This window comes from Rana temporaria, chromosome 10 (assembly GCF_905171775.1).
Source record: "Rana temporaria chromosome 10, aRanTem1.1, whole genome shotgun sequence".
NCBI classification, from domain to species: Eukaryota; Metazoa; Chordata; class Amphibia; order Anura; family Ranidae; genus Rana; species Rana temporaria.
Window position 1 is genome coordinate 67,041,146 of NC_053498.1, and position 225,888 is coordinate 67,267,033.

The following is a 225,888-nucleotide window of genomic DNA, read 5'->3' on the forward strand; positions in this document are numbered from 1 at the left end:
ATAGGACTAAATGATGCTTGATGTGTTTGCTAGGGATGTGGTGACAATCTACTAACTCCAGAGAACAGTAAAGGAGTACAGCCCCCTAAGGCTAGCAATACACAGTTTGAATTTCAACCCTTGGAACACCATTACTAGTCAAGCGCGTAGGTAGAAAAATTATGCTTTGGGGCTGTTTCTTTGCTAAAGGTACAGACTGACTTTGTTGCATTGAGGGGCCAATGGATGGAGCCATGTTTTTCGTATTGATGGCCACAATGTGGCTCCGTTATCCAGACTGGACGTCATATGATGTCCAACAGGATAAGCCGTGATTGCGCACCTGCACGGTGATCGTTGGTGCAGTGTGTCTCTCTGACACACCGCATCTTCGATAATGGCAAAAATCACAGCAGATCACACCGGGAACCATGAAGTGCCGGTAATCTGCTTTCCTTGGTTTGCGCTGACAGAGAGAGCTGATTGGAGGCTCTCCTGTCAGAGGGGGGTCTGTGCTAATAAAAATCAGCACATTTATTATCTGCACAGCCCCTATCAGTGGAGCCCACCACAGCTGCCAATCCTTGCCTATCAGATACCAGTCAGTGCCCATCAAAGTGCCAATCAGTGCCCATCAGTAACGCCTGTCAGTGCCCTTCACAGATGCCAATCAGTGGCCATCAGTAAAGACTGTTAATACCTCCTCATCAGTGCTGCCTATCAGTGCCATCTATTAGTGCCCTTCAGTGCCACCTGTCAGTGCCCAGCAGTGCCGCCTATCAGTGCCTGTCTATGCCACATATCAGTGCCCATCAGTGCCCATCAGTGCTGCATATCAGTGCCGCCTATCAGCGGCCATCAATTCTACATATTAGTGGCTCCTCAGTGCCAACTCATCAGTGCTGCCTTATCAGTGCCGCCTCATCAGTGCCGCCTCATCGGTGCCGCCTTATCAGTGCCCGTCAGTGTAGCCTCATCAGTGCCCTTTAGTGAAGGAGAAAACAAAATTTTATAATAGAAACAAAGAAAAACTTTTTTTCAAAAATGTTATTTTTTAGTTTGTTTAGCAAAAAAAAACAGTGGTGTTGAAATACCACCAAAAAAAGAGCAATGTGGAAAGAAAACGATAAAAATTCTTTCCTCAGCCATAAAACTGAAGATGGGTTGTAGATGAGTCATTCACCATGACAATGACCCAAAACATACATTATTCCTATATAAAATTTATAGAGCAAGCTGAAATTTCGAGTTGCCATGAGGCAGACAAAAAACCTTAAGGATTTAGAGAAGATCTGTAAAAAAGAGTCTACCAAAATCCCTCCTGAGATGTGTGCAAACCTAGTCACAGTACAAGAAACTTCGGGCCAGATTCACAAAGCAGATGCGCCGACTTAACTCGAGATGTGCGGCGTAATTGAAAAATGCGCCGCGCGTATCTTTGCGCCGTATCCTCAAAACGAGATACGCCTGAAATCCAGTTTTTTCCGTCCTACCTAAAATAATTACACCGGCGCTTCTTCGAGCGCAAAATACGCTAGACACACCACTGTTTTGATAGGCAAAGATGCAAATGAGGGAGATAAGGCGATCCACAAAATTAAGTGTGTGCAGCGTAGATTACGCCCTGTGCGCTTCTGCTAGTTTCATGGTGTAAAATTACACTTTATAAAAGGTGCCCTAACTTTGCACCAGCCGTGTAAAGGTCAGCTAAAGTAACACCATTAAGGAAGAGCTGAGCACACACACTTGAAGGACAACAATTTGTATGCCAACATGCCAGGGGCATCCATGCTCATAACTATACTAGTGACTTTAGTAACCAAGGGTACCCCCTCTTCTGAGGGAACAGCAGTCAGGAGACGCCTCGCAGAATGCATCTCTGCACAGTAAACACACACAATAATCATGGCACAATGAGAATGCATGCATGCACACCCACTGTGGTCCCTAGCACAGACACATCACATGCACATCTAATTGGATTAGATCCAAGTACCCCCAATGGTACTTGGGAGCAGTAACGCCACGCCACAGCTCCAATTATGTCACTGTGCATTCATACACCATTCACATGGACCTGGGATCACTTCTCCCTGGTCCTGGGGATCCCTACTCCACCAAAACTGAGGGTGACACCCCTTATTTAATCAGGAATGCCACCCCACATTCATACATCATTCACACACATAAAACAAATCATAAGTACAGTATAATATAAAAAATAATAAAAATAAAAAAACAAAAGTACCCCAAAAGTTAACGGCGGTGGCGAGAGCTACGCCTGGGCCGGCCACGGGCACGGCCAACCAGGGGAGACTCCTGGGGGGGGTTAGCAGGGGAAGGAGGAGACTCATGGGGGGTGAGCAGGGGAAGGAGGAGCCTCCCCTGGTGACTGTCCTCTTGCTGGCCTGCCCTCCAAGGCCACTGCAATTCTGTTCAGACTGATTGTGAGGGCAGCCGTATTGGCCTGGACAGCCCGGGTGTTGTCCTGGACAGCCCGGGTGTTGTCCTGGACAGCCTGGGTCAGGGCACTCCCCTCCTAGGCCACGCCTGTTGTGGCGGTCTGCAGCTCACAAAAGCATGTGATGACCACCAAGGTTTTTGTGGCCACATCAGTGACTGACTCCTTAATTAAGCCCAGGCTGTCCTCCATCTGGGTCAGAGTCTGGTTGATCTGACCCAGATGGGGGGTCTGCCGGGCATTGTCCCTCTGCAGATTGGCCGGCAGACACTCGGCCACCCCCCTGGTCCTCTGGGTCGCCATCCTGCCTGCAGCTGAGTCTTGTGGCCTGGGAGGAGGGGAGAGAGAGACCCTTGTGGGGGAGGCCTGTTGGGGGAGGAGTGGGAGGGGCTACCCCTGGTGGAGGCCTGACTGCTGCCAGCCTCAGGGGTAGCCTCAGGGGGAACCACATCCGGAGCCAAAAGGATTTCCCTGGCAATCTCCATATCTTCATCCTCATCCTCCCCCCCTCAACCTCCTCATGAGGGGAGGTGTGGCCACTCCCCTCCCCTGGGGACTCCTGCCATTCTTGGGGCTCTTCTGCAGCCTGTTGTCCTGGGGGTGGTGCAGCCTGGCCTGATGGCCCAGCAACCTCCTGGCCTGATGGCCCAGCAATCTCCTAAGGCGCCGTAACTTAAATGACATACGTTTGGAGTAACTTAATTTGCACCGATCTACGTGAATCTGGCCCATCTTACCTATGTGCTTGCCAACAAAGTACAAAGTCATGTTTTGCTTGGGGATCAAAAACGTATTCTACTCACTGAACTGCAACTCGATTTATAACATTTGTATCATGTTTTTTTCTGGAATTTTGGTTGATATTCTGTCTCTATCATTTAAAATACACCTATGATAAAAATGATAGACCCTTCATTTGTTTGTAAGTGGGGAAAACTTACAAAATCTGCAGGGGATCAAATAATTATTTTTCCCACTTTATTCCATAAAACAATTTTTCTTCTAGTTTACCACTTAAGACCCGGACCATTACGCAGATAAAGGACCTGGCCAGTTTTTCCGATTCGGCACTGCATCGCTTTAACTGACATTTGCGCGGTCGTGTAATGTGGCTCCCAAACAAAATTGGCGTAATTTTTTTCCCACAAATAGAGCTTTCCTTTGGTGGTATTTGATCACCTCTGCAGTTTTTATTTTTTGCGCTATAAACAAAAATAGAGCGACAATTTTGAAAAAAAAAACAATATTTTTTACTTTTTGCTATAATAAATACCCCCAAAAAAGATATAATTTTTTTTTCTCAGTTTAGGCCGATACGTATTCTTGTACATATTTTTGGTAAAAAAATCGTAATAATCGTTTATCGATTGGTTTGCGCAAAATGTATAGTGTTTACAAAATAGGGGATAGTTTTATTGCATTTTTATTAATATTTGTTTTTTTTACTACTAATGGCGGCGATCACCGATTTTTTTCGTGACTATGGCATTATGGCGGATACATCAGACAATTTTGATTTTTTTTTGGGACCATTGTCATTTTCACAGCAAAAAATGCTATAAAAATGCATTGTTTACTGTGAAAATGACAATTAGGGAGTTAACCACTAGGGGGCACTGAAGGGGTTAAGTGTGACCTCTTATGTGTTTCTAACTGTAGGGGGCGGGGCTGGATGGGTGACGTCATTGATCGCCTCTCCCTATATCAGGGAACAGACAATCAATGACAGCGGGACAATGATCAACTTTTATTTATTAAGGTAAAACCTTTTTGACCAAAAGGAAAAAAAAATGCTGCTTAAAAAGTGTTGGAGTTTGGCTTCAATTTGTTAGTGTTTCTAAATCTGCTAGTCCATCTAACACTCCCCTGCCCCCAGACTAAAAATGCTGCTGTCCAAAGGTGATCCCTGTGCTCCTTTATCCAGAGTGGGGGCTTTTTAAAACAGGAGATTTGTTACTAACCAGATCACCAGGTGAACACAAAGGAGAGAAATTGCATGGTAGATAAGCTGCAATATATTACATTTTTGTTATGTGTTTATTCCTTCTTTAAATGTGGTGGCTGCATTCGTTTTAATTGTTAGGATATTTCCTTTACTTTCACCTGGTGACCCAGCCAGTTTGTCTGTTCTTTTCTACTTCTTTTAACAGACCAAGCTGTTCAGAAAAAGTGGCAGTAATGCCACACACACACGATCGGTTCATCCGATGAAAACGGTCTGATGGATTTTTTCATCAGATATCCGATGAAGCTGACTTTCATCAGTCTTGCCTACACACCATCAGTTAAAAAAACGATCGTGTCAGAACGCGGTGACGTAAAACACAACGACGTGCTGTGAAAAATAAAGTTCAATGCTTCCGAGCATGCGTCGACTTGATTCTGAGCATGCGTTGATTTTTAACCAATGGATTTCTCCACAGACGATTGTTTTTTTTCTATCGGTTTTTTAACCATCAGATAATTTTAAAACAGGTTCTACGTTTTTTCACCGATGGGAAAAAAACTGATGGGGCCCACACACGATCGGTTTGTCTGATGAAAACGGTCCATCAGACCGGGTAATGGGTAAACACACACACATCCTGGTTCTGTTAGGGGAGAGGAGACATATTGTTTGTTCCTAAGTAGGAACAATGATATGTCTCCTCCCCCAGTTGGCCATATCCCCATACAGTTAGAACACACAGAGGGAACACACATCAAATCCTTTGATCGCCCCCTAGTGTTAACCCCTTCCTACCAGTCACATTTACACAGTAATCAGTGCATATTTATAGCACTGATCGCTGTATGAATGTCAATGGTCTCAAAAGTGTGTCAAAAGTGTCTGATCTGTCCGTCGCAATGTGGATGTACCGCAAAAAATCGCATATCACCGCCATTGCTATTGCTAGTAAAAATAATAATAATAAAAATGACATAAATCTTTCCCATAGTTTAAAGCCGTGTACACACGATCGGTTTGACCGATGAAAACAGACGGATGGACAAATTGATCGTCAGTGGGCCCCATCGTTTTTTTTCCCATCGGTGAAATAGAACATTTTAAATTTTTCCTATGGATAAAAAAACGATAGAAAAATCCGATCGTCTGTGTGGAACTCCATCCGACAAAAATCCACGCATGCTCAGAATGAAGTGGACGCATGCTCGGAAGCATTGAACTTAATTTTTTTTGGCTCGTCGTAGCGTTGTATGTCACTGTGTTTTGGCACGATCAGATTTTTGACTGATGGTGTGTAGGCAAGACTGATGAAAGTCAGCTTCATAGGATATCCGACGAAAAAATCCATCAGATTAGATTCCATCAGATATCCGATCGTGTGTACAGGGCTTTAATTTTGAGCAAACCAATCAATATACTCTTATTGCGGGTTTTTTTTCCAAAAATATGTAGAAGAATATATATTGGCCTAAACTGATAAACATTTTTTTTTTATAATAAATTGGGGGTATTTATTATAGCAAAAAGTAAAATAAAAAAAAAAAAATATATATATATATATATATATATATATATATATATATTTTTTATATATATATATATATATATATTCAAATTTTTACAGCGCAAAAAAATAAAAAAAGCAGAGGTGATCGAATACCACCAGAAGAAAGCTCTATTTGTGGGAAAAAAGGGACGCAAATTTTGTTTGGGTATAGCATTGCATGACCGCGTAATTGTCAGTTAAAGGGACGCAGTGCCAAATTGTAAAACGTGCTCTGGTCAGGAAGGTGGTAAAATCTTCTGGGGCTGAAGTGGTTTTAATGACCCCAGCCAGTGTAAGTGCTTTGTCTCATCCTTGTAAACTGATACATTCTGCTGGAGAGTTTGTGTTGTGAAAAACAACAGACTTGCTTGCTGGATCACCAGATTAAAATAGAGGAAAAAAAGCCGAAAAAAAGGTAAGTAATTCAGCCATCACATCTAATAATTGGTGAGCTGCAAAATAATACATTTTTGCTTTTGGGTTTAATACTGCTTTGAACAGCCAGTGCTACACGTGAAATGTGTGTTCTTGCACAGTATATATGGAAGGTTCTGTTACAACTATTGTGATCTATCATGTAAGAATGACATTCTTTTTACGTTGCTTGACAGTCATGAAAGGCACGGTATGAATGTTTGTGGAGGGTGGAGTGTTTCTAAGCAGCAAAAGCTTTGTAACAGACACAAAGAAACGTAGCTTGCCATTTTAATGTTACTGGATTTGTCTTTCTGATTATTATTTTATTATAAAATTAAGTAACTGTCACTTCCATACTTTACATGCCAAGAACATGAAGATCTAATCAAGCCAGTCACTGGACAAACGGTCTGTAACAACACTTTTTAAATGTTGTATGCTGTCTGTAGTAGTTCTTGTAAGCACCCTTCATACACACTATGTGCAGCTCCCTGCTGTCCTAATCAGTTTGCATTTGTAGTGTGTGGGTTGTTGTTGTTGTTTTCTGCACTTTAATGTTTTATATGTGTTGTTGGAGAACAACAACACTTTACACTTTTTTACACTTTACTTTTATCAGTATGTAATGTAATTGGTTATTAATTGTGGTGTGTAAGTTTCTCCATGCAAAGACAGGTTTTATGTTTGTGTTCTTACACTTGACTTTTATTAGTATGCAACGACATGTAAAATGCTCTTGTGTATTTAATATACTGCAGTATAGTAAACCAAATTTTTTTTTCATAGGGATAAGTTAAAGCTGAACTAAAGACAGATATAAAAGAGGGACATTACCACAGATCTGTATTCATTAATATACAGTTATGTGTATTTTTTTAAAGCAAACAGTGGGAATACTTGAATTTGACTTGGTATTTGCCTATATTGTCCCTGTACAGCAAAGCACAGACTATGAGAGGGTAACCAGCACAAGGAGCCAGTCAGTTGTGCTGCAGTGCTAATGTGCTAACAAGGAATTATGCTGATAGGAAGGAAAGTGCATAGCAATAAAAATATGAACTCATCAGTCTGCTGATTATCCTTTCACTGTCCAGTTTGGGGTAAGTACCTGTAAATTGTATCTCTGTCCATCCAGCCCTGCATTTTAAGCAGCTCCACCACACAACCAGGCCCGGATTTACTCCCTTTGCTGCCCCAAGGCCGGGTCCTTCAATGCCGCCCCCCCCCCCACCCACACCCACACACACACCATCACATAGGGGGACTCCCCAGAGAGCCCCCCTTACATCAGGGTCCCCAGAGAGCCCCCCTTATATTAGGGTCCCCAAAGAGCCTCCCTACTTTTATCAGGGTCCCCAGAGGCGATTAAGTTTGCATGTGTTGCGCTATATAAGTTTTTCAAGTTTTTTTTCATTCATTCAGAGAGATTCCCCCTACATTAGGATCCCCAGAGAGCCTCCCCTTACATCAGGGTCCCCAGAGAGCCCCTCCTTACATCAGGGTCCCCAGAGAGCATCCCCTTACATCAGGGTCCCCAGAGAGCCTCCCTACTTACATTAGGGTCCCTAGAGAGCCTCCCCCTACATTAGGATCCCCAGAGAGCCTCCCATTACATCAGGGTCCCCAGAGAGCCTCCCCTTACATCAGGGTCCCCAGAGAGCCTCCCTACTTACATCAGGGTCTCCAGAGAGTCCCCCCTACCTCAGGGTCCCTAGAGAGTCTTCCCCTACATTAGGGTCCCCAGAGAGTCTCCCATTACAACAGGGTCCCTAGAGAGCCTCCACTTACACCAGGGTCCCCAGAGAGCCTCCCTACTTACATAAGGGTCCCCAGAGAGCCTCCCCTTACACAAGGGTCCTCAGAGAGCCCCTCCTTACATCAGGGTCCCCAGAGAGCCCCCCTTACACCATGGTCTCTAGAGAGTCCCTCCTTATATCAGGGTCCCCAGAGAACCCCCTTACACCAGGGTCCCCAGAGAGCCTCCTCTCTTACATTAATGTCCCCAGAGAGCCTCCCCTTACATCAGGGTCCCCAGAGAGCCCCGCTTACACCATGGTCTCTAGAGAGTCCCTCCTTATATCAGGGTCCCCAGAGAACCCCCTTACACCAGGGTCCCCAGAGAGCCTCCTCTCTTACATTAATGTCCCCAGAGAGCCTCCCCTTACATCAGGGTCCCCAGAGAGCCTCCCTACTTACATCAGGGTCTCCAGAGAGTCCCCCCTACCTCAGGGTCCCTAGAGAGTCTTCCCCTACATTAGGGTCCCCAGAGAGTCTCCCATTACAACAGGGTCCCTAGAGAGCCTCCACTTACACCAGGGTCCCCAGAGAGCCTCCCTACTTACATAAGGGTCCCCAGAGAGCCTCCCCTTACACAAGGGTCCCCAGAGAGCCCCTCCTTACATCAGGGTCCCCAGAGAGCCCCCCTTACACCATGGTCTCTAGAGAGTCCCTCCTTATATCAGGGTCCCCAGAGAACCCCCTTACACCAGGGTCCCCAGAGAGCCTCCTCTCTTACATTAATGTCCCCAGAGAGCCCCTCCTTACATCAGGGTCCCCAGAGAGCCCCCGCCTTTTACATCAGTGTCCCCAGAGGGCCCCTTCCTTACATTAGTGTCCCAAGAAAGCCCCCCTCTTACATCACGGTCCCAAAACAGCTGACTTCCCCCCCTTGCAGAGGTTCCCCTGTACCTGGCTGATGGAGGTGGGAGGCAGCGATTGGCAGCTCTATGGTGTCCACAGGCAGGGGGATCTCCCTGGGGCTAGTAATTCTATCTCCGAATATATACAGCAGAGAGGGGAGGGGCCTCTGACCCAGGCATCAGCAACAGTGTACAAGCAGAGTGAAGGTGAAAGTGATTCCTGCCCGGGTCAGAGGCACCTCCCCTCTCCTCTCTACTGTATACACAGACACTCAAGAGAGTACTACAAGCCCCAGGGAGATCCCGCCGCCCACACATGCACCATAGAGCCTCCAGGGTCGTCTTAATAGCATCATGGGCCCCTGGGCAAAGTAATGCTCTGGGACCCCTACAATGGAGACAGTGCAGGTAAACAGATATAATGTAGGTAGGAGGTAGGGAATATCTAGGGTTAAGAGGGGTCAGAGTGCTGGGGGGACATCTGGGATGTAGAGGGGCAGCTCGGGCTCAAGGACAAGCTGCTTTGGGGAAAGGGCAGGGGCCCCCCATGCAGCTGGGGCCCCTGGGCAGTGCCCAGGTGTGCCCTCTCATTAAGACAGCCCTGACCACCTCTCCCCACTGCACTCTAAACGGCCAGCCAGAGGTGCAGGGGGAGATGCCGGGTCCCACAGCAGTATAATGGAAGGGCCCAGTCGCAAATGCTTCCACAGCGCCGCCCCTGCACCCACTGCCGCTCGAGGCCTGGTCTCGGTGGCCTTGTCAGGAATCCAGCCCTGCACACAGCCTTGTCTGAAACAGCAGGAAATTTGTTTTTTTTCTCTTCTGTAGCAACAAATAAAAATCAAGTATCCTGCCCTTCCAGATAAGGATGTGTGGTGTGACAGAGCTTTTTAAAAAGAAGGACTGGATAGACAGAGAGATACAAATCATTAGGACAGTAAAACAGTTGTCATGCATCTATTTCAACCATGTATTTCAGTATTTGTTCACAGTTAAAGTGTAACCACTTCAATCCCGGAAAGATTTGCCCACTTTCTGACCAGGTCATGTTTTGTGATACAGCACTGCGTCGCTTGCGTTGCTTTAACTCGACAATTGTGCGGTCGTGCAACGCTGTACCCAAATAAAATTGATATCCTTTTTTTCCCACAAATAGAGATTTATTTTGGTGGTATTTGATCACCTCTGCGGTTTAAATATTTTGTGCTAAAAAACAAAAAATTGAGCGTACATTTTGAAAAAAAAAAAGCAATATTTTAAACTTTTTGCTATAATACATATCCAAAAAAAAAACTCAAATTTCTTCCTCAGTTTAGGCCAATATGTATTCTTCTACATATTTTTGGTAAAAGAAAAAAAAAAATCCCAATTAGCGCATATTGATTGGTTTGTGCAAAAGTTATCGCGTCTACAATATATGGGATAGATTTATGGCATTTTTATTATTATTATTATTATTATTTTACTAGTAATGGCAGTGATCTGCAATTTATAGCAGGACTACGACATTGCGGTGGACAGATCAGACACTTTTGACCATTTTTTGGGACCAGTGACCTTTATACAGCGATCAGTGCTAAAAAAAATGCTGTATAAATGACACTGGCAGGCAAGGGTTAACATCAGGGGTGATCAAGGGGTTACGTTTTCCCTAGGGAGGTGCTTTATAACTGTGGGGGGGGGGGTGGACTAAGAGTGGAGAGATATTGCTCTTCCTAATCTTTAGGATTAAGGATAAGCTCCGGGCATGTTTGCACAGTCCACTTGCAGAGCCTGCGAGGAAGTCTGCATGGCGCTGCGCTAATCACAGGCAGGGAGACATTGTCCCGATGCTCGGCTGCAGAGATCGGGAACTCCACTTTCAGGAACAACAGTGCCACCAGCAGGTGACCCAGGAGGTACTGACACATGTCCTGACAATATTGCAGCTTACCATTCATTGGATGTGGTGGCTGTATTCGTTTTCTTTTTAGTCTTTTTTCCTCTGTTTTCACCTGGTGAGCTGGGCAGTAATACACCTCCTGTATTAGAGTAGCCCCAACTCTGAATGAAGGAGCAACAGAGATGCTTTTGGACAGCATTATTGTCAGTCTGGGGCAGGGCTTTTTTTCTGGGGGAACTTGGGGGAACTCAGTTCCACCACCTCTGGCTCAGACCCTTTGGTGCCTGCTCACTACAATCACTTGTAAACACAGAAGTCTGGTTTCTGTGTTTACAAGTGACAGCTCTGCACTCTGTATGTAATGCAATCCTGGTATTTAATGCCTCTTTAAGACCCTTCTACTGTTTTTGGAATCTGAACAGGGTCATGGTTGAGTTCCTGCACCTATTTTCTGAGAAAAAAAGCTCTGGTCTGGGGAGAGGGTAGTGTTAGATGCACTAGTAGATTTAAATACACTAAGAAATTGAAGCCAAACTCCAGATAAAGAAATAAATAAGCAGTTACAGCAAAAAAAAAAAAAAAAATCCTGTTGGGATAGAGGTTTTGAATACATCAATAAAAGTTGCAAGTATCCCTGTCAGCATTCTACCTGCTACATTTGAAGGGCAGCCTGTTCTGTTGAAAACAATTGGTTTAAAATGTAATTGCTTGAACTAGATGGACTAGTGTCTTGTTTCAACTTGACTAACTGTGTAACTATGTAACAGACTAACTGGCTGGATCCCCTGGTTGGAAATAAAAAAAAAAAATAAAAAAAATAAAGGAATGCAGCCACCACATCTAATGCAATATAATAAATGGTATCTTTTAGGTTTAACACCGCTTTCATGTTGGGTGAGGATCCTCTTTAACCTTTTCAGCCCCGGACCATTTTGGTGGTCAAAGACCGGGCCACTTTTTGCAATTTGGCACTGCGTCACTTTAACTGATAATTGCACGGTCGTGCGACGTGGCTCCCAAACAAAATTGGTGTCCTTTTTTTCTCACAAATAGAGCTTTCTTTTGGTGGTATTTGATCACCTCTGCGATTTGATTTTTTTGCCCTATAAAAAAAGGGCGACAATGTTGAAAAAAATTCTATATTTTTTACTTTTTGCTATAATAAATATCCCCAAAAAATATATCTAAAAAAAAATTGTTTTCCACAGTTTAGGCCAATACGTATTCTTCTACATATTTTTGGTAAAAAAAAAAAATGCAATAAGTGTTTATTGATTGGTTTGCGCAAAAGTTATAACGTCTACAAAATAGGGGACTGTTTTATGGCATTTTTATTAATATTTTTTTTTTTACTAGTTATGGCAGTTACTGCAACATTATGGCGGACACATCGGACACTTTTGACACCATTTTGGGATCATTGTCATTTTTACAGCGATCAGTGCTTTAAAAATGCACTGATTACTGTAAAAATGACACTGGCAGTGAATGGGGTTAAGCACTAGGTGGCGCTGCAGGGGTTAAGTGTTCCCTAGGAAGTGATTCTTATTTCTTCAGGAGCGTAGCTACACGTGACACGTTAGTGACAGTGTTACTAGGCAGAATAGGGGAATGCCTTGTTTACAAATCTGCCTGCCCGTGCCATTCTGTCGACGTAAATAGTCGTGCGGCGGTCGGCAAGCGGTTAACTTGCAATGACTTAAACTGCCCTGTTGCATTTCTGGTAATAATGGTTTTGATTTGTTACGTTACTCCTTAAACTAGACTGCTATATATGTATGAAATATGATTTATGTCACTGTTTACTGAATGTGCATACTCAGATCTTTTTTTTTCTCCAAAAGGCCTTCAAATGATTTAAAGAATGATTTTGGTAGAAAAAAAATTCACAAGAAATTTTGGTAAAATAGATAATACAATGCTGTCACATACAGACAATTTGAGTTTAGGCTTAGGACCTTGGGTTACATAGTGGATAATGTTGAAAAAAGACAGATAGCCTACAGTTGAAGAATTATATTGCAGGAAAATGTTTCAGAAATACAGTAGCTATTTTGTATCTGTCAAGCACAGACAGAACAGTCATCAAGAAGAAATGAAAATGTAACTTTTGTTGATATTTATAAGTTTAAATGGCTACATAGTGTACTGTTTTGCCTTTGACAGATGCTGATGGAAGCTGCTGTTTCTTTGATGGCAGGGTGACAGAAATGGTAATGCTGATTTTATGTCAGCAAAAAACTGGGCTGGATATTTCAATTTTTTTTCTCTCTTCATTTTATATTTTCAGTATTTGTTTCGCCTGCTGACTAAATGACCAGTTGTATATAGCTAAAACAGTTTTACGGGAATGCTTTATATTTTTTATTCAAATAAACTTACATTATGATTTTAGCCATTGTTTCTAAATTGTAGTTCCTAAAGACCCCCAATAGATATAATCAAAATTAAAATTTTCTTTGGGTTTTTGCCATTCTAAGTCAATTAGGAAGACAAAATCTAGGTGTTTGGTGATTTTAAGGGTACTAACGGTGTTATATTGCTTATGAGGGTTACTAAATTTCTTTTTGCCTTATGTAGAATTGTTATTGTCCCCAAAAAAGAGCCCCGTGTTAAATACACACAACAAAAATAAAGAAACACAAGATTAAATAAACTAAACTACCTAAACTAAATAAGTTATTTTTTGATCAATTGAAAAATAATTATTTAACAGTGTACTTTTTTGGGGTAAACCTGGGCAACATTGTTTTATAGTGGACCTATCCTACACCTACAATATCAATGATAAGTTTGTTTCTTAAAGCGGGGGTTCACCCTAAAAACGATTTTCTAACATTACATCCAGCTCACTCTCTACATTCACAGTATGCCGTTTTTTTTTTGCTGTACATACCTCGTACAGCTATTTTCTTCCCCGGCTTCCGGGTCGGGACTCCCACGGGCATTCCTATCCAGCAGGTGATTGACGTGATGACAAAAACTACCTCACCCTGTCGCATAAGGAGCGTCACGAGTTGCCGAAAGAAGCCGAACGGCGAGTCAGCGCTATACGGCGCCTGCGCACTGACGTTCGGCTTCTTTCGGCAACTCGTGACGCTCCTTATGCGACGGGGGGAGGTCGTTTTTGTCATCACGTCAATCACCTGCTGGATAGGAACACCCACTCCCGCGGGAGTCCCGACCCGGAAGCCGGGGAAGAAAATAGCTGTACGAGGTATGTACAGCAAAAAAACAAAAAAAAAAACAAACGGCATACTGTGAATGTAGAGAGTGAGCTGGATGTAATGTTAGAAAATCATTTTTTAGGGTGAACCCCCGCTTTAAGAACAACCATTCTTTTAACACCATTTTTTCTGATATTGTTATATAACGGTTTTAGCCTGTTAGTACGTCTTTTTTTGGCATTTTTCACAAAACAATTGTAACCTTTTTCATACATTTTGTTCATTGGGAAACAAGTGGAAAGTTTTTTGTGTGCCATCTCCTTCAAATGGTACTTGACTCATGGTATTTCTAGATCCTTTGTATTACTAGTGCAGCAGTTTCAATTCCCACGTTTTTTTTTATATCAAATATAAATTTTTATTTTTATTATTATACATACATACATACAAATATGTAAATTTGATCCATGAATTATCAAAAATAGAAAAACAAACACACAACTAGAGATGGCCTGGCGTTTAGCCCGGCAGTCGTTTCGCGGCGAACTTTGCTCGTTCGCGGTTCGCCGAACAGACGGACATCTGGCGATATTTGCGCCTGTCCGCAATTTTACATTGAGAAGAACTTTGACCCATGACACATCCATCAGGTGGTACAGGACAGCCAATTAAGACATTTCAGCACATGGACATACCCCCATTATATAAATAGACCTGATCTGGTGGCCATTTTACATTCTGCTTTTTGTCAGTGTAGGGAGAGGTTGCTGTGTGAGGCAGGGACAGGCTGTATTGAAAGAAATCGCTAGCTAAAAGGTCCACAAAAGTCCTTTTAAGGACTGGTACAGGTGTACTATTGTTTGGTATGCAGTATATAGGGGTGTAATACACTTATAATATACTTTCTAACATAGAAACCATATTATAGTGGATTTGTATTGTGCACTGTGCAGCATTGTGATTGGTGTATTTGGGTACTGCAGATTTTTTTTTCTTTTTTGCTGCTTTACCTTTTGCTACACACAGGGACAAACGATACTGAAAAAAAGTTTTATAACTGGTGTGATACATTTTGCTTTTTGTCAGTGTAGGGAGAGGTTGCTGTGTGGAGCAGGGACAGACTGTAGTGACACAAATCGTTAGCTAACAGGTCCACAAAAGTCCTTTTAAGGACTGGTATACTGTAGGTGTACTATTGTTTGGTGTGCAGTATATAGGGGTGTAATACACTTATAATATACTTTTTAATATAGAAAGCATATTATAGTGGATTTGTATTGCGCAGCAGTGTGACTGGTGGTGTATTTGGGTACTGCAGAATTTTATTTTCTGTTTTGCTGCATTACCTCTGCTGCACACAGTGACAAACATTACTGAAAAAAAAGTTTTATAACTGGTGCGATAAACCAGTGGCCCCTAAAACGACAGATTGAAGTGGGGTGTTATATAAAAATATACTTTCATAATAGTGTATTTGGGTACTGCAGAATGTTTGCCTCTTTCGCTGCGTTACCTCTGCTCCACACAGTGACAAAATTTACTGAAAAAAAAGTTTTATAACTGGTGCGATAAACCAGTGGCCCCCCAAAACGACGGATTGAAGCGGGGTGTTATATAAAAATATACTTTCATAATAGTGTATTTGGGTACTGCAGAATTTTTGTCTCTTCCGCTGCGTTACCTCTGCTCCACACAGTGACAACATTTACTGGAAAAAAGTTTTATAACTGGTGCGATAAACCAGTGGCCCCCCAAAACGACAGATTGAAGCGGGGTGTTATATAAAAAAATATACTTTCATTATAGTGTATTTGGGTACTGCAGAATTTTTGCCTCTTCCGCTGCGTTACCTCAGCTCCACACAGTGACAACATTTACTGGAAAAAAGTTTTATAACTGGTGCGATAAACCAGTGGCCCCCCAAAACGACAGATTGAAGCAGGGTGTTATATAAAAAATATACTTTCATTATAGTGTATTTGGGTACTGCAGAATTTTTGCCTCTTCCGCTGCATTACCTCTGCTACACACAGTGACAAAATTTACTGAAAAAAAGTTTTATAACTGGTGCGATAAACCAGTGGCCCCCCAAAACGACAGATTGAAGCGGGGTGTTATATAAAAATATACTTTCATAATAGTGTATTTGGGTACTGCAGAATTTTTGCCTCAAACGCAGCGTTACCTCTGCTACACACAGTGACAAAATTTACTGATTTTTTTTTTTAACTGGTGCGATAAACCAGTAGCCCCCCCAAAACTACAGATTGAAGCAGGGTCTTATATACCTTCTTCCACAAATACTGCGCTTCTCTAGAGACTTTTGTCACAGGGTCATTTAAAAAATGACACGCAGAGGAAGAGGCAGGCCCTTCCGCAGGGGTGGTAGGGGTAAGGCAGGAGCACCAGGCCAGAGCCAAAGTGGTAAGTGGCACAAGGTGCGTTCGATTACGTCAAAGGACACCCTGGACTTGGTTGAGTGGCTCACCACCAACACCACCACCACCACCACCACCATATACCCTCTGCTTGAGTCACAGGAATTATTTTCCGATCCATCAGAAGACATTTCAGCCGCCACTCAGCAGTCTGACGACAGTACCTAGATCAGCCCAAGGAGGTTGGTCCCCGCTGTTGCTGCCTACTCCGAGATCTCTAATGTTAGTGGTGGGGAAGGTGACGTTGATGATGACGTGTCTCCAGACGTCACGTGGGTGAGGAAGAGGAGGGGGGTTCAGAGGGAGAGATGGACCAGCAGATAGGGAGGAGAAGCAGGCCGAACTTACATTGCACAGGAGGGACAAACCAGACTGCTAATGTATCAGGAGCAAGCCATCAACCATGTATGGTCACATCTGGTGCTCCCAGGATGCCAGCCCATGGCTCTGAAGAGGAGTCAGAGGAGGATGGTGCCGGGGCGGATGAGGATGAGCAAGAAGAGCATGCTTTAAACCTTTCTGGGATCCCTGGTGTTGTCCGTGGATGGGGGGAGAAGAACGAGGACGTCATTATCCTGGATGATGAGCAGGAGCCAGGCCACTACACCGCTTCCAGTTTAGTGCAAATGGGGGCCTTCATGCTCCAGGGTTTTAAGGCGGGAGTTCACCCAATTCGTTATTTTTTTCTATTTTCCCCTTAGCTTCATGCTCGTTTTGTCTAGAGGAATCGGCTATTTGTTTTAAAATATGATCCGTACTTACCCGTTTTCGAGATGCATCTTCTCCGTCGCTTCCGGGTATGGGTCTTCGGGAGCGGGTGTTCCTTCTTGATTGACAGTCTTCCGAGAGGCTTCCGACAGTCGCATCCATCGCGTCGTAGCCGAAAGAAGCCGAACGTCGGTGCGGCTCTATACTGCGCCTGCGCACCGACGTTCGGCTTCTTTCGGAAAATCGTGACGCGATGGATGCGACCGTCGGAAGCCTCTCGGAAGACTGTCAATCAAGAAGGAATGCCCAGTCCCGCAGCCCATACCCGGAAGCGGCGGAGAAGATGCATCTCGTAAACGGGTAAGTACGGATCATATTTTAAAACAAATAGCCGATTCCCCTAGACAAAACGAGCATGAAGCTAAGGGGAAAATGTGTTCGCTATGGGTGAACCTCCGCTTTAAGAGGGACCCCCGTATAAAAAGCATAAAGGGCAAGGACCAGTACTGGGTAGCATCATACTTAGACCCCCGGTACAAACAAAAAATGGCGAAAATTTTACCACCATCACAGAGGGTTATCAGAATGCAGCACTTCCAGGCCTTGCTTTGAGAAATGCTGCATTCTGCTTTTGCGAGCTCTGGCAAAGGAATTTCCACTCACAGAGAAACAGTTGCGGGTACCAATCCAACAGCGCCTGCAAGAAGAGGGCAGTTGTGAAGATGTGTTGGTCACTAATGATATGAGATCATTCTTTCAGCTGACCCATCGACAGCTGTCCTCTGGATCCAGCATCAGGGAATACCTAGACCGACAGGTGTCCGATTACATTGGGTTAACAGCCAATGTGGACGCACTGAAAAGTGATGAAACCCTGGACTACTGGGTGGGCAGGTTTGACCTCTGGCCAGAACTTGCACAATTTGCAATGCAACAGTTGGCTTGCCCCTCGTCCAAAGTCCTGTCCGAAAGGACGTTCAGCGCAGCAGGGGGGTCGTGACTCATAATCGCTCTCGCCTAGTTCACGACAGTGTTGACTACCTCACATTTCTAAAAATTAATGAGGCATGGATCTCAGAGGAATTCAACACATGTGACCAGTAGACCATGTTTGATTCAAATTCCTCATGACAGGCCACAAATATCCGCCACCACCCATAACAATTGATGGTCCCTGTCTTAGGTAAATACAGTGGCATAAAAGGCTTTTTATGTCAGTTGAATGCCTAATTTTTGGGGCCTGCACTTATTTATCCGGTGAATGCCTAATGTACCACCAGCCACAGAATACAAAGTTGTTTGCTGTCAGGTGAGCGCCTGTGGGCTAATTTTTGGGGCCTGTACTGGCCGACACTTACTTCTGTATCCGGTGAAAGCCTAATGTACTACCAGCCACAGAATACAAAGTTGTTTGCTGTCAGGTGAATGCCTGTCGGCTAATTTTTGGGGCCTGTAATGGCCGACACTTACTTCTGTATCCGGTTTTTCGCTTAATACTTCTGGTTGGTCAATGTTGTGGGACTATTTGTGCACAGCTAGTAAGTATTTTGTGGCTGCAAATATGACCTTCAGGTTTTTAATGTCCGCCTGCCATTAAAGTCAATGGGGCCCGCCGCGAACTTGCGGTTCGCGAACATTTGAGAAAGTTTTGTTTGCGTTTGCGAACCGCCCTGTCAGATGTTCGTCCATCACTACACACAATAAATAAACCTTGCACCTCTCAGACTGAAATAAATGGCTTAGCATATAATAAACAAAACATAATAAGGACTTAAATACATTTTACACATCATATTGTTCTCCACTAATACCAATCATTAGACTATGGAATCTTCCTCCATACAGCGTCAAGTTATCTTTCTTTTTACGCAAAAATGTCTTCTCTTCTATTCCTCACTCCTCTACTTCTACTCTCTGCTCCCATATATCTCCTATACCTCACTCCTCTCCACTAGGTACTCCATCATATAATTGATTACTAGGATCTAACCAACATGACCATATTTTACCAAACCTTTGGGGTATACCTCTATGCTTATATGTTATTTTTGTTAAGTTTCTCAACCCATTGCTTATGGGTTGGAAGATTAGCAGATGATCATTTTTGTAAAATAACTTTATGTGCTAAATATAAAGATCCACATAATATGCATCTCTACTGGTAACATTCCATCAGGAATTATTCCCAATAGTGAAAGTTTGGGTATTCCCATTATCTCAGTAGAGATTAATAAGTTTAAAGCGAAGCTCCACCCTAAAGTGGAACTCCCGCTGATCGGAACCCTCCCCCCTCCGGTGTCACATTTGACACCTTTCAGGGGGAGGGGGGTGCAGATACTTGTCTAAAGACAGGTATTTGCACCCACTTCCGGCCACACAGTCTCAGGCAGACTGCGGGCATTATGTCACCTCCCCCCCCCTCTCGTTGTGTGCTGGGAACACTCGGCTCCCAGTACACAGCGGAAGCCAATCAGCAGGCACAGCGCAAATTGCGCATGCGCCATAGGGAACCGGGCAGTGAAGCCGGAGCGCTTCACTTCCTGGTTCCCTCACCGAGGATGGCGGGGGGAGCAGCAGAGTGACGAGCGATCGCTCGTCCTCTGCTGCGGATGGCGCTGGACTCCAGGACAGGTAAGTGTCCTAATACTAAAAGTCAGCAGCTGCAGTATTTGTAGCTGCTGGCTTTTAATATTTTTTTTCAGCGGATATCCTCTTTAAGGATATAAATATTTTTTCCCAGTAGCGATGAAACTTTGGACATCGCCAGAGAGCCATTAAATAAAGAGCATTGCGGGCATAATGGTGTTATATTTTTTCCCCAAGCATATAATTTTTGTGGTGTATAATGAGACCTATGTATGATAAAGAGTTGAGATAGCCTTTGGGAGGGCGAGAGAGATATCCTGGGAAGTGTTACTAGGACACATGTCCAGTCCTCCTCATCTAGATCCTCTATGTCCCCTTGCCATTGTGCACAACTATTTTATGTTTTTCAGTGTTCTCTACTATTTGTAAATTAGAATAAAGGCCTTCTTATAGTCCTCGTTTTGTGTAAGTAGTCGAAATTGCCTTTGATAGTATTTTAGAGTGTCTATACTGTAATTGGATTTTTGAGCTCTGGACCTGTAATGCGTGGCGTATTTGAAGTTACTGATAGAAATGTTTATTCGTTATTTGTTTATTTTCACAGTTAAATGTAAGTGCACCCACCTACCACAACATTCAGGCTGGATTCACACTTGTGCGGTGCGAATTCCAGCTCTGTTATCTATGCAAAAAGATAAGAGAGCTGTTCAGCAGATCATCTCCGTTTTAGCTGCGAATTTGGAAACCTGGGAGAGGGGAGGGGGAAGTGTATTGAGGAGAATGAGAGAACTCCTGATGAGAAATGAACACATCTGCGAATCAGATGCGTGCCCATAGAAGAAAATGGGCCTGAATTCGTACCTGAGCCACACCCCAATGCCTAGAAAACGCACACGTTTTTCGGCAATACGCAGTGCGAATGCATCGCACATATGTGAACCAGCATCATTGAAATTTATGTATTTAGAAATGTTCTGCGAATTGGATGCGGTTTAAGCTCACGTATTCCAGTGAATTCAAGGACAGTGGTTGTCCTTGTTCTTGTTAATGCAATACTGTCCTGCTGTTGGCCAGTATTTATTAAGCCCTCTTTGTGAATAAATAGTTTAAAATTGGCAAGCAGCAAGTCATGTATATTAAAAAAGCAGAATTGCCCAAAGTACTGAATACTAGAGATAAGTGTACAGGTAGGTGGTTTGCTAGAAGAGTTTAGAGACCGCAGATGGCCCAGCAGTGCATAATTGGTTAGCAGCGGGGCAGTTTTAACCAGGGATGATAGGCCTGACTGGTGTATGCCTGACTTTTATTCTATTTAGAGGGATAGGGGGGCAAATTGTATATGAGTAATATAATTTGAGGTGGTTTAGGTGCCCACTGTTCTTGCACTAAGGTTTTTTTTTTTTTAAATAATGCAGAAGCTTGCTGTGAACAAAAGCCATCTTAAAAAAAACAGTCAGTAACACATGAATATGCTACTTAAAGCACCCCAAACTTAAAAAATGCCCCAACTTAAAATAAAATAAAACTCAAAAAAAAAAAAATCTCAAAATATTATACTTTGAAACAAAATCCCAAATTTCATATTTAAACTTTGAAGCAAAGAAAGAAGTTGAACATGACAGCAGCTAAAAGTGACCACTGACTTTAAATCAATCACAAAATAAAATGAAAGCCAAACAGCTCCCAATAACAAGAATAAAAAGGCAGTAAAGGGCTGGTTTCCCTAACTGAATGTAATCTACCCCTATGCAGTTCGCCAGCTTTGCTTTCCTATGCTTTCCCTACAACAGCCTTCAATTCACTGACACTATGGCTGCTCTATGCCCCACTTTTTTTTACAATGAGGGAACTGGCTAATCTACACGCCCAGTTTTACCTTCTATGCATGATGGTCATAGCAGTGCATTAACCACTTAAGCCCCGGACCAAAATGCTGCCTAAAGACCCAAGGGGTTTTTACAGTTCGGGACTGCGTCGCTTTAACAGACAATTGTGCGGTCGTGCGACGTGGCTCCCAAACAAAATTGGCGTCTTTTTTTCCCCACAAATAGAGCTTTCTTTTGGTGGTATTTGATCACCTCTGCGGTTTTTATTTTTTGCGCTATAAACAAAAATAGAGCGACAATTTTGAAAAAAATTCAATATTTTTTACTTTTTGCTATAATAAATATCCCCCAAAAACATATATAACATTTTTTTTTCCTCAGTTTAGGCCGATACGTATTCTTCTACCTATTTTTGGTAAAAAAAATCGCAATAATCGTTTGGTTTGCGCAAAATTCATAGTGTTTACAAAATAGGGGATAGTTGTTTTGCATTTTTTTTTTTTTTTTTTTTTTTTTACTACTAATGGCGGCGATCAGCGATTTTTTTTGTGACTGTGACATAATGGCGGACACTTCGGACAATTTTGACACATTTTTGGGACAATTGTCATTTTCACAGCAAAAAATGCATTTAAATTGCATTCTTTATTGTGAAAATGACAGTTGCAGTTTGGGAGTTAAACACAGGGGGCGCTGTAACATTTAGGGATCACTGTGTATGTGTTTACTAGTGTAGGGGGGTGTGGCTGTAGGAATGACGTCATCGATCGTGTCTTCCCTATAAATGGGATGACGCGATCGATGCGCCGACACAGTGAAGCACGGGGAAGCCGTGTTTACACACGGCTCTCCCCGTTCTTCAGCTCCGGGGAGCGATCGCGACGGAGCGGCTATAAACGAATAGCCGCGCCGTCGTCCCGGATCGCTCCTGAAGCCACGGGCCACGGGGACCGCCGCATGTACCGGGGGGGTCCCGATCGGACCCCCGACCCACGTCAAGCAGGGCACGTATATATACGTTGATGTGCCTGCCTGTGCCATTCTGCTGACGTATATGTACATGAGGCGGTCCTTAAGTGGTTAAAGTTGAAAAAAAAAATAATAAGTTACACTCTCACAGATCAGTCCCATGGTCACATGACTGAAGTTGTTGGAGAGAGGATCAATCAATTGTAATTTCTCCTCCGCCTGGGTTGCAGTGTGGTTTGTAGCACCTGCTGCTGGAGGAAGGTTAGGCAGGTAAGCTCACCAGCATCCAAGCTCCCAGCTCCCAGGATCAGGATCAAGCTCCCAGCTCTCCTTTTACGGATCCTCCACACACAGCTTATGGTCCCTGGCCTCATCTGGCTTCACCTCCCCCCATCCCCCCTCATCATTCTACAAACCATACTACTGCATCTACCTGGGAAAGCCTCCTAGCACAGCAAAGAGACTCCCCCGCTTACCCCTTTCTTTGCCCCTCCAGCCCGTCCAAGCAATCAATTCACTAGCCAATTTTTCACTCTACAAATCGCTCGGTCGCAGAACATAGGACAAGCAGGATCTAACAAGCTATAAGAGGTAAGAACCCACGCCCCACCGCCATAGTTCATTTGATCCAGGGTTTAATCCGATCGCCCCTGAGGGATCAGGAAGGAATTTTTTCCCCTGTCGCTGCTGATTGGCATTGCACGGCTATGTTTTTTTCGCCTTCCTCTGGATCAAATGGGGAGGGATGGTTTAGCAAGTTGGGAACCCACCTTAAAATATTTCTTCCCATCGTCATTGAATACCTCCCCGATCAACATTTAACCACTATCACCATCCCCGGCATTTCTGCGATTATGGCTAATCTGAGATAGTCTGAAAAAAACATTTGGGGTCTAGAAGCCATCTGCCTCAATATTACCAGCCATCGCCAAAAAAGCTCTAAGGAGTGAGCAACTGTTAAGAATCGATCGACAGTCAAAAATTACACGTATTCACCCCAGCCAAAGCACATATCATGCGCTTTGGTTAACACAAGATCGGCAGTAAAACACCGACAATAAATCCATGATTTCATCCTACAACACGATTTAGACTGCCTCTTTATCACAGAAAGCTGGCTAACAGCCGACTGTAACACCATTCTTGGAGAACTGGTGCCAGAGAATTATCGCATTCTAACATAAAACAGAGTGGGGCAAAGAGGAGGAGGCCTGGCAGTGATCCACAAGACTCACCTCTCGATCACTAAACCAGACCTTCAGAACTCACTTCCATTCATGCAAACCCTCACTCTGCAACTGCAAACAAATCCCCAGGACACCGTTCACATACTACTCTGCTATAGACCACCTGGTCCAAAAATACACCTTCCCACGTTATTGACAGATTTCATCTCCACCTATACCCTAAACATCAAACACCTCCTGCTGCTCGGGGATTTCAACCTCTGGGCCAACTCCTCACAGGACCTCGTCGCTGACGCCTGCATTGACCATTTGGAAGGATTAGGTCTGCAGCAACTAGTATGTGGGCCCACACATGCTTCAGGTCACACGCTCGATCTCATTTTCAGACAAGATTTGGAAATTAACATTCTGGAAAATGAGCCCCAACCATGGACAGATCACCATGCAATTAAATTCATAATTACTAAAAATGCCCCCTCAAAAAAAAATGATAAAACCGGTGACAACACACTGGACTAGATCTCAGAAGAAGCTCCACTTGGAACTCTTCAAAACTACATTAGGGAACAAAATAAAAACAATCCAACAGCCACAGAAACACTTTACGCCCTTAACAAGGCTCTACTACAGTCAGCAGACTTAGTAGCGCCAAAACGCAAAAGTGCATCCGGAAAAACAACTCCAGCTGATTTAACGACCAGCTGTCGTTGTTGAAGCAAGAGCGCAGAAGAGCGGAAGCAGCTTGGAAAATAAGCTCTTCAGAGGAAAACCATACTATTTACAAGGTAATAACTAAGAAATACCATAAAGAAATCTTTAAAGCCAAAAAAAAAACATTTTTCCAATATCATCGCAAATGCCCTAAACCGCCCCCGCAAACTCTTCAATCTAGTCACCCAGACCATGAACTCAGTCTGTCTAGAGGCCCCGAATTCTGATTCACAAGAATTTTGCAACGAATTATCGGATTATTTCATTAACAAAATTGAAAAAATCTGTGAAAGTATTCAGCAAAATAGAACCTTCATCAACCCCCTCCTAAATCACAAATCTAATACCCACATAAATCCGCCGCAATCAACTAATTTCACTCTAAAACCCTTTTCCATCGATACCACTAAAAATATCATCGATACTCTGCGAAATAGCACAGCGCGAAAGAATGTGCCGATATTTTGGCACCAGCTATCACGCAGCTCATAAACCAGTCATTCAAGGAGGGCATGGTGCCAACCCTGCTGAAACAAGGCATAATCAAACCAATTCTAAAAAAAACACACTCGACCCCAAAGACCCAAACCACCGTCGACCCATAACAGGCTTAAATGTCTTCTCCAAAGTAATGGAGAAAAAAGTTGTACAACAGCTACAACATCAGTTAGACACCCACAAATTACTCGATCCGTTTCAATCGGGTTTCCGTTCCGGTCACGGGACAGGAACAGCACTGCTCAAAATATGGGATGACGCCCTGAAGGCAGCAGACGAAGGAGAATCTTGTCTTCTGGTACTGTTGGACCTAAGCGCAGCTCTTGATACGGTAGACCACAAATTATTACTGACTCGGCTAGCTGAAGTAGCCAGAGTCGTGGAATGTGATTTATTTTGGTTCTCCTCCTTCTTGGAAAACCGATCACAAATAGTGAAACTTGATCCTTTCACTTCTGAAAAACGCACGGTGTCATGCGGAGTCCCTCAGGGATCCCCTTTGTCGCCTGTTCTGTTCAATATCTATCTCCGCCCTCTTTTTGAAATCATCAGTAACCAAAAGTTACTTTACCACTCTTATGCAGATGACACACAACTGTATTTTCGCATCTGCAACAAAAAGGATCATTATCTCGGACTAGAGAAATGCCTTACTTTGATAGAAAATTGGATGACGAAGAGTTATCTTAAACTCAACGGTTCAAAAACAGAACTTCTCCTGTTTCACGCCAATCGAAAGAATCATCCCGCAACAACATGGACACCCCGCCCATTCTGGGTAAAACCATCACCCCTAGCACCAAAGTCAAAAGTCTTGGAGTCATTTTCGACACCTACATGACAATGGATGAACAAATAGGGTCAGTAGTCAGCGGATCGCACCATCTACTGCGCCTACTACGCAGACTCACTCCCTTTATCCCAAAAGAAGACATAGCAGTCGTGGTGGGAACAATTATCAACTCCAGACTTGACTATGCAAATGCCCTCTATCTCGAATTCCCTAAATACCAAATCACTCGTCTGCAAGTCGTTTAAAATACGGCCGCTCGACTTGTGACTGGGAAAAAAACATGGGAATCAATCTCACCTTCACTGAGATCCCTTCATTGGTTGCCTGTAAAAGACAGAATCACCTTCAAGGCACTCTGTCTAACGCATAAGTGTGTTCAATGAAATGCCCCCCAATATCTATGCGAAAAACTAAAAGCTCACAACCCCAATCACGTTCTGCGACCCACCAACCAAAATCTACTCCAGATACCCAAAGCCAGATACAAGTTCAAAGGAGAAAGAAGATTTTCAGTCCTAGGACCTAGACTATGGAACGCTCTACCAACCAGCATCCGACTGGATGTGAACTACTTGGCCTTCAGAAGAAAATCAAAACCCATCTCTTCTGAGGGCGAAAGAATAGATACTAAGCGCCCAGAGGCGATTCAGTTCGCATGTGTTGCGCTATATAAGTTTCTCACTCACTCACTCACTCACTCACTCACTCACTCACTCACACATGAGACATAGGTGATATCGTTTAACAGTCCAAAGGCAAGTAAACTAATTTGTCATGTTCTGTCTTTATTTTTTTTAATTTTGTAATATAGATTTGTGCATGATGTACATCTAAATGTATCTGAGACATTGCAAAAATTATTTTTTTCATTATGGAATAATTGTGTAGTGAAAACGTTTTCATTTTATATGTAAGGGAAAAATTAATATTGGAAATGACATACCTGAATTTGACCCTTTTCTCCTCCGCATGACAGGAAGTGGTTTTCTGAATTCTTATTCTTATCAGTTGAGTCCAATAACTGTGGAATGAAGCCCAAAGGTGTGTCCACCTTAAAAAAAGGATTTATGCTAATATTTTCAAACATGCACATACAAAAGCACAAGAGGCTTTTCATTACTGACACACCGCAATTAGGGAGAAAATATTGTAAGGATTGGAGTCCCAATTACCTCTTTGCTAGCTCACATTAGAGAGAAACAACTGAAATAAATGTAATACATATAAGATATAAAAATAAAGAGCCTAGAAATCTGTCAGCTTTTAAAAAACCAAAATCAATGTGAAGAACTTTTTTTTTTTTTTTTTACTTTTTCATTTTGCTGGCCTTTTGATGTCTTCAGCTTTTCTGTTTTATAAATGACCAAAAAATATGATTGAAGTTGAGTTAAATTTCAGCAAAGTCAAGCAAAGTTAAATACTGAAGCAAAATGGCTTTTTCTTTAGTATTTGTTCTAAAAATATGTTAGTATTTTTAAATATAGTTTGGAAGCAAAACTGTTGTGCTAACAGTTTTAACAATGAAATGCTCCATATTCAAATTCACCATTCCTTGGTTTTAATTTAACAGGTTTTCTTTTTTATTAGCTTTAAAAAAACACCAGAATACAAGTCAATCTACAAGACAAACACGTTAAAAGGAAACACATATGTATAACCCCTGTCATGCTGAAATCTGTTCATTATCTTCATATTACAGATTTTTTGGTGGCTTATTCAGGTACCCCAGTGGCGGTTGGTGGAGTTTTTTTGGGGGGGCAAACAGCCCCCCTCCTGGGCCGCTGGTGGAGCAGCACTATTCCCCCCGTGGCACTAACACACTCATCCACCACCACCACCCGCTGTCCTTACCTTGGATGGGGGCAGTGAGAGGTTGGCGGGCTCAGGGAAAGCTCCTCTGGTGTCCTCTCCTGGAACAGCTTCTGCTATGCATGAATCTATCCATTATGCATATAGGGGATGGTGAAGGATGGGGGGTGTATCCCTGTGGGAAACGTCTACCAGCTCTGTAGGTAATGGTAGGTTTAGGGAGGAGGGCTGGGACCCACGTGGACCGCAGTGGCGTGTGACGTCACTGGAAATTATGCAACGCGTTGCTGAGCATGGCGATTAGGGGGAGTTTCAGGGGACAATACTTACAATAATATATAGTCATGTTAACGGGGGTCCATCTAGTGGTCAAAGTACAAAGAGCTCTCTGGTCTGTGTATCAGAAGCTGATACACAGACCAGAGAGCTCTTTGTACTTTGACCACAAGATGGAGCCTTATTAACATGACTATATATTATTGGTAGTATTGTCCCCTGCCACTCTCCCTAATCGCTACTAGATGGTGTTCTATATAAGGCATCCATGCCCCTGTAGTTTCCAGCTTGAGAAAGGAGCATGCCTGTCCCTCCCAATCGACAGTGTGCACGCTCAGAAACTCATTGCATCACTTCCAGTGACATCACACGCTGCTGCAGTCTAAATGCGTCCCAGCCCTCCTCCCTAGACCTACCATTACATACAGAGCTGGGAGATGTCCACAGGGAAACAAGTGGCACAGCCTGCCTGACCAGCGTGCTAGATTCACTGCAGGACTATTTTCACATGCGGACACATACTTACCTCAATCTGAGTGTTTTTAATCTTTGTACCATTAAAGTGGAGTTCCACCCAAAAATGGAACATCCGCTTCAAGTGATAGTGACCCCATGACATGCCACGGCAGCGGAAGGAAGTCCACCTCTCCCCCATCCCTCCATGCAATCTTCTGGGACATGTCACAGGTCCCAGAACATTGCCCAGTCATTCACAGCGTGCAGCGCAGCTCGCGCACACGCAGTGCGTGCCCGGCTGTGAAGCCACAGCCAGAGGTCCACAGTTACAATGCCAGTGCGCGGAGAGGAACAGGGCTGCTTCATTCGCCCGCATCGCTTTACCATGGGACAATTATTAAAAGTCAGCAGCTACACTTCTTGTAGCTGCTGACTTTTAAATAGGTGGAACTCAATAGATGCCGAGAGAAAGCATTTGACAGGGTAGACTGGGGATTTATGATGGATACGCTTCAACATCTGGGGATGGGACCTAAAATTAGACACTGGATACAAAATCTGTACAGTAGACCAACAGCAATGGTCAAGGTTAATGGTAAACTGTCATCTCCCTTTGAAATGTATAACAGGACCAGACAAGGGTGCCCACTCTCGCCACTTCTATATGTACTAACGCTGGAACCTTTTTTGGCAACTCTGCGAAATAATCCAAAAATAGAGGGGGCAAGAGTAGGCAAAGAAGAACATAAGATAGCGGCATACGCCGATGATATTTTAATGTATATAACTAACCCAAAGGTGACCTTGCCAAATATAGCTAAGGAAATAAAAAAGTACGGAGAACTTTCGAACTTCAAAATAAATCCCATAAAAACAGAGGCCCGGATTCTCAAACGAGTTACGCCGGCGTATCTCCAGCTACGCCGTCGTAACTCTGAGTCCGAGCCATCGTATCTATGCGCCTGATTCTTAGAATCAGTTACGCATAGATTTGTATTAGATCCAACTGGCGTAAGTCTCTTACGCCGTCGTATCTTAACTGCATATTTACGCTGGCCGCTAGGGGCGTGTACGCTGATTTATGCCTAGAAATATGTAAATCAGCTAGATATGCGAATTCACGAACATACGCCCGGCTGACGTAGTACAGATACGCTGTTTACGTTAGTCTTTTCCCGGCGTAAAGTTACCCCTGCTACATGAGGCGTACCAATGTTAAGTATGGACGTCGTTCCCGCGTCGAATTTTCAAAATTTTACGTCGTTTGCGTAAGTCATTCGCGAATAGGGCTGGGCGTCATTTACGTTCACGTCGAAAGCATTGGCTTCTTGCGGGTTAATTTGGAGCATGCACACTGGGATACTTTCACGGACGGCGCATGCGTCGTTCGTAAAAAGCGTCATTTACGTGGGGTCACATAAAATTTACATAACACACGCCCACATCTACCACATTTGAATTAGGCGGGCTTACGCCGGCCTATTTACGCTACGCCACCGCAACTTTCGTTTGAGAATATGGCACTTGCCTGTAAAAGTTGCGGAGGCGTAACGTACAGTACCTGCCGCCGAGAATGCGTTTTTAGCACGACGGCATCGCGCTGATTCTCGGCGACAGGGTGCCGACATCTCGCGCTTGCTGGAATAGTAAAAGCACATTCCAGCAAGCGCGTCATAGAAGCGACGAGAGATCCGACTTGGATTCCCGCCAATTCTACACGTGTGCCGCGTTTGTTATGAATCCTGAGGGGGAACTCCCCGCCGGATTTTTATTTTTATTCCCCCTCAGGAGCATACCGGGCCCTTAGGTCTGGTATGGGTTGTAAGGAGACCCCCCTTACGCCGAAAAAACGGCGTAGGGGGTCCCCCTACAATCCATACCAGACCCGTATCCAAAGCACGCTACCCGGCCAGCCAGGAAAGGAGTGGGGACGAGCGAGCGCCCCCTCCTGAGTCGTACCAGGCTGCATGCCCTCAACATGGGGGGGTTGGGTGCTCTGGGGCAGGGGGGCGCACTGTGGCCCCCCCACCCCAGAGCACCCTGTCCCCATGTTGATGAGGACAGGGCCCCTTCCCGACAACCCTGGCCGTTGGTTGTCGGGGTATGCGGGCGGGAGGCTTATCGGAATCTGGGAGCCCCCTTTAATAAGGGGGCCCCCAGATACCGGCCCCCCACCCTAAGTGAATGGATATGGGGTACATTGTACCCCTACCCATTCACCTGGAGGAAAAATGTTAAAGTTAATAAACACGACAAAAAGGTTTTTAAAATAATTTATTAGTCTGCTCCTGAGGCACCCCCTGTCTTCTTTAGCTCTTTCTGCAGGGGGGGCTTCTTCTTTGACGTCTTCGGGTGGGGGCCACTCTTCTTCGCCGCCGTCTGGTTCTCTTCCACCGCCGGGGGGGGTCGCTTTTATAAAAGCGCCCACCCCCCGGCGGGTTTCCTCCGACGTCTTCAGCGAGGGGTGGTGTGCTTCTCAGGGGGGGCTTCTTCTTCCGCTATCCAGGGGGTCTTCTCCGCTATCCGGGGGGTCTTCTCCACTCTCCGGGGGTCTTCTTCTATGTTCGCCGCTCTCCGCTGTTGACTCGGCGCACCCCGGTTCTTCCTCCCGCTGTCCGGTGCCTTCTCCTTCAGGGCTGAATGTCTTCTTCTTCTTCTTCTTCTGTGCTGTGACGTCTTCTTCTTCCCTTCTCTTCTCTTCTTCAGCCTTCTCCCGATGTTGACACGTCGCCTCTTCTCGCTGCAATGACAGGTGTGCGGTTTGCATCTGACTTATATAGGCCTCACAGTCCCATCATGCTCCGGTACCTACCCACGTGGGTAGGTATCACATGGGTAGGTACCAGAGCATGATGGGACTGTGAGGCGGGACGGGGAAAGGGACATGGTTTGGAAACAAGATGGGGGCTGCACAAATAAAGGACATTATAGAACAGGGAAAGATAAAAACATTTCTGGAGATAAAAGAAAAAAATAGGTGGGATATCAACCACTGGGAATATATACAACTAAAACATCTTATAAATTAAATACCTACACCTTTAAGAGATGAAAAGAAATTAACCCCCTTAGAGAGGTTGTGCTCTCTGCAAACCCCAGTAAAACACATGATATCAAGAGTGTATCAAATTCTGACAGAATCAAAGATAAGTAAGGAATTCAAGGACCAACAAGTTGAAAGAATAACGGAAAATTGTATACTTACCTTTCCGTAATTTTCATTTCCTGACGCATCTTCATGGCAGCACACACTGGGTTGTGACTCCGCCCCCACAACCTGACAGGATTGGTTAGCTATAAATTTGAAGAGGAGACACCCGGCATTATTCTCCGTAAATATCATCATTGAACAGTAGGGTGGGCAGCTGTGTGCTGCCATGAAGATGCGTCAGGAAAGGAAAATTACGGAAAGGTAAGTATACAATTTTCCGTTTTCCTGACGCATTCATGGCAGCACACACTGGGAAATAGCTCGCCAGTCGGGAGGGTTCAATGCAAAAGTATTTTATTCCCTAGAGAGCAGAAGAATTGGCCCTGATGACAGATCTGCCAAATTCGGCCGTAGCCAAGAGAGCGGCGTCCACCCTGTAGTGGGAGATAAAGGTATGCCTGGAAGACCAGGTTGCTGCTCTGCATATAGTTTCCGCAGAAACACCACAATATGCTGCCCAAGAGGTTGCCACTGCCCTGGTTGAGTGTGCCCTGACGCCTTCCGGGATCTCCATCTGCTAAGTGGAATACGCTTTTCCAATAGCCCTGCCAAGCCAAGAGGCGATGGTGCGGGAAGTGGCCGCCTGGCCTCGCCTGGCCCCGTGAGGTATAATCAAGAGAGCGTCTGTTGATCTAAGATGAGTAGTAGCCGACAGATATTTGGAAATTGTAGATTTAATGTCCAAGGCATGAGGTTCGCCATTCTCGTTAGAAAGGCATGGTAAGACGATGTCCTGGCTGTAATGGAAGGCCGAAGTAACTTTGGGCAGGAAACGGTCTGACGGTCTCAGAATCACCCTGTCGGGATGAAAAATCAGGTATGGCTCCTTAGACATGAGAGCTTGCAACTCCGACACTCTCCTCGCCGAGGCAATGGCAATGAGGAAGGATAACTTTAAGGTCAGATCCCATAGAGAAATCGAGTTGAGTGGGAAGAAGGGTGGATTGGAGAACGCCTCGAGGACCACCGAAAGATCCCAGGACGGGAAGGACGGTCTTCTGGGTGGTCTGATCTTTACGCATGCCTTCATGAACTGGATGATCAAAGGATGCAAGGCCCACCTGGTGCCAGTTTTGGTGGACAGAGCGGAGATCTGTACCTTTAGGGTGCTTGAATTTAGTCCCTTGTCAATTCCTGTTTGCAGGAACTCCAGGATCTGGTAAGGATCGGGTGAGACGGGGTTCCAACCTTTGAGTTGCGCCAACTGGGCAAATTTTTCCCAAATCCTGGTATAAATGGAGTTCGTGGAGGATTTCCTGGCTTGCATTAAGGTTGTTATAACCGCCTGGGAACATCCTTGTTCCCTTAGTCTAGCCCTCTCAACCTCCAGGCTGTCAGGTGGAGCCTGTCTGGGGCTGGATGGAGAGACCGACCTTGGAGTAGGAGATCCGCTGTAACTGGAAGGTGGATTGGAGGTCGGGTATTGAGCTGTAGGAGCGTCGTAAACCACGGTCTCCTCGGCCAGAATGGTACCACTGTGATTACTGTGGCCGACGACCTTCGGAGTCGAGATAGAAACCTCGCTATTAGAGGAGTTGGGGGGAAGATGTACCCCAAATTGAAGTCCCATGGGTGAAGGAGGCAATCTGTCCCCTCTGCTGTTGGAAAGGGTACCCTGGAAAGGAATCTTGAACACTTGGCATTCGCTGGTGTTGCTGCCAGGTCTGTCTCCGGAACCCCCCAGGTTTCCGTCAGAACGGCGAACACCCGGGGATTCAAGGACCACTCGTTGTTGGATAGAAGTTCCCTGCTCAGAAAGTCGGCTAGCGTATTCTGTGCTGCTGGGACATAGACTGCTCTCAGGTCCAGAAGATGTATCTGGGACCACTCCATTATGGGGCGAACTTCCTCCAGAAGAGTGAGGCTTCGGGTACCGCCCTGCCTCTGGATGTAGGCTACCGCCACACTGTTTTCCATCCGAATTAGGACGCTCTTCCCCTGTAGAAGAGGCGCAAAGGCTAAGAGGGCCTGGAATGCCGCTCGGAGCTCCAGTATATTTGAGACTGTCCCCCGAGCAGGGAAGTGCCAGTGACCCTGGGCTGTCTGATCCAGGTAGTGAGCCCCCCAACCTCTCTCGCTGGCATCGGATGTCACTATCTCCGGTTCCGGAGGAGCTATGGGCCTGAATCTTCTGAGGTTGGAAGGCCAAGTCCACCACAGAAGGGAGTGTCTTACATGACTGGGGATGCTGATGGGTTGGTGCATTGATGCTCCGTCCCAATGCCTGAGAAAAGTGTTCTGCAGGGTTCTCATGCGCCATTGGGACCATTGTACCATGGGTATGGTGGATGACATCGAGCCCAGCATACTGAGGCAGGTTCTGGAAGACGTGAGACTGGAGGACAATAGATTCCGCACTTTCCGGACTAAGGGATTCACCTTCTCTAAGGGCAGTTGTACCCTGTTCTGTTTCGTGTCCAATTCTGCACCCAGGTAAACCTTGGACTGTGATGGCTGAAGGCTGCTCTTTCGCCAGTTGATTAACCAGCCAAACTTTTGGAGGGTCGAGATTAGGATCTCCCGCTGGAGGAGTAGAGTCTCCCGATTTGTTGCCAAGAGCAAGATATCGTCCAGGTAATGATGCACGCGCAGCCCCTTCTCTCTGAGGAATGCTATGAGGGGAAGCATAACCTTCGTGAACGTCCTGGGAGCCGAGGAGATCCTGAATGGTAGGCATCGGAATTGGCAGTGATGTTGGCCGATGGAAAAGCGCAGAAACTTCTGGTATGCGGGATGTATTGGCACATGGAGGTAGGCGTCTGACAGGTCGATCGACAGCATCCAGTCTCCGAGATTTACTGCCAGGAGGATGGACTGGAGACTCTCCATTTTGAAGGCCTCTATCTGAATCCTTCTGTTGAGCCGCTTGAGGTCCAGCACGGGCCGAAGGTCCCCTGATTTATTTCGAACCAGAAAGAGAGGGGAATAAAATCCCCTGCCTCTTTGGTGCGAAGGAACTTCCACGATAGCTCTTTTCTGAACTAGTTCTAAGATGTATTGAGTGAGCAGTTTCCTTTTGTCTAGGGAAGACGGTATTTTGGTGGGTTGAAAGGTAGCGTGAGGCAATACGCCTATAAAGTTCCATCTGTGGCCATGCTTTATTGTAGAAAGAGTCCATGGGTCCTCTATGTGGTCCGACCATATTTGCGCAAAACTGCTGAGCCTGGCGCCCACCTGAGCTGGGTGGGCAGGCAAGACTTCAAAAAGACTTCTGCTGGTCCCCTGCAGTAGTGACCTTGGGCTTCTGCCCCCTCGTAAGGGTGGGCGATTAGGTCTCCATTCTCTCCTGAACTCCTTACCGGGACGATAGGATCTGGCCTCACTGTACCTCTCAGGCAGATTACGCCTGAAGGTAGGACCTTTCTGAGGCTTGGGTCTTCTGTCGGAGGGAATAAGCCCCGATTTTCCACCAGTGACCTTGGAGATTGCCGAATCTAATTTTGTGCCGAACAAGTTCGTGCCATCATATGGTATCCTGCACCAGTTGGCTTTTGAAGCCGCGTCAGCGACCCAAGGCTTTAACCATAAGGCTCTGCGGGCCATAACTGAGGCTAACATGGACCTGGCCGAAGAACGAATGATATCCACCGAGGCCCCCGCCATAAAGTCACCGGCTAGCCTGATCTCCTGCAAGGAGGATATGACATCCCCTCGATCAGCACCTTTCAGGAGAACCTTCTCAGCATTGGCTGCCCATGCGGAAATGGCCTTAGCGACAGCTGCTGTAGCAATAGCTGGTCTACATGCTCCCCCCGATGTGGAGTAAGCCTTCTTTAATTCTAGGTCGATCTTACGGTCGAGAACATCCCGGAATGATACTGCGTCCTCTATTGGCAGAGTGACATGCCTGGCGAGTCGCATAAGAGAAGCATCCACCACGGGAGCGTTAATGAGGGAAGCGACTTTAGAGTCTTTCAGAGGGTACAGTTTAGAGAGTTTGTTGGACAGACCGGGACGCTTGTCCGGTTTCTCCCACTCCTCCTTAATGAGGTCTTCCAATTCTTCGATGAAGGGAAACAGTTCGGGATCCCTCCTTAACTCGGGGAAATATTTCCCAACCTTGGGTGGTTCCATCACGGGTTCTTCCCAACCTATTGTCGCCTTGACCGAGCTGGCAAAAGGTTCGACTAGACAGAAGTCAAATCCAGACACAAGTTCTCGATCTTCATGATCGGAATGAGCCTCTATTAGTTGGGCATATGGGCCGGAGGCGGATGAAGTGCCCGGAGTGGGCTCATCACAGACCAAAGGAACTGAAGTCCACATTGATTCTTGCGCTGACTCCCCCACGAGCTGTTGGGAGGAGAAATCTGTAGTCATCCTGGCGCTCGTCTCCTTTTCTCTAGTTGCTTCATTAAAGCAAGTCTGACATGCTAGCTTTCCTGGCAAAGCAGTAGCACCGCACACCCAGCAAGCGTTAGCTGCAGGACGGGTATGATAATGCGCGCGGTGAGATGAGGGAGACCATCTGCGATGAGACCGGCTATGACGGGAGCGGCTGCGGCGTGATCGGCTATGCCTTGATCGATGGTAGCGGGAGGAAGATCTTGACCGACTTTTACGGGACCTCCTGCTTGATGCATGCCTGGACCTCTCCCTGCGCCGTGGGCTTGCGTCTCTTGGCCTGATGGGACTGCAACAGAAAGGCAGTGTTTAGTGGCCGGCTCTCTTTTTTGTCTCTTCTCTACTTACCCGAAAGTGATGGTCTCCATACCTCGTTTGTTGGTAGTGGTCTGCGAGGGCAGTGGGCTCCATGAAAAACACAGGGAAGCAGCAGAAGGATGTACTGGAAGAAAGCAACAGGAAAGCTTTGACATATAAAACGAAGGGCATACCCAGAAAGAGGAGTGGAAAGAGAAAAAAAGTTAGAGAGCCACACTGCCTGTTTAAGCTTATTTAAAGCTTGCATATATGCCAGGAACTTGCCGGGATTAACCCCTGAGACCACCAGAGCGGGGCTCCCCCTATAAAAGCTCTATTAGAGACTGTACAAGGGGGACTTCCAAAACAGGAGAGGCTGAACCTGCTGGGGCGATAGCGGTAGGAGACAAGCTGTACGTCCACGTCCTGTCAGGTGAGGATAAAAAAAGAGAATAATGCCGGGTGTCTCCTCTTCAAATTTATAGCTAACCAATCCTGTCAGGTTGTGGGGGCGGAGTCACAACCCAGTGTGTGCTGCCATGAATGCGTCAGGAAAATAGCATTCGTACATAACACCGCAACCGATATGAATACAATTGAAATGAACTACAAATGTATTTCAAGATGGCATAGGACACCCGAAGCAATCCATACATTTAATAAAGATAAAACCCCACTGTGTTGGAGAGAATATGGACAGATTGGAACAACTATACATATATGGTAGGACTGCCCAAAGATAAAGGAATATTGGCAGGAAATCTGGGATCTTGTGGAAGTAATAACTGGAGAAAAGATAGCTAATAGCATACAAGCATGTGTGTTCCATGAAACAAAATAATCAAATACAAGATACAGGAAAACATTAATCCCACCATTAATAAATGCCGCAAAAGGACTAATACCAAAAAATTGCCTAAATAAAAGAAAACCTGATATAAAAGAATGGTTTGAAAGAGTTGAAAACTACAACAGGATGGAATATCTATGTAGCTGCGATGTGAGCCAACATAATAAAAAATGGAGACAGTGGAAAGACTTTAAAACATCGGAGGAATATCTGGGGAAAATAATGGAGGAATAGAAAGGAAGGAACAAACCATTAGGAGACCAGGGGGGGAGGGGAGGAGATGGGGGAAAGGGAAACAAAAGGGGAAGGGAAGGGAGGGAAAAAAATGAAATAAAAAGATAAATATAAAAAACAGTATAGATAACCACAAATGATGCGAAACTGAAGTAGAGACAATATTTATGAATAAATTAAATCATGAGCAAGTCTCTTGCTGTGGTTGAGTCTGACGTGGTTGTAAAAAGAAAGAGAAAAAAAAAAGAGCACTTCAGCCCCGGACCATTTTGCGATGCGGCGCTGCGGCGCTTTGGCTGATGGTTGCGCGGTCGTGCGGCGTGGCTCCCAAACGGGATTGATGTCCTTTTTTCCCCACGGGTTGAGCTTTCTTTTGGTGGTATTTTATCGCCTCTGTGGTTTTTGTTTTTTGCGCTATAGACAAGGATGGAGCAACAATTTTGGAAAAGAACAATGTTTTTTGCTTTTTGCTATGGTAAATATCCCCAAAATATATATATAGAAGGAAAAAGAATTGTCCTCGGTTTGGGCCGATGCGTATTCTTCTGCATATTTTTGGTGGAGAGAGTCGCGGTAGGCGTGTGTTGATTGGTTTGCGCAGAAGTTGTAGCTTCTGCGAAATGGGGGACTGTTTAAAAAAAAAAAAAAATAGGTGGAACTCCGTTCTACACTGTCTGCACTTAGAAGGCGCCTCTTCCTTTGCTTTTTTTCTACATGTTTGGGGTGTGCTTCCACTTACTTCAAGAGACCTGCCCTAAACTGTGGACTGTTCACCCATTCTGCTTGATTTCATCATCCATCGTACCCAGTTTATGAACTATCCATATTATGGATACTGGGATCTTACTGGTTCCAGTGCAAGTATCTATAGAATACCAAAAAGCATTGTGTATGACTACTCTTTGCATGTTGCAATTATATCCATATGCTTAACACATAGGTTGCTTGATCCCTGTCCAAGCAACCTTACAGACGAAAGTATACATATACTCAAGATTTACTCACAAGGTTCTATCCTGTGGCTTTTTCATCCTCTCTTCATTTCTTCTACCCCCATCCCTCAAAGTACTTCTCTTAGAGTTTTTATTTTGGCGAGTAAGTAAAATCATGATTTTTAAGAGAGTTAACTGTATATGACATGGCGATATTTGTTTTATATGCAAGATGTACACAAAATCCTACGGTGAATTAGCAATACACAGTGGATTAATATAATGCTGCTAAATTATTCAGTTAAATCTCAAATGACTACATTTCCTTCACTTACAATGATCAGTTTTACAATATTTTTTTTCCAATGTTCTATAATTTTGCAGAATTAGCTAATGGCATCAAGCAAAACTGCTGGGACCTTGGCAGATCTCCAGGAAAGGTAAATGTATAAATACAGTATGACTCCAAATTTTGTTAACCACTTAAGACCCGGACCAAAATGCAGCTAAAGGACCTTGCCCCTTTTTGCAATTCGGCACTGTGTCGCTTTAACTGACAATTGCAATATGCATATGCAATATTTTTTAATTTTGCTATAATAAATATCCCCCAAAAATATATAATTTTTTTTTTTACTCAGTTTAGGCCGATACGTATTCTTCTACCTATTTTTGGTTAAAAAAAATCGCAATAAGCGTTTATCGGTTGGTTTGCGCAAAATTTATAGCGTTTACAAAATAGGGGATAGTTTTATTGCATTTTTATAAAAAAATTAAAAAATTACTACTAATGGCGGCGATCAGCGATTTTTTTCATGACTGCGACATTATGGCGGACACTTCGGACAATTTTGACACATTTTTGGGACCATTGTCATTTTTACAGCAAAAAATGCATTTAAAATGCATTGTTTATTGTGAAAATGACAGTTGCAGTTTGGGAGTTAACCACAAGGGGGCGCTGATGAAGTTATGTGTTCCCTGAAGTGTGTTTACAACTGTAGGGGGGTGTGGCTGTAGGTGTGACGTCATCGATTGTGTCCCCCTATAAAGGGATGACACGATCGATGCAGCCGCCACAGTGAAGAACGGGGAAGCTGTGTTTACATGTGGCTCTCCCCATTCTTCAGCTTCGGGGACCGATCGCGGGTCTCCGGCAGCGATCGGGTCCGCTGGTCCCGCGGTCCTGGAGCTTCGGACCGGGTCGCGGGAGCGCGCCGCGGGCACGCACCCGCGACCCACGGCTGGGTACTAGTACAGGACGTACCTGTACGTACATGTGCCATTCTGCCGATGTATATGTGCAGGAGGCGGTCCTTAAGTGGTTAATAGAGGTTTTTTGGAACCTGATGCCACGTACACACGATCATTTTTCGGCATGAAAGAAAACGTCGTTTTTAAAAACGTCATTTAAAATTATCGTGTGTGGGCTGCACATCGTTTTTCCGTTTCTGAAAAACGACAAAAAATTTTTTGGAACATGCTGCATTTTTTAACCTCGTTTTAAAAAATTTCATTTTTTGGGTTGTAAAAAATGATCGTGTGTGGGCTAAAACGACGTTTTAAACCCGTGCATGCTCAGAAGCAAGCTATGAGACAGGAGCGCTCGTTCTGGTTAAACTATCGTTCATAATCGAGTAAGCACATTCATCACGCTGTAACAGACAAAAAAGCGCGAATCATCTTTAACTAATAAGGAATCAGCTAAAGCAGCCCAAAGGCGAATATAACTTCCCCTTTAGAGTGCCGTTGTACGTGTTGTACGTCACCGCGCTTTGTTCATCATTTTTGAAAAACGATGGTGTGTGGGCAACGTCGTTTTTAATGATGAAGTTGGAAAAACTTTGTTTTTTGGACATGCTAAAAAACAACGTTTTCTTTCATGCCGAAAAATGAACGTGTGTACGCGGCATGAGTTGCTATCTATTTTTCTTAATTAATGGCCAGTCAGTGAACCTGAGGCATAATATTATGTGTCCATAATGTCTGTAAAATAAATCTATCAGCTCATGAAAAGTGATTACCAGACTGTTTGTTTAAATAATCATCCTTACCCATGGTGAAAGTGCTGTAAGAAATTTCCATATTTTTTACCCTGTCTGTTACAGAGAAACCAGTAGGAATGCTAGGGAAGGGGCGACTAAAAGCTGTCCCTATTTCTGCCCTCACCACTATTAATTACTCTCTGTTGGAATATTGACATAAGTCTAAATTGTCTCCAAAGTTTCCACAAAACCCCATGGATTTAGAAGGAGCCGCTGTACTATCAATCCAATGTTGGTACAGCGATCTCCTCTGCTGTGCTATTGTGTTCTGATAGGGAGACGGCCCACCTGCCAGAAGTCTCCATTAGCTGAGAGCGCTGATTGGGAGCCGATCGGCAGACCCTTTTCAGTCATGACCGACTCCAGTACACACAGGCCTCTATTTATCCAGCCAATACCACCCTAAAATACTACCCTAAAAATCCCATAATCCATCTGATTAGCAGGTATGGGAGGGTGGCTACGATCCTACATACAGTAGGACCATGAAGAAGGAACCTTTTAAAGCGGAGGTTCACCCAAAAATCAACTTTCTGCCATTAGATCCAGCATACTGCTGACATCTGCAGTATGCTGTTTTTTTTTTGTACTTATCGTTTTATCAGCCGAGCGGGGATTTCTGTGGGGAATAGGCGTTCCTAAGCCAAGCGGATTTGATTGACGGGCTGCTAAAGCACGTCACGCCTTCTGAAAATACCCAAAGTCATACTCGGGTGTTTACGGCGCCTGCGCCTGCCGTGTAGAGCTGACTGCGCAGGCGCCGTAAACACTCGAGTGTCACTTTGAGTATTTTCGGAAGGCGTGACGCGCTTTAGCAGCACGTCAATCAACTCCGCTTGGCTTAGGAACGCCTATTCCCCACAGAAATCCCTGCTCGGAGCCGGATAACAAAGGCTGATAAAACGATAAGTACAAAAAAAAAACTCGGCATACTGCAGATGTCAGCAGTATGCTGGATCTAATGGCAGAAAGTTGATTTTTGGGTGAACCCCCGCTTTAAGCTAAGGAAACATACTTGTATAAACATTAAAAAAATTTAAACCAGAGTTAAGTGTCACTTTAATGCTTTCATGATACTAAACTCTGGTTTAAAAAGAAAAAAATGCTATTCAAATATGCATTTTTAACTAAAAAAAATGATTTACGGTATATTATTCACAACCACTTACAAATCTCTATTTTTTATTTTGTACAAATATAAAAGAATAGCTACAGCAGCTTTAATAATGGAACTGCACTGGAAAGCACATTTACTAACCATATTAGCATTTTATATATACTGTAAAATATACAGTATATCTATCTATAGCTATCTATCTATATACATCTATATATATACATCCATCTATCTATCTATCTATCTATCTATCTATCTATCTATCTATCTATCTATCTATCTATATCTATATATATATATATATATATATATATATATATATATATATATATAGATAGATAGATATATATATATACAGAGAGAGAGAGAGAGAGAGAGAAAGAGAGAGAGAGAGAGAGAGAGAGAGAGACGATCTTCAATTAGGATGGAAACTGCAAAAGCAATGATTTTCAATGACACATGGCAACCAGCCATAGGTACACTTTCCGCAATTAGGAGTAATGATAATTAAAATATATTTTTGCTAACTTTTTCTTCAGTCCTGGGTGAAATAGGGAATAGTTAGAATCCTTGACTTTTTTTGCTGTCCATGGCCTAGTTTGGGAAATTTTCCTTTAGTTTCAGTTGTCATCAGGACAGTAAGTGAGTGAAAATCAGGAACACCATGGGGGTTATGTACGAAAGGCAAATCCACTTTGCACTACAAGTAAAATTGCACCGAAAGTGCACTTGGAAGTGCAGCCGCTGTAGATCCGAGGGGGACATGCAAGGAAAATAAAAAAATGAACTTTAGCTTGCACATGATTGGATATTAAAATCAGCAGAGCTTTCCCTCATTTCAGATCTACCCCTCAGATTTACAATGACTGCACTACCAAGTGCAATTTCAGGGCAATTTCAAGTGTACTTTGCACTTGTAGTGCAAAGTGGATTTGCCTTTCGTAAATAACCCCCAATGGCACATAAATAGTAAGATGAGAGAAGGGTAGAATGTCCATTTTATTGTATTGCTCTTTTCGTTCTCAGAAGAAAAAGTTTTATGTTTATCCCAAGTTCAGTGTGGGCTTCAGCAAACACCTTCTCTTTGTGGAGTGAATTTAGAGACAAGAAAATATGTTAAAGTCTAAAGCAGTTGTTAGCTTTTCAAGTGTCCCTGTTATCCTGATAAACTGCTACTATAAAACACAATGAAAAGGAAAGTAAAAAAAAGAAAATGTTTTTGTTCTCGCAGCTTAACTCGTGTGCGACAACAATATGGCCTTCTGCCACGAGCGGGTTGGGATGACCTGATTGCAATGGTCTCCTATGAAAAAGCTATTTCAGCACAGCAGCGAAATAAAAACCTGGCCAGACCATTCCTGCCAAGGTAAAGTTTCATTATTGCTTTATGTTTTAAAAACATTTACATGCTATTCATTTCAAAATGTAAATAATGCAAAGGTTTTAGTAACCTTTAACTGTATTTTAATTCATTTGGGGAATTTTTTTTTTTTTTTTTGGGGGGGGGGGGGGTTTCTAAGAATGTATTTATTATTCTTTACATGATTTATATGTTTTCTAAATGCAATCTACCTATCTAAGTCCAATCTGGTATATATCAATTTTACACTGTATAATATTGTATATAGAGTTGGGCGAATGGTTCTGCCCGAGCATGTGTTCGTGCCAAACATTAGCTGTTCGCCCGTTCAATAAACACCCAAATTATCGGGGCAATCGGCTGTTTGTTCACCCCCCTAAATGACCACATGCACTGCATCTCCGCACAGTGCATTGAAAGCCCTGATTGGCTGAAGCAATGAAATATGTGCCTAATCAGGGCACAGAGCACTGTCAGAGCCATGATTGGTGAAAATAATGGTGACTCTATCCAATCATGGCTCATTGCTCTTAGTCTCGCCCCACACTAAAAAAAATCTCCCTATAGCTACCATTTGCAGTGTGATTTTGGCATGGAGAGAAATAGAACAGGGTTCTGTTCAGTGCTACTAGCAAATTAGTGTGCTATAGTGTGCTATTGTGCGTCTATTGACATTGTAGAATATAAGTTTAGTGTGAATCTAGTGATAATTAAAGTGATTTTTTTTTAATGTCACAAAGTAGGGTATACGATTTCCTATCATCTGTGCCCATTCAGCTCTGAGCAATCCTCTTTTATTGCTCAGTGAAATAAAACAGACTTACAGAGAAAAACCTTGGTCCGTTCCGCCCCCTTGCTGTGAGTGACAGGTTCTTTACATATCTCATGCACTAGCCTGGAGACAGCTATTCTTTTTTAATTCCCACCCCCACTCCTTTTCTGAAGTCATGTGGTTACTTTTCTGGATTTTGACTGGATGTTAGTGATCATAGCAAAATTTAGTGTAAGGAATACACAGGAAAAAATGTATGTTGACAAGGGGAGTGGAGAGGAGGGTGGGGAGTCTACTGACATCACGACTCCACCCACCGAGCTCCAGACAACAGATCCACCCACAGAATCTGCAGTTTTTCCGTTCTTATAACAGACAGAGGGGAAACATTTGACAGGTAAGGATACATGCAGGAGGCAGTACTATGGCAGTAGTTTAGAAAGGATGAGAGTGGGTTTACATCCACTTTAAGTGTGAGTGTAATGTGAACATTTATTTTTACTTCAGTGTGAGTTTTGTGAATGAAGTATGACCATTTAATTTTACTTCAGTCAGTGTCAGTTTTCCTGGGCAGGGCAGGTTTCCTGCAGTATACAGTATATCAGTGCATTACTGCACAATTAACACAGTATATATCCATGCTTTTCTGCATGTTTAACCACAGTGCAGCATTTTTTTTAAATAGGTACCAACAATTGAAAATTATACTATTTGCAAATAAAAAATATGCAAAATAAGTGTGTTAAATGTGACAATGAATTAAAGTGTTTGTTCACCAATTCCAGAAGTCTGTTAACCACTTAAGACCCGGACCAAAATGCAGGTAAAAGACCAGGCCCCTTTTTGCAATTCGGCACTGCGTCGCTTTAACTCACAATTGCGCGGTCGTGCGACGTGGCTCCAAAACAAAATTGGCGTCCTTTTTTTTCCACAACTAGAGCTTTCTTTTGGTGGTATTTGATCACCTCTGCAGTTTTTATTTTTTGCGCTATAAACAAAAATATAGCGACAATTTTGAAAACAATTCAATATTTTTTACTTTTTGCTATAATAAATATCCCCCAAAAACATATATAAAAAAAAGTTTTTTCCTCAGTTTAGGCCAATACATATTCTTCTACCTATTTTTGGTAAAAAAAATCGCAATAAGCGTTTATCGATTGGTTTGCGCAAAATTTATAGCGTTTACAAAATAGGGGATAGTTTTATTTTTTACTACTAATGGCGGCGATCAGCGGTTTTTTTCATGACTGCGACATTATGGCGGACACTTCGGACAATTTTGACACATTTTTGGGACCATTGTCATTTATACAGCAAAAAATGCATTTAAAATGCATTGTTTATTGTGAAAATGACAGTTGCAGTTTGGGAGTTAACCACAAGGGGGCGCTGATTTGGTTATGTGTTCCCTGAAGTGTGTTCACAACTGTAGGGGGGTGTGGCTGTAGGTCTGACGTCATTGATTGTGCGTCCCTATATTAGGGAACACACAATCGATGACAACGCCACAGTGAAGAACGGGGAAGCCATGTTTACACGCGGCTCTCCCTGTTCTTCAGCTCCGGGGACCGATCGCGGGACTGTAGCGGCGATCAGGTCCGCGAGTCCCACGGCCGAGGTCACGGAGCTTCGGACCGGGTCACGGGAGTGCGCCGGCGACCCACCGCTGGGCTTTATACAATCACGTACAGGTAGGTGATTGTGCCCAGCGGTGCCATTCTGCCAACGTATATCGTCGTTAGGCGGTCCTTAAGTGGTTAAGCAAAATAGTTGAGTTGGAAGCTCTGGTGCACGAGGAGAACTATGATTTAACTGGTATTGCTGAACCATGGTTTCATTTTTCACATGACTGGCTATTCTCTCTTTTGGAAAAACAGGGTAAAACAGAGGGGTGGTGGTGTCTGTCTCTATGTGAGAAGTGATCTCAAAGTGATTGTAAAAGAGCACCTAGTCGGTGCAGAGTGTGAGGAGTCTGAAGCATTATGGGTGGAAATGTACATGGGTGTGCGTACTACAAAGATTATCATTTGAGTTTATTATAGACCTCCCAGTGTTAAAGGGGTTGTAAAGGTTTAAAAAAAATTAGGGCTGTTACTGATCAAAATTTTTCTGTTTGATTAATCATTTTTTTTTTTAATCGATTAATCGACTAAATTGTCAGTGGAAATCCATCCCCCCCACCCCTTCAACACAATCTCTTGCTTCGTGACATGGTCATCGCATGGAGAGAAGCTAGGAAGGGCCTCAAACTATCGCCCTTTATTTCTCGCCACCTCCCAATTCAGGGGAATCTGAGCTTCCTCCCAGGCCTGGAAAATCAGCCGTACCTCTCCTGGCAGCAAAAGGGACTTACGGAATTTTTCTCGTTTTGCGACCGGCTAACTGAACACCCCATCAGCTTTCAAACTCTAGCCGTCAAATTCTCACTCCCCCTGCCACATATTTTCCAATACGGACAATGCGTCAGCTTCCTGAAAAACGCCTGTAGAGACGACTGCAAAAGATTCAAAGTATCTCTCACGGACACCCTTCTCTCTCAGGGCTCTTACAAAATTTCGGACATCTACCTACCTCTTCTCCTGAAATCTACTCCTCCCCTAGCGTCCTCATCAGCTGCCAACTGGTCTAAAGACTTCCCAGTCACCGAGCTGGTGGACAAGCTTCTTCATGGCCTCAACACCATCCACAAATTGATCCCCAACAAGTTCTGGAGGTAAACCCAACTGAAAATCGTCCTCCGGGCCCACATTCCCTTTCTTTCTGCCAAACAGGCCAAAACCGCCCCAGCTTGCCCTCTGTGTCACCACCCCAGGCCTTCACTGACCCATTGCTTCTGGTCATGCACTTACATCTCCACTTTTTGGGATCAAGTCCTATCATACATTTTTGAAGTAACTCTGCTAAAATTACCCAAAGACCCTCTACTTCTTATTTTTGGCCACTGGGACCCCCAACTGCTACCCTGGTCACTTCTACCCGCCCCCTCCGGTAACGACTGGATTCTGATCTGCCTCTTGCTCACCAGAAGATCCATCCTGAAGAACTGGATATCCAATGTTTGCCCAAATACTTCCCAACTCAAAAAGGAATTACTGCAATTACTTTAGAAGGACAAGCTCAATGCGGACTTAACACAAGAGCGGACCAAAACACGCTTCTATCGCAAATGGAAACCCTTCATGGCGAATTTCGAAAAGCTCTCATTGTTATATCACAGCTCTCCCCCCCTGCCTCAACTGGCCCCATTCTCTCCAACTTGACAGAACAACAAGGAAAGGGATCTAACTCCTGACAAGGCACCTGGTGGCCAACCCCTTCTGGACACCAAATTCCCTTGCCCACATCCAACCGTGACAAAAAGGACTACCACCTTCACAACTGCAGCCAAGGCCTCGCTGTCTACCCTTCTTCTACATCAACAACTTGTTCTTGGTGCTCACGCCCCCCCCACCTTTCTTGAATCATCGTTGAGTTTCCTTTCGGGATCATTAGGGTCCATCCCATGCCTCGCATCCATCCAGTTTACCCTTTTGTTTTCTTCTTTTTCGATTTGTCAAATCTGATGGCTGTTTATGCTTATAGTGTGACTTCGTCCCTGATCTCAACCCCACCTTGGGTTCAATGGCCCATATTCTCTCTAAAAATCCGCGGGCTGCGCTTAAGGCACTTACACTCCGCTGTCCCAACTTACAGGAGCAAGTATTGTATTCCCCAAACACTTGCTCCATAAGTTGGGACGGCGGAGTGTAAATGCCCCGGCGTAGCCTGGCGGATCTCCAAGGGGGCGGCTTGTATTCAAATTAAGCGCGCCCCCGATTCTAATGAACTGCGCATGCGCCGGGCTTCAAAAAGCCCAGTGCGCATGCTCCAGTTCTCGGCGGAAAACGTCAATGACGCCGACGTGTGCGTCATTGACGTAAAGTCGTATTCAAGAACGACTTACGGAAACGACGTACCCGACGAAAAAACACGACGCGGACCCGACGCCATCCGTAACATGGCCTACGTGGGACTTGCGGAAATTTACTCCTCATAATAGCAGGACTAAATTTCCGCTTACGCAAACGACGTTAGCGACGGTTACGCGACGCAAACTCGTTCAGGAATCAGCGTAGAAGGATCATTTGCATATGCAATATGCATATGGTCTGAGATTGTAGGCATTGGGGAGCTCATGTCATAATGGGGGTGGGAGTGACACAGCCCCAATTGATTCACAATGGCTCAAAAGTGATATGGTCCAGAAACATGTAGACAGAATCAAGGTGGATAAAGCACCAGGACTAGATGGCATCCACCCACGGATCCTAAAATAATTGAGCTCTTTTATTTCAAGGCTATTGTTTCTAATTTTTAAGGACTCGTTAATGACTGGAATGGTACCACAGCATTGGCATAAGGCCAATGTGGTGCCCAAATTTAAAAAGGGATCAAAGTCTTTACTAAGTAACTATAGACCTGTTTGTTTAACAGTTTGTATAATTTTGGAAGATACTGGAGAGTTTAATAAAAGACCACATAGATAAGTTCTTTCTGGAAAAAAATCATTTTTAAGCTAATAAAAGAACAGATTATAGACTAGAATATAATAGAAACAAATACAATAGAATATAATAATATAGAATGAATATAACCATCTTCTGAAATTCGTATTTCAAATTTGAATTTTAGAAGATGGTTATATTCTTTCTATGTTGTTCTATTATATTCTATTTATTTCTATTCTATTCTATTCTGTTCTTTTATTTTATATTCTATTATTGTTCTGTTTTACTCCTATTCTTTTATTTTCTGTTATATTCTTTTTGATTCTACATTTTTTTCTATCCTATTCCTTTATTTTCTATTTTATTCTATTTTATTCTAAATTGGAATACTATTCGAAATTGAAAATTATTTGAATTTCATCCAAATCGTATTTTTTTTTCCGTATTTCGGATTTGTTATAAATGGTTATATTCTTTCTATTCTATTCTGTTCTATTTTTTTTTAATTATATTATTTTCTATTCTATTAAAGGTTATTCCATTCTTTTTTTCTATTCTATTCTTTTTGAATTCCACCTGCCCATAAACTGCCTGAATTGTGACATGCCCTTCAGGTGGAACTCAATGCTGCAGGGGCTAACAGATGGTTTTCCATCCAGAGAACCTTTGGGAGTAGAACGTGGCTGGGAGGAGGCAGTTTCAGATACTATAATCCTCAGTGACCCTGAGGAGTTTGCTTCTCATGCCTCCAAAAACTTGCAGTGCGTGGGCTCCCTCATTCTTCAAAGCCTGCGAAAGGACCCACGAAAACATGGCATCAAAGATAAGGATCACTATTGGTTAGCAACCCTCATTGACCACCTTTACATGGGTAAAGCCTCGTCATTATTGAAATTTTTGACAGCAAAGCCAATTCTTGCTTTTTTCAAGACCAATTTATCTACACCTGATTGACAGGTGCATATCATTTACATTTTCATAACGTCAATTTTTTCTTTCATCAAGAGTACCTCAATAGGGTTCCGGTGTGAAGGCACCACCGACACCTAAAGACCAATTTTTACACACCTGTTTGACAGGTGCATATCATTGCAAGTTTTTAAAAGCAAGGCCAATTCTTGCTTTTATCAAGAGTATCATGATAAGGTTACCATGTGAAGGCACCACCAATATTCAAATACAAATTTTTCTGCACCTGTTTGACAGGTGCATATCATTGCAATTTTTGACAGCAAGGCCAATTCTTGCTTTTATGAAGAGTACCTCGATGGGGTTACAGTGTGAAGGCACCATCGACACCCAAAGACCAATTTATCTGCACCTGTTTGACAGGTGCATATCATTTAAATTTTTGAGATGTGCCACTTTGCAGGCAGACTAAGGGGACTCCCCAGCCACTATATTTAATTTGAAATGTTTATTGTTGTTTCCTATTTTGATGGTTTCACTTTAAGCACCAGTAAACCACTTCTCATTTACAAATTATGCTTTTTTACAATTTTTTTTCATTGATACATGTCTCCTAGGGAAGTACCCAGACCCCCATAACCATGTATGCCCAATTACTTGCATATAAGCCTTCAAAATAGTCACTTTGATTTTTCCAGTTCAGGTCCCATTGACTCCAATGGGGTTCGTTATTTGGTTTCGAACTTTTGCGATGTTCGAAAGTCCTGCCGAAAACCAAACAGGGTGTCGTTTGGCCAATCTCTAATTTCATATATACATACTGGGCCAGATCCTCATAGCGAGTACGCCGGCGTATCTACTGATACGCCAGCGTACTTTCAAATTACCCGCGTCGTATCTTTAGTTTGAATCCTCAAACCAAGATACAACGGCATCTGGGTTCGATCCGACAGGCGTACGGCTTCGTACGCCTTCGGATCGTAGATGCAATACTTTGGCGTCCGCTGGGTGGAGTTCGCGTCGTTTTCCGCGTTGGGTATGCAAATTAGCTTTTTCCGACGATCCACGAAGTAAGCGCGGCCGTCGCATTCTCTTACGTAGTCTCTAGTCTGCTTTTTCCGGCGTATAGTTAAAGCTGCTATTTTGCGGCGTATAGATAGACTTGCCATGTTAAAGTATGGCCGTTGTTCCCGCGTCGAAATTTGAATTTCTTTTTTTTTGCGTAAGTCGTCCGTGAATAGGGATGGACGTAAGTCACGTCTAAGTTAAAAAAATGACGTCGTTGCGACGTCATTTTGCGCAAAGCACTGTGGGAAATTTCGAAACGGAGCATGCGCAGTTCAATCGGCGCGGGGACGCGCTTCATTTAAATGAATCACGCCCCCTAATCGGCGATTTGAATTCCGCCGCCAGAAATACACTACGCCGCCGTAACCTACGGCGCAAAATCTTCCTGGATTCGACTTAAAGCCAGGTAAGATACGGCGGCGTTGTGTATCTCTGATACGCTGCGCCGATCCATTTCTATGTGGATCTGGCCCACTGTATATACTGTATATGGTATATATTATATAATCACATACTGAGCTTTTCTTTACTATATACTGTATGTGCACATGCAGGAACAGGTTATGTTGTGCTTATGGCAAACCAGGACCTCAACCACATTGTACAGTTGTACACACTGAAGAGCACAATGCAATTTGCTAGATTGATTTTGGGATTTTACATTTCAAGTTTACTATAGTGATTTATGCCTGTTCTTGTTCATTTCCACTTAGTAAATCACGCCCATACCATTATGAGAATGTTCTCAGTACAGCACTGGTAAATTAGGTTGGGTAAGTTTTCTACTTTCTGCTATGTTACTACTAACAGAAATCTATCAAAGATGCTTGACATTTGTACCCAACATAGATGAATCTTTTTTTTTTTTTGTCAAAACGTAGTATCTATGACCTTCTGCATTTGTAAGGCTTACTTATTAAAGGAGTTGTAAAGGGAAAAAAAATGTTGCCTAAAATTAATGTCTGCAAGGTAGACAGACAGAATAGTGTAATGATTCTGTTAAAAAACTAGTAAATACCTATTAAATTCTTTCATCTATATCACCTCCGGCGTTCTAGTTTCTGTTCTCTCATTCACTTCCTGGTTTGCATCGCTCGTTCATGTAAGAACTACATTTCCCAGTATGAACTGCAGCACGCCCAGTAATTCACACCTCCTTGAAGTCTCTAACACGTAGAGAGCATCCTGCCACACAGATTTAGTTCCCAGGAGGGGGTGAGCGTGTTACTGACCACCGCAGTAAAGCCTCCCTTCACGGTGGTCAGTAAAATCAGACAAGCAGGAAGTGAACAGAACAGAGAAGAAATAGAGCAACTTCTGAGCAAAAACAAACAATGAGGAAGTGAAAAGAGGAATGTCTGCAGGTAAAGGATGCTTATTATGAAAAAAAAAATTCCTTTACAACCCCTTTAATTCCAAAGTTAGAATGTCTCATGGATGTTTAACAAATGTCCATTTGCTTTGCATTTTGCAAAAAGTTACTGTTACTGATTAAAATGTTTGTGTTCGATTAATCCATTTTTTTTTTATCGATTAATCTACTAATTTTGATTAATTATAACGCACATACAGATCTGACTACTTTTAGCTGATCTCCTTGCAGGCTGATTCCCAGTGCAGCTACCAACAACTGGAAACATGGATAGCAGGATACAAAAAAACACACAAAGGCAGCGCTCGATGGGAATAGCATTAAAACTTTTATAGTCTTCAAGTAGGTAACAAAATAAATATTGCACTGGAGATAAAATCGATGTAGCTACCTAAACTGTAAAAATGGTGCAAGTAATACCAAACGTAGCAAAAGCAGTCATAAAAACATGTAGCCAAGTATGATCCTGGTATAAAAATGTGTACAACGATACCACTGCTAAATCCAGATGAGGAGAGGTTAACATCAGTCCGTCGGCACGTAGTTGTCCTGTGAAGGGAACTATCACAACTCCCAGTGGATGGTTGTAGAATCCCAGGTTGATAGAGGGAAGTGTAACAGCCCTTGCATGTGGCAGATAGTAAGGTCCCGCCGGCATGCAGATATGAAGGCACAGCAAAGGAGCCCTTCAGATGGACACGGCAAGCCCCCTCCGGTGTCTGTGACGTCACTGGAACTCCCTGAAGCCGGCGGAGAGGTGAGTACCAATCAAAAAATGTTTGATCGATCAAAACAATTTTGATCGATCAAAAAATTTAAAGATTAATCGATGAATTAATAGTTAATTTCCACAGCCCATATATATATATATATATATATATATATATATATATATATATATATATATATATATATATATATATATATATATATATATATATAAAATAAATATATATTTTTTTTTTTTTTTTTTTTTTTTTTACCAAGAATATCCAATCATGTGGAAAGAAAAATGATATTAGTACACTTGCAACAAAAACTGTTGTTAATCTGTACCAAGTAATTATTGACTGACTGTACTGTACTTTGAGAGTTGCACTATACTATGCCTATGTGATATGCTTGTTATAAAAAAAACTGCCTGTGATTATTTTTTGTATTTGCACTAACATCCAAATTTTCAGGACAAGCTTTCAGGGTTCTTCCAGGTCTAAGCAATGGGTCCATGTCCTGAACTATACAAGGCTACATGGCCTCAACATGGGGCGGGGGGTGAGTTCTTTGGGGCAGGGGGGCTTTTCCCTACAACCCAGTCATTTTGGGGGTCTGTGGGCAGGGGGCTTATCGAAATTTGAAAAGCCCTCTTTAACAAAGGGCCCCCTATCCGCAATCCCAAGGTCCCCTGGGTTAGATTTGAAATGGACTCCATAGTCCCATTTTATCTCCCTGGCCTCATGTGGTCCTCTAACCCCACGGGTTTTGCCCTCCGGTCCAAGAACCTCATAGTGGCCTCTTCCCTACACCTCTGGGATAGTTATAAATTCAAACTAGGCTTGGTCTCACGGCCACCCCTGAACGCCTCATACTTGGGTGACTCACGTTTTGCCCCAGCCTACTCCTGCCCTGAGGCTTTTCAGACTTGGGTGGACCTAGGCCAGACCAGGCTTCGGGATTTCTTGCAGGACTCCAAGTTTATGCCCTTTGCCACTCTACAGTCAAAATTTGGGATACTAGGGGGGGAATTCTATCATTTTCTCCAAATTCGGCACTTTTTTCAATCGCATTATGGTACCCCCCCCCCCCTCTGATCGTCCTTCTGACTTTGAAACTATATGTAACTCTACTCCCAGAGGCAGAGGGTTGATATCGGGGATCTATGCTATGGTGGTCGCGGCTCTTCATTCCACTGGGTTGAAATATAGAACCCAGTGGGAACGGAAGCTACAGTTGACCGCCAGTGACATGGACTGGCAATCCTGCTGGATCAATATGCGGAAAAGCACTCTTTCTCTCTCTATTAGGGAAACTGCGGTTAAGCTACTGACCCGATGGTATTACACCCCTATACGCCTCCACAGTATGTTCCCCCAGGTCTCCCAACTATGTTTTAGGGGCTGTGGGATACCGGGCTCCTATGTCCATTTGTTCTGGGACTGTCCCAAAATCAAACCCACCTGGACAGAAGCATTGAAACTGATTGACACCCTAGCGGGAGAACATGTGGACCTTAAGCTTACACAATGTCTTCTTTTCGATAAAATTCAAGAAGTACAGTTGCCCATGGCTAGGCTTATTCACGCAGTCTGCCTGGCCATGTTATGGGCTATTGCCCTTTGCTGGAAGAAAGATGCAGTTCCCTTCACGCTAATATTGAATAGGGTAGACCAAATGATGCTGTCTGAGAAAATATTTCACACCCTGTATGACTCGCTACCTAAGTTTGACGCCAAATGGAACCCATGGTTTCTATTCAGACTCCAGGACTGACCTTCCTTTTTACTTCTTTTTTGTTTAATTTTGCATCTTTTCTCTTGTTCTCTTTCTAATTTTCGACTACTCGAGATGACCGACCTTTCGGTCTCCCGTTGGACTGCAATGTTGGCAACCTAGGATAATGTCTCTGGTTATTGTTTATTCCAGTTGTACCATGATTCGATATATTTGCATCTTTCTGAAACGTGCACTGTTTGAAGTTGCTTCTGTTGTAACCAATACCTACAATGTACACATGTGCCTTTTGGCCGTATGCTTGCCTTTACTTGACTATGTCTCGCCTTTTTCTATTTACAATAAAGCTCTTTTGAAAACAAAAAAAAACAAAGGGCCCCCTGATCCTGGCCCCTCTGTATGTGAATGAGTAGGGATATATTGCACCCCTACTTATTCACCAAAAAAGTGTCAAAAATAAAGAAAAAAAGTAGATGGTTTTTGACAAGTCCTATATCAAAATAGTAAGATCCCAGATGTAGATCCATCAACTAACACAACATCGTCATCACTGCCAGACCCAAAAAAAAAACGCTCTGCCGTCAATAAAGGCTAACCACCTACTGCAGGCTCCACCGTTTTACAGTTCTTATATAGGTACATGCACTGGTCGGTGATGTCACAAGGGGGCAGGCCCACCAGGTTATATCACCAGGTGACCCTGCCCCTGACCCTATTTAAGAACTGTGAAATGGCAGTGCAGGCATTTGGCGGTCATCCATCCTCGTGGGTAGAGCTTTTTTTTCTGATCCGGTGGTGCGGCAGGCATCATGATTGATGATGGATCTACACCTGGGAACATTGTTTTTTTTTATTTTAATAAGGGAATTGTAATAAACATGTGTACTGTTTTTATTTATTTTTGACACTTTTTTTGAATGAATAGGGGTACAATGTACCCCATACTTATTCACATAGGAGGAGACCGGGACCTTTAACAAGGGGGCTTCCAGATTCCCATAAGCCCCCCTGCTCGCAGACCCCCAAAACCACAACCCAGGGTTGTCGAGAGGAGACCCTTGTCCCCATCAACATGGGGACAAGGTGCTTTGGGGTGGGGAGGAGAAAGCCCCTGCCTAAAGCACCTCCCAAATGTTGAGGGTATGTGGCCTGTTATGGTTCAGGAGGGGGGCGCTTGCTTGTCCCACCCTTTCCCAACCTGCCGGTTTGCATGCTCGGATAAGGGTCTGGTATAGATTTTGGGGGGACCCCGTGACATTTTTTTTGGCATGGGGTTCCCTTCCAAATCCATACCAGACCCGAAGTAATGTAAACAATTTTGTACTGCCTGCATTGTTTAGTTCATATTTCAGCTGTCAGTGGGGAAGCTTGCTTACAGCTGATGAGTCATCGGAACAGGCTTCACGGCCCACTGAATAACAACCAGCTATTTTTCACACAGAATTTGAATCTGTTAATCATTTTTTGACCCGTCGGAATTCTAATCGTTCTGAAAATTTGCAATTCGTTAGAAAATGAATAAACAAATTTGTTACTATTCATTACTATTTCATTCAGAGATTTGGATACATCTGAATCTTTGAATAACCAAAAATTCATCTGAATTTGTATTCGGACCAAAACAAATTGCACATGTCTACTAACCCTGTCGAACTAGCCAATGTGATCAGCAACTATGGTTTCCAAACGGTCACTGTTCCAATCATAGGGAAATTCGTGCACACTCCCTTGTTTACACATCCACTTAGTGATACATTAGCTTTAGGCTTTGCAAAGAAACTATATACCACTCTTGAATTACCAGATCTATGACCTTCTTTCTTACTTTAATTCCATCCTGTACTTGCACAATTGGAGACAGCCAACCAATAAGTATATAATTCAGCAGGGCAGAAAAGCAGGTAGCTTGGATGAGGAGTTATTTCTTCTTATATTTATGTCGGCAAGGACAAGTGCAACATGAACACTACTATGCCCATCCTTTTCATGATACAGATTACACTCAATGGTCTCATTCAATAGGCTAGCAAAATGACACACAGGATCAATGTGGTCGGGAGAGTAGAAGCTGTCATCTTAAAATCAAGAAGATGAAGGAATAAGAGATTCACTGAACATGCAACAGTTTCAAAGCTGTCTATCACATGTACAGTTGGTGACCGCTGATAACACAATTATAATACAAATATATTACTAGGAACATCACTCTTATCTGTACAAACTTTGCAACTTCACTATTGCTTCCAACGTGTTAAATGTGTGATAAAATAAATGTGTTTCTACTTTCTTAAAAAAAAAGAAAGCAAAAAGCATTTTTTTTTTTGCTTATACTGCTGGTATACACAGTAACTTCTAGGGCCAGATCCACAGACAGAGTACACCGGCGTATCGTACTTTCAAATTATCCGCGTCGTATCTTTGGTTTGAATCCTCAAACCAAGATACAACGGCATCTGGGTTAGATCCGACAGGTATACGTCCTCGTACGCCTTTCGGATCTAAGATGCAATACTTTGGCGTCCGCTGGGTGGCGTTCACGTCGTTTTCCGCGTCGGGTATGCAAATTAGCTATTTCCGACGATCCACGAACATACGCGCGGCCGTCGCATTCTCTTACGTCGTCTCTAGTCGGCTTTTTCCGGCGTATAGATAAAGCTGTTTTTTTGCAGCGTATAGTTAGATTTGCCATGTTAAGTATGGCCGTCGTTCCCGCGTCGAAATTTGAATTTTTTCTTTTTTTTGCGTAAGTCGTCCGTGAATCGGGATGGACGTAAGTCACGTCTAAGTTTAAAAAATGACGTCCTTGCAACGTTATTTCGTGCAATGCACGGCGGGAAATTTAGAAACGGAGCATGCGCAGTTCATTCGCCGATTTGAATTCCGACGCCAGAGATACACTACGCCGGCGTAACTTACGGCGCAAATTCTTCCAGGATTCGAACCAGCCAAAAGTAAGTTACAGCGGCGTAGCGTATCTCTGATACGCTGCGCCGATCTAATTCTATGTGAATCTGCCCCCTAGTGTTTATCTCAGTGAAAGAGGCTTTGTAACTCGATTGTGGCATAATTGCAGTTTTTCTATCCAAAAAGTATGCAAAGCATCTCTATCACTAATTTTGAGTATAATCCAATATTTGGTTGGACTACACATTTGATTTCAGAATACCTTATGTGTGTTTTCAATGATTTCTGTTTGGGGTCTTGTTTTATCCAAAATCTACCTACGTACCTACGGATCAAGAGGACTAACAATAAGAATGAGCCCTGGTTCACACTGGGTACGATTTGGAACGATTTGAGATGCGATTTGACATGTCAAATCGCATCTCAAATCGGCGGCAATTGTCGGCAATGGCACTGTCCTAATCAGTGCGACGCCGCATCTGCGATTTCAAAAAGTAGTTCCTGTACTACTTTTTGCGATTCCGGGCCGCGATTTACATTAAATTGTGGCAGAAATCGCGGCAAAATCGCAGCAGCAAAATCGCGGTAAAATCGCGCATTTTACCGCGATTTTTAATTCGCAGCAGTGTGAACCTAGGCTCAAGGTCTGTTTTTTTTTTTGTTTTTTTTTGCAAAAAAAAAGTCAGTAGTGTGTAGACGGGTTTAGGTTGGATTTGCTATGCTTTTTACAACTAATGCAAACCTATGAAAATCTAGTGTGGCTTTCATGTTATGTTCATGTTTCTAGATATCTTATAAGTTCCAGTAGTAGTGCTTCCTAAGAGACCCACACATGAGGAGAATGTGTTGTATTATAATACATTGTTACCATAAATCAAGGATGCCTGTAGTACTCAGCAAATGTTTACATTTTATTTATTTGACAGCCTCACAGATGACATATCTAGAGTAAATGTGGAGCACAGAAAAGGTGACAAGAATTATTACACTATCCCTACTGAGCACAATCAGAATGATAGGTAAGTTACCTTAACAACACCTCTACTGAGGCATTTGACAACCATATATAAACGTTAGGGATGAGCCAAACACCCCGCAGTTCGGTTTGCACCAAAACAAGCAAAACGTTTAAGCGAACATGCAAACCCTATTAAAGTCTATGGGACAGGAACATGAAAAATCAAAAGGCTTATATGCAAGTTATTGCCATAAAAAGTGTTTGGGGACCCGGGTACTGCCCCACGGGACATGTATCAATGCAACAAAAAGTTTTTAAAACAACAGTTTTTTAAGGAGAAGTGATTTTAACAGTGCTTAATGTGAAAAAATAATAAAAATGAAATATCCCCTTAAATTTCATGCCTAGGGGGTCCCCTTAGTCTGCCTGAAAAATGGCACATCTGTGCAATGTATAGAACAGTGCTGCAGCGAAATGACATTTCTAAAGGAAAAAAAACTTGTTCACGGCTGTAATAAATGTGGCGGCTACCAGCAATATAGATAAAAAATTAAGGAAAAAATTGGCATGGGTTTCCCCACAGTTCTCTTTGGGTCTGGCATACATTTTAAGGGGAACTCCACACCAAAATAAAAAAAATTGGCGTGGGATCCCCCCTCCAAAATCCATACCAGACCCTTATGCGAGCAAGCAGTCTGGCAGACCAGGAAAGAGAGGGGGACGAGAAAGCATCCCCCCTTCTGAACCATGCCAGGCCGCTTGCCCTCAACATGTGGAGGGTGCTTTGGGGTCCCCCCAAAGCACCTTGTCCCCATGTTGATGAGGACAAGGTTCTCTTCCCGACAGCCCTGACCATTGGCTTTTGGGGTTTGGGGGTGGGGGGTTTATCGGAATATGGAAGCCACCTTTAATATCCATCATCAATCATGCAGCCCGAAGTACCTGAAAAAAAAAAGAAAAAACTCCGCCTCCACGGGAGGCCTCCCGGCGACTACTGCCTTTTGGCTTTGACAGCTGTTATATATGCAAGGGCGGGGTCACCCACTGATGTAACCCGTCTGACATCACATGACATCACATGACATCATAAGGGGGTGGGGTCACTCCATTATGTCACCGGGTGGTCCCGCCCATGCCTATATAACAGCTGTCACAGCCAAGAGACAGTAGTCACCGGGGAGACCTCCCACTGAGGTGGAAAGGCCATAATTTTTGAAATATTACATTTGTTTATAGGGGCATATGCAAGACTAAAATTGTATTTTTAAGATAGTTTCCTTCACCTACATTACAGAAGGAGGGCTTTTTGGAAATCAGAAGCTGCCATAATAGGACAGGGAGTAGATCAAACTTTCCCAAAAGTTTACAGATAGCAGTAAAAACTTGACAAGGGAAAAATATGTGACCACTCCACCCAAAGCTAAAATAAGGATTTGGTTAAGGCTGTAGTTCTAAGTATATACCACTCTCAGAGTAAGAAAAATAGCACATACTGTATATACTGTATATTCCTTCACTTACCCTTTAAATTATCACATTTTTGTTATCAGTCTCTAGTAAATACAATGCACTTATTTCAGCAACACACTGTAACAGAAACACATCTCATGCCTCTTTAATTGATTTCAGGCTTTACAATTTCAGAAAATGGAGTCAACCTAGGGCACTGTCTCCAAACAGAATATAACATCTTTTGTTTAGAGAGCAAAGCCAAAAGCATACATAATGCTGCATAATTTCGAGATCCGTATAAGCTGCTATAACATCTGCTCAGACTAGATGCTGAAAAGCCTACTGGAGCAGCAAAGAACCATTAGCAGCTCTACAACAGTACATGAGAAGGACAAAGCACGGCCTCATATTATTCCAGCACGGTAACAGATCATGTTGGTTTGAAACAACAGCTTGTGGAGAAGCCACTGTAGCAGCAGAAATGCATTTCTTGAGCGCAAAGCAAAATGTAGCATTCCCTTTTTTCTATTTTTATAAAAAACAAGGATGTCAATAACTTAATAAACACTTGATGGAAATAGCACAAATAAACTCCCAAGATGAGTTTGAAATATATACTGTAGTACTCAATATAGAAAGGTAGCGAAAAAGGATGCATATTTCTTCAACATCTTGAGATGTTGTTATTGAGGTCATAAGCTTAAGCTAGTTATGCAGCAAAATGTATTCAAGTACCATAGAATACTATGGTCTTATATTCTTAAAGAGGAAGTAAACCCTCTGAAACTTTTCCTAAAAAAAAAAACCCTGCAAGAGACATGCATAATGAGCTAGTATGCATAGCATACTAGCTCATTATGAATTACTTACCTGAGATCGAAGCCCCCTCAGTGACCCTCGTTCCTCTCCTCCGCCGCCGCCATGATACCCGAGTGACTTCCGGATATCGCTGCTCCTGTGATGTGACTGGCCGTAGCAGCGATGAGCCATCAGGGACGGCACGGTCCCATTCATTAACGGCACGCTCATTGCGTCAGTGTCTCTTTACTGCAAATATCTCCTAAACTTTGTAGCTTAGGGAGATATTTCTTGCACCTAAAGGTAAGCCTTAATCAAGGCTTACCTGTAGGGCCAAGTGGTCTGTAAGGGTTTACAACCAACTTTACAACCACTGATTTTTTTTGTATTCTACTCTTCTTTAAGTACTTTTATACCCCATTCACACTTGTCATACGACTTTGTACATCGAAGTTGAATGACAAGTTATTCCCTCATGCTTTCTAATGATAACCATTCATATACAGTATGTGCGACTTAAAGTTGCAGTGTGTAGGGGTTGGGGTGAACGTGGAATCACATGGACTCCTACAAAGGCACCTTCCTTTGGAAATATGCAAATATGTTACAAAAAAAGGGGGGAGATTGGAACAAGGTGGGACACTGACATCGCACATTAAAAGTTGCTAAGGGGGGGGGGGATCGTTGAAAGTAAATGAAAATATAAATAGAAAGTAAATCAATCAATATGACAGCGCTCATTAAAAGTAGATAAGCAAGGGGGCGCCGATCGCTGAATCTAGAAGACACTGACATCGAACAATATAAGTTGAGAAGCGGGGGGGTGCCGATCGCCCAACATAAAATACAATGAGAGGCGAGGGGGGTGCCACCGATCGCCCAACATAAAAAAACAAAGCCACCGCACACTGCTATCGCACATGAAGGGGGGGGGGTGCGGCCGATCGTCCAACATACACTGCCATCGCACACTATAACTTTAGAAGCGGGGGGGTGCCGATCACCCAACATACACTGCCATCGCACACTATAACTTGAGAAGCGGGAGGGCGCCGATCGCCCAACTTAAAAGACAATAGACATGATGGGTGCCGCCGATCGCCCAACATACACTGCCATCGGACATAAACACTGAGAAGCAGGGGGGGTGTTTGCCGCCGATCGCCCATCATAGAAGACACTGAGAAGGGGGGTACCACCAATCACCCATCATACACTGCCATCGCACACTATAACTTGAGAAGCGGGGGCGTGCCGATCGCCCAACATAAAAGACAATAGACCAGATGGGTGCCGCCGATCGCCCAACATACACTGCCATCGGAAATTAACACTGAGAAGTGGGGGGTGTCATAGAAGACACTGAGAAGGGGGGGTTCCCGATCAGCCATCATTGAAGAATAGAAGACACTGAGAAGCGGGGGACGATCCCCAACATACACTGCCATCGCCGGACATAAAAAAATACTAACAAATTGGGTGGGGGGGGAGGGGTGAGGGTAGATTCGTCTGCCGCCCGCCGGACATAAAAAATACTGAAAAGCGGGGGGGCTTCTCCCGCCAGGCGACGGACATTAAAAAAAGAATGAGAAGGTGGGGTGTTGGCGTGTTCCGCCGACCGCGGCTCATTAAAAAAATATTAAGAAGGGGGGTGATCCGCGGATGCCGTGATTGCGGCTCATTAAAAAAATATTGAGAAGCGGGGGGGGGGGGGGGGGTGCCCCGCGATTGTGGCTAATTTTAAAAATATTGAGAAGGGAGAGGGGTGATCCGCGGGTGCTACTACTGTTATACTGAGAAGTGGAACATGAAACATCTCCCAGGAAGCATTGCGGAGGGGGGATGACACAACATTCCCAGGATGCAGAGTTTGGTTGGAGGGTGGAGCTCCGCTTTAAACAAATGCAGTGAGCATAATGCAGCATATGTAACCCGTGATAATTAAAAAGAGGCTGTGTACAATAGGCGAGAGGTTTCTGATGTCTGAGTACAGTTGGAGGTCACTGAAGATCCCTAGAGAAATCATTGTGACATATGCTGATTGGGCCATATTTGGTCACTTTTGTCTGGTGAGCTTGTATTTTTTACCCCACATATTGTTATAGAAAAAGACACAAATATTTCTTCCCTATCGGCTCACTGTTGGGATGTGATTCATTCACCTATGTGTCTGGATGCTACAGTCCTGATTAAAAGTTTAAGACCACTTGAAAAATGGCAAAAAATCATATTTTACATTGTTGGATCTTAACAAGGTTCCAAGTAGAGCTTCAACATGCAACAAGAAGAAATGAGAGTGAGTCAAAGCATTTGTTGAGCATTCAATTAATTGAAAATAATGAATAAACTGAAACAGGCTGTTTTTCAGCTGATCAAAAGTTTAGGACCACATGCCTTTAAAAGGCAAAATCTGAGCAAAGATGTGGATTCATTGTCATTTTCTGTCAGGTAGTCATACGTTGTGATGGCAAAGGCAAAAAAACTCTCCCTTTTTGAACGTGGTCGGGTTGCTGAACTGCATAAGCAGGGTCTCTCACAGCGCGCCATTGCTGCTGAGGTGGGACGCAGTAAGACAGTCATTCGGAATTTCTTAAATGATCCTGAGGATTATGGAACAAAAAAGTCAAGTGGAAGACCCAAAAAAATTTCACCAGCACTGAGCCGGAGGATCCAATTGGCTGTCCGTCAAGACACTGGACGATCCTCGACCCAAATTAAGGCCCTTACTGGCGCTGACTGCAGCCCCATAACCACCAGACGGCATCTGAGACTGAAGGGCTTCAAAAACAAAAAAAAGTCTTCAAAAACCTTGTCTCCTTGAACGCCACAGAACTGCTTGTTTGGACTTTTCTTTTCAATTAGTTTTTATTGGTTCATAAAAAAGAGTGACAATACAAAAATTGCAATTCTCTATACAGACGTATACAGTTTTTCAACATTCGTCAATGCAGAACCAACGGATATTTGCATAGAATTAGTAGAGGAGATAATACAAAACGAGAAACTTAGCATTAAGATATTGCCCGTAGGGTCACGCCTGTCTCCAAGGAGTAATAAGTAAATGAGGAAGCACGCCCTACCGCTAAATGTGGGCGTTACCTCCCCTCTGGACATTCCCAAGTTGGGAGGTGGCATGACCCCCAAGATTACTATAGATCTTACCGCCATAACACTTATCCGGTGATCTAAATTATACCACACGTAGTATGGTAATGGATATTAACCCAGAATGTAGGTTGCTTATAAATATAGCACCCGAGAAATGAACCAGGGTTATAATCAACAAATCAAAGGGGTACAAAGGGAAAACAAACAAAGAATGAGGGGGAAGGAAGAGAAAAGGAGGAGAATAGGGAAAAAGGAAGACTACTAAGAGAAGTAGAAAGAGAGAGAGGAAGAATAGAAAAGAGATTGCCTCAAGAGTGATACTAGAGTAAATAGCTAGTGATCGTTTTGCCTGCCTGCCAGCACATATGTGTCAGTAAATCAGTAAACTTTATACCTAATTGCCTAGTTAATCTGAAATTTAGATGTCCATGGATCCCAATGGTCACGAAATTTTGCTATTGAATGTGATTGGGCCGCAAAATGCTTTTCATATGAGTACTGTTCCTGCACCCGTTGGATAACTTCACTGATATTAGGAACTAAGGTGGACCTCCATTTAGAAGTGATCGTAAGCCTTGCTGCAATGATAACATGGCTTATGATGCTTCTAAGTTGTGTAGGGATAGTCTGGATGTTGAGAAAGAGTAGCGCTAATTGAGGGGAAGGTTTAAGAAAAAAACCTGTTATTGAAGAGATCAGTTTAAAAACTTCACGCCAAAAACTGCGAATGGATTTGCACTCCCAGAGAATATGTAATATATTCCGTCTTGCTCCGCATAATCTCCAGCATTCACTGGTCTCTGAGGAAAATATCAGAGACATCCTCACCGGAGTCAGGTAAGACCTGTGGAGCGTCTTTAACATTAGATCCCAGTGGTTGGAGCAATGAGAGACTTTATAACAATTGGCTATTGCCCTTTTCCATTCTTCTATGGAATGGACAGAGCCCAGATCCCTTTCCCAGTTCAACATGTGGGAAGATTTGCTAAATCTAGAATTGTTTTGTAGTAAGTCATAAAACCAAGACAAACCTTTAGGCTTCCCGTGATTAGACCTGAGGTATTCCCATACTTCATTATGTAAAGAAAAAGTCTTATCTGGATAACTAGAGCGAAAGTAATGAATCTGTGTTTTAGAGAACTGATGTGTATCTGGATCCCTTGCTAGCAAGTCCTCGTAAGTGAGTATTCCTTTTTTTAGCCACTGATCTACTCTAACGTTGGGAATCAGGTATTCGTACACCTGTAGACTAGACAAGGGACAGTGTTTTAAAGACTCCCGGGGGGCTGTGAGATGGAGTTTTTTCCAAGCAGAAAGCGTCGCCTCAATAGAGGGGAGCTTAGGACAAATTAAAGGAGCTTCGATCAGGTTTGCTATAAGGAGGGATGGAAGATCTCTATTAGATACTACTGATCTCTCTATGTGTACCCAAAGTTTGGGAGACTGTTGGTCAAACCAGGCTTTACTCTGGTCTAGTATCGCCGCTTTGTAATAGTTTCTCACATTTGGGAATCCTGCCCCGCCATTTTTTCTATGTTTCTGTATTGTTACATAAGGGATCTTAGCCATTTTCCGGTTCCATATAAACTGTCTAAAGAGTTTGTCTATAAGTGCAAAGAAAGATTCAGGAAGACATACAGGGATAGTACGAAAGTAGTAGATCAGTTTTGGGAGTACCACCATTTTTAGTGCGGCAATCTTCCCTAACCACGATAGTTCGTAAGAGGCAATGTGCTGTAGATCGTTCCTCACTGTGTGGATTAAGCTAGGGAAGTTTGCCTCATATGTATACGAGGATGGAAAGGCTAAACGGACACCCAGATAGGAGATCGCCTTGGACATCCATTGGAATTTGTATCTACTTTTCAGGAAAGATATTTGTCTCTGTGATAGATTTACAGGCAACAGGCATGACTTTACTACATTCAACTTATAATATGAGACATTGCTATACCTTGTCAATATGTCAAATACGCCCTCCAGGGAAGAAGCCGGGTCAGTAAGAGTTAAAACTACGTCATCGGCAAAAAGACCGATTTTGTGGGTGGTTTTCCCTATCTTAAAACCCGAAATCGAGTTATCAGTCCTAATGGCCTCCGCCAGGGGCTCCATCATAAGGGTAAAGATGATAGGGGATAGAGGGCACCCCTGGCGGGTACCGTTCGTAATGTAAAACTTATCTGAAAGAGCAGTTGAGGTGAAAACTTTCGCCGATGGGTTGGAATATAAGGCTAGTATTGCCGATAGGATATGTCCCTGAAGGCCAAATTTTTGCAGCGTAGCACGAAGGTATCCCCAGTGGACCCTATCAAAAGCCTTTTCGGCGTCGAGTGCTAGAATAGCTGCGGGGATTTTTTTGCTTTCAGCTATGTGAAGTAGGTTAAACAGCCTCCTAGTGCCATCAGGAGCCTGTCTTCCCTTGACAAAGCCCACCTGGTCCGCTTTGACCAAGGAGGGAGTTATTTTAGCTAACCTGTTGGCCAGGATTTTGGCGTAGATCTTTAGATCCGTGTTAAGGAGGGAGATGGGCCTAAAATTCTGGGGTGAGTCCGGCTTCTTCCCCGGTTTGGGCAGAGTCACGATTACAGCTTGTAACATTTCCTCTGGGAAGGAGGCTAGGGATGAGACCTTGCTGAACAACCTCTCCATATATGGGACAAGTAGGTGGGAAAATGCTCTATAATATTCGGATGAAAAGCCATCCTCCCCTGGGGATTTATTTTTTGGGAGGGAATTGATGGTGTCCAGAATTTCTTTTTGGGAGAATTGCGAATTTAACATGGCTAAGTCTTCTTCCGTCAGTGAAGGTAGTGACACTGTAGATAGGAAGGAGTCAATGGAGTAAGGAGTCGGTTGTGGGGTGTCGCTATCTAAGTGGAGATTATACAGGTCACGGTAATATTTCATGAAAGAGTTGGCTATTTTATTGGGGTGATGTTCAAGTATGTTGGTGTGGGGGTCCCTGATGGAAGTCAGGTTGGATTTCTGTTGTCGCCTAGATATATAACTAGCCAAAAGTTTACCCGCTTTATTACCGTGTACATAAAATTGAGCCTTGAGTCTCTTTAAGCAATTTTGGTGGCCAGATAAGAGGGTTAAGCGTACTTTCTGTCTACATTCTATTAGGTCAGATTCTATTGCAGGGGAAGGGGTCGACTTATGAAGGTCCTCTAAGGATTTTAGGTCCCTGAGGAGGTTGTTCAGCACTGCCCCCCTACGTTTTTTCTCCCGAGCTGCCGCTTGGATAAGCAGTCCCCTGCTAAAGGCCTTATGTGAGCACCATAACATAGAAACATCTATACCATCAGTATCATTAAATTCAAAAAATTCAGATAATTGAGAATCAAGAGAGGAAATAATAGAAGGATTAGTTAGAAGTTCAGTATTGTTTCTCCAAAGGTACGTGGGGGGAACTTGAGAGTTATTCTGTACTACTAAAGAGATCGGGGCGTGGTCTGACCACGTAATGGAGTGGATTTTGGCTAATTGTGCTTTATGTAAAAGCGGTAAATCCGTGAGGATGAGATCAATCCTAGAGTATATGCGGTGAGGGGAAGAAAAATAGGTATAGTCTCTTTCTGTCGAGTTGAGGCATCTCCAAGGGTCATAAAGGTTGTGCTCTGATAGTAACGGTTGCAGTTCTTTTCTAGAAGAGGGCTTCGTGCCAGAGCTGTCCAAGTGCTTATCAACAATGCAATTAAAGTCTCCGCATACCAACAGAGAGCCCTTCTTGATTTTATCAACTTTTTTTAACAGTGATTTGAGAAAAGAGAGGGGTCTGCGGTTAGGGGCATATACGTTCACCAAGGTATATGTGGAGTTGTTTAATTCGCATATCAGGATGATATACCTGCCATTCGGGTCTGTAAACACTTCATGTAGCTGGAAAGTAACAGATTGCTTAATTGCAATTAACACTCCCCTTTTTTTAACTGCTGCTGTTGCCTGAAAGATGTGAGGGAAGGCCCTGTGGGTGCATTTCGGTTGTTTTGCAGTCATAAAGTGGGTTTCCTGTGCACATAGAATTTCCCCTTTAAGTTTGATAGCCTCCCTCCACATAGCACTTCGTTTATACGGACTATTTAGCCCATGCACGTTCATGGATACTATAGACAAAGACATATTAAAGGTGTAAGTCTAGATTTTTCATTGCTGCTGATAAATAGTTCTTCCATGTGTAGTACTAAAAAGTTACCTGTAGATGGTGCTATCGAGGTGGAGATGGGTGTCCATATCTCAACATTAATGCGAACGGCTGGATACATACGAAGTAGGAGAATTGCGTAGCAGGCAGGTATGGTATCATATTCTTCAGGCAATATGTTGAATAGAAAAAAGAGAGAAGGGGGGGAGAGAAAAACAGACCAAACAAAAAAATAAAAGAGCAAAAATGTCAAACAACACATAAAAATGTGAAGACTTTCACAGAGTGCGAGTGTCCCTCGCATTTCTCATGGGGGGGTATGAGCTCCCAACAGAACCAAACATAGGGAGAAAAAAAAGATGACTACAGTTGTCATCTTAAACCAGCCTCGGGTGAGGTGTGGAAGAAGAAAGCATTCAATGCTAAAATACAATGCATTTCAAGTGGTGCTCCAGTCAGGGGATAACCGAGCATGTGTGGTTTTGGGAAGAGAAGTAGGAGCTTCTGCTGGAAGAAGGTTCCATTTTTTGGCTAGTTCCAGTCCCTCATCAATATTTCTTATAGCAAAGGTGCGGTTATCTCTTGTGATCAGCAGCTTAGTGGGGAAGCCCCATGAGTATGTGATCTTGTTATTTTGCAGGATCTTAGTAATGGAGGTCAAATTTTTGCGTGCCATCATGGTGAATTGTGATAAATCCGAATAGATTGAAATGTCCGAGTATGGAGCAGGGAGGGGATGGTTTTTCCTCGCAAAGCGCATTAAATCATCTTTAATATGGAAAAAATGAATGCGGGCAATGACATCCCTGGGGACTTTCTCAGGCAGAAATTTAGGTTTGGGGAGGCGGTGTGCTCTGTCTACAATGATCTCAGTTCCAGGGGCATCAGGCAAAATGGCCGCTATGAATTCTTGCACATATTGCCTTAGGTCTGATGGTGGTACTGACTCCTCTACCCCCCGCAATTTTATATTGTTCCTTCTGGACCTATCTTCCAAGTCCGCCAATTTTTCACGCATGGCCTGGATATCCCCCTCTGCCTCATAATGTGCCTCTACCAAGTCATTGTGAGCTATGGTAAAATCTCCCATTTTATCCTCCACGTGGCTTATCCTGTCTCCAATGGCTGACACCTCATGCTTCAGCTGCGATACACACTGCATCATGTCTCTATGCATAGACCCCCTAAGGGTTACCAGCATGTCCTTCATAACTGTGTCACTAAGCGGGACCCCAGAAGTAGGGAACTCGTGGATCTGTTCCACAAAATCTCTTGTGCTGTTTTGGGAGTTGCAGGTGTCATCTTGCTCACCTGCGTATCTGTGTTCCTCCGATCTCCTCAAAGCGGATTTCTGCGGGCTGTTCAGTGGGGACGGGGTCGGCGTGGAGCCCCCGCTTCCCCCCCCTGTTCGCTGGGATGGAGAACCGCTCGTCAGGTGCGATGGGCTATGCTGGCGTCCGCCGCCGTCGGAGCCGCGCTGCGAGGCCGAGGCCCCGGCGCCATCTTGCGGCCTAGGGGTGCTCGCTGCGGGGTAGAAGTCTGTAAGCTTTTTGGGCTTCCTATCTTGCTTCCGCTTCCCCATCGTTGCTCCTTCTCCCCCTGGGACGTCTGCGGAGGTCAGGTAGAAAAAAAACTGGCTGGTTTAAGCTCTGGATGTCGCTGGATGGAGGTTCTGTGGACGGAGCTCTCCTCTCACACAGCCATCCGCTCCGGCTGCTGGCCACGCCCCCCCCCCTGTTTGGACTTTTCAAGAGAGCACCAAACATGGGAAATTCAAAGGTGGAAGAAAGTTTTATTCTCTGATGAGAAAAAATGTAATCTTGATGGTCCTGATGGTTTCCAACGTTACTGGCATGACAAACAGATCCCACCTGAGATGTTTTCTACGCGCCACAGTGGAGGGGGCGCCATAATGGTCTGGGTGCTTTTTCCTTCAGTGGAACAATAGAGCTTCAGGAAGTGCAGGGGCTTCAAACGGCCGCTGGCTATGTCCATATGTTGCAGAGAGCATTCCTCGTGACTGAGGGCCCTTGTCTGTGTGGTAACGACTTGGTTTTTCAACAGGACAACACTACAGTACACAATGCCCGCAGGACAAGGGACTTCTTCCAGGAGAACAACATCACTCTTTTGGCCCATCCTGCGTGTTCCCCTGATCTAAATCCAATTGAGAACCTTTGGGGATGGATGGCAAGGGAAGTTTACAAAAATGGACAACAGTTCCAGACAGTAGATGGCCTTCGTGCGGCTGTCTTCACCACTTGGAGAAATGTTCCCACTCACCTCATAGAAACACTTTCATCAAGCATGCCGAAACAAATTTTTGAAGTGATCAACAATAACTGCGGAGCTACATATTACTGAGGTCTTGTTTGGAAGTTGGATTTCTGTTTTGGGGGGGGGGGTTTAGTTTTTTTTTGGAGGTGTGGTCCTAAACTTTTGATCAGCTGAAAAACAGCCTGTTTCAGTTTATTTGTTATTTTCAATCAATTGAATGCTCAAAAAATGTTTTGTCTCACTCTCATTTCTTCTTGTTGCATGTTGAAGCTCTACTTGGAACCTTGTTAAGATCCAACAATGTAAAATATGATTTTTTGCCATTTTTCAAGTGGTCTTAAACTTTTGATCAGGACTGTATAAGGTTTTATATATGTGTCAGGTCACCTGCGACCAGGTGACAAATGCACCCTGTTGGAGACAGGGGTGCACCGCAAGGTAGTGAACACAATAGCGGACTGCTGCGGACGGACAGGAAACGTGAGCCCAAGATTCCCCAGGGCGCAGAGTCTAAGGTCCAGCAGGAGTTCACCAGAGCCTCTAGTGGTGAGGATGGCCTTTGCTGCAACTTAACCCCCCGGTCGCGGCCCCTGGGTTCCCCCAGGTCACGCTCCGTAGGAAGACAGGAAGCAGCCACTTCGGACATAAGGGATAATGATGGATAAGACAAGGTCGGGGCAACAGGCAGACGAGGGTAACCAAGGGACAGGCCAAAGGTCAGGGTAACAGGCAAACAGGAGTAGTCAGAGACGAGCCAAAATCGGTACACAGAAAGGTTAACGTAGCACACGGCAAACAGGAACAAGCTAACAAAGTTGAACAGCAAAGCAGACCTGCAGTGCACTAGTTAATATAGAGTTCCTGTGATGGCCTGGGGAGGAAAGGTGATAAAAGGCAGCCAGAAAGAGAGTCAGGCTTCTAATGGACACATGGAGGAGAAGGTAAGCTGCCAGACATTATTGCATGTCCATGACAATATGTTTTCAAAGAAAAACATGTTGTAAAGTTTTATACATATATCTAATGATCTGTAGGTAATTTGTTGAAATTGTGTGTATATTGACCACTTAAGGACCGCCTCCTGCACATTTACATCAGCAGAATGGCACGGCTGGGTACATGCATGTACAGGTACGTCCTGTGCTAGTACCCAGCTGTGGGTCGCGGGCGCGCACCAGCGGCGCGCTTGCGACCCAGTCCGAAGCTCCGTGACCGGGACCGCTGGACCCGCGGACCCAAATGCCGCTGGAGTCCCGCGATCGGTCCCCGGAGCTGAAGAACGGGGAGAGCTGTATGTAAACACAGCTTCCCCATGCTTCACTGTGGCGGCGGCGGCATCGATCGTGTGATCTCTTTTATAGGGATACACAATCGATGACGTCACACCTACAGCCACACCCCCCTACAGTTAGAAACAGACATGAGGTCATACATAACCCCTTCAGCGCCCCCTTGTGGTTAACTCCCAGACTGCAATTGTCATTTTCACAGTAAACAATGCATTTTAAATGCATTTTTTGCTGTGAAAATTACAATGGTCCCAAAAATGTTTAAAAATTGTCCGAAGTGTCCACCATAATGTCGCAGTCATGAAAAAAATCGCTGATCGCCGCCATTAGTAGTAAAAAATATTTTTTTATAAAAATGCAATAAAACTATCCCCTATTTTGTAAACGCTATCAATTTGGCGAAAACCAACCGATAAACGCTTATTGCGATTTTTTTTTACCAAAAATAGGTAGAAGAATACGTATCAGCCTAAACTGAGGAAACATTTTTTTTTATATATTTTTGGGGGATATTTATTATAGCAAAAAGTAAAAAATATTGAATTTTTTTCAAAATTGTCGCTCTATTTTTGTTTATAGCGCAAAAAATAAAAACTGCAGAGGTGATTAAATACCACCAAAAAAAGCTCTATTTGTGGGAAAAAAGGACGCCAATTTTGTTTGGAAGCCACGTCGCACGACCGCGCAACGTCAAAAATACATTCACAATCCACATCCAACTCTACAACTCTGGAAAATCACAATAAAATTGAAATCAGTACATTACTAAAATAAATCTGTGATGACAAATAATTAATATGATAATACAATTGCTATAATAACAACCAAAATGAGCATATAAAGCAGTTCAAAAGTGATCAAGTCCCATTACAAGTGAATATAATTGTACTCTTCTCTCCAAAATTTACACTGGGGGAGATTTAGGCTGCATTCACACCTAATCGCGTCGTTTTGTCCCGCGAATTGTGGCAACAAATTGCGGCATTTTGTACCGCGATTTGCGGCAACAAAACGCCAAGATTTTAACCCCCATTAACCCCCAGGTCCACATCTCCTATGCTGAACGCCGAAGCCGCCTGAAAAAAAGGGTCCGGGACTTGTTTTGAGCTTCAGGCGTTCGGTGTTTCGGCATTCGGCGTGGAGATGTGAACCATCTCCATAGAGGGCAATGGTATTTCTCCCCTCCAGCGTATCGAGCGTCGGGCGTAAATACGCCTAGGTGTGAATGGAGCCTTAGGCCCCGTACACACGAGAGGATCGATCCGCTGAAATTTATCCGCGGACCAGTTTCAGCGGATAGATCCCCTGGTGTGTACAACCCAGCGGATATTTATCCGCGGATATTTTTCGGGCCGATGGATTTCCAGCGGATCAAAATTTCTTAGCATGCTAAGAAATCGATCCGCTGGAATCCAGTCCAGCAGATTGATCCGATGGTCTGTACAGACTCACCGGATCAATCTGTCCGAATCCATCCCTCGCATGCGTCGTAATGATTCGACGCATGCGTGGAAGTCCTTATATTACAGCGTCGCGCACGTCGCCGCGTCATCATCGCGGCGACGGCGTGACACGTCACCGCGGAGGGAATTCCGCGGGGATTTTGATCTCATGGTTAGTACAACCATGCGGATCGATCCTCTCCTGTGTACTAGGCCTTAGGCTCCATGCACACTGAAGCTCATAAACGGCTGTTTTTGGGTGTTTTCTTAACAGCCCATAAACTCCCCTCTATGTTATCCTATGTGTTCATATGGAAGTTTTTGGACTTTTATCAGCAGGAGTGTTTATAGGCTGTTGTCTGAACGCCCTAAAATCACGTTCAAGAGCAGTCCTGGAAACGGCAGATGCTGGTAAAAGGTGTTAAACGAGGGTTAATGCTCTAAAAGACCGTTAAGCCTTGTTAAGCGTTTCTGTGCCTCTATTCAAAATCAATGGTTCCCTATAGGAGCCTATTGATTTGAATAGAAGTCACACCAGAAGTCTGATCTTCATGATCCGACTTGCAGAGTGTGAGGCCTCGTACAGACGACCGGATCTATCCGCTGGGATTGATCCGCGGATCAGTTCCAGCGGACAAATCCGGTCGTCTGTACGGCCTAGTGGATATTTTTCCGCGGAGATTCGTCCAGCTGATCGATTTCAAGCGGACAGAAATTTCTTAGCATGCTAAGAAATCTATCCGCTTAAATCGTGTCCAGCGGATTGATCCGGTCGTCTGTACAGACTCACCGTATCAATCCGTCCGCTCCCATCCCTCGCATGCGTCGTAATGATTTGACGCATGCGTGAAAGTAGTTGCCTTCCAGCATCGCGCACGTCGCCGCGTCATTGTCGCGGCGACGGCGCGACATGTCACCGCGGATGTATTCTGCGCGGATTTCGATCTGATGGTGTGTACAGCCATCAGATCCAAATCCGCCAGAGGATTTATCCGCTGGAAACGGTCCGGCGGACCGTTTCCAGCGGATATCCTCTGGTGTGTATGAGGCATGACTTGTGTGGTGAGGATTAAGGGAAATCCTGCCAAAATGAAAAAAAAAATGGCGTGGGGTTCCCCCCCTCGGACGATACCAGACCCTTCGGTCTGGTATGGATTTTAAGTAGAACCCCAACGCCAAAAAAAATGGTGTAGGGTCCCCCAAAATCCATACCAAACCCTTATCTGAGCATGCAGCCCGGCAGGTCAGGATATGCGGGGACAAGCGAGCACCCCCCTGGACTATACCAGGCCACATGCCCTCAACATCCTAAGAGGTGTTTTAATCTTTTCCTTCATCCAAGCTAAAAAAATGCTGGCTTTAGATATGCTTTAAGACCTTTTTCACACCTAGACCGCCTGGGGTCACGGTACAGCACTGCTCGTTTTAGCAAAGCTTTACCGGCACTGCAGAGCTGCTTTTTCGGGTGGAAGCTGGGCACTTTTAACCCAAAAGAAAGGGTTAACAAGGAGTTAAAAGTGCCTGTGTTGCGGAACTGCCAAAGCTCTTTTCAGGCGCTATGGCATCGCTGCCCATTCATTTCAATAGGAAGGGCGGTTTCGGAGCGGTGTATACACCGCTCCCAAACGGCCCCAAAGATGCTGCTTGCAGAACTTTTTTCCTGTCCCGCAAGTGCAATCCCCCAGTGTGAAAGCATGAGATTAAGAGGTGCTTTTCAGGCTCTTTACAGGTGCTATTTTTAGCACTAAAATGCCTGAAAAGCGTCTCAGTGTGAAAGGGGTCTTAGGCTGGGTTCACACTTTCCTGTATGTTGCATTACTGCACACGAGTTAATGTGCTTTTTTGTGTGTTAACATGAGCTGCATAAGGGCAATCCACTCGAAAGGGCTTGCAGCATGCCAAAACATCAACCATTTATGGCAATGCAGCACACCTTAATAAACAGTAGTGGGCTATCATGCACTGTAGTGATGGTGTGTTGGGTTGCCATTCAAAATGAATAGCACTACAACATTGTAATGTATGTATGCGGTGGTTGCTGCACTGCAGTGCAGTGGAAAAGTGTTTACCCAGCCAAAATTGAAAAAGTATGACCTAAAGTTAAATAGCATTTCTATTAACCCCCTTAGCGGTATTCCCGAGCGTGACTCTGGGTGGATTTTCAATGTAATTATCGGTAACCCCGAGTCACGCTCGGGGTAGATGTGCAGAGCCTGCAGCGCCCGCTGGCTTACCTTTTCCAGGCAGGTTACTGTACTTACCTTGTCCTTGGATCCAGTGATGCATCCCCGCTGTGTGAGAGAGCGACGTCCTCCATTCGATTCACACAGTGCCCCCGTGCCGCCGATCTCCGTTCCCTGCGACGTTACGACACACGGGGGCGGAGACCGGCAGCAAATTAAAAAAGTAAACAAACACATTACATACAGTATACTGTAATCTTATAGATTACAGTACTGTATGTAAAAAATACACACCCCCTTTGTCCCTAGTGATCTGCCCAGTGTCCTGCATGTACTTTTATATAATAAAAACTGTTCTTTCTGCCTGCAAACTGTAGATTGTCCATAGCAACCAAAAGTGTCCCTTTATGTCAAAAGTGATTTTAGAGCAGCTAGAAAACAGCGATAATAAATTATAATCACTTGCAGAATTGTGCGATAGCGATTTGTGGGGAAATCCGTCATAAAAAAATAAAAGTAATGACAGCGACAATTCTGCAACTGAGCCAATTTCAGTGATTTTGATTTGATTACATTATTGAATAATTTTTATTATAATTACATTATCATTTGTTATAATTATTTATAGTTATTTATTATATTATAATTTTATGATTTTGTGTTTCAAACTTTATCATACCCGGGATGCCTATTGGACTCTTGTTTGGACAGATTTAAGTGAGTTATTCCTAGGAATTGCAGGCCTACAGTATAAAATGCAGAATTTCCATGCAAAATAATTGTACCACTTTTGGTACGTAATTCCAGACAGAATCATACCGCCAGGGAGGTTAAGAGTGTTTTTATTGTTTTTTTATTCACAGAATTCTTTTTTTTTCTATTAGGAAGAGAATTGACAAACGTGATATACTTCTCAGTAAAAATGTTTTACAGAAGAATATGGAATGGGAGAAAACTAAACCTAAAACTGTAAGTTAAGATTTCATTGTGAACGCAATCAACATGGGTACGTATCCTTCAAATCCTGATATAGAATCATAGCTATAATAATACATGGGACCAAGCCGTGATTCGAAGCTTGCATACACTTGTAACGGAATGTACCTGTATATCTATGAAGACATTAGATACATTAGATACACTGTGTTAAAAAAGTTATACATTTTATATCATATAAGTATATATATTCAACACTTGTATATATTTAGTCTACACTGACATATTTTACTTTATCACACATGCACCTTGATTCAGTATCAAGTACTCTTTTTCCCCTGTGTACATTTAATGGATGCTCTACCAAATGTTTTTTGGGTTTTGCTAGTAGCATTTTCTTAACATTTTTATTATGTTTCTATACACATCCATTTTTATCCATTAGAATACTTATTTGTGCTCTCACATTCAGGCTGGGTTCACACTGGTACGACAAACGCTCCGACATTGGGAGCTCATGTCGCATGACGTGTGAAAATCAATGTTTCCCTATGAGAGCCGTCCTAACTGGTCCGAGTTTGAAAATGCTCCCTGTACTACTTTGATCCAACTTTGATCCTACTTCAGCCCATTGAATATCATTGAAGCCGGATCAAAGTAGGAGCCTTGTCCTTACCATCCAACTTTTGACATCCAACATGGTGATTACAGCAGCAGTAAAAGGAATTTATCTCACACTGGGATTGTTTTGATTGGTCAAAAGACAAGTCAGACTATCACAAAGTCGGATCAAAGTAGTATCCTGTTCATTCAAGTTGGATGGATGTAGGACCAATGTAAGACAGATGTCGCAGAGCAAAGTAGGATGAAAGTCGTACTGCTGTCGTGTAGTATAGTGTGAACCGAGCCTGAGGCTGGGTTCACACTGATATGACACAGCAGTCATCCGACTTTCATCCTATTTTGCTCTGCGACATCAGTCCTACATTGGTCCTACATTGGTCCTACATCCATTTGACTTTCATGAACAGGATACTACTTTGTTCCAACTTTGTGATAGTCTGACTTGTCCTTTGACCAATCGAAACAATCCCAGTGTGAGATAAATTCCTTTTACTGCTGCTGTAATCACCATGTCGGATGTCAAAAGTCGGATGGTTAGGACAAGGATCCTACTTTGATCTGACTTCAGTGATATTCAGTGGGCTGAAGTAGGATCAAAGTCGGACCAAAGTAGTACAGGGAGCATTTTCAAAGTCGGACCGACTTGTGTCGGACCAGTTAAGACGGCTCTCATAGGGAAACATTGATTTTCACACGGCATGCGACATGAGCTCCCAATGTCGAAACGTTTGTCGGACTAGTGTGAACACGGGCTCAACCACACATGTTAGCCATACATATTAATTAACTCACTTCACCCACCAATTTACTCTAATTAGAGTAATTTATTCACAGGTTTTTATCACATGTCCAATATAGATCAGTGTATATAATTCAGTTAATGTTTGTGGTTCTTTAGCTATGAATAAGTACTTTTGAAAGTGTGAAATGTGTCAGCTCCTGTATTCCGTTGTTTGCTGTGGCTTGCATTTTTTGGATTGTTACCTCTTTTTAATAAAGGCATTGATTTTGAGTGTGGCTGTCCAGAATAATCCCCCCACCCAATTGCCTATGCTTAGCCTGCACCTACTGTTCTGAGGAGAACTACATTTCCAGACACCCATCCTAGAGCGGCATCCCTTTTCCACATGCACATTCTAGTTTGGTCGGTGTGCACCTCCCCATTCGTCAATGCTTCTTCCAAAAGATATAAACACTCTGGTTGCATAGCTCCCAACTGTACCTGATTTTGAGGGACTGTCCCTGAATTGGGGCAATGTCCCTCTGTCCCTCACTCCTCCTCATTTTGGTCTGATCTATATAGATGTACACGGGGCTTTTTTTCTTAAACAATAGGTGCTGGAACTCAACCACCACCCCCCAAAACCCCTCCCCTACACACACCTTCCAAATCACATCAAAGAGTGGGTGTGGTCAGTCAAATTTTACGAACAGTGGGAGGGTCTTAAAGGGGAATTTTAAGACCAGGATTGCATTACATACAGAGTGCAGAGCGGTCACTTGTAAACACAGAAACCGGACTTCTGTGTTTACAAGTGATAGTTGTGAGCAGCCCCCCCCCCCAAAGGGTCTGGGCCAGAGGTGGTGGAACTGAGTTCCACCAAGTTCCCCCTGGAAAAAAAAGCCCTGGATGTATATATAATGCATGTATTTAGTGTTTTCCAATGCTAAACCTTTCATCTGGTTTCTAAATTTCTGAATTTATAAATTCCAAAAGCAAATATAAAGGAATAGTAGTAGTAACAAAAGCACTTGTGGGTTTAATAAATCTTGTTTTTTTGTACAATTCCCCTCTAAGGGGGTATGGCTGGGGGGGTGTCCTATGCCTGCATACTTTTGCTGATTGGTGTCCCTCATTCCCATCTCAAAAAGTTGTGAGGTATGTGGTTGTATGTTTTTGCATTTATCTTACTGTCAAGGTGTGGTTTTCTGTGATCTTGTGCCTTATTCCTTTTTGCTTTTGCTGTTCATCTTGCTTTCAGAGCATTTATCATTCCTTTATTTCTCTGTCCCTATGCTTGCAAATAGGGATGAGCTGAATACCCCCCGGTTTGGTTTGCAGCAGAACATGCGAACAGGCAAAAAATGTGTTCAAAGGCGCGAACACCGTTAAAGTCACGAACATGAAAAACCAAAAGTGCTAATTTTAAAGGTTAATATGCAAGTTATTGTCATAAAAAGTGTTTGGGGACCTGGGTCCTACCCCAGGGGACATGTATCAATGCAAAAAAAAGTTTTACAAACTGAAATTTTTTCGGGAGTAGTGATTTTAATAATGTTTAAAGTGAAACAAGAATAGTGAAATATTCCTTGAAATGTTGTACTTGGGGGGTGTCTATAGCAGTGTTTCTCAACTCCAGTCCTCAAGGCGCACCAACAGGTCTTGTTTTCAGGATTTCCATTATTTTGCACAGGTGATTTTATCAGTTTCACTGCCTTAGTAATTACCACAGCCGTTTCATCTGAGGGAAATCCTGAAAACATGACCTGTTGGTGCGCCCTGAGGACTGGAGTTGAGAAACACTGGTCTATAGTATGCTTGTAAAGTAGCACATGTTTCCCTTGTTTATAACAGTCTCTGCATAAAGTGTAATTTCTGAAGGAAAAAAAGTTGCGGCTATTCATGAATTGTCGGGTCCCGGCAATACAGATTATTAGAATACCGCCTGCAGACCCCCACAACCACCCGACAAGGGTTGTGGGGATGAGGCCCTTGTCCCCAACAACATGGGGACATCCTCCCCATCTTAAAGGCATGTGGCCTGGTACGGTTCAGGAGGGGGTGCCACTCTCTCGTCCCCCCTCTTTTCCTGCGGCTTGCCAGGTTGCGTGCTTGCATAAGGCTCTGGTATGGATTTTTGGGGGGGACCCCACGCCATTTATTTATTTTTTGCCGCAGGGTTCCCCTTAAAATCCATACCAGACCTGAAGGGTCTGATATGGATTTTGAGGGGGACCCCTATGCCATTTTCGGTTCATCCGATGAAAACGGGCCGATGGATTTTTTCATCAGATATCCGATGAAGCTGACTTTCATCAGTCTTGCCTACACACCATCAGTTAAAAATCCATTTGTGTCAGAACGCGGTGACGTAAAACACTACGACGTGCTGAGAAAAATGAAGTTCAATGCTTCCGAGCATGCGTCGACTTGATTCTGAGCGTGTGTGGATTTTTAACCGATGGACTTGCCCACAGATGATCGTTTTTTTCTATCGATTTTTTAACCATCAGATAATTTTAAAACATGTTATAATGCCCTGTACACACGATCGGTTCATCCGATGAAAACGGTTTGATGGATTTTTTAACCGATGGATAAAAAAACGATGGGGCCCACACACGATCGGTTAGTTTGATGAAAACGGTCCATCAGACCGTTTTCATCAGACAAACCGATCGTGTGTACGCGGCATAAGTTTTTACACCAATGGGAAAAAAACGATGGGGCCCACACACAATCGGTTAGTCCGATGAAAACGGTCCATCGGACCGTTTTCATCAGACGAACCGATCATGTACAGGGCATTAGAAATGTCATTCTTTCCAGAGACTGTTATAAACACGGGAACATGTGCTACTTTACAGGCATACTATAGACACCCCCCAGGTACTAAATTTAATGGAATATTTCACTTTTATTGTTTCACTTTAAGCATTATTAAAATCACTGCTCCCGAAAAAACATCAGTTTTAAAAATGTATTTGTGCATTGATACATGTCCCCTGGGGCAGGACCCAGGTCCCCAAACACTTTTTATGACAGTAACTTGCATATTAACCTTTAAGTCCAGTGGACCGTTTCCGCGGATAAATCCTCTCGAGGATTTGTGCCGATTTCCATGCGATCGAGTGTACTCACCATCGCATTGAAATCCGCGTCGAAATCCTCTGGCGATGACGTGTCCCGCTGTCGCCGCGATTATGACGCGGCGACGTGCGCGACGCTGTCATATAAGGAATTCCACGCATGCGTCGAATCATTACGACGCATGCGGGGGATCCCTTCGGACGGATGGATCCGGTGAGTCTATAAAGACCAGCGGATCCATCCGTTGGGATGGATTCCAGCGGATAGATTTGATAGCATGTCATCAAATATTTATCTGCTGGAAATCCATCCCAGGGGATAAATATCCGCGGAAACAGATCCGCTGGAGTGTACACACCATAGGATCTATCCGCTGAAACCCATTCGCTGAGATTTTTCAGCGGATGGATTCTATCGTGTGTATGGGGCCTAAGATTAGCACTTTTGATTTCTCCCATAGACTTTTAAAGGGTTTTACGCGGCTTTCGAATTTGCTGCGAACACCCCAAATTGTTCGCTATTCGGCGAACTAGCGAACAGCCAATGTTCGACCCGAACATAAAGCTCATCCCTACTTGCAAAGTTCCCAAATTTCTGGCTTCATCTCCTTGCATGTCCTGACCTATTATGATCCTGTTCTTTGAGGTCTGTTTGTCCCAACCTTTGACTTATTGGACTTTCTGAACCTGTTTGCTGGCTTATCTTCTGATAATAGCTTTCTCTATACCTTCTTAAAAGGCATTATTCCAAAAGGACTCTCTTGCAAGTGGAATGATCGTAATTTACTTACTGCCCATAGCGAGTAGGTAACTTACTCTTACGATTCCCCCCAGTCCTACCTGGGTTGACTGGAACTAGAACCTTTATGTGTCCAGCCCTCCTGCAATGGGGACATCAGCCTAAGGCTGGATTCACACCTTAGGCCCCATACTCACGAGCAAACATGTCTGCTGAAACTGGCCCGCAGGCCAGTTTCAGCAGACATGTTTGCTCGTGTGTGGGCGCGAGCGGGCCGAATTCCAGCAAACATTTGCCCGCCGGGCCTTTTCCCAGCGGGCAAATATTCCTGGACTTGTTTTAAAACAGCCCGCTGGAATTCAGCCCGCTCGGACATGTACGGTCGTCAGTACAGACCTACCGTACATGTCCAGGCGCCCGCCGTCCCTCGCATGCGTCGAATGACTTCGACGCATGCGTGGAAGCATTTTAAAGGCGGGCCGCCCACGTCGCCGCGTCACTGTCGCGGCGACACCGCGTCATCGACGCGGCGACACCGCGGACACGCCCCGCGTATTGTTTACGCGCGGACTTCTGTACGATGGTGTGTACAACCATCGTACAGAAGCCCTCTGGCAGACATGTATGGTGAAAACGGTCCGACGGACCGCTTTCACCATACATGTTTGTCCGTGTGTACCCGGCCTGAGACTGATGCAGTTCACAGAAGGGGTCCCTGTTCTCTATTTCAGGGACGAATCAGGGCCACATTTTTGCCTGAATTTGAACCAAAGATTCATAGCATTTCTGTGCAAGCCACTCCGCAGCCGCAACAGAGATATGTGAAACAGCTCCATAGAGAGCCGGTCACAATCTCCTATGATGCAAATTGGATGCGGGGAAACCAATTTGCATTGGTGTGAACCAAGTCTAAAATGTTGATGTGCTGAGCTAATAAAGTTCCTTCAGGGGTACATCATGCTGTTATTTTGTTATCTCCATTTTCTGTTACAGCAAAACCTTGATTTGAGAGTAACTTTGTTTGAGAGCATTTTGCAAGACAAGCAAAATGTGTTAGTAAATTTTGCCTTGATATACAAGCGATGTCTTGATATAAAAGTAGTGTCATGTCACAACTGAGTATAAAAAAAAGAAGAGAGGAGCAATATGGCTACAATTAACCACTTAAGACCCGGACCATTATGCAGGTAAAGGACCTGGCCAGTTTTTGCCATTCGGCACTGCGTCGCTTTAACTGACAATTGCGCGGTCGTGCGACGTGGCTCCCAAACAAAATTGGTGTCCTTTTTTTCCCACAAATATAGCTTTCTTTTGGTGGTATTTGATCACCTCTGCGGTTTTTATTTTTGTCGCTTTAAACAAAAATAGCCTTTTGCTATAATAAATACCCACAAAAAAGATCTAAAAAACTTTTTTTTTCTCAGTTTAGGCCAATACGTATTCTTCTACCTATTTTCTGGTAAAAAAAATTGCAATAAGCGTTTATCGATTTGGTTTGCACAACATTTAGAGCGTTTACAAAATAGGGGATAGTTTTATTGCATTTTTATTAATATTTATTTTTTACTACTAATGGCGGCGATCAGCGATTTTTTTTTTTTGCGACCGCGACATTATGGCAGACACATCGGACAATTTTGACACATTTTTGGGACCATTGTAATTTTCACAGCAAAGTGCTATAAAAATGCATTGTCTACTGTGAAAATGACAATTGCAGTTTGGGAGTTAACCACTAGGGGGTGCTGAAGGGGTTAAGTGTGACCTCATATGTGTTTCTAACTGTAGGGGGGTGGGGCTGGCCTTGTGACGTCATTGATCGTGTTTCCCTATATCAGGGAACAGACGATCAATGACAGTACCACTGTGAAGAACGGGAAGGTGTGTTTACACACACCTCTCCCTGTTTTCAGCTCCGGAGGACCGATCGCGGGACCAGCGGCGATCGGGTTCGCGGGCCACGCAGGCGCAGTCACGGAGCTTCGGACCGGGTCGCGTGCGTGCGCGACCCCACAGCTGGGCTTAAAGGGCCACGTACAGGTACGTGGATGTTCCCAGCCGTGCCATTCTGCCGACGTATATCGGCGTGAAGCGGTCCTTAAGTGGTTAAAGGTACAACATTTAGCAACTTATTGCTACACTTAGAGGTGCCTCTCTTCTCTTTTATACCCTGTAAAAAAATATTCTTTGATGTACAATGCTTTGAATTACAAGCATGTTTCTGGGACGAATTATGCTCGCAAATCAAGGTTTTACTGTATTTAAAAGAAACTTTTGAAACAAATAAAGACAAAATTCTCCCAGCTTTATTTGCCAGTAGATCAGAAGATAGTTATCAATATTTGCAGACCGAAAATTTGTCTGATTCAGGTCAAACCTCAAACTTTGTGAATACATTCATTCATCTTTTGCATGCATTTGTTTTATCATCTGCTGATTGACAGTTTTGAAATATGAATTATGAATGGTCAAATGATAAATATTTATTAGTAGAGTGATATTAGTTCCAATGAAGAATAGCAGTGATTGCCCTAATCTATCACTTTGACCTTTTAGAATCAATGAACACAGAATATTTAAAACTTACAAAATTTCAAAAAGAAATGGAATGTATTTGAGCTGTCTTTCTGTTTTCTACTGCTGTTTTTAGGATCAGGGTTTAAATAAATACTTTGTAGAAAACCAACATTCTGCTTGGGATTTTGTGGAGTCTCTAGTGTCTGAGATCTTGCGGGATGAGATACTTCCAGATGTGGTTATTGAGGCATTAACAAATAATCCTTCGAAAGTAAGAATCACAATTTGGTAACAACTAATTTATAATCTCTAAGCCTTTCTGCATATTTCATGTTTATTCACTGAAGTGTTGTAGTGCAGATACAGTTATATTAAAGTGGAACTTCAGTCATTTTTTCAACTTTCCATCGATTAAATCTCCTGCCCCTGTTGTTTTAACTTTGGATAGTATTTTATTTTTTCTGCCAGTAAATACCTTATACAGCCCACTTCCTGTTACTCGTCTGGTAAAAAGCCTAGGCTTATGACATCATGCACAACTCTCTCTCTCTCTCTCTCTCTCTCTCTCTCTCTCACTCTCATGAGAGTTTACCAGAAAGGGGTGGGTGAGTCATACAAGGGCCAATGAGAGCTGCAGAGCTGGAGGTGTGTGTCTGTGTAAATCCAGGAAGTAAACAGGCAACATATTCAGCTGCCCACAGTTAAAATGGTTGCAGCCAGACTCAGTGGAGGGAGATTTCTGCAGCATATTTGGCAAGTACAGAATCACAGTATATATAAAAAAACTATGCAAAGTGGTTGGAGGGAAGCTTCAGAATGGCAAAGATGTTTTTATTACAAATTATTTGAGCAAATTGCAGTTCCTTTTTCATTACAAGTTTAAAGCGGAGTTCCGGCCACAATTTCACTTTTTAAATATAAATACTCCTGTAATACACAAGCTTAATGTATTCTAGTAAAGTTAGTCTGTAAACTAAGGTCCGTTTTGTTAGGTTGTTACAGCATTTAGACACTTTATAAAATAGAAATTGACTGGGGCCATCTTAAGTGTGGGCATCATGAAGCCAGACTGCATGACTTCCTGGATTTCAGCCTTGCACATGCTCAGTGCTGCACAAACAGTGTCAGATCAGGTTTCAGCACCTGTGCTGTCCAAGTCACATGATTATTTGAGACTGGGGAGTGCACAGACTCCTGGAAAGTTACACCCACTACATTCCCAGGAGTCTGTGCGGTGTAAGTTAGGAAGCATTAAGCACCTAGGTGCAGGAAGTGGGAAGATTAACTATTCTGCCTAGCAACAACACTTTGAAGGCATATAAAAAAAAAAAAAAAATTGTAAAGGACTAATGACATTTTTTTAAAACTACTGACGTAATGTTATATTTATGGGTGGAACTCCACTTTAATGATATACTGTATGATTTATTTACCCAATAGATCCACCTTTCACGAGGAGAATAGTAGGAACAGGCTATAAAAATGATAATGCAGAGATTAAAAATAAAAAAGATGGAATGCTAGAAACGCAGCTAGTGAGTGAGATATGGAAATAGACAAAGTTCATTCCCTGCTAAGACCAGACCAGGGTTTAGGTGTTCTGGTCTGTATCAGTGTGGACAACCAGCTGTAGAGAGCAGAAGTGACTCTGTGGATATGGGTAAGAGAGAGAGAGAGAGAGGAGCGGTGCCACTCTGAGTGCAGTATGTCAGTTAAAATTCTATTTTTAATAAAAGTAAGATCAACTAAAATGTTGGTGAGATATAATGTGCATGGCATAAGCAGCTTCGGCTCCTGTAGTCCAGCTGGGCAGCGGTGGTGGTCAGCAGTTCCCAGCTGCTCAGACGGTTCCAGAGACTCCGAGGCAGAAGACGATCGCACAACAAGCACATCAGTGGTGCTGAATGGGAGGCGTGGTCAAGCTTGTTCAGAGCATGCGTGCTTCTTCATCAGACAAAATTTGAGTTTATCTTACTTTTATTAAACATTGAATTGTAACTGACATACTGCACTCAGAGTGGCGCCGCTTCTCTCTCTCTCTCTCTCTCTCTCTCTCTCTCTCTCTCTCTCTCTCTCTAAAAAATAATAATGCGTTGTTTCTTAAAAGTGTCACATGTGAACCAAAAATTCAAATAATATTATTTGATAGAAACGACAGGTTTGTTGTGCTAAGATACTGTAAATGATAAATAAAATAGCTGCTAACACAATATTGTTGGGTACAACAATAGAAACGGGGAAAAAGATGTAGCGCTAAAAAAAGGTGGTGTTAAACACAAAGTTCATATGAGGTAACCCCAAAATAATGAAGCTCAAAATGAATGAGAACACAGTCCATCATTGGAGAAAAAAATGGTGAGTTGGGAAGAAGGGAAAAGCCGTCACAAACACCCAATATACCGTAACTGACCCTTGCCGTCAGTGTATGGGATATACACATAAATATGATTAACACAGTTCCTCCTATTTTCCTTATATACTCCTTTTGTGCCTGTTTTGCATATACTACATGTGAGTGAACCTATAGGGGCAGATTCACAGACAATTGGACAGGCGCAGCGTATCAGAGATACGCTACGCCGACGTATCTAACCTGGCGTAAATTCGAATCCAGGAAGAATTTATGCCATAAGTTACGGCGGCGTAGTGTTTTTCTGGCGGCGTATTTGAAATTGGGTGGGTTGGGGGCGGGTTTCATTTAAATGAAGCGCCGAATGAAATGCGCATGCGTCGTTCCTAAATTTCCCGCCGTGCATTGCGCTAAATGACGTCGCAACGACGTCATTTTTTTAACTTAGACGTGACTTACGTCCATCCCTATTCACGGACGACTTACGCAAAAAAAAATTCAAATTTCGATGCGGGAACAACGGCCATACTTTAACATGGCAAGTCTATCTATACGCCACAAAATAGCAACTTTAACTATACGCCGGAAAAAGCCGACTACAGACGACATAAGAGAATGCGACGACCGCGCGTACGTTCGTGGATCGTCGGAAAAAGCTCATTTGCATACCCGACGAGGAAAACGATGCAAACTCCACCCAGTGGACGCCGAAGTATTGCATCTGCGATCCGAAGGCGTACGAAGCCGTACGCCTGTCTGATCTTACCCAGATGCCGTCGTATCGTGGTGTGAGGATTCAAACTAAAGATACGACGCGGGAAATTTGAAAGTACGCCGGCGTATCAGTAGATACGCCAGCGTACTTGCTCTGTGAATCTGCCCCATAGATTTTAGAGCCAGACAAAGTTCCATACAGTTTCGTGTGCATTTTTTCTGCACTAAAATGCATGCAGTGTTTTCCATGTATTCCAATGGCTCTAGTTGGCTCTAGTTCACACCATGCAGTCAGTTTCAAGTCAGTTTCTGGTGCAGAAACTGACCGGAAACTGACTGCATGGTGTGAACTAGAGCCAACTAGATCCATTGAAATACATGGAAAACACTGCATGCATTTTTTGCAGAAAAAAAGCACACAGAACTGAATGGAACTGCGTCTGGTGTGAACTGGCCCTTAAATAAATAAGTCTGCCTTTCTTTGGATGTCTGTGCAATGAGAGAGTTTTCTTTCATTCCCTTACATATGTTACCACCGTTATAACTCTGATACATAGCCGTGCTTTTCCTGTGATTAAGTTTGCTTACACCTGGTGGACTAGTGGAAGAAGGACACTTCTCTCTATTTGTGGATCGTTTTGTGAAAAGGAGGAATCATTTGGTGAATAGGAGGAACTGTGTTTATCATATTTATGTGTATATCCCATACACTGATGGTAAGGGTCAGTTATATTGGGTGTTGGTGACAGCTTTTCCCTTCTTCCCAACTGTTCGTTTTTTTCTCCAACGATGGGCTGTGTTCTCATTCACTTTGTAGCTTCATTATTTTGGGGTTATCTAATATTATTTGATACCTTCCAATATCAAACGTATATCCACTACCAAGTTAATAACAAAATATATGGCACAATTTATTTTTGAAAATGTACATAATAAACATTCCCTATAAAGTTCAAAGTACAAACAAATCCATAATTGAAAAAAATAGATTTTTAAAACTATTGATTCATAAGCAAATACTGTAGATTAAAAATCTAAGAAATGTCTGAAAAAAGTAAATTCAAGTGCAAGAAATGTGTTTTGTGCAAAGAGTTTATATGAAAGTGCTTTTGTGTCACAACTGTGCTCCTTGGGGCAAACAGGCTACTTACCAGATCAAAAGATCTCACAAGAGAGATCATGAACGCTTAAGGCCGGGTTCACACCTATGCAAATTGAGTGCCGCTTGAACCGCATCCAATTCGCAGAACATTTCTAAATACATTAATTTCAATTAGGCTGGTTCACATATGTGCGATGCATTCGCACTGCGCAATACCGAAAACACGTGTTCGTTTTCTAGGCGTTGCGGTGCGGCTCAGGTGCAAATTCAGGCCCATTATCTTCTATGGGTACGCATCTGATTCGCAGATGTGTTCATTTCTCTTCAGGATTTCTCTCATTCTACTCAATACACGTCCCCCCTCCCCCTCCCCTCTCCCAGGTCTCCAAATTCGCAGCTAAAACGGAGATGATCTGCTGAACAGCTCTTTTATCTTTTTGCAGCGAGAACAGAGCTGGAATTCGCACCACACAAGTGTGAATCCGGCCTCAAGGTCTTGACCAGTACCTTCTTGCCATGGTAAAGAGACATGTCCCCTCCAGCAAAGAGATATGCCCCCTCCTGCAAAGAGACATGCCCTCTCCAGCAAAGAGACATGCCCCCTCCAGCAAAGAGGCATGCCCCCACCTGCAAAGAGACATAACCCCACCCAGCAAAGAGACATGCCCCAAAACATCAGCTCAGCTCACAGGTATATGAATTGTGCAGCACCACAAAAGCTCCCCCTTTCTCTTCACCATCACCGTGGAAATCCGCGCATGCTCAAAATGACTTTGCACAATAGCTTCCTAGGCATAGGTAGGGTGCAGCAAGATGGCGCAATGGCATAGAATGTGACGAGCGCATGCTCGTTGTACGCAATAACGTCACCGCGTTCTTACCATTCAAAAGAACGGTGGTTCTTTTGAATGGAGTGTCTGTACACTCGGGCGGCAAGAGATTCTTGCCAAGAATCTCGTCAGGAAAAACTATTAGCCAGATTCAGAAAGATTGGCCTAACTTTGTGCAGGCGTAGCGTATCGCATATACGCTACGCCGCTGTAAGTCAGATAGACAAGTGCTGTATTCACAAAGCACTTGCCTCCTAAGTTACGGCGGCGTAGCGTAAATGGGCCAGCGTAAGCGCGCCTAATTCAAATGAGGAACAGGGGGGCGTGTTTTATGTTAATGAATCGTGACCCGACGTGATTGACGTTTTAAAGAACGGCGCATGCGCCGTCCGTGGACATATCCCAGTGTGCATTGCTCCAAAGTACGCCGCAAGGACGTATTGGTTTCGACGTGAACATAAATTACGTCCAGCCCCATTCACAGACGACTTACGCAAACGATGTAAAATTTTCAAAATTTGACGCGGGAACGACGTCCATACTTAATATTGGCTGGGCCAGCTTTTTGTTTGACTAACTTTATGCCTGAAAACGCCTTACGTAAACGGCGTATCTTTACTGCGACGGGCAAGCGTACGTTCGTGAATAGGCGTATCTTGCTGATTACCGCATTCTAGGCGTAAATCAGCGTTCAAGCCCCTAGCGGCCGGCGGAACTAGACAGCTAAGATACGACGGCGCAGGCAGACGTATCTTAGCTACATTTTAGTGTATCTCAATTTGAGAATACACTTAAATGTACAACGGCTTAGATTCAGAGTCTACTGATACGCCAGCGTAAACCTCTCTGAATCTTGCCATATGTTTTTTTCCTGACGAGATTCTGGCCCGTGTGTACAGGGTTTAACTGAAGTTTGATATTTGGATTTGTTTTACTATTTAGTAGTTTCTGCATGCACAGTTTGGGGGGCATTTTTTAAAATGGAGTAGACAGAATCTGTGCTGTGCATAGTAACCCATCAGCTTCTAACTTCAGTTTGTTCAGGTAAGCTTTAAAAATGAAAGCTAGAAGCTAAGTGGTCGTGGTGGATAGCTGCTGCAGATTCCTTCTGCTCCGATTTCTTTCATTACGTTCTTTTCTAGTAGAGACAGATTTTTTTTTCAGGATATTGTGGCATTTATAATGGGAGAATCAGCAAACTGTGTTTTATATTTTATGACAGCTGTGTGACAGGCAGAAAAAATATATTTATTTCCGTTTTTATGTTTATGATAAAGGGTTTTTACCCAAATAATTTACAGATACTGTAGGTATATGTTATCTTTTGCTTATAACACTATTGAAATTGAAAGATAATTGTAAACTATTTATATTCTTTTCAGATCTCATGGATGCCAACAAAGAAATATCATGGCACAGAACTATCAAAATCCTTGATATCAGAGTGGGTATCTGTGGCAATACTTTACCTCAAATATAGTGCCAGCCATTATAGTGATATTAAAAAAAAAAAAAATATGTTGATTAGATTTCCTGTATTAGGCCTCGTACACACGACCGAGTTTCTCGGCAAAAACCAGCAAGAACCTTGCTGGGAGATATTTTTTGCGGAGGAAACCGGTTGTGTGTACATTTTCGTCGAGGAAACTGTCGAGAACCTCGTTGAGCCAAAAAGAGAGCAAGTTCTCTATTTCCTCGACGGAAGTCTGATTTGGCTTGTCAAGATCCTCGTCGGGCTGGTTTTCAACGAGAAACTCGAACGTCTGTATGCTAAGAAACCCGCGCTTGCTCAGATTAAAGTATGAGACGGGAGTAAAAGTAGCATTTGTAATAGAGATAACACATTTTTAAAGCTGTAACAGACTGAAAAGTGCACATTGTCTCTTACCAAACTTTTATTTAACACGCAAACACATGAAATTAGTAAAAGCAGCCCCAAGAGTTTAGCCAGTGGAATCGAACTTCGCCTGCCGTTGTATGTGTTGTATGTCACCGTGTTTGAGAACGAGGAGATTTTGTCTTGACAGTGTGTACGCAAAGCAAGCTTGTCGAGTTCCTCAACAAGCCTAACAAGGAACTCGACGAGGAACTCGATGTGTTTCGCCCGTCTAGTTTCTCGGTCGTGTACGAGGCTTTTACAAATAGATAGATTTTTTTAAGGGCCAGTTCACACCATAGAAACACAGTTCGAATGTGTCTCAGATGCTTTTTTGCATGCACGTTTTTGAGGCATTTTTCATGTATTTAAGTGCATTTTCCCTCTCTCTTTTTTATTAATTTTAAATAAGGACATGCGTGTTCCAGTGCATTTTGGTGCATTTAGGTGCGTCCCGATGCATTTTTAGGTTCAATAAAGGTTTATTGAGTTTTTAAGACAGCATAAACAGAAATATACCATGGTGTGACCGAGAGCCCGACACAGGGCAGCTCGGACACAAAATCACGAAACATAAAACAGAAACAATCCTTGTCGTGGAAGACAAAAAGCAAAACAAAACAAGAAGTCACTGCAGCCAGATATAGACACAGAAAACTGCACTTCACCCAGGGCACGGCCTTGGCTTACAATGGTCTCCCCCTGCCCGGACGCCCCTATGGGATCCATCTGCGTCCAGGACCCAGGGGAGCGTGGGGGGTAGAGTTATCCGGTGAAGGCAGTTGACCTGAGTACCCGTATACAAAAGTACAATGAGCAAGTAGCTGTAGAGTGCTAAAATGGAATGTGCAAGTAAGCAAACTGATGTAGCAATCGGATCGTGCAATAGTGAAACCATGATGTGGCCGAAGAGTCAGCCAGAGAAGGAAATGAGAAAAAGAGAAGTAGAGAGAAGAGGGAGACGGGGGAGGAGAGAGGGGGGAAGGGAAAAGGGGAAGGAGGAGGTAGAGGGTAGGGAGTGGGAAGCGGTGCGCTGGCTCCCCATCAGGGGCTCATCATGTTGTAAACGGAAGCTGCTGAGGTTACAATTGAGACTAGCCTCTGACACTCAGGTGGTCACCGCAGGAGCAACCCTGTCCTTAAGTTTAGCTGAAGTGGAGTAATGCCTCCAAACACTCCATGTGAAGGAAAATTTAGCATACCTATCCAAAGATCGGGCCTGCATTTCCTCCATTAGCATAATGCTATTCATCTTGTTTACCCATTCTGTAATCGAGGGGGGAGGTCGACCAACAATGCCTAGAGATCAACTGCCGCCCAGCACTCAAGCAGAATTTTAGAAGGGAATTCTTTTGAAATTTAGTGGCTCCGGGGAGGATGGAGAGAAGGGCTACAAATGGGGATGGAGCGAGTGGCTTGTCATATAGGTCAGAATAAATTAAGAAAATTAGGGACCAAAACGGGCGTATCCGATCGCATTCCCACCAGATGTGACTATACGTACCCTTGGCTGTGGTGCACCTCCAGCAGAAGTCCGGGGCCGAGGGGAACATGATCCTGAGGGTGGTTGGGACACGATACCATTGTGAAAGTACTTTATAATTTTTTTCCTGTGCATAGCTCGATATGGAGGACTTATGTGTGTAAAAGAAGGCCTTACGCCACTCTGCCTCACTAATATCTCTCCCCAGCTCCTCTGACCAAGCCGACGTATATTTGGGGAGGGCGCTATGCGTGTGCCCCAGTATCATTTTGTAGAGTAAGGAGAGTGTTTGTCTTTGGGGAGAGGAAAAGGAGCAAAGTTGTTCAAACCCTGTCAGTGGTCTGTGGACCTGTCTAGACCCGTGTAGCGTCTTGCAGTAAGTCGTCAGGTGCAGATGCGTGAGCCAAGTCATTTTCGGGGACCCGATGCATTTTTAGTGTGTTTTACAGCCTTCTAGTACAGTCCAGGGTAGGAAAAATGTTCTACTTTTTTTTTCTGGAAGTGCAAGCACTGGTGTAAACTATGCCATTGAAGACCACTTAACCTACTTTCCATGCGTTTTTGATGCAGAAAAAAAGGACTGGACTGCATGTGGTGTGCACTGGCACTAAAAGATAATTACTGGTATTCATTTATGAAAGAAACATATATGAATGACAAGTCACTGCTTTTTTCCTAAAGCTGATCAATACAGAAATAAAATACATCTGTGTCAGTTACAGTATAAATTATTTCAATTGTTCTAATATATTGGACTACAGGGAAATGCATTGTTTAAATTAATTTGTCTGCAGTTGGCAATCTATTTTAGCAGTTCAGGACAAATCTCAGTTAGTTTACATAATAACATTTTGTAAGTCCCGGTTCACACTGGTGCGATGCGGTAAACCCTGCGATTCAGTGGTGGTTCCAACATCACACCTGAATCGCACCCTGGTTCAAATCTGCGAACCGCTGAGGGTGTCAATGCAAACTTAATTACACCCCCAGATTGGTTCGCAGATGTAATTATTCTCTTCTCAGAAGCCACGGGTGCTGACAATGCATATAGCAAAATGAAAAAATGTGTTTGGACAGCCGCACTCCAAAAAATTGCCTTTATTGGTAAAAAAGGAATCAAAAATTACAAATCACACCAAAACTGAACACACAGCTGATGTGTTTCACACTAGTCCTTAGTGCTTAATCATAGCTATGATTAAGCACTAAGGACTAGTGTGAAATGCATCAACTGTGTGTTCAGGTTTGCTGTAATTTGTAGCTTTTGATTCCTTTTTTACCGATACAGGCATTTTTTTTGGAGTGCAGCTGTCCAAACACATCCTTTCATCAGACCAAAAAAAGTGTCTTGTACCATTTTGGTGTGAATGCAATGCTATTTCAGAAATATAATTTGTATGGCTGAATTCGCATCACACAAACATTGCATGTGATCTGCACAGCAATGCAGTGCAAATCACATGCAATGTCTGTAATCACACAAGTGTGAGATCAGCCTTAAGGTTGAACTCCAGGAAAGCTAAATATTCTCCCTTGAAGTAGAGCTGCTCGTTTACTGCAAGAGTTAACTGTCCTGGGGAATTGAGAAAAACACTTTTTACTTACATGAGCATTTTCTCCGAAGACTTCTTTGTGCTATGGTCTTCGGATATCATAAAAAATTATACAGGATCCATAGTCCTGCATTGAACGTGAGGCCACCAAGGGACAATCAAAAGCATGGGGGAGCATTTTCTGTTTGGGGGGGGGGGGGGGCAGAGGTCCATATAAGTTGGATGGCATAAAAGCTGACTCCATCCAATACATACACTATATTGACAAAAGTATTGGGATGCCTGCCTTTACACACACATGAACTTTAATGGCATCCCAGTCTTAGTCCATAGCATTCAATATTAAGGTGGCCCACCCTTTGCAGCTATACCAGCTTCAACTCTTCTAGGAAGGCTGTCCACAAGGTTTAGGAATGTGTTAATGGGAGTGTTTGACCATTCTTCCAAAAGCGCATTTGTTAGGTCAAGTGCTGATGTGGACGAAAAGGTCTGGCTTGAGGTCTCCGCTCAAATTCATCCCAAAGGTGTTCTATCGGGTTGGTTGAGGTCAGTCAACTTCTTCCACCCCAAACTCACTCATTCATGTCTTTATGGACCTTAACCACTTAAGCCCCGGATCAAAATGCAGGTAAAGGACCAGGCCCCTCTTTGCAATTCGGCACTGCGTCGCTTTAACTGACAATTGCGCGTGCGACGTGGCTCCCAAACAAAATTAGCATCCTTTTTTTCCCACAAATAGAGATTTCATTTGGTGGTATTTGATCACCTCTGCGGTTTTTATTTGTTGCGCTATAAACGAAAATAGAGCGCCAATTTTGAAAAAAATGCAATATTTTTTACTTTTTGCTATAATAAATATCCCCCAAAAATATATAAAAACATTTTTTTTCCTCAGTTTAGGCCGATACGTATTCTTCTACATATCTTTGGTAAAAAAAATCGCAATAAGCGTTTATCGGTTGGTTTGCGCAAAATTTATAGCGTTTACAAAATAGGGGATAGTTTTATTGCATTTTTATAAAAAAAACATTTTTACTACTAATGGTGGCGATCAGCGATTTTTTTTTTCATGACTGCGACATTATGGCGGACACTTCGGACAATGTTGACACATTTTTGGGACCCTTGTCATTTTCACGGAAAAAAATGCATTTAAAATGCATTGTTTATTGTGGAAATGTCAGTTGCAGTTTGGGAGTTAACCACAGGGGGCGCTGAAGGGGTTATGTTTCACCTAGTGTGTGTTTACAACTGTACGGGGGTGTGGCTGTAGGAGTGACGTCATCGATTGTGTCTCCCTTTAAAGGGGATGACACGATCGATGCAGCCGCCACAGTGAAGCACGGGGAAGCCGTGTTTATACGCGGCTCTCCCCATTCTTCAGTTCCGGGGAGCGTTCGCGGGATCTACCCAGCCGTGACCCACGGCTGGGTAGATTTACAGGACATGCTGGTACGTCCATCTGCCCAGCCGTGCCATTCTGCCGACGTATATTTACAGGCGGCGGTCCTTAAGTGGTTAAAGGGTCACTAAAGGATTTTTTTTTTTTATAGCTAAATAGCTTCCTTTATCTTACTGCAGTCCTGTTTTCATGTCCTCATTGTTCGTTTTTGCTATGATGTTGCTGTAATCCTTCTCTGTTCTGGACAGTCTGTTTCCTGATGTAAAAAGTAATGGGAGCTTTCTCTCTGTGGCACTAAGGAGGTGTGATTACTGTGTGTCTTAAACCCCTCAGAACCAATCACTTTCGTTTTACAAACCATCACTGGCCTCTATTGGCTCTGTGTCTCTGTACTTTACAGAAGCATGAAACTAGATGCATAAACAAAACTGAAACTACAGGTACATTATATGATTGATTTTTATCTATTTTTAATCATTTTTAAAAGGAATCAGTTAACTATTATGTCTCTATATCCTGTAAACAGTCATTCCAGGAAAAAAAAATCCTTTACAACTCCTTTAATTTGTGCACTGGTCCAAATCATTTGGTGGTGGGGGGATTATGAAGTGTGAGGTTGTTTTTCAGAGGTTGGGCTTGACCCCTTAGTTCCTGTGAAGGTAACTCTTAAGGCATCAGCATACCAAGACAATTAGGACAATTCCATGCTCCCAGCTGTGTGGGAACAGTTTTGGGATGGCCCCTTCTTGATTCAACATGACCGCGCATCAGTGCACAAAGCAAGGTCCATAAAGACACGGATGAGCAGGTTTGGGGTGGAGGAACTTGACTGACCTGCATAGAGTCCTGACCTTAACCCAATAGAACACCTTTGGGATGAGTTAGAGTGGAGACTGTGAGCCAGGTCTTTTCATTCCCAGCGGCGCCTGGCCTTACAAATGTGCTTCTAAAGCAATGGTCAAACATTCCCATAGACACAATCCTTAACCTTGTGGACAGCCTTCCCAGTAGAGTTGATAGCTGCAAATGGTGGGCCAACTCAATATTGAACCCTACAGACTAAGACTGGGATGCCATTAAAGTTCATGTGCGTGTTAAGGCAGGTGTCCCAATACTTTTGGTAATATAGTGTATATTACAGATGTTTGTAAATGGTGCCATATTGAAAAACATAAGTAAATCTTATATATTTTAAAAACTGTGATGAGATAGTTTTACATAAATTTGCCCTTTTGTAGCCACAGCTGTTATAATGGATTTATACACATGGCACAAACTATGCTGCGTTCAGCTCTGTAACATGGAAAACAAAAGAAAAATCAGAACCCAGAGTCCTGAGTATGGACTGTATTTACCTGCTTGCTGCCCACCCACAGTACATTTACTGCAGGCGGAGGCACAGGCATGCTAGATCACTTACATGCACATCATCCAGCCTGTTCCAGGTTAGGGGGGCGCGCATAATGCTAATCCAAGCTGTCATTAGCTACAGTTTGTCAACAAGTCCCAGGCCAATGATCTATGGCTGAGACCTGCTGATCGGCTGTAGTCAATCACAACATAGAGTCCTGTGTTTACATACACACAGGGCTTTGTTCACAGATCAGCAATCTACCTGTTTCCTATCCCTGCAAAGCAGTACTGAATAGCAAAAAATGCTCTGGTCATGAAGAGGATAAAACCTTCTGGAGGTTAAGTGGTTAATACTGTATGCTTGTAAGTATTTGTGGGTGCATTTACATGCATACAGCCAGTGCTGCTGATAGAAATCATGGGGCCCCGTACAGCCTACCTGACAGGGCCCCTTCAGCTCCACCCCTGATAACGCCCCTGGTCTCTCCTTCAGCCCCACCCCTGGTCCCGCCCATGGCCCCTCCCCCGACCCCGCCTTGAAACAGAGTGCAGATTTGCAAACGTATGCGTTTGCTTCTGCGCGTAAGCTTGGCGGGACGGGCACATTTCTGGCTCCTAACTTTTTTTTAGCTGGCTCCTAGATTCCAAGCAAATTTGTCAAACCCTGGGTTAAAGGGAAAAGGTTGGGGTCACATGATTGGTCTGATCACGTCCGCCTGTCTATTTTTCAGGCAGACCTGATTTAATCCTTCATTCACTACTATAGAGGGATGGATCTAAACAGACTTGTGTCCATTTACACCAACCTACCTTAAATCTGATCCACCAAAAAAAAACAGAAAGGGATCTGTTCCCCTCCATCTAGTGGATTGAAGGGGAAATCGGGTGTGAATGGATAGCCGGTTTGTTTACACCAGCCACCCTTAGAGCAGAGCAGGCTGTGTCTGAGTCCGCTCTGCATTGGCTGAGTGGACACGGACCTGTCATTTGCCCACTCCGCTCAGTGGGGGATTAGCGGACAGATCCCCTGCTGAACAAGTAGATTCCATCCCATGTGAAAGAAGCCTTGATAACAAACAGCAACACAGGCAGGCCACTTGTCCTCTGGATAATTTACCCCCCTTCATGACCAGGCCATTTTTTGCGATACAGCACTGCATTATTTTAACTGACAATTGCTTAGTCGTGCAACATTGTACCCAAATAAAATGTATGTAATTTTTCCCAGACAAATAGAGCTGTCTTTTAAATAAATAAAAACAAAATGGAAAAACGATTTTTTACTTTCTGCAATAAAACATATCCAATAAAAAATTTAACAAATCGAATTTCTTCAATAGTTTAGGCCAGTATGTATTCTGCAACATCTTTTTTGTAAAAAAAAAAAATCCCAAAAAATGTTTATTGCTTGGTTTGTGCAAAAGTTATAGCATATACAAACTATGTGATGTATTTATGTTTTTTTTATTTATTTTTACTAGTAATGCTGGCGATCAGCAACTTGACAGCGGGACATGCTAATGCTATAACGTACTGCAGACAGTGCCACCCTTGCCATGCCGGCAGTGCCATATTGTGCTGCAGACAGTGGGTGGCACTGTCCCTGCAGGCAGCAAATGCGTTATGGGCCATAACACATGTGCTACCTGCAGACAGTGCCACCCATGCGGCCAATGCCATATTGTGCTGCAGAAAGTGCCACCCATGACGCTAAAGCCATAACACAATATGGCATTGGCCGCATGGGTGGCACTGTCAGCAGGTAGCACATGCGTTATGGCATTAGAAACATGGGTGGCACTGGCTGCAGCACAATATGGCATTGGCGGCATGGGTGGCACTGTCTGCAGGTAGCACATGCCACAACCCATGTTCTACCTGCAGACAGTGCCACCCATGCCGCCAATGCCATAATGTTTAGATGCTGCTGCAGACAGTAGATGTTGAATCCCCCAAAACAAGTACACACCTGTTATCCTGACCCCAAGAGTCACTCCCTCTTTGATCCTGACTGTAGTGCTGCTGCTGGCTGTCTGGACTCGCTGGAGTGTCAAAAAAAAACCGTCAGATGCCAGGTCAGGTCACAGTGCTTTTTTTTCTTCTGCCACTGCTTTTTTTTCTTCTGCCACTGCTTCTTCTTTCTGAGCGCCAAGAGCGGAGGGAGAAGAATCACTCCGTGGCGCCAGGGAAGGACAAGCTGGCTGGGACTTGAGCCAGCAGAGGAGCGGGCGTGGGAGAGAAGAGATATTCTTCTGCGCCTGAAATAGAGAAAATAGTCCCGTCCTGCTGCAGTCACCTACACAAACGGAACAATCAAGGTATTGAGCCAAAAAAAAATCAGTGAGACTGTCCCTCTTATTCACCTGTTGGAGCACACGCTGCATGGAATAATAGACAGGGCCCTTAAGGCAGAACAGAGGGAGGAAGGAGGCAACAGGAACTGAGAGGAAATCTACCCCTAGGAAGGGAAATTCTCTTCTGTAAGAAGTGTCCCCTGTCCACTGATGCTTTATCACCAATCCTTGTTTCACTAAAAAATCCAAATTTAAAAAAAAAAATTGTCATTGGGACAGAACGTGAATTGAAATCTTCTGAACAGATGCACACAAACAGCAAAACAAATGTTACAGGGGTGATAACCCTTCTCTATGTTTTCAGAAAAGCTTAAAAATAGATTTTATGGCTGGAGCTACACTTTAAAAAGTACCAGTTCAAAATTACAAACAGATTCTACTTAACAAACCTACAGTCCCGATCTTGTTTGCACCGCCTGTATACTGCTGTTCAAAGTATATAGGGACAAAGGGGCTTGTAATGACCTGGTGGAGGGGGGAAACCCATGCTATTTTTCTCAATGATTTTCATTCATATTGCAGGGACCAGACATTGCATTAAAGCCGCAAGCAGTTTTAAATGACTTTTTTCTTATAGTAATCTCATTTTGTGCAGGGACAGTTCTGAACACGTGCCACTTCACAGGCATACTATAGACACCCAGCAGGTACGATATGTAAAGAAATGTTTCTATTTTTTTTTTTACTTTAAGCATCATTAAAATCAATGCTCCAGAAAAAACGACAGTTTTTAAAACTTTTTTTTACATTGATACATGTTCCCTGGGGCAAGACCCGGGTTCTCAAACCCGCTTTACGACAATAACTTGATATTAGGCTTTAAAATGAGCACTTTTGTATTCGAACGTTCGAGTCCCATAGACTTTAATGGGGTTCTAAATGTTCGCGCGAACGTTCGGTCCGTTCAAAGGTTTTGGTGCGAACTGAACGGAGGGGGTTTCGACTCATCCCTAGTGTCTGATAGTAAAGACTCTTTGGAAAATCTTTGGTACTCATTTAAATGTCATGGCTTTACGTGTGTGTGTAAACAAATAATCAATTCAAAAAAACGTCCTTTTAAATTAATTACTGTTATGTTAAATGCTTTTGCTCCCATTCAGCATATTGACTGGATCATTGACATTTAAACTTTTTTATTAGCAGAGGATCACTCACATATTTTTCACAAATTTTCCTGGATGAATTAATAAATGACTTATTGAAGGAACTTTGCAATCATGCACATAAAATGGAGGTACAAGATTTTGTAGGTGATTATCTAATGGAGAGCACTCTTCATGATTTTTTCGATGAATTGATTACCAGTATCATACAAACAGAACTTTCATCACTGGTGAGTATTTATATTTAACTTTTCACACATACACCTAAAATATTCTCTATTATAATGGCGGACGACGTATACTAACCCCAGGAAAAATTGTGAAACATCTCACATTTTATTTATTTAGAGGGGGCCTTTAAACATATCACTTTGTACTTTAACAGGTACCAAATCTTGTATCTCTTCATACAGAGAGATGCAAAGAAAGTTCCAGTTTTTAGAATAACATTGTATCTGGCAGTGGCACAGCTAGCCTACTTGACACCCAGGAACGATTTATTAATAAGCTATGCATGCAGTAAGCCACAGCAAAAGATAGGAATAATACTTGTGTGTTATTCACAAATTAAAAAAATAGTGAATTACTGCATCCCAGATTATGCAGCTGTCCCAAATATATGCTAAATCAGACAGACTTGCACAGCCTTTGAAAATAGGTATAATCGCAGTGTGTTCCAGAGGGGTGGTGTCTCTGAACTATATAAACTCTTTGTTATTTCCACAGGTAAACTGCCCTATATGGTGGCCTGGGAAAAAGATTTGGGGGTTGAAATTTCAGAAGAGGAATGGAGGGAATGGTCTGTACGGACATATAAGGGCATTATGAATATCTCCCTGGTAGAAGCCTGCTTTAAGGTGGTCTCTTGTTGGTATTTAGTGCCCGAGTGTCTGCATCAAATGTACTTAGATTTCTTTCCCCCTGTGTTTTTGAGGTTGTGGGCAGGTAGGCTCAATATTCTACCCCTGGTGGTCGTGTAGTAAGGTTCTTTTTTTTTTTCACCTTGATTATCACTATATTTATTATATTTTTATTAGTTTTCCATATAAATACATTACATTTCTCAGATAGGAGGTTATTAATAATACCCAACCCCCCCCCCCCTTCCCTGTTCCCCATCTCCCCATTCCCAGACCTCTCCCATTTAAAATGTCTCCCTCTTCCATTCTCTCTCTTTATTATATACTTTCCCCCTTTTATCTCTTCTTTAGTTCGAGATGTTATTATTCTAATTTTACTATAGTTTATTTTGTTATGTTATGCTCCCATCGTTTCTACGTATCTCATTGTATGCTTGAAATCTATCAATTTTTTCCACTTTTCATAAAAATCCTCCATTACCTCCCCCTCACTAAGCCTTAGATATTCTAAGTTGTAAATGTTGTCTATTTTATTGCACCAACCCTTCAGTGTAGGCCGTTCCGGTTCTTGCCAGTGTGTAGGTATTTGGCTCTTTGCAGCGTTTAAAAGGCTGCGGAAGCAATGATCTCAGGTATTGTTTAGTTGGCATTCGAATGCCATGTAATATACAGCCCCACGGGTCATCGGGGACTTCAATATTAGTTATTTCTCGAATTATCTGCCTAATCGACCACCAATATTTTTTTGATTTTGGGACATGTCCACCATATGTGGGCCATAGTCCCAATTTCCTTGCACCCCCTTCAGCAAATCTGTGATGTTACAAAAAAGGGTGATTATACTGCGCTGCTTAAAACACACTAATTAATAAGACCAGCTGCTCACACTGCTAACAAAGACACATTAGCTGGAACAAACAGAAACAAAATTGTGTAGCACTATGGCAAATTAATATCTATAGTGGTAGTTCCTCATGGGAACAAAGAGAACATAAATAAAGTAACAAATGCAATAAAGAAGTTCTCGTGAAAGATAAAGTCCAATTGTTGTAAACACAAAGTCCATATATCTGTAGACACCACGTGCAAAATGAGGGAACTTGATTAGAATCCCATCGAGACAAATAGTGTAGTGAGTGATCACCGCCACCAGTGTTAGTAAATGGAGGCTTACCGAAGATGGTGGACCTGAAATGACGTACGTCAATCAAGTCATAACTTCAAGTACCAGACAGGGTACAAACTTGCTAGAAGTAATCAATCAGTGTATGATCATAAATGGATAACCTTGGATCTTTGCAGCTCAGCAAGGGGTTAAATAGTTGAAAGAAAATGAAAAGAGAAGGGCCACATAGTGTAAACCGGTATAAAACTGGGTATTTATTGTAAAAAGATAGCAAGTGCACTCACATGTATCTGGATAAAAACTTGCATATTCTATAGTATGAGGCGGCAGTGGAGGCGACGCGACGGCGTTTCGTGTTATTCACACATCATCTGGGGTGATCTTTGTGTTTACAACCATTGGACTTTATCTTTCACGAGAACTTCTTTATTGCATTTGTTACTTTATTTATGTTCTATTTGTTCCCATGAGGAACTACCACTATAAATCTGTGATGTTACCCTTGAGCATTTATGTACCTTATCTGGGGTCAAATACCAACGGACAAGACATTTATAATTTAATTCTATCATCTTACAGTTTACCGATGTGGAGTGTACCCTCTTCGTTAGTTGCTTGATCTCAAAATCATTTACCTTTGTCCCCAATTCCTCCTCCCACTTCTTGATGTATGGTGGTATGCCCTGCTTTTTTGTATGATTTAATATCTTATAAATCTTTGAAATTGCCCCCGTCCTACTCTTTTCCTTGCATAATTTCTCGAGTGGCCTTAGATTTTCCACGGATCTTATAGGCTGAGGCAATTTAAAAAAAAAATGTTTTAGCTGGGCATATCGTCATTCATCAATCACCATCAATTCCCTTTTATTTTTTAGTTCCTGATACGTGTACAATTTGTTTTGCTCCATTACATCTTTCAACTGTGCATTTTCATGTATAATCCATTATCCAAATTTTTTTTCCATTCCCGATGTGAAACATTTTGTGAAAGTTAGTGGTATTAAAGGTGAATTAAAATCCCATTTTTCTTTTTTATGTATCTTATCCCATATTATTAATGCATTCTTTGTGATACAGTGTGTGTCCGTGCTAAGTTCTCGGAATTGTGCAGGGATTTTACCTTCCCAAGTGATACTTTACTTAATATAAGTTCCATGTTTACCCAACCTTTTTCCAATATTCTTTTTAGCCCATTCTATTATTTGTGATAGAACAATCGAATGATAATAATTTCTGAGATCTGGTGCCCCCAATCCCCTTTGTGCCTTTTCCTTTGTTAGTAGTGTCAAACTAATACGTAGTTTCTTCCCTCGCCAAATACATTTTAGGAACATTGGGCCAAATTCTCAAAAAAGCTGCATAACTTAAATTTCAGCAGTTAAGTTACACTGACTTAAAATTTCTACCTAAGTGCCTGATCTTCAAAGCACTTACATAGAAATTACACGCCGTGTAACTTAAGTGCCGCCGTCGTAAGGCGGTCCTCCTCTCCTGGGGGCGTTTAAAATTTAAATGAGGCGCGCTCCCGCGCCGGCCGTACTGCGCATGCGTGTGACGTCATTTTCCCGACGTGCAGCGCGCGAACGTAATTAACGCCGGGCGGCTTTGAGAATTTCGACGGGACACTAAAGTTGCGACGGGTGAAAAAAAAAAGACGCGCCGGGAAAACAAATAATTATAATAAAAAATGACAGCGTCGCTCAGCATGCATTCCTGGGAGGGAGAACTCCATGCCAATTTTCAAAGAAAAAACCGGCATGGGTTCCCCCCCCAGGAGCATACCAGGCCCTTAGGTCTGGTATGGGTTGTAAGGAGACCCCCCCACGCCGAAAAATTGACGTAGGGGGTCCCCCTACAATCCATACCAGACCCGTATCCAAAGCACGCTACCCGGCCGGTCAGGAAGGGAGTGGGGACGAGCGAGCGCCCCCCCCCTCCTGAGCCGTGCCAGGCCGCATGCCCTCAACATGGGGGGGTTGGGTGCTCTGGGGCAGGGGGGCGCACTGCGGGCCCCCCCACCCCAGAGCACCCTGTCCCCATGTTGATGAGGACAGGACCTCTTCCCGACAACCCTTGCCATTGGTTGTCGGGGTCTGCGGGCAGGGGCTTATCGGAATCTGGGAGTCCCCTTTAATAAGGGGGCCCCCAGATACCGGCCCCCCACCCTAAGTGAATGGATATGGGGTACATCGTACCCCTACCCATTCACCTGGAGGCAAAAAGTAAAAGTTAGTAAACACACAACACAAGGCTTTTTAAAATAATTTATTATTCTGCTCCGGATGCCCCCCCTGTCTTCGTTATTAGCTCAATTACCAGGGGGGCTTCTTCTTCCACTCTCCGGGGGTCTTCTTCCACTCTCCGGGGGTCTTCTCCGCTCTCCGGGGGGGTTTCTTCTTCCGCTCTCCGGGGGGGGCTTCTCCGGACTCCGGGGGGCTTCTTCCATCTTCTCCCCTCTTCCGCTGTTGACTCGGCGAACCCCGGTTCTTCTGCAGCTGTCCGGTGCCTTCTTCTTCAGCGCTGGCTGCCTGCTATGTTTGTGTGTTAGCTCAATTAGTAACAGGCAGCCGGCGCGGTCTTCTGTGACGTCAGGGTCTTCTGTTCTTCTCCCCTCTTCCGATGTTGCCTCGTCGCCTGTTGTCGCTGTAATGATGGAAGCGCGCCTTGCATCCCATTTATATAGGCATCACCGTCCCATCATGCTCCGGTAGGTACCCACGTGGTGGGTGCCTACCCACGTGCACCCGCCACGTGGGTACCTGCCGGAGCATGATGGGACGGTGATGCCTATATAAATGGGATGCAAGGCGCGCTTCCATCATTACAGCGACAACAGGCGACGAGGCAACATCGGAAGAGGGGAGAAGAACAGAAGACCCTGACGTCACAGAAGACCGCGCCGGCTGCCTGTTACTAATTGAGCTAACACACAAACATAGCAGGCAGCCAGCGCTGAAGAAGAAGGCACCGGACAGCTGCAGAAGAACCGGGGTTCGGCGAGTCAACAGCGGAAGAGGGGAGAAGATGGAAGAAGCCCCCCGGAGTCCGGAGAAGCCCCCCCCCGGAGAGCGGAAGAAGAAACCCCCCCCGGAGAGCGGAGAAGACCCCCGGAGAGTGGAAGAAGACCCCCGGAGAGTGGAAGAAGAAGCCCCCCCTGGTAATTGAGCTAATAACGAAGACAGGGGGGGCATCCGGAGCAGAATAATAAATTATTTTAAAAAGCCTTGTGTTGTGTGTTTACTAACTTTTACTTTTTGCCTCCAGGTGAATGGATAGGGGTACGATGTACCCCATATCCATTCACTTAGGGTGGGGGGCCGGTATCTGGGGGCCCCCTTATTAAAGGGGACTCCCAGATTCTGATAAGCCCCCGCCCGCAGACCCCGACAACCAATGGCAAGGGTTGTCGGGAAGAGGTCCTGTCCTCATCAACATGGGGACAGGGTGCTCTGGGGTGGGGGGGCCCGCAGTGCGCCCCCCTGCCCCAGAGCACCCAACCCCCCATGTTGAGGGCATGCGGCCTGGCACGGCTCAGGAGGGGGGGGGGGGGGCGCTCGCTCGTCCCCACTCCCTTCCTGACCGGCCGGGGTAGCGTGCTTTGGATACGGGTCTGGTATGGATTGTAGGGGGACCCCCTACGTCAATTTTTCGGCGTGGGGGGGTCTCCTTACAACCCATACCAGACCTAAGGGCCTGGTATGCTCCTGGGGGGGAACCCATGCCGGTTTTGAATTTTAAAATTGCCGTGGAGTTCTCCCTCGGGAATGCATACCAAATGCCGTCGCTGGAATGGGCCTTTACAATGTGTGACTAACTTTCCACATTATAAAACCAGCCCTAGTTTTGCGCAGGCAAATTCGGAACTTAGGCAGAAATCACAGTGATGAAATGCTTTGAAAATCTGCTTAAGTCCTCATTTGCATACGCAAAGCTGCATTTCAATGAGAAATGCCCCCAGTGGCGGATGCGGTACTGCATCCTAAAATCTGACCGTGTAAGTGTCTTACACATGTCAGATTTTCTGCCTAACTTTGGAAAAAGCCTTTTGAGATTCGTTTCCAAAGTTAGGCACAGGGATACGCAGGCTGAACAGCAGTTAAGTCTGCGTATCTCTTTTGAGAATCAGGCCCATTGACTGTAGCGTTTTAAAAAATGCCTGTGGTAGTGGAATTGGGAGCATTTGCATTTTATATACTATTTTGGGTAAGATTACCATTTTGAAGATGTTAATTCTGCCACTCCAAGATAGTTGCCCCGGTGCTATTCTATTAAGTTCTGCCTTAACCACTTAAGGACCACTTCCTGCACATATACGTCGGCAGAATGGCACGGCTGGGCACATCCGCGTACAGGTACGTCCTGTACTAGTACCCAGCCGTGGGTCACAGGCGAGCGCCCGCTCCGGGTCTTAAGTGGTTAATATCGTTTAATAATGAGAGGAAATTGGCTCTATATAATGTCTCAACTGTGGTTGTTATCTTGACTCCTAGGTACTTCAGTTCTTTTTTTCCCCAGCTGAATGGAAAATCTTCCTGGTAGATGTTCTTATCTGCTTTAGATATATTAATACTCAATATTTCTGATTTAACCAGGTTTATTTTAAAATTAGACATATTTCCGAAATCTTTGAGAGATTTCATTAAATCAGGTAAGTTTATTCTGGGATTAGTTTGAAAAAAATAAAATATCATCCGCATAGGCCGCTAGTTTATGGTCATCCTCTCCGACTTTTATCTCCGTGAAGTCCACATTCCACCTTATCCCCCTTTACAGGGGTTCCAGCGCGAGGACAAACAGTAGCGGTGACAGGGGACATCCCTGTCTAGTGCCGTTTTTTATCTCAAATGGCGCTGAGACAGTCCCATTTACTTTTACTCTGACCGTGGGTCTGTCATATAGTGATTTTATCCAGTTGGTCATTCTAGGTCCTATACCTATTGCCTCAAGTGTAATCTGCATGAAGCCCCAGTCTACTCTGTCAAATGCTTTTTCAGCATCAATTGACAGGAGTAGACCTGGGGCCCCACTTTCTTTAATTTTCTGTATAGCCAAAAGGGCTCTAATTCGGTTGTCTCTCCCCTCCCTTTCTGGGAAGAATCCAACTTGGTCTACATGGACCACGTCCTTCATTATTGTTTTCATCCTCCCTGTCAGTACCTTTGCAAATAGCTTAGTATCGAAGTTCAGGAGTGAGATTGGGTCTGTAACTGGACCATAGTGTGTTGTCTTTACCTTCTTTTGAAATTATAGTTATTATGGCCTCTAATGCCTCTTTCCGCATCTCCCATTTCTTGCCCATGCCGTTCATATAGGAACACAATTTCAGCGTTAAAATGTCTAAAAAGGTTTTATATTAGCGTATCGTCAGGCCGTCGGGTTCGCGGCTTTTCCCATTTGGCAGTTCTTGTATAATTTTTGGTATTTCCTGTTATGGGGGCCTCTAGGTAACTAAATTTATCTTCTGGGATTTTATCTAAATCTATTTCTTTTATAAAAGCTTTTTTATTTCTCCCCTTTTTGTTTAACCTCTTCTTTTGCATCATTTATATTAATAGAATATAGATTCTCATAAAATTATTGGAAAGTTTTAGCTATTTCTGTTTTATATCTTAATTCCCCTGTACTTGTTTGTAATTTCTCTATGTAGTTAACTGTTTTTTTAATTTTTTAATAGTTTTGCTAGATATTTCCCCGGCTTATTACCCCATTGATACCCCATTGATACCTCTCTTTCTTAATTTGATTAAAGGCCATTCAGGTTTCTTGTTCTATTACCTTTCTTTTATTGCTAAGTTTCAGTAGGAGTTCTTTCTCTCTAGTTTTCTTATGTTGCTGTTCTAATTTCTTTTGTAATTACTACTTTTTTCTCCTTACTTCTTTACTTTTTTTCGGCTACTTCCCTAATCAATATACCCCTAATATAAGTCTTGTGGGTTTCCCATATTATAGCCTCTGACATACCATCTGTACTGTTCTCCCTGAAGAACTGCTCTAATTCATTTTTTAATCTCTGTAGTATTTCTTTATCCTGTAAAAGTTCTTTGTTTAGCCTCCAGCTATTGTTCCTATTTGTATCTCACCTAATTTCAATTGGAGTGTTACTGGCGCGTGATCTGAGAATGTCGTTATTCCAATGTTTGTACCTTCCACTATTTCCAGTAACTGGTGCTCTACCAGAAAAAAATCTATTCTTGAGTACGTCCCATGCACAGTGGAGTGGAATGTGTAATCTCATTGTTTAATGTGTTGTGTTCTCCACACATCCACTAGTTGATAATAATGCATTTTCCTTTTTAATATATTCCTATGGGCTATTCCAGTCCCCTGTGCATGCAACATACTATCTATCTTCGAGTCCAAGCATAGGTTAAAGTCTCCTGCCATTGTAGCCCCCTTTCTTAAATTCCATAAACTGGGCCATGGCTCCCATTAATTATTTAATTGACTTTTTATTTGGCCCATATACATTTGCCAGGGAGACCTCTGCTCCATTCAGTTTTCCCCTTATATACAGGTATCGCTCCTTCTGGGTCCGCTTTCCTTTCCTCTAGTATGAACCGGGTTTCCCTGGCAAACCCTATGGCCACTCCCTTAGCTCGATTTATAGGTGAATCCCCGTAGTACCATAGGAGAAAGTGTACCCACAAAAAAGTGGGTCTCCTGTAGGAATACTACATCGGTCCTCAGGGGGTTTAGTTCTCTCAATATGTTTTCACTTTTAGTGGGAGCATTCAATCCATGGACATTATATGAAATTATATTTATTTTGGGCATCCGTTACTTGTTAAAGGGCCCCACTTAAAGAGGAGAATTGCTTCTTTCATGATTTTTCATAGAGGTCCCCCTTCTCATACCCCACCCCCCCTCCTTATCCTCCCTACACCCACCCTACCCCCATTTCCCCCTACCCACCCTGAATGGGGGCTTATGGCCTCCCTGTGGCCTTTAGATCCGTGGCTCTCCTTCTCCATCCTGCCTACGGTTCTCCCCCTAGAGTTTGAGCTCTGACTATTGATCTCAGTCGGGGCAGCTGTCCCCCCAAGTGGGGGGTCTCCTATGCCCGCTCCGCTCTCTCAGTTCCTAAGTTCCCATATTAAGGTGACTTACGTAGTAAGGTTCTGAGCTTTCGGATCATAGCTTACAATTTAATATACTCTGTGACCATGGTAAATGTTGTCAAAGACTCCAAAATAGCTTTACTTAATGAACCTGTGGAGGGAATACCCCACCATTAGCAAACTCTAAATTATTCTGATGGACAAAATTGCTATCGCCACTGGCTGGAAGAATCCTGTGTTTGAGTTGGCAATAATGAAGCATAAGCTTAGCTGGATAATGATTAATGAAAAGATGGTTTCTAAATTTCGTGATACTGCTGTTCAGTTTGAAAGGGTCTGGAACCCTTGTATTTAATATCTTCAAACTCCTGGTGGGTGTCGGAGGTGCAGACTGATTGCAGATCTTGATCTTTTCTCTTTGAGTCCCTGCCCCCCTCCTTTTATTTTATTTTGCTTTTATCTCCTTTTAATCTTTTTCCTCTCTTCTTTTCTTCCCTTTTTTTTCTGGCTCTACCTTCTCTTTCCATCTACTCCTTGCGGATGTTTGGACTTGTGGAGCCCCCTCTCCCTGTTTCCTTTTTAAAGCAAAGTGCTTTTTAAATAATGTATGGTTGTAGGACCATGTTTTGTGTTTATACTGTAGGTATTCGCTATTTTCTCCCTGCCCCTACAGGCTCGGGGAGAGGAGGAGGGGTTTCCATCTAAGGGTTGATCCCTTCTCCCCCTACTGTATAGCCTATATTGTCATGTCTTATGATGGTCAGTGTGTAGCTTTACTGTTTACTATTCTAGTCATTTATAAGTTAATGCTCTATGTCACCTGTGTCACTGTCGGTAGGCCTTATTTTTTTTTATTTTTTTGTATTTACAGATATTTTATTAATAGTACGGATATTTGTGTATTGCACACATTTTTCTTCTGTTAGAAGTGTCAATCTCAATTACCGCATAGTTATTATATTTACAAAAGCTTACATTTTAAGTAGTTTTCTTTTTCAAACAGGAACATCACAATGCAATAGAACCAAATTAAAGGAAGTTACATTTGAAAACAAAAATGCTTCTGTTGGAGAGATTGCTGCTTTTATGCCACAAGTAGATGACAATACTGTAAAAGGAAATAATTTTCCACGGGTTTAAAGATTTTAAAGTAAAAAGTTCTTCTTGCATTCTTTACACACAGTTGTGATACTCAGTCCACTTTCACAACACTATAGATCTTTGTCACAAACCAAAAGCAGGCAAAGAGTCCGATTGTACCAGTAAATAGGAAGAATATGTGAACCATTATCATAGTGTAGCCAAAATATAAGAAGGTGCTTGCAGTTCCTGTAATTTGCAGTTTCGAGTAAAAGTAATGCACCGCATACACCAGGAAGTAAACCGCTGTAAAGCCACTTGTGAGGAATGAGCGCCACTGCCAATGGTAGTCCTCAGCACACAGGCCTTATTTTTATATGTTTCTGTCTACCACTGTACCTTTGTAAAATTATTTCAAATAAAAAATAGGGAACTACTTCAAAAAATGGGCATAATTATGTCAGGCTTTGATAGAGACAAAACTACATGGGCCAAACAGTAATCAGAACTTTGTAACATATAGGGCCAAATTCTCAAAAAGTCTGCCTAACTTAAATTTCAGCAGTTAAGTTACACTGACTTAAAATTTCTACCTAAGTGCCCGATCGTCAAAGCACTTAGGTAGAAATTTCAGGCCGTGTAACTTAAGTGCCGCCGTCGTAAGGCGGTCCTCCTCTCCTGGGGGCGTTTAAAATTTAAATGAGGCGCGCTCCCGCGCCGGCCGTACTGCACATGCGTGTGACGTAATTTTCCCGACGTGCAGCGCGCGAACGTAATTAACGCCGGGCGGCTTTGAGAATTTCGACGGGACACTAAAGTTGCGACGGGTGAAAAAAAAAGACGCGCCGGGAAAACAAATAATTATAAAAAAAAATGACAGCGTCGCTCAGCATGCATTCCTGAGAGGGAGAACTCCATGCCAATTTTCAAAGAAAAAAACGGCATGGGTTCCCCCCCAGGAGCATACCAGGCCCTTAGGTCTGGTATGGGTTGTAAGGAGACCCCCCCACGCCGAAAAATTGACGTAGGGGGTCCCCCTACAATCCATACCAGACCCGTATCCAAAGCACGCTACCTGGCCGGTCAGGAAGGGAGTGGGGACGAGCGAGCGTCCCCCCCCCCTCCTGAGCCGTGCCAGGCCGCATGCCCTCAACATGGGGGGGTTGGGTGCTCTGGGGCAGGGGGGCACACTGCGGGCCCCCCCCACCCCAGAGCACCCTGTCCCCATGTCGATGAGGACAGGACCTCTTCCCGACAACCCTTGCCATTGGTTGTCGGGGTCTGCGGGCGGGGGCTTATCGGAATCTGGGAGTCCCCTTTAATAAGGGGGCCCCCAGATACCAGCCCCCCACCCTAAGTGAATGGATATGGGGTACATCGTACCCCTATCCATTCACCTGGAGGCAAAAAGTAAAAGTTAGTAAACACACAACACAAGGCTTTTTAAAATAATTTATTATTCTGCTCCGGATGCCCCCCCTACCCATGTGCACCCACCACGTGGGTACCTGCCGGAGCATGATGGGACGGTGATGCCTATATAAATGTGATGCAAGGCGCGCTTCCATCATTACAGCGACAACAGGCGACGAGTCAACATCGGAAGAGGGGAGAAGAACAGAAGACCCTGACGTCACAGAAGACCGCGCCGGCTGCCTGTTACTAATTGAGCTAACACACAAACATAGCAGGCAGCCAGCGCTGAAGAAGAAGGCACCGGACAGCTGCAGAAGAACCAGGGTTCGCCGAGTCAACAGCGGAAGAGGGGAGAAGATGGAAGAAGCCCCCCGGAGTCCGGAGAAGCCCCCCCCGGAGAGCGGAAGAAGAAACCCCCCCGGAGAGCGGAGAAGACCCCCGGAGAGTGGAAGAAGAAGCCCCCCCTGGTAATTGAGCTAATAAAGAAGACAGGGGGGGCATCCGGAGCAGAATAATAAATTATTTTAAAAAGCCTTGTGTTGTGTGTTTACTAACTTTTACTTTTTGCCTCCAGGTGAATGGATAGGGGTACGATGTACCCCATATCCATTCACTTAGGGTGGGGGGCTGGTATCTGGGGGCCCCCTTATTAAAGGGGACTCCCAGATTCCGATAAGCCCCCGCCCGCAGACCCCGACAACCAATGGCAAGGGTTGTCGGGAAGAGGTCCTGTCCTCATCAACATGGGGACAGGGTGCTCTGGGGTGGGGGGGCCCGCAGTGCGCCCCCCTGCCCCAGAGCACCCAACCCCCCATGTTGAGGGCATGCGGCCTGGCACGGCTCAGGAGGGGGGGGGGCGCTCGCTCGTCCCCACTCCCTTCCTGACCGGCCGGGTAGCGTGCTTTGGATACGGGTCTGGTATGGATTGTAGGGGGACCCCCTACGTCAATTTTTCGGCGTGGGGGGGTCTCCTTACAACCCATACCAGACCTAAGGGCCTGGTATGCTCCTGGGGGGGAACCCATGCCGGTTTTGAATTTTAAAATTGCCGTGGAGTTCTCCCTCGGGAATGCATACCAAATGCCGTCGCTGGAATGGGCCTTTACAATGTGTGACTAACTTTCCACATTATAAAACCAGCCCTAGTTTTGCGCAGGCAAATTCGGAACTTACGCAGAAATCACAGTGCTGAAATGCTTTGAAAATCTGCTTAAGTCCTCATTTGCATACGCAAAGCTGCATTTCAATGAGAAATGCCCCCAGTGGCGGATGCGGTACTGCATCCTAAAATCTGACCGTGTAAGTGTCTTACACATGTCAGATTTTCTGCCTAACTTTGGAAAAAGCCTTTTGAAAATCGTTTCCAAAGTTAGGCACAGGGATACGCAGGCTGAACAGCAGTTAAGTCTGCGTATCTCTTTTGAGAATCAGGCCCATAGAGCACAGAAGTCAGGACAATATCAATGTGCTCCCCTTGCATATAGTGGGCAATGTAACCCCTCTCCACATTGTTTTCAATCCACCCCTTATTTGCGGTCTGTTTGTTCTTGCTATATGATGGTTGGTGGACCTCTTAATGGAAGCCAACATGTGTCTTCCTTATTGTTCTCAGCTTGTGCTTCGGTGGCCCACATTATGGTGGTCAGCATGTGCACCTTTTATCTTCAGTGTATGACTCCATAATTTTGGTTGTTGACGGTCAGTGAGAACACTTACCTTAGTAGTATTCCATAGGTCCCACACCACTTCCTTCCTGATGCCTGATGCTAAAACTTTAGAGACTGCGAAAGGCTTGGTATGCTTCTAATAGAACTCTTGGTGTGGCACAGAGCAATTCACAGATAGTCATAGTGATCTGTTGAAGTGCAGTCTGCAGTGTATCTATTCATCCAGGCCTGGCCCCTAAGTGGGATCTCCTGGTGTGGATTGCATCTCCCACACCCCCTATATTAGTGCATCCCTGGCATCTTCATGTTCTGAAACTTGATCAGATAAAAGCCAGATTAGTATCAGGCAGTTAAAGATTAACATGTAGTACCCTCATAGACATGCGCATATGGGGGTACCGGTGTACCTGGGCACACTCTAATCACCACATGCAATGCATATTCCCCTGTCTACACAAGCCCCCCCCCCCCCCCCCCCACAGCGCTGCCAGCTTCCCTCTCAGAGAGATTAAACCACTGATATTTCACCAAAAGCCCCCCAACTGTGCTCTTAAAAAAATTTAAAAAAATTATAATACTGTAATAAATAATAATACAAATAAAAAACTACTGACACCATCCTCTATCCTACTGATATAATGCACTGTCCTACTAACATTGTCCACTGCTCTACTGACACAGCCTGTGCATTTGAGCTTTGGGGTGCACACCCTAATTCAATGGGCTGCACACTCATATGAGTACCCTGGCAGTAGTAAAAGTCATAGGTAGGTACACATTAAAGTGTATGTTCATATACAGACAACATGTTTGTAGAATGAAGAAAAAAAGCAATCATTGTTCACTTTTTCTATTACTGATACCTTTGTGCATCTATCAAAAAAATTATACTGGCCACAAAGAAAAAAAAAGATTCATGATAGTAATTTAAATTCATCAATTATTTTATTTTTTTACAGATATAAAAGAAAGTACAAAATGTAGTGCAAGTAACATGGATGACTGGCTTATGTTAATCCTCTGGAGTGTAGTAGTATTTACATTACCCGTTCAGTACTAATCACATTAACGATCAGTCTTTTTTTGTAGGTAGAAGAATTAAATAAAGAAACTGAATATGACAAATGGCTAGAGAATTTCATACAGAGCATAACTGATATGGAAGTGAGAAATATTGTGACCACCGTGCTCACTGAATCTGATGATCAATTCTCTGCGCTGCTGAAAAATCAGGTGAATAGCTAAATTGCTAAGGTCGCTTCTTTTAACGCTAACCTTTAAAAACTTCACTTGACAACCATGCATCTTCACTATTTACAAGCTATTTAGTGCCTGGACTCATGCAATTCTTTACCAGTCCTGTCTACTATCTTAGGGGATATTTGTGACCCTGAAACATGTTTCCATTAACATCATGTGTCATCTCAATTAAGAATTAATACAGTGAGACACAAGTTGTAAAGATTTTGCATTTATGCTCATATATATATAATTACTTATTTTACAGTACACAGTTGTGTATTTAGGTTTTGTGCTGCCCTATGCCTGACTAAACTCATGCACCCCTAATTTAAATATGACCCACCCCTTCCTATCAAGGCCCTCCCAAGATCCTCCCTGAAATTTTCAAGTGGGGACACTAGTTCTGAGGGCCAGGGGAGGGCCAATGAATTCCCTTAATTTGCATAGATTTTCTCTCATTTCCTGTTTGGCTATGGGGCAGGAAGTGAAGGGAAATCTCTGCAGTGGGACAGGGATGGTAACAAATTAACTGAAAGGGGCTATAACCCTCCCTTACTCTATTCAAAATGAAAAAAAAAAAGTGTTGCCTATAGTTCTACTTTAAGCACAAATTTCTGATAATTTTATGGAGAGAACTGAGAAGATACAACCATGCCAATGGTGCAGCAGAAAACATATAGCACAGTGAGGAAGGTCTGTGGTCCAGGATGATAGTCAAAATTAGAAGCAGCCCCCACATACAGTTGCGAAATGCCGGCCACCCGCATGGGGGTGCTGGACTAATTTGCCTCTCAGCCCAGTCTGCCTCATAAGACTGGTGCTACACTAGCCCGTGGGGACTCTTTTCGTGCTGCCCCCCTGCAAAGTGCTGCCCTAGGCCTGGGCCTTGTTGGCCTAGGCCAGGATACAGCATTGACAGTACATCTCAGCATATGAAGATCCACTTTTTTGAAAGCCACACAGAACAGATTTAATATATGTACACTGTGCACTGTAGCAAATGTGCTATTCCCTCTTTGGGTGCCAGAAGGATCAGCAAGGTGACCTCTGTCCCAGTGACTCAGTGTACCAGTTACTTGAGACTGTGCAGTATGAGCTGAACACACAGCTTAAAGCGGATTTCTGGCCCAAAAAATGTATTTCTTTTTTTTTATTGATCCTAGCATTAGTACTATATAAATACAATAACATTTATACAAAGTTCCTTATGTATTTATTAAAAATATAAACCACTTTCTGAATATATTGTCACTCCTGTTCTGGTTGTTTCCATCATTATTGTGGGCATGTGAAGCCTAATCAATATCTCTTCCTGGTTTGCTTTGGATTGGTGCATGCTGGGTAACCAGCATGCACCTCTTGATTTTGCGCATCAAGGGATGGTTTCTCTGGCCTTGCTGTCCTCCAGGATAGGGGATATCCTAATAGTCACGGAGAAAGTAAAGAAAAGAGGGCATACCAGCATAGTGCATTATCCCAAGTAAATTTATCGATAAAAACAAAATTAAAAACTACTCACAAACATGTGGAAAACTATCACTTGTATATGCCAACTATTCGTGATAATAAGTCCTGAAACTGACAGTGTCCAGATGGCAAGGAAGCAGACATCAGGGCAGATGCCTACTGATGCGTTTCAAAGGAATACCTTCTTCCTCAGAGCCTACTACAGAGTAGGCTCTGAGGAAGAAGGTATTCCTTCAAAATGCATCAGTAGGCAGCGGCCCTGATGTCTTCTCCTTTGCCATCTGGAAACTGTTGGTTTCATGACTGATTGCCACGAATAGGTGGACTTTACATTTATCCACGTGTGTGAGTAGTTTTTGACTTAATTGTTATTAATAAATGTACTTGGCATAATGCACTAGGCTGGTGCACCCTCTTTTTTTTACTTTCACAGGAGGGGGAATACCTGGGCAGTGTGACAAGAGGGGGGTACCTGGGCAGTGTGACAAGAGGGGGGTACCTGGGCAGTGTGACAGGAGGGGGGATACCTGGGCAGTGTGACAGGAGAGGGGGATACCTGGGCAGTGTGACAGGAGGGGGGTTACATAAGCATTGTGACAGGAAGGAGGCAGGATAACAAAATAGGGGCAGAGTAACAATAGGGGGGCAGAGTAACATCAGGATGACAGACAGTGTGACAGGAGAACAAGTAGAGTGCAGGGCACTGTGTCTTATGCTGGCACCAGCCCTCACTCTCAATCCTCACACACAACACACAGTGATAACAAAGAATGCTCAGAATTCTCCCCTCACTGCACCCCTCCTGCGACTCAGGTTGGTTTTTCTCTTACTGTGGCTGACTTTGCGGCTGGCCTTTTGCAGGATCTGTGCCTGGTCAGCTGTCTGTGCATAAACAAAATGCTCATCGGCCGATCATAGAGCTCCTATCTCCGATCCAGTGCCAATGTCCCACTATTCTCCACTGACACCTCAGCACTGGGCAGAGTGATCTGACAGGGTGCCTGCCAGGTTATGAAGGGGGTGATGCTGGGCCGAGCGGACTGCCAGACTCATTCTTCTTCAGTGGCTTCTTACTCAGCAGAAACTGCATTCTCTGTAAAGTTGTCCAGGGCTGGGGTGCCCTCTGCATCTGCCAGGCACCTCTTCTCCTCCTCCTGCAGGATTTTGGCTGTTCCTGTCCAGTTTCTGAATGTACATTGCCTAAGATGGTGGAACAGAATTTTGTCAGCTCCGCAAGAAAAAAGCCATGGTGCCCTGGTTGATTAGTGTGTGCCCGGGCACATCCCGTGCACACGCCTATGTTGGGATTGTAGTGGCAACCAGTAGCTAGACATTCTAAGATGGGGTCATGATAAGGGCCAGGCCAAATGTCATAGCTAGCCAAACAGAGGGTAAAATAGACGCATACAAAAAAGTGGCAACCACCCCAAACTATAACTGGCCTCTGCAGCAAGATGCACTGAAAGGACAATGCACAAATAAACAAAAGATTTCCCAGCACACTTACCAGCCAGCCTGCAAAACAGTCAAACTGGCCCTGTTTAACCACTTAACCCCCAGACCATATTGCTGGTCATAGACCAGAGCACTTTTTGTGATTCGGCACTGCGTCGCTTTAACTGACAATTGCGCGGTCGTGCAACATGGCTCCCAAACAAAATTGGCTTTCTTTTTTTCCCCACAAATAGAGCTTTCTTTTGATGGTATTTGATCACCTCTGCGGTTTTTAGTTTTTGCGCTATAAACAAAAATAGAGCCACAATTTTGAAAAAAATTAATATTTTTTACTTTTTGCTATAATAAATATCCCCCAAAAATATATATATAAAAAAAAAAAATTCCTCAGTTAAGCCGATATGTATTCTTCTACAATAAACGTTTATTGATTGGTTTGCGCAAAAGTTATATAGCTATATTCAGGTAGACAGGCTTATCCTTACGGCGGCGTAGTGTATCGTGTTTACACTACGCCGTTGTAAGTTAGCGAGGCAAGTACATGATTCACAAAGTACTTGCCTGCTAAGTTACGGCGGCGTAGCGTAAATGCGGCGGGCGTAAGCGTGCCTAATTCAAAATAGGCTGAGGGGGCGTGTTTTATGTTAATTTGGGTTGACCTGACGTGATTGACGTTTTTTTGGAACGGCGCATGCGCCGTCCGTGTACATATCCCAGTGTGCATTGCGGCTAAGTACGCCGCACGGTCCTATTGGTTTTGACGTGGATGTAAATGACGTAAATCCCTATTCACGGACGACTTACGCAAACAACGTAAAATTTTCAAATTTCGATGCGGGAACGACGGCCATACTTAACATTACTTTTCCAGCTATTTGATGGAATAACTTTAGGCCTGATAATGCGTTACGTAAACGGCGTATCTGTACTGCGTCGGCCGGACGTACGTTCGTGAATAGGCGTATCTAGTGATTTACATATTCTACGCCGACCGCAATGGAAGCGCCACCTAGCGGTCAGCCTAAAAATTACACTTTAGGATACGACGGTGTAAGACACTTACGCCGCTTGTATCTGAGCCTAATTAACCTCCCTGGCATTATGATTCTGTCTGGAATTACGTACCAAAAGCGGTACAATTATTTTGCAAGGAAATTTGGCGTTTTATACTGTAGGTCTGTAATTTTTAGGAATAACTCACTTAAATCTGACCAAACAAGAGTCTAATAGGCATCCCGGGTATGATTTTTTTTTAAAAACAAAATTATAAATTATAATATAATAAATAATTATAAATACTTATAACAAATAATAATATAATTATAATAAAAATTATTCAATAATGTAATCAACTCAAAATCACTGAAATGTGCTCAGTTGCAGAATTGTCGCTGTCATTACTTTTATTTTTTTATGACGTATTTCCCCACAAATCGCTATCGCACAATTCTGCAAGTGATTATAATTTATTATCGCTGTTTTCTAGCTGCTCTAAAACCATTTTTGACATAAAGGGACACTTTTGGACAATCTACAGTTTTCAGACAGAAAGAACAGTTTTTATTATATAAAAGAACATGTAGGGCACTGGGCAGACCACTAGGGACAAGGGGGGTGTGTATTTTTTACATACAGTACTGTAATGTTTAAGATTACAGTATACTGTATGTATTGTGTTTGTTTACTTTTTTGAATTTGGCACCGTTCTCCGCCCCCGTGCGTCGTAACGTCGCAGGGAACGGAGATCGGCGGCACACTGGGACACTGTGAATCGAGCGAGGACCCGCTCGCTCACACAGTGGGGATCCAGGGACAAGGTGAGTAAATTGTCTGTGGATGCTGCGAGGTAAGCCGCGCCGCTGCACACTCTGCACATCTACCCCGAGCGTGACTCGGGGATACCGATCCCAGCATGAAAAAACCACCCAGAGTCACGCTCTGGGATACCGCCAGGCAGGTTAAAGCGTATCTGGTTACCAGAATACGCTTAAATTAGCGCCGGCGCACATTCAGACTTAGGCTGGCGTATCTACTGATACGCCAGCCTAAGTCTTTCTGAATCCACCTAATAGCGTTTACAAAATAGGGGGTAGTTTTATGGCATTTTTATAAATATTTTTTTTTTTTACTAGTAATGGCGGCGGTACTGCGACATTATGGTGGACACTTCGGACACTTTTGACACATTTTTGGGACCATTGGCATGTTCATAGCGATCAGTGCTATAAAAATGCATTGGATTACTATAAAAATGCCACTGGCAGGGAAGGGGTTAACACTAGGGGGCGGGGAAGGGGTTAAGTATGTTCCCTGGGTGTGTTCTAACTGTAGGGGGGGTGGACTCACTAGGGAAAATGACTGATCGCTGTTCATACATTGTTCATACATTGTATGAACAGACGGTCAGGCATTTCTCCCCTGAAAGGACCGGGAGCTGTGTGTTTACACACACAGCTCCCAGTCCTCGCTCTGTAACGAGCGATCGCGGGTGCCCGGCGGTGATCACACGAGCGTCGGGATCAGGGAAGAGCGGGGGGCGCCCCTAGTGGCCGCTTCGCGAGGCGACGTATAGCTATGGGCTCTCGCGCAGGGGAGCCGACATGCCGCCGTATAACTGCAGCGGCTGGTCGGCAAGTAGTTAACAGTTTATGTTAAAAACAGGAATTTGTTTGCACACATTTTGTTAACGGTTAGACAGGGCCAATGTGGTTGTTTTGCAAGCTGACTGGTAAGTGTGCTGGAAAATCTTTTGTTTATTTGTGAAAACAAAAGCATAGTTGGGTAGTGTATCCAGAAGTTATCAACAGGGTAACCAGAGCAAAATGTTTAAACCAGAGCAACAAATAGTCAGAAGACATAGAGGGAGCTCAAGTGAGGTTAGGACAAGCATGGTAAGCAACCAAGAACAATCTAACACACAGGAAGCATACAAAGAAACGGTCAGACTCTTCCACAGAAAACTAATAAATGTGACGAGTCACCCTCAAAATGGGAACTAGACCAATCACAACATGCCAGAATGACCACACACACACAAGTATGTTCAGACACTCCTCTGTAGGTAGACAGAATGACTGAAAACTTTTTTAATCCCCCACAAGACAGACCCATTAGTCATCACTCTTCACTACTTTTATGTCCAAATAATTTGTGTTTTGAAGACATTACTCATCCAAGACTTATAGTATGCTAGAAAACTGCCATATGTTATTTATTTAGATTTTAAAAAATACCTTCATAAAAGCAACACGATGGGGTTGAATTACAAAGGGATTAGGACATGTTCACTTATGTGCAAATTTTACTTTGGAAGAGAAATTTCACTTAGCATAGTGAAAATGCTTTGAACATGTATCCCGGAAAATATATACAAAGGTGATCTTGCGCTAAAGAGAAATATCACTACAAATAACACCCTATTACGGAAGGTGATAAAAACGTGCAATAAATAAATGTGTAAATATCAAAATTCTGTAGAAATGTGGGTAAAAAGCAGTGGGTGAAAACAATCAATGTAAATTGGTCTCTGTTAAAAAGCACTCCCTACGCCGTTACGTCATACCACGTGACTCCCCTGAAGAAGTCACGTGGTGTGAGGTAATGGCCTAGGGCATGGGTGCTCAACCTGTGGCTCTCCAGCTGTTGCGGAACTACAATTCCCATGAGGCATTGCAAGCCGCTGACAGGTACAAGCATGTCTCCCAAAGGCTGAGGCATTATGGGAATTGTAGTTTTGCAACAGCTGGAGAGCCACAGGTTGAGCACCCATGGCCTAGGGCGTGCAAGAGGCAGACGTAGACCAGAAGTGGCGTAAGGAGGTGCTGGAAACGCCGTGATTTTATTGTTTGCTTGTTTTAATGTATTTTTATGTAAGAGTCCACCCGTATAGTGCCCAATAAAGTTGTTTATAATATTTTTTAAATTACTACACTATTGGAGGCGTCTTCTTCTCTTCCTCCCCTATTCCTGCACCCCATACTTTGGAGCTTATGGTGATAGGTTAGTGAAAGAAATTGGCCACCTACAGGAACAGCGGTACCTGATAGCCAGAGCCACAACGGAGTTGGAGAAAACAGAATAGAGGGTTTGGAGAAAATATAGCTTGAGGCTGGATCACATGCATATTCTATCTATGTGAATTGCTACTCATACTGAGATGAGAGTTCTGGGAGACTAGTGTGTGGATCACTTATATCACTCACTTTTTCTACTGTGGAAACTCCTAAATGGACTTGTCTATTTCACACAAACTGTCACCTATTCCATAAGAAGGCTTTAATTCATCAAGTTTTTTCACTTGGATTATACGTCCATATATTATATTGACATTTTAGCTATCACAGGGACTCTATTATTATCCTTTTTAACAGAGGGACAATTTATATTGATTGTTTTCACACACATTTCTACAGCATTTTGTTATTTACACGTTTATTTATTGCACGTTTTTATCACCTTCCGTAATAGGGTGTTATTTGTAGTGACAATTCTCTTTAGTGCAAGATCACCTTTGTATATATATTTGATTCTGTGTATGGTAAACACTGTTAGATTTTGCAGCTTTTGAGTTTTTTAATAATTGTTTCTGTATTATTCACATTCACTATCTACTTACAGTAGCGCAAGAGACCTACTCACATTTTACATATGTATCCCTGAACACCCAAGGAAAATTAGAATTTGCTTGCATGTGATTGGATGATTAAAGAGTGCCACATCATTCCCTAAGACTAAGCTAAGGGAAAATTAACTTTGTTCAGTTCAAATTTTTTATTGTAAAAATAAAGAGTACAGAGTAGAAAGAAAATAAACTTTTCCGCATAAAACAATTACGGAGATACAATGGTGTATAATAATATTAACGTGTACATACAATACTGGTAGGACCTTCTAGGATTACTCAACAGGGGAATAAGTACAACACAGTGAGAGAAGGTATTATACTAGGGTTATGTGGGAACATAGGGGATAAAGACAAATAAACCTAGGAATTTAAAGCACACGTTTCTATTCCATAAGGTGGCATAGAACAATAATCCGTACTCAGCACATTTAAGGATAGAGAGCTGAAGGCTAATGGGGGGTCACGGGTAACTGTATCACCCTAGTGTATAAGACAATGAGTTTCAACATAAGGGGGGGGAGCCCTAGGGGACCAGGGCAGGGAAGGGGAGACGTAGTAATGAGAGATGGAAGGAAAGAAGGAGAAAGGAGGAAAAAGTAAAGAAGAGAAAGAAAGAGAGTGTCAGCGCGGACGGGTGTGCCCCCAATGAGCCATTTGTGTCAAGTCATAAGAACACACAACAATCATGGGATAGGGAAGGTGGCTACGAAGTCAGGAGGGAGAAAAAATTCCATCCATGGAGACCATATTTTATCGTGCTGTGGAATTCGGTCTAGAACAATTGCTTCAGTCTTGCTTTGGATCATTGCTTGGGTCACTCTGTGTTTAACTTCGGCAACCTGTAGTTTGGAGGTTTTCCAGGCCTTGGCTATTGTTTGTTTAGCAGCTGTGGTCAGTTGTAATAGGAGGCGAATTTGGGCTCTGGTATAATCACCATTAATATGATTCAATAGGGCCAAAGCTGGGTCAGGGTGGAGGGTGTCGTGTAAGAGGGTAGAGGCCATACGGAATATCAGTTTCCAGAACTGTTGTACAATGGGGCATGACCACCAGATATGCTCATGGGTACCCCTCTCTCCACAACCCCGGAAACAGACTGGAGAGTACAAAGGTGAGAATTTAGCTATCCTGGCCGGGACCAGGTACCATTGCATGAGGACTTTATAGTTGGCTTCCATGGCCACCACATTTTGAGAGGAGGACTTAGTGCGGGCCCAGATATTTGTCCAGTCCTCTGGTTCCAAAGCTATTTGTAGGTCCTTGGACCACTGTGCAGCATACAGAGGGAGTTCAGAGGGTGGGGTCGTGAGATGGCTATAGATTCGTGAAATAATGCCGGGAGCATGTGGATCCGAGTTACATATATTTTCATAGAAGGACATGCTGTCGAATGAGGAACAAGCGCCCACCACTGTGCGAGTGAAGTGGGATATTTGGAGGTAGCAAAAGTATTCGACAGAAGGTAACTTAACTTGGGTCTGGAGCTCTGAGAAAGTTTTCAAGGTAGTTTTATTCACTATATCGCTTATCCGACATAGCCCCGCTTGAGACCAAAGCCGGAAGGACTCCGGTTCTACGAAAGCAGGATAAAAAAGTGGGTGGCCAAAGAACGAGAGTAAAGGGGCATGGACGGAGACTAAATGGAAAGGGGAACGTAAAGAGTCCCAAAGTCTGAGCGAATGACGCGTGACCGGATTCGTAATGAAGGTGCGGACCGATGACGGTAACCATAGCAAATTGTGGACCAATAGGGGAGAAATATCAATGGCTTCCAAGCCGACCCATATAGGGATTTCAGTGGACGCATGAAGCAAAGTGATTTGGGCTAGCTGGGAAGCCTGATAATAATGAAGAAAATTGGGAATCCCAAGTCCCCCGCTAAGTCTGTTGCGGAGAAGAATGGATCTGGAAACCCTAGGTTTAGTAGGGCCCCAAATATATCGGAAGACTCGGGATTGAATAACTCTATGATAATACGATGGGACTGCTATCGGGAGGACTCTATAAAGATAAAGTAATTTAGGGAGCAGGGACATCTTAACAGCAGCAACTCTGCCCATCCAGGACACACACAAGGGTTTCCAAGAGTCTAGTAAAGACGATAACTGTGCCAACATGGGGAGGTAATTGGACCGAAAAAGGGAAGCTGGGTCGCCCGTCAGTTTTATGCCTAAATATGGCAGGGAGACAGTGGACCAGGTGAATGGGAAATATTCTTGGAGATGAGTAACCTTGTCATTAGGGAGAGACACATTGAGGGCCCGCAATTTAGATTGATTAACTTCTAGACCTGAGAGTTTAGCAAATTTATCAAGAATTCGTAGTAGACTTGGGATGGTTAGGCGGGGGGAAGTTACAAATAGGAGAGCGTCATCTGCAAATAAACAAACCTTGTGAGAGGTAGAGGCAATTTCTAATCCCTTAATTTCAGGGCTGGACCTAATCAAGGCAGCCAGCGGTTCTATTGCCAAGGCAAAGAGTATAGGGGATAGGGGGCAACCTTGCCTAGTGCCCCTACCAATTTGGAAGCTATCAGAACGGAACCCAGAATATTTGACATATGCCTGTGGGTGGCTATAAAGGGAGCTCATCCATTGTAAAAAATGTGGGCCGAAACCCCATCGGGAGAGTATAAAATTTAGGTAGGGCCATGAAACTGTGTCAAACGCTTTCCTGATGTCAAGGGACAGCAGGTGCATGGGAATTTTACGGCTTCTAGCAACATGTTGAAGCAGAACCACTCTGCGAATGTTATCACTAGCTTGGCGGCGGGGAATAAAACCCACCTGGTCTTTATGTATCATTCCTCCTATAATGGGGTTAAGACATAAGGCCATTATCTTGGCTAAGATCTTGATATCTAAATTGAGTAGCGAGATAGGTCTAAAATTGGACCAGAGGGTATTGTCTGAGTTGGGTTTAGGTATCATCGCTATAATGGCTGTCAAAGTGTCTCGGCCAAACGAATGCTGTTGCAGGATTGCGTTAAAAGCTTTAGAGAGAAGTGGGGCTAGGGTAACAACAAATTTTTTATAATAGTTGCTCGAGAGTCCGTCTGGACCAGGTCTCTTATGGGGCTTAAGAGTTTTTATAGCCGAAATGACCTCCTCTACCGTTATAGATTTATCCAAAAGCTCACGATTGGAATCTGACAAAACTGGCAAGGAGATATCTTGGAATAGAGCTTCAGCTTCATCCGATGAGAAAGAAGACTGGGCCTTGTACAATTCTTCCAGTTTCCGACGGAAAATCGCTAAAACCTTAACAGGATTGCTAGTAAATTAGTTCTTATCCGTACGAAGCCGTATAGGGACATGGGTTTTATCTGGGCGGCAGAGGCGTAATGCCAGGAAAGTGTCAGGTTTGTTGGCCTTGGTATAAATGGTGTGGGCAGACCTGCGGATGGCCTTATCTGCCGACTCGGCCAGCAACAGGTCCAAGTCCACCTTGGCCCGTTCCATAGCTATCCTATGGGGCTCAGAGGGGGAGGATTGAAATCGGAGAAAGCATTGGTGAAAGTCGTGTTCCCGTTGGGCTAGCTGTAATTTCCTATCGCGATTCAGGTGGGTCGACACCGAAATACACTTACCCCTAATTACAGGTTTGTGTGCTTCCCATAAAAGAACTGGGGAAATTTCAGGTGTGGAATTGTGCTGAAGGTATTCTGTCAGGGCAATTTGTATATCAAAACAATAGGACTGGTTAGTGAGGTGGGCTTCATTCATACACCAGGTGCGATCTTTAGAGCGTGGGATCAAGGAGGAGACTGAGGTTAATACTGCACAGTGGTCAGACCAGGTAATAGGCTGGATAGTGGAGCTAAGCAAAATAGGAGAGGAGGCAACCGATACAAAAATATGGTCAATCCTGGAGAATGACTTATGGGGGTAAGAATAAAATGTGTATTTTTTCTTGGTTGGATTACATTCCCGCCATGTGTCAAGTAAAGAAGCTTGTTGAAGAAGTTTCCGAAAAGCGCAGAGAGGGAGAGTATTGATCAGGAGCATAAGGGGATTTGTCCAAGTGGGGCTGTAGTATCAAATTCGAGTCACCGCATAAAAACAGAGTGCCCTTGCAATGGGAGCGTAGGACCTGAAACAGGTGTGAAAAAAAGGGAATTGGGTTGGTATTTGGGGCGTAATAAGAAACAAGAGTGACCTCTACTTCTTGGAGCGAACCAATCAATATGATGTAGCGGCCCTCAGGGTCTTTTATTTCTGAGGTCACTGTAAAGGGGAGTGAGTGATGTAGGGCAATGAGGACACCTCGGTGTTTTGTATTAGCTGAGGCGGTAAATACCTGAGGGTATTTAGGGCTAAAATATTTTGGAGTATTGCGGTCAGAAAAATGAGTTTCCTGGAGGGCCACTATGTCAGCCTTCAAGGAGGCAAATGTTTGAAACGCCTTAACCCTCTTGTTAGGAGAGTTCAGGCCCTTGACATTCAGGGAAAGAACATTCAGGGGGGCCATTTAAGGCTGAAAAGAGTACTATTCTGGGGCCTCACCAGGGGACCCCGACCACACTGAGAGGGAAAGAGAAGAGAGAAGAGAATAGAAAGGTGAGACAAGGGGGAGAAGGAAAGGGGAGGGGAAGGTTCGTAGGGCAAACCAGTAGACATCAGGAAGGGTGAGAGTCAAACTCTGTCGCCCGACCAAATAGTGCATCGATCCCCGGCCAGCCAGCCAGCACGGGGGTGGGTGCACCGTAGAAAGGGGGAGCAATGACTGCTCCTCGCCACAAACGGGGAATGTAAAGTTTGCATATCATATGAATACGTGGAAGGAATAGCATACAGTAACTTCAAATCAGGCATATTCCTAACAACAAAAAGTAAAAAACAAAAATGACAACTTAAGTAAGGTTTTCAAACTAAGCCGAGGGTGTGCTTGGTTAATATTTGCAGCATGTATAACGTCATATACCAAAAGGATAAGCACTCGGTTCTAGACCTGAGTGCTAAAATGACCCAGTCTCTCAGGAGGGCACACAAGGGTATAGCGGGGTAGGGAAGGGAGAAAATTAACTTTGTTAAGTGAATGGTCTATAATTGTTTAATAAATTAAGCCCAACAAACTAATGTAAAATGACAATGCCCATAGTACAATTGAAATAAGACACATCTTGCTTTCTTATAGATTGTGGCAACAGCAAATAAGCACATAGTGGATATGTTCATATTGGATGACTTGCTTGGACTGATTGGAACACATGAACCACTGATGTTTGAAAAGGATTCATCAGGATGTCTGATGGAAAGTATGCATTGTCAAAAAATATACATGAATTCACCTGTTTCTTAAAGCAATGTGATATGTTTCCCCTAATTATTTACATGTAACCCATTTGGGGTTAATTTACTGTACTAAAGGAGTTTAAAATGTTCACTTACCTGAACCCTTAGTAAAATAAACCTACCGAGGCTGATTTAATAAAGGCAAATAGGCTGTTTGCTTTGTAAGGAAATTTTCCATAGAGATAGTTAATGTGATGACATTTCCCTTTGTACAACAAATAAATTGCGCAACCAAAAAAACTGCATATATAAAAATGCAAACGTGTGCTGTGATTAAGTGAGTGCAATATTGTACAGTATAGTCCATAAAGTGAGAAAGTGGGCAACCGCTCAAAGAAAACCAGGTGATCTGTTTCCTGTGATCCGAGTCTAGGGTGCAGGCAGTGCAATCAAAATGCAGGTTGGGATGAAAGAAAAGAAGCTGGGATAGCCGCACTCCAAAAAAACTCCTCCTTTAATTAAAAATCACAAAACGCATGCCACAGCAAAAAACAGCACAACAAAAGTCTTCTTCTTCTTCTTCTGCCTTCTCCCGATGTTGACACGTCGCCTCTTCTCGCTGCAATGACAGGTGCGCGGTTTGCATCTGACTTATATAGGCCTCACAGTCCCATCATGCTTCAGGAACCTACCCACGTGGGTAGGTACCGAAGCATGATGGGACTGTGAGACCTATATAAGTCAGATGCAAACCGCGCACCTGTCATTGCAGCGAGAAGAGGCGACGTGTCAACATCGGGAGAAGGCAGAAGAAGAAGAAGAAGAAGAAGACGTCACAGCACAGAAGAAGAAGAAGACGTCACAGCACAGAAGAAGAAGAAGACGTTCAGCCCTGAAGGAGAAGGCACCGGACAGCGGGAGGAAGAACCGGGGTGCGCCGAGTCAACAGCGGAGAGCAGCGAACATAGAAGAAGACCCCCGGAGACTGGAGAAGACCCCCCGGATAGCGGAGAAGACCCCCCGGATAGCGGAAGAAGAAGCCCCCCTGAGAAGCACACCACCCCCCGCCGAAGACGTCGGAGGAAACCCGCCGGGGGGTGGGCGCTTTTATAAAAGCGACCCCCCCCCGGCGGTGGAAGAGAACCAGACGGCGGCGAAGAAGAGCGGCCCCCACCTGAAGACGTCAAAGAAGAAGCCCCCCCCTGCTGAAAGAGCTAAAGAAGACAGGGGGTGCCTCTGGAGCAGACTAATAAATTATTTTAAAAACCCTTGTGTCGTGTTTATTAACTTTAACATTTTGCCTCCAGGTGAATGGGTAGGGGTACTATGTACCCCATATCCATTCACTTAGGGTGGGGGGCCGGTATCTGGAGGCCCCCTTATTAAAGGGGGCTCCCAGATTCTGATAAGCCTCCCGCCCGCATACCCCGACAACCAACGGCCAGGGTTGTCGGGAAGGGGCCCTGTCCTCATCAACATGGGGACAGGGTGCTCTGGGATGGGGGGGCCGCAGTGCGCCCCCTGCCCCAGAGCACCCAACCCCCCCATGTTGAGGGCATGCAGCCTGGTACGGCTCAGGAGGGGGGGCTGCTCGCTCGTCCCCACTCCTTTCCTGTCCGGCCGGGTAGCGTGCTTTGGATACGGGTCTGGTATGGATTGTAGGGGGGGGTCTCCTTACAACCCATACCAGACCTAAGGGCCCGGTATGCTCCTGAGGGGGGAACTCATGGCAGATTTTTATTTAAAATCCGGCGGGGAGTTCCCCCTTAGGATTCATAACAAACGCTGCACACGTGTAGAATTGGCGGGAATCCAAGTCGGATCTCCCGTCGCTTCTATGACGCGCTTGCTGGAATGTGCTTTTACTATTCCAGCGAGTGCGAGATGTCGGCACCCTGTCGCCGAGAATCTGCGCGATGCCGTCGTGCTAAAAACACATTCTCGGCGGCAGGTACTGTATGCAGATATACTCATAACATGAGAACATATAGCACCAGGGAATGTATATAAACTTTTAATCCTTGAAACTGAGTTTGACATGCTGAAGGGTAGATCTTGCTTTTACTCTCAACATGTTTCGCGTACAGGACGCTTCATCAGGAGCATAGAGGTAGATTAAACAGGTCTCCGCAAAAATATGTGGATCAGACCGTTAATGGTAAATTATGGTATATACAGCGCTGTTACCTAACCAGCCTTTTGGGCATGTGGTAGGTACTTTAAAACACTGTTGTATATAGAGGTAAAGAACTTAGGCTATTGCACGATTTGTTGAAAGACGGTAATGGAGGGTAGGCGACAGGTAACCCATCCAATCAGGCCCGGACTGGGACAAAAAATAGGCCCGGGCATTTTTGATTGAGCAGCCCATGACATGCTAACCGGCACCTCCGGCTGAGAAAATGCGGGGAGGTGGAGAGCACTGGTGGGTGGTTGAGAGCACTGGGGGGTGGCAGAGAGCATGGAGGGAGTTGGAGAGCACTGGGGGGGTGGCAGAGAGCATGGGGGTGGTGGAGAACACTGGAGGGGGGTGGCAAAGAGCACTAGGGGGGTGGCAGAGAGCATGGGGGAGGTGGAGAGCACTAGGGGGTGACAGGGAGCACTGGGGGTGGCAAAGAGCACTGGGGGGGGTGGCAGAGAGCACTGGTGGGGAGGTTATAAGCACTGGGGGTGTGACAAAGAGCACTGGGGGGTGGCAGAGAGCACTGGGGGGTGGCGTGGCAGAGAGCACTGGGGGAGGCGGAGATCACTGGGGGGAAGATTGAGAGCACTGGAGGGGAGGTTGAGAGCACTGGAGGGGGGGTGGCAAAGAGCACTGGGGGTGGCAAAGGGCACTGGGGGAGGCGGAGAGCACTGGGGGGTGGCAGAGAGCACTTGGGGGGGGGGGGGGGTGGCAGAGAGCACTGGGGGTGGCAGAGAGCACTGGGGGTGGTTGAAAAGAGCCCTAGGGGGTGGCCGAGAGCCCTGGGGGGAGGTTGAGAGCCCTGGGGGATGGCAGAGAGCCCTGGGGGGTGGCAGAGAGCAATGGGGGGTGGCAGAGAGCCCTGGGGGGTGGCGGAGAGCCTTGGGGGGTGGAAGAGAGCACTGGGGGTGGCGGAGAGCCTTGGGGGGTGGAAGAGAGCACTGGGGGTGGCGGAGAGAACTGGAGGGTAGCAGAGGGCACTGGGGGGTAGAAGAGAGCACTGGGGGGGAAGATGAGAGCACTGGAGGGGAGGTTGAGAGCACTGGAGGATGGCAGAGAGCCCTGGGGGGTGGCAGAGAGCACTGCGGGGGGCGGCAGAGAGCACTGGGGGGTGGCAGAGAGCACTGGGGGGTGGCAGAGAGCACTGGGGGGAGGTGGAGAGCACTGGGGGGTGGCAGAAAGCATGGAGGGAGTTGGAGAGCACTGGGGGGTGGCATGGGGGTGGTGGATAACACTGGGGGGGTGGCAAAGAGCACTAGGGGGGTGGCAGAGAGCATGGGGGGGTGGCAGAGAGCACTGGGGGGTGGCGGAAAAGAGCCCTAGGGGGTGGCAAAGAGCCCTGGGGGGAGGTTGAGAGCACTGGGGGTGTCAGAGAGCACTGGGGGTGTCAGAGAGCCCTGGGGGAGTGGCGGAGAGCCATGGGGAGTGGCGGAGAGCCCTGGGGGGTGGCGGAGAGCCCTAGGGGGTGGCGGAGAGCCCTGGGGAGGTTGAGAGCCCTGGGGGGTGGAAGAGAGCACTGGGGGTGGCAAAGAGAACTGGAGGGTAGCAGAGAGCACTGGGGGGGTAGAAGAGAGCACGGGGGGGGGAGTTGAGAGTACTGGAGGAGAGGTTGAGAGCACCGGAGGATGGCAGAGAGCCCTGGGGGGTGGCCGAGAGCACTGAGGGGGTGGCAGAGAGCACTGGGGGGTGGCGAAGAGCACTGGGGGGTGGCAGAGAGCACTGGGGTGGTATCGTAGATGCATGGAGGGAAGTGTAGAGCACTGGGGGGTGGCAAAGAGCACTGGGGGGAGGTGGAGAGCACTGGGGGGTGGCATGGGGGTGGTAGATAACACTGGAGGGGGTGGCAAAGAGCACTAGGGGGTGGCAGAGAGCACTGGGGGTGGTGGAAAAGAGCCCTAGGGGGTGGCAAAGAGCCCTGGGGGGAGGTTGAGAGCACTGGGGGTGGCAGAGAGCACTGGAGGGTGGCAGAGAGCACTGGGGGGTGGCAAAGAGCCCTGGGGGGAGGTTGAGAGCCCTGGGGGAGGTTGAGAGCCCTGGGGGGTGGCAGAGAGCCCTGGGGGTGGCAAAGAGAACTGGGGGGGTAGCAGAGAGCTCTGGGGGGGGGGAGTTGAGAGCACTGGAGGGGAGGTTGAGAGCACTGGAGGGTGGCAGAGAGCACTGGGGGTGGCAGAGAGCACTTCAGGGGGTAGCAGAGAGCACTGGGGGGTGGCGGAGAGCACTGGGGGTGGCGGAGAGCACTGGGGGGTGGCGGAGAGCATGGAGGGAGGTGTAGAGCACTGAGGGGTGGCAGAGAGCCCTGGGGGGTGGCAGAAAGCAATGGGGGGGTGGCAGAGAGCACTGCGGGGGGTGGCAGAGAGCACTGCGGGGGTGGCAGAGAGCACTGGGGTGGTAGCAGAGAGCATGGAGGGAGGTGTAGGGCACTTGGGGGTGGCAGAGAGCCCTGGAGGGTGGCAGAGAGTACTGGGGGGGGGGGTGGCGGAGAGCACTGCGGGGGGTGGAAGAGAGCACTGGGGGTGTGTGTCAGAGAGCACTGGGGGGTGGCAGAGAGCACTGGGGGGAGGTTGAGAGCACTGGGGAGGTGGAGAACCCTGGGGGGTGGCAGAGAGCCCTGGGGGGGGGGGCAGAGAGCATGGATGGAAGTGTAGAGCACTGGGGGGTGGCAGAGAGCCCTGGGGGGAGGTTGAGAGCACTGGGGAGAGGTGGAGAACCCTGGGGGGTGGCAGAGAGCCCTGGGGGAGTCGGAGAGCCCTGGGGGGAGTTTGAGAGCACTGGAGGGGAGGTTGAGAGCACTGGAGGGTGGCAGAGAGCACTGGGGGGTGGCAGAGAGCACTGGGGGGGTGGCAGAGAGCACTACGGGGGAAGGCGGAGAGCAGTGGGGGTGGCGGAGAGCCCTGGGGGGGGGGGGTGGAGAGCCCTGGGGGGAGGTTGAGAGCACTGAGGGGTGGCAGAGAGCACGGGGGGGGTAGCAGAGAGCATCGAAGAAGATGGAGAGCACTGGGGGGAGGTTGAGAGCACTGGGGGGTGGCAAAGAGCACTGGGGAGTGGCAAAGAGAACTGGGGGGTGGCAAAGAGAACTGGGGGTGGCAGAGAGCACTCGGGGGTGGCAGAGAGCATGGAGGGAGGTGGAGAGCACTGGGGGGTGATGGAGAGCCCTGGGGGGTGGCAGAGAGCCCTGGGGGAGGGTGAGAGCACTGGGGGGAGGGTGAGAGCACTGGGGGTAGCAGAGAGTCCTGGGGGGAGGTGTAGAGCCCTGGGGGGTGGTGAAGAGCCCTGGGGGGAGGTTGAGAGCACTGAGGGGTGGCAGAGAGCACTGGGGGGGTAGCAGAGAGCATCGAAGGAGGTGGAGAGCACTGGGGGGGAGGTTGAGAGCCATGGGGGGTGGCAGAGAGCACTGGGGGGTGTCAAAGAGCACTGGGGGTGTCAAAGAGCACTGGGGGGTGTCAAAGAGAACTGGGGGTGGCAGAGAGCACTCGGGGGTGGCAGAGAGCATGGAGGGAGGTGGAGAGCACTGGGGGGTGGCGGAGAGCTCTGGGGGGTGGCAGAGAGCCCTGGGGGGAGTGTGAGAGCACTGGGGGGTGGGTGAGAGCACTGGGGGTGGCAGAGAGTCCTGGGGGGAGGTGGAGAGCCCTGGGGGGGTCTTGGAGAGCCCTGGGGGGGTGGCAAAGAGCACTGGGGGGTGTCAAAGAGAACTGGGGGTGGCAGAGAGCACTCGGGGTGGCAGAGAGCATGGAGGGAGGTGGAGAGCACTGGGGGGTGGCGGAGAGCTCTGGGGGGTGGCAGAGAGCCCTGGGGAGGGTGAGAGCACTGGGGGAGGGTGAGAGCACTGGGGGTGGCAGAGAGTCCTGGGGGGAGGTGGAGAGCCCTGGGGGGGGGGTCTTGGAGAGCCCTGGGGGGGGTCTTGGAGAGCCCTGGGGGGTGGCAAAGAGCACTGGGGGGTGTCAAAGAGAACTGGGGGTGGCAGAGAGCACTCGGGGTGGCAGAGAGCATGGAGGGAGGTGGAGAGCACTGGGGGGTGGCGGAGAGCTCTGGGGGGTGGCAGAGAGCTCTGGGGAGGGTGAGAGCACTGGGGGAGGGTGAGAGCACTGGGGGTGGCAGAGAGTCCTGGGGGGAGGTGGAGAGCCCTGGGGGGGGTCTTGGAGAGCCCTGGGGGGTGTCAAAGAGCACTGGGGGGTGGCAAAGAGAACTGGGGGTGGCAAAGAGAACTGGGGGTGGCAGAGAGCACTCGGGGGTGGCAGAGAGCATGGAGGGAGGTGGAGAGCACTGGGGGGTGGGTGAGAGCACTGGGGGGAGGGTGAGAGCACTGGGGGGTGGCGGAGAGCTCTGGGGGGTGGCAGAGAGCCCTGGGGGAGGGTGAGAGCACTGGGGGGAGGGTGAGAGCACTGGGGGGTGGCGGAGAGCTCTGGGGGGTGGCAGAGAGCCCTTGGGGGAGGGTGAGAGCACTGGGGGTGGCAGAGAGTCCTGGGGGGAGGTGGAGAGCCCTGGGGGGGTCTTGGAGAGCCCTGGGGGGGTGGCAGAGAGCACTGGGGGAGGTGGAGATCACGAGGAGGCAAAGTGTATGGAAGGTGGAGGAGGAGCAGTGGGGGCGTCTGCATATAAAAATCTTTTTCTCTATCGTCTCCCTTCTGCAGTATTGGAATGCCTGCTGCTTTTACTGTACCTCTCGCAGCCTCAGGCATTCCAATACAGCAGAAGGGAGATTGAGAAAAAGATTTTTTATATGCAGCCGCCCCCACTGCTCCTCCTATCCAGGTTACAGGAGCGGGGGGAGGGGCTGCACTCACGTTTTCTTGAATCCGGTCCGGTGTTGTAGCAGCAGCCAGCAGGTGTCGGCTCTGGCTCCTCCCCCTCGCAGTCATACCCCCCGGCCGTGGAGAGGCCGAAGGCTTCTCATCTAGCTCCTCCCTCTCGGTGTTTACGTCCACCCGGGCGGCCGCGGAGAGACTAGATGAGCGGCGCGGCTTGCAGCTTCACCCGTATGCCCGGTTTGCCCGATGGCCAGTCCGGGCCTGCATCCAATGACCCCAAACGTGTCCCAAAGTTTGGTGTAACTCCAAATGTTTGATAATTTGTAAGCTGCACAGCAGGGGGGGGGATGGAGAGTCACCACCCCAGCACAGAAAAGGAAGTAGTCCTTTGAAGGATGCGGTATTATCTTGGTGTCCAGGGAGTAGTAATCCAGCAGGGACCAGTAGGGGGCATGGAGGGAGTAGTGTGTCCCTGACCGTATATCCACAGGCTCATCCGATAGCAGGATCCTTCCTCCTATAGCAGCTCTCCACTGCTACAATATTCCTCGCTGAGTCTTTCACAAGGTAGACTCAACTTGTGGGATATATTATAAAATGTAAAGAAGAGGCTTCATGGTGCAGTACTCGACTTAAAAGGTTTTATTCAAAATTCGTAGACACTGACACCCAACAAACGGTATTCAGTATATTCAAAAACAGCCGCGGCTCAAGCCAGCCAACTGATGTGTCGTGACATCAAGACCTGTAGCTCCACCCAACGCATTTCCCCATATAAGACATCAACTGGGAAAGGACATTTCATTTTGCAAAGAAAAAAAAATTGCTTGTGTAAGTGAGATCATGGTAGTAGTCAGCAGAGCTTTACCGTATTCACTAAGCCCTGGGGAAAACTTTCCTTGCAAGGTGCAACTTCTCTTTCAAAGTGAACAGCCTATTTTCCTTTAGTAAATTAACTCCATTAACTATCCAAGTAGTTATGCTAGTTTTATAAATTGTTAGTTTTCAAATGAAAATGCCGGGGTTAAACTGGGCGGCATCCCATGGCTGCAGATGGAATCTCTCCACCAAATTCTCTAGCACCCGACAATTCGAGGTTAGCTGTGGTGAAATCCATTTGATCTGTGGTCTTCAGCGACACGCACCCCTCTGAGGTGACTCCGGTTCTGATACATCCCAATTTTACACCAGGACTTCACAATGGATTGTTTCTTTCTGCCCTCCTAGACAATCAATTTTACTGCAGCATTTTTGTTCGAGAGGGCACGTGGCTCTCCCAGTGCATATTCCTGCAATGTCTCACCCACAGCTCCCACTATAGAAAGTATAGCAATAACAGCACTTTGTGTCACATAACTGGGGAAAAGTGACAGCCTTACCCACTACTATGGTTTTAGAAAAATTGTGTCTTGAGGACGAGGAGATTCCCCATATTCTACCCGAGTCATATTGAATACTGTCTCACCCATCAAATTTGGAACCTCCTAAATATCTTATGAAGTGGGAAATCGAACACCGCACTACTTTCACTGATCAGCAATGTGACAGGATCCTACAAATGACCCATAAGGCATTGGTGTCTAGCAGTGTTCAGGAAACAGGATACAAAATACTTTCTAGATGGTACTGGGTTCCTAAATCCTTTACAAGCTCACCACTATTTTGGCATTGTTTGAAAGAGGAAGGAATCATGTTCCATATCTTCAGGTCTCGCCATAACATCCAGACCTTCTGGTCTCAGGTCAAACACTGGATATTTAAATTTACTGATATCCATATGCCTGATAAACCAGCCGCATTTGTTCTTCATTTAGCTACCCTCTCTATTGATTTTTTTTTGTCTCAAAGCCGCAAAGGCTTGCATTCCTGTGTTTTGGACACATTGGCCCCCAGCTATCAAATTGTCGTTTGCTAAGGTCACAGACATTAAACTTATGTAGTTTATGATTTATGATTTAGAGTTAATGGCCTCAGACACCCACACAGAGGAGAAATTCCAGAATACATGACTTTATTGGACACAATTCACTTGTACCTCCGAATAAACTACTCTACTCAGCTCTCAAGCCTGAGCTGATGGGCCACTTTTGATCATTAATTTGACAGCTTATCTGTGATGCTGTAGGTGGGGAGACCACCAGTTGCCACCTCCTTTGTCTCACCCCATCTAGCTTTCCTTCCCTTCCCCCTTTTACTTATTTATCTTTTTTCTCTCTCTCTTCAGTACTATTTGTGCATGGTGATGGTAGAGACGGTAATCCGCGGGCTGACAAAGGAATATTTCCAATTAGCGTCCATAATGTTTACCTTTAACATTTTTTTTCCCTGCTGGTTCAGCTATTTCTTGGTAGTGTTCACATCCCCTGTAGATAGTGTTTTCCCTGTATATGTCTGTACTGCATTGAATTTTGTGTATTCAGCTATACCACCGAGGTTATCTTTGTACTTGAAACGCTTCAAACCAAACTTGTTGTTTTTGATGTTTTGTATGCTTTTGTAGACTGAAAATTTGATAAATAAAAAATTAAAAATTAATTAAAAAATAAAGAAAATTGCAGGGTTGAGTGAATGCTGATAAGGAGAGTCTGGTAGATGTTTTTCCAAAAAAACGTAGGATAAGTCTTACTAAAATCGGTACAAAATTCTCAGAACATTTTGAGAACATTTAAATATTTTTTTTAAGATTTTGTTTGCTTTTAACATTTGATTTTGGAATGAATGGATTTTACTGAATGGAAATTACATACAGTACATTGTTAGAAATGTGTTTAAAGTGGAGATGCAGTCTGAGTGAAAAAAAAAGTCAGCAGCTACAAATACTTTTAATATTAGGGCACTTTCGGCTTCACAGCTGATTCCCTACGGCACATGCACGAAGCGCGCTGCCCTTTCTAATTGTTAAGAAATATAGGGGGCGCTGTGCCATTTATTTAAAGTGATTACATTTTTGCACTTGTGAAATAGTTCATGTGATATTCATATCTGTAACTAGTCCTAGATACAAATGCTATGATGAACTCAGTCACAATATAGTAAACCAAAATGACAATAAAATCCAATAACGAAAATAATTGCAGAAAGAAATGGTGAATGAAATAAAGCAATGAAGTCCAACGATGAGAGTTTTTGCAGAGAAAAGTGGTTATTCCTATGTTCCTATTCAGAATCCTTCACCAAACATAGCGACACCCAAAAGTGATTGGTATGGAGATCTGCTTACCAAATGTGATTGACTCCTTTAGTGAAAAAGAAAGTCAATTATCGCTTGTGCAGTTTAATGCCTGCTAGCATGTCAGTACAGCCTGGAGATATACTCTGGAACCTGCCTCCTCAAAGTTGAAGACGTTACGCCGGCTCAACTTAGAGACGCAAGTGAGGTGTAAGCCGGCATAACTGAAAGTGGGAAGGAAGTGGGCGTGTTCCATTGAAATGAGCTGTGACCCCATGCAAATGAAGGGCCGGCCGGACTGCACATGCGCATGATGCTGACTATGGTCAGAGCCTCTCTGCGCATGCTCAGAACTCGGCCCGGCGCAATCAGTGAGATAGGAACTAGGCCAGGCATACTTAGTGAGATACACCCAGTGCATAAATAGGCCCAGACATACGCCCTTCCATTGCAAAAGTACATCCATTTGTTTCCCCCCCTGAAGCAAGGTGCTTTTGTTCCGTTGTCTGTTGCTGTTTGTTGGTTTGTGTCGTGTCGTTGTGGTTTTTGGAGAGTGTTTTGGAGAGTGTTTTGGAGAGTGTTTTGTAAAGATGCCTGAGAGGAAGAGGAAGTTAAACTACTCCTCGCGGGAGAAGGAGATCATTGTGAGGGCCATTACCCGCTTTGGTCGTTTGCTGCATGGCCCTGAAAGTGCCAACACCACCCCGGCTAGGAGGAGGCAGATACTGCAAGACATCACAGACAATGTCAATGCGTTGGGTGGTGAGACCAGGACCCGCAATGGGATCCAAAAAAAGATCAATGATCTCAGGCGTGTGGTCCGTGGGAAGCTGGCCAAGATTACAGCACATGCCAGGGGCACTGGAGGGGGACCTGCATGCACTATTAGGCTGAGTGCTGAGGAGCGTGCGGTGGCCCAGTGCTTCCACAGGCAGCAAGTGGAGGGACTGCCTGTCTTTAACTCCATTGAAGAGACCGTGAGGACAGGTAAGTGTTTTTTTTTTTTATATCTGGTGAGTAGCATGTGTTGGGGGGGAAGGGAATATGTGACAAGTGTGTGGATCCTCCAACCTGTTTATGTTTTGTGTCATCCACAGATGTGCAGGAGGGTGCTGGGCCATCTGGCCAGTCCGCAGCCTCCACCAGACATGAGTCTGAGGAAGACCCCCAGGCAAGCCCAGAGTCCTCTGAGGAGGTTGAGGAGGAGGAGGTTAAGGAGGAGGAAGTGATGTCAGGGAATGATGTCACGCTCCATTTGGAGGAGGCTCCCCCTAGGGCTGGCAGCAGTCAGGCCTCCATCAGGGGTAGCCCCTCCCACTCCTCCCCAACAGGGCCTCCCCCCCAGGGGTCTCCCCTTCTCCCAGGCCACAAGCCTCATCTGGAGGCAGGAAGGCGACCCGCAAGACCAGGGGGGTGGCAGAGGTTCTGCCTGCAAACCTAAGAAGGGACCAGGCCCGTCAGACCCGCCATCTGGGTCAGGTCACCCAGACTTTGGGCCGGATGGAAGAGAGCCTGGCCTCCATCAAGGAGTCAGTTGTGGACATGTCTTGCAAATCACTGGCTCTCATAACATGTCTCAACGACCTGCAGACTGCCACAGCAGGCGTTGGTCAGGATGTGCGTGCCCTGACCCAGGCTGTCCAGGCCAACACGGCAGCCCTCAATGTGGGCCTCACCAGAATATCCGTGGCCTTGGAGAGCAGGCCGCCAGGTGGGCAGAGACCAGGGGATGCTCCTCCTTCCCCTGATTCCCCCCCCCATGAGTCTCCCCTGAGGAGCCAGGGCCGTGGCCATAGCCGGCCTAGGCGTGGGTCACGCCAGCGGCGTTAGGTTTTTGTCTTTTTTTGTTTTCAGTGTTTTAATTTTTTTTTTCTTACTGTGATTATGATTTGTTTTATGTTTGTGAATGATGTATGACTGTGGGGGTGACATTCCTGCCGGAAAAGGGGTGTCACCCTCAGTTGTGGTGGATAAGGGATCCCCAGGACCAGGGAGAAGTGATCCCCAAGTCCGTGTGAATGGTGTATGAATGTACAGTGACATAATTGGAGCCTTGGTGTGGCGTTGCTGCTCCCAAGTCCTGCATGGTGGGCTTGTGCTAATCAAATTTGGTGAGGATGTGATGTGTCTGTGCTAGGGACCACAGTGGTGTGCATGCATGCATTCTCATTGTGCCATGATTAATGTGTGGGTTTAACGTGCAAAGATGCCTAATGCGAGGCGTCTCCTCGCTGCTCTTCCCTCAGAAGACGGGGTACCCTTGGTCAGGGGGGATTGTCTGGTTCGGGGGTCAGGTCATCACGTATGTCAATCTCTAGGCCCCTTCTCACGGCAAAGTTGTGCAGCATGCAACATGCACCGATGATCTGGCACACAAAGTTTGGGGAATACAACAGGGTACCCCCGGACTTATCTAGGCATCAGAAACGGGACTTCAGGAGGCCAAAGGTGCGCTCCACCACTCCACGGGTACGTGCGTGTGCTTCATTGTATCTTTGCTCTCCTGGGGTTTGGGGATTCCGGAATGGAGTCATGAGATGGGGTCCAAGTGCATATGCAGAGTCACCTGGAAGGGAAAAAACAGGAGGATGTTAGTCATGCATGTGCCCCTCGTGATGTCTGCATCATGGGGGGGGACAGACATGCCTGACACCCATGTCACTCACCAACCAGCCAGCTGCCCCATACATGTTCTGTTCAAATTCCATTTGGATGGGGCTTTGACGGTATATGAAGCTGTCATGGCTTGATCCTGGGTGTTTGGCACGGACGTGCCATATGAGGCATTGGGCATCGGCTATCACCTGCACGTTGATGGAATGCCAATGCTTCCGATTGCGGTATAGGTGCTTTGTCTCACGGGGGGCGTAGTGCCACATGTGTGCAATCAATGGCCCCCACAGTGCGTGAGAATTCTGCAATTCTGTAGAAATCACGCATTGCCTTCAACCACAGGTCCTCCTGGGTGGGTCTGATGATTTGGTTGGCCATGAGTCTGAGGATTGCGGGGATAACCTGGTGCACACATCTGCTAATGGAGGATTGTGCCATCCCAGCCACAACTCCACTTGCAGGCTGAAAAGAGCCACTGGCAAGGAAATGGAGTGTTGCCAGTACCTTGAGCAGTGGCTCCACTGCATGTGAGCGGTGTGTCTGGCTGATGATGTCATCTTTCAGGGTTGTGGTTAATTCCATGATGGCAGTAGGGGTGAATCTGAAGATGCGATACACCTCAGAATCACACATGCCAAAGACGTTTATGCGCGGTCGGTATATCCTCTCCCGTGCCCTCCTCCTCCTCTGTATCCTCCTCCTTCTGCGCGCATCTAAAGCCAGTAGTATAGCTATGACCATGGATGCCCCTGGCATGTTGGCATACAGATTGTTGTCCTGCAAGTGTGGCTGCTCAGCTCGTCCCTAACGGTGTTGCTTTAGCTGACATGCACACGCCTGGTGCAAAGTTAAAGCTGCTTTTATGAGGGGTAACTTTAGACCGGACGTACAGCTGATGCACACAGCGCGTAGCCTACGCCGGTCAAGCGTACTTTTGTGGATGGCCGTATCTCCCTCATTTGCATATTTGCATAGCAAAACAATGGTGCGTCTAGCGTATTTTTGCGCCCACGATGCGCCAGTGTAGAAAAATGACGTTGGTCGGAAAAATCTTGTTTTCAGGCGTATCTCGTTTTAGGGATACGGTGCATAGATAGGCCGGCGCTTATTTACACTTACGCCGCGCATCTCGAGATACGCCGGCGTAAGTGCTTGGTGGATCTGGGCCAGTATATATATATATTTATCTATATAGAGCTATATATATATATATATATATATATATATATATATATATATATATATATATATATAGATAGATAGCTACTATATATACTGTATGTATATATATATATATATATATATATATATATATATATATATATATATACAGTATTATATATCTATATACAGATATATATCTGTATATACAGATTTGTATATATATATTGATATATACACATAACCTAACCTACTCGTTTTGGGGTGTGTAATGCAGTAGTGTATTTAGGTTTTGTGCTGCCCTAGGCCTGACTAAACTCGTGTCAAGGCCACATCCCTTTCGAGTGGGGACACTAGTTCTGGGGGCCTGGGGGGGCAATGGATTCCCTTAACCCTCCTAGCGGTATTCCCGAGTCTGACTCGGGGTGAGATTTTTATACCAAAAGCGGTAATCCCGAGTCAGACTCGGGCTTGCCTCGCTGCAGCCACAGACAAAGTTACTTACCTTGTCCCTGGATCCAGCGATGCCACCGCGCTGTGTGAGCGAGCGGGACCTCGCTCGATTCACACAGTGTCCTCCTGTGCCGCCGATCTCCGTTCCCTGCGACCTTACGACGCACGGGAGCGGAGAATGGCGCCAAATTCAAAAACGTAAACAAACACATTACATACAGTATACTGTAATCTTATAGATTACAGTACTGTATGTAAAAAATACACACACCCCTTGTCCCTAGTGGTCTGCCCAGTGCCCTACATGTACTTTTATATAATAAAAACTGTTCTTTCTCCCAGCAAACTGTAGATTATCCATAGCAACCAAAAGTGTCCCTTTATGTCAAAAATGGTTTTAGAGCAGCTAGAAAACAGCGATAATAAATTATAATCACTTGCAGAATTGTGCGATAGCGATTTGTGGGGAAATTCGTCATAAAAAAATAAAAGTAATGACAGCGACAATTCTGCAACTGAGCAAATTTCAGTGATTTTGAGTTGATTACATTATTGAATAATTTTTATTATAATTATATTATTACTTGTTAGAATTATTTATAATTATTTATTGAAAAATTTCATACCCGGGATGCCTACTAGTCTCTTGTTTGGTCAGATTTAAGTGAGTTATTCCTAAGCATTACAGGCCTACAGTATAAAACGCCAAATTTCCTTGCAAATAATGGTACCGCTTTTAGCACATTTTTTCTGAAATAATCATACCGCCAGGGAGGTTAATTTGCATAGATTTCCTCACACTTCCTGTTGGGCTATGGGACAGGAAGTAAAGGGAAATCTCTGCAATGGGACAGGGATGGTAAAAAATAAACTGACAGGGGCTATAACCCTCCCTTACTCTATCCAAAATGAAAAGTGTTGCCTATAGTTCCACTTTAAGCACAAATTTCTGATAATTTTATGGAGAAGACTCAGGCCTCGCACACACGACCGTTTTCCTCGACAAAATCCACCAAGAAACTTGGTGGCAGAGCTTTTTTGACGAGAAAAAGGGTTGTTTGTATGTTTTTCGTCGAGAAAACTGTCGTGGATCTTGGCGAGAAAAAAAGAGAACAAGTTCTCTTTTTTCTCGTCGGGAGTCTCAATTTCCTCGTCATGTTTCTCGTCGGGCTGGTTTATGACCAGTAACACGTTCGTGTGTATGCTTAGAAACCCACGCATGCTCAGAATAAAGTATGAGACGGGAGCGCACCTTCGGTAAAAGTAGCGTTTGTAATGGAGAGCACATTTGTCACGCTGTAACAGACTGAAAAGCGTGAATCGTCTCTTACCAAACTTTTACTTAACACGCAGTAACATGAGATTAGCAAAATAGTGCCGTCGTACGTGTTGTACATCACCACGTTTGAGAACAACGAGATTTTGTCTTGACAGTGTGTACGCAAAGAAAGCTTGACAAGATTCTTCACAAACCTGACAAGGAACTCATTGAGGAAAAAGATGTTTCTTTCACGACGAGATTCTCGGTCATGTGTACGAGGCCTAAGAAGATATAATGATGCCAATGGTGCAGCAGAAAACATATAGCACAGTGAGGAAGGTTTGTGGTCCAGGATGATAGGACAGTAAAAATTAGAAAAAGCGCCCCCCCCAACCTTCCCTCACAGTTGAGGAATGCCAGCCGCCTGCATACTGGAAGCAGTGCGGCCGCTTTATGGGGGCGCTAGACTAATCTGTCAGTAAAGCCCAGTCCGCCCCAAAAGACTGGCGCTACACTGAATGAATGAATGAATGAATGAATGAATGACTTGTATAGCGCAACACATGCGAACTGAATCGCCTCTGAGCGATTTTTCCAGCCAGTATCTGCTTGGCTGGTGCAGTCATTTATACCCCGTAGGATCATGACACGCTAGGGACACACAGTCATACACACATGTATACATATATACTGGGCCAATTTGGACGAGGTCCAATTTACCTACCAGCATGTCTTTGGTAAACAGTGTAGCGCAAGCCGGCGGGGACTCTTTCCGTGCTGCCCCCTGCAAAGTTCTGCCCTAGGCCTGGGCCTTGTTGGCCTAGGCAAGGATACAGCGTTGGTGTAATGGTGGGGAAGATGTGTTCTGACTGTATGGCTATTCGTGTGTGAAGGATGAAAGTCAAAACTCTTCCTTCTTCCTCCACAATACTCAGCCAGCTTCGTGCTTCTCTCTCTGATTCTCTCCCTTTGAGTTGGTGAATCATGAAGTGAGAATTCTGTCACAGATCGCCAGTGAGGTGCTGAGATTGCACCTTCATAAACTGGCCGTTTCTGTGACAGTCAGTTACAGATTCTTACTGTGCTGCGATAATCAGCTTCATAAACTGTTTATGACCTGAGATCAGCGGTGAGACTCGGGATCGTCGCTGATCTCACTTTCATAAAAGGACACCTAACACTCAATGGTTGCAACGCCATCTAGTGGCCTTTTAAAAGAATACATTTAAAAACATAGAATGCTGCACATATTTGGCTACAATAGTTTATGATAATCTATATTGCCCACCGTATCAGTATACAGCCAACGGATATTAACCCTTTCTCAAAGTGCTAAATGGGCAGTAGAGATGGTTCAGCTCAAAGATGCCGGTTCCCCACCGCTCCTGGGACTTGCAGAAAATGCACAGGCTAGAACATATTATTTATTTGAAGCAGACTCCAAACAAATGGATGAAATGCCTAGGTGAAATATTTGGGCCCATTTTATCCACCCCACCAGATGCCCTCAAGCCACAATGGTGTATCATTTTCCCATTTGGATAACTGGGCACACTGATGTCCCATGCAGGACACTTGGTGGAATACACAAATAAAGGCATTATATCAAACTCTTCCCACTATTAAAAACATCATGAAATGTTTTTTTTTATTATATTAACCTAAAATGGAGACTATTTGGAGGGTGAAGTGTTGTTAGTCATTGGATAAAAACAATTTAGGTCTAGCTCAATATTTATGCCAAGAGGCTGCATAGTATGTAATTTGTACAGCCACTTGGTCTCTTTCTGGGACACAGCCCTTTTCATATGGGTGCCCCTCCAATGTTTGGATATCCTATCAATTCCATAAAAAGTACAAAGTGAAGGATCGCTATTGTGACATAATTTAAAATGTCTCGAAACGCTATGGTTTCTAATTGGCCCAGCGGCAGAGGTAGGAGAGGAAACTTTGCCGCAGCCCCATCTCCAGAAGTGGGGAAGAGGAGCTGCCAAAAACAGGTCCCTGTTCCACCCTCCCCCCTGAAAGGTGCCAAATGTGGCATCGGAGGGGGGAGTAAGAGTATAAGCAGAAGTTCCACTTTTGGGTGGAACTCCACTTTACGAAAAGTTTTTCATCCTGCTTCTCCGAATTTTCTCATCACTGCAGTCAAAAACAAAGATTAATTTGACCTCAATAATGATTAGAAAAATAAACAAACTTTTTTAGAACATTTATTTTATTATGAATTCATTTGAAATTCTACCCATCTATGGCCAGCTTTAAACTGTACATCATGTAATAAATACTGTTTAGTGTGTTATTTGTAAATATTATGTAACCCTATCAGTAATTAAATATTGCAGATTGAAATACTTCTTTTGTTGAAGAATCCTTAGATCTAGGTGTGTTTATGTAAATACTCCTATAGTGATTGAAATGTATTCACATATATACTTAACCTAGTTAACAGGTGGCGACCACTCATTGGGCACACATTAGGAAGCCTCTTTCACCATTTAAAGTGGTTGCAATATTTACAAAGTCACACTAATGAAGGATCTTCTTTTAAATGCTGACAATAAACATTGAGGGCTCTGTATGGTGGCGTTTAACCAAGTTAACAGGCTATATACAGTCACTGGCAAAAATATTGGCACCCCTGCATTTCCTAGATAATGCACCACTTTGTGAAAATTGTTGCAATTAGAAATGTTTAGGCGTGTTTATTTATTTTGTTTGTATTGGTATGACACAAAAAAGTGGAGAAACAAAAAGCCAAATCTGACACATTCCATGTAAAACTTCAAAAATGGACTAAAAAAAATGATTGCCACCTTCTCAAAATTGTAAGAAATAATTGCATTCCAAGTTTGTGATGCTCTGGTAACTTGTAATTAAACTCACATGTACCAATTAACAGGTGCTGACAATATAGAAAACACACCAACAACCAGTTAAAAAATGTAAAACAAATTGACTCCAGCTTTCTGTCATGTGTCTTTGGGGGTTATTTACAAAAGGCAAATCCACTTTGCACTGCAAGTGCAAACTACAAGTGCAAAGTACACTTGAAACTGCACTGAAAGTGCACTTGAAAGTGCAGTCGCTGTAGATCAGAGCTGGACATGCAAGGAAATAAAAAACATTTCAGATTTGATGATAAAATCAGCAGAGCTTCCCCTCATTTCAGATCTACCCCTCAGATTTACAGCGACTGCACTTCCAAGTGCACTTTCAGTGCAATTTCAAGTGCACTATGCACTTGTAGTTTGCACTTGTAGTGCAAAGTGGATTTGCCTTTAGCGAATAACCCCCTTTGTGTGCCACATAGAACATGGAGAAGAGAAAGAACAGCAAATAATTGTCTAAAGGATGTTCCTGTGACAACTGTGCACAACATTGTCAAGAAGTTTACAGCCCATTGCACTGTAGCAAATCTCCCTGGATGTGGACAAAAGAGAAAAATTGATCAAAGATTGAAACAAAAGATTGTTTGAATGATGAATATGTTTGATATGTGCTCCTGCCCCTTTAAGGAGGGCTGGGCTACCTACAGTCACCTGCCATTTATCTATCCATCAGCATACATGTGCTTCTACTGAGGAGACTTTAAATTTTAGAGTTAGGACTGCAGTACACAGAGAGCCTTGATGAGGGCCTGCAGCTTACACATGCATTTGCAAATGCGTGCAACTAAACCTCTGTTTTTAACGCATACTGTTAGACAGGTGAATTTGGTTGGTTGCTGATTTGTCGATAAGTTCGAGCTTGGATATTCTATGTTGTTTTTGTATATATACGCGCCTTTTCCAGTGCTCCTTACTGTATAGACCAGTCATAGGTAGGTGCAGTGACATTTGTTTTTTGTAGTCGCTATAACTTTTGTGCAAACCAATCAATATACGCTTATTGTGTTTTTTTTTACCAAAAATATGTAGAAGAAGACATATTGGCCTAAGTAATGAAGTAATTTTTTTTTTTTTTTGGGGGGGGGGGGATATTTATTATAGCAACAGGTAAAATATATTGTTTTTCTTTCAAAAGTGCCACTCTTTTTTTTGTTTATAGAAAAAAAAAATATATATATATAATAACCGCAGAGGTGATCAAATACCATCAAAAGGAAACTCTATTTATGGGGGAAAAGAGGACATGCTTGTTTTTTGTGTACAACGTTACATGACCGCGCAATTGTTAGTTAAAGCAATGCAGGGTCGTATCACAAAAAATGTTCTGGTAATTAAGGGGGCAAATCCTTCCGGGCTGAAGTGGGTAAAGGAAAAATATTACAAAGCCGAATACATATTTTTGTAGGCTCAGATGTAAGCTTTAGTTCATTCTATTGCCATATACTCTGGGGAAATGAAGCTTAAATTATGATATTTGCCGTGCAAGACAAATGGTTTATTACAGAATCAAGAAAATTGATTTATACATCAATCAAACATCAATCATCTAGAAAGAGACCTCACCTGTCATTTGACTGTTACACTTATATGAGCTTCTTGTCCATTCCAAAACCCTAGAATATATTTTGGAGGTCTGCTCTCCCTTTGTGCATATAAGAGCCTCTGCTCTTCTGAGATCGCAAGATTTAGGAGCGTGTCTGTCGAAATATTTGCCCATTCAGCCAAAGAAGCATTTGCAAAGTCAGGTACTAATGTTAGACAGGAAGACCTGTCTCGCCATCTGGGTTTCAAGTCATCTTAAGCCTCGTACACATGATAGGTTAACCAGAGGACAACGGTCTGAAGGACCGTTGTCCTAGGTTAACCTATGAAGCTGACTGATGGTCCATCGTGCGTACACACCATCAGTTAAAGAAAACGATCGTGTCAGAACGCGATGACGTAAAACACAACGACGTGCTGAAAAAAACGAAATTCAATGCTTCCAAGCATGCGTCGACTTGATTCTGAGCAAGCGTGGATTTTTAACCGATGGTTGTGCGTACTAACGATCGGTTTTGACCTATCGGTTACCAATCCATAGATTAAATTTTAAAGCAAGTTGTCTATTTTTTAACCTAAGTTTAAATAACACGATCGGTTTGGACTGATGAAAACGGTCCTTCAAACCGTTGTCCTCTGGTGTATGGGCATAAAGCTTAGGACTTCAGTGAGAGGAGTTTGGAATTTCTGAGATATTATAAAAGCTGATCATTTAATCTCTACTTCACATTGCAGGTATTATTCTTGATGTTCTTCTGAAAGAATATGTCACCATACAGAAAGTACAGCAGACAACGTTTCAAAATTGTCCAGCAAAGCATTTTCATCAAGACATCTTTAATGAATTGGTATGTGTTCAAGAGTCTAAATCACAAAAAAGGGGTTATAATTACGTACCCTTAAACCTTGGGTGGTTCAGTGGATATGCAAGGGATAGATACCAAAGTGTGGTTGTAAATGGGGTTCAATCAGAACAGAGACCAGTCACTAGCAGTGTACCACAAGGCTACGTACTAGATCCTGTTGTATGTAATCTATATGGAAGTGATATACCGTATTTATCTGTGTATAACACGCACAGGCGTACAGTATAACACGCACCCTAACTTTAAGAGGGAAGTTTCATGAAAAAACTTTCCACAGCCCCTCGCATATAACACGCAGGCACAGTTTACCCTCTATTTTCAGGGTAAACAAGTGAGTGTTATACGCCAATAAATACAGTAACTAAAGGGCTGGTGGGTAAGGTATGTCTTTTTGCTTATGACACAAAGCTGTGCAATAGGGTTGATATCCCTGGAGGTGTCTGTAACATGGAACACGATTTGATATGGATGGAAGATTGGTCAAAGCAGAGGAAATTGAAGTTGAATGTTTGTAAATGTAAAATAATGCACCTAGGGAAAAATAATCCTTTCCCAGACTACAATATTGGGAGTACGGTGTTGGTCAGCACTATAAAAAAAAAAAAATGGGAGTTTTTTTTTCAGATGTGTGAAAAAGCTAATCTTGGAAAAGTATTATTTTACCAAAAGAGTAGTTGATACTTGGAATAGACTTAAAATAAATAAAAAAACAAAACGGAAAGACTTGATGGACCACTTGGTCTTTTTTCTGCTGTCACTCATCTATGTTTCTATCACTTGATGTTTCTATGTATTAAAGTAAATGTAAAAATTATATCATTACGAGAAACATGCAGGATACAATTAGTTGCGCTGATGAAGTGAGAATTGAAATTCATATTCAATATTAACAAGACCAAACAATAAAAGTCCACAGAAAAGTCCTCAAATTGTATGGAATATATATTGTGAAAAAATAAACGATGCAGTGAAGCTAAACATAACCACCACAGTTGAAAAATTAATTAGGATGTGTGCTTACCAGAAGGCAAGCAAATTGAGCTTGCGGCTGAACCCCAGCCAGGGTCTTTACAATGGAACTGCTGTCGACATCAGGGGTGAGGATCCTCCCAATTGGCGAAGTGGTATAGAAATCCCAAAGAAAAAAGACTCACATAGTGATGTACCGTATTATACTGAGAGTTAACCATATAATAGCACACTGGAAAGAGAGAACCACCACCGATAAGGAACACCTTAAAGATTGCGCGCTTACCAGACAGATAAGCTTAATTGGCTTGCGGCTGAACCCCAGCCAGGGCCTTTACCGGAACTATCTCCAACCTCACAGGTTCAGGGCTCCCCCAGTTTCCACAGCAACAGTTAACCACCGGAAAAATGAAATGAACCCACAATAGTGAAGTTGTGGTTTAATAAATAAAAATTACACTTACAAGAAATGTCATTCAAAACGTTTAAAAGGTGAGCCGGCCAGCTTGTACGATCACCCGTCCTCGTGGACCGCAACGCTACGCGTCTCCTACCCGACGTACGTTTCGTCAAATAATGACGTTGTCTGGGGGATACAATTACTGAAGTCTCCCTTTAACATAGCTAGAAACTGGTTGTCATCTTGACCCACTTGTACTGTAACAATCCAAAAAGTCACAGAAAAGCAGGCAAATAGGCACGCTGCTGACTTTTTTCCTTGAATGTATAATTGTTCAGAGACAGTTATTCAAAGTCATGACACCAGAGGTTCATCAATATAGCTAGGCAGCTAGAATTTTCAGAAGAAGATCAGCAATGGTAGTCCCTTTATTTTTCCCATGACAGGTTTACATTAAACAGGTATTCTAGCTTTTTTTTATTTATTTTTCTCATCACTTGGTGAAAGTTCCCCATGACAGCGATACACAGGGCCGGTGCTACCACTAGGCAAACTAGGCAGCCCCCTAGGGTGCACTGCTGCCTATGGGGCGCCCGGACACTGGTATCCCTCTGGGACTGCAGGCTGCAGCATGTAACTAACTCAGTCCCACACAGCTGCTCCGTCTGACCGGTGGTGTAATTAGATGTGCATCACAGCACTGGCACCAGCTCTAGAGGAAGCCGATGCTTTCTGCATAGCGCTGCCTCCTGTAACATAGGCAGGGCAAAGGGGGTGGAGTACGGGGTGGAGCCAATGGGGGCAGCAAAATTAGGTTCCGCCTAGGGTGTCAAAAATCCTTGCACCAGCCCTGGCGATACAGCTCTTTATCATTTTTACTCACTCTAAAATGATCCTTGCACCTCTATCTCCCCCAGCAGGACTGGTGCCTGGAATTTGTGTACCGGCCGGCACACCAGATTAAAGGCATTATTTTTTCTGCAATATTGTTGGGCATTCATGCTGGTGATTTGCAACTATCGCTGGATGAGATCCACTGTTTCAAAGATTGAGTTTGCTTGAGCTACATAGTGGGAGTGAGTGCTTTAATTACACGCGCTTAACGATGTATATTATTAACTTTGTTCCTTTTACATTCTTAATTTGGTGATATCTGTTTTAAGTTTTCACTTGGTTAAAGCGGAGGTTCATCCTAAAAACATGTATATACCCCCCTGGTGCATAAGCGCGTCACCAGTTTCCGAAAGAAGCCAAACTGCGAGTCGGCTCTATACGGCGCTATACGGCGCCTGCGCACCGACGTTCGGCTTCTTTCGGAAACTGGTGATGCGCATTATGTGCCAGGGGGAAGCTTTTGTCATCTCGTCAATCACTTAGGCCCCATACACACGAGAGGATTTATCCGCGAATACGGTCCAGCGGACCGTTTCCGCGGATAAATCCTCTCGAGGATTTCAGCGGATTTCTCTGCGATGGAGTTTACTCACCATCGCATTGAAATCCGCGCCAAAATCCTCTGGCGATGACGTGTCGCGCCGTCGCCGCGATTATGACACGGCGACGTGCGCGACGCTGTCATATAAGGAATTCCACGCATGCGTCGAATCATTACGATGCATGCGGGGGATCCCTTCGGACGGATGGATCCGGTGAGTCTATACAGACCAGCGGATCCATCCGTTGGGGTGGATTCCAGCAGATAGATTTGTTTAGCATGTCAGCAAATATCTGATCTGCTGGAATCCATCCCAGGGGATAAATATCCGCGGAAACAGATCCGCTGGAGTGTACACACCATAGGATCTATCCGCTGAAACCCATTTGCTGGGATTTTTCAGCGGATGGATTCTATCGTGTGTATGGGGCCTAAGTCTCTGAATAGGAACGCCCACTCCCGTCGGATCCACTACCCCGAAGCCGGGGGGAAAAATAGCTATACGGCGGTATGTTCAGCGAAAAAAAAACCAAAAAAACAGCATACTGTACATGTCGGCAGTATGCTGGATGGAATGGTATATACATGTTTTTAGGGTGAACCTCCGCTTTAAGGGGTAGAGCGATTTTTTCCTTTTTTATTATTTGCTCTTGTACCGATTGTTTACATGCTAATCGCAGCTCCCAAATTGAATACACTGTAATCTGTGGTACAATTGTCCCCCCCCCCCCACCTCTTTTTTTAGTGCTTTTAGCGTTTTCTTTCAATTTCCCATATTCCTAATTGTGATGCCACATGCCTCACAAGCAAACATAAACTTCAGGACAAAGGATCGTTATTTAAAAATGTTAACCTATCCATCATATATACTTTTCTGCACACAGAAAACTACGATTTTGTCTGCGCTTACCTTAAAAGAAGAACAGCAATTGTTAAGATAATAAACACCAGGACACCAGACTCAGACTATATAACAAGCGGGTGCCACTGTCAGAATACAATGTCCCAGTGGGGGGGGGATTCTTCTATCTACATCATTTGTGTGGATGAAGCAATCTATGCCTTTTTTTTTATTCAGTCAGAGTGAGGTTGATAAGACACATCTGTATGTCAGGTATAGTTAATTTGTAGATATTACACATAATTATAATTCTTACCAGAGCATTATTCTATTGTTTAAAAATAGGAACACATACTTTACATTATTCTATGTAAGCTGTGCTTTACAGTTATTGTGACATCAAAAAACAAATGCTTACCACTTTTGTAGCATAGTAATCATTGCCACTGTATAGTTTATAGGCATTTGCCAAATATCAAAGTAGAAATCCATTTACTGTGTTAGGAATGTACACAAGATTTATTTTGCTAAGGGTAGCATTTTAGCTGCCATCTTCCAGCCCTTGTTACAACTTTTGTACTACTCTGTAAATGGCACAAACACAATCCTTATCACTGCACTGCTTATGAGGCCTCGTACACACGACAGAGGAACTCGATGTGCCAAACACATCGAGTTCCTCGTCGAGTTCAGGGATGAAGCCGCCGAGGAGCTCGGCGGGCCGCCTTCTCCCATAGAACAACGAGAAAATAGAGAACATGTTCTCTATTTTCTCGACGAGTTCCTCGGCGGCTCCATCGGGCCAAAAGTGTACAGACGACAGAGTTTCTCGGCAGAATCCGGCTCTGACCGAGTTTCTCGCTGAATTCTGCCGAGAAACTCTGTCGTGTGTACGAGGCCTCATTGTGTGCAAAAACAGGTGTAGCTGAAGGGCTGAGAAGTACTAGGAAATGCTTCTCATGTCCTAAATTTCACCAACTACTACACAGTTCTCACTTTCAGACTTACAGCAAAAAATCCTTTACTTACTAGAATTCTAATGATTACTGAAATTAATATTAATGCATTTTTTTTTATTCCAGGCTTTGGATGTTATTTTAACTGAACTAAATATACTGTTAGTTGAAGACATGGAAGACATCTTTGAATACGAGCACGATATAGAACTTGGATAAGAGTAAATGTTAAACATTGGCATTAACTTGATCTATTCTTTCTAATGCTTACTTAAGCCTTAAAAGGGGTTCAAAAGGTCAATTTTTGTTCCCTAAATAGCTTCCTTTACCTTAGTGCAGTCCTCCTTCACTTACCTCATCCTTCGATTTTGCTTTTAAATGTCCTTATTTCTTCTGAGAAATCCTCACTTCCTGTTCTTCTGTTTGTAACTCCACACAGTAATGCAAGGCTTTCTCCCTGGTGTGGAGTGTCGTGCTCGCCCCCTACCTTGGACTATAGGAGAGTCAGGACGCCTGCTAACACACAGCTCCTTTCTCTATCTGCAACGTGGAGAGCATCCTGACTCTCCTGTAGTCCAAGGGAGGGGGCGAGCACGACACTCCACATCAGGGAGAAATAGGAAGCTATTTACAACCCCTTTAATATTAGGTAAATGGGTATATTACCTTTTATATACTACTTATTGTCTGTATAGGAACTGAAGGCTGAGCCTCTGTTAAGGTGGGAAATTAGACTTTTACTGTATACAATTCTGTGGCACTGCCTCCACTCAGTTGGGCCTTGAATGCTAAAGCAGAGTCCATAATTGTGATAACCTTGTCCCTAGACATTGCATTCACCTAGTTTCAGGAAAGATAGTCAGTCCAATCCTTTAACATTTGAAGGCTTTATTGTAAAAGTTGGGTGAGTGAGAGATAGGTATAATGTGCATGGCATAAGTAGCTTGGGCTCCTGTAGTCCAACATAGCAAGATATGCTTGATGAAGGAGCACCCATGCTCCGAACATAAGCCCAACCATGTCTCCTGTCCATCACCGCTGACGTGCTTGTTGTGTGACTGTCTTCAGCCTCCGAGCCTCAGGAACCATCGGAGCCGCCGGAAACTGCTGAGCAACACCGCTGCCCAACTGGACTACAGGAGCCCAAACTACTTATGACATGCACATTATATCTCACCATAATGTGAGTTGATCTTACTTTTATTAAACATTGAATTTTTACAGACATACTGCACTCAGAATGGCGCCGTTCCTCTCTCTCTCTCTTACCCATATCCACAGAGTCACTTCTGCTCTCTACAGCTGGCTGTCCACACTGATACAGACCAGAACCCCCTAAACCCTGGTCTATTTCCATTACACACAAGCTGCATTTCTATCACTCTATCTATTTAATTGTAAAAGTTGGAAACTGTGAAAAATCCAAAAGACAAACAGCTTCTCAGACTGAAAGTCTCTGGGTGGTTGTTCTAACTTATCAAGTGAAAGCAAAGCAGACTGGTAGTAGCCCCACACAAAACAGAGATTCCAGTGTTCTCTGTGCACTAGGTAGTTGACTGCATGATTCAGACCATTTAGGATTCCTATATATACTCCATTGTTTCCAGCTTTGGTTAGAATCAGATAATACCCTCAAGGCCTGGGTCGAAAACCCAGGACTTCAAACTTAAGCAACAGCCTAAAGGCAAAGTCAGACACCCTTTCAGGAGCATGATCTAGTTATTTTACATTGAAACATGGCCCATCCCACTGGGATCAGGCTTCTCAGTTATTAGACAGGTGCAAATTCAGTATTCTACACTCCTAGCACAGAATACTGGAATTTACTAAGACTGGAGAAGCCAGAATCTGTATCATCTGTGCATGACAACCAATTAGCTAGCCCTAGTTGATCACAGGCTCAGCGATAGCATGCAATGCCAAATAAAAGCAAACATAGTAGACTTTTAGCAAGCGTCAAAGGGGTATTGAATCAAAAGACAAGATTATAATTACACCACTTTACACAACTCTGGTCCAGTCTAAAGTATGCCATCAAATTCTGTTCACCGGCCCTCAGGAGTCAGGAAGAATGTGCTGGAACTGGAGATCCAGAGAAGTATAGCAAAGCCAGTGGCGGAACTACCGCCATAGCGACCCATGCGGGTGCTATGGGGCCCGCAGCCGAGTGGGGCCCGGGAGGGCCGCTGATAGGCTACAGTGCAGAATTAAAAAAAAAAAAAAAAGTGTATTCTAAATCCCCCCCTGCTCAGCCACTCCCGCTACCTTGGGGGGGGGGGGTATTGTTCCTATTTCTCAGGCCCCTCCTCTCTGATTATGTGGTGTTGGGACTCGGGAGTAGAGGGACTTTTTTTTCTGTTTCGGGCGCATGTGCAGTGCATCCCGCGCCCGCTCTGCTGCTTACAGTCCCTGCTGCTGCCCATTTCCTTCCCTGGCGGAGTGATCTTGCTCCCCTTAGCTTAGATTGCGAGTGAGAGGCTGTGAGGTGCGCGGAGGTGGCAGGCAGCTGACAAATTCCTGAAGCAGAGGGGAAGCTGGCAATCGTGGCTGCTTCAGCACAGGAGTGCTTGGAGGTGGGTTAGTGGCGACACAGAAGGGGGAGCATGTTTGTCTGCACCCCATGAAGGTCCCTATTCAGGCTTATTCCTTATTCAGCACTGAAGTATAGGGTGACACTGACAACTGTTTCTCAATTGTGCTCCTTCAGACACACAAGTCACAGACATCAGGACACCAGTACAAATAACATACAGGCATAGGCGTGCGCACGGGGTGTGCCTGGGCACACCCTAATGCCCAGGCACATCCATCACACCCCAGGACTTTTTTGCCAGCAGAATCTCTATTTCGGCACCTCTGGTTAATAACAATGGCTGAGCTGCTACTCTGCAATTGGGACCATCATTTCATTGGCTGTGTAACTCTTGTGAATGCAGCCACTGATCGCGGAGTGAACAAGCAGGTGGCCGCATTTTCCGATGCTACTTCTATAGTTCCGGCTACAGCATCTCTGATAGCTGAATATCACTCCGCTCCCTGCTGTCAGGGATGTTGTAGCTGAAACTGCAGAAGTAGCATCAGCGCTGGATTAACCCCCTGATTTTGTCATCTGATCTTTCTTATCTAAAGCAGTCCTGCCAGCTCCCACCATGGGGCTTCCGCAGCCCAGCACTGTACTTTGTCTGCAGCTGAGAAAACCATCCCAGGATCGTCCCAGGCAGAGGCAGGGGATGTAACTTTTTCCTCCCTGCTCCGCCTCCGAGTGCCCCGCCTCCCAGCTTCCTCCCTGCAGTGAGGTTCGAGTCTGCCAACAATGAGACCTGCCAGGACATGGGACTCAGGAGATGTCACTGGTAAGGAGAGAGGGGGGAACAGACTCTGGCAGTGTGTGTGCGGATGGCACTACAGCAGGCAGGCAGGGAGGGAGAGAGGATGTCCTCTCCTGCAGTGCAAGTCACACTGTATGTGTGTGTGTAGGACCAGGAAAACTGCTGAGAAATGGAAGTCCAGCCTACTATGCTGGGATTTGTAGTTCCATTGAGGGGAGGGCAATATACACACATAGAAAGTGTATCATGGACTAATGGGACTTGCAGCAAACTTTTAAAGTTTATTGTCTCTATATCTGTGGCACGCATCTTGCACCATTATGTGTATTTGTCCAGCGTTGTGTTAGGAAAGCGAATGAATTTTCGCTTTCCTAACACTGAACCGCCTCTCAGTCAATCAGGTGCTCAGGTCTGTTACCTGTCACCTGATTGGCTGAAACGACAGGCGCTGTGATTGGATGCCTATCAGGCATCCAATCATAGCAGAGGACAGGAGAAGACATCGAGGAGCGTGGAGGACACCTCTGCCCCACAAGACAAGGTAAGTGCTGGGTGGGGGATGCAGACTGGCAGCATTTGATGGGCACAGTAGCGGCAATTGATGGGCACAGTGGCTGCGCTTGATGGCACCGTGACGGCAATTGATGGGCACAGTAGCTGTGTTTGATGGGCACAGTGGCTGCATTTGATGGCACCGTGATGACAATTGATGGGCACAGTAGCTGCGTTTGATGGGCACAGTGGCTTCAATTGGATGGGTTTTCTTTTCAGTTTGTTTGCGACCCCCAAAAATGTTGAGCACCAGCCGTCACTGCCCCCTTCTAGAAATACTTATTGTCTGGTTTAAAGGGGAACTCTGCAGACTCTCTGGTAAAACGGAACTCTGATGTAAGTGGGATCTCAGTGGACTCTGTGGTAACCAGAGACCCCCTCACATCAGAGCCCCCCCCCCTTTACATCACAGTCTGAAGAGCTCCCTTTTCTGTCAGAGCCCCCCCTTACAGTGTATATAAAGGGGGAATTTGATGAAAGAGGGGAAATCCTGATATAAGAGGAAATGCTGGGGACTCTAGTGACCTAAGACCCCCTTATATGACAATTCCCCTTTGCACCACAGTCCACAGCATTCTTTACATCAGGTTTCCCAGTCTAAAGGGGAACTCTGGGGACTCTGATGTAAAAGGGGAAACTGTGAGATAAGATGTAACACTATTGATTCTGGTGTAAGGAGGAATGCTGTGGACTCTGATGTAATGGAGGACTCAGATTTGAGGGGGGGAACTGTGACATATGTAGCGATACGCAAACAAATCGCTCTTCATAGAGCATTTTAGAGGTGGCAAGGAGGTGTTGTATCGCCTCCACACCACCTGCTTTAACCCCCTGAACTCCACACTGCACACAGTTGCGGGGAGCTTGCAAAGTGCCGGCATTCACTTGACTGGGTCAAAGTCAACGGGTGCTACACCTGCTGAAAGCAAAAAGGGGTATAATTGCAGCTGCTGCATTTGCCTCTACAGCTAAAAGGTGGTAGCGGTTGAGGAGTGGTAAAATAATGGCTCAGCATATACATATACATACATATATATGTGTATGTGTGTATATATATATATATATATATATATATATATATATATATAAAAAATACACACACACGTGTGTTTGAGCTTTGGGGTGCACACACTAATGCCATAGGCTGCGCACGCCTATGCATACAGGTGACGCTGGAGTGAGTGTATGTAGACAGAAATGTGACTGAATAAGCATGGAAGAGATCAGAAGCACCAAGATTTAACAAAGGATGAAAATGGAAAATATATAGCAATTGTTAATGCAAACTAAATGCTATCCAATGATAAAAAATAATCAAAGACAAGAAATGATGGAAGCACCAACCCACTGCCAAATTGCTGGCTTATATGAGAAATAGACACGTTCTGTCACTAATAGCATTTAAAGCGGGGGTTCACCCTATAAAAAATTTCTAACACTACATCCAGCCCAGTTCTGCAAATAAAATTACACTGACCTTTTTTTTTTCGTAGTGTTAGAAATTTTTTATAGGGTGAACCCCCGCTTTAAGCAATTCCCACTTTACAACTGCCACTTCTCAGCGCTGATGAAGAGAGACTACTGCAGTCCCCGAAATGCGTTTGCTTTCCTTCATTGACTGCTGAGTCTAATAAAGACTGTTCTGGACACTTACTAGTGGGCTGGCAAGTCTGTCATTTCTAATCTTTGAAGATTTATAAAAGGACCACCTGTAGGGCCACTGTATGGATGCAGAGCTGCCTGCTAAACCCTCAAACTAAACCTACGAACAAATACTAAGATCCATCTCCACTAACGCTGCTTCTACACCTAATAAAACGTCATTCAGCTGTAAAAGTATAGAAATTGTTTAATTTCCCCAATTCTTGCCTAACAAGCTTGTCTTAAGCTGGCCATACATTATACAACTTTCTTGATCAATTTCCTTTAGATTTACCTTCAACTATGTAGTGCAAGGGTCTATTTGGTTGCATACAAATTGAGAGTCTTTGATAAGATTATTATATAGTTTTGGTAAATCTTAAGGAATATTGTACAAGGAAATTGTATAATGTATGGCCAGCCTTAACCTATAAAGTGATACTGTTTCATACTGTGGCAGGTTAGCTCCCCTGAACGAATCACCATAGCTTTAAGTCGGGCCGCTTTAAGTGCTGTAGCGGGCACGGGGCGCGCGCCCCGTGGCACAACCGCTGGAGCCAATGCTCGTGGCTGCCACCTGCGATGCTCGCTGGCCACCCGTGACTGCTCCTCACAGAGACAGAATGGAGATCTGTCAATATAAATAGAGAGATCTCCGTTCTGTCAGGGGAGAAGAGACAGATCTCCTGTTTTTACTGTTGAGGAACTCCTCCTTCAGGCAGTCCCAGCCCCCCACAGTTAGAAACACTCCCTAGGCAAAACAGTTAACCCCTTGATTGCCCCTTAGTGTTGACCCCTTCCTTGCCTGTGACATTTATACAGTAATCAGTGGTTCCAAAAAAGTGTCCAATCTGTCTGACGCAATGTCACAGTCCCGCTAAAAATCACAGATCACCGAATTACTAGTAAGAAAAAAAAATTATGAAAAAAATGCCATAAATCTATTCCCTATGCTAAAACCTTTGTGCAAACCAATCAATATACGCTTATTGCAATTGAGGAAGAAATTAGATTTTTTTGTGAGGATATTTTTTATAGCAAAAATCAAAAAATATTGCTTGTTTTTTCAAAATTTACGCTTTTTTTAGGTTTACCGCGCAAAAAATAAAAACCGCAGAGGTGATCAAATACCACCAAAAGAAATCTCTATTTGTGGGAAAAAAAGGACATTTTGTTTGGGTACAATGTCACCACCACGCAATTGTCAGTGCCGTATCGAAAAAAATGGCCTGGTCATGAAGGGGGCAAATAACCAATATGATTATTTAAATTTTTGTTTTGCTGTTCAAAATTAATATAAGCTGTTGCTTGGGTACTGTGCCACATGAGTGTAGTAATGTGTTGTTCAATGGCATTAGTTCTTTTTTTTTTTGGAGGGGGGGGCCCCATACAACATTTTGCTATGGGGCCCTGTGATTTCTAGTTACGCCCCTGAGCAAAGCTAAGACAACTGGAGGAGATATGATCACAATATGCAAATATCTAAATAAGGCTACCTTCACACTGAGGCGCTTTACAGGTGCTATAGCGCTAAAAATAGTGCTTGTAAAGCGCATTGAAAGAACCTCTCCTTTCACTCCAGTGTGAAAGCCCTAGGGCTTTCACTTTGGAGTGGTGCGCTGACAGGACGGTTAAAAAAGTCCTGCTAGTTGCATCTTTGTGGCGCTGTAGGAGTGGTTTATACATTGAAATCAATTAAAATACATTGAAATCAATGTGCAGCGCCGCAAACCTGACGGAAAAGGGTGGTTTTAACCCTTTTTTCGGCCGCTAGTGGGGGTTAAAAGCGCCCCGCTAACGGCCGAATAGCACTTCAAAAACGACAGTAAAGCGCCGCTAAAAATAGCAGAGCTTTACCTCCGATACCTCAGTGTAAAAGCGGCCTTATGATTCTAGCATAGGGAGAAAACTACTCAGTCACATGTCATTTATGAAGCGTGGCCTCAATGAAGTTGGCTGGAAAGCAGTCTAATCTTAAACTGCATAAGAGGTTCCTTACTAAAAGACCCTTTCACACTGAAGCCCTTTTCAGGCGCTTTCACGCTAAAAAAAGTGCCTGAAAGACTCACGAAAACCTATTTCCATTAAAATCAATGAATGCTTTTACACTGGGGCCGTGCGCTGACTGGGTGGTGAAAAAATGCCCCTCTCCATTGAAATGAATGGAAAGCTCTTCAAAAGCACCTGAAAAGCTCCTAAAAAGCACTCAGTGTTTTACTGGCAGTTTAGAAGCGCTACAGTGTGAAAGGGGCCTTAGAGTGGCAAAGACGTAGAATATCCTTCCTCAGCTGGTGGTGTCAGTGAGGAAAGTCATCAATATTTAAAAATATTTTTTAGAAGAGCATCTCAGCGAACACAATATACAGGGATATGGGAAACAATAGTGACACAAGCACACACACTCACAACACTAACACAGGTTGAACAGGAGGGACTGGTGTCTTTATTCAACCTCAAAAACGATGTAACTATGTAAAAAGTTTCAGCTTGTTTAGTTAAGCTTTGAAAATGAAGGCTAGAAGCAGATTGGTTGGCATGCACAGATGCTCCAGATTCTAGTAAATGTTCTTCAAACTGCTTAAGGTAGGCTTATGCCGTGTACACACGTACATCCGATGAGAACGGACTGATGGACTATCATGTCAGAACGCGGTGACGTAAAACACAACGACGTGCTGAAAAAAACGAAGTTCAATGCTTCCAAGCATGCGTCGACTTGATTCTGAGCATGCGTGGATTTTTAACCGATGGTTGTGCCTACTAATGATCGTTTTTTTCCCATCGGTTAGGAATCCATCGGTTAAATTTAAAGCAAGTTGGCTTTTTTTAAACCGATGGTTAAATAACCTATGGGGCCAACACACAATCGGTTTTGACCGATGAAAACAGTCCATCAGACCATGGTCCTCTGTTTAACCTATCGTGTGTACGAGGCCTTAGGGGTCACATTGCCACATGGTGGATTTGTGCACGTGCACAAAAACGCTGCTAATCGGTAAAGTTGCAATCTGCCCAAAGCTTAGCTGGCAGCGTTTGTGCACATGAAGAGAAATCCCAGAGAAATGCTCACAGACACATTACCAAATCTTGTAAAAAGACTTATCAAAAGTGTAGGCTGGTATAGCTTTAAAATGTCCACGATATTGTAAAGGGATGTCTATCAAGCTGACGGTCTGATTTTGCCATATCATGTATATGTGCAGCCACACCAGCACTTCAACAATCCTTTATATATAGTGTGGTCCTACCCTAAAGGTGATTCATGAATCATTGGGTTGAACACAAAAAAAAAGATCAGAATTCCCCATCCACACATTTGAGGATGGGGGAATCACTGCCACTATTCTACTGCGTTCTCAAAGTGGGGAGCCTTTCCCTCGATCAGAACACACTGATCAGTGTTGGATATAGCTGGTGGCACTTATCGTCTGCGAAAAACTCAACAGGCTGGTTATACAGAAGTCGATTGGTAGATCAACTTCTGTACAACCAGCATGCCCGTGCATGTATTGTAATTTGTCCAGTCCCTGCTGAACCAGCTGAATTTTGACCCATGAATAGCCACCTTTAAGGCCTGAGAGTAAGGCAATCCTTGGGGCACAAGCCCAGGTAACATGGTTGCCTATGTGACTCATGTATTTCAATTTTTTTTAATGTGTATCACTGTTGAGAAAGTGTCCATTCCTGTGATTTCTTTTGTGTTTATGTTTTGTTGCGTGGGAAAAAAAATGTTTTTCCTTTTTGTGTGTGTGTGTGTGTGTGTGGGGGGGGGGGGTTCTTAAGTGTACTGTACATATTAATTTATACTTTACATTAAGGAATTATTTAGCTCTCTCTCCAAAATGTTACATCATATTATACCACAGAGGGATGTGTATTACTATTGTACACTAAATATTGCATAAAATCATTTACATTCTAATATAATACTATATGTTTTGCATTATTTTATTTTTTTCTGGGAACCAGAGGCAGGCAGTCACCTCCCTCTGCTTTCCTCTTGCCGGTGCTTACCTCAGGATGGGAGACAGAGACAGGTGCTTGCTGTCTCCATTGTCTTCTTGCCAGCTGTGGTGTTTGATGGCTATGCACTAAGGGGGTGTGTCCTGTATGACATCACAGCTAGCGTTACAAGACACCTAGGAATATGGGCAAAACATCACATGTACCTTGTCCCATTTAGAAGTGAATACTGTAAAAAAAGTGATAATTCTTCTTTAATTGAATTGCTAATAATGTTTGCTTGTGTGTTTACACCATGTTGCCTTGTAGCATACTTTCCAAAAATATTGTATGTTTATTATTCATGAGAAATGAAGAAAAAAAAATCCATCATTATCAAGAAATTTAAATTGGTAAGGTATGGATCTTTGGATAAAGTCAATCAGTAGAGCTACAGCCTTTGTGGGAGCATTCCAAAGATGAGGGCGTAGATGTACTGCTTGTACTGGAAGAACTATATAGCTCTCAGTTGTAGACCTAGCTAGTTGTCAGAATCGTTGTTTTCAGTACTTTCTGAGATACATTACCAACACATATATACTGTACAGCTTTGATTTTGCTCTGACTTTATTTGTTGTATCCCGATTTGTGACTCATAAAAAAACCTTACTAGTCAGAAACAGTCAGATAACTAACATATCTGAAGGAGGTTACTAATGTCAGCCTTGATCTCTCTCTCTCTCTCTCTCTCTCTCTCTCTCTCTATATATATATATATATATATATATATATATATATAGTTTTTTGGGTAAAAAGAAACTATGTTTTTATATTTATTGTCTTTACTTGTTATGCACAGTATTTAAAAAAAAAAAATTGTACACATGCATTTTCATTTAAAAAAAAAAGATCTAGTATTGAATATGAACATTTCCAGACAGAGGGGGAACAGAGTCTTTAAAACAAGCTGGGGTTACAAAATTAAGCAGAAGGGAAGTGCAGAACAAGACTGAGTTGGTAACAGGAATTAAGGCAAAGATCAAAGAGACAACGAGCATACGGGACCTGAAGATCATCCAGCAACCTCTCATGGCTGGTCACTTCCTTAAATAGGGCAATGCTGGCATGCATCTGAGCGCTGGATAGTGGTAGTGATAGTGTTGGTTCTGTGAACTGGAACATGTGCACCTCTGTGCTGAGAGTGCCCTGACAGTGCTGTTTTTTTTCTTCTGAGTGCACAATGAAATGACGTATCTTTTGCTAGAAGTCAGAGGAGAAAAGTGTATGTAAGAAAATGTGTGTATAAAAAAAACATTCATAAATAAAACAATAAGGCCTTTTGCACACCATACTCCTGTTTGAGCATGTCCGTTTTCAGACTTATTTTTGTATGTATTTGCGTGCATTTTCGCACATATGTGTAAATTCACGCACATTCATGCACGTGGCGTAAGTTAATGACCAAAAATGCTGATTTTTCTATTTATTTATTTTTGTACATGCATGGCCTGTGAGCCTGTGAGCATAGGCACATTACAATTAATGGGTTGTATTTTAGCTCAGTAACTGAGTTTTTTCAAGCTAGAGTGTGCAAAAGGCCTATAGTGTCAGGATCCCGATTGAGTCAAAGGTCAAGGCCAGTGTCAAAGATCACAATCTTTTTTTAATTTAGTGTTAGTGTAGAAATAATAAAAAAGCAAAATGTGCACTGTTGCTTCCTGGCTCTACTGCAACAAACAATGATGCATTGCCATGAACATCAAGAGTAGGAGAATGTATTTCAGTGTTTGGTCGTGGATCATGGTAATAGAAAGCAATTTACAGTTAGACTTTTAAAAAGATATTATTTTTACTATTTACTATTACTATTTTGGAACAGTTTTTCTGTGATAATAAAAACAAAGCTTTGCACAATCATGGCACTGTGAATAGCTGGTTGTTAGGGAACAGGCCAGGAAACAAGCCTCAGCGTCCTTAACTGAGACATCAGCTGTCAACAGGCTTCCCCGCTGACAGCTGAATGAAAAAAAAACATTGCCAGCAATGGAAAAATGTGAAAAAAAAATGTGTGGGGTCCCCCTAAAAACCATACCAGATCCTTTCCTGAGCATGCAGCCCCCCCTCCTGAACTATAAAAACCACATGCCCTCAACATGGCAGGCCTGGTGTAAATTGGGGGGTACTCCCACACTGTTTTTTTTTACATTTTTCTATTGCCAGCAATGGTATTTTATTGATGGTAATTTACTGGTGCTAAAGTCTATTTTTGTTTTTTAAAAATAACAAACATATACCTACCTGCTCTGTGCTATGGGAGAACCCAAGCCAAGCCGCTACATGGTGTGTCCAAGCAGTTCAGCCCCCACCTCCACTCTCTCCTCATTAGCTTCCTGACTTTAATTGACAGCAGCGGGAGCCAATTGGCACCCTGCCGCTGTCTCAGCCAATAAGGAAGGGGAGTCCTGGACAGCCGAGAATCTCATGCAACATTGTTGGATTTAAATGGGCTCAGGTAAGTTTTAAGGGGGGGCTGCTGCACACAGAAGGTTTTTTATCTTAATGCATAGAAAACATTAGGATAAAAACCTTCTGATTTTAGAACCACTTTATATGTCATTTTTTTTTCTTTATAAATGGGAAGGAGCCACTTTGTCTACGTAAATGTGTGTGAGCTGTTCGGCAAGTGATTAATAGGGTTCAGAGTTTGAGTCTGAACTTTTGCAATGTTCAAGAGTTCTGACCGAGCCCAACTAGGAGGGGTTAGGCAGGATTCTAATTGCAAGCAGTCAAAATTGATACATACAATGTTAAATATAATATGCACATATTTTTAAAACAAATTGGTCATAAAATGTGATCTGGTCTTCATCTAAGTCACAACAATAGACAATCACAGCCTGCTTAAACTAATAACACACAAATAATTAAATGTTACCATGTTTTTATTGAACACACCATGTAAACATTCACAGTGCAGTTGGAAAAAGTATGTGAACCCTTAGACTAATGACATCTCCAAGAGATAATTGGAGTGAGGTGTCAGCCAACTGGAGTCCAATCAATGAGATGACATTGGAGGTGTTGGTTACAGCTGCCCTGTCCTATAAAAAACACACACCAGTTCTGGGTTTGCTTTTTACAAGAAGCATTGCCTGATGTAAATGATGTCTCACACAAAAGAGCTCTCAGAAGACCTATGATTAAGAATTGTTGACTTGCATAAAGCTGGAAAGGGTTATAAAAGTATCTCCAAAAGCCTTGTGTTTATCAGTCCATGGTAAGACAAATTGTCTATAAATGGAGAAAGTTCAGCACTGCTGCTACTCTCCCTAGGAGTGGCCGTCCTGTAAAGATGACTGCAAGAGCAACACGCAGACTGCTCAATGAGGTGAAGAAGAATCCTAGAGTGTCAGCTAAAGACTTACAAAAGTGTCTGGCATATGCAAACATCCCCGTTAGCGAATATACGATACGTAAAACACTAAACAAGAATGGATTTCATGGGAGGATACCACAGAGGAAGCCACTGCTGTCCAAAAAAAACATTGCTGCATGTTTACAGTTTGCACAAGAACACCTGGATGTTCCACAGCAGTACTGGCAAAATATTCTGTGGACAGATGAAACCAAAGTTGAGTTGTTTGGAAGAAACACACAACACTATGTGTGGAGAAAGAGGCACATCACACCAACATCAAAACCTCATCCCTAACTGTGAAGTATGGTGGTGGGGGCATCATGGTTTGGGGCTTCTTTGTTGCGTCAGGGCCTGGACAGATTGCTATTATCAAAGGAAAAATGTATTCTCAAGTTTATCAAGACATTTTGCAGGAGAACTTAAGGCCATCTGTCCACCAGCTGAAGCTCAACAGAAGATGGGTGTTGCAACAGAACAACGACTCAAAGCATAGAAGTAAATCAACAACATAATGGCTTAAACAGAAGAAAATACGCCTTCTGGAGTGGCCCAGTTAGAGTTCTGACCTCACCCTGATTGAGATGCTGTGACATGACCTCAAGAAAGTGATTCACACCAGACATCCCAAGAATATTGTTGAACTGAAACAGTTCTGTAAAGAGGAATGGTTAAGAATTACTCCTGACCGTTGTGCACATCTGATCTTCAACTAGAGGAAACGTTTGGTTGAAGTTATTGCTGCCAAAGGAGGTTCAACCAGTTATTAAATCCAAGGGCCCACATACTTTTTCCACCTGCAATGTGAATGTTTACATGGTATGTTCAATAAAAACATGGTAAGATTTAACCACTTGCTTACTGGGCACATATACCCACTTCCTGCCCAGGTGAAATTTCAGCTTCCGGCACTGCGTTGCTTTAACTGACATTTGTGTGGTCGTGCGACGTGGCTCCCAAACAAAATTGATGTCCTTTTTTTCCCACAAATAGAGCTTTCTTTTGGTGGTATTTGATCACCTCTGCGTATTTTTTTTTTTTTTGCACTATAAACAAAAAAAGAACGTACATTTTTAAAAAAAAACACAATATTTTTTACTTTTTGCTATAATAAATATCCCAATTTTTTTTAAAAAAAATATATTTTTTCTCAGTTTAGGCCGATACGTATTCTTCTACGTATTTTTGTGCAAAAATTATAGCGCCTACAAAATAGGAGACAGATTTTTTTTTTTTACTAGTAATGGCGGTGATCTGCGATTTTTATTGGGACTGCGACATTACGGCGGACACATCGGACACCTTTGACACATTTTTGGGACCATTCACATTTATACAGCGACCAGTGCTATAAATATGCACTGGTTACTGTGTAAATGTGACTGGAAGGGAAGGGGTTAACACTAGGGGGTGAGGAAGGGGTTAAATGTGTGCCCTGCATAGTGTTTCTAACTGTGGGGGAAGGGGACTGACTGGGGGAGGTGACCAGAGGCGTATCTAGTGAAAATAGCGCCTATGGCAAGCGCTAAAACTGCACCCCTGTGGAAACATTTGAAACCCATCTTTCAGATAACCTTAACAAAAAAAAAACGCTAACAAAACTAGTGATATTTATCATCCCTTGTGATACCTTGGGTAGTGACATATCCTCTTTATGGAGAAATCTGGGGTTTATTAGACCCCTGATCCCTCCTCTGCCCTCCAAGGCCAGGAAAATGCAGAACCAATACTGGAAGTGATGAAAACTTCTTCTTTGTGCGCTGCCAACCCGACCAGATGGAATGGGAGAGCCTGGGAGAACAGGGGAGGGCTGTGGCTGAACGCAGCAGGGATAGCGCTGCCATTGTCCATTAGCAAAGGTGCTGAAAAGGCAATCCTGCCTATGCTTGGGAGGAGGGAAGAAGAGACCCTCAGACCCTGGTAAGTGCCTTGTTGCCCAGCCACTCAACAGCGCCCCCTTCATATGGCACCCATGGCACTTTCCATGGCTGCCATACCCTAGATACGCCACTGGAGGTGACCGATCTGTGTCCCTATGTACAAGGGACACAGTATCGGTCTCCTCTCCCTGACAGGACATGGATCTGTGTGTTTACACACACAGATCCACATCCTTGTCTGTGTATCCACCAATCGCGGGCACCTGGCGGACATCGCAGCCGCCAGGCACGCGCATCGGCACTTCAGTAATGCGGCGGGGGCAGTGGCTGGAGGAGCGGAGGGCGTCCATAGACGTCCTCCTGGAAATTGAGAGACACCTTGTGGCTGTCTTTTGTCAATTGGCCAGATGTAAAGTGGTTAATTCTTTGTGTGTTATTACCAGGGGTCCTCAAACTACGGCCCTCCAGCTATTGTGGAACTACACATCCCATGAGGCATTGTAAAACTCTGACATTCACAGACATGACTAGGCATGATGGGAATTGTAGTTCCTGAACAACTGGAGGGCCATAGTTTGAAGACCCATTAAGCAGACTGTGATTGTCTATTGTTGTGACTTAGATGAAGATCAGATCACATTTTATGACCAATTTGTGCAGAAATCCATATCATTCCAAAAGGTTTCACATACTTTTTATTGCAACTGTATGGCTTTTGCTTATTATATATAGTTACATTAATGATATGATAGAATAAAATAAAATAAAATAAAAGTAATTATTAGCTGCAACTGAAAATCCTGAAATTGTGTTTCCTGTATGTATGTAATTTATATATTCTCAAAGAGGCACAGGGGTACATCTTCTTGACATTCTAAAGCACATCACTCAGGAAAGGACAAACAAGAAGAGGTTCTCAAAGCAATTTGATTCTATTTAACAGCAATTAAATGATTATTAACACCAGATGTCTCTGCAAGATGTGCATGAACAAGCTATGAAGATTATTTACCAAAGTTACGTAAGGAAATTAAAAGTTCCTATAGACATGAGATGACAGTCACCCTATCCAGATGTTTTTGGTTGAATCAGATGGCAATACCCTCTCCATGGGCAGTTCCAAGCAACCCTTAGAGAATTTCCATGGGAAATAATGACCATTCCTGCTGCAACGATCTATTGTGTCTCCCCTTTGATAAGCAGAGACACCAGAAATGTTTGACAGGTGCTTCCACTCCGCATAAAAAATTACCCACAGAGACAATCTGGAAGATGATCAGAACATATTTGAGTGTTCAGCTGCCTTTCTTGCTGTCACTTTAACCACTTCTGCTTCTGGAAGGTTTTACCCCCTTCCTGACCAGGCCATTTTTTGTGATACGGCACTTCATTGCTTTAACTGACAATCGCATTGTCGTGCGACACTATACCCAATTTTTTATTAATTTTTTGCCTCCAATAGAGCTTTCTTTTGGTGGTATTTGATCACCTCTGTGGTTTTTATTTTTTGCACTAAAAACAAAAAAAGGGCGACAATTTTGAAAAAATATATATATTTGTTTACTTTCTGCTTTAAAACATATCCAATACATTTTTTTTTTAAATCTAGTGTCTTTATCAATTTAGGCCAATATGTATTCTGCTACATGTTTTTGGTAAAATAAAATACCAACAAGTGTGTATTGATTGGTTTGCGCAAAAGTTTTAGCATCTACAAAATATGGGATAAATTTATGGACTTTTTAATTTTTTTACTAGTAATGGCGACGATCAGTGATTTTTAGCGGAACTGCAATTCTTCTGACAAATCTGACACTTAGTGACACTTTTTGGGGACCAGTGACACCAATATAGTGATCTGTGCTAAAAAAATGCACTGTCACTGCACTAATGACAGGGGTTAACATCAGGGGCAATCAAGGGGTTAACTGTGTTCCCTGGATATGCTTGCTAACTGTGTGGGGGATGGTTGCACTGTAGGAAGACAGAGATCCGTGTTCCTTCCTACTTAGCAGGAACACAAGATTTCCATACTAGCAGAACGGCAATCTGCCTTGTTTACATAGAAAGACCGCCATTCTGCCTCTCTTCGACCGATCTCTGGGTTTCCGGTGGACATCGGGCCCGCCGGACCCACTGATTGGACACAGTGGGAGTGGGGCTCTGGTGGCGCAACCGTGCCCCAGAGCCCTTGAAAAAGATCATGTACAGGTACGTAATTTTGCACTTAAAGTGGGGGTTCACCCTAAAAAAAAAAAAAATTCTAGCATGCCATTCAGCATAGTAGCGCAAGGTACAGTATGCCTTTATTTTATTTTTTTGGCGCCATACTCACTGTTTAATCGCATAGTAAAGTTTCAGGGGAATGGGCGTTCCTATGCAGAGGGAACGTGATTGACGGCCGGCTATGGCGCGTCACGCTTCCCGAGAAGAGCCGAAATAGGACTTTGCTCTTCACGGCGCCTGCGCAGTCAGCTCTGATGTCTGTGCGCAGGCGCCGTATAGCGCCGTGAACAGCCGAGTCCTACTCCGGCTCTTCTCGGGAAGCGTGACGCGCCATAGCCGGCCGTCAATCATGTTCCCTCTGCATAGGAACGCCCATTCCCCGCGGGGAGTCTGAAACTTTACTACGCGATTAAACAGTGAGTACGGCGCCAAAAAAATATATAAAGGCATACTGTAGCTCACGCTACTATGCTGAATGGCATGCTAGATACTTGCTTTTCAGGGTGAACCACCGCTTTAAGGGCCATCCTCTGCAGTAAATGTACGTGGAGTGGTCCTTAAGCAGTTAACTAACCCATATTGCTTGTTATATATTGTTAAGAAAAGAAAATAAGAAAAATAAAAAAATAAGAAAAATCAAGCAAAATTGCAATAGTGTGAATCTCACTAGGAATGATTTTATTGCACTTGATTTAGAGGAAAAATTATTCATTTCATGTTTAACCACTTAAGACCCAGACATTTAGGCAGCTAAAGGACTTGGCCAGTTTTTGCGATTCGGCACTGCGTCGCTTTAACTGACTATTGCGCGGTCGTGCGATGGGCTCCTAGGTGGTATTTGATCACCTCTGCAGTTTTTATTTTTTGCGCTATAAACAAAAATAGAGCGACAATTTTGAAAAAAATGCAATATTTTTAACTTTTTGCTATAATAAAAAAAAAGATAAAAAATTATTTTCCTCAGTTAAGGCCGATACGTATTTGTATACCTATTTTTGGTAAAAAAACCCGCAATAAGCGTTTATCGATTGGTTTGCGCAAAATGTATAGCATTTACAAAATAGGGGATAGTTTTATTGCATTTTTATAAAAAAAATGTTTTACTAATAATGGCGGCGATCAGCGATTTTTTTCGTGACTGCGACATTATGGCGGACACTTCGGACAATTTTGACACATTTTTGGGACCATTGTCATTTTCACAGCAAAAAATGCATTAAAAATGCATTGTTTACTGTGAAAATGACAATTGCAGTTTGGGAGTTAACCACAAGGGGGCGCTGAAGGGGTTAAGTGTGACCTCATTTGTGTTTCTAACTGTAGGGGGTGTGGCTGTAGGTGTGATGTCATTGATTGTGTTTCCCTATAAAAGGGAACACCCGATCAATGACGGCGCCACAGTGAAGAACGGGGAAGCTGTGTTTACACACAGCTCTCCCCGTTCTTCAGCTCTGGGGACCGATCGCAGGACTCCAGCAGCAAATGGTTCCCACGGGTCCCACAGTCACGGTCACAGAGCTTTGGACGGGGTCGCGGGCACGCGCCCGCGACCCACGGCTGGGCACTTAAAGAGGACGTGAACACAAAACCTCCTGCGCTCTGGTGTTTCACCAAACCGGGTACAGCAGTGTGGTCAAACGGCAAAATCAGAAGTCTTGCAGCCCTCCACAGAACAAAGGGTGTTTCATATGGCTAAAACGAAAAGAAAAGAAAGGAGGGCGCACCGACCTTGTGCATTACCACTTAAAATTTATTAAAAACAGAATACAAAGCAATAGTCCTACTCACAAGACAATCAAGAGTAAGACAGCTGGACTGGACCTCGCGGCACCTGCCAGTGGAACATCTGACATCTGAACGGCTGACAAAGCACGACGGGAAATTTTCGAAACGGAGCATGCGCAGTTCAATCGGCGCGGGGACGTGCTTCATTTAAATGAATCACGCCCCCTACCCGCCGATTTGAATTCTGCCGCCAGAAATACACTACGCCGCCGTAACTTACGGTGCAAAATCTTCCTGGATTTAACTTAAAGCCAGGTAAGATACGGCGGCGTAGCATATCTCTGATACGCTGCGCCTATCCAATTCTGGAGCAGACAATGCAGTGTATGGGAGATTGGAGCAGACAGTGCAATGTATGGGTGATTGGACTCCAATTTCTATCATTAGAAAAGCTTTTAATGTTTTAAGTCTTTAAAGTTTTTAAAGTATAATATATACAGTGCCGGCCCAAGACATTGTGCTGCCTGGGACCAAGAATGAAATGCTGCCCCCCCCCCCAGAAAAAAAATCACCCCAACCAAAAGGCCCCCACATTCATTATTTTATATCATGATAACTAAAGGGGACCTCTCATGGCTCTATACATGTATAAAGGAGTATAAAGAGGACCTGTCATTGCTCTATACATGTACTGTATATAGAGTACCTGTCATTACTCTTTACATGTAAAGGAATATCAAGAGGACCTGTCATGGCGCTATAAATGTATATAGGACTATAAAGAGTACTTGACATGGCTCTATACATGTATAAAGAAGTATAAAGAGGACCTGTCATGGCTCTATACATGTATATAGAGGACCTGTCGAGACTCTTTACATGTAAAGGAATATAAAGAGGACCTGCCATGGCGCTATAAATGTATATAGGACTATAAAGAGTACTTGACATGGCTCTATACATGTATAAAGGAGTATAACGAGGGCCTGTCATGGCTCTATACATGTATATAGAGGACCTGTCGAGACTCTTTACATGTAAAGGAATATAAAGAGGACCTGCCATGGCGCTATAAATGTATATAGGAGTATAAAGAGGACCTGTCATGGCTCTATACATGTATAAAGAGGGCCTGTCATGGCTCTGTACATGCATATAGGCGTATAAAAGGACCTGCCATGGCTCTATACATGTATCCAGCTGTATAAAGGGACCTGTGAATTGCCGGCGGCCACAATGTCTTTTGCGCAAACTAATAATTTTTTTTTTGGTACCAAAAATATGTAGAAGAATACATATTGGCCTAAACTGAAGAAAATAGTTTATTTTTCAAAATTTTGGGGATATTTATTATAGCAAAAAGTTAAAACATATATATATTTATAGCACAAAAAATAAAAACCGCAGAGGTGTGATCAAATATCACCAAAAGAAAGCTCTATTTGTGGGAAAAAAAGGACATCAATTTTATTTGGGTGGCGGAACGGGCTGGCGGGCATCAGTATGCTGCCCCCCTAAAAGTGCTGCCTGGTACCCATGGTACCACCCGGTCCCATCATAGGGTCGGCCCTGAATATATAACTATACTGTATATATAAATAGTAGTAGCAACAATCTTGACTAAGGTATATCAAGCAAAACATAAATACGGCTTTTGTGAAAGCGCATTGGATTAACCACTTGCCGCCCGCCAATGACAAATTGACGTCGGCAAAGTGGTTGTAGAATCCTGACTGGACGTCATATGACGTCCTCAGGATTCTGAGCCGCTGCGCGCCCCCGGGGGCGCGCATCGCGGTGATCGTTGTTGCAGGGTGTCAGTCTGACACCCCGCAACACTGATCTCGGTAAAGAGTCTCTCACGGAGACTCTTTACCACGTGATCAGCCGTGTCCAATCACGGCTGATCACGATGTAAACAGGAAGAGCCGTTGATGGCTCTTCCTCACTCGCGTCTGACAGACACGAGTAGAGGAGAGCCGATCGGCGGCTCTCCTGACAGGGGGGGTTCGCGCTGATTGTTTATCAGCGCAGCCCCCCCTAGGATCGCCACATGGACCACCAGGGAAGTCCACCCTGGACCACCAGGGAAGCGGGCAAAAAAAAAAAAAGTCTTGAAGAAAAAAAAAAAAAAAAAGTCTTGAAGAAAAAAAAAAGTCTTGAAAAAAAAAATAAAGTCTGGAAAAAAAAGCAATAAAAAAGATGCTAATCAGTGCCCACAAATGGGCACTGACTGGCAACATGTGTAAATCAGTCCCGCCCCACAGTGTCCATCAGTGCCACACCACAGTGTCCATCAGTGCCACCCCACAGTGTCCATTAGTGCCACCCCACAGTGCCCATCCATGCCCAGTGCCCACCTATCAGTGCCCATCTGTGCCACCCATAATTATCCATCAGTGCCGCCCATGAGTGCCCATCTGTGCCGCATATGAGTGCCCAGTGCCGCCCATGAGTGCCCATCAGTGCCGCCCATGAGTGCCCATCAGTGCCGCCTATGTGTGCCCATCAGTGCTGCCTATGTCTGCCCATCAGTGCCGCCTATGTGTGCCCATCCGTGCCGCCTATGTGTGCCCATCAGTGCCGCATACCAGCGCCGCCAATCAGTGCCACCTCATCTGTGCCCGTCAGTACTACCTCATCGATGTCCATCAGTGCCATCTCATTGGTGCCCATCAGTGCCGCCATATCAGTGCCCGTAATTGAAAGAGAAATCTTACTTATTTACAAAAAAATTAACAGAAAAAAATAAAAACATAATTTTTTTTCAAAATTTTCAGTCTTTTTTTAGTTGTTGCGCAAAAAAAAAAAATCGCAGAGGTGATCAAATACCACCAAAAGAAAGCTCTATTTGTGGGAAAAAAAGGACGCCAATTTTGTTTGGGTACAGTGTAGCACGACCGCGCAATTGCCATTCAAAGTGCGACAGTGCTGAAAGCTGAAAATTGGCTTGGGCAGGAAGGTGCGTACGTGCCCTGTATGGAAGTGGTTAAAGACCTAACATTGTCTTATATAGTCATCTTCCAGTGAAACACTATTGCAAAAAAAAAGTATTACTAGCTTTGGCAGTGGTATAGTGCAGTCTATCATATGAGCAGTGCAAGAAATAATTATGCCCAGATGTGGCATGGACCCTTGGGCGTAGCCTGGCAGCATTTTGATGTTAAACATGGAAAATTCCAAAAGTTCTGGGTCACCTTCTCCATAGCAAACAGGTTTAATACTACTGTGAGAGGTGCCCCATCACATGGCTACAAGCGTAAACAAATCTGTATGACACAGTAGTGTTGCTTGAAAAAAATGTTTACCTCCAGGAGATGATGGCAGCAGGGAAGATGATGCGCTGCAGCCGGAAATCGCAGTGGGCAACCTGGTGGCAACACGCCTGCATGTATTGGATGTCTGCCTGCCCGGCACCAGCAATTTTATTGGCCGACCCCCGCCACACACACATCACACCAGCCCACCAATCAGGGGAGGATTCAGTGCAGCCATGCCACCTGGATAATTGAGCTATCGCTTCTAAATACAGAAGCTGGGTTTCTGTAATTAGAAGTGACAGCAGTCAGAGTCTGAGAGAAAACACTGACAGGTCTAGTGCTAGAGGAGTTCCACCACATTCTGTTTCAACAAAAGCTCTGCCTCCCCCTCGCCACCCTCGGGATAGGGTCACCCCTCTAGCGGGTGTCACCTGGGTGCAGCCCGCACCCTCAAAGCGACGTCACAGTGTGTGGGAAATGCTTTAACTGTGGGAAAACAGAGATCCGTGTAGAACCAGCGCAGCAGACACACCCACAAAATGACCCCATTCTGGAAAGCTAACACCTCAACTTAAGAGGCATAATGAGCCTTTTGAAAATATCATTTTTTTGCCACAAGTTTTTTGAATTATTTGTTTTACACAAAGTTGTCAATGAATAGGATATTTTTTAACACACAGCATCAGCATACTTAAAATGACACCACAAAATACATTCTACTTCTCCTCCTGAGTATGGGGATGCCATGTGTATGAGACTTTTTCAGAGCCTAACCACTTAGAGAGGCCCAAGTAACACCTTAAGGCATTCTAGGGTCATACATTTCCTGATGACCTTTGACATTTGTGGAGGCCCTGGAGCACCAGGACAATGGAAACACCCACAAATTGACCCTTTTTTGGAAAGAAAACACCAAGGTATTTTCTGAAAGGCATAGTGAGGCTTTTGAGAGTAAACACCCCAAGGGTTTTTTTTTTTTTTAAGGCATAGCAAGTCTTTTGAAGATTTTGTTTTTTTGCCACAAGTTTTTGGAAAATGCAAAAGTTGTCAGTTTGTAAGATATTTTTAACACACAGCATGGGCATACTTAGAATTACCCCACAAAACACATTCTGCTACTGTACTTCTCCCAAGTATGGGAATGGGTATACCACATACAGTATTAAAACATTTTCAATGTTAGGACTGATCTTGTGTATTATGAAAATCAATCAATTGTTCAAAAACCAATGTACTGTAATGTTGCCTCTGTATGAGTCGGAATAAAGCTAATGCCGCGTACACACGACCGTTTTTCATGACGTTTTTAAATTGGTCATTAAAAACTATCGTGTGTAGGCTCCAGAGCATTTTTCTCGACGTGAAAAATGGCCATTAAAAATTTAGAACATGCTCTAATTTTTCTCGTTTTTCAGGTCGTCGTTTTTAACGTCATGAAAAACGGTCGTGTGTAGGCTTTAACGACGGGAAAAAAACGTGCATGCTCAGAAGCAATTTATGAGACAGAAGCACTCGTTCTGGTAAAACTAGCATTTGTAATGGAGATAGCCCATTCGTCACGCTGTAACAGACTGAAAAGCACGATAACTGAAAAGCACGAAGACTGAAAAGCGTGAATCATCTCTCACAACACTTTTACTAAGGCCAGTACACACGGGCAAACATGTACGATGAAACCGGTCCGTCGGACCGTTTTCACCGTACATGTCTGCCCGGGGACTTCTGTACGATGGCTGTACTAACCATCGTACAGAAGTCCGCGCGTAAACAATGTCCGCGCCGTCGCCGCGACGATGACGCGGCGACGTGGGCGGGCCTGCCTTTTAAATGCTTCCACGCATGCGTCGAAGTCATTCGGCGCATGCGAGGGATGGCGGGCGCTCGGACATGTACGGTAGGTCTGTACAGACGAACGAACATGTCCGAGCGTGCAGGATTCCAGCGGACGGTATTAAAACAAGTCCAGGAATATTTGTCTGCTGGGAAAAGGCCCGGCGGGCAAATGTTTGCTGGAATTCTGCCCGCTCGCGCCTACACACGACCGAACATGTATGCTGAAACTGGTCCGCGGACCAGTTTCAGCATACATGTTTGGTCGTGTGTACGGGGCCTAACACAAAATCAGCAAAAGCAGCCCAAAGTGTGGTACCATCCGAATGGAACTTCCCCTTTATAGTATCGTCATACGTGTTGTATGTCACCGCGCTTTGCTCGAGCATTTTTTTTTTATGATCGTGTGTATGCAATGCAGGCTTGAAAAGAATCATGTTGAGAAAACGTCAGTTTTTTCCATGACATGAAAAATGGTCGTGTGTACGCGGCTTTAGTATGGCATCACCTATAGCAGTCCCCATTCCTATAAATAAACAATTTAATGTGGCTGCCCCAGGAATGCCATTTTCACCAGCCAGGAGGTACAAGAGGTTAAACAATGGGTAAACAAAACAGTTCCTGCTGTTCCAGAAATGCAATTGTCCACAGGAGATGGCTGGGACTGGTGTTTCATAGGAACTTAGCAAGATATTCAGATGGGTTAGTTCAGGCATCAGGGATGGAGATGCTGTCAATAGACAGAAAAATGATAGATCTAGAGAGCAGGCAGCAACATGATCAATAACCAGGCCAGGGTTAGTCCAGGCGGCAGGCAGAACACACACTGCACTGGTGTGGTGGTGATCAGGAATGTTGTTGCTGGCTGAACTGGCTCTGGTGACAGTGACACTAGTGTAGCAGCGATCAGGAAAAACTGCTGGCTAGAGTGGCCTAGCGCCTAGTTTGATAGTGATCTGGGACACCGTGACTGGCTGGTCACATTGTCTGCATTTGAGGTCTTGCACCCTCACAGATGTCATATTACTGTCCTTGCAGCTGCTGTGTCCAATAGACATTGATGGAACTGCTTGCACAGGGATGCACAGAACTCCTGTGCATCCTCATGCAAGTAAACAGAGCTCTTGCATGGGATACACACTGATATGCCCCATGTGAATGAGACCTTCTGATGACACTTGGATTAGTGTTGTGATCAGGGACACTGTAACTGGCTGTACTATTATGCCTCATTCACACAGAGTGTATCAATAGGCACTATCTGTGTACACTTACCTGCACAAGGGATGCAAATGCCCCTGGTGACGGCTTTCTAAGCCCAAACGCGTCGTGTTCCGCTTTTCAGCATCCCATACTGATTTTATAACTTCATGTGATCACTTTTTATCTGCTTATTTTTTGTTATATGAAATTTTAAATAAAACCTGTCACAGTTTATTTTTTGACCTGCACCATTTGGAGCACTCGTTTTCCTTTTTTCCGTTGCCCTGCGAGCCAGTTGGAATTTCTTTATTTTGAATCCTGCACTGGAAGGTCCATCTGTCTGGTCCTGTTGAATGTGACATCCATCCCATCTGGGTGATTGAAGGATATACCACCATCCGGGGAGTCCTTGGTTGCAGTGATCCAGGTCTGTCGTGACCACTAAGCGCATGAGTCCACACCCCATGGTAAGAGTACCTTAATATACTTATATCTATTGTTGGATGCCTTGGTGATCTCTTCAGGCAACGAGACATTCCACATCATATGTCAATCATTGGAAAGTTACTTTTTCTCTGTGTGGACTTTTACTTCACGCATTAGTTTGTGTGATCGTTTCACCCATCCGGCATCACATTTGTGTGGTGCATGGTCTTCATATGGACTTTTTTTACTTGTTAAGTTGGAATTTAAAGCTAGTTTTTGAACTTATGTCACTATAAGTATTGTGCACAACATATTTCAGCGCCACACTATTTCCCTTTATCCTTTAACAAAACTGAGTACACCCTTAAGTGAAAATGTCCACATTGAGCCCAAAGTGTCTATATGTTGTGTGACCACCATTATTTTCCAGGACTGCCTTAACCCTCTTGGATGTGAGTTCACCAGAGCTTCACAGGTTGCCACTGGAGTCCTCTTCCACTCTTCCATGAAAACATCCCAGAGCTGGTGGATGTTAGAGACCTTCTACTCTTCCACCTTCGTTTGAGGATGCACCAAAGATGCTCAATAGGGTTTAGGTCTGGAGACATGCTTGACCAGTCCATCACCTTTACCTTCTTTAGCAAGGCAGGGGTTGTCTTAAAGGTGTGTTTGGGGTCATTATTATGTTGTAATACTGTCCTGCAGCTTAAACTCTGAAGGGAGGAGATCAAGCTCTGCTTCAGTATGTCACAATACATGTTGGCATTCATGTTTCCCTCAATAAACTGTAGCTCCTCAGTGGCGGCAGCACTCATGCAGCCCCAGAACATGACACTCCCACCACCATGCTTGACTGTAGGCAAGACACAGTTGTCTTTGTACTCCTCACCTGGTTGCCATTACACACGCTTGACACCATCTGAAACAAATACGTTTATCTTGGTCTCATCAGACCACAGGACATGGTTCCAGTAATCCATGTCTTTAGTCTGTGTAACAGGCGCTCTCAGCGCCGTAATGCATTCCACGCTGGAACGCATATGGCGCCCGCGCGATGACGTCATCGCCAGGCGCGGTGTGCGTTCCAGCTTGGAACTCGTAAGTGCGCCGCACATCACAGCTGCGCTGCACTCAGTGCTTATACACTGCACCTGTCTCCTGCCTATAAAGGCATTTACCTCACATAGAAACCTTGTTCTATTATTGTCAGCCATACTGGCCACGCTACAATACAGGTACCTTCGCTACCACACTGGACATCAACTCAGGTTGCCACATTATGACTAGCTAGCAAAGACCTTCACTACATCCAGGCTGCCATCACTGCAGAAAACCTAAGAGTTCTTCCTTGCTGACACCCTACACTACGGAATCCCTTGCTGCTATACTCAAGCCCTGCAAACAGATAAGTAGCAATTGTTTCACTTGTAGTGCCTTAGAAAGACCTGCTACGTATATTGCTTCTAAACATTGCTGTATTTAACTCTGGCTTATTGGATACTAAGATACTGCTTGGGACTGACTGTTGTGCCTGTTGGCTGTTGCTGTGGAGTATCTTAAAGGGACATACACTCTCAAATTAGCTGAGCTATAAGTGACTCTCCTATGCAACTATTAGTTGTTATCACAATTCCTATTTATTACGTGCTTGACATAAGTTATTTCTTGTTTATGGGCCCATGCCCTAAGTTACTGAACATGTTCGCCTAAACTTTTCTATGCTAAGGGTTGAGGGTATTTCATACTTATTTCCTTAGTGGCCTAATGTATTTATTTATGTTGAAATTCATATGTTATAGTTTGGCACAGGGCACTGTATTGGTATTTATTGCCCACTATTTGTTGATTGTTTGCACATTAATTAATAATCATAGACACATATACATACTTTTTGTTTTGATTTTTGAGTAACAAGTTCACAGGATCAGTCTTGGTAAAATGTTAATGTTAAGTTAGCGCAATACACTTCACAAATACATAAAATCAAGCATGTATGCAAAAATACCGGTCCCAGAATCCGATCCAACCACCTCATGGTTTCAGCATGCGTGATGACATCACAACCATGAACTCTGCCCCGGCTTGTCATCCATACCCATATTGGAGGCACTTGTTGGGCGTATAAATGCATTTGATCCTTCATATTTGGAACTTTTAGGAAATGTTATAATAATGGACTGTTTTATCACATGAGACCCACCTTTTAACACTTTTAATCTGTTTCATATTTTTAGATATTGTCACAGTATAGTCCTATTTTTAACATTGTTATTATCATTTCTTGCAGGCTTTTGTGATTATTTGTTGGGCAACTACAAAGAAAATAATTGCCATTTTTGATTGTGATGTGTTTAGGCCTTTAATTCCATCACGTACAAGAGCAATCTGTGATTATAATAATAATAAACATAAACATAATCATAATAATAGTCAGTTACCCTGGATCTTATGATTACTAATTGAAGTCAGGTACAACAAACATGTAATGTTTCTTCTACCACATGACAAACACCAAAACACTATGTATATGTAGAAATTCTTTACCACTGCATGAGCACATTCTAGGCAGTGGTTATACTGAGAGAACTTTGACTTTCCATACTAAACCTGGAACCACTACAATTAAATTTCACATAAAAAAAAAGTGCAAAGTCCTCTCTTCTTAAAAAAGGCATAACATATATTGGTGGTTTCTAGTAAGCATGTAGAAAGTGATCCGACCTAATGAAAGTCCCAAAGGCATATGAAATAGTTTGACAGGACCAAACCCTTTTACCTAAGGGATTTTATGAGAAATGCTTCTTCACTTATCAGGCTGAATAGGTCTTTCTAAATATCTCAAAGCCCCTACAGCAAACCAGGTGCTTTTGTAATCTTCACAAATATTTACAATTGACCCATTTGATCTTTCTGTGATCATTTGAACTGCCCCATTTGATCTTTCTGTGACCTTGGTTAACAAAGTAATTTTTACAAAAGTAACCAGTGACATCTAGATTATAGTATTGATTTAGAAAATACTCTTATTCCATAGCATTATATTTAAGTAATTCCAAACAAGTTCTAAATGCAGACTAACAGTTCTTGGGACCTCATTAGGGGCAGAGTACAACGGCACTATGACCAGAAGAAGAAATTCGATAAAAGCATCCTGTTTGTGAATAAAAGAGGAACAAATATTCAAAATGTGCCCTCCTCTATGTACTCTGTGGACAAATAATTCAGGTAAGGGAAGCGTAAACTTTTATTTTGTAAAATTGTGAAAGCATTTGTATAATATGACCTGTCTCTGGCCTAAAGTAGATAGTACCGATAGGTGTATATGTGCATTTGTTTGACATTATTTTATACTATTATTTTATTTTCCTTATTAAATGCAAAATCAATTTTTTTCAGTTTAATGTGTCCACGTTTTTTTTATAATTATTAGATATAATCATTTGTTTAAGGATCAAGGAAATATGGCATGGTAACACCTGACCTGATTTTTTTTTTTTTTTATGTGGAGAGACATTCCCCACTTGAGAAAAAATCACAAGAGTATTAGAGGACAAAAAATCTTGGGACATTAATACAAGAATAAAACCCCAAAGAAAACTTTGTGCTCAGTGAAAATGATGTACGATAAAGCAGCACTTCATGTCCTCTCCACTCCAAGCTCAACCCCATCCGAATACTAGCCAAAAACATATAATGATAAAAAGGTGCGCTATCCCTTTAAAAATCAAACCGTCAATATACGTTGTAAACATCATCACATGAAATCAGTGCAAACCAGGTTCCCAGCCCCCTGATGAAATTGGTTATGATGAAACATGTTTGGTAGAGCAAGTAGTGATGTCATCACATCTTCCGTCCGAGTGTGGTGGTGTCTTATTTACTTGCTGTTCCTTACCATTACTCAATTTGTGCGTGCATTTTTTGCCTAATAAAAAATATGAGTTATTTGCAGTATTACACCATATGGCTTACTTTTTGTCTTCCTCTGCTTATGGCACTATGTTATGACTGAGACCAGACTGATTGCCTTCTGTGGGTCCTAAGAGTGATGCTACCTGGCCAGCTAAGGCCTTCTTTATTTGTATTACACAAGCTCTATTGACCTGTATGATTTATAGATTAGTTCCTTTGGTAAAGAGTGTGTGCGCCTGGTGGTGTGGGCCTTGCATTCTGTGTTTACATGATTAGTGAAGACAGAGGAAATCCCCAATGCCACACATCCATGCAGTCCTACGATGGTGATGAGAGCACCAGAAGATTCACAAATTTCATACAATGGGCAGAACATAATAAAACAAGCCAAATGGCTACTCACAGGATGAAAGTAATGATTAGGCAAATAGGTAATGTAGGGTCCAAAGTCACTGTGTGATCCACGGTCACATAAAGAGCAGCGTCCCAGCGGTGTGATAACAGTCCGTAGGGAGATGGAACTGCAGAGTAGTCTCTGTAAGCATCCGGATGGCTACCTGAGCTGGACGCCGTTCAGCCTCAGCGATGTCTGGAAACTGGAACCGGAAGTGCGTATCAGCACGGAACGCAGGCTCGAGAGGGTTCGTGACCAATCAAATGACACATTTCACAGCTTCTGTTTCTTCAGATCTCTGCCTGTACATTACTTCCATCCTGTGAGTAGCCATCTGGCTTGTTTTTTTATTTAAATGATTAAATATACACTACACTTAGTCTGGCGTACCTTGTCTATTTTCTACTTGTTTCCCCAGAGTCTGCTTCAACTCCCAAAGTAGCTAGCGCTGGTGTAATGAACTGACACCCCCTTTTTTTATCTATTGTTGGGACTTTGAGTTTCATTATTTTATTGCACCTATTATTGCTATTACAAACATATTACTCAGTTGGTTCTTGCGCCATCTTCTCCTTTTCTGTTAGAACATCATAAAATGCCTTCTCTGCTCCTATCGTGTGATGCAGAGAAGGCGTTTGACAGAGTACATTAGTCCTACCTCAGAGAAGTACTCAAAAAATTTGAATTCTCTGGAAATGTATTTTCATCCCTCCTAGCACTATACTCCTCCCCATAGATAAAGTCTGGACTTCAGGCATAATATCTGATCAGTTTGAAACCACCAATGGCACTCGTCAGGGATGCCCCCTCTCCCCACTAATATTTGCCTTGAAGCCATTAGAACACACCTTTGAATCTCTGGCATACAAGTCTGGAGATGTTGCACACAAAATAGGACTGTATGCAGACGATGCTATTATAGCCATGACAAATACCCTCCAATTCCTACCAGCACTATATGACCTCCTAATGCTATTTGGCCGTATATCTCTTTATAAAGTCAACTGTACTAAGTCCTCCATGATTGGGATAGGATTGAACCAACACACAAAAAACTGTCCTTACTGTAATGCCTCATGTGCTGTACTTTCTCTGCACACTCCTTGTGTCCATACAAACCACTTAATTGTCCTCGCTACAAAGTGTCATCAAAACCTTCATATGGGACAGCAAACATTCTAGAAAAAAGCATTCCACTATGTGCAAAGCTACATTCAAAGCTGGTTTGGGAGTACCGCATATTAAGCAATACTACAAAGCCATCCTCCTAACCCAAGCTAACACTGGTGGTCCCTATCTGAACACCCCACATGGGTTCAAATCGAATACATTTGTTTGGGCCACTCCCCTGGACTCCTTCTTACCGCTCTCTGGCTACAAAACAAACCACATCATTCCTTTCTTAACACAGTTAGTGCCATGATCAAAACCTGTAACTCATGCTGCCAACTTGCCAAAGGACTGTAGCCATTAATTTTTAAGTTCTTTCCTCTCTCCTCCCTGGAACTTGTATGCGCAGACCTATCCACCTCAACATGGTCAGCAGTTGGAATTTCATGCATTGAGGACTTATGCAATAAAGGAATCTTGTACACATTCCTGAACCTCCACTCGAAATATCAGATCCCAAACAGGGAATTCTACAAATTCCTCCAGATATGCCATGCCCTACAAACAATTACGTGGTCAGACAACACTCTCAACTCCATTATCCTACATTTTTTTTTATTAATTCCCTGATAAAGCAAATTCACACATCTACAAGTTGCTGAACTACCCTCAATGACCAAATGGGAAAATACCCTCAACTTATCAGCAGATGTTACAACATGGATAGCACTATGTGGCAAAAGCACCACTTAAATTCTCCAGATGCTTTAATCACTGGGAAACTACACAGAAGATCCTACCTCACTGGTAACAGACACTGGCAAAACGTGCCTGATTCTCTTCCTCACACTTTGCCACCTGCTGGAGAAGATGTGGAGAGATAGGATCCACCGTCCACATCTGGTGGACTTGTCCAATAATTGTCCCTTTCTGGAATAAGGTACAATCCCTCATTGGGAAAATTCTAGGCTAGACCTAGACACATGGCCCTACCCATACCATTGCCTCCTTATGCATATTTGCATTGCAGCTAGGCTTTTGATAGCACGTAACTGAAAAAGCAACCTCTCTCCTTCCAGCCAACAGCTACACTCTACACTCAATCAGAACTTCCATCTGAAACACATGTATGCAAAAGCACATCTTTCAGTACCTAAACAACTGGAACTTTAGGCCCTATGGACCAATGAATCTGCAAATATCAACAGCCCCTTATGCCTCGTACACACGACCGATTTTCCCGGCAGGAAAACTGCCATGAGAGCTTTTGGCCGTGAATCTTGGCCGTGTGTATGCTCCATGGCAGTTTTCCCAACAGGAAAACTGTGGTAAAAAAAGAGAACATGTTTTCTTTTTTCCTGCCGGAATTCCCGGCGGACTTTTTCCATTTGGGAAAACCAGTCGTGTGTATGCTTTCCCGAGGGGAAAAAAACGTGCATGCTCAGAATCAAGTTTGAGATGGGAGTGCTCGTTCTGGTAAAACTAGCGTTCGGAATGGATATAGCACAATCATCATGCTGTAACGGACTGAGAAGCACGAAGACTGAAAAGCGTGAATCGTCTCTGACCAAACTTTTACTAACACGAGGATCAGCAAAAGCAGCCCAAAGGGTGGCACCATTTGAATGGAACTTCCCCTTTATAGTCCCGTCGTACGTGGTGTACGTTACCATGCTTTGGACGGGCGGTATTTGGCCTGAACGTGTGTATGAAAGGCAGGCTTGAGAGGAATGTGAAAAAAGGGAAAACACTGCGCTAAACCAAACATAAATATGAAACAAAGCAGCTGGCACTCAAACAAATAGTGCAGCGCTAAATGATGCGCACAATGTTTAAAAAAGCACAAAAAGTCAAATGTGAACAAAATGTGAATAAAGTCCGTATACAGGCCTCATAAACAAAATATATATAAAGTCAGTGTGAAGACCCTAAAAGCAAACAAAAAAAATGAAACAAAAAATAATTTTGTGCTTTTTTAATCATTGTGCACATCATTTAGGCTTGAGAGGAATCCCGTTGGGAAAAATTTCGTTTTTTTTTTCCTGCCGAGAAAAAACGGTTTTGTGTACAGGGCATAAGAGTATGTCATTAGATTCTCTGATTTAAAGATGTTACAAGTTAAATTTCCATTTATATATTTTTTCTTTTTTTTTGCTACCTTCAATTAAAATTGTTTCCCCGCTAAACTCCTGGGAATTTCCCTGCACCCTCCCCCCCTTACTTTTATATTAATGATATCTAGTACTTGATGCATCACTGCATAGTTGTTATAAGTTCACAATTGTTACCTACGACACCGAGTCGCATGTTCCATCAGACTCAAAACTGACATACTAACTGCTATATAATCTTTGTACTCTGAAAACCTTTGAATAAAATCTGAAGTGAAAAAATAAATAAATAAAGGGAACTAATATCTTATGGATGTGTGATAACTTTTGAAGCATTCTCCGATGCATAGGCCAGGTTGGGAGTGATATTGGGGACAATGATATTTAGTCTCTCTTCTAACTCCTCCTCTGCTGCATGCATGACATTTCTTTTGGCATCTTCTTCCTGATTCTGTGGGGGGAATGTAGCAGATATACGAATTATACATGGCCATATGGAAGGGATAAAATTCAACTTTTTTTATACCAGAAACGGGACTGTCCTCTGGCTATCCTATCGTGTGTACGCGGCCTAAGGGATTTAATGAGAACTGCTTTTTTACTTATTAGGGTGAAATTTTCTTTCTAAATATCTCAAAACCAATACATCGGAGGAACCGGTATGTGACGTCACTGAAGATGGTGGTGGGCGCCTTTCCCATAGCCAAGCTCCTCTATCTCGGGGTCCGGCAGATCAGTAAGCCGCTGGCCAACCGGATCAAGGCTAGAGCACTCCGGAGCGAATTCTTCCGGACCTACGTGTGTCTACCGCCCGCCCAGTTTTATCACTGGGTGGAGATGCGGGCGAAGATGAGGATTATGGGATTCCGTGGAGCGGCCATTAAGCCCCTGAACGAGGACACAGCGGCGGATCTGGGGGCGGAGCTTCTGGGAGAAGGCATTATCTTCCTGGTGGAGGGTGGCTGTATGGTATTGGACTATTCCCGGCAGGCGGCCAACAGCCGCCGGAAGGAGGAGGAAATGGAGGCCAGACTGAAGGCCATGGAGGCCGAGATCGCCCACCTGGGACTGCAGACAGACGAGCTGGACGCCCGCGCCCGGGCCGCGGAGAGGCAACAAACGGCAGCCAAGTGAAGGCGCTGGTCTGTGGACTGATATTTCCACCCCATTTCCAGGGTTGGGAGGGGGGGGACCCTGGGATGTATCGGCTGTATATACAGGAAATAAAGGGACAAACACTCAGCAGATGTAATGGAAGCAAAAAAGTTTTATTTCTAGAAAACAGGTTATAAAAAAAATAAAATAAAATGGTCCCATATACATACAGTACATATATATAATGGCATCAAATATTCCTGACCGCCGCAGCGCCGGGGCCCTTCAACCGTCCAGTGTCTGACCCGAACCGCCTAATTACACACAGAGAGACTTTTACCCGCCACCGTCTATAAACCTGCCAAGACGATTTTCTTCTGCTACAAATTGTACAAAAAACTTGAAATGATTCAGAAATAATAAAAAATAAACCCGTTAATTATCCCATAAAAAAAAAAAAAAACACTACATCAAACCAGGTGCTTTTGTAATCTTTACAAATATTTACAACTGACCAATTTGATCTTTATGAGATAATTTTAACTGCCCCATTTGATCTTTCTGTAACCTTGGTTAACAAAGTAATTTTTACAAGAGAAACCAGTAGGGTTGTCCAGATACCGATACTAGTATCGCTATCGGGTTCGATGCCGAGCATTTGCGCGAGTACTTGTACTCGCACACATGTTCCCGATGCCTAATCCAATACCTGGGAGATGTGGTGTTGCTGTGTGCAATCAGAAGTTAGCGGGAGGAGTCAGAAAGCAGAGCAGAGAGCAAGTTCTCAAGCAGTGGAATTAGGTACCAAGATGGGCATCCCAGGCAGCATAGCATTGAAAAATAAATCCTTTCCTCTCATCTCATGTCATTTATTGCTGCATTTCAGTGCCTGCCCATCAGTGCCCATACAGTAAGTGGCACCTATCAGTGCCCATAAGTGCCGCCTATCAATGCCAGCTATCAGTACCAGCCATCAGTGTCAGTCACCTGTCAGTGCCACCTATCAGTGCCCGTCAGTGCCATCTATCAGTGCCCATCAGTCAGTGCCAGCCATCAGTCAGAGCCACCTATCGATGCCAATCAGTCAGTGCCATCTATCAGTGCTGGTCTGTATTGTGATTTGAAAACTGTGACATTACATTTAAAAAAAAGTATCGATAATCATTATTGGCGAGTACTTAAAAAAAAGTATCGGTACTTGTAGTCTTAAAAAAGTGATATCGGGACAACCCTAGTAACCAGTGACCAGGCTGATCGCCTTCTGTGGGTCCTGTGAGTGACGCTGGCCTGGCATGATAAGGCACCCTGGATTTTCTTTTATATGAGCACTATTCTCTTGATACGGAGTATGTGCACCTGGCGATGTGGGGAATAAAGAGTTGTCACCCTGGAACTGAGTTAAATGCCGCGTATACACGACTGTTTTGCATGATGAGAAAAATGCAATTTTTTTAATTGGTCATTAAAAACGATCGTGTGTAGGCTCCAGAGCATTTTTCTAGACGAGAAAAATGACCATTAAAAATTTAGAACATGCTCTATTTTTTCTCGTTGTTTTTCACATCGTCGTTTTTCTCGTCGTGAAAAACGGTTGTGTGTAGGCTTTAACGACGGGGAAAAAAACGTGCATGCTCATAAGCAAGTTATAAGAAGGGAAATTTGCATAATCAGCCCAAAGTAGGGCGCAATTCGATTGGAACTTCCCCTTTATAGTGCTGTTGTACGTGTTGTATGTCACCACACTTTGCTCGAGCATTTTTTATCACAATCGTGTGTATGCAAGGCAGGCTTGAGAGGAATCACATCGAGAAAAACGTTGTTTTTTCCATGACGTGAAAAATGGTTGTGTGTACGCGGCATAAATTTATTGGAACACAGCACTTTAATAAACATTTGTTTTTCACTCTAATGAACATTTCTTTTGCACTTTCATTTATAAAAATGTTGCTGCACTTTTTAATTATCTTTGCACTTTATTGAACCCATGCTTTTTGATAATTTGCACCAATTTCATGTGATGTTGTTTACACTGAAGGTTTAAGTTCTGTGATTCAATGCATTGTTATTGAATTTTCACAAAAGGTAAAAAAAATAAAAATGCAGTACAAATCAGAAAAAAAAGGAAAGGTTCACATTATCGAACAAGCCATTCAGAAATTAGCAGATACTACATGAACATCATATGAATATACTAATATGCATGACCTCAATCTACTGCAATACAAACATAAAATCATAAAACCAGGAAATAGCAAGCAACCTAATAAAAATAAATCTTCCTTGGCCTTCATGATGCTGTTTGTTCACTAAGGTTCGCTAACAAACCTCTGAGGACTTCATGGAACAGATGTATTTATACTGAGATTTATTTACACACAGGTGGACTCTATTTACTAATTAGGTGACTTCTGAAGGCAACTGGATCCACTAGTTTTTATTTAGGGGCATCAGAGTAAAGGGGCTGAATACAAATGCATGTTACACTTTTCAGATATTTATTTGTAAAAAAAAAATTGAAAACCATGTATCAATTATTTTCCACTTCACAATTATGTGCCACTTTGTGTTGTTCTATCACATAAAATCCCAATAAAATAAATTTAAGTTTTTGGTTGTAACATGACAAAATGTGGAAAATTTCAAGGGGGTTGAATACTTCTTCAAGGCACTGTAGTGAAATTGGTGTTGAGTTATTCACTTTCAGGTCACCACAAAGGACAAGGGGGGCTCTTTACGTCTAGAGGAAAAAAAGCTTTAATCTCCAAATACAGAAAGGTGTCTTCACAGTAAGAGCTGTGAAAATGTGGAATAGATTCCCTCCAGAGATGATTCTGGTCAGCTCAGTAGATTTCTTTAAGAAATGCCTGGATACTTTCCTCGATGTACATAATATAAGTGGATACTAACATTTATAGGTAAAGTTGATCCAGGGAATATCCGATTGCCTCTCGGGGGATCAGGAAGGAATTTTTTCCCCTGCTGTACCAAATTGGATCATGCTCTGCTGGGGTTTTTTGCCTTCCTTTGGATCAACTGTGGATAAAGGATTGTGTATTTGGAATTGTATGATTTTTATTAATTTTTTTATTGGTTGAACTAGATGGACTTGTGTCTTTTTTCAACCTGACTAACTAAGTAACTATGTAAACCAATAGGAGGCTTGATATTGAATAAAAATATGAACTAAACTGAACTAAAAGGACTTATTTTGCTTTATGATGAAGTAGAGTGTTTATAGTATGAGTAGCGTAACCTTGGCTTAAGCTTTATGTGTCAGAATTACAGTCACAGTCACAGTGTTTTTCTATGCCATACACACACCACTACTTTCGGAATTATTTGCCTCCATAATTTGATTTGCCAGTTTTTCTCTACCTAGAAAAAAAGTTCTTGACCAAAAATGATGTACTGTTATAGTTCAGATTGTAATTAGTAGTTACACCACAAGGTGGAGCTCTTTTACTGCAATAGGTTTGCTTTCAAAGATTGAGATTTGGTAAGACTACAGAATATATTTCAATGTCTATGAAAATGCACATATTATGTATTAAAATTATTATGTTTATGAAAGAAAAAAAAGGTATTTGAAATGTGATTTGATATACTGTGAAATGTGACTTGGTTCCAAGTTTGCTGCATCCTTAATCAAATAAATAGTTTAGAACACACTTTTTTTTTTTTTTTAATAAGTTACTATTGAATTATGGTTTAACTACAGATTTTTAGGTTATCAGACAACTGGAGATGAAAATATATATAATTTTTCAATAAAATTACAATATAATTAGAAGGTTTTCTTAATTTTTTTTCTCTCTCACGAGAAAGTGTAGGAACCTTACAATATTGTCAAAGCCAGTTACAAAGTGGTAAAGCTGATAGTTAGACAATCTCACTTCCGCGATTATCCAAATCACACAAACGTATACACAGTCCTCACAGTTAGAGACGGCCTGCCGGTTCGCAAGGCGGTCGTTTCGCGGCAAACTTTAATTGTTCGCGGTCCGCCAAACCGTCGGACATCTGGCGATGTTCGCGGTGGTCCGCAATGTTACATGGGTAAGAACTTTGACCTATGACACATCCATCAGGTGGTGCAGGACAGCCAATTGAGACATTTTAGCACATGGGCATACCCCCTACCTTATAAATAGACCTGATCTGGCGGCCATCTTACATTCTGCTGTTTGTCAGTGTAGGGAAAGGGTGCTGTTTTTGGAGCTATCTAAAGGTCCACAAAAGTCCTTTTAAGGACTGGTATAGGTGTGCTACTTGCTCTAGTATATAGGTGTCTAATACATTCATATACTTTTTGTCAGTGTAGGGCAAGGTTGGCGTTTCCAGAAGGGACAACGTTTAGCGACAAAAATCGCTACCTAACAGGTCCACAAAAGTCCTTTCAAGCACTGGTATAGGTGTGCTACTTGGTCTGCACTGCAGTACATGATAGTGTGTAATACATTCATATACTTTTTGACAGTGTAGGGCGAGGTTGGCGTTTTCAGCAGGGACAGCGTTTAGCGTCCAAAAATCGCTACCTAACAGGTCCACAAAAGTCCTTTCAAGCACTGGTATAGGTGTGCTACTTGCTGTGCACTGCAGTATATAGGTGTAATATACACGTATAATATACTTTCGAATATAGAAAGCATATTATAGTGGATTTGTATTGTGCAGCATTGTGACTGGCGGTGTATTTGGTTACTGCTGAATTTTTGCCTCTTTCGCTGCGTTTCCTCTGCTACACACATTAAAAAAAATCCTGAAAAAAAGTTTCATAACTGGTGAAATAAACCAGTGGCCCCCCAAAAAGACAGATGTTGTTATATACATTCTTTCACATATACAGGGAGTGCAGAATTATTAGGCAAATTAGTATTTTGACAACATCATCCTCTTTATGCATGTTGTCTTACTCCAAGCTGTATAGGCTCGAAAGCCTACTACCAATTAAGCATACTAGGTAATGTACATCTCTGTAATGAGAAGGGGTGTGGTCTAATGACATCAACACCCTATATCAGGTGTGCATAATTATTAGGCAACTTCCTTTCCTTTGGCAAAATGGGTCAAAAGAAGGACTTGACAGGCTCAGAAAAGTCAAAAATAGTGAGATATCTTGCAGAGGGATGCAGCACTCTTAAAATGGCAAAGCTTCTGAAGCGTGATCATCGAACAATCAAGCGTTTCATTCAAAATAGTCAACAGGGTCGCAAGAAGCGTGTGGAAAAACCAAGGCGCAAAATAACTGCCCATGAACTGAGAAAAGTCAAGCGTGCAGCTGCCAAGATGCCACTTGCCACCAGTTTGGCCATATTTCAGAGCTGCAACATCACTGGAGTGCCCAAAAGCACAAGGTGTGCAATACTCAGAGACATGGCCAAGGTAAGAAAGGCTGAAAGACGACCACCACTGAACAAGACACACAAGCTGAAACGTCAAGACTGGGCCAAGAAATATCTCAAGACTGATTTTTCTAAGGTTTTATGGACTGATGAAATGAGAGTGAGTCTTGATGGGCCAGATGGGTGGGCCCGTGGCTGGATTGGTAAAGGGCAGAGAGCTCCAGTCCGACTCAGACGCCAGCAAGGTGGAGGTGTAGTACTGGTTTGGGCTGGTATCATCAAAGATGAGCTTGTGGGGCCTTTTCGGGTTGAGGATGGAGTCAAACTCAACTCCCAGTCCTACTGCCAGTTTCTGGAAGAGACCTTCTTCAAGCAGTGGTACAGGAAGAAGTCTGCATCCTTCAAGAAAAACATGATTTTCATGCAGGACAATGCTCCATCACACGCGTCCAAGTACTCCACAGCGTGGCTGGCAAGAAAGGGTATAAAAGAAGAAAAACTAATGACATGGCCTCCTTGTTCACCTGATCTGAACCCCATTGAGAACCTGTGGTCCATCATCAAATGTGAGATTTACAAGGAGGGAAAACAGTACACCTCTCTGAACAGTGTCTGGGAGGCTGTGGTTGCTGCTGCAGGCAATGTTGATGGTGAACAGATCAAAACACTGACAGAATCCATGGATGTCAGGCTTTTGAGTGTCCTTGCAAAGAAAGGTGGCTATATTGGTCGCTGATTTGTTATTGTTTTGTTTTTGAATGTCAGAAATGTATATTTGTGAATGTTGAGATGTTATATTGGTTTCACTGGTAAAAATAAATAATTGAAATGGGTATATATTTGTTTTTTGTTAAGTTGCCTAATAATTATGCACAGTAATAGTCACCTGCACACACAGATATCCCCCTAAAATAGCTAAAACTAAAAACAAACTAAAAACTACTTCCAAAAATGTTCAGCTTTGATATTAATGAGTTTTTTGGGTTCATTGAGAACATGGTTGTTGTTCAATAATAAAATTAATCCTCAAAAATACAACTTGCCTAATAATTCTGCACTCCCTGTACTGCGCTTCTCTAGAGACTTTTGTCACAGGGTCATTTGAAAAATTACAGGCAGAGGAAGAGGCAGGCCCTTCCGCAGGGGTGGTAGGGGTAGGGCAGGAGCACCAGGCCGGAGCCAAATTAGGACGTGGCACAATGTTCATTCGATTACGTCAAAGGACGCACCAGACTTGGTTGAGTGGCTCGCCACCACCACCACCACCATATACCCTCCGCTTGAGTCACAGGAATTATTTTACGATCCATCAGAAGACATTTCGAATGCGCAGCCATTCTTGGCATTGGATCAGGAAGAGGAGGTAGCAACAGCCGGCACTCATCAGTCTGACGACAGTACTCAGATCAGCCCAAGGAGGTTGGTGCCCGCTGTTGCTGCCTACTCCGAGATTTCTACTGTTAGTGATGGGGAAGGTGACGTTGATGATGACATGTCTACAGACGTCACGTGGGTACCCACAAGAGAGGAAGAGGAGGGGAGTTCAGAGGGAGAGATGGACCAACATATAGGGAGGAGAAGCAGGCCAAACTAACATTGCACAGGAGGGACAAAGCAGACTCCTAATGTATCAGGAGTGAGCCATCAACCATGTACGGTCACATCTGGCGCTCCCAGGTCGCCGGCCCATGGCTCCGCAGTGTGGGCTTTTTTTAACGTGTCCGCTGCAGACAATAGTGTTGCCATCTGCAGCCTTTGCAGTCAACGCATAAGTCACGGTAAGCCCAACACTCACCTAGGGACAACCGCCTTAAAACGGTTATAAACCCAGTCTTTTTTTTTTTATCTGAAAAGCAAAAGCCATAATGAGCTAGTATGCAGCGCTATATGGCCATGTTCAACGGCAAGTGAATGTATCTCTGGCACACAGTGTCGGTGCCAAGATACATCTGACCACAGACACGTGGTCTAGAAAACACGGGCAAGGAAGGTATATAACTTTCACTGCCCACTGGGTGAACCTTCTGACGGCCGTCAAGCATGTAACCCGTGGCACCCATGTATATTTGGTTTTACCGCCACGGATTACATGCAGGCCTGCCTCTTCTTCTCCTCCTCCTCCTACTCCATCCTCCCTCTCCTCCTTGGCTGACTCCTCAATCGACAGCTGTCCTCCGGATCCAGCATCAGGGAACGACTAGACCGACAGGTGTCTGACTACATTGGGTTAACGGCTGATGTGGACGCACTGAGAAGTGATGAACCCCTGGACTACTGGGTGGGCAGGCTTGACCTCTGGCTATAGCTTGCACAATTTGCAATTGAACTGTTGGCTTGCCCCTCATCCAGTGTCCAACCCGAAAAGGACGTTCAGCTCAGCAGGGGGGGTTGTGACCGATAAGCTCACTCGCCTAGCTCACAACAGTATTGACTACCTCACATTTATAAAAATTAATGAAGCATGGATCTCGGAGGAATTCAACACATGTGACCAGTAGACCATGTTTCATTCAAATTCTGGTGAATGCCTGTGGGCTAATTTTTTGGGCCTGTACTGGCCGACACTTTATTCTCTATCCGGTGAATGCCTAATGTACCACCAGCCACAGAATAAAAAGTTGTTTGCCTGTGGCCGTGGGGTAATTTTTGGGGCCTGTACTGGCCGACACTTACTTCTGTATCCGTTGAATACCTAATGTACCACCAGCCACAGAATACAAGTTGTTTGCTGTCCGGTGAACGCCTGTGGCCGTGGGCTAATTTTTGGGGCCTGTAATGGCCGACACTTACTTCTGTATCCGTTGAATGCCTAATGTACCACCAGCCACAGAATACAAGTTGTTTGCTGTCCGGTGAACGCCTGTGGCCGTGGGCTAATTTTTGGGGCCTGTAATGGCCGACACTTACTTCTGTATCCGTTGAATGCCTACTGTACCACCAGCCACAGAATACAAAGTTGTTTTCTGTCCGGTGAATGCCTGTGGCCGTGGGCTAATTTTTGGGGCCTGTAATGGCCGACACTTACTTCTGTATCCGTTGAATGCCTAATGTACCACCAGCCATAGAATACAAAGTTGTTTGCTGTCAGGTGAACGCCTGTGGGCTAATTTTTAGGGCCTGTAATGGCCGACACCGACTTCTGTATCCGCTGAATGGCTTAATGTACCACCAGCCACAGAATACAAAGTTGTTTGCTGTCCGGTGAATGCCTGTGGCTGTGCACTAATTTTTGTGGCCTGTAATGGCCGACACTTACTTCTGTATCCAGTGAATGCCTAATGTACCACCAGCCACAGAATACAAGGTTTTTTGCTGTCAGGTGAACGCCTGTCGGCTAATTTTTGGGGCTTGTAATGGCCGGCACTTACTTATGTATCCGGTTTTTCACTTAATACTTCTGGTAGGTCAGTGTCCATGTTGTGGGTAGGGATGAGCTTCGTATTCGAGTCGAACTCATGTTCGACTCGAACATCGTATGTTCGATCGTTCGTCGAATTACGAACGTTTTGGGTCATTCGCGCCAAATTCGATTTACGTTTCACAGCCCATAATTCACTGCGGCATTGCAGTGCATTGCTGGCTGATGATTGGCCAAGCATGCACTATGACCCGCATGCTTGGCCAATCACAGCTTGCAAAAAACGGAGAGCCATAATTGGCCAAAGCCAGGGTGGCTTTGGCCAATTATGGCTCAGGGGGTTTAGTACACGCCCCACACTATAAAAGGCCGCCTGCAGATCGGCCTTGTGTAGTGTGTTTTGCGGTGGTTAAGAGAGAACAGAGAGCGACAGAGAGAGTGTCATTTTTTGCAGGTAGATAGAGCAGGCAGGCAGGCTTGTCAGTTAAAGTTACAGTGTGTAGAGGATATATATACATCCCAGGTGTTGTACATATATTTATACACTGTATAGTTGAGCTAGATCAATTCTTCCTAATTTACTGGCAGGCAGATGATTGTGCTAGCTTCAGTATTCTGACGTGGTTTATTGCCTGTGTCCTCTGTAGTTTGCACCTAAAGCTACTTGGTGTGTACTGGCCGTGTGCTCTGTAGTTTGCAGCTAAAGCTATTTGGTGTGTACTGCACGTGTGCTCTGTAGTTTGCACCTAAAGCTACTTGGTGTGTACTGCACGTGTGCTCTGTAGTTTGCACCTAAAGCTACTTGGTGTGTACTGCACGTGTGCTCTGTAGTTTAAACCCTAAAGCTACTTGGTGTGTTCTGGCCGTGTGCTCTGTAGTTTGCACCTAAAGCTACTTGGTGTGTACTGCACGTGTGCTCTGTAGTTTGCACCTAAAGCTACTTGGTGTGTACTCGCCGTGTGCTCTGTAGTTTGCACCTAAAGCTACTTGGTGTGTACTGGCCGTGTGCTCTGTAGTTTGCACCTAAAGCTACTTGGTGTGTACTGCACGTGTGCCCTGTAGTTTGCACCTAAAGCTACTTGGTTTGCACTGGCCGTGTGCTCTGTAGTTTGCACCTAAAGCTACTTGGTGTGTACTGGCCATGTGCTCTGGAGTTTGCAACTAAAGCTACTTGGTGTGTACTGCACGCGTGCTCTGTAGTTTGCACCTAAAGCTACTTGGTGTGTACTGCCAGTGTGCTCTGTGGTTTGCACCTAAAGCTACTTGGTGTGTACTGCACATGTGCTCTGTAAAATTTCAGAATTCTATCCCCTATTTTGTAGCCACTATAACTTTTGCGCAAACCAATCACTATGCGCTTATTGCGATTTTTTTATTATTATTTTTTTTTACCAAAAATATGTAGAATACATATCGGCCTAAACTGAGGGATTTTTTATTTTTTATTTTTTTTTAAATGGGACATTTATTATAGCAAAAAGTAAAAAATTATGGGCCAGATTCACGTAGAATCACGGCGGTGTAACGTATACGTTACACCGCTGCAAGTTTTCATCGCAAGTGCCTGATTCACAAACCCTGATTACGGCCTCCGGCCAGCGTAATTCAAAGGGGCGTGTGCCATTTAAATTAGGCGCGCTCCCGCGCCGGACCTACTGCGCATGCTCCCATTTGAATTTCCCGCCGTGCTTTTTGCGCGAAGTGACGTAATTTTTTCGAACGGCGATGTGCGTAGTGTACTTCCGTATTCCCGGACGTCTTATGCAAGAAGGAAAAATGTTTTTAAATTTTGACGCGGGAACGACGGCCATACTTTATACAGCACATACGTGTGCTGTGTAAAGTTAGGGTACCTAAAACGACGACTAACTTTGCGACGGGAAACTAGACGTAGCGAACGCAAAAAACCATCGTGGATCGCCGTAACTACTAATTTGCATACCCGACTCTGGTTTACGACGCAAACTCCCTCCAGCGGCGGCCACGGTATTGCATCCTAAGATCCGACAGTGTAAAACAATTACACCTGTCGGATCTAAGGGCTATCTATGCGTAACTGATTCTATGAATCAGTCGCATAGATACTCTGAGAGATACGACGGAGTATCTGAGATACTCCGTCGTATCTCGGCTGTGAATCTGGCCCATTGTGGTTTTTTTTCAAAATTGTCGCTCTTTTTTTGTCTATAGCGCAAAAAATATAAACCGCAGAGGTGACCAAAAGAAAGCTCTATTTGTGGGGAAAAAAGGACGTCAATTTTGTTTGGGAGGCACATCGCACGACCGCGCAATTTTAATTTAAAGCGACGCAGTGCTGAAAGCTGAAATTTCGCAGGTATACTATGGACACCCAGCAGGTACGATATTTAAAGGAATTTTTCATTTATTTTTTTTATTTAAACAGCATCATTAAAATCACTGCTCCTGAAAAAACTACAGTTTTTATAACTTTTTTTCCATTGATACATGTTCCCTGGGGCAAGACCCGGGTTCGAATTCGAACGTTCGAGTCCCATAGACGTCAATGGGGTTCTAAATGTTCGCGCAAATGTTCGGTCCGTTCGAAGCTTCTGGTGCGAACCGAACGGGGGGGGGTGTTCGGCTCATCCCTAGTTGTGGGACTATTTGTGCACAGCTAGTAAGTATTTTGTGACTGCAAATATGACCTGAAGGTTTTTAATATTTGCCTGCCATCAAAGTCAATTTGGGCCCGCGGCGAACTTGCTGTTCGCGGACATTTGCGATCGTTCGCGTTTAGCGCTCGCAAACCGTCACGTCGGATGTTCGTCCATCACTACTCACAGTTCCCCCCATGCCCTGATGGAGCTGGGTGGAGTATAACTGCAATTAATATATGTATATACAGTATATATATTCTTTTTTGAAATATGACATAAATGGAGGTTATCAAGGTAAGTATTCTTCCAGGAGCTAGTCAGCTAGTAGTGGAAGTGGCATCTTCGATAGACATGTTTTTTTTTCTTATGGCTGCAATACTCGCCATCAATCCAGAGCTGTCCACTGCACTACTTTTTTCTTCTACTGTTTTCCTGGGTTGAATTATGTCTAGTGTCATTCAACCCCAAATACAAGGGTGTAAATACAATACAATAAAAGAGTGCATGGTGTCATGGGCCCACACCCTAATGCCGCGTACACACGATCGGACATTCCAACAACAAAACCGTGGATGTTTTTCGGACGGAATGTTGGCTCAAACTTGTGTTGCATACACACGGTCACACAAATGTTGTCGGAAATTCCAAACGTCAAGAACGCGGTCACATACAACACTACGACGAGCCGAGAAAAATGAAGTTCAGTGATTCCAAGCATGCGTAGGATTTTTGTGCGTCGGAATTGGCTGCAGACTATTGGAATTTCCAACAAGAACTTTTGTTGTCGGAAAAATTGAGAACCAGCTCTCAACAAGCTCACATAGAACATTTGATGTCGGAAATTCCGGCCGTGTGTACGCGGCATTAGGGGTTTTTATTATGGACGTTTGACTTATTTTCCAAAAATATAGGTGCAGTCAGTTATGAACATGGTAAAGGGTTTTCAGGAGATTGCCACAATGGAAAAATTATATCAGGGCAACTGGAATCCATAATTGCTGGCTGAATATGGTTGGAAACTGCAGCAAGATGCACCAGACACTTGGTAGAAGCAAAAATCAGCAACAACACACTTTTAACCATGTTGAATGCATGCAGCATTACAGAAACATTATGCAATTTAACCCATTATAGTCATTAAAAGTTTTTTACCTTCATGTGTTTGCAGCAACCCCTACTAATACTTACCCGAGCCCCATCTCAACCCAGCAATGTGCACAAGAATCTTGGCTCTCTGGAGACTCTCCCACCTCATTGGCTGAGACAGCAGCTGCTGCTGTCAATCACAGCCAGTTAGCCAATGAGAAGAGAGAGGGGGGTAGGGCCCAGCTATGGATCTGTGTCTAAATGGACATGTAGAACTGCAGCTCAGAAGTGAGCCTGCTAAAGTGCCCCACAGCAAAGTGTTTGCTCCTGAGCCGCTCTTCTATTTGGCAGGAGGGAGGGGCCGGGGTTGCTCCGTGTGTGCTCTCTTCTTATGGGTTTACTGACTTTGACAGCAGCGGGAGCCAATGGTGCCACCCTACTGTCTCAGCCAATCAAGAGGGGAAGTCCCAGACAGCCGCCACTCTCCTGCAACATTGCTGGATCGAATGGGCTCAGGTAATGTATAATGAAATAACCAGCACATCCTACATATCTGAAATAATTAGCAAATCCTAATGGGCACTTGCAATTGTGCCTTTGAAGTCATGAAAGTATCTGATAGTCGTGTACACTTTCTTTTTTTTCTTTGTGCTTTAGAAACCTATTAAACATTGCTCTTATTTATTTTCATGACACTACACTCTAGTCACACACAGGCAAATTAGGTGATTACAGAACGCTAGCAACTAACTAATATTTTTTGTTGCCACTTTACACCCAATGCATGTAAGTCAGCACAGTCTTTGGTACATGCACACTGGAAAATTTTGCTATTCGCCCCGTTCAGGGAACACCCAAATCTGCAGGGTTTTTGGCGGGTGTTCATCCCACCAACACCCTGCAATGCACTGCACACTGCACAGCGAACAGTGCTGAAAACTAAAAATTGGTCTGGGCAGGAAGGGGGTGAAAATGCCCTGTATTGAAGTGGTTAACAACCAGCTTTTACTGTGCCCTGATTGGGAAAAGTCTTGCCCAATCAGAGTGCAAAATGCACTGTGCAGCACGCAGTGGCCACTCTCTTTTCCTGAAGCCTGCCAGGTTGTGTGCTCGGATAAAGGTTCTGGTATGGATTTTTGGGGGTACCCCACGTAATTTTTTTTTATTTTGGAGCGGAGTTCCCCTTAAAATTCATACCAGACCTGAAGGGTCTGGTATGGATTTTTTGGGGGAACCCCACGTATTATTTTTTAATTACGCCGGATTCCCCTAATATCCATACCAGACTTAAAGGGCCTGATATGGAATTTGGGGGGACCCCCACACATTTTTTTTTTGGTTCCCTGCACAAAATTTCATTTTTGAACAAAAAATAAGGCAATTAAAACTACTTGCGTTATTAATGCATTGTCGGGTCCCGGCAATACAGATACAAGTAATTGAAACAAATGGCAGGGGTTCCCCTTAATATTCATACCAGACCCAAAGGGCCTGGTAATGGACTGGGGGGGACACTCCTGTCATTTTTTTCAATTATTTTTCACTGTATTGCCGGGACCGACAATTCATAAATAGCCGCAAGTAGTTTTAGATGACTTTTTTCCTTCAGAAATTACATTTTGTTCAGGGACATTTCTAAACACAGGAAACGCTACATTACAGGCATACTTTAGACACCCCCAGGTATGAAATTTAAAGGAATATTTCACTTTTATCGTTTCACTTAAAGCATTATTAAAATCACTGCTCCCGAAAAAATTGCTGTTTTTAAAACTTTTTTTGCATGGATACATGTCCCCTGGGGCAGGACCCAGTCCCCAAACACTTTTTATGACAATAACTTGCATACTAACTAGAGGTGCACCGAAATGGAAATTTCAGAACTGAAATGAAACCTAAATTAAAGCGGATGTGCCACGGGAAAAATATATTAAAAGCCAGCAGCTACAAATACTGCAGCTGCTGACTTTTAATATAAGGACACTTACCTGTCCTGGAGTCCAGCGCCGATCGCAGCAGATGACGAGCCGATCGCTCGTCACCCTGCTGCTCCCCCCTCCATCCTCGGTGAGGGAACCAGGAAGTGAAGCGCTCCGGCTTCACTGCCCGGTTCCCTACGGCGCATGCGCGAGTCGCGCTGCGCCCGCCGATTGGCTCCCGCTGTGTGCTGGGAGCCGAGTGTTCCCAGCATACAACGGGGGACGGACGGGAAGGAAGGAAAAAACCCGTCCTTTGCCCGTATCGTAGGGCCGGAAGTGGGTGCAGATACCTGTCTGTAGACAGGTATCTGCACCCCCCTCCCCCCTGAAAGGTGTCAAATGTGACACCGGAGGGGGGGAGGGTTCCGATCAGCGGGACTCCACTTTAGAGTGGAGATCCGCTTTAAAAAAAATTTCAGGCCAAAACCGAAAATGTTTTTTTTTTTATAATTGTATGTTAAAACACCACCCCCACAATCACCTCCTGCCAGCTCCTGTCTCCACCACCCCTTGCCACCATCACCCCCTGCCAGCTCTTGCTGCCATCACCTCCTGCCCCCACCACCTTCTACCAGCTCCTGCCACCATCACCTCTGGCCAGCTCTTGCCGCCATCACCTCCTGCTACCACCACCTCCTGCCAGCTCTTGCCGCTATCACCTCCTGCACCCACCACCCCCACCTCCTGCTACAATCGGCTCTTGCCACCATCACCTCCTGCCCCACCACCTCCTGCCACCATCACCTCACCCACCTCCAGCCATGGTGCCACCATTACCTTTTCCACCATCACCTCATGCCCCCACCACCTCCTGCCAGCATTACCTTCTGCAACCATCACCTCACCCACCTCCTGCTACAGTGCCAGCATAACCTTCTTCCAACATCACCTCATGCCCCCACCACCTCCTACCACCATCACTTACAGCCACCACCAGCTTCTTTATTACCTTAAAGCTGGACATGGCTGTGCTGGATATGGCTGTGCTGTGCTGGGCTCAGGGCTGTGCTGTGCTGTGCTAGGCTCAGGGCTGTGCTGGGCTCAGGGTTGTGCTGTGCTGGGCTGTGCTGGACAGGACTGGGCTGTCACGGCTCCATCCTCTGCCTATGGCGAGTGCACTGCACGAGCCAATGAGTGTCACTGCCAAAGTGTCTCTCCTGTGTCCTCCTGACTTGATCGGCTAATCAAAAATGGAGCCGAGTGGCGCCATTACGTACCTGCGCATTCACCACCCAGCCGAGCGGATACGAGCTTTCCCAAGCCTGGCCGGCTTCAGGCTCCGGAAAGCTCGTATGCGCTCGGCCAGGCGATGAATTTTCAGCATTTGAATAGAGAGAGCAGACTGCGCAAAGGACAAAACAATAACAAAGCTGCTGAACACTGAGGGTCAATAAGTCCTTGGTCAGAGTATGTAAAAAAAAGCAGTGCAGCGCTACTAACAAAATGATGAAAGTCCAAAAAACAAATAATTAATCAAAATGAAGAGAGGATAAGGGTGACTTCTGGAACCTCAATAAGGTGATCGGATGAAGACTCCTTATAAAACAGTCAAGTATCCTTAGATAGAAATACAAGCCGCTCACCTTAGCAGATGGACCTGTGGGTGAGCAGCAGGTCAAATGCGCTGTCCCTCTAATATGGGGGTATTATAAGATGATAACGGTGCCTCCCCGGTCGATCCTTTTCTCCAAACCGACTTTCAGTGGCGGATGGTCATCTGGTATACTCTCATGTAGTTGAATGGCATGAAAAAGTATAAAGTAGACACATAGTGCTCTCCGTATAGTAACCAAAATGCAATAAATTTATTTAAAATAAAAGTACTCACAAAAGAGGCACTATATCCTAGTGCATAGAATATGAGCATATATCGATAAAATACCAAGTAGGTGGCTGTCCTGACATCAAAAATGGAAGCCCCCCGCACGCGTATCGTCCCAAGGTACAGGACTTCTTCAGCGGAAGGGTCTGGGTGGGTCTCTTCAAAGACAAACTGTATGCAGAGGACAGTGATATCCTGCCACCAAGGGTGCCTGATAGGAGGAAGTATCATGGACACTAGAGTGTGCTGTCCCTGCCAAAAACTTTTTGCTACCTACTCTTCAGGAGGGGCCCTTCCACCTAGGAGCACTTTGTAAAGTTTTGAAGAAATGTGTTTTCTTCTGTCACTACGTATAGGATTGTAACCCCCTCTGTCTGGTAAAGTGTTGATGTACAGTTAGCTTGTATAGATAGGTTGTATGTTTGTCTGTGTCTTCTTTTAGGAACGCTTGCTGTCCATCCCAGTGGTGATCAAATACCACAAAAAGAAAGCTCTATTTGTGTGAAAAGATTATATATATATTTTGATAGGGTACAGCTTTGCATGACCACATAATTACCAGTTAAAGTAGTGCAGTGCTAAATAGCAGAAAAATGGTCCTGCATTAAGGGGGGTACAATCTTCTAGAGCTAAGTGGTTAAAGGGAGTGTAAAAAAATACTCAGGAAATTAAAAACATTGAACTATGAATGATAATTATTTTTTGACACAAAAGAATATTAAAGGGGTGGTTCTACCGAAATTCTTTTTATTTTTAAAAATCCTTTCTCCCGCTTAGTACATGTACAATAATGTACTCACCCATCCCAGGAATGTACGCGCCAGCATTCTTAATTCATCCGAAAGTCAACTTTATAAAATAGAGCGATGGACGTTTCCATCTTAGCTTCTGGCAGTCTGAAGCCCTACGTCCGTGTCTTCCGGGATGTGGCGAATGCTGTACTCCCAGCATTCACTGCTCTATCCCACGCATGCGCAGTGTTGACGGCGGGCACGCCGTCAACACTGCACAGTTACTCTGCCTAAAATCGTGACGCTGCGTGATGCTGCATTCCCAAGCAGCATAGCGGCTATGCTGGAAAGAAATAGACACGCCCAGCCCCACACAGACAGACCAGGAAGTGCCTGCTTCACAGACCATAAAGAAAGGTAAACAAACCTTTTAAAAAATTTTGTTTGGCGAACGGTTTTTAGGCTAACTGTGCCCTTGTGTTTAAGGTTAAGTTGTTAGATAGGTGGAACCTCCACTTTAACTGAAATGTATGACCATTCTCAGCCCTGGGACCTCTTTTTATTCCATAGCTCTTTTCCTTATCTGATTAAAGCTGGGTATACACTTATCGAAATTCGACAAGTTCAGCAAGAACTTTTGCACGTTATTAGTTCTCTGATATTGTGTTCAGTTTGCCAGGGAGGTAAAATGTGTATTTTTCTACAGTTTTTTTTGCTGACCCTACATGGGAGACATTTTCCGCATTTAAAAAAAAAAACCTTTGAGATGTTTAGATACTTTAATTTGCTTCAGTGGATCAAGGGCATTGTGTATCAATCTATTTCTAAGATTTGGCGCCTTTCTATAAATGAAAGTTGGTCTTGATGGTTTTTAATATTTTATCAGATTGTAAAATTGTTCGGTGCTTCTTAAATTAAATAAAATCATTTCCAGGGCTTTCTGTTGTATGTTGAATCCTGTGAGGAATACCATATCTGCATGCTTGTTCTTCTCTTTCTTATTAGTGGGAATGCTCATAGCATTCCCACTATTGTTATTCGTTCTTTTTATTATTTATTGTTTTTATTCCGTACGTTTTTTGGCTCTGTGTAACTTCTGCATACTTTCAGCTATTAAAACCATTCAACTTTTAAAATGTTCAGCTCTTTTAGCTAATGATGGGACTTCTTCAACTTTTTTTTTTATTTATAATTTTTAAAATATTAAGCTTTTTAACACTTTTTTTAACATTGAAGTGAATGAGAGCATGCTTCAAATCCTTAAAATCTTCTTCCGCTCCCAAAAGTTTGAGCTCCTTCATACTTTTACCTACAGACGCCAAACAAACTTTAACATGTTCACAAAATATTCAGCTATCCGGCTATCTCTTTTCAGTTTGATATCTTTTACAGTTTTTGTGAAAAATCTGTTTAAGTTTAGTGATCATTTCAGGAAATTGTATTGATTAAACAGAGTTTGGGTTGCTTAGAGTGGATGATGTCATAGCTAGAGCACAGAGCCTTAAAAAAATTATCTTAGTTCCTTCTCTATAAATTGCTCTCACGCCCACAAGATCTACTTGTCATACACATACAAATATATTTTTTTTCTAGTTTCAGGCAATGTGCTCAGTTTTGTGATATGCCTTTTACTTTTGGCTGGTTGAGCTTCCAAATTACAAGAGTTCTACACTTTCTTTCATTGATTGTCCTATAAAACATTCTTCACATTTCCCAGCGAAACGCACAGCGAACTTCTTTTTTAAATCGCTGACATGCTCACATTTTTAAGTTTATCAACAAAAATGTTATACCGATACATTCACAAAGGCCGTGTGTCTCTAATGGTGAAGTCGCTGTTTCGATAGCATGCACTGTTGTGGATTTATTAAGGCTTGTTTGAAGGGTTCTCTCACACTGTCTCTCACTCATTAGGTGTGGGGATTAATGATAAAAAAGATTTTCAAAAAAACTTTAAATATTCCACATCTTTCATACATTAGTGGTGTTGCTAAACTTTTTTTTTTTTTTTTCAAGAGTAAATATAAATTTATTTCGCAGACCAACCACACAGTCTTGCTTCATAAATACGGTTTGGACTGTTCTGAAATGCTGTACAAATGTTCCCCCATAGAAGCACACTGCAGTGACAATATAAATAGAGGTTTACATCCACTTCTATGATTCTTTCATATCTTTGATGTCCAGGGCTTTCTCCAATTCTTTGCCCTTTTTCAATCTGTTCATGATAAACCGTGCCTGCCACTTCCGCTTGATCTCTTCTACTCTCTTCATTGCATCAACACTCTTGCTCCCCAACTCCCTCTGGTACTTGACAGGTTTTTTTCTTCTTTTTTCAAATTCAAAAGCATTATCCACTGTCAACTCTTTACCAGCTGCCTTTCTGAATGCTTTTGTCCATCTGATCTTTCTGGGATTTCGCTTCTTCTTGAAGTTTTTGTGACATTTTGAACGGCAGAATCGAAATTGCTTGCAGTCGTTCCTCACAAACATCATGCCGTGTCCCGGGTAGATGGGCGCCGAGTAGAAGTAACACTTCTCGACCCTCATCTCGGCAGCTCAGCCCGTGGCCTCTCCGCTGTGTAGCCGTAGAAAACGTGAAAGCTTGCTAAACTTTTTTAATGAAATTCATGTTATTTAAAAACCATTCCTACTTTTCCAACTATTCTCACTTAAACTTTTTCTTACAGATTTAATCTATTCATCCAGTTAGCTTTAGCAATTCAGCTATTCAGCATTCCCACGCATTTTCTGAAGGAAATGCATTTTCAAGTTGTTATCTGGTTTACCTTCTATCATTAGATTTCTATTCATTTTCCTCACTTTCTTTTTTAGTATCATTAGTTCATTTTTCTTGTATCCTTTGTCTACAAATCTCTTTAAATTGGTATCTGCTTGGGTATCATAGTCATCTATGTTGCTGCAATTCCTGTGCAATCTCATCAACTGAACCTTTGGTATATTGCAAATCCACTGTCTGTGGTGGCAGCTATTGGTTGGGATATACCCATTTCTGTCCATTGATTTGAAAAAATTTCTGATGTTGATTGATCCATTATTCTTGTAGAGCTGTAGATCCAAATAATCAATGGTTTGTTTACTCCAAGTGCCAGAGAAAGTGATACCATAGATATTTTGATTGATTTCATCGAAGAAGGATTGTAATTCCTCTTCTGTTCCTTTCCAGATAATCACGATGTCATCTATATATCTTCGATAGATCTTAAAATTCTTTCTCTGTATGCTGTATATTTGTTCTTCTTCCCACTGATTAAGGAATATATCAGCTACACTGGGGGCATATTTAGCCCCCATCACCATGCCCTTGGTTTTAGTGAAATATTCACCTTTGTGCCAAAAATAATTGTGACTCATGGCTTATCTTAAACCATCAATAGTATACCTAATCTGTTCTTCTTTCATATTAGTTTGTTTATGTAATACCCATTCTACGCTACTTATTCCGTTTTCTTGTACTATATTAGTATACAATCAGTTGACATCTATTGTAACTAAGATTTAATTTTCTTCTAGCTCAAGGTTTCTTAACTCATCGATCAGCTGCCTACTATCTTTCAGATAAGATTTTCCTTCTTTTACCGCACGCAGATATACGTTGGCAGAATGGCACGGGCAGGCAAAATGACGTATATATAAGTCCCCTTTAAGAAGCGGCATTGTGGATGCGTCCCCCCATCCAACTTGATGTCCGCGGGCATACCCGCGATCGTGTCACAGTGAGGAAGAAGGGGGAAATGCTTATGTAAACAAGCATTTCCCCTGTCTTTCTAGTGACAGGACAGTGTACACAGCTTCCTGTAATCGGAAGCTGTGATCACTGTAAGGTCACATATAGCCCATCCCCCCTACAGTTAGAACACATCTCTAGGCACACTTAACCTTCAGCGCCACCTAGTGGTTAACCCCTTCACTGCCAGTGTAATTTTCACAGTAATTAGTGCATTTTTATAGCACTGATCGCTGTAAAAATGACAATGGTCCCAAAAATGTGTCAAAAGTGTCCAATGTGTCCGCCATAATGTTGTAGTTATGATAAAAATCGCTGATTGACGCCATTACTAGTAAAAATATATATATATTAATAAAAATGCCATAAAACTATCCCCTATTTTGTAGACGCTATAACTTTTACCAAAAATATGTAGAAGAATACGTATTGGCCTAAACTGAGGGAAACAAATATATTTTTATATATTTTTTGGGGATATTTATTATAGCAAGTAAAAAATATTGATTTTTTTTCAAAATTGTCGCTCTATTTTTGTTTATAGTTTATTGTTTACAATCTGATAAAATATTGAAAACCATCATACCAGAAAGACCAACTTTCATTTATAGAAAGGCGCCAAATCTTAGAAATAGATTGTTACACAATGTCCTTGATCCACTGAAGAAAATTTAAATATCTAAACATCTCAAGGGTTTTTTTAAATGCGGAAAATGTCTCCCATGTAGGGTCAGCAAAAAAAACTGTAGAAAAAGACACGTTTTACCTCCCTGGCAAACTGAACACAATATCAGAGAACTAATAACATGCAAAAGTACTCATGTAACGTACATGATCAAGTGCCCATGCCACAAGCAATATGTAGGCAGGACAACAAGAGAATTATATGTAAGAATCCGAGAACACATAACTTATATTAAAAACGGGTTCAATAAACATAGTGTTTCAAGACATTTTAGGGACCATCACAACAGGGATCCCTCATGCATGATTTTTTATGCCATTGACAAAATTAAAGGGCAATCGAGAGGAGAAAACAAGAAAATCTAAATTTCTCAGAATTAAACTAAATGGATCTTCCAATTAGATACCCTCCAACCCTCAGGCTTAAACATTGACCTAGACTTAAATTGTTTTCTAACTAATTTCTAAGTATACACCCTCCCAATTCTCTTTCCATATCATCTTCCATTTTAAAATCAATTTAAAATTGATTTTTCCATATTTTTTAAGGAATTTTTAAAAGATTTTTTTTTTTAAGATTTAAAAGATTTTTTTTTAGATACATTTATTTAAGAATATTTTTACATGTTCATTTCAAATTTGCCTAAAACAATAACTACCCATCACTATAGGATAATAAACTAAAGTTTTTTTCATGACTATTTAGAATGGTTTTAATATTTAAATCAAACACCATACACTGTACACTGGTTACTCATAAGTTTTTATTGTTTGAATTTAATTGACAATGGTGTGATGCGTGCCTTTTTAAGCATTTTATATCTGTGACCATTGACTGTATGCGGATGCACTTTAATATATTGTAATATATTCAATAGGTTTTACATTTAATAGATCTAGCATTTATAAATAGATGGGTTTTTTTATACCGGGATTGGGTTAGAACACCTTCGGGTCCCTGATCTTAACTTTTGATATTTATTAAAATTACACATACACAAAATTACACATACTCCAATAACACACAATGGACTTCGGTCTTCAAAATCCCATCAAAAATGGTGCTGCTGCTAAATATATTGGATACACCGGACTCCTGTCTGAACAAACCCATCAAAAATGACCGCTATAATTACACATAGGAAAAGCCATTGTAGGCTCCAGTCCCCAATATCTCATCAAAAATGACCGCCATGGTTACATATAGGAAAGTCATTGCAGACTTCGGTCTTCAATGTCTCACCAAAAATGTCCGCCACAATAACGTAAGTCACGGTGCACTATACATAGGAGGTGAGGCAAGCACTATGAATGCTCCAGATGACGTCAGAGTGACAAAACACATAGGGAAGAGTCAGCATACGTTCTTGCATCACTTCCGGTTTGCGGACTTAGGCCGCGTACACACGATTGGTCCATCAGATGACAACGGTCCGAAGGACCGTTGTCATCGGTTAACTGATGAACCTGACTGATGGTCCCTCGCGCCTACACACCATCAGTTAAAAACCGATCGTGTCAGAACGCAGTGACGTAAAACACAATGACGTGCTGAAAAAAATTAAGTACAATGCTTCCAAGCATCCGTCGACTTGATTCTGAGCATGCGCGGGTTTTTAACCGATGCTTTTGCATACTAACGATCGTTTTTGACCAATCAGTTAGGCGTCCATCGGTTCAATTTTAAAGCAAGTTCTAATTTTTTGACCGAAGATTAAAGAACCTATGGGGCCTACACACGATCGGTTTGGACTGATGAAAACGGTCCTTCAGACCGTTATCCTCTGGCGATCCTATCGAGTGTACGTGGCCTTAGTGTCAGCAGTACATGCCTAAAAGCTTTTTTTCTAAATGTGAGTACGTTTCCAGATTTTCTTTTAATAATAAAAAGTTTTTAATGGTACTACACTATCGGGCGCTCTTCTCTCATTTACATGGTATATGATTGGAGTACTACCAATACATCACGGACTGGCAATCTTCCAGGGTGCTACACAGTGGCATATACTGTGAATACCTCATACCCTAAGCGGGGAAGGAAACTCTGGTGAGTTCAGCCACAATAGGAGCACGGATAAGACACAAATTGCTGTGATCACCTTAAAAAGAGAGAAATTAGATCGCTGATTTTTCACCAACACTTTCACCAGCACTTTATTAAACACCCAGTAGTTATAAAAATGGAATCAAAGACTTTATGAACTCACGTACTTATTTATTTCGTTTTTATAAATTTAATTAACTAATCATTTTTATTCATTATTTTTATATCGGTTTCCACATAATTTATTTATGCTATTTATACAGTGGGGCAAAAAAGTATTTAGTCAGCCACCAATTGTGCAAGTTCTCCCACAGATGATCCCAAAGATGAGAGGCCTGTAAATGTCATCATATGTATAACTCAACTGTGAGAGACAAAATGTGGAAACCAATTTGGAAATAATTTATTTGCAAATGATGGTGGAAAATAAGTATTTGGTCAATATCAAAAGTTCATCTCAATACTTTGTTATATATTCTTTGTTGGCAATGACAGAGGTCAAATGTTTTATGTAAGTCTTCACAAGGTTGTCACACACTGTTGCTGGTATGATGGCCCATTCCTCCATGCAGATCTCCTCTAGAGCAGTGATGTTTTGGCGCTGTCGCTGGGCAACACAAACTTTCAACTCCGTCCAAAGGTTTTCTATGGGGTTGAGATCTGGACACTGGCTAGGCCACTCCAGGACCTTAAAATGCTTTTTACAAAGCCACTCCTTTGTTGCCCGACGGTGTGTTTGGGATCATTGTCATGCTAAAACAGTGGTCATCAACCCTGTCCTCAGGGCCCACTAACAGGCCAGATTTTATGTATTACCTTGGGGAGATGCAGTCTAGAATACTGCAATCACTGAGCAGCAAATGATATCACCTGTGATGTATTTCAGTTATCTTGCAAACCTGGCCTGTTAGTGGGCCCTGAGGACAGGGTTGATGACCACTGTGCTAAAAGACCCAGCCACGTTTCATCTTCAATGCCCTTGCTGATGCGAGGAGGTTTGCACACAAAATCTCATGATACATGGCCCCATTCATTCTTTCATGTACACGGATCAGTTGTCCTGTTCCCTTTGCAGAGAAACAGCCCCAAAGCATGATGTTGCCACCCCATGCTTCACAGTAGGTATGGTGTTCTTTGGTTGCAACTCAGAATTCTCTCTCCTCCAAACACAACAAGTTGTGTTTCAAACAAACAGTTCTAATTTGGATTCATCTGACCATATGACATTCTCCCAATCCTCTTCTGGATCATCCAAATGCTCTCTAGCAAACCTCAGACGGGCCCAGACATGTACTGGCTTAAGCAGGGGGACACGTCTGGCACTGCAGAATCTGAGTCCCTGGCGGCGTAGTGTGTTACTGATGGTAGCCTTTGTTACGTTGGTCCCAGCTCTCTGCAGGTCATTCACTAGGTCAGGGATATGCAATTAGCGGACCTCCAGCTGTTGCAAAACTACAAGTCTCATCATGCCTCTGACTCTGGGTGTTATGCTTGTGGCTGTGGAGTCTTGCTATGCCTCATGGCAATCGTAGTTCTGCAACAGCTGGAGGTCCGCTAATTGCATATCCCTGCACTAGGTCCTGGGATTTTTGCTCACCGTTCTTGTGATCATTTTGACCCAACAGGGTGAGATCTTGCATGGAGGCGCAGATCGAGGAAGATTATCAGTGGTCTTGTATGTCTTTCATTTTCTAATTATTTCTCCCACAGTTGATTTCTTCACACCAAGCTGCTTGCCTATTGCAGATTCAGTCTTCCCAGCCTGGTACAGGTCTTCAATTTTGTTTATGGTGTCCTTCGACAGCTCTTTGGTCTTCACCATAGTGGAGTTTGGAGTGTGACTGTTTGAGGTTGTGGACAGGTGTCTTTTATACTGATATCAAGTTCAAACAGGTGCCATGAATACAGGTAATGAGTGGAGGACAGAGGAGCTTCTTAAAGAAGAAAATACAGGTCTGTGAAAGCTTGTTTGTAGGTGACCAAATACAGTACTTATTTTCCACCATAATTTGCAAATAAATTATTTCCAAATCAATGTGATTGTCTGAATTTGTTTCCACATTTTGTCTCTCAGTTGAGTTGAGGTATACCTATGATGACAATTACAGGCCTCTCTCATCTTTTGAAGTGGGAGAACTTGCACAATTGGTGGCTGACTAAATACTTTTTTGCCCCACTGTATATATCTTGTTTATTGGATTTTTTGTATTAATAACTAGCAGTTTATACCTGCACGAGGATACACCTGGCATAACTAATCACCATTAGGTGCACAAAGGTTTTGTAGCATTGGTTTCATAAAGTCACCCAATTTTTATCACGGACACATATCATTAATTATTTAGTATTAATTTTGATAATCAATTGAACAGCGCCACATCTACTTTCTATTTCATTCATTCCGTAGGTATTTATTTCTAAGTACCACAAAGAAAATATAGTTGTTTGAATGAGTTCACAGTCTTATGGTTTTTATTTTGTTTGCTTTTTTTAGAAAAATTGTGTATTTATTTGGCAAGGACATATGCTATAAACTGGACAAAAACTAGTAAGTTAAGTTAAGTAAAACCAAACCAAAAGTTTGTTTAAAAATTGAATATAAGAAACAAATTCGAAACAAAAAAAGAACCCCCAACCCCACATATGCACATTAGCGCAAATATATGTACCTAGTACATGTGCATACATACGTGTTAATTTCGCAACATGTATTATAAATCCCCATATATGCCAGATGAAGAAGTATACTTTTAGGGTCATCAATTACATTTAAGTATAAATTATTGAACTGCAAAGGTTTTTGATCTATGTACACTTTTGGGTAGCTGAAAATAATTGAAATCACTTGATATTATTCATGCGTATGGCTAGTATATCAGGCAAAACAATTGTATTAGTTCTTAAACTGATCTTAGACTAATAACTAGTGCAAATCCTTTAAATACAATTTATGTAATAATACATTTCTATGAAATTTAATTTTGCCATGCTACTTGGATTTATTTTTCAATGAAAAAAAATCTTGTATAACCCATATTAAATACCACAGCTAACTGAAAGTAAACATATTGTTCAGTGTTTTGAAAAAAGGTGGATTAAGCCATGTTCAAGCGTCTGATTATTTGTTGGTCAGGCCCTCTGTTACTTATGATCACACATGATGTGATACAAAATAAATACCCCCCAACAATTTTGTCCTTGTCCATTACATTTTTGGATTTTTTCAATATTTTGCTGTTGTTGTTTCAAGTTTTTTTGGGCCCAAAAATATAAAAATAATCTAAAAATCGCACTTTTACTACTGGGTGTTAAATTTATTTTATTCAATGACTGATTAGAGAGTTCTTTTCTTGAAATAAAGCCTTGTACAGATGGGCTTTAGACTGTATCAGAGAAGTGTTTACAGCACACGTGTTCAAAGAATTTTAAAGGCTTTCTTCGAGCCTTGAACAGTTTTCTTAAAGCATTTTAAGCGCCCTTCAGTTTAATTTTGGAGACATTTACACCAATCATATTAATAGTGCTGGTTGCCACGTATTCTGTGATACTCGAAATGTTGAAAGAGCTGAATCTGAAATAGATTTTGTTCCTCAGCATAACTAATCAGCTCTCTGAGGCCCCGTAAACACGGGTGGATAATCCACTGAAAACGGTCCGCCGGACCGTTTTCAGCGGACATGTCCGCCCGGAGATTTCTATCTGATCGTTGTACACACCATCAGACAGAAATCCACGCGTAAACAATACGCGGGGCGTGGCTAAGAAATTTTTATCCGCTTGAAAACTGGTCGGCTGGACAAATGTCCGCCGAAAAATGTCCGCTAGGCCGTACACACGACCGGATTTGTCTGCTGGAACTGATCCGCGGATAAATCCCAGCGGACAGATCCGGTCGTGTGTACGGGGCCTGACACAAAATGGTCTCATGGCAACAAGGATCACAGAGAAGGATACCAAAATGATTGGGGTTCCAGTATATTTATGTAATCACAAAAAAAGAAAATAAGCTATGTTTGTTATATTTAAATTCTGTGAAGAAATACAAATACATATAACTAGGTATACATTTAGGGTAAATCAATTATTCTCTTTGCACCTTCCAAAAATAAATGAGAGCATGCTACAAGTGTACATTTTGGGACCTTCTTGATGATAAATATATATATATTTTTTATTTTAAAGGCAAATACTACATTTTATCCTACACAAAAAGAGGTGATGAGGTGAGGTGATGCAACTTACAATATGTTAACATCAAGAAAGTTAAATGGAGAAGGAAGTTTGTTGCTGAATCAATATTGCTTGGCATGAGTTTCTTCAAAGCTGCTGCCAGCAACCACAGAATTATAACCAACCTTAGGGGATATTTTTATCATTTTAAAATATGCTTTATCAAAGGTATATCCACTCAAGCAAGCAATATGTTAATATATTAATCACGCACATTACATACTGTACATTATCTTTGTTTCTACTGAGACCTAAAATGCAGTGAATGTGATCATTATAAACACAGAAGAGAGAAACATTAATTATGCATTATTTATAAAAAAACAAAATTTACAAACAATTTTACAAAGACGCTACAAAGACATTATGAACAAAATCAGGCTCAACTTCTGACTAATTATGTGCATTGTAATCAGGGTTCTCATTGTTGCTATGGCTGTTTTAGTGATTTTTTTTTATAACAGATATGAATATATTGGGCCAGATTCACAGCAGAAATACGCCGTCGTATCTTCAAATTTTCCACGTCGTATCTTGATTTGGAATCCTCAAACCAAGATACGACGGCTTTTGGCATAGATCCATCAGGCGTACGGCTTTGTACGCCTTCGGATCGTAGGTGTAATTCTCCGGCGGCCGCTGGGTGGAGTTTGCATCGTTTTCCAGGGTCAGGTATGCAAATTAGCAGTTTACGGCGATCCACGAAGGTACGCGCGTTCGTCATGCATTCTCTTACATCGTTTTTTCCCGTCGTAAAGTTAAGTGTGCTATTTAGATGGTGTAAAATTACACCATCCATGTTAAAGTATGGCCGTCGTTCCCGCGTCAAATTTTAATTTTTTTTTTTGCGTAAGACGTTCGGGAATACGAAAGTACGTTACGCACGTCGCCGTTCAAAAAACACGTCGGGGCGCCGTAATTTCATGCAAATCACGGCGGGAAATTTCCAAACGGAGCTTGCACAGAGCGTTCGGAGCGGGAACGCCCCATTTGAATTAGGCGGGCTTGCGCCGGACGGCTTTACGCTATGCCGCCGAAAGTTTACACGCAAGGGCTTTGTGAATCCTGCACTTACGCTGGAAACTTGCGGTGGCGTAACATAAACGGGATACGATACGCCGCCGCAAATCTACATGAATCTGGCCCATAATTTTTAGCTACAATTTGAGGTTAAATGGTTTATTGTGCTTCCAATGAGTTTCATTCAGTAGTTTGGCTTCCTCTATTTATAGGCTAAATTCACCTTTAGGAACATGCTACATGTTACACCTGTTTTAGTCATATGATGAACTAGATCCCTAGTCTTTTACCTCTGGACTGCAATAAGGTAGTACCTTTCTTTAGGTACACACATCTCTGCGTGAGTAACATTGACCCTTCCCATTGGCTGCCATGTGGCGGTGTCTTCTCAGGCTCCAGTAGACTACAGTAGTGTGTTGATGTTATGGTGAGGGATGGCATCAAATCAGTGGTGCATGAGACTCCAGCAGTGGATCACTAGCCCCCATTCCCAGAAGAGGAAAGTCGGAGGGTCTTATAATGGCAAATACAGGTAAGTAGAAAACAGGATAAAATGGTGTTTTTTTGTTAAAAACAACATCTAAATTGGTGTTGGGGGGGGGGGGGGTTATAGGCTGGGGGTTGCTTTAATCCTTAAACAAGTTTTAATTAAAAATTTGGGATGAGGTTCAGGTTTCACATGACCATAGGTTTGCAGGTCAAAAACGTTGCTGCCAGAAGTAGGAACTAACCTATAATGCCGTACATACCCTTTGCTCTGGCTAGATAAGTCACAAGCAATATATTAAAAGAATTAATAATCCACTCCCTTCCCCTCTCTTTAAAAAGGTGGGCTTTCAGAAGCCATTCCCAGTACTACACGTCATGAATTATCTATTTTCAAGTAAAACATGTTAGGAGGAACTCAAGTGGTTTACCTTGCATCTGACAGATACAAACACTAGCAGCAGCATCCACTTTTTGACATTATTATGTGTGTGTTGGACTTGTTAAAGTGATATTAAAGTCTGTTTTTTTGTTTAAAAATAACAAACATGTTATATTTACCTGCTCTGTGCAGTGGTTTTGCACAGAGCAGCCCAGATCTTTCTTTTCTCAAGTCCCTTTCTGGAACTCCTGGCCCCTCCCTCCTGCCGAGTGCCCACACAGCAAGCAGCTTGCTATGGGGGCACCTGAGCCGAGCTGCCCCTTCTCTCTCCTCATTGGTTTACTGACTTTGATTGACAGTGTCTCAACTAATCAGGCGGGAAGGTCCTAGACAGCCGAGACTCTCGTGCAACATGTGCAACATCGCTGGATTGTGATGGGGCTCAGGTAAGCATTAGGGGGACTAAGGGGGGCTGCTGCACACAATTTTTTTTTTTTATCTTAGTGCATAGAATGCATTAAGATAAAAAAACTTCTGCCTTTAGAACAACTTTAAGACATAACTGATGATACAGTGTAATGAGAGTTACTGTTTTTTTTATTATTTATTATTTTTTTTTGTAGACAATAAATTGCTTATTAGGCTTTCAACTGGTCAAAGTTAAAGGTTAGAGTCATCCCAATAGCAAGATTTTCAAAACTATTAGGGAAACTGGGAATCTGAACCCAGGCAGCTTTGCTCATGTTTATTAACAATCCCATTGCCCAAACTCTTTCTCCAATGTTAGTCTTAGATCTAACTTTATCCTAACCTTTGTTTACAAGCTGCAAAAATGTACTAGAAAGTTAATAAACCAATCTGTCAGAGGCCATAATAAAGGCCATATGAAAAGAGATATGTTTCCTGCCTGGAGTAATATAAAAACAATATTTTGGAACAAAGAGAGTTAACAAGCAGCTCACATTATGGTATTTATATGATAGAAAAATATCCTGGTTTAAAATGTCATACCAGTCTGAAGAATGCCACTGTCTTTAAATTATTATTCAAGCTTACTTCCAAAATTTGATACCAAGTCAATTCGTTTGGCATCTGGAAAGTGCCATGCAAATAACGAAAGGCAAATTAGGTGTCCTTGTTGACCAAGCATGAATGCAAGTACTATTCATTGGTATATTACGTGCATGAATTGAACTTTCCTCAGTAAGTACACAATGGTTGTTATATTTACTTTTGTACACATGCCTTTGAAGTTGTCACAGGTATAGTCACCCATGCATTAATACCTTTAGCTATTTATCTTACATAATTATTTAACATTTTAACAAATCACATTAAGTTGTTCCAAAAAAGCAATTAAAACTTGAGTCCAGTTCAACATACGGTAAACTAGTGCAAAACAGTGGTACCACAAACATTCAACAAGTAGGAAACTTACAAGCAGCTCCATTAACCATATAAGACCCGGAAACATTATGCAGGTTAAGGACCTTGCCCTTTTTTGCGATTCGGCACTGCGTCGCTTTAAGTGACAATTGCGCGGTCGTGCGACGTGGCTCCCAAACAAAATTGCCATCCTTTCTTTCCCACAAATAGAGCTTTCTTTTGGTGGTATTTGATCACCTCTGCGTTTTAATTTTTTTGGGCTATAAACAAAAAAAGAGCGACAATTTTGAAAAAAAACCAATATTTTTTACTTTTTGCTATAATAAATATCCCCCAAAAATATATAAAACAACTTTTTTTCCTCAGTTTAGGCAGATACGTATTCTTCTACCTATTTTTGGTAAAAAAAAATCGAAATAAGCGTTTATCTATTGGTTTGCGCAAATTTTTTTAGCGTTTACAAAATACGGGATAGTTTAATTGCATTTTTATTAATAATTTTTTTTTACTACTAATGGCGGTGATTAATGTTTTTTTTCATGACTGCGACATTATGGTGGACACATCGGACAATTCTGACATGTTTTTGAGACCATTGTCATTTTCACAGCAAAAAGTGCTATAAAAATGCATTGTTTACTGTGAAAATGACAATTGCAGTTTGGGAGTTAACCACTAGGGGGCGCTGAAGGGGTTAAGTGTGACCTCATATGTGTTTATAACTGTAGGGGGGCGGGGCTGGACGTGTGATGTCATTGATCGGCTTTCCCTATATCAGGGAACAGACGATCAATGACACTGCTACTGTGAAGAACGGGGAAGGTGTGTTTACACACACCTCTCCTTGTTCTTCAGCTCCGGTGACCGATTGCGGGACGACGGCGGAGATCGGGTCTGCGGGTCCCGCGGGCATGGTCACGGAGCTTCGGACTGGGTCGCATGCGCGCTGGCGGCGCGCACATGCGACCCCACGGCTCGGCTTAAAGAGACACGTACAGGTACGTGATTGTGCCCAGCCGTGCCATTCTGCCGACGTATATCGGCGTGAAGGGGTCCTTAAGTGGTTAACTGACTCTTCGGTCACAGGGAGGTACATACCTCCCAACATTTTGAGATGGGAATGAGGGACACATACTAGAAAATGTATGTTGGTATAGGACACGCCCCCTGTCACACCCCCTTAAAGGATAATTAACCAAAAAAAAAAAGGTTAATTAAATCCACATCTGCTTTTTTTTAACACTACTATTCCTTTATATTGTCTTTTAAAATTTAGAAAATAATTTTAGAAATTAGATGAAATGTTTAGCATAGAAAGTAACCCAAAAATGGCCACAGTGTTAAGGTTACTACTGCTGTTTTGGATATGTATGATTTGTATATAGGCTCTATGTATAACAAAATTGCCATACAGATGTCCTAATCAGTCACACAGGCCCAAAACTGATTCCTGTAGTGTTTGTAATCTGATTACTACCTATGATTTTCAATTACATTTAGTGGCCAGAAAGTAGGAATGTTTTTAATTGAGGGATTTTTTAAATTATGAATGTCAATTTTTTATTTTATACATAAATACTGAGTGTTTCTTACTGCATAACTGATCATCATCGGCACAGGGAGATTAGACAGCTAACTCAATTTTTTTTGTATTTTACTGAAAAAAATCTGAAATGTTCTGCTTTTCGGTACTTGCTGCTTGTATTCAGACTTGTGTATACCATCTTCCTGTCACAATTTTTAGGGGTATTAGGCGAACCATGTAAAAAAATGGCATTAGAAGCTAGGCACTGTCATGGGGGATACTGTACAGTGGGAACTGGGTCAGTTTTATGTGGCTTTGAAAGTAACAGTGAAAAATACAAAGCAGTTGGTAGTTAGGTAGCTCTGACACCAGATGTTTAATCAAGCAGTAGTAGGATTAATTGACCAGTGAAAGTAGCAGCTATAACAGATTTAAAACTTATAGAAAAGTGTACTCTTGAAAAAATAAACCCAAAATTATCAACTGCATACAAATTTACTTTTTAATAGTAAATTTGTGAGCTTTCGCTTACTGTAAACCCTCATACAAATTTTGTATGAGGGTTTATTTAATTTGTATCACATATTTACATAGTGTCATAGTGCACACAATTATATATACATATACACTTTGTAACCAGTAGGTAGCGCCACTTACCCCACCCTTGTTTTCTAATTTCCCAGAATCCCCTTGTGGGAGTTCTTTTTGGGGAGGCAGCAACCAACATCCATCCTAAGTGCGGTACTTTCTCTTTGACTTAATGTAAACCCGATTCACTAAATTTGAGCTGCATATATCTGCAGTGTTTTCTTATCTCTCTGCAAAGCCCTATGTCCCGTAACTTTCTCCTGCTCAGTTATTCTGTCATCAGCAAAAGAGCGTCTGAAAAGTTCTCCGACACAGGAGATAAAAGCAGCCTGAGTTTTGTGTTGGGGAGGATACTATAAATAGATTAGCAGAATGCTGACGATTCAATGAACAGATCTGAAAGTCTTTACCTATGAGGAGAGGGGGTGTGTGTCTTTCCTCCAATCAGCTGTCTTGGCTGTATGCTAAGGCTTCACATGTTAGAAATCTCCTAACACAATCTGAACTTTCTTAAGAATATATAAAGCTGAAGACAGCAGATATACATGTAAAACTTATGTAGGGAGATTTGTTTCTTCTCTATATATCATCTGAGGCTGTTCACTTTACTGGGTATATATAGGGTTTACATCCACTTTAAGCAGTATCTAAATGCATTATCTTAAAAGTTGAGTGAAATGTCAAAACAGATTTTCCACGTTTTTTCTAAAACACAACCCAACATTCCTAAACTCCCATCCCTGTATCCCCAGGTATAACTAAAATATTATTAATATAGACATATAGTATGTGTTTTGTTAAAATTCACCAGCATCAGGACAGTGCATGAACACTGGAATTTAGACAGCAAATAGAGACAATGCAGGTTTTTAAATTTGAGTGTATGATTTAAGATACATTAGCCACAAATAGTGTACAGAGGCTGAGCACAAAAAAACATACACACATAGAAGAGTGGCAGAAAAAAGGCCAAGCGGTCCATCAAGTCTGTATATACTGTATGAATACTATACTATATATCTATATCTATATGTATATCTATATATATATATATATATATATATATATATATATATATATATATATATATATATATATATATATATATATATATATAGATAGATATAAAGATAGATATATATATATATATATATATATATATATATATATATATATATATATATATATTTATTTATTTATTTATTTTTTACTTTATTTACTTTTTTTTTTTTGTCTGAGTATAGATCTACAAGGGGTACGTTTGTCCAAAGCATGTTTGAATCCACTTACTGCTGAATCACAACCTCTGCTGGAAGTCTATTCCAAACTACTTCTTATAAAATAAGATTAGAGTTGAACTTCTCTCTTGCTAGTTTGAGGTCATGTCCATGTTCTTGATCTTGGCTCCATGTTGAAAATACTGCCTTCTTGAACCTTATTCACCCCCCTGGAATGGAATGTTTTATCTTCCAATAAAAATTGCACTAAAATTAGAGTGAAACTAATTATCTGAGAAACAATAGCCACAAATATATCATATCGGCTAGATAGTATACAGTATGAAAAAACTTGATAAAGCCTCAATTTAGGAGGGAGACACAAGGCAAATTTTAGCATGCAATAAAAGACAACCAATAGTCCATGGGTCCTCACTTCTGCCTTAAACTTAAAGGGGTTGTAAAGGTTTGTTTTTTATTTTCTAAATAGGTTTGTTTAAGCTAGTGCACTGTTGGTTCACTTACCTTTTCCTTTGATTTCCTTTCTAAAAAAAATGTTTTTCTTTGTTTTCTTTGTCTGAATTTCTCACTTCCTGTTCCTCCTCAGTAAGCTGTTCAGTAAGCTGTTCTGGCTGTCTTTCCACCACTCAGATGATGGTGGAAAGCTTACTGAGGAAAAACAGGAAGTGAGAAATTCAGACAAAGAAAAACAACATTTAGAAGGGAAATCGAAGGAAAGGGTAAGTGAACCAACAATGCACTAGCTTAAAGGAACCTATTTAGGAAATAAAAAACGAACCTTTACAACCCCTTTAATGTAGTCAGCAGTGGTTAAAGTGCTCCCTGTGATTTCTGTCAAAATCCAGACCTGATGCTGTGGATCAAATAAAGGAAATGTAGTGTTGAGGTAGCTGCTGCCACTGCTGCTCCTTCCTTTATGCATCTGAGCATTGGAGACACATTAGAAGGAATTCTGACACTTACCTGCTACCAACAGGAAATGTCACAGAGAGATTCTAATCCTCATGGAATGGTGACAGCCAGGACCACCGATCATTTAGCACAGGCAACTCTTCCATATTAGATACTCCCAAATCCTGACGATAGGAAGATAGCCTATTAACCCCCCTGGCAGTGTTCCCGAGTCTGACTCAGGGTTACATTTCTCTGCTGCGATCGGTAACCCAGAGTCAGACTCGGGCTCGCCTTGCTGAATCCACAGGCATGGTTTACTTACCTTGTCCCTGGATCCTGCGATGCCACCGCGCTGTGTGAGCGAGCGGGTGCTCGCTCGATTCACACAGTGCCTCTGTGTGCCGCCGATTTCCATTCCCTGCGACGTTACGACACACGGAGGGGGGGGAGAACGGTGCCAAATTCAAAAAGGTAAACATACAAATTACATACAGTCTACTGTAATCTTATAGATTATAGTACTGTATGTAAAGAATACACACCCCCCTTGTCCCTAGTGGTCTGCCCAGTGCCCTACATGTACTTTTATATAATAAAAACTGTTCTTTCTGCCTGCAAACTGTAGATTGTCCATAGCAACCAAAAGTGTCCCTTTATGTCAAAAATGGTTTTAGAGCAGCTAGAAAACAGCGATAATAAATTATAATCACTTGCAGAATTGTGCGATAGCAATTTGTGGGGAAATTCGTCATAAAAGAATAAAAGTAATGACAGCTACAATTCTGCAACTGAGCAAATTTCAGTGATTTTGAGTTGATTACATTATTGAATATTTTTTATTATAATTATATTATTATTTGTTATAATTATTTATAATTATTTATTATATTATAATTTATCATTTTTAAAAAAAAAAATGTCATACCCGGGATGCCTACTAGACTCTTGTTTGGTCAGATTTAAGTGAGTTATTCCTAAAAATTACAGGCCTACAGTATAAAATGCCAAATTTCCTTGCAAATAATGGTAACGCTTTCAGCACCTAAAATCTGAATGTGAGGGGGCGCTATGTGTCAAGGAGGTTTTTAAAATAGGGTGTAATGGGCAAACAAGCTGCAATATAGTATGAAAGCATTTAGTCTTGGGAATTGCATATGCTCTACAGTAAAGATATATCAAGAAATGAGGGGGTGGGGGGTGCTGCCTATCACCTGAAGAGTGCTCCTGTAATGGGTCACTCTTCACAGGTGAGTAGTTACAAATATATGTGAAAAGATACTGCCGTCACCTGAAGGGTAACCATCCACAGTGTATCACTCTTTAGGGTCGTGAGTGCAAAGTGATATAACTTTACCCAGTTGTATGTGCGGTGAGCGTTCTCACTTGATATTTATAACAAATTTATACAGCATAAATCATAAGTTCAGAACCCTAATTGTGATACTATTACGAGCAGATGAATTGGCTTACAGTACAAGGTGAGTGTGCCTGGTGTAATGTTAGTTGTTCACACCCAGTCAGCAAGGTGCTTAATTCTTATACTGAACAATTTCTATATCATATACTGCAGTGTGAAATATTTATATTCAAAACATTAGTAAGCAAAAAAACACACGGGTGCGTTAACACATTCTAATATCAAAAAAACGATTTTCTCAAGAAAAACCTGTTTCACTGACCAGGGCTCCACAACCGGAAGTGACGTGAGTGCGTAACAAAGCTCTCTTATGCGTTTCATCATAGGACGGCCTCAGACAACGTTCTATGATGAAACGTGTACGTTGTAAATTTGACACGCACTCACGTCACGTCCGGTTGCGGAGCTCCAGTGGAACCCACACTGGATTGCAATCTAGCTGTACTATTTTTTGCACTTGACTGCTTCAAGTGATGCTTTTAAAGAGGGTTTTTTTATATCTTAAACAAAATTATCCAGATTTACATTATGAAGTATCCATTAAAAATGTAATTCCATTAGGGTAATCTGTGGTTTACCACAGAGGAGGAAACAACTACAATTTAAACCACTGTGAACGGCTCATACCTTGATAAACTCAAGGATCTGGATATCCTGTAACGTATGGAGTCAAGGGGGTGAACGCCTTGAGGGCTTCCATTACACTCACTGAATGCAATTTACCCCTGCTGGGGTGCAGGGATCTGGTGAGTAGGGAACTGAAGGGGAGCACGGAAGTCACCTAATCTGCTATATATGGAAAACAAAAAGGGGTGGTGGCGCTGCTCAATGAGCTTGTAGCGTGTTGGAATCCAATCCAGATGGGTGAATACCCTGGAGCAGCTATAATACTATGCACAATGCTGAAAGTGCAAAAAATAATAATAATTGTCGGGTACCCCTGATAGGTGCGCTCATAGGTGAAAGGAGCTACCTTATACCCTCAGAAGGTGAACCCTGTTTGCTGGTCACCCAGAGTTTCCAAACTTGTGAATCTGGTGACAGTTGAGTGCTTTCCAGTGGAAATATGTGAAGAGATGTAATGGTGTTGTCCCTTGTGCACCTAGGGCAGAATAACTGCCTGAAATCTGTCTATAATGAGACTAGGTTCAATTGGTGATAAATATATATTCCCGTACACCAGGTGAGTGTATATAATAAAAAAATTATATGTGGTAAATATTAGTGTAAAGTGCAATTAAACATTGTTGTATTATTTCAAGACGCCAAACCAAAATAAAAAGAAAATTAGGTGAATCAGATGGTGAAATTAAGGAACTATGTAATAGTTAATTAGTCCTGCAAAATAGTCTGTGAATGAACACTAAATGTCCCAATGCTGGTGTTAAAACATATATAGTAGATTTGTATTGGATGTACGTGCCAAAACATAAATCCAAACGCAAAACAGACAAATAATTGATGACCAGGTGATTAGGTTAGCTTCTGGGCTGCAGTCTTCACTGTGATGACTTCTGTGCTCCCCCCTATGGGATCCCCACTCACCAGATTGTAGTACCCCCAGATGGGGTGTTGCGGTCTGAGATGGTAAGATGATCCGATCAGATACCTCGGCTTGGCTTCTCACCGCCTTCAGTCAGCTTCCGCCAGGGGTGTAATCCAAAACAGGACTCGAGACAGCATGTGGCCAATCAAAATAAAAATAAAAAGGAGGCCCGCATAGTGTATTAAGTAAATTAATACAGCTCTTTATTTGTAAAAATGGGGTTAAAACTTGCTAGTAGGCAAGATAAATTAAAATTTGTATATGGGGATCATGTGTACCGGCTGTATGCGTTCCACGGTCACACTTCGCTTACCCGGATGTGATATATGACGTAAAACGCTGCCTGTTCAACTGACGCGTTTCGTCCAATGATTTTCTTAAAGGTGATGGCAGCCTCCCACGGCCTACCTCTTTTATGCAGAGCGGCATATAGGTCCCTCCTCTGTGGGCGTGTTGCTCAATCCCTGCTAGTGGGCTAATACTTAATATATTACATCCTCTCCCGCCGATCCCATATAGTGCGGCCATTCTATAATATTACCACCCTGCGGGGTAATACCGCTGCTGGTGGTTAAGGCAAAATGTGCACAGAAAATGGGGTGAATATAATAAATGGTAAATGTAGATCGGTCGTGCGGTGAACATCCCCCTGCTGGATAGGGATTATAGTGTCCCAGATGCCGCTATGCTGTGCAAAGCAGATATTACCCAGTTAAACTAGATCACTTATAAGGAGCACAAAAATAACTTCTTGACATCAATTATAGGAGAATAGTGGGAAGATCTGGGGATAATAGTGAGATAATGGATTTGATTTAAGTACCATATTAAGGTATTTGGTTAAGTGATTTTTTGGATCAATAAAAATCATTTGAATCATTAAAAATACATATATATATATATATATATATATATATATATATATATATATATAAAAACATATAACTAGGAACCATAGAGGTCACCCAGCAAAACCATTTTTTATTGTGTGTACACCTGCATATAAGTTGTGACTCATAATATTCACGGTGGATGGTGACTTTTAGGGATGAGCTTCGTATTCGAGTCAAACTCATGTTCGACTCGAACATCGTATGTTCAATTGTTCGTCGAATTAAGAACATTTTGGGCCGTTCGCGCCAAATTCGAGTTACGTTTCACAGCCCATAATTCACTGCGGCATCGCAGTGCATTGCTGGCTGATGATTGGCCAAGCATGTACTATGACCCGCATGCTTGGCCAATCACAGCTTGCAAAAAACGGAGAGCCATAATTGGCCAAAGCCAGGGTGGCTTTGGCCAATTATGGCTCAGGGGGTTTAGTACACGCCCCACACTATAAAAGGCCACATGCAGAGAGAGTGTAATTTTTTGCAGGTAAATAGAGCAGGCTAGTCAGTTAAAGTTACAGGCAGATCCACGTACCTCTGCGCCGGGCGCAGCGTATCTAAGATACACTACGCCGCCGTAACTTTGTTCTTTTTTTTCGAATCCTGAAAGAATTTGTGCCGTAATTTACGGCGACGTAGTGTATCTTTGGCGGCGTAATGGCGCGCCATTCAAATCTCTGTGATGGGGGCGTGTTTTATGTTAATACGTCGTGACCCGACGTAAACAACTTTTTTTTTGTTACTGCGCATGCGCCATCCGTGGCGGTATACCAGTGCGCATGCTCGAAATTAACCCGGAACAAGCCAATGCTCACGACGGTGACGTCATTCTACGCAAATCCCTATTCGCGAACGACTTACGCAAACGATGTAAAAAATTCAAAATTGTACGCGGGAACGACGGCCATACTTAACATTGAGTACGCCTCATAACAGCAGCTTTAACTATACGCCGGAAAAAGCCTAACGCAAACGACGGAAAAAAATGCACCGGCCGGTCGTACGTCCGTGGATCGCCGTAACTAGCTAATTTGCATACTCAACGCGGAATTCGACGGACACGC

The 225,888-nt window shown here is 43.5% G+C and overlaps 3 protein-coding genes across 3 annotated transcripts; 2 read left to right on the forward strand and 1 right to left on the reverse strand.

Moving 5' to 3' along the window:
• The first annotated feature begins 13,034 nt into the window (after positions 1-13,034).
• Positions 13,035-152,004, forward strand: LOC120915125. Its single transcript, XM_040325383.1, has 12 exons — positions 13,035-13,085; positions 38,549-38,604; positions 42,558-42,692; positions 57,576-57,668; positions 75,185-75,269; positions 83,060-83,197; positions 89,305-89,366; positions 99,087-99,276; positions 113,343-113,486; positions 126,178-126,298; positions 147,028-147,140; positions 151,886-152,004. Exons 2-12 carry the CDS (start codon positions 38,558-38,560, stop codon positions 151,976-151,978), a joined length of 1,221 nt encoding a protein of 406 aa, XP_040181317.1. The 5' UTR covers positions 13,035-13,085; positions 38,549-38,557; the 3' UTR covers positions 151,979-152,004.
• Positions 152,005-185,351: 33,347 nt separating this feature from the next.
• On the forward strand, positions 185,352-185,863 carry LOC120916068 (optic atrophy 3 protein homolog). The gene has a single exon (XM_040326903.1). The coding sequence runs from the start codon at positions 185,394-185,396 to the stop codon at positions 185,847-185,849; it is 456 nt and encodes a 151-aa protein (XP_040182837.1). The 5' UTR covers positions 185,352-185,393; the 3' UTR covers positions 185,850-185,863.
• An 18,895-nt stretch (positions 185,864-204,758) lies between these two features.
• Positions 204,759-205,345, reverse strand: LOC120916069 (probable ribosome biogenesis protein RLP24). Its single transcript, XM_040326904.1, has one exon. It carries the CDS (start codon positions 205,294-205,296, stop codon positions 204,904-204,906), a length of 393 nt encoding a protein of 130 aa, XP_040182838.1. The 5' UTR covers positions 205,297-205,345; the 3' UTR covers positions 204,759-204,903.
• Between the last annotated feature and the right edge of the window lie 20,543 nt (positions 205,346-225,888).

Excerpts from the sequence above, each read along its gene's own strand:
- LOC120915125 (XM_040325383.1), top strand. The coding sequence starts at position 38,558 with ATGGCATCAAGCAAAACTGCTGGGACCTTGGCAGATCTCCAGGAAAG. Across the intron at positions 83,198-89,304 it reads TAACAAATAATCCTTCGAAA|ATCTCATGGATGCCAACAAA; the intron begins GTAAGAATCACA and ends TATTCTTTTCAG. Across the intron at positions 147,141-151,885 it reads AAGACATCTTTAATGAATTG|GCTTTGGATGTTATTTTAAC; the intron begins GTATGTGTTCAA and ends TTTTTATTCCAG.
- LOC120916068 (XM_040326903.1), top strand. The coding sequence starts at position 185,394 with ATGGTGGTGGGCGCCTTTCCCATAGCCAAGCTCCTCTATCTCGGGGTC.
- LOC120916069 (XM_040326904.1), bottom strand. The coding sequence starts at position 205,296 with ATGAGGGTCGAGAAGTGTTACTTCTACTCGGCGCCCATCTACCCGGGA.